This window comes from Lutra lutra, chromosome 15, assembly GCF_902655055.1.
Source record: "Lutra lutra chromosome 15, mLutLut1.2, whole genome shotgun sequence".
Lineage (NCBI taxonomy): Eukaryota > Metazoa > Chordata > Mammalia > Carnivora > Mustelidae > Lutra > Lutra lutra.
This window is the reverse complement of record NC_062292.1, coordinates 44,598,565-44,842,357: the sequence shown is the minus strand read 5'-3', so window position 1 is coordinate 44,842,357 and position 243,793 is coordinate 44,598,565. Positions and strand designations below refer to the sequence as shown.

Below are 243,793 nucleotides of genomic sequence, written 5' to 3'. Positions count from 1 at the left end.
AGGACTAAGTAAGACTTTATATTCATTTTTTTAAAGATTTTATTTATTTATTTGCCTGAGAGGGAGCACACACAGGGAGAGCAGCAGGCAGAGGGAGGGGGAGAAGCAGGCTCCCTACTGAGCAGGGAGCCTGATGCAGGCCTCGAACGCAGGACCCTGAGATCATAACCTGAGCCGAAGGCAGACGCTTAACTGACTGAGCCACCCAGGTTCCCCTTTATATTCATTTTGCTTATACATAAAGAAAACTCTAGAAGGATGTATACAAAATTAATAAAAGTGACTACCTTTCAAAGGGGGGGGGCTGGGCAGGTGGGAGTCAGATACAGGAATCAGAGTCTGCTTATGTCATCTTACACTTTGCATTTTCAACTCTTTGAATTTATTATGTGATCAAACATTTTTGAAAAGGAAAATGAACAGGGGTGCCTGGGTGGCTCAGTGAGTTGGGTACCTGCCTTTGGCTCAGGTCTTGATCCCAAGGTCCTGGGATGGAGCCCCAGGTCAGGCTCCCTGCTCAGCGGGGAGTCTGCTTGTCCCTCTCCCTCTGCCCCTCTGCCTGCTTGTGCATTCTCTTTCTCTCTCTGAAATGAATAGATAAAATCTTTAAAAACAAAAAAAAATGAAAATGAGTATTGGTGGAAGGAAGAAGGGGCGAAAGAATCAGCTGGGAAACAGGTCAGACTCTAGCCAAGACCCAGCTGCCTTCGGTCCGTTACAACACAGAGTCCTGAATCCAGGGCTGACAAATTCGGATTCTGTTGTAGAAGGACACACATAAGAAATCCCCCAAGCGGGGCGCCTGAGTGGCTCAGTGGGTTAGAGCCTCTGCCTTCGGCTCAGGTCATGCATGGTCCCAGGTCCTGGAATCAAGCCCCGCATCGGGCTCTCTGCTCAGCGGGGAACCTGCTTCCTCCCCTCTCCCTCTGCCTGCCTCTCTGCCTACTTGTGATCTCTGTCTATCAAATTAAAAAAAAAAAAAAAAGAAAGAAATCCCCCAAGCCCACATGCTCTGGCCAAGGAGCCAAGTCTCTCAGGTGGGACAAGATCGTCTGGGTTTTTGGTTCCCCTGGGATGTTGGTCAATAACTGAACAGGTGTTTCCAACCCCAGAAGCTTAGCACTGGAGAGAAACAATCCAGTTTGCACACTGCTCTGTGAATTACCATGTGAGTGACTATACACAGGGGTAGGTATTCCCCAAGCCTACTATCAAGACTTACCAGTTAGTCAACACTCTGGAACCCCCTTTCCTAAGCCCAACCCTGACCCCAGAAAAGATCCTCCTCCAAGGGTGAGCTCCAAGATCAGCTGAAACAGCTACATCGGGGCTGTGTTGAATAAAAACACGGCATACAGGCTCCGTGACCCTGCAACTCCACCCCGCCTATATGTAACCCTTGCTGGTGGGCACTTAGGACATGATCGAGAATTTTCTCTGTAGCACTGTTTGTAATAGAAAAAAGAAAAGGAAAGAAACAAAACAAAACTGGAAATGACCCAGTTGTTCTACAGAAAACTAGATAAATAAAACGTGATACAGTCAAACAATGGAATTTCACGGCAGTGGAAATGAATAAATGAAAGCCTCGTACATCGCCTGGGGGCATCTCAAAAGCGTATGGAAGATAACAAGCATGGAAGGAGACAAACGGTTACCGTTTAAAGTTCAAAAGCAAGCAAAACTAGACAGTTTACCTTCACACATATTTATCACAAACACATCTGGTAAGACAACATAAAACAACAAAAAACATCCAAACGGGGACGATGAGCCCAAAACTCAGACAGCTGTTACCTTGGATGGGGGTCAGGTTTGGGGAGACACACAAGGCAACTGGACAATGGGACCGTCCGGTCCTCCAGAGGGGCTGGGGGGCCACAGGCAGTCACCTTATTACTACACTTTGCATCTTAGATGTGTGGTACACAGATGCTTTTTACGACTCAAATATTCAAATTCTTTTTGTTTTGTTTCTTTAAAGATTTATTTATTTATTTATTTGACAGACAGAGATCACAAGCAGGCAGAGAGGCAGGCAGAGAGAGAGACCGGGAAGCAGACTCCCTGCTGAGCAGAGAGCCCAATGTGGGGGCTCGATCCCAGGACCCTGGGATCATGACCTGAGCCAAAGGCAGAGGCTTAACCCACTGAGCCACCCAGGCGCCCCTCAAATATCCAGATTTTAAAACTTCAACAACAACCTGGGCTTTGGAGTCAAGCTCACTTGAATTTGAACCCTGACTCTCTTTTCCATCACTGTGTGACCTTGGGCACATGACCTGACCTCTCAGAGCTTCCGTTGTCTCACCTGTAAAGTGGGAATTGTGATGCTAACCTTGCAGGGTTCTAGTTAAGTACAGTCGGTCCTCCCCCTTTCCCATACGGGGTTACATTCCTAGACCCTCCCTTTAGGGGATGCCCGAAACCACAGATAGTACTGAACCCTATGTATTACGCTGTTTTCCTATACATATCTACCTGTGGATGTATATTTATAAGTGAGGCATAGCAAGGGATTAGCAGCAATAACGAATAACAAAAATAGAACAATTACAACAATGCACTATAATAAATCTCTAATTGCACTGTACTCACACTTCTTGTGATGATGGGACATGATAACGTGTCTACCTGATGAGATGAAGTGCGGGGAGTGACCGAGGCATTATGGCAAACCGTGAAGCTGCCCCTGACCTTCTGAGATTAGTCAGGAAGTTCACCTGCTTCGGGGGAGACTGTATGTATGGTGTCTAATTCGTGCTCAATATTCAATAGACGGTGGTTTGCACTGGGTCAGGAACAGTTGCAAGAGTGTTTTTTTTTAATCTATTTGCAAATAAAGGCGTAAGACTCTGGCATCCCTGTCGCAGGCTAAGGGTGAAGTAAATGGGAATTAAGTGAGTGAATGAGCAAATAAACAAATGAAATCCTTCATCCGTATTTCTACGCGTCCTCCCCTGAGTGGGCTCCGAGATCCAAATGGTCTGCTTAATGTCATGGTCACTTCAAACAAAATTATAATACCATTCTCACACCCACCCGGAGTTGCTAGAAACAGGCAGCTAGCAAGCTTAGCTCGGGGTAGATCCTGCTTCCACTCCCCAAACTGAACCGAAGATCCCTGGGGGAGGAACTCGCTGTGTCCTCCCTGGCCCCACAGTAGCTGGAAGAGTTCTGGGCCCACGCAGTGCTCACCGAGACAGGTGCTTTGGGAGATGAGAGGCCTTTGGTCTGCAGGTAGCTTCCCGGACCTTCTAGTAGCCTTGGGCTGTCACCCCTGAATCGTAGGAGTTTCCCTTGACCTTCAAGTTTCAGCAGCATTTGTCTTACACACAATGACAACCCATGAATAGGGGAAATATAAGTGGTTTTCCAAACCCTGAAAATAGGAGAGACTGATATTTGTAAGCCTTCTGGAATCCCTACCCATCTCTGATTAGATTTTTCTTACCCCGTTTCAGATGATACCTCTGGGGGAGGGAATTAAGTGTGAGATCATGCTAGAGTTGTGTATTTGAAGTCAGACCATCTTAAGCCTTTAGGTGACCTTCAGCCTTGAAGTCTAGTATCATGTGATTTTCTCCTCTAGAAAATGGGGCAATAATTATTTCTTGCCTCCTTCACAAAGATGATGTGAAGATAAAAGAAATCGTGACTATGTGGGTGATTTGGAAATTCCCCAGCACTATATAATATGATGTAGAGAAAGAATATTGCATTTAGAGTCAAGAAATGCAACTGACTTGGTTGGTTGATTGGTTGGTTGGTTGTAAGCTGTCAATTATGTACCGAGACTTATTATACACCATCCACGTTCTAAGCATTTTATGAATATTAATTCATGTAGTCCTTGCCAACAATTCTACGAACTAAGGGGTGAATGATCACCCCCATCAGACAGCGCGGGGGGACGGGGCACAGAGATGTTAAGTAACTTGCCAAAGTTGCACAGTAGTTAGCATGTTGCAGAGCTGAGATCCAGACCCAGACAGTCAGGCTCCAGAATCTAGCCCTTCGCCAGCTCTTCTGCTTCCTGCTTGAGAGTTTTGAAGCCTACCTCTGCCATGTACAAACTAAAATACGTACAACACATATATTTACCCAGTGCTGCCCCAGGAAATGAGACAGACTGACGCAGGGCCTGCATTCCAGTGTGGGAGATCCACTCGCCAAAATCCCGCAAGGTGTCCAGAGCCACAAGGACAATGGATGAAAAACAAAGCAGGTGTCGTAGTCTGTTTGAGTTGCCATGACAAAATACCACCGACTGGGTATAAATAAAAAGAATAAACAGCAGACTTTTATTCCTCACAGCTTTGGGGCCAGCATGGTCAGGTTCTGGTAAGAACCCTCTTCCGGGGCACAGATGGCTGACCTCCTACTGTGTCTCTGAAAGGTGGAAGAAGTGTGTTAGCTCCCCTGGGGTCTCTTTTCTAAGGGCTCTAACGCCATTCAGGAGGGTTCCACTCTCATGACTTACCTCCTAACATCATCGGCTTGGGGATTAGGATTCAACACATGGGGGCGCCAGGTGGCTTGGTCAGAAGAGCTGGCCACTTTGGATCTTGGGGTCATGAGTTTGAGTCCCTCGATGGGCATAGAAATTATTTTTAAAAAATAAATAAATGAACTTTACAATTCAACATATGGATTTAGAGGGACACACACACACAACAGGGCAGGGGAATAGAGGGTCCAGGGGCCAATGTTGTCATCTCTTTGGGCCACTGTTTTCTTGTCAAGTGGGCATACTGAGACGGGCTTTGTCTCGGGAGGTCTACGTGGCGTATAAACCATAAAAGGCTCTCCCAACACAGGCATTGTAGCGTTTGTGGTTGTCTCTTCGTTCCTGTTCATCTCTTGGTTCATCTCTCTACTTAGTGTGTCCCCCTGTTGTTTTCATAGTTGGCCATGTAGTTTTCTGTGTCTCTCAATAAACTGTGAATTTTTTAAAAGATATTTTTATTAATTTATTTGAGAGAGAGAGAGCACGAGGGGGAGGAGGGGCAGTGGGAGAGGAAGAAGCAGGCTCCCCACTGAACAGGGGCCCCCAACACAGGGCTCGATGCCAGGACTTGAGCCAAAGGCAGACTCTAAGTGACTGAGCCATCCAGGTGCCCCTAAACGTGCATTTTTGAGGGCAGGACCAGATCCTGGTACACAATAAGTGGAAACAGAGGTACAATTATTCATGCCAATAATCTCTCTTTAATCGTCCCGTACTAGTGGCAGACACTCGTACATAATGCTGAATTTAATCTTCCATGTAGACGTTACTGTTATCCCTGTTCCCAGAGGAGGGACAGAGGCTAGGAGGACAGAGTAACTTGCCCATGGCCATTCACCAGTGAGTGACAGAGCCATGACAGGAAGCTGCATCTCTCTGACTCCAAAATCCCCGCTCTGTCACCAACCCCAAGCTGTCCTTGGATACTGTTATCCACACTCATTCATGCAGCAAATATTTCACGAGCACGTTCCAGGAGCTTTACATGGAGATGGAGGAGGCCGGTGAGGCCGATGTCCATACGGCAGGCACGATGAATGATTTAACAAATGAGTAAGATTGGCGCTGCTGTGACACTCCGAGACTCTTGTCCAGGGAAGGGAGGCTAAGGAGGATCTGCCTGAGAAAGCGCCTGCAGACTGAGCCTCCGCCGTGAGAAGAAGCTGGACTCCAGCAGACCTTGCAGAAGAACCAACAAAGACAAAGAAGCCGAGGTGGGAGTGAGGTGGGCTTCTCCAAGCCATAGGGTGGCCATGGAGCCTGAAGAGTCTGGAGAGGGGCGCCTGGGTGGCTCAGCGGGTTAAGCCTCCCACCCTTGGTTTCAGCTCAGGTCATGATCTCAAGGTCGTGAGATTGAACTTGGAGTCATCGGAGTCAGGCTCTACACTCAGCACAGAATTCACTGGGGATTCTTTCCCTCCCTCTCCCTCCCCCGCTGCTCCTCCCCCCTCTCCTTCTCCCCCATCCCCCAACACCACTCTCTCTCTCTCTCTCTCTCAAATAAAATCTTTTTAAAAATAAAAAGTTAATGAAGAGTCCTGAGAAAGGCAGACAGCTGTAAGGGGTGAGGTGAGATAGGAAGCCGGACCCACACCGTGCGGGTCCTTAGACACGGCAAAAAGGAGCACCGGGGAAGCTTCCAGAGTTTCCAGGCAGAAGAGGGATGTGATCTGATTTGTGTTTTAGAAGAGATATTATTATTGTTTAAATAGCATTGGAGGGGTTCCTGGCTGCCTCCGTGGGAAGAGCATGCCTCTCTTGATCTTGGGGTCGTGAGTTTGAGCCCCACACTGGGTGTAAGTAAAAACTTTAAAAAATATATAAATAAATAAATAGCATTGAGGTTTGTTAATAGTAAATATAACAATATATTTTTAATGTGTTTAGAAGAGAGTGAACAAAAGAGGGCAGAGAAGGTGGAGCAGGGTGGGAGTGGAGAAAGTCCTTCGGCGAACAAAGGACTTTGCAGGTGTTTTCCTTCGGCTCAGCTTCAACTGAATTCAGCCTCATTCATCTTATATATAATAATAATGGGCTGCAGATGGAAATAACTAAATCAATGTCCAGGGTTCCATTACAAGAGGGATCAGATTTCTTCTCCCTTGTCTTTCCACTCCAAGGAAAGAGGTAGCTCATAACCCTGGGGGAAAGGGGACCCACCTCCTTCTGTCTGGAGGAGGTACTGTTGAGCCCTTTGGGGGAACCTTCTCCCCAGGAACAAGGCTCTGGATTTCCCCATCAGTTCAGTCTCCTTTGGAGCATGGCCTGGGAGTCGGACTTTCTCTGGGTTCTTATCCTATAACCTTGGCTGTCCTGTGGGAAGTGATGGGAAGTAGACAGACAGACCCAGCCTCATCTCAGCACCACGTCTATGAATGTACAAGCGGAGACAAGATCCCACAGAGCAATGGCCAAGGGAGGGCTTTAAGAGGGCATCCCACACACGTCAGGATCCCTGGGTGTCCTGGGTCCTGGCAGAGGCCTGCCTCTCTTCTCCAAGTCAGGTATCTAACAGCCAGGCTTCTCCCCGTCCCCTTCTCCGTGCTCCTATCTAGCCCTCTTCTCCCTCCTAGAGAGAAAGCAGATCCGCATCTTAGGAAGCTGATAAGAAGCGAAGGAAAGAAAACTCCAAGAAAGCAACTTTTAAGAAGCAAAAAGATTGTATTTCAAAATTTCTAGAAAACAGAATCACCCCACCCCCACCCCCGTCCCCGCCCGGCAAATCACAAAGAATTATGCAAATTGTAATGCCAATCAGTACACAGTCACATTTCCTCTTCATTATTTCCAACCTCAGCCTTTGTACCCCTGAAGTTGTTTGGGGGTGAGGGGATTCTGGCAGAACCCCCTGTCCTAATAATGAAAAGCTTGCAGAGTTGGATTTTTCAACCTCTCACTTCTAGGACTGCAGATTTCTTACTTGGGCCATTTCCCCCTACACCCGCCACAGGGCAAAGCCCGTTTCCCACCACCCCACCCCCGCCCTGCCAAGATTTCCCTTTGTCCTAGCGACTGGATAGGACCTCGTTGCACCGGACTTGGAGATGATGGGGCAGGTTTGGAGGAGGGAGGAGCTGAAAACAAACTCATGCTAATAGAGTCGTTTTATGCTAATGATATGCAAATACAGCTGAGTTTTCCTTCCTCGGCCCCCTGGAGCCAAGAAATGACTTGTCTATGTGCAGTGGACCAAAAAGAGGCCCAGAGAACGAGCTCGAGAGAGGGAAAAGGAAGAAAGAAAGGCCGAGAGCCCTGGCGGACACCCCACCCCCAGACTCAACTGACCCCCCGGGCAAAGGACAGCTGACAAGGCGGTCCAGGCCGCCTGGAGGGAGCTGCAGAGCCGATTCCGATTCTGGGCACAGAGCCGGAACAGGAGCCCAGCGGTGATGGGTGGGGGTGGGAGAGTGTCGCTTGTGCCCTGAGCTTTCAAGACAGGTGCTATCCCCTCCCCCACCTCACCCCCCAGTGCCTCTGTGCCTCTCACCACCTCCCTCCACCTGTGTAGAGCTCTTCCCCCTCCCTGCTATTATCTTCCACAGTTGCTCATAAATGACAACACCCCCGCCCAGCTCTTGAACCCCTTCTGGCTGAGGTGGCTTGCCTGAGGATTAGCTCCTCTTTGGAGAGCCCACAATAGCCCTCCACATCTTTTGTGCCTCTGTTTGCTGCAAATATTAAAGCTCTCTCCTGAAACCCATTACAGGCAGTGGGGACAAAGGCTTTCCACGGGTCTCCAGGACGGAGCCAGCGCCAGGATGTTCCTGGCTATGTACCTGCCGCCTCACCTGCTGCTTCTTCTCCAGTTACCCCCGGAGGGAAATAATCCACATTCGCACGGACATCTCCACGCCAGGGCAGTGGGCAGGCGGATGCAAGGGTGCCCACACCCCGCTTGCCCAGCAGACAGGAAGTGGGGGCTGGGCACGGGGGCAAGGGCACCAAGTGCTCCTTTCCATCAGGCCTTCCCAAATGCTATTACCCCCCGCCTGGAACATTCCTCCCTTCCATTCATCAGCCTCATTTTCCAAAGCTAGTTTTCTTCATCCTTCTGGTTTCTGATTAGATTTTGCCTCATCACCTCCTCCAGGAAGCCATCTTTGCTTCTCATATTTAGGTGTCCCTCCTCAGTAATCGAACCTGGGAATATAACCATCGGTTCGGAGTCCCCTTCTCTGCCCCTCTGACACCCCCGCCTCTGAGCAACCCAGGGGCAGTTTCCCATGGCACCCCCACATGGCACAAGTCCCAGAGCGTGGCGGTGAGTATGGTTCAATAAATGAATGGCTGAATGAACTCAGCAGGTGTGGGCCATGCCTGGGCCTTGAGTCCCCAGAATTCTGACCGAAGTGATGTAGAGTCACAAAGGGACCTGGGGAGGGGAAGGACCACGAATCTCTGTCTTTCTGGAGGCATCTGTCTGGTGAGTACTACTGAGCTGAAAGTTTACCACCCATAGGATGTTTGGCAAGTCTCTGATCCCCACCCCCCAACCATACACACCCCGAGCCTCAGTCCCCTCTTCTGGCAAATGGGAAGAAAAACAATGGGAAGATGGAGAGAGTGTTCTGGAAATGGCCAAGAAGTTAATGCATGAGCTGTTTCATGGGGAGATGTGAAGGACCCTGGCTCAGGGCAAGGAGGCCACCTCAGGAGTGGCAATGGGGTTCTTCAGGCAGGACGTGGAAGGTTCCAGCAGGCACCCAGCTGCCACCTGTCACAGGAGCTGGGTGGAAACATGGAGGTCCTGCTTCCAGGTCTGAAGCCCGAGACTGAGAGTCTGCTTCTCTAGGACCGGGAACCCCAGGAGGCAACTGGGCCTGAAAATAGCTGGCCCGTTCCTTCCTGCCCTTTCACTCTCCTGGTTACTGGAAGCAAAAAATCCTGAGCAGTTGGGGGCTGAATCCAATCACTCAGGGACCAAGTTACCCATCGCTCTCTGCCTCAACGTCTTCTCCTGTAAAACAGAAGTCATAGCAGCACTACCTCCCAGGGCCGCCAAGAAGCTTAGATGGAATGATTAAAAGATTTAGCAGAGCTGCCCGCACCTCTGATGGGCTCGAGGGGGACAAGCCACTGTTCAGCCTGTCCCCGAACTCAGCCTCACCTTGGTTTGGGGAAGCACACAGATCATCCTCCCATTTAACAGAAGGAGAACCCAGAGAGATTCCGGAACTTAATGCGGGTTACTGATGACTCAGGAAGGGGAGTTGGACAGACCTAGGGTGCCCCAGTTTCTACTCCCATTTCCTTGTGGTTTGGGACTTGAATCATTCTCTCATTACTTCATGCGTACAAGCCCAGGCCACCCCAGGAGGCAGCAACGGGCCTCCAGTGTGCCTCTTAACCCCTCGGCAGTGCTGAGCTGTAGAAACCCTCAGAAACTGAATAGCGGGGAGGCTGACAGACGGCGAGGCAGAAGGAGTTCCCTGATCACCCAGGTTCCCCAGGGAAACCTGAACGGACCTGAGGACGCCAGCACCCAACAGGAGTGCCCGGGTGGCCCAGGCATCCAGCAGTGGGGAGCAGCACCCTAGTGACTCTGGCAGCCCCCAGCGGGGTGGGGAGGACATTCCGGGAAGATCCCTGGCAGACCTGGCTGGGGGCAATGGTTCTGAGGCAGGAGTTTCCCCAAGGGGACAGTCAGAGGCTTGCCCACAGCCCTCATAGTCCCCATGGAAGGAGGCTCCTGTGGAAATGCGGTCCCATGCTTGAAAGCTGGCCACCAGTCCAGCTCTCTGGATGTTTCCCTGCAGGATCATGAAGGCAGTGGTGGGGGGGGACAGGTATCTCCCCAGGGAGGAGAATGACGCCACAGAAAGGCATTCCAGCAACCCTCCCCCCACCCCGGCCAGCACCACCTCCCACGCCCACCAGGATCCCCACACATCCTCCACTCCTCCCCCCCACCTTGCTTTGGGGATCCAAACCATGTCAGTCTCTCTGGGCAAAAACCACAACTCTGTGAGCCACAGCCTCCCAGGTCTCCCCGGGGCAGACACAAGGACAAAGGCTTTCCAGTCAGAAGGGACTCTCCACGTAAACTTCCGCTCAGGAGGGCAGGAATCAAGCCTTGGTTGATCCTTCTCTTCCCTGTACTGAGCAAGTGGTGGGCACCGGGTAGACATTAAACAGTATCTGAGGAAAACAAGTGGACGAACTGTCCTCAGAAAACACCAGGATAGAAGCTTCCACAGCCTTTGTCCTGGACCCGTGTCAGCACCTCACAGGTCCCTTCCTGCCGTCTCAGCTCAGTCCTTTCTTGTTTAATCTCTGATTGTTAGGTCAAGAGTCTAATAAGCCTCTCCAAGTTCTTGGATGGCGATAAGACGCCCCCTCAGCCTTTGCTGGAATAAGTAATCCTAAAAATATCTTTCATCACTTCCTTGGCTCTCCTCTTGGCCCATCTCCAAGCCCTTCCTCACATTTCCTCCTTGGACCCAAACCTGAGCATTCCTGGCTGGCTCGGGCCAAGAGAGCTCTCCTGTGAAGAAGCCCGAGGTGGGGGTGGGGTGGGGGTGGGGACTGGGAGGTGAGAGCGACTTTCCACTTCAAGGGCCTCCAGCCAGGGGACTGCCTTCCTGCCTGGGTTTCTGAAACTCTGCTCATTCAACCGGTCTTATCTCACTGCTACCGACCCAGACGCCTTCCTGGCATTCTGGGAGATTAGTCCCTCCAGCAGGGTACGGTATGATGACCTCATGCCGGGGCTCTTGGCTCCTGACCTTCAGTTCCTCAGAACTCTTCAAGAGAGCCTGTCAGAATGCGGATTCCGGAGCCCCATCTTCAAACATTCTGATCCCAAGGTTCTGGGTTAAGGCCCAACCACCTTGACTTTAACCAGCCTCCCAGGTGCTGCTGGTCTAGAGCACTGGCCCCAGACCACCTCTCCTAGGAGACCAGAGGGCAAGATGGGAGGTGGACAGCTCCTGCAAGGAAGCAAAGAGTTGGTCTTGCTGCCCACACCAGGTGGGAGGCAGATGGAGAGGTGGGGCAGGACACGAGCCAGGTTCTGGGATCTAGCCACCATGGGAAAGTGACACCCTCTCCCACCATCCCTCAGCTCAGGGCCCAGGGTAGTAAGAAACCAGAGACGGAAAGGCAGACAAGCCCCAGAGAAGAGAAAAAATGATACATCCTGGCCAGGCAACTTCTGTAGTGACAAAGGTTTCCCTGGGTCCCTGGGTCCCAGGGCAACAAATGAGCCCAGCCTGGCTGCCTGGTTAACAGGGACATCTGATTACTGGATGAGGGGGCAAGGGCTGGGCGATGGTCCACCTCCACCCGGGGGGATGGTCCCTCTGTGACCTGTAAGGCTGTCCAGTTGTTCCTCCAGTCTCTGCCTCTGTCTTTCAGGAGTCATTCCAACAGCGCAGCTCAAGGCTCTTGAGCGTCCCCCAGCCTAAAGACGAGCAGAAAACATCCCAAATTGCTGCTTTTCTCCACCTGGTCCGGGGACCCTTCCACAGTCCTGCACTCCGACCCCCAGGTTCGGCTAGGCTCTGTGTGAACCTGCTGCACCCCAGCTGCTTATCAGGGAGCACCAGGGGGCTCTGGGCAGCATGGTGCTCAGGACTTGGAGCAGGAGGCCTTTCTGCTCCGGAAACCTGACTGCCACTAAGCAGCGTTGTGACCTGGGGTAGGGTCCTGGCGTTTCTGAGCACTGGTTTCTTCGTCTATTAATGGGGCCCAGAGTACCCTTGTGAATCAGACCGCAAGATAAACTGTTGGGAGGAGTCTAGTGTGAACCTCTCCCTTTGAATGTTCTCCATGCTTCTACCGTAGGCCCGCCCGGGGAACCAACAAAAGCGGTCTAGTCGGCTTCTGTGGTGCTCAAGAAAGTGACTTCCAAATAAACATGTCCTCCCAGTGCTCCTTCTGGAGGATATCTGGCACTCTCTGGAAAAGGAGTGCTTGATCAATCAAATACATGTGCACTCTGTTGCCCAGACACTGGCCTCTCAGCCTCAGCTGGACTGGCCTTGTCCGTGGCCTTCAGACACCCTCCCTCTGTAAACCCAAATCCTACGCAACTCCCAAGCCTGCAGACTCCAGCCCACGTACTGAATTCTTCCGTCACTCCCCAGACCAGGTCACCCGTCAGCCTTCTCTCCCCGCAGACACTCCACCCTCCCCAAGAGCAGACTCTGGGATTTATCTCTTTAATCCCAACCTCAAATGATCAGGTTCCAAAGAATTCAAATGTCATGAAAGACACATCGCTCAAGCCGTCCCCGAGCCAGTCCCTCTCGGGGGACTCAGAAGCTAGCAGAGGATTCTGTAGCATCAGGTGAGGTCACAGTGACCCAGCACAGAAAACAAGACCAGAGGCGGGGTGGAGGGGCATTCTAGCTGGGGACCTGCCAGTGGCAGTGTTCACTGCTCCTATTCCGTGGCTTTGGTGAAAGAGAGACGCCCCCCGCCGCCACCCCCAGCAGTGTTGGCCACTAGTAGAGAACTTTCTGCCCACGGCCAGATGATATAGTACGGGGAACTGGGACGTTTTGCAATACTTTTTACTTTCCAGACCATGTTGAATGTCAGAGCTGGAAGGAAACTTAGAGACCACATCCCCCTCCCACCTCCACTTTACAGATGAGGAAACAGGAAGTGACCGGCCCAAGGTCACCTTGGAAGAGAGGAGCAGAGCTGGAGTCCAGATTTCCTGGCACCCTGCTCTTACTCTGAACCCCACTGGGACAGATAAGGATAAGGGCTGGGGAATTTTCAAAGTGCTTAGCAATCATCTTTCATTGAGTCTTCTCTAACCTGGGAGGCAGGTGTCCTTAGTAGCATTTTCATTTTATTCTCGTGGAAGGGGGCTCAGCATTGGGGGTCCACCTGCCTGAAGTCACACAGCTAGCAGATCTGGAGCTCTGCCCCTGGGAAGCCAGTTAGGACAAGCTCTATCAGAGACCTGATCTCTTCGTGTTTATCTGGGCTTGAGGGAAAAGGGCCCCTTGCCTCCTGGGTGCGAGCAGGAGAGCTGTTGAGGTAGGGGATGGGAGGTAAGCTCACTTCATAAACTCTTACCTTCACAACACCCTGAAGGGACTGTTCCCCCAAGATTACACAACTCCTGTAAGTAAACTAGAGGCGACTCTTAAAACGAGGCAACATATAGAACTTCTGTTCTTGGGCTGTTGCCTCCCTCAGTAGCCCTCTACCTTCATCATATAAAAGTCCCGTGGTGGGGACAGTGGCCAGACCCAGAATTTACTCATTCACTCACTCATTCAAAAAACACATATGGAATGCCAATCATGGGTCAGTCAGGCAGTGTATGAGACCCTGAGGATGCCAAAGTGAACAGGACAGCCCAGCAGAGCCAGAGCGGCTGCAGTCCACCATGACCCTCATCTCTTGACCAATAACTTAGATTCGAATTGGAGAGACAAACACGTCAACAAGGAATTGATTGTTCATCATGCTAGTTGCTGTGATAAGGCTGTGCAGAGGCTCAAAGAGCCCAGGGAGAGGCACCTGGTCTGGGTGGACGGGTGACAAAAGGAAAATGTGGTCTGAATTCAGAAGCATGTACAGATGTGAACCCAGCAAAAGCGAAGCAAGGGCATTCCAAGAAGCAAGTACAGATAGCATGAGCGGAGGTCTGGAGAAACATGTAGCAGGACATGAATAAACTGCACCTGCTTAGAGAAAGATCTGGAAGGGTGTACACTCAGCTGCTAAGGCTGGTTATCTCAGGAAAATTAGATTATAGAGGCTTTTGCTTTCTTATTTGTACATTACTATTTTGTGTGAAACTTTTGCAATGAGTAAGAATTACTTTCATAAGCAGAAAAATATATATATACAAGGAAAGACTGTTCTACATACGATGGAACTTTAAGAAGCACAGTGTTTGTGGAGCATGAAATTGGAGGGGGAAATGCAGGGAGCTGTCAAAAGTCCCCAGGGCCCGGAGAAGCAGTGGGTTTGACTCCAGCCCCCAGGCAGTGGCTGGAGTGCTCATTAATTGGGGGAGTCCTTTCCCTGACTGCCACAGGGCAGCCCAGGGGGAATGTCCATCAACTTAAGCTGATGTGTTCCAGGGAGTTAGCAGATTTGGGGGCTCTAGTGCCCCCCTGCTAAAGCTCCGTTAGGCTGGGACCAGGCTGGGGTGAAGCTGAGAGGTGGTTTCATTGGCAGCTTGAAAGGGTTCCAGGCTCCTAATCAGGGTGTTTCTCTTGGCCCTGTCTCTGCTCCACCACCTCACTCCCCAGCCTGAACCTGGGCTAGACTAGTGAAGGACAAAATGCCTGAAGCTCTTTGAAGGTTATTTATTTAAAAAAAAAAAATATAATAAAATATATATATATATATATATATATAGTATGTATATATAATATATAAAATATATTTGATATAAAAATAAAATATTAAATATTAAATATTTAAAAATATATGAAATATATAATATATATTATATATATATATTCCTCAAAGGAGAAAACTCCTTTGAAAGGTCAAAAGGAGTTTTCCACAGATATCACTTAGTTTTTATACCCTCAGTATTAGTAGGAGCTTCCTCTGTTTGTCCTTTGACAGACAAGGAAGAAGCAACTTGCAAGCCATAATTTGGATGAACCAATCAAACACACACACATTTACAGTGGGGACTGTAGAAAGTGGTTGCAATTTGAGGGGCACCAACAATGTCCCCGATCCCAAAAGACATCTTCACCTGCTGCTTGAAATTTTATTTTAGGCCTAGGCCCTTCTCACCTTCTTCCTACAGAATTTTTTTTTTTCTTTTTTTTCCCCTACTACCAATGCCCTGGAAAGAAAAGGCTAAGAGGAGTCCGATCCCCATAACTTAACTCAAGTTTCCTCTCTGGGGATCATAGACCAAGATGGTATCATTGATTCCACTGCTTAAAGAGCCCAGAGAGGGGCTGGGGGTGCCTGGGGACAGGGGGCTGTGGGGAGGTGTCCAGCCCGCTGGGTACCCCCTCCAACAACCAACTCCTGATAAAAGGACCAATTCGGATTTCCCTTCAGGTCCAACAAGTTCAACTTAGAGAGATTGTCTGGGTCCCGTGGACTCTACATACCCATTTCCCATTCCCCACCAATGCCTACAATGCCTTTGCTGAAGTTTGTGCCTTCAACCCAGGATGCGTGTGGGACCGGGTGCCCAGGAGAACTTTGAGCCACCGGAAATCTAGATACAATCCTAAAGCTGGCTTTGACTCAGAGATCTGGCGGGTTTGGGGGGTGGGGTGTCTCATATTATGAATAAACCTGAATGTAGTCTATCGTGGGATGGCTCACTCACAGGCACTTTTTGAGGAAATACACAATTCTTCAACGACACTTTTGAAACTGTTCATCTGGTCTACCCACTTCCCGAATTTTTGTCATTTGGGGTTTTCTGGCCTTTGGTCTTTCAGAAACATACCCTATGGGTCTCTTCCTCCCTGTTTCTGCCAGCACAGCATTACTTTTCTGTCATCCAAGTTTTAAGCCTTCGGTGCTAGATCTCTGGGTGGATCCTAATAATGACTAAAAACCTAGGATAGCTTTTTTCAGAGAAATGCGGCGCCCCCTGAGCACTGCTGAGTTAGCTGGGGACACGGTCAGGGCTCCCTGTCCTTAGGGAGCCTCCGTGGAAGTCAGAGAGACAGAGGGCTGGGAAGCCTATCCACGCCCCACTGGGGGATAAAAGCCGGAACAAGTCTATACCCAGGGGAGGCAGGGACTGTGGAAGGCCGTCTAGTTACAGTGTAACCGGCTATCAGTTACGCCGTGTAAATGACTGGTTATCAGATCCTGCTGGGTTGGGGGAGTGAATGGCGAAGGCAAAGCCCTCAGGGCACCGGTCAGTGCATCCGCTACCAAGTGGAAAGAAGATACAAAACGGGGGCTGGGGGAGGGCAGTTCGCAGCAGAGAGGAGGGGGTATTGAGAAACCTCGCACACCCCACAGATCTCTGGGGGCTCAGCCCTGTTTGGCTGGTCAAGGACAAACAGAATGGGCGTGCTGAGCTGTTTGTTGACCGTGCCCTTGTAAATACAGCTTCCCTGCACTCAATGAAGATTAGATTTGGGGACATGGTTTTAGGTAGTTTGGGGAAGAAAAAAAAAAAAAAAGGCCTGACTTTATATAAAGTAGACGCTTTCCCAGAGAATGTGGAGTCATTTTGCTGAGGGAGAGAAACCTTTCCAAGCGTACTTATTGCATGATTCCCATTATACGAATAAAGTTGTAGAACAGGCAAAATGAATCCATGGTAGAAAAATATCAGGGCAGTTGTTGGGTGGGGGAAGGGTGGGGTTTATCGGGAAGGGGCATAAGGGAACTTTCTGGAGCCATCACCAAATTCTATACCTTGAGAGGGGTTTGAACTGCACAGGTGTAGGTGTTTGTCAGCATTCATACGTACCGCACTTGAGATCCACGCATTGTCACCTATAAGACTTAAATAATTAACCGAAAAATACTGAACTCTTGGTAAGGCTATGATCTTGGAACCGGCTAGGTGGGTACTCACGTCTGCACCTTACTTTTAAAATGCTTCCCGGGCCGCCTGGGTGGCTCAGTCGGTTAAGTGTCTGCCTTCAGCTCAGGTCACCATCCCAGGTCCTGCGGGGAGCCTGCTTCTCCTTTTCCCTCTCCCTGCTCATTCTCTCTCTCTCTCTCAAATAAATAAATAACATCTTTAGATAAACAAACAAACAAACGAACAAATAAATAAAACACATCCACATATACGAGGGGCTGATGGACGGATAGAGGGATGGAGAGTGATGAAACCATTTTGCGGAATACTGATGGTGGAAATTTAGCTCGCTGACCTGTATGTTTACAATTTTCATAACAGAACATGGGTCTAAAGAGAATCCAGTCATCAGGGAATCATCCTACTTCCCTAGGACTTTCTCCATCCCTCTCCCGGGGCCTCGGCTCATTCCACTTGGTAGATTCTGGCTGAGCAGAGGGGCCAGTCACCCTTCTTAGTGCCCATCACCTGGTTCCCCTCCGGCTCAGACGCCAGAGTTCTGGTGCCTGGGCAGACCCGGTGCCCTGACGACCGCTCCAGCTGTCACCAGCCCACTGGACACAGGGAAATGTCGCATCCCACAGACTCTTCACCACCTCCTTGTTCTAAAGACCGAAGAATCCTGCTTCCCGGATAACTTGTTGGCCAGCAGGCAAGTAGCCCCTTACTGCTGAATTCCAAGCCCAGAATCCCTCTTTCTCTCCCATCCCCAGGCACAGAAATAAGGGGTATAGTTCCTCTGCATCTCTTACTTTGGTCCTTCACTCCTTTTCTTTCCTCCTGGGCTTGAAGCAGCTCACCAACAGGGACTGCACGCCTTTATTACGCAGCTGCCTACGGGCAAGTCTGCTTTAAGGGTCTCCCCTCTCCCACCTTTATCCCCCACAGTAAGGGGTAAGGGAGAGGGATAAGCATTTCTTCCACATTTATCAAGGCTACCATACTTCTTTCAGAAGATTTCACATTGTTCAATCTCTGATTAATTTTCTCACCCCCAGAAAGTTCTCCTCTATGTCTAACTTAAGTCCCACGGGCTGCTTTTCTACAGAAGCTAAAGTTTTGTGGGGCCTAGGATCGGTGGCACCTGGCACGTGGGTGTTCTCATGTTAGGTGCACAGGCCTGTGTTTGTATAATTGGTGGGGCAGCAAGACGAGGGGCACTGAGGTTAAACCAACCTTTCTCTCCCACTGGCCCCTTATCCTGCGCTCCACCCAAGCACCAGGTATGGCCCGGCTGCTCAAGGTGAAAGAGCAAGTCCCCCTCCCCCTTCCCCAAGTCTCCCCAGGCTGCGAACTTCTCTCAATGACACTTCCCAGGGGCAGCCTAGAGCGGTCTTCCCCAGGTGGGCCCATCTGGGGGCAGCAGCCTCAGGATGCCTCTTCCTCCCCAGACCCCAACTCCCCTGGACAACTGTGCCCACAGACCGATTCACCTTGCAGTCTTGGAGTAAAGGCAGGAATTGGGTGGGGACAGGGTGCGTGGGAGGAACAACAAAGCCTCTGCTTGGTTGGGGAATGACAGGGGTGTCCTTCCCATTTGCAGAAGGAGAAGTTAAGGCCTGGGCTGGTTAAAGGGCTCAGCAAAGTCTACGCAGTACCTTCTTTTCAACATGGCCTTCAGTGCCCAGCACCTCCTGAGCCTACGTCAGAACACACGGCTATTCCGCCCGGCAAGAGCACAAGGCTAGAGATCAGGAACCTTGAGGTCTGGTGCAAGCCTGGGCCTTTCCCAGCTGAGTGGGAAACTGATCCTCGGTCTCCGAGAATGTAAGATGGAATGAGTAACCCCACCCACGTCCCAGAATGTGGCCAGCAATTAGATGACCCATGTGAAAGCACCCTGTACACGGTAAGTCTGCAGACGCTAGCAGTCATTAAAGCGTTATTTTTTCTTAACCTCCAATAGTAGCAGAACTTTATGCATGACCAGCTTGCTAGTCCCAGGGAGCCTATGAAGGACAGCCTAGAAGTTATCACCCCACGGGGGGCTTTCCTGACCCTAAAGACCCCTTATGCCTGCCCCCGTCTTCTCAAGCAGGAGGGCTGAGCCCTCACCCAGGGAGGCTCGCCTTCACTGCAGGCATCCATCAGGAAAATCCTGCTCTTAGAGGCGCACAGGGCTGGGCATCCCAGCTGACCCGAAACTGGGATCCAGAGCCTGGGTGAATCAGAGGCGCTCCGGACCTCTCTTTACAGGAGAGGAAGAACCCCAGTGGTCAAGTCTTTGGAACAGAGAAAGAGAACCCAGGAAATGGGTCTCTACCACCCCTTTGCCAGGCCAAGTCCTGGGAATTGGTCCAGCCCTAGGAGCGCTGGGTGCAGAACTAGCAGCAGAGGCTGGAGGGGCTGTGTTCTCATCACACCAGGCCCATGTGTGTGTTAAAGACTCAAGTCCAGCACACTGTGGAGAACCCCAGTACCATGCATCACAAAATATAGGACTTTTTCTCGCATACAACAGTTTCAAGATGAATCGCCCAGCCTGGCAGAGCCCTCAGCTTTCTGAGGTCCTTCGTGGGCTCAGATCCTCTCCACCTGTTGCTTTCCCATTTGCCAGGCCATTGTCATCATGCATGATGGAAGCTGGGTCCCCAGCATGGCAAGAGGAGGGAAGAGGGTGACCAAGGCATGCCCAGCTCTTTAAGGCCAGACCTGGAAGTGGTCCGCCTCATTCTACATGCCACTGCTGAGGGCTCGGTCACATGGCCACACCTCCTTATAAGGAGAACTGGGAAATGGGTTCCAGCCTCCCTCCATGTGCCTCACAGTCATACTGTCCCTGGTGGTAAATAGCGAGGAGTGTACCACAGCAATCTCGGGGTGGGGCCAATGCAGACCGGGGAGAAGCCACCACCAACATTTATGTGTGACACATGAAGAGGGTGCCCATTATAGTGTGCGCTGAGATGCTGGGCCCTCGGGATTGGAGCCCCGGGAGGCAGCCAGGCAGAATTCTCAAAGCAGAGCCCTCTCTCCATGGCTGGTGGGCCACAGACAGTAAGAATGATTTGGAAGCAGAAAAACCTATCCAGAGACCCCCGGAGCCTCCCAAGGCATGGGAGACTCAGGCTCTGAGTCAGAGGGAGAGGACACAAGTTGGCAAATTGTGGGCAGGTCACAATCATCAGAGCGCACCAGCTGCTGGAGTGTGGCTGCGACCGAAGCCTTCTTCAGCACCCGTGGACCTCCACAGCTCAGGGCTGAAACCGCAAGAAATGCTGGTTCTTCTCATTGCTGTGGGCAGGGCCCAGGATGGGGGCACTCTGTGTTAGTCTGCAGAGTACACTTTGGTCAGAGAAGGACACCACAGAAGTCAAACACCCAAATCCTATGGTGCAGGAAGGTAGCTTTCTGCAAACCATTAGAGCCAAATCCCTAACAGCACGTGGTCAGGCTCCTAGCTTCGGTTATCACCTGAGAATACTGCAGGAGTGTGGGTGCAATCAGAGCAAACAGGGCGGGCTTCATGGAGGAGGTGTGGCTTGAGCTGATGGACAACTGAGAAGGGAAGAGAGAATATTTCAAGCTGCCTGGAGAGAAGGCAGAAGAGAAAGGACAGTGTTGGGGGAGTGGGTGGAAAATGCCAGTGCTTTCCGTGCATGGCCTTGTTTAATCCGTCCAGGGCCACTCTGAGGTAGGTGTGTTATTATCCACATCTTGTGGATGAGGAAACCGATAGCTCAGAAAAGTTCCGTAACTAGCCCATAAGCAGGCAGCTCGTTGCCAGGGAGCCGGAGCCAGTCCTGCATCTACTCTGAGCCTCCCGGCCGGAGCCAGCAACAGCGTCAGAACTTCCCAGGCACACTTGCCGAGGCCCTTGGCCAAGGGCCCTGATGGTCACACCACGGGCTGATGAGCCCCTGCTGCTTCGGAGCTCCCTGCTCAGTGGCGCGGTCTGGTCCCGCCCACAAGCCTGGCGCCCTGCCTGCCCCCTGAAGATGTCTTCGGTGGGAATCACAGCCAACGAATGTCCCAGCAGGACGAGACCAGCTAAATGCTCAAGAGGCTCCCAGGGAACAAAGCTGCTCTGTGAGTATCCCAGGCTGGGGCCCGGCCCTGGAGAGCTGACAGGAACTAGCCCCTGCCAGGCGAGCTGTCCCCTGGACTCCCCAGAACCTAGTCGTGCTGTGGCCTGTTCCCTGCACTCTGGGGGCGGGGGGGTGGGGGGGCAGGTAGGAAATGCATTTCTTTTTTTTTAATTTTTTATTTTTTTAATTACTTCTTAGTGTACTAGAATTCATTGTTTATGCACCACACCCAGTTCTCCATGCAATACATGCCCTCCATAATACCCACCACCAGGCTGGCCCAACCTCTCACCCCCCCGCCCCTTCAAAACCCTCAGATTGTTTTTCAGAGTCCATAGTCTCTCATGGTTCATCTCCCCCTCCAATTTCCCCCAACTCCCTTCTCCTCTCTATCTCCCCAGGATCTCCATGCTATTTGTTATGCTCCACAAATAAATGAAACCATATGATAATTGACTCTCTCTGCTTGACTTCTTTCACTCAGCATAATCTCTTCCAGTCCCGTCCATGTTGCTACAAAAGTTGGGTATTCATCCTTTCTGATGGAGGCATAATACTCCATAGTGTATATGGACCACATCTTCCCTATCCATTCGTCCGTTGAAGGGCATCTTGGCTCTTTCCACAGTTTGGCGACCGTGGCCATTGCTGCTATGAACATTGGGGTACAGACGGCCCTTCTTTTCACTCCATCTGTATCTTTAGGGTAAATACCCAGTAGTGCAATTGCGGGGTCATAGGGAAGCTCTATTTTGAATTTCTTAAGGAATCTCCACACTGTTCTCCAAATTGGCTGCACCAACTTGCATTCCCACCAACAGTGTGAGAGGGTTTGCCTTTCTCCACATTACCTCCAACACACGTTGTTTCCTGTCTTGCTAATTTTGGCCATTCTAACTGGTGTAAGGTGGTATCTCAGTGTGGTTTTAATTTGAATCTCCCTGATGGCTAGTGATGATGAACATTTTTTCATGTGTCTGATAGCCATTTGTATGTCTTCATTGGAGAAGTGTCTGTTCATGCCTTCTGCCCATTTTTTTACATGATTATCTGTTTTGTGTGTGTTGAGGGAAACGCACTTCTTGAGTTTTGGACCCCAGAGCCACCCAGCCCGCCCCTGTCATCCCCACCGCTGCCGGCTGTGCTGGAAAACCTAGAAAAGTGGCCTCAGCGGAAGTCCCAGGGGGGCCGTGCCCTAACTCCCTCCTGCACCCTCACTGGGACCGCATGCTCAGGGAATTCCAGCCACATCCCACATGCCTCCGACTCCCAGAGGGACAACGGGGCTCAGGCTGGTCAGCGGAGCAGCCTCAGGGACCCCGAATCCTGCGTCTTTCCCAGGCCACAGCACCGGCTTGGTCCCAGGCAGTACCCAGAGTGGACAAGCCCCTTGAGGGCTGAAAAGCTCTCCATGACCAAGCTCCCACCACTGCCTGAGTCCCTCATGAGTAGCACGGCACAGAGGAGTTTGCCAGAAGGAAGGCAAGGGAGGAATCGGGGGCTAAGCGCCCTGACCTTGGAAGGTGGAAAAACCACCAAAACCAGCCATAGGAGGTTTTTTTGACATGATTTGGAGGTTTATTTGGGGGAGGGGCACTGCCAAATTCCTGGACATGTCCCCCCAGACGGCCTCTGGGAACAAACTCATGGTAGACACGCTCCCGTTCACCCTCGCTCGAACTGAGGGCAGCTCCCCCTGCCAGGTTCTGCTCTTGCAAAGGCTGCCCACGCCTACTGTGAGTCTGACCCGAGAGGGGCGAGTTTATTCCTCAGGAAGGAGGGCTCCAGAACCTAAAGGGTGAGTGGGCTCCCTCCAGCCCACCAGACTGCCGGCTGCCACGCTGCCACGGGACCAGGCGAGGAGGGAGGGTGAGGGAGGAGCTTGCCCCTAGCCTGATCCCTCCTACAGAAGCAGCCGCTCTCGCCCAGACCGCACAGCACAGATGCTCACACTCACATCCCCACCCTCCACCCTCGGCACCGCCCAGAGGCAAAGGGGGTCAGAGGGGACCGGGGCTCCAAAATCTGGGTGCAGGAGACGCTATGATGGTTTTGTTCTACTATAGCAGCCTGGGAGAAGAGCCTTCCAGAATCCATGCTGCCAACTGGCTGTCTCCTGAGAGACTGAGGGCAAGACCTATGAGTGGAGCTCAGCACCCCCAGTTTGCTGGTTCCCCAGGACGAGGGCGCAAGGGGCATTCACCATGCAGGGGAAGGAAGGGTGTCGCCAGCCAGGAGGTGGCTGAAGCCATGGGGCATCAGAGCTGACGGAAAGAAGCAATGGCTGTGCCATGCGCAGTCCTCTGGGGGCATGTGTGTGTGTGTGCCCAAAGGAAAGGACCCAGCCTGATGAAAGCACTTCATTTTTGCCTGGTGACCCCTTTTACAGATGAACAGACTGAGCCTCAGACAGGTCCCTACTTGGCCCGAGGTCACATGACTAGCAAACCCTGAGTGTCTACTTTGATGCCTGCCAAGGGCATGCGACACTCTCCCTGACAAGGAGCTGTGAGGGAGATGACACCCAGAAAGACCTACAACACCCCCACTTGGGCCAGCAGCAGGGTTCAGAGAGCACCACTGCAGCGTTCGGAGAGAACAGGTCTGTGTGGTCCGGGCAGCAACCTGGGAGGAAGAGTGGGAAGCACTGGGCTTGGGGGGTGGGTGGGGATACAGGTCCCTTCCACTCTGACTCTGTCCTGGAGAATGTGCACTAGGAAAAAGGACATCATTTTCTTACAACTTTCCTAAGGTCACAAAGGTCCCAAGGTCACAAAGCAACATGTTTGGACCCAATTCTCTTGCTGTCCCAGCTACACCCTGAAGACAGGGTGAGATCCTGGAACCCTCCCTTAGCAGTGCCCAGCTCCTCCAGCTACCTCAGTCTCCCTGAATTGGGGGTCTTGGGCCTCTACACACACACACCGCCCCCCGCTTAGAGGCAGCCCCAACACTCAGGTTAATATGTGCTTGGCTTAAGGCCCCCAAGCAGAATTAGAGCCAGGAGGCTGTCAGTCAACGTTAATAACCTGGAACTCCCTCCTCCCACCTTCAGCCTGATCCTCTGCATGGCCAGGGCAGCAGGAACTGCCTCCACCCTCGCCCAGTCCGCCTGCTCCTGGTTCTGAGCTGGATCTGTTCCCCTCTCTGGAAGCTGCAGGACTGGCCCACCCAGGAACCACATCCCTGGGCTCTCGGGCCCCAACACACAGACCTGCTTCCCCCACACAGCCACTTTATAACATCTGCTTCCCCCAAACCCCAACCTTCACAAAACTGGTGTTCAGGGAGCAAGGCCGTCCCTCTGCATGTGCCCACCTCAGAAGAGCAGCATGTCTCAGGGTAACAATTGAGTGACACCGAGATTGGGGACCGAGAGGGGGTCCCCAAGTAATCCCCTGTTCTCTCTGTAGGCAGAGAACCTGATTTGTGCTTCAAGGCCAGGCTGGAGTCCTGGGGCGAGCACTGACTTCAGGTGCCTGTTAATGCCTCTCTGGGTGACCTTGAGCAAGGCCCTCCCATCTCTGGGGCCTCAAGCTTCTCATCTGTGACACAGGGAGGAGACGGCTCTGATGAACCCTAAGGCTCATTGCTCTTCTCCACGTTCTGTGGGTCTGCGATACCCCCTTTACTCTGACCTCGGAGGTCGGGGGTTCTTGGCCAATTCCAATCTGACTCTCCAGAGAGCCCTTATCCTCCATACCTCAGAGCCCCCAGCTAGCTTCCTTCCAACAACTGCCCCCCAGACGTCACTAGATGTACTCCTAGAAGCCCTCCTCCTGCTTCCTTCAGACTCGATCTCCTAAGGACGAGCTCCCATGGGTCTTGTGTCCCCAGCACCAAGCACTGTTCTAGGCACATGGCAGGAGCTCAGCTTCCCTGAGCAGAAAGGCCAGACACAGGCTGGCCTCCCCTACTCCCCCACCTCCCATCTCCTGACCAGCCTAAGAAGCTCCCAGCTGGGGAACGGAGCCCCTGGCTTCCCTGCGGAGAGAGGTGAGAATTTGCCGTTCCTTGGGTTTCTCCACAGCCTGCCCAATTCCCATGCACTCATGAAACTGGTCGCTGTGGAGGCACCTTGCCACTGCAGGGCAGGGTGGTAAAGATTTTTCTGTCCCCAGCCTTGAGGTGTTTGTTTAAGTCACTGCCCAAAACATGATCCTGCCCACACCTTTGGCACAGGTCCCACAGAGAGTGCACTTGCAAGAGGCCAGCAGGTACAGATAAGGCCAGAGGCCCAAGGATGGACAGAGGTGGCAGAATTAGACTCCTTCTTGGGGGGATTAGCCCCCATTTGGTCATCTGAAAACTTGACTGGAGCAGCTCAAAAGTGGGGTGTCGGGAGGGCAATTTGTGAATGTTTGGCTTTATCTGCATAACTCTGTAAATATCCAAAACCTGTTTGGTATGAGTGAGTGAGTGTGTGTGTGCATGCGTATGTGTGTGTGTGTGTGTGTGTGTTGAGAGGTGTTGAACAACAGGGTTAAAGGGAATGACCAACCTCTGGGTCAGAAAGAAACAGAAATGGGCTTATGGCAGAAAACCTTGAGTGGGCTCAGAAGTCAGTGGGTTTGGGGACAAGCCGGAAAACCCTTCTAAAAATAGTGTTTCCAGAGGCAGCCCCCTTCCCACCTCCTCACAGCAGTAGCCGCCCTGGGGTTTAGAGCTAGTGTCTCCAGGCTCCAACCTTGGCAGGCCCTCTGTGACCCCCCAGCTCCCCCCGCCCCGGGGGAGTCTGCCCCGACCTCTTTTCCCCTCAAGGGCAGAGAATGGTGTCTCTGTTCTGCTCTCCCACCGCACCCCATGGTCTAGACAACGGTGCCTTCCTCCTCCCCCTGTCTTCCCCACCAGCGTGAGATCTTTTCAGGGAAGAGGTTGTGTCTTATTTATCTCAGTATCCCCAGGACAGGTTAAGGGGTTTTAAGTGAATGAATGAGAAGGAATGAATGAACGAATGAACACAGCTTCCCGTCCTGGAGGGGGAGGTAAAGTAGCCTGCTTGCAAAGGAACATCTATTCTGCCCCAGAGAGAGGTAAAGGCGGGATGCTCACCAGCTTTCACCGGGGAAAACAATGATTTAACAAACCTCAAGGCTGAGCTGCTTGGGGAGCAAAACAGTAGGTGGTTTTTTTGTTGGTTTGTTTGTTTGTTTATTTGTTTTTGTTCCTCTCTCTGTTTCTGAATCTCTTTTTCTGCATACTTTTACTGTTGCCATCCGCCCTCTCTTCATGTCTTTGTTTTCTCCCCACCAGCCCTACCTCTGTCCCACAGTTTAACTCCACCCACGATACCCATAACACGCCCTTTTGATCAGGGCTTCTCCCCCTCCTGTCCTCTGCTCATCTGACCTCCGGTCGGACTGCCTCCTTCCTGGGTCTCCCACCCATAACCAGTCCCCAGATTCTGAGACCTCTGTCCAGCTCCCTTGGTGACTTTGTAGAAAACTCTGGGGTCATCTATCCTTCCTGTCCTAATTATACAAGATCTGTCCATCCCAAATTTCACCAAAACTGCAGGAGAGGGGTTGAGAGAGGACGGCCAATGAATTATTAGCCCCAGAACTTATTCTGGAGGCCCCAGTCGTCTTTATCCAGGTTACCTTTGGAGATAAACCTATAAGGGAAACTGAAAGTGTCTAAAAGGTGGGGTCTTGGATAAGGTCTCATTCCTAGCTTTGCAGGCTCAAACATAAAAGTGATACAGTAGACTAAGTGTAAGATTTGAAACCATAATATCCAGGCTTGATTCCTTCTCTTCCTTCCAGACCTTTGTGACCTAATGACAAGGTATTTCACTTGAGTCAACCTCAGGTTCCTCAACTGAAAAATGAGACCAACATGCCTATATGACATGATTGTTATGAGAATTAACCCAGATCACCTGTGTGAAAGCCAAATGTTACAATGGAAAATCAGTCAGACTCAGGGGAGGCTGACTCACATTAACAAAACTCACACTAGGCCAATTGATAGACCAGAATATCCATGGGCCAATTTAAAACAACAACAACAACAACAACAATAAATGTACCTGCAGGCAGCCCAGATGCTCCAGTCAGTCGGGCAATGCCTCTCTGTTCTCAAAGAACCAAATTATAACCAAAAGTTTCCCTGCCTGGCCTGGTGTCCCAGGAAGGGGATTTTAGTTGTGGGATCTTGGTAGCTCCTATCACCCTGGCTTCGGGAGAGCCTGATGCCTCATCTACTTTCTAGGAATTGCCTGCCCAAAATTTAGAACAGGTTAAGCTCCCCATGCCACTGGACGAGGCTAGAGGTCCATGGATGGGCCCCTGCGCTCTGGCTCTGCTTTGCTTAGAGACTCCATCAGACCATCCTTCCCTTATTCCGTACGTCTGCTCTGACCTCCTACTAAGTGCAGGTCTGGGGCTAGGTCGTAGGGATATCCAAGTGAACAAAATAGACATGCCCCACCCTTCTTACGGAGTTCCAGGTCTTTGGAGAAACGCTGATAATTGAATGTTTAATTCCCATCTGTCGTGATCAGTGTGTTGTTACCATGGTGAAGCAAGGGGCATCATGGGAACCCAGCAGCTAAGCCAGCGTGGGAGTCTGGGGAAGGGCTTCTCTAGGAAGTGTCCATACACATCATCCTTCCTTCAGCAGGTAGTAGGGTCCTTGCATTCTAGTTCCCCGCAGTCACATCCCGGCCCCCAGCTACACCCTGACAACTCTCAGTGACCTCTGGCCTTGCTCTGGTCCCCACGGCCAACGCATCTATGAACTCTCCCTTGGGTTGGGCTCCCATACAATTCATTCTTTCGTTCATTCAACAAATATTTATTGAGTCCCTATTATATGAAACTAGCTCCTTTTGCCTTCCCAGGGGGATTTTCACGCTGAGTTCCAGGCAGGCCTTACTGAAGGATTCTGTACTGGTTTCCGCTCACCTCAGAGCCTCTGTTTTCTTCTGGAGGGATGGGAAGAAAATTCAGGACCAGAACTGACCCCAGGTGTCCCAAAGAAAGGAGCTCTTGGCTTCAGGGAGGGGCAGGGGGTACACTCCCTCCCAGGAGATATATCAAGAAACTCCCCCAGCCCTCTATCTACCCTTTCGGAGGCTCTCCCACAGTGCTCAGTGGGCCTGGGATGGGCAGGCAGCTCTCGTCAAGAAGGCAGGTAGCAGCCTGAGCAGAGCCCTGACCGGGCAGACATTAATTCCTGAGAGTGACAGAGGCCTGTGATTTAGAGACTCGCCGGCCTCCCAGTCACCCTACATATAATTGTGGTAAATCCTGTTTCTTGAGCTCCTTGACCTGATCCTAAGCCCCCATGTCCCCCCTGCACCCCACCTAGCAAGTTAGGAGGGCAAGGCGTACTTTCCCGGTGGCACTGGCAGACCAAGGTGCAGAGCTGAGGAGTGCCTTAAGGTTGGGGACAGAATCGGGAACCAGATCTCCACGGCAGCCCCATATGTCCAGCGGGCCCTCAGCTATGGCTCGTCCCCTCACTCAGAGGTCTACTGCCCCCCAACACCTGCCCAGCTCTCCCTTCTTCAAAGCAAGCAGTCCCGGGACCCCACCCTTCGGGCGGCCTCAATGGGTTCCATTGTCCAAGAGGCTCTTTGGCTTGACCCCAGCCCTCTGAGCGGCAGGACAGCAAGCTCAGAGAGGGGTCTCCCTTGTCCCCTCCTCAGCCTCTGCCGGCTGCCTTGGGGGAGCCTGTGGGGCAGGGGCCCCGCTGAATGTGACCTATTGTCTTCAGGGTGGATTTAGGAAGTGCCAAGCTCCCATCAAACAGCTCTGCTCCTCAGGTAAAACAAAAAAAGTGCTGTTCATTTAGGAACTTTTCCCCCTTATCTCCTTTTCCTATCTCCTCAGGCTTAGCTATGGTGTAGTGTTCAAAACCACTTCCCCTCAGAGCCAATCAGAAGCCGGGGCTCACCCCGTGGCCCTGAGGTAAAGTTATTTATAAACGCCTCCCTGGATTATTTGAGCAGAGCCCTTTTGCACACCTCGGAACACCTTTCGGCTCCCCGCTCCCCAGACACACCTGCAGCCCTGCCCGGCTGGCTCCTCTCACCCACTGGTAAGCACCCCTCCCGGGGCCTCCGCCATAGGGCTGGGGGTCATCCCTTGGGGAGGGCAGGCAGCGGGGACATAGAGACGAGGGCTGACAGGAGCCCACCGGTCACGGGGTAGGCTGTTGGTCAACCTGAGCCCATGTGGGAAAGCCGCTGGGGCCCCCAAGTGTGAGAGCAGCCCCCAGCCCTTCACCTCTGAGGGGCCCCCAGGATCCTCCCTTGCATGGAAGGACCTCAGCTGCGGATGGGAGCTCTCGTGGAGGAGGTCTGCCAGACCCCAAAACAGAGTGAGGGGAAAGAGCTAGCTCCTTCCCAAGCGCCGCTTTCCTTCGCAAAGGAAAGAACAAAAATATTGGCTCTTCCTCGGAGCACCGGCCTTTGAAGTTGCTGGCTGCACCGCTCCCCTCTTTTCAAGTCTTGGAAGCAAAAAGCTCTTGATGCCTGGCTCGCTGGCTTGCTTCTGTGTGGCTGTCTCCCCCTCCTTTTGCCCCCCAGATGTTCTCTTTTACTCATTCACCTCTCCACCAGCTCAGGGCCGCTGTATGGGCGGCATGGGATCCCATCTGTCCCCATTAATCCTGAGAGGTTGGAGGAGGCGGAAGGAAGGGAGCTGGAGGATTAGGAGAGGGTCAGCAAGGGCACAGCTCCATCGGGCCGGGGAAACAGGACCCAGGGGACCTGGTCCCAGGCAAATGCTTCAGCACAGGAGGGTAGGGGTGAGGACAGTGGGGTGGGCCATCTCCATCAGCTCCCCGCTTCCTAACTTCTCATCCTGAGGCTGTGAGGGGTCCCAAGTCACCCTCAGACGGTGCCCCCATTCCTCCAAATCAGCCAGTGAGGTCCCCAGCCTAGGTCAAGAAATCTTTTCTCTTTCTAGCATAAATTCCCCACTTACCCTTGGCCCCATCGGGTCTGAGCCACTAGGAGGAAGACCCACTTTCAGAGTGTGCCCCTCGGATGGGAGAGTGTCCCAAGGAGGGTGAACTAAAGAGAAAGCTATCCCCCCTCCATGGCTTCACTCACATGGACAACCCTCTCCCAGAGCCTCACAATCCTCCCCACTCCCTCCTCACACCCAGAGCCCCACAGTCCTCGTGTTGAGAACCTGGCAAAACCTTCCTCGGGCGGCATGGGCACCAACACACACGTCTCCTCCATCACCATAATGGCCTCTTCCGGGGGCTTCCCAGGCCTGAAAGACTGTTCTAAATGCTCATCTGGATAAATCCCTGGGGGGCAGAGATGGACTCTTTCTTATCTCCTAATGTCCAGAGCCTTCCCAGAGACTGACACATCATCGTATTTAGAGAGTGTGTGTTGAACTGAACCAAACTGACACCGGCGAGCTCCCTGAAGGAAAGAGGGACCAGTTCTGTGCGGACGACCTTGATCGAGACCAGCAGGGTCCTTCACTGGTCTCCTTGTCCATTTGCCCACTTTCAAGTAAGACTAACCCTCCTCTCCTTGCAGACTTCTAGGAGTCTATTTTAAGTGTCTGTATCAGGGAGCCCATGACCTTGGTCGGGTCTCCCTGCTGGAATGTGCTTTTCAGAGTCTGACCTCAATCCCTTTTGCTGGAGTTGGTTTTCTTCAGCCCAGCATCCATCTCCGTCCCCAGCAGGGACAGCAGAGAAGGAGGGGAGCGTGGGCGTAGAGATAAGGAGTGGGATTTGGGGCTGGTAACTGTGAATCTCTCAGCTGCAAGTGTCCCCAGACGAGCCAGGGGACAGGAAGGCCACTCAGGAACATCTCCTCGTCCCCTTCAAGTGACTGATGAGGAAATCATGCCAGGATAGAAAGGGGGTAAGAAATTTGCCCAAGAGACATGGGGACAATAAAATAAAAGGATATTGATAAAAACGCTTTGGAGACCTATAGCCTCTATACCCTCACCTCTCCTGTCAGGGACACTGTCCCCAGCTGAGACGCCAAGCCTCCTATCCCATCCGCAGCTCCCACCCACCAGCCCACTCAGAGATGGCACCTTCCCTGGGGGTCCCGCCCTGGATGAGGTGGGAAGCAAGCAGCCGCTAAGCAAAGGGGAAACCTCAGAGTGACCTTTCCTTTCCCAGAACACAGTGACCGCCCAGGCCGGGACAAGTGATAAGAATGCCAGGGTGAGCTGGCCATGCCAGCGCTGCTCCCGTGCCTGCTCCCGTGCCTGGCACAGGTGGTCATCCAGGAACCCCCCCCCCGCACCCCTCCCCTTCTCCCCCTCCCACACACAGCGGGACTGAGGAGGAAGTCAGCCTGGGCCACAATGACAGAATCACCTCCAGACCTGACCAAAACCCCACAGAGTGCTCTTGGCCTCCCGGCTCCCTAGATGTCCTGCCCTCACGAAAAGAGATGTTCTGCTTTTCTTCTCACCAGTTCTGGGAAATTTGAGAGGGACAAGGGCATGAAGAGGGAAGGGGTGGCCTGGCTGTGGCTGCAGGGACAGATAGGAAAAGAAAGGCCAAGAAAGGCAGAATGACCTGCCCGAGGTTGCAGAGAGAGGAGGAGAATCTTCCAGAGTAATCAAAGCGGTAACAATAAGGACACGCTCAGAATCTGTTGCACGCTCCCACAGGCACCGTTCCAAGCCTTTCTACGCATTAACTCGGGCACCATGCCCAAGCCCATCTCTGCCCACAGTTTTGTACAGATGTAGACAGACCCAGTCAGAAACGTGCCCGGGAAGAGATACCTGTGGGCTTTCTTTCGCATGAATTCACTGTAGGGGGGATCCTGATGAGGGGCCCCAAAGAAGCCCAGGAGGAGGTCTACTCAGCCCATACCGCCCCACACATGGAGTCTATTTCCCCTTTGTTCCCCACCAGCTCCTTAGGGCCGCAAAACCCCTGAATCCCCCTTGCCCCAGATGTGACCCCATTTCCCTGCCAAGCCTTGGAAATTGTCCACACACCCACCCCTCCTACCCTCTGCATGCCCTTTCCTTCTGGCCCTCTACTTCCCTTAAACCCCACAGCTCTCCCCCGCCCCCCCCCCCAAACCAGGTCTCTCCAGCAAATCGGGACCTGCCCCTCCTTCTCTCCACAGAGCAGGAGGCGGCAGGGGCACCCTTTTGTTCCTCAATATTGTCACATGGCACCTGCCATTTCTCCCTGATCCGGTGGGGGAGGGGAGGCGCAGAGGGGCTGACACTGTTTGACGAGAGAGGCCGGGCTCCTTGCTACACACCTAGGGCAACAGAGCCCTCGACTTTTTTCAGCGAGGCTGACATCACTCAGCAGGGCTGTGTTTGTTTAACCAGGGATCAAGTCTTCTGTCCCCTACACCTCTCCCTTTCTTGCTCCCTCTTTCACCTTCCCACCCCTAATCTAGCATTGCAGGAGCCCTCTCCAGGGGTCCCTGGGAACCCCTTCCCTCTCCAGAGCCCATGCCTCCTGCCACTTGGCCTCTCCCATCCCCCTCTCCCTCTCAGCCCACAGAACTGGCCCGGGGATGAAGTAACCCCCCTCCTAAGCCCCACCCCACCTCAACCCTACTCTTGGAATTAGGAAGTAGGACTGGGCCACCTCCTCACCAGGAGCTGGGGCAGCTCCCATGGCTGCAGATTCACCATTCGGTCTGTCATTGCCCTGGGAAAGCCAAGGGCATGAAGAGGCATCAGAGCCCCTACAGAGCTCTGGAGAGGAGAGGCAGAACCTGGGAGTCCTGCCTCGTCAGCTGGGGTGTTCCAAAAGGAGTACTCTGGAGGCCACTGAGGGACGACCCCCAGAAAGCAAGAGCAGGGTCACCCCTGGAAGGTCGGGGACCCAACGGGAGCAGCTAAGATGGAGTCCAAGGCCCCCGTTCGAATCCCCATACCACCTCCCGCTAAGACTCGGTCTCTTTATCAACAAAACGAGAAGATTAGACCAGCCTCAGACTTAAGTTCCCTTCTAGACAAAAGTTCTGGAGTGGAGCTGGCTGCTGGGTTCCTCTTCTTTGGTGTGGTACCAAGTCGGGATTGGGAGAGCTCCCAGAGCCTTCTCGATTTCAACGCCTTATTTCTTGAATGAAACAGGCAGAGTGTATGGGACCGGGCCGATTTTGCATACCAGTTAAGCAAGGGAGTTTTTCTCCTTGGTTAGCCTGTGCAAGCGGGAACTCCCCTAGCATCTGGTCCCCATCCATAGGAAGCCTGCCACTGGGGCAGAAACAGTCCTGAGTCATCCCCCTCCCAGAAGGATTTCCACCACCACCACCCCCTTGCCTCCCTCCCTTCCCTGGAAGTGACAGCTGGGAGTAGCCAAAGCCAACACTGGTGTGCAGACTGGAGGGGCTCAAATAAAGGGAGGTCAGAGGAGAAAAAGAGATCCTAGGCCAGGATGGTCAGGAAAAGCTTCATAGAAGAGGAAGAGGAGGAGGAGGAAAAGGGCACGGCAAAGAGGCGAGGGAGGGGAGGGGAGGAGGAGGAACGTAAGCAGGTCTTAAGGCTGGGCTGGTCTAGGGAGGCAGAGTGAGTCAGGACATCGCAGGTAAGGAGGAAAGTGTGGACAGAGCACAGGGGTAAAACGGGGCCAAGCCTGTCTGTGGGGGGGGGGTTGCTGAATGGTGCCAGGGGACCCAGCCAACAATTCTCCCAACTCCACCAAAACAGGGCCAGATGGTGAAAGGAAGAACATGCCAAAATACGGAGTTAGGGTTTGATCCACCTGGAAATGAGGAGGCTGAGGGTTTCTGATAAGGGGGTGTAGGCTGGAGCCAGGGAAATCAGAAGACTAATGCAATAGTCCAGGTGTGCGATAAGAGCTGAGGGGGTGAGGGACAGGAGGGACAGTGGAAAGAAATAGCAATGACATTTGGTGAAGAGCTGAAGGTGGAGGCTGGGTGGGGAAAGAAAGGGCAGGGACATATGTGGAGGTGGCCTGGGTGACAGGGAGGAAGATCCCACTGAGGAAATGGGGAAGTGAGGGGTGCTGGGTTAGCAGGGCTCTGTGGAATCGGATGTTAACCCCCTCCCCCACCCACTAGAACTTAGAACCTTTGAGAGCAGCCTGCCAAGGGGCTTCAGGGGCCCCCCACCACCTGCCAGGGGCACGGAGGCAAGGTCTCCCACTACCCCCTCTTCCAAGGGGCTCTCCCAAAGGGCTCTCTCTTCGGGTCCAGCTCCCCTTGAACATCTTGGCCATTCCTTTGCAGACAGTCTGTTTGGTGGCCGGGGACAGACCCCTTCCTCCAAACCACAAGTCCTTCTCCCAAGCCGGGCTGGAGCTCTGGTTCCTCTGGACGGTCATGCTCCTTACTCATCGCTCCCAGAGGGCCAGCCAGGGAAGCCACTGGAAAGCTAGAGCCTCGCAGCCCCTGGAGAGGGTGGGGAGGAGGCAGGGGAAGGGCATCCACCTCACTGGAGGGTGAAGGGCTGGTTGTCTTTCAGTAGTCTCTCCCAAGACGAAGGAAGCACCCTCCCATCTTAATAATAGTAATCATCACCGTTACCATTTACTGGGCGCCTGGGAAGCCCAGCCACTTCGCACATGCGGTCTCATTTCGTCCTCACAGCGGCCACCCGGGACTGTTATTATCCCCATTTACAGATGAAGAAACTGAATCTTTGAACCCGGCTCATTCTGATTCTAAAGCAGGTGCTGGTTTTCTTTACGCCACTCTGTCTCTTGCTTCTCCCACTGAAATGTCTCTTGTGTCATTCCTCTTACTCATGTCTGCCCATGTCTTCTCCAAAACACCATTTATTGATTCGTTCCACAAGCATTTGGTGAGGATGTACAGAGCGCCCGGCGAGGGGCTGGGCATAGGCACTGTGGGCAGTTTCTCTCCCCAGTTCCCTCCCAGCTGGCTATCACCCTGGGAGTTTTCCAGTTATCCCACCTTTGCTTTTAGGCTCTTTCTTTTTTTTTTTTTTTTTAAGATTTTATTTATTTATTTGAGAGAGAAAGAAAAAGAGAGAGAAAAAACATGAGCAGAGGGGAAGGGCAGAGGGAGAGGGAGAAGGAGGCTCCCCGATGAGCAAGGAGCCCAACGTGGGACTCGATCCCAGGACCCTGAGATCATGACCTGAGCTGAAGGCAGATGCTCAATTGACTGAGCCACCCAGGTCCCTCTACTTTTACGTTCTGATGGGCTTCAGGGTCCCATGACCAAATGAATGGAATTCACCAGCCCAAACTTCAACAGTTTGGGTAAAATCTTATCAATAATAGCAACTCACATTTGCCTCGTTTTTTGTACATTTTAAACATCCCTTTCTTGCCCATAACTCATCTGGTGCCCACAACCCAGTGAGACGGATATGTTACTCTCATTTTACTGACAAGGAATCTGAGGCTTAGCGGGGTGATGTCTGTTCCCGCTCACCAGTAAAGCCAGGACCAGAAGCCAGGTTTCTGGACCCTTGTTAATGTACTTTCCATCTCTCTGCCATGGTCTCTTCCACAAAAGTCATCCACCAGCCCGCTCCCCTCTGACAAACCCTATGCACCCAGGTTCTCCCAGAGGAAGCCAAGGGTTGTCCCTAGCCCCCTAAGTGGTTTCTCACTTTCAACCCCATTTCCAATCTTTGTCAGACTGGCCATGGTCACTCCACACTCCCCACCTCCTTCCTTCAAACCTGCCCTACCTCTTCCCTCTCCCTCCTTCCTCCAAGGTCCCCCCAGGGGGTTCTCCCAGCTGCCAGGAGCAGGGGACAAGAGGAGGGACCAGTCATTGTAGGAAGGATGGGGGATGGTTCCCACAGGGAGCTCCTCTGGGCCTCAGGGGCCCCGGCACTCAGCTCTGCCCTGCTCAGCTCCTGGAACATCAGCAGCGTTGCGTAAAAAGCAAGGAGGAGAGAAACACGAGTACACAAGGGTGGGGGAAAGGTTAGGCCCAGGAAGCCGTGGGAGAGCCAGCCGGTTCAGACCATCCTGATTTTCCCAAACGCGCCATTATCCCCCTGGGAAAACCTGTTGGTGAAGTCCTAGGTGTCTCTTTCAAGAAAGGTCCTCCTGAGGTCATCTCAGCCATCCCCCTGCCTCCAGGCAGGCCATTTTCTCTATTTCCCCCAAGATGACTGGCTGAATGGTATGAGCCTTTCTGCCAGGGAAACTGAGGTCTGGAGAGGGCGTCCTGAGGCTTGTGGGGGCACCAGGGCTGGGGCTGGGGGCGGGGGACAGGACCAATGGGCTGATATCCAGCTGTGACTCCTGCCCTTGTACTCCCACCTCCTCTTTGCCTGGTGTGCGGCGGGGGTGACAGTGACGTCACAGGGGTGGCGTGCCAGCCACGTGCTGGGCGCCAACCAAAACAGCCAGGGCAAGTGTGTGCCTCATCAGTGCCTGGGAAGGAAGGCCACCAAAAGAAGTGAGTCTGGTGGAAAGACCTGAAAGCGGGAAGGGAGGCACCTTGCTGGGTGAGGGCGGGGAAAAACCAGTATAAAAGGCTGCTTGGCCCGAACTGGAGAGAGAGAGAAGGCCCGAGCTGGCGCTGGCCAGAGATGCCCCTCGTCTCCCCCTCCTCTGCCTCTTCCAAAGCTTGTCAATGCCCCAGACATGAGCCAGCCCAGGCCCCGCTACGTGGTAGACCGAGCTGTATACTCTCTCACCGTCCTTGATGATGAGTTTGAGAAGAAGGACCGGACGTACCCCCTGGGAGAGAAACTTCGCCATGCCTTCAGGTAATATGGCCCAGAGCCCAGATGCCTCTTTCTGCTGCTCCCCACCAAAAATCCCTTCTGCACCCGGGTATGGCTCCTGTACCAGTACGGCTGAGACAGGGCTGGGGGAAGCCTTGGGGAGAGAAGGTTCTGGAACCCTGACTTTAAGATCCTACAAGCTCTCCTGGACTGACGCCCACACCTGGAGTAGGGCCGGGGGGTGTGTGTGGGGGAGGGACTAGCAGCTCCAGTTCCAGAAGAGCTATAGGGCATCTCCAATCCCTGGCATGAGGTCCTGCTGTATTCTCTGTCCACTCAAGTCTCTCTTGGGTTCTTAAGGGAGCTCGAGATGGGCGTGCTACCCCAGGGGCAGTGGGGGCATCAGAGCCCTTCCTTTAATGTCCTTTTCCTCCTGATCAAGACAAATCTGAAGCCGTCACCACTCCCTGCCCTTTGTCCTCTTTCCTGCCTAGATGTTCCTTCCTTCTGCAGATCCAGAGATGGCCCAAAGGCAGCCCCTTTCCTAGAGGGGCCCTACCAGGATACGGTCCTTCCAGACCCCCGGGCTCTTTCCACTCTCAGATCTCTGGCACTGTGCTGGGGGGTAGCAGAACCTCACCTCCAATGGGGGCAGGGGGGCTTCATGAGATGATCTCTGCTCATCCTGCAGAAACCCGAGGCTATGAGCTTCACCTTCCCTCTTCCTACACTCCTGGCAGACCTTGCTCGGGCCTGGCTGTGGGCTGGCTTGCTCTTCCTCACGCCCCTGGGGAAACAGCTGATTCAGTTACCTGGATTGAGGTCACTGGCAATGGCTGAAGTGGAGATGCTGGTGGAACTGGTTTAGGCTGGGGGAATCACCCACTGGAGTCTTTACTACTAGCCCTGGTCCAACCCTGCTTCTCCCAGGAGGCTCCTTTCTGCCAGACTATAGCCAAAGCCTTGGGTGTTCAGTGCCGGGGCACCGTACCCACAGCTGGGCTCCTCAGACAGGCGGGCCCTGCCAGCCTTGGTTCCCAAACAGCTGGAGTTTGGGTTGTTTCTGTGCTGGAGGGTTGAGGGTATCTGCTGTTGGCCAAAAAGATTATAGATTAAAACTATGAAGTGGTAGAGGGAACTAACAATTCCCACAAGGCTGGCACTGAGACTTAAACAGTGCCTGACACCCAGAAGGTGCTCCAATAAATATTTGTTCAATGAAGGAATGAATGAATGGCTAGAAACTAATCCCTCTGTCCACTTCCCTCTTGGGCTCTGAAGCCTCTGTAGAGGTGTTTGGCATTTGTTTCCAGCCCTTCTCTGGGGCCTCAGATCGCCTTGCCCAACATACGGCAGGCTTGCCGCACAGCCGGGCAGGTATGAGCCCCAGGGTGGTGGTGTGTCTTCCCCTAGTCAGCTCTGTGTTGGGGAGTCCAGTTTCTCTGCCACCAATGAACTTGAGTGAGTTCCTGCAGGGCTGGGTCTCCCTTAGGACAAAGCTTTAGAGATGCTTTCAGCTATTTGCCACTGGTCCAATGCCCTGTCCACCATCCCCAAGATGGGAGAGGCAGCCATCTGCCCCCAGAGGGTGTTGATGGTGATGCCCTTCCCAGAGTGGAGGCTGGGACAGAAAATCTGTCCAGCATTGTACAAAGCATTGTCTGTATTGATTTTAGTCTTGGGTGCCATCCAGGGGACCCAGGATCAGGGAAACTATTGTTGAACAACAGCAAAGAGCCCGAATTGGTGCCGGGAAGGAAAGGAGTCCTAATCAGAGCAGGCCAGTGAGTCACCACGTGGGCCCCGAGTATTTGAGTTCCCTCAACTGGGAGAAGAAAAGCAAATGCCTCCCACCTCCTTCCAGTCATCAATCCACGAGCTGTCACCCACGAGTTTGTAGGCCCTTGTTCCTACCACTCCTGAGTTTCGATGAAAAGACCTCCAGGTGTTCAACAAACAGGGAAGGAATCAACTTTCCCCACCCTGCCCTGACAAACGAACAGCTCCCCGATTCTTTCTGCATCCCCGATGAATTAACAGTAAGAAGAACTCCAACATCGGAGTCATCACACACGAGGGACGGTGGGTCCGCAGAGGCATACCCTGCAAGCACAATGGAGCTTACTTTGGGGGGCGGTGCTGAGAAAGATGGCAGTAGCCCCTACTCCGACTGAGTTCCAACACCAGCCCACCCTCTCAATCATCCATTCATTCAGTTACTCCGCAAATATTTACTAAGCAGCCCGATACAATGTACAAGATACACAAGATGAACAAGACAGCCAGACTCTTGGCCATGGTGGGGTTTGCTGTCCAGTGAGAGCGAGAGATGAAAAGCAAGTAACTACAACGAGGTGTGTACACCAAGCTGCAGAAGCTCAGACCTGGGTGGCCAGCCCTCTGTTCCGTCAGACTCTGGAGAAAGGCCATCTGAGATGGGGGCTAGACCCTATAGCTTGGAAGGCTAAGCGACCCCAAATCCATGCCTTCACACCAAGTCATGTGATGTCCCAGGGGAGCAGCCAGCTTCGGAAGACGCACAGCTAAAACCCAGGGCATGTGGACGGCAACCTAAAGAAAGCCCCGCCCCTTCTCCTCAGTGTCCCCGGCATCAGGCCCAGCGTGGGTGCTTACTGAATGCTGAATGAATTCCGAATGAATGAGTGGATGAATGAATGACCAGGAACGGGACCTTGTAATCCCTCCGCAACTCAGAGTGTCCAAACCATGCCGTGCTGACTGGAAGCCTGCCCTCTTCCCTCAGATGTTCCTCGGCCAAGATCAAAGCTGTGGTGTTTGGGCTGCTCCCTGTGCTCTCCTGGCTCCCCAAGTACAAGATCAAAGACTACATCATCCCTGACCTGCTGGGCGGACTCAGTGGTGGATCCATCCAGGTCCCACAAGGTGAGGGGTCCATGCCCCAGGTGGGCTTGGCCTGCCGCTCCCCCCACCTTCTCTCCCGGCCCCCTGTGACCTCCACAACCCAGCCCTACCCCTGAGCCTGCAATCTGTTTGTCCTCTATAGGCATGGCATTTGCTCTGCTGGCCAACCTTCCTGCCGTCAACGGCCTCTACTCCTCCTTCTTCCCCCTCCTCACCTACTTCTTCCTGGGGGGTATACACCAGATGGTGCCAGGTAAGGCCTCTCCCCTCTCAGCGGGCAAGGTGGCCTGGACCCCGAGGACAGGGGGCGTGGCAGAGGGGTTTCTGTCTTCCATCTGCATTCTCCTAGAGCGGGTGCCCATTGGTCCCGAAGGGACTGTCACTGTGAGTGTCATTCCTAGGTCCCCTGCGACCTTAGAGAAACCGCAGAACTGCCGTGAGCCCATTTAGCACTCCCTGTTCCGTTCCCCTCCCTGGAATGTGGGGAGCACTCAGTGGACCAGGATATACTGTGAGCCCCAAAGTGCCCAACAGACGTGGGAAACTGCCCCGTCACTCTCACGCTGGTCCCTGCAGGGACACTTGGCGCTCTCTGGTGCTAAGTGACGGGGAGACAAGGGGCCTGCTCACAAGGCCTGTTTCTGGGTCAGGCACTGCTTGCGTTTCCAAGCTCGTTTCTTCATGCGCCCGACGAAATCACACTAGCAGCCGAGGTGAAAGCATCTTGAAAGTGCAGGTCATGGTTACGTGTGAGCGGTTGTTGTGTTGCTGGAGAGGAACGTTGGAGGTGGGGGGACCCATCCCTCCGGGGGCAGGGAAGCTCTGCTGGGCCCCTTTCTGTTGTCCAGGGCTGTGGTCCAAACCACTGACTCGCTGGCTGGGTGGGCACCACAGGTACCTTTGCCGTTATCAGCATCCTGGTGGGTAACATCTGTCTGCAGCTGGCCCCAGAGTCGAAGTTCTGGGTCTTCGACAATGCCACCAACAAGAGCTACGTGGACACGGCGGCCATGGAGGCTGAGAGGCTGCACGTGTCCGCAACGCTGGCCTGCCTGACGGCCATCATCCAGGTGAGGGGACGGCCGCGTCCCTGCCGAGGGCTCAGCCTCGGGAGAGCATCTTTTCCGTCCTGCCCCTGCCTCCAAAGCCTAGTTTTTTACACTGAAGCTGATTCAAGACTCTACCTCCTCCCACTTACCCATTCCCAGGGCCACAAAGACCTCCAGAAATCGGTGTCTCTCCTCACCTGCCTCCCACAGGTCCCTGAGACCAGCATCTGCCCCTGGTAAAACTGTCCCGAGTCCCAGACTATCCGGAAGGCTCACCGACTCTCTCTGCCACCCTCTCCAATGCCCGTCCCTCTGCCAGCACAGTCCTCCTAGTTCTCTAACATCCCTCACCCCTCTCCACCTCCTCTACCCCAAGCCACAGCCTCACCTGTTCCACATCAGTTACACAAATGGCAGAGGCCTCTGCTAGGTTGTTTGTTTGGTTTGGTTTTTGGGGTTTGTTTGGGGTTTTTTTGGTGGGAGGGGCTTGGTGTTTTTTGTTTTAGGATTTTATTGATTTGAGAAAGAGAGAGACAGCATGAGCAGAGGGAGGAGCAGACAGAGAAGGAGAAGCAGACCCCACCCAGCAGGGGGCCCAATGTGGGGCTCCATCCCAGGACCTGAGCCGAAGGCAGACGCTTAACCGACTGAGCCACCCGGGCACCCCTCTGCTAGGTTTTATGAGGGGAAACACTGCCTGGTGGGACACTAGAGCAGGAAGCAACCAACCTCCGACAACGCCTTTAATTCGTCCGCTCATTCAGTTAATGTTTCCGGTTGCTTCTCTGTGCTAGAAGCTGGGCTAGGCCTCAGGGGAATAATAAGCAGAGAAGGGGCCCGGTTCCCCAGGAGCTCCCAGCCCAGCAGAGGAAGTAGTCATGTCAACAGATCAACGTGTAGGCCGAAAGATAAGCTGCATAGCAGAGCTGTGTTCAAAGGGTGTGGGAGCAGCGAAGAGTGAGTCCAGAGTCAGGGAAGGCCTCACCTCAGAGAGGAGGTGACATTTGACCTGAGTCTAAAGGATGAGTAGAGGTTGGCCGGGAACTGAACAAAAGAGGCGTAGAAGGACAGTCCAGGCAGAGGGAACGTACCCCAAAGTAGAGACCTGAGGGTGTGAACTGACCAGGGAATGATGAAGAAGTTTGGGGTGGCTGGACAGCAGGTGGCTTTTGGGGATGGGCCAGAGACGGGGCTGGAAATAGAGGCAGAGGCTAGACAATGGAGGCTGAGGTCCGTCCCCTACACAGTGCCTTTGGATGGGATTGGTGGTCTCTAAGGTCACTCAGGCCACAGAGAGGAGAAGTGGGAAGTGGTTTAGAAGGACCAAAGAAGGGGCCTGTCAGGAGACTCTGCAGAGGCCCAGGCAAGACTCACAAGGGCTAGACCAGGGTGGCAGTCACAGAGAGGGCCCCCCGCGACGGGGCGGACTTATGGAACATTTGGCCAGGGCCGTTAAAGGCGTTGGTGGTAGGCTGGATGTGGGGTTGAGGGAGGATGACCCCCAAGTTTTTGGTTAGCCCACTGGGTGGATGGTGGTGTCGTCTACTGAGAGAGGAGGGGCCTCTCTGGGGGAGGACCTGGTGTATTCTTCAGATAAGAAAACCAAAGCCAGAGAGAGGAAGCGACAAAGAGGCCTGTGCCTCTCGGGATCCGCCTGGCACAGCAGAGGGCCAGACCCTGTCATAAAGGGCTCATTTCCTTGGGGCTGCTGCCTGGAACTCCAGCGCAGGTTTGGGTCCAGCCAATGCCGGCGCTGCCAACCCCTCTCGTTCATCCCCCCCACCCCCACTCCTCTCGTCTCAGATGGGCCTGGGCTTCGTGCAGTTTGGTTTTGTGGCCATCTACCTGTCCGAGTCCTTCATCCGGGGCTTCATGACAGCGGCCGGCCTGCAGATCCTGATCTCGGTGCTCAAGTACATCTTTGGACTGACCATCCCTTCCTACGCAGGCCCGGGGTCCATCATCTTTGTGAGTCTAGGAGCACACCCCTGCAGATGGGGAGGGGCTCAAGCAGGCACAGAGCAGGGGTTACTGTTGGAAGAAGCTGTGAGCTCCTCCTTACACGATGTACGCAAACAAGGTTGACCCCCTGTTGACCCACGGTTCTGAGAGGATTCTCTGGGGGCTCCCACTTTGGGAGCAAAGGTGAAACCATGACCTTGAGGGCTCACTGAGGCTCTCTATGGTTAATCCCTGCAGAAAAGGAGTTGTCCATTCTCCATCAGTTCCTTGATGTAGTGCCTCAACCTCTCCTTGCCTGGGAATTCCTTCCTTACATCTTATCTCCAACTCTCTTCCTTGAGCTCAGATTCTTTCTAGAGAAAGAGAGAAAAAGAATCAGCATTCCCACACTGGCGTGAACTCCCAGCAAATCCTTTGGGAGAGGCAGGAGGAAAATGGGGAGCTGTGGGAGACCAGGGTCTGAATACTGCTTTGGTGTGCCTCCATTCACGTTGATGACATCCTTCTACTGGATTAGACACCCAAGGGTGGGGATAGCATAGGAAGAAGAGGTGGGAGTCCATGAGCACGGCGCTCTCTCCCCCAGACCTTCATTGACATTTGCAAAAACCTCCCCCACACCAACATCGCCTCGCTCATCTTCGCCCTCATCAGTGGCGTCTTCCTGGTGCTGGTGAAGGAACTCAACGCTCGCTATATGCACAGGATCCGCTTCCCCATCCCTACGGAGATGATAGTGGTAAGGACCCTGTCTGGGGCTGGAGTGTTGGGGTCAGGCTGGAGAGGCCATGAGAAATGGAGTTCAGCTCCACCCAAGGTCAAGGGAGCCCCTACCAACCTTTGCCTACCCCTCCACTGGCAGCCAGTAGAACCAGAGGTTGGGTAAATCCATTCTATCTCCCTTTACATGGCTCCCACTCTTCCTGCTCCTTGGGTTGTTCCCCTTTGATGGAGAAGGAGACTTGGATTTGGGGTCCCCAGAGAAAAGGGAGGCTTGGGAGAGCCCTGCCCTGCCCATCCCCATTCTGCATTTTGGGGTTTGCAGGTGGTGGTGGCGACAGCTATCTCTGGGGGCTGTAAGATGCCCCAAAAGTATCACATGCAGATCGTGGGAGAGATCCAACATGGGTGAGTCCGGGTGCCCAAGAAGCCTGCCCACCCCCCAACAACATGTCCTGCATGAAGGCCTGGGCTCAGAGACCCAGAGAGGACAATCTCGATGAAGAAACACTGTAGACTCTATGACAATGACCAAGTGGAAATGATTTCTGTTATTTGTTTTGGAAGAGAGCCATACAATCAGCCAATGCTAGCTGTATTACAAACAGCGAATCTTAACCACCACACAGCTCCCCAAATGTCCCATTTACTGGATGCTGCCAGAGCAAAGCCTCTCTGATCAGCCCTTTGCCGGCTCTTCGCCTGCTCTAGCGTGTTGGAAGCTATTAGCCTCAAAACAACACGTATGGAGCATCGACTGTGTGCCAGGCACCACGCCGGGCCCTGGGAGGGGAAGGTGGTGCCTGTGTTGCAGGGCTGGAGAGAAGGCTGGAGGGGGAGAGGGAGAGGGCGGGGAGTTGGGGATTGTGGATCTGTGGACTAGTGAGCACAGAGTCCAGAACCTGGGCATGAACACACGAGACCCCAACAATTACTGGCTTTAGGACCTCAGAGGAGTGAGCTTCTACGTCTTGGTTTCTGCTTTGTTGACGGGAGTGGTGGCAGCTGCCCCACAGGGTCATACTGAGGACGTAGACCCAGGCACACTGTGGGGCCTGGCTGGTCCCCGTGGGTTGAAAAAGGACTCGCCCTCCTTTTCTCACACTTCCGGGCCCTGCCTGCTCTCTGGCTCCTTGGCAGGTTCCCCACTCCCGTGTTGCCTGTGGTTTCCCAGTGGAAGGACATGATGGGCACGGCCTTCTCGCTGGCCATCGTGGGCTATGTCATCAACCTGGCCATGGGCCGGACCCTGGCCAGCAAGCACGGCTATGATGTGGATTCGAACCAGGTAGGTCCAGCCACCGCTGGCAGGGCAAAGCAGGACGGGCCCTATCCCACAGATGCCTGGCGATAAGTATTGTGGGGCTCTTGGGGCTGCGGTGAGCAAGGTGCCTGCCGGTGAGCAGGAGGGGCTCGGACCACAGGAGGCTGCCTTCAGCTTGCTTGGGAGTGTCTGGCCTTCTAGCTGTAGGGTCATTCTCAAGTCCAAGGCCCATCATCCAGCTTGCATGGATGACTATGTTTGGTCTCTACCTGCTGCCCGCCCCCTATGGCCCCCACCTCCGATCCTGCCCCTGTCCCCACAGGAGATGATCGCCCTGGGTTGCAGCAACTTCTTTGGCTCCTTCTTTAAAATCCACGTCATTTGCTGTGCCCTCTCTGTCACTCTGGCTGTGGATGGAGCTGGAGGAAAGTCCCAGGTGAGTGCTGTAGCAGGGCAGTTGGGGGGAGAGGTGAGAGGGAAACAAAACAGCGGCCCCAGAGAAGCCGGGCACCTGCAATCCGGGCCAGCTGCTTCTCCAACCTTTCTCTCCCCTCATCGGTCTCCACTCCACCTAAGGCATCTGTTGGAAATAAGTCAAGAATGAGAATTTCACCCCTATGCCCTGTTCCCAACTCTTTCTCCGGAACAGGTGGCAAGCCTGTGTGTGTCCCTGGTCGTGATGATCACCATGCTGGTCCTGGGGTCCTATCTATACCCTCTCCCCAAGGTAAGAGTGCAGCGGGAGAGTGGAGGCAGACAGGAGACTCCAGTAAGAACAATCCCTAGGCATTGTGTAACCCTCTACAAAGTGACGACATGGTCACACTTTGTCCCGATCACAACCTGTGAAGTAGACAACACAGGGTTTACTTTCCTCCTTTTATAGGTGAGGGAAACTGAGGCTGAGGAAGTCTTAATGATCTGTGGTGATACAGCTCATAGCGCAGGGCTGGTCACCAACTCCAGTCTTCTGACCCCAGTGTCAGTCCCCCCACCAGTGTTTACAAGTGCTTAGGAGTGTCTGACTCGGAAGGCTCTGGGCACCAGGGGATTTGGAGAGGGGGGAGGGGTGGCATGGAGAAGGGCCAGGAGGGGACCCACGGCCTTGGACCTGCACTCTCCAGCCCTAAGATGGAGGGCAGAGATCTGGGGGCTCTGCCAGTAGAGATGTTCTGGAACTGCAGCTTTGTCCTGCGAGACACCAGGGTCGGGGGTGTGTAGGATGGGAGGAAAAAGGGGGGTCCCCCAGGTGAGGAAGAATGACGTTCTGTTTCTCCAGTCTGTGCTGGGAGCACTGATCGCTGTCAACCTCAAGAACTCGCTCAGGCAGCTCGCTGACCCTTACTACCTGTGGAAGAAGAGCAAGCTGGACTGTGTAGGTATAGGGGGGCCTCTGGGTACCCCTCCAGGCCCCTGGTTCCCTCCTCCAACCCCACAGTCCCGTCAGATCTTTCTGTCCGTGATCCCTTTGCTCTGCGGCTCCCTTGTTGTGGAACCAGCTACCAAGAGCCCAGGGTTTGGAGTGAAACATCCTGTGTTCACACCCTATCTCAGCTGCTCACTGGCTCTGTGCTTGGCCCTAAACCAGCAAGTCCCTTAACTTCTCTGAGTCTTGGCTTTCTCATCTGAGAAATGGGTATCTTATACTCTGTACCCACCCCTGCCCCGGGGGTGTTTATGAGGAAGAAATGAGATAATGCAAGCAAGAAGCATGTTATCTGAATTGTACCCCGGGTCCAGTAAAACGTAGCTATGGTTATTTTTATGATCTGTAGTTGCAAATAAAAGCAAAAGCAGAAAGAAATAGTTCTAAAAAAACAGTGACAACAAAAACCCTAGAACCTAAAGCCCGTGTATCAGGATCTTGAGTGAGTTGCCAGATTTCTCTGGAGTGCTGTTTCCTCCTCTGTAATGGGGATGACAGTCACGGCTGCATCACACACTGGGGTTGAGGATTAAATGAGATCATATGGGAAAGCACCGGGCAGCCATGCAACGCTCAGCAAACATGACTGTTTTGATTAGTCACGGTCCCAACGCATCTTGCGTTGGACAAGAGTATTAAGATTACCAGGTACTGACAACTACAACCACCATCCCCAGTTAAGCTCCACCATAACTTATGAGAGGATTTACTGACTTCTTTTCAAGATGATGAAACCAAGGGGCCGCTGGCTGACTCACTCAGACGAACGTGCAACTCTTGATCTCTGGGTCGTGAGATCGAGCACCACATCGGGTATAGAGATGACTTAGATACATAAAACTTGAAAAAAAAAAAAAAGATAAGGAAACCAAGGCTCAGAGAGGTTACAGAACTTGTCAAAGGCCACAGGGGTGGTAAGTAGTCGTCAGGATTGGAACCCAAATCTTAGACAGGCAAACCTCTGCGTGGTACTGTCTCCTGGGGTTGCCTGCATGAGGAAAATCCTTAAAGCCAGAGAAGTGAGCAGTCCATCTGGGGTCCCCCAGTGAGTGATGAGGATAGGGGAAAGTAATGTTCCAATGCCCACCCTAATGATCTGCTTTTTACAACAATCCCCCACCATGACAATCGTCCCTGATATTTACATTGTGTTTGGGCTCCTGTCTGAGCCTCACTATTCTCTACAGGAATGTGGGCAGATTTGTTTCCTTTAGAGGAATTTGGGAGACTGTAAAGGACAATCAAGGGGTCCAACCAACAGCATCCAACCCTGCCCCCACCCACATAGCCAGACCCCAGGCGGGTAGGCAGGGAAGACCACTGAGCCTGTGTCAGGCATACACAGCCTCCCGTTAGGTGGAGAAAGGGAGCTCACGCTTGTGGAGTGACCACTGGGTGCCCGTTGCTAGGCTAGGACCTTAGGTGGCTTAGCTCTTTCATCTTTTCATGAAACAGGTGTCACTGCTCCCCTTTTGTGGGTCAGGCAACTTGGCTCACATCACTAGTGAGTGGGAGAATGAAACTTTGAACCCGGGTGGATCTGACCCTCATGCTCTCAGTGTGCTCCATGCTGCCTCCCTGGGTGGCCTGGCCGTCTCCTAAAAACCCAGCGAGCTTCCTAGCCACGCTCCATCTGGGAGAGACGGGCAAGCACACCCAGAGCCGCAATACATAAGACAGGGCAAAAACGCCGTGAAAAGGGGAAGATGGGTCTGAGTTTGCAAAAACAGGCCTTGGCCTGTTGAATGGCCTTGGCTATTCCCAAAAGACCTCCCAGAAGAGGCAGCCTTCTCCCCAGGCCTGCTCTGACGTGTCTGTCCTCACAGTGTGTCTGGATGGTAAGCTTCCTATCTTCGTTCTTCCTGAGCCTGCCGTACGGTGTGGCCGTGGGCGTCGCCTTCTCCGCCCTGGTGGTGGTCTTCCAGACTCAGTTGTAAGTAACGGCCCCCCACCCCCCGCAAGGCACAGCAGTGGGCCCCCCCCGCGCCCAGGCTGGGCTGACTGACTGCCATATCCCGAAAGCCCCAAAGGAAGCCCTCCTGGGCTCGGAGGGCTGGGGGCCAGACAAAGTAGGAGAAGAACAGGAGTCTGTCCAAAGGCATTGCCAGTCCCCAGACCAAACGGGACCCTCCCCAGGGGAATACCAGGCCAGAGGACAGATGCCATGTCCTTCCTATAAAAAGGTTAAAGGGTACAGGCCAGGGGCACCGCAGGAAGAGGTTTCAGGCCAGGGCAGGAAGGATGCTCTGTGTGAGGGTAGCACTGTCTTCTTTCCTTGAGAACTCAGAACCAGGAAGTGGTGACTTCGGGGCCACCCAAGCTTGTCACCTCACATACTCTACCTCTTCTCTGTGCTGAGCCCCAGGCTGGGAGCTATGTCAAGGCCCCACCTGTCATCCTTCAGGTCATAGCCCAGCCATAGGCCACCAGGCATGTGTCTCCAGTATAGAAAGACCAACCCAGCATGCCCGGGGAGGAGAAAGGGACCCCGTCCCATCCCACTTCTGCCCCCGCTCCCATCCCAGCATCCTTCCAGGCCCACTGGCTTTTAGCATGATCTTTTTTTTTTTTTTTTTCCTTTTCCTTGTTCACCCAGTCGAAATGGCTATGCTTTGGCCCAGGTCATGGACACTGACATTTATGTTAATCCCAAAACCTATAACAGGGTAAGTAATCCAAAGTTAAGACCTATTTCCTTTGCCCTGCCCCCACCCCAAAGAAAAGAGGGTTAAAAAAAAAAAAAGCCAATAAAGACATGTCTGCCACCTGAGCTCAGTCTCCCTGTCCTAGGTCCAGGAAATCGAAGGGGTTAAGATTGTCACTTACTGTTCCCCTCTCTACTTTGCCAACTCGGAGATCTTCAGGCAAAAGGTCATTGCCAAGGTAGGATTCAGGACTCTGGTGGCCAGAGGGGCTGATCAGAGAAGATGGGAGAAAGAGGGCTAGGAGGCAGGCCACCTCCAAAGAGGTCCAAACTGCAATTGTTCTCTCCGTGCAGACGGGTGTGGACCCCCAGAAAGTGCTGCTGGCCAAGCAAAAATACCTCAGGAGGCAGGAGAAGGGGAGGCTGAGGCCCACACAGCAGAGGAAGTCTCTGTTTATGAAAACCAAGGTGAACTGACGCTAGGAGGAGCCTATCCTCCTGGATCCTGCCCCCGGGGGCCCCCCCTCCCAGCAACCCTTGAAGCAAAGACATAAAGTCTCTGGGCGTTCTTCCCCTTGGGTGAGGGGACGCCAGCTCCTGGGGGTAACCACAGAGCCCCACGGCCCCTCCTCATTTTCTGGCTAAAATGGGATGTGGCACATAGACTTACGAACAACCCCAAATGGGGAGCAGCGGTGAATTTGCTGGGGTGCCCACCCAGGTTAGATGTGCGGGCGGGAGTTCTCGGGCACGGTTGTTTCCAGAGGCGCTTTCTCCCACAGCAGAGTGGGCTGAGGCGTCCTTGCCTCTCCCGGATGCCTCCTCCAGCGTTGTCTGGATGGTGGGAAACTGAGCACGCAGGCCCCGCCTGGGGAAAGGCCGTTGGGAGGTGCCCTCCCTGCGGGTTTCTGGGGGCTCGTATTCACCACCTTGACATTCTTGACGTTACTGACCCCCCCCCTGCACATTCCTTGCCCCTGCCTCAACTATAGCAAAGTCGGATTCAGTTTGATGATGCCCTGCCCCCCACCCCTCCACCCCCAGACTGTCTCCCTGCAGGAGCTTCAGCAGGACTTCGAGAACGCCTCCCCGACGGACCCCAACAACAACCAGACTCCTGCTAACGGCGCCAGCGTCTCCTACATCACCTTCAGCCCTGACAGCTCCCCAGTGGCCCACTGTGAGCCACCAGCCTCCGCTGAGACCCCCAGTGAGCCCAATGACATGCTGGCCAGCGTCCCACCCTTTGTCACCTTCCACACCATCATCCTTGATATGAGTGGGGTCAGCTTTGTGGACTTGATGGGTATCAAAGCCCTGGGCAAGGTGAGGCCCCAGGCAGAGGGAGTACCAGCCCACCCTCCACCCCAACACCCTCCCCGCTGCTCTCCCACACTCCCTTTCCTTGGAGCCCTCATATTGACAAGGGAGGTTTCATTCATTTCAAAAGGGAGCTTTCTTCCGGACATGACCAGGAGAGGCTGCTCTCTGCAAAGCAGGCCTAGACAGCCCACAGTGATGAGCAGCTGGAAAGGAATCCCAGAGGGATAGTTGCTGTCCCATCTGCCTTAGCCCCTGTCTCTAGCAGAGAGACATCCCAAGGTCCTTCTCAGGCCACCAGGAACCCACCCCGGGGTCCTCTGAGTAGAGTCCAGCCCGGCCTCGGTTCATGGTCTGCTGTTCCTTCCCACCCTCACCCAGACACTCCAACATCAGCCAATTCCAGTCCAGTGAGAAGAGAAGAAGACATAATACTAATGCCCCACATTCTCAGGCCAAACCGGCAGTCCATGGGACACTCTGAGTAGAGGTATCTATCCATCTGATACCTTTTCAGCAATGCCTCTGATGGTAGGGAGTCAGCAAGCCTCAGAGCTGGCTCAGATAGAGGCAGCCCGGGAAAAACCGAGGCCTATGGAGAGCACAGAGACCGAGTATCACACACAGAGCATCTGCTGGGTGCCCGGAAGACCCCATCCCCAGCCGTGGGCTCAGCCTGCTTCCCTAGCCAGGACCTGGAATCTAGACCTGTCTCCAGCCTCCCCGCAGCTTCTGCCTGAAGCTGCAGTGTTGGGAGAGAGGTGAAATCCGGACATTCAAGCTACTGAGGGAAAACCTCTGACCCCACAAGAAGGGGCCACGGTGTCTTTAAGTGCCCGCCTCATTGGCAAAGTCCATTTCTGTCCTGCTTTCCAGAAAAGCTGGCAGCCAGCACTCCAGGGAGAAGGGGTGTGCTTTGCTGCTATGTTTATCTCTGGCTGCCAGGATGCTTGGGGCTGCTTGTTTGTTTGGCTTCTGAAGTGCGTTTTGTGAATCACTTTTGAGACCTACTCAGAACATTCCTTTCCTTTTGTCTCGCTATCCCAATACCCTTCCCCCAACACTTCTAGCTGAGCTCCACCTATGGGAAGATCGGTGTGAAGGTCTTCTTGGTGAACATCCACGGTGAGAGAAGGAGGACATTTAGAGGACCGGAAGGTTGGGAGTTGGGGGGGAGGGGAGGACCAGGTTGGCGGAACGCTGCGTGGGAGGGTGGACATGAGAGCACTCAAATAACTCCCGCCACCCCCGCCACTGCCTGTGCCTAAGTGCTTGGAGCACAAGTCAGAAGAGACTGTGGCCAGACTGGGGAAACAGCTTAAAGGTCTCAGTAACGGAAGGAGGTGGGAAAGCGGGGGTGTGATGTCTAAAAGGGACAACCGGGATTCTAATTTGCCCCACTACTAATTTGCCTGCATCCTTGGCCAAGTCACTTCATGTCTAGGCATCAGTTTCTACTTATGTCAAATTAGGGGGTTGACTAGATGAATTTGGGGTCTTCTCCAAACCTGTGAGCCCGTGAATGAGCAGATAGCACACACGCATGGTAGCTCTCTGGGGAAGACACACAGGCACACTGTTTTATATACACACCATCTCTGAAGGGTGCGTAGACATGGCCCTGAGGACATGTCCACAGAGCAGAAGACTTTCACATCATCTATGCGGATGCAGAGTGCGAGGTCGTGGATCGAAAGCAAGGACACACAGACATATAACAGGACTGACGGGGCCCATACACCGCACTTCCTGCAGAGATCCAGAGCCCTCCTGGGGGCTGGCCCAACTTCAGAATTAGCCTGAGCAGGACCCAGGCTCCAAGGAACCTGCTCAGAGGGAGAACCTGCAATGGCAGTTAGAGTCAGTGGGCTCCTCCCTCACTGGACAGTCCTCCAGAAATCTTCTCCAGCATTTGGTAAAAGTAAGGGCTTTTCCATGCATTGGAGGTTGTGGGAAAGGTCTAGAGAAACGAGAGGAAGAACAAACCGTCCAGGGATAGAATTGCCAACAGCCTGCTTGTAGACGGTTTAGCCTTTCCCTCTCAATCCCCACAAAGTACCGACTCTCTAAATCAGAGAGTCCCTTCTGCCCGGGGTTGGAGGTTCGGCATCTTCAAGCTCACGTTGCCCTCTGCTGTCCAGAATGGATACTGCAAGGCCAATGCCTTGGTCTGGCCTTCGGGAATGCCCCAAGGAGCACAACCCTCAGTCCTCTCTTTCCCTTCCTTCCCTGTCAGAATCCTTCCTCCCCCCCCCCCCCCCCCAGCTCCAGACCACATGACTGTTATCTTTCTGAAAGCCTTTTCCTCCTTCCAGCCCAGGTGTACAACGACATCAGCCACGGCGGCGTCTTTGAAGATGGGTGTCTAGAGCGCAACCACGTCTTTCCCAGCATACATGATGCTGTCCTCTTTGCCCAGGCAAACGCCAGAGAAGTGGCCCCAGGACGTGACTTCCAAGGGGTAAGGTCCCTGCACGTTGGGAAGCCAAGGCCCTGGGGCACTGAAATGGCAAGACCAGGGGCATGAGCAAGAACATAGGAGAAGGTTTGGGTTCCAACATCAAGTCTGTCCTTTCACGTTTCTAAAACTGTCATTACAGAGTTCCTTATCTGTAGAACAAGCAACCTAAATTAACTTTACCTACCTCACAGCGTTTTTCTTTTGCTTCCTTTTTAAGATTAACTGATAACCATGCCTTTTGTGTCAGTTGAAAGCACTTTGTCTACTGTAATATGTTTTATTAGTATTAATTTCCAGGTCACACAAACACTCAAAGCATATTAGAGTATGCCCAGGCTTCTGGCATTGTCTACCTGCCCTCCCCCTTCACTAGTTCTAGAAAAGGTTTGGGGCAAGGGAGGGGAGTGATTCTGCCCGTTTTAATCTAGCAGAGTTTAGAGGTTTCAGCCTGGTGATGGATGAAGAAGCTGGATCCAAGTTTGGTCTCAGTTTCTTGACATTTATTTGTTAACTCACTAAGTGGTATGCAAATGAGCTACAAATCACACTGTCTAGGACTCCAGAAAGCTGGGAGCTAGAAGAACTCCACCCCACTGACTGGGGTCCCGGACTGGACCTCACCAGCCTCCCCCCCATTCCACTCCCAGGGCCCCTCCCAGCTCAGTAGCCCCTGCCCTTGGCGTCCCAAGACTCCATGTCCCAGACCTCCTTATATATAAAACCTCCCCTCTTCCTGGGTCTTAAGAAAGGCTTTTCTGGCCCCGAAGCAACCATTTGCTCTTTGCTGTGAGAGACTGATGAAGGTGAAGCCATCTGTTCTAAGTGCTGAAAGACTGCCCAGGAAAACAGGGCCCTGGCACCCGTCTTCCACTCTTAGAACAACTGAGCAGGAAGAACAGGCCTTTGGGCTCCACAGAGCAAAAGAGGGAGATTCTGGAAGAATCCTCACCATTTATTACTGCAGAAATTATGCCCAGTTACTATGGTTATAGATCTAAAATGATTTATGGATGTAGAATGTATTTATATTTATACTTACATATTACAAAATATATTCACATATACATAGGTGTATATATGTAAATTATACACACACATGCACACCCCTTTTCGACAGCATCGTGAGGTAGAAAGCCCACCAAGTGAGTTCAATCATCCTACTTTTGCAGATGAGGAAACAGATTCCCAGAGAAGGGAAATGGATTCCTCAAGGTCAGGCAGCTAGCCAGTCGTCCTTGTCGGTTTGGCCAACCTCCCCTGCCTCTAAGGTGCCCACAAAGGAGGGCAGCCCCAGGTGCACCCCTCTGCTGTAAGGGGGAGGGCCACCCGTGCTACCTTTTGTGAGGTAGATGAGGGAGGGAGGGAAGAAGCAAGAGGGCAAGTCATGTGGCAGAAAACCCTCTGGAGGCTGCCATTTGCACCAGACTGTGTCATCCAATCATGGAGCTCATCCTGCACACATCTTCCCCCCTTCCAGGCTCCAGTGGACCCGGAGCTGTCCTTATATGATTTGGAGGAGGATAGCCCCAGCTACTGGGACTTAGAGCAGGTGAGCTGAGGGGCAGCAGGTATGGGGGGTGGGGGGTCAGGAGCGGGAAGGAGACCCTCCCAAACCCAAGGTGTTCACCGGGCTCTCTCCCCACCAAGCCAGAGCTGGCCCCTTGAAGGCCACAATGTTGCTCTCTCAACTCTCCTGTAATAGCAGATCCCACCTCTTCTCACTCCCTGACAGGCATCATGGGGGGAAGGGGGAGACACAGGACAAGGTTCTCAGGAGGTGACTTCTATGCTGAACTCTGCACCGTATCCACACATGATCTGGGATGGACACACAACACACGAGGCCCCCGTTTCTATCACTGTAGAGCAGGGGAGCTGTGGGGGACGGCTGGCCCCGTCTACCTCACAGGATCCGTGAGGGATTCACATGTTCCTTCACGAATGCAACAGACATGTGAGGACTGCTTGCCTGGCGCAGTCCCAGGGTGGGCATCCAGCGCTGAGACCCCTGCCCTCAGGACACTTCTATTTGGGGAGGGTCAGAAGAATTCGAAGACTACAAATGTTGTCGCCTACAGCCAGCCCTTTAGCGCTCGTGGCCACGCAGCGGGGAAGCGTCAGCATCCCCACAGGGCCCCGTTGTCCTGACAGGGAAACTAGGACCACCCCACTGCCCTGACTTACAAGAAACCCAGATGACTAGCTGGGGAGGAGTCTGGCTTCGGGCCTGGGGGTCACATCTTACTTTGTACTTCTCATTCCTTCTGGGCTTGAGTTCCATGTCCTCTGAACAGGTCTCTGGGAGTGCTGATGGCGTGTGGGAGGCATTAGGAAAGAAAGCCGGAGCTACAAAGACTTGGCAGGCTGATTTCTGTTCTCCCATGGAATCTCCAGCACATTCCAAAAACCTTGGCTAGGCCCCCGAACAGCTTATCAGAGCAAGAAAGGACTTTAGAGCGTGTCTGATCTTCCTCCTCCTGTCAGCTAACAAAGAAAGAGAAGCTAAAAAGGAGGAGGGACACATGGAGGTCACAGAGCCTGCCAGAGGTGATTCTGAGCAGGTTCCAAGCATCTCCTCTCCTCACCTCTGTACCAGTTTGCCTCTTAGGCGGGGCCCGCCTCTCCCCCACTCATGCACACACTCACACTCACACGCTTCCTCAGGAAGCTCTCTCGGGCCAGAGGCTCATAGGGTCACCTCACGGTTGTAGCCACTGTGAATCTGAGAGGTCTAACGCCCTCCCTTCCCCTCCCTTGTCCTCCTGCAGGAGATGTTCGGGAGTATGTTTCACACGGAGACCCTGACTGCCCTGTGAGGGCCCAGCCAGCCCTCCATACTGTCTCCAGAGCACATGGCATCCAAGACTCCCAAGAAGAACGAGCCTGGGGTCATGAGGTAGAGGAGAGCACATCCACCAGGACCTCCGCTCCTCCCTACTCTCCCCCTCCTCCTCCTCTCTCCTTCCCCTGTAGGCCTCCTGGCATCTCTAGAGCCAGCCAACCTCAGCAGCAAGAGAAACCACCACTTCACTCTCCTGCTGATGCTCAGGGCCCCGGCCAGAAGGAGAAAGCCTACAGCTCACCCCGCCGCACCCACCCATGCCCTGCCCAAGGCAGCTGATGGGACCCCCACCGCACCCCCACTCCCTGGCCCAGACTGCTGTCTTCAGAATGAGCCAAGAACAGAAGGGAGAATGGGCCCCTGCTGACCTAATGTGCAAAGGCCCTCGCGCCCCAACAGCTTGGTGTCAGATGGTGTCAAGCCATCACAGGACACAGGAATGAACTTGCTCAGGACTCAATGGCTTGCCCCATCCAGCTGCCCCAACTCTGTCCCTGGCAGCTGTGCGCTCCTGGGGCCACATGCTCCCTGCGACCCAGGACTCTCAGTCTTGACTCTGCCTCCTTCTTCCTCATCTCAAGGCTACTGGGAGCTCCGCTGCTATTCAGCACTTCAGACTCAAGCCAGGGGGTGGCCAGGGTCCTGGGGCCACCAGAGCTACCTCCCCTGGGGCAGCCCACCAACGTAGCTGTCCCCAAACATGATCTCTCCCCACTGCCTTCAGGGGCTGCTCCCCTCCACTTGAAACCCGGGGGGGATCCAAAAAGGACAGGTGGGTAGCCACCAAAGTCCTCTGGCAAACTAGTAACAGATGCCAGTTATTCTGCGTAAAAGCTCCTGGGAATCCTTTCTTTACTAGAGACTTGGGGGGTGGGGTGTACTAGGGGCAACCAAGGGCCAGCTGCTGGGACCTGAGCCCTGACGGTCCCCTTGACTTCAGAAATGCCTCCCCCGCTTAGGAAATCAGCTTTCCACTGTGCTTTTTCACTTGATGAAGAGCCAATGATTTTAACTCTCCCTTATCAGCTTGGGGCCTAGATCCTTCAGCCAGCCAGGGGAAGAAGCCCCCCGAGAGCCAGTGGCACCCCCCAAGTGGATGCAGAACGTGGCAAAGGGCTGATCCAGATTGGGTCTTCCTCCACGGGCTTCCTTAACAAACTCAGGACCTGAAGTCATCGTCTAGGACAGATGAGAAGAGGGATACGTTCTTCATGGATGTGAGGGGTTTAATTGAAGAACCCTACTGTTGACTTGAAAATAAATAGATGGTATGTGCAAGTATTTGGGGAAATTCCCATGGAAGTGCCCAGAAAACCTTTCCATCTTCCCTCCACTGTTTCTTCCAAGCTCCTTCAACTCAATGACCCTGCCCAACAGGTTGGGCTGGCCCAACCTGGGAAAAAAAAGCCCCAATTCCTAACATCAGCCTGACCTATGCTGTGTGTCTGTGTGTTGAGTGAGCCGGTCAGCTAGCAAGTCTTCTTAGAGTTAAAGGAGAGGGTGCTGGCAAAGAGCCAACAGATTCTTGGCCTACAAGCATTGCTTCTCTGTGATTTCATTATGCCATCTGGCTGCCAATGGAACTCAAGACTTGGAAGGCAGAAGACAATGTTATCTGGGATTCACTGTGCCCAGCACCTGAAGTGCCAAATTCCAGGAGGACAAGAACTTTAGCCAATGACAACTCATCTCCCCTACTCCACCTCCTTCAAAGTCCATCTCAGGCCCAGGAGGTAGGGGAAGGTCACAGAGCCTCAAGAGATCCCAAGCAGAGGTGTCCTTTGAACCAAGTGTCCGGACAGTGGAGGTAAAATTGGAAACGCATGGGGTAGAGGGAGAATTTGACAAAAACCTCACTACCGGAAGACTTTGAAAAGAACCCAAGCAAAGTCAAACAGACCGCTGTCCGGACATGACTGAGGCAGGACAGGAGGCCAACATAGTGAAATAATCCAGAATTTCAATACTTTTGAATGTTCTTCGTGATACTGACCTGTGACGATGGGATCTCCGGGGAAGCCCGGGACTCGCGATATTTGTGTAATTTATTTAATTTAAACAGCATTCTCCTTTTGTTCATTTTGGTAATAAAGTGGTTTTGAAATGTGAACAAATGCATGTGTTCGGCGGGTTTTACATCAAAGCAACGTAAGTCACCTCCAGAATAGGCTGGCCTTGCTTTGCTCTGTCCTAGAGGGAAACGAGGGGCTAAGAGCCATCCACCAATACAATGGAAGATTTCAGGATATTTCTTTCACTGTTGGCAAATCATATGGATGGAAAAAAAAAAAGGAGTATGATATGAAAGAGTTAAATAACAAAGTCAACTATCTTGATCTGGTGGACATGTGTTACATTGCACACACAACATTTAAAATTTCTACTTCCTAAGTACACAGAACATATTTACAGAAGTTGATCACATTCTAGGCTCTACATCATTCTCAACAAATTTTGAAGAAGAGGCATTTTCCACAAGTAATGACCACAATACATTGAAGCTAAAAATCAATTACAAAAAGACAACTTGCACCAAAAAAGGATGCCTTTAGAATTTTTTTAAAGATTTTATTTATTATTTATTTGACAGAGAGACACGGTGAGAGAGGGAACCTAGCAGAGGAAATGGGAGAGGAAGAAGCAGGCTCCCCGTGGAGGAGGGAGCCTGATGCGGGGCTCGATCCCAGGACCCTGGGATCACGACCTGAGCCCAAGCCAGACGCTTAACAACTGAGCTACCCAGGAGCATCCCCCCAACTTTAGAATTTTTTTAAAAAATCCTTCTAAATAGGGGCACCTGGGTGGCTCAGTGGGTTAAGCCTCTGCCTTCGGCTCGGGTCATGATCCCAGGTTCCTGGGATCGAGCCCCGCATCGGGCTCTCTGCTCAGCGGGGAGCCTGCTTCCCGACCCCCCTCACTGTCTGCCTCTCTGCCTACTTGTGATCTCTGTCTGTCAAATTAATAAATAAAAAATCTTAAAAAAAAATACTTCTAAATAACCCAGAGTCCAAAAAGAGATCATATGGAAAACTGAAAACATTCAGACTTAAACAAGAATGCAAATACCAGGGACGCCTGGGTGGCTCAGTTGGTTAAGCAGCTGCCTTTGGCTCAGGTCATGATCCCAACATCCTGGGATCAAGTCCCACATCGGGCTCCTTGCTCGGCAGGGAGCCTGCTTCTACCTCTGCTTCTGCCTGCCATTCTGTCTGCCTGTGCTCACTCTCTCTCCCTCTCTCTCTGACAAATAAATAAATAAAATCTTTAAAAAAAAAAAAAAGAATGCAAATACTACGTATCAAAAGAGTACAGGGAGGGGCACCTAGCTGGTTCGGTCACTTAAGTGTCTGCCTTCAGCTCAGGTGATGATCCCAGGGTCCTGGGATGGATTCCCACGTTGGGCTCCTTGCTCCACAGGGTGCCTGCTTCTCCCTCTGCCCGCCACTCCCCCTGCTTATGCTTGCTGTCTCTCTCTCTCTCTCTGTGTCAAATAAATAAATAAAATCTTTAAAGAAGAAAAAAAAAAAAACCTTGCAGGGAGGGGCACTGGCTGACTCAGTCAGTAGGGCATGCAATTCTTGATCTCCCAGTTGTTCAAGCCCTACACTGGGTGGGTTGAAGCCCTACGCTGAGTGTAGAGATTACTTAAAATAAAATCTTCAAAAACAGAAAAGAAAAAGTTGACAGTTAATGAACCAGATATTCAACAGTGGTAGTTAAAAACAAACAAACAAGAAGAGTAAATGAAACAAGATGGGATTGGGAAGGAGACAAACCATAAGTGACTCTTAATCTCACAAAACAAACTGAGGGTTGTAGGGGGGAGGGGGTTGGGAGAGGGGGTGGGGTTATGGATATTGGGGAGGGTATGTGCTATGGTGAGTGTTGTGTAGTGTGTAAACCTGGCGATTCGCAGACCTGTACCCCTGGGGATAAAAATATATGTTTATAAAGCTGTAAAAAAAAAAAAAGAAAAAAGAAAGGATGAATACCCAAGTTTTGTAGCAACATGGACGGGACTGGAAGAGATTATGCTGAGTGAAATAAGTCAAGCAGAGAGAGTCAATTATCATATGGTTTCACTTATTTGTGGAGCATAATTTTAACAAATAGCATGGAGGACAAGGGGAGATGGAGAGGAGAAGGGAGTTGAGGGAAATTGGAAGGGGAGGTGAACCATGAGAGACTATGGACTCCGAAAAACGATCTGAGAATTTTGAAGGGGTGGGGGGTGGGAGGTTGGGGGCACCAGGTGGTGGGTATTGTAGAGGGCACGGATTGCATGGAGCACTGGGTGTGGTGCAAAAATAATGAATACTGTTATGCTGAAAAAAATAAAAAAAATTAAAACAAACAAACAAACAAACAAACAAATAAACTCAAAGAAATCAAAAGAAAAAGATAGTAATGATAGTATAGCTAACATTTATTGAGCTGTTACTATAAGCTTCCAAATGCTTTACACGTATTAACTCAAGTAATCCTCCCAGCAATGCTGAGGGGTACAGATTCTTATTATCCCCATTTCATGGATGAGGAAACTGAAACTCATAAAGGTGTGTCTGTTGTTTTTTTTTTTAAGATTTTTATGTATTCATTTGAGAGAGAGGGAGGTCGAGCACAAGCTGGGGGTGGGGGGCTCAGAGGCAGAGGGAGAAGCAAGCTCCCTGCTCAGCATGGAACGGAGGACAAGGTGTTCCATCCTAGGACCTGGAGATCAGGACCTGAGCTGAAGGCACACACTTAACCGACTGAGCCACCCAGGCACCCCCAGACAGGTTTTATGTAAGTTTCCCACTCAACACAACTCCATGAACATGAAGGAGATTAATATTTCTACCCAAGGGGTGCACCTGGGTGGCTCAGTCGGTTAAGCAGCTGCCTTCCGCTCAGGTCATGATCCCGGGGTCCCCGGCTCAAGCCCCACATCGGGCTCCCTGTTCAGCAGGAAGCCTACTTCTCCCTCTCTGTCTATCCCTGCTTGCGTTCCCTCTCTTGCTGTCAAATAAATAAATAAAATCTTAAAAAAAAAAAAAATTTCAACCCAAGTAATCTGTCTCTAGAGCTTCAGCTCTTAACTACTACAAAGTTAAAAACTTAAGTGAAATGAATAAATTGCTAATAAAATATAATTTACCAAAATGAAATTAAAAAAAACAAAACATAGAAAGTCTGAAAATCCTCCAGCCATTAGGTAAAACAGAGAAAACACCAGGCTCAGATTTCTTTATTTTTTAGAATTGTTAGAAAAATATATTATGTTTCGGGCCCAATTTCATATATATATATATATATATATAATTTCAGAGAATGCAAAAAAGAGAGAGAGAGGAAGAGAGGAAAGTCAAGTAGAAATAAGTCTCTCTCGGGGTGCCTGGGTGGCTCAGTGGTTAAGGCCTCTGCCTTCGGCTCAGGTCATGATCTCAGGGTCCTAGGATCGAGCCCTGCATCGGGCTCTCTGCTCAGCAGGGAGCCTGCCTCCTTCTCCTGTCTCTCTCTGTCTGCCTCTCTGCCTACTTGTGATCTGTCTGTCAAATAAATAAATTAAAAAAAAAAAAAAAAAGGAAATAAGTCTCTCTCTCTCTCTCTCTCTCTGTAAAAGTAATCCAAAGGTAGGTATGCCTGGGCTGGGATTGTCATGAGGTTCCCCTAGGACTCGGGCTACTTTCCTCCTGAGGTGTAGAACTCACCATCATGGTCCAACACGGTTGTTAGAGCTATGGCCATCACATCTGAGCACGGAGAGAAGGATTTAACAAGAGTGTGTCTATAAAAACACCTCCTTGAATCACATGCAACACTTTGGCTTACCTTCCATTCTCTAAATGTAGTCACAGGGCAAAAGTCAGCTGCCTGGGGCTGGGAAATGTGGTCTTGCAGCTGAATATTCAACTGCTGAGCTCAAACTCAGGATTCTTGCTACTTAGAAAGAAGGGGAATGATAATGGGGTCAGCTGGAAATCTCTACCATTTTGTCTGAGATTTCCAAGGCTATTATAACACTTGATATTGAATCCCAAAGAAGACATTATTAGAAAGAAAAACTACAGGCCAAAATCAAATTCATAAACAGAATTGCAAAAATCCTTAAGGAAAAATCCAGCAGTGGGTTTATCTAAGTAATGGTTTTTCCCAGGGTGGTTTACATTTTTTTAATTTATTAATGTGATTCACTACATTAACAGACTGAGGGAGAAAAGCATTTTGCCTGATATGGAAACACATTTTAAAGCTATTATAATTGAGTTAGTCATATTAGCATAGAAATAAACAAAGAAACCAAGGGAGAAAAAAAAAGCCCAGTAACAGGCCCTTTCACATATGAAAACATAGTAAAATGTCAGAGCTGGTCCTGCCAATCTCTGAGGACAGGGTAGCCTATTTAAGGAACGGTGTTGGGAAAATTGGTTATCTCATTGGAAAAAAAATGAAATTGGACTGTGATCTTATACCACTTACAAAAAAATCAATTCCAGATGGATTAAGAACTTCACTGTAAAAGTTTAAACCTTTTAAGAGATAACATATTGAAATATATTTATGACCTTGAACTAGAGACTTACTAAATAATAAACAAAAAGTACCAATGATTTTTTTAAATGATAAGTTCACCAACATGAAAATTAAGACTTTAGTTCATCGAAGACCATAATGTGAAAACACATGACACAAATGGATAGAAATATTGCAACATAAGTATAACTGATAAAATATTAGTATTTAATATATGGAAACTCCTGGGTGCCTGGGTGGCTCAGTGAGTTAAGCCCCTGCCTTTGGCTCGGGTCATGATCTCAGGGTCCTGGGATCGAGGGCTGCATTTGGCTCTCTGCTCAGCGGGGAGCCTGCTTCCCCCCCCCCCCTGCCTACTTGTGATGTCTCTCTCTCTGTCAAATAAATAAAATAAATAAATATATGTATAGAAACTCCTAAGACCCAGTAAGACAAACGACTCAAAATAAAAATGGGCAAAAGACAGAGATAGTGATTTTACTGAGATACAAGAATATCCAGTAAGCAAATGAGAAGATGCCTAAAGTCATTACTAAATTGGAAATACAAATCAATACCACGATGAGATATCCTTTTTCCGGCCGCTAGCTGGGCAAAATTAAGACGTCTGAAATGCCAAGCGCTCATCAGAATATGCAGAACATGAAGCAACAGGAGCTCATACACTCAGCACAGCTTACTGAGGGGAGTGAACTAGTTCAATGGCTTTGGAAAATAATTCGGCATTATCCTATAAAGCTGAACATTCGCATATAATACAACCCAACATTCCCACTCCTAGATAGAGACCTCCGAGAATCTCTTTCCCCTGTGGCTCAGGGCACACGAACAATCGGTGTTGACATTATTTGCAGAATGCAGTAGCCTGCACAGGGAATCCAAACATCCTGCAGTGGGACAGAACCGTAGGGACAAAGCCCACAAACTCCTGGTAGGGTGAAAACCGCAAAGACTGTAAAAAGCATGCTGTCACTTTTATAAAAGCAAGCGAAACCAAACTCTCTCTCTTTCTCTCTCTTTCTTTCTCCTAACCCTCTACCTGGTGGAATGATTGAAAGCACACTCAGACACACCCCATTTCAGGGAGTGGTCACCTAGAGCAGGGAACGGAGGAAGCGAGGCACTAGGATACACACACGCCTTTACCATTATTGATTTTGGGGGTTGTGTTATTTGCTTTACACCTTCATTGCATATAGAGAGTATCAAATGTTACATGGTAAGAGAATTTAAAGGATATTTAAACTCAGGGAAACCTTTTTAATATAAGCTAAAGGAAAGAAGCAAAATACAGGACTTTGTATATGGTATGTATCTGGTTTTTTGTTTTTTTTTTTTTAAAACAGACGCACATTGGAAGCTCCTAAATTGAAGAGATTTGGGGCAGTATCTATGTAGTTAGTTGAATGTTATGAGTGTAAAGCAAGCACGGGGGTTGGAAGCATACAGGGAAAAAAGGAGTTTTTAAAGTCACTTGTGATCTACTGGAAAGAGATTACGTTAAACCAAATAAATATATCACTTCTCCCTCTTTGTCCTCTGAAATGACTGCAGTGGACATCCTTATTTAGTCATCCCCACCCCCCAACCCCTCATCCCCTCCACCCCACCCTGTTTGATTTAATTGACCCCCTCCCTTGGGTGGTCTTTCTATTTAAATCAGGGAAACGGAGCTAGATCTCCCAAATGCATTTGGATCTTGTGTTTGAGAAAAATCAACAACCCAGTACCAGATGCAAGTCACATGAAAGTGCCCCCAAAACACAGGTATGTGTCCTTTTTGTCTTCCCCATCCTGCCTTAACACGGAGTAACGCTCTGTGTGTACCAAACCTGAATGGATTTCTGCCACCTAAGGTCCTCCTAATGCATTACTTCAAATCTCTACTTTGTCTCTAGGTATGCCTTATTGACACTGAGGAACACATATTTTATTGGGAAACTGCAGGTGTTAGGCCTTGAGAGTTTCGCAACTGTTCTTTTGGTGTATGTCGCCACGTTGTGGACTCCTTTAGGTCATGCTTTGAGCACCAAAAATACTCTCGGTCTTGCCTGTTGTATCGTTATTTACACACAGTAAATTATTTTTTCCAAGTATGCTGCATGTCTGCAGTTTTGAAGTTTTTAATAAAAAGCATGCCAGTATGAATATCAGCAGTTAATTTTAGTAACATTGGGGTTTGTTTGTGGTTTTTTGGTAAGGATTTATTTCTTCCTTCCAGAGAGAGAGAGGGAGAGGGAGAGGGAGGAGCACAACATCCAGCGGAGCCCAGGACCCAAGATCCGGACCTGACCTGAAACCAAGAGGTGGATTCTTAACTGACTGAGCCACCCAGGCACCCCAGTAACACTGGACTTTTCTTAAAGTTCATTAAGAGGTTTGAAATAGAGGTGTGTTCACTAGTGAAAAATAGAGGGGATGAGGGTCCAGATCAAATTGTCAAAAGTCAAATGTCAAGACAATGAAGAAGCATCAGCTGCCCTGGCCTGGTTGAAGAACAGAGGGGATTTGGGGAGTGAGACCACACCACTCTCATCCCTAGGTGCCGTCCTTCTCTGAGCTTGTCTTTCTATCCCTACTCCTCTGGCCTGTTGGCAGTGTTGTTTACTTATGCTATATAGAGGAAAATGGGTGTAAGGCTCCTATGCTTTGCCTAATGAAATTTGCTTGCAGTTTAGCCACATTCCTTGTGGGGTGATTTTCTTTGTGCTCAGAGTGACTTGATTCGGAGTCCTAATGTTGTTTTGTAGGGAGCAGCCCTTTATCTGTATTTTAGCAGAACTGTTCCTCTCTATCCTTTATCACTTTTCCTTACTTTGGGTTCCTTTTTAAAGTATGCATTGAGTTGTGTGTGTGTGTGTGTGTGTGTGTGTGTGTGTGTGCTCCATGGGTTAAGCCTCTGCCTTCGGCTGAGGTCATGATCTCAGGGTCCTGGGATCGAGCCCCGCATCGGGCTCTCTGCTCAGCAGGGAGCCTGCTTCCCTCTCTCTCTCTCTCTCTGCCTACCTCTCTGCCTACTTGTGATCTCTCTCTGTCAAATAAATAAATAAAATAAATCTTTAAATAAATAAATAAATAAGACATACACCTTATATGTGAGTGTTTGAGGGCATAAAAAAAAGTTGAATAACACATCAAAATATTATGAGTGAGTATCTCTGGATAATGATTTTTTATTTTTCATATAAAAGGCAAAAGTTTAAAACTGTAAAAGATGACACATCAGGGGCGCCTGGGTGGCTCGGTGGGTTGGGGCCTCTGCCTTCGGCTCAGGTCGTGGTCCCGGGGTCCTGGGATCGAGCCCTGAATCGGGCTCTCTGCTCTGCGGGGACCCTGCTTCCTCCTCTCTCTCTCTCTGCCTGCCTCTCTGCCTACTTGTGATCTCTGTCTGTCAAATAAATAAATAAAATCTTAAAAAAAAAAAGATGACACATCAAAATATATGTATGACACTGAAATAGAGAAAGATTTATTAAGCAAGAAAATAAAAAGGACTAACTGTGTAAGAAGCATGATTTGTTTTCTTTATATTTCTTTGTATTCTCCAAATAATTCGCAAGGGCCTAAATGTGTACTAATCTTAAAATCATAAAAATTTCGAAGTTTGGGGGTGCCTGGGTGGCTCAGTTGGATAAGTGTCCTGTGATGGAACCCTGCGTCCAGCTCTGCTTTCAGCAGGAAGCCTGCTTTTCCCCTCTACCTCTGTGATCTCTCTCTCAAATAAATAAAAATCTTATTAAAAATGTTTTTGAAGTTTGGTAGAAATTAAGCCACTTTGTATAAAAATTCTGCCCATGTTCACATTTTTTAAAAGATTTATTTATTTATTTTAAGGGGAGGGACAGAAGGAGAGGGAGAGTCCCAAGCAGATACCCCAATAGGCCTAGGGCTCCATCCCACAACCCTGAATTAATGACCCAGGGCAAAACCAGGCACCCCCACTATTTATACTTTTAAAAACTCACTTCAACTCTATTTTTAATATTCTAGATCTTAAGCTGGGTGGTAAATACAGAAATGTTCATTATATTATTCTTTATACCTTTCAGTATGTGTGAAATGTTTCATAATACTGTTTTTTAGATTGCTATTGAAAAGTAAATATATGATTGTAGTCTTTTGTTTGGAATTGTTGTTGTTGTTGTTATTATTATTATTACTTTAAGTAGGATTCCCGAAAGGGAACAAAGCACTCCTTCTCTTGAGCTTTGGCAGACACCAGGAGTGTGAATTTGCAGCTTTGGGCATGAGTAGCTATGCAGCCCTACTGTTGATTTTTTTTTCTAGAGAATTCTAAAATATGTGACTGGTGGCAGATTAAATTGCATCAAGGGATATGAAAGGAATGTTTTCTTCTGGCTCCCATAAATCTAATTTTATTCTGTGTCCCAATTTTCTTTTCTTTTTTTCCCCAAAATGATCCTTTACTGTGAACAGCTATTAAAATTTCAGTTTATTAAATACATCAAAATTATTAAAACACAATCTTTCTCAAAATCCTTCAGTCTTCATGTATTTGCCTAGAGTTGCAAAAATGCAGCGTTTACATTAATATCTAAAACACTTCCAGCGAATTCCTAAACAGGGGCAAGCCCTCTGAGCTGATTCAAAGCCACATCTATAGATAGAGGAATACCGTTTCAATTTCAGGTTAAATAAAGCCGGGGGCCCAATAATAAATAAAGCCAGGACCCCCCATCCAGGGGGTTGGTAATCAAGTTCTAAACTTCAGAAGTGAGAAGCAGATTAAGGTCTGACACGCTTTGTTGATTTTATTTTGCGTTTCCCTCCTTTAATTGGCTTGTCATATAGCAAGGGATTTCCGAGAACTTCAAAGCAGAAGATCAAGGGCACATCAGACCTACAGTTGACCTGGGGCCCTCACCTCTGCCCTACTTCTGCCTGCCCCTGACCGAGAAACCACCACTCCCAAAAGGCCCTGCGCACCTGGGCGGAGCCGTCCCGTCGATTGGTTGTTCCTCAGCCCCCGGCAAGCGACGATTGGTCAGATCTGGGGATAGGGTGGGGCTAAGGCAATTGCGGGAATTGGAGCAGTGACAGGACGACAATCTCCGTCTTGGTAGTTGAAGCGCAAACTCCAGTTGCAGACCGGAGGGAAGCATGGTTCCGCAGTGTGTTTGCCTGCTGGCTTTGGCGGCTCTGCTGCTGCTAGGTACCTCCACAGTCTCCAGATCGCAGGGCCTGAAGGACCAGAAGCATCAGAAGGCGCCGCAAATCCCTTCTCAGTTCAGCCCAGGCGAGCGCTTAGCGATGAAGGAAGCGCTGAAAGGTGAGCCTGGTCCCCTGCAGCCAGCTTCGCCCAGATACCGGTCCCTCTCTCCTGGGGCCAACCCGTGCCGCCCCAGGCCCTCCGCAGAGGGTCCATTACTAGAACTGGAGCGCCACCACACTCCCCAGACCAGCACTAGCCCTGAGTCCCAGCACCTCGTGCCGGGCCTTGGGGACGCCACTCTTGCCTTGGGGACGCCACTCTTGCCCCAGATCTGGCTTCTGGGGGACTCCGGTGTTCCCTGCTTGTCCGGAATCTTCCCCACTTCGACTATCGCCCCTGCTGCCTTGCCCATCACCCAGCCCACCCCCTGCTTTTCCTCAGTATTGCAATAGCTTTTCTTCGTACTTTTTTTTAAAGATTTTATTTATTTATTTGACAGACAGAGACCACAAGTACGCAGAGAGGTAGACAGAGAGAGAGGAGGGGAAGCAGGCTCCCCGCTGAGCAGAGAGCCTGGCGCAGGGCTCCCAGGACCCCGAGATCGTGACCTGAGCCGAAGGCAGAGGCTTAAGCCACTGAGCCGCCCAGACGCCCCTTTTCTTCGTACTTTTAACCTTAGAAAGTTTTCACTTCTGTGAAATCTCTATGATTTAAAACTAAATTATCTTAATCTTATCTACAGTGGAGGGAAATTGAAGCTTAGGTCAATTAAATGACCTTCCCCAGAGACTCCAGGGCAAGGAGCGAACAGGGTGTGATAACATCTCTAGCTTGTAGGATCCATCCAGCTCGGAAGGACTCCGAAGCTCTGGGGTGTGAGATGTTCCAGATTTCCTCTCCAAATTAACAGACATCTCTCCCCTAGACCTCAAACCAAGGTTAAAAACTCATTTGCCTTCTCAGTCTGCATTTTCCTAGAGAAAAGAGGAAAGGTTCTGTGGAGAGCTAGATCCTAGGGGATAATGAAACCCTCACCACTGGGCTTAGCTCTAGTCTTTTCCCTTTCATTAAATAATGGATTAAAAGAAACTGCCTACATAAACACGTGCAGGCAGATGCAGGGACCCTGTGCTAACCCCCGTGATTGAAGATAAATTGTCCATGTGCCTGAACGGTTGGTCTGGAGGCAGAGCAGCACAAATAGTGAGTTCTCTGAAAGCCGGGGGGCAGCTGCTCACCCCAAGTCTTTTTCACCTAGAAGAAAGCAAAAGCTTCCTTATTTAAAGAACCCAAAGTAGGGACCTTATAACCACGTGGCTATATGGCCTACATATCCTTATGTGGGATATGTGGTTGGCTGTGATGCAGGGTGGATCCTTAGCAAAACTGACAGGGAAGGGTATCTTTCAGAGGCCCTCCCTTGATAAATGCACCGTGTGCCTGGGTGTATTTGTTCTTCCCACTGTGTTTTGGGATAGCTACTCAATACCTCCTCCCTTACTGCATTCTTCTCCCACAGGTGTTTCGTGGAATGATGGATCAAAGTGTAAAGGCTTCAGGCCTGGAAGGGATAAACCTAGTAGCAATTTAAGGCCTGACACATCTGGGTAAAGTGGATGAAATGATTAAGGACTGAGGAGTAGAGGACTTTCTAAATCCACACCTTCCCTTTTTTTTTTTTTAAGATTTTATTTATTTATTTGACAGATCACAAGTAGGCAGAGAGGGGGAAGATTAAGGACTGAGGAATAGAGGAGTTTCTAAATCCACACCTTCCTTTTTTTTTTTTTTTTTTAAAGATTGTATTTATTTATTTATTTGACAGATCACAAGTAGGCAGAGAGGGGGAAGCAGGCTCCCTGCTGAGCAATCCCAGGACCCCGAGATCCTGACCTGAGCCGAAGGCAGAGGCTTAACCCACTGAGTCACCCAGGGGCCCCTAAGTCCACACCTTCCATCATGTGCCCAGAATGCTGGCCTTGGTTGAGAGATCAGTGAGACTCTGGGTGAGCCAGTCCATGAGGAATAAATCTGCTTTCTGCACACAAAGCCTCCCTCGTGTAGGGATCCAGGATAGTGGGCTTCTCCGGTTCATTGGAGGGATGATGGTTTCAGAGGCAGAGTGAGAATTAGAAGCAATTTATAGCAGCTTCCCACTTAGGCTCAGGATCCACAAAATCTACTCCTGTCCACCTACCCCTACCCCACCTCCGATCTTGGACTTTATTTTCCTTTTTTTTAACTCTTTATTATTATTATTATTATAAAATGTCAGGTGTACAGCTTTGTAATTTGACATCTGTATACAATGAAAAATGATCGCCACCACAAGTCTAGTTCCCATCCATCACACATGGTTAATCCCCTCTAGAACCCCCTAGTCTGTTCTCTGTATTTATGTTTGTTTTAATTTGATTATGTGTTGAATTTCTTTCTTTCTCTCTTTCCTTCCTTCAGATTCCACATAGGAGTAAAATCATACGGTGTTTGTCTTTCTCACTTAGCATAATACCCTCTAGGTCCATCTGTCCTGTCACAAATGGCAAGATTTCACTTTTTGTGGCTGAATACCACACACACACACACACACACACACACACACACACATCTTTTTTTGCCAATTAAAAAATGTTTCCTTTATTTCTGGATAGGTAATACATTCACATAGTTAAAACCCAAAATAATGTAAGAGATCCGGGGTGGGGCGGGGGTGTCTCAGTCCTACCCTGTCTTTGTGGCCCTGTTTCCCACCAACCACCACCATTTTCTTGCCCCCACAAATACGCAGAGGTAGCTACTTGGATTAGCTTCCTTTGTATCCTGGAGATCTTCTGGGAAATCCAAGCAACTATGAATATAGTCAGCACAGCATTTTTTTTTTTTTTTAAGATTTATTTGTCATAGAGAAAAGGGAGAGAGCACAAGTGGGGGAGCGGCAGGCAGAGGGAGAAACAGACCCCTCACACAGGCTCTTCCCCCCGCTCATGCACATACTCTTTCTCTGTCAAATAAATTTAAAAAATATATATATATTAGTCTAAAAAACCTTAAAGATCTGGATTTAAATCCCAGTTCTGCTGCTTTTTTTTTCTTTTTTTTTTTTTTTTAAGATTTTATTCATTTATTTGGCCGAGAGAGATCACAAGGAGGCAGAGAGGCAGGCAGAGAGAGAGGGGAAGCAGCCTCCCCGCTGAGCGGAGAGCCCGATGCGGGGCTCGATCCCAAGACCCTGAGATCATGACCTGAGCCGAAGGCAGAGGCTTAACCCGCCGAGCCACTCGGGCGCCCCCCAGTTCTGCTGCTTTTTCCAGGATAGTCCTGAGTAGCTCACCGAACCCCTCTAAATTGTTTTCCCACCTTCGCATTAGAGAAAATACCCCATAGGATTGTTCTGTCCTGTCTGCACAGAGAGCTATGGGAAAACCACTGGTTGTTATCATCCGTAATCTCCCATCTCTATCTGCCCCGACAGGTGCCATCCAGATTCCAACAGTGTCCTTCAGCCCCGAGAACTTGAACACAACAGCCCTGGCTCAGTTTGGAGAATACATTCAGACAGGTCTGCCACAAGCTGTGGAAAGGGGCGGGGGGGCGGGGGGCAGAACGGCAGACAGTTTTTTAATAAGGTGATGAAGAAGTGTCTTTTGTTACTGACCAGAGGACAGTCAAATTGCTGTGGGCCTATTTTGAGTTTACGCGCAGTGGGGAGGAATAGAAGTGCCCCAGGAGTCCGAATGCAGAGTAGAGACTAAAGGTTTGTTTGGCCTCTGAGAAACTAAAGCACGTTGCTGTTGGGTTGGAGTTTGAACTCTCCCGATCTTTGCCCTGAATATGTTACGGTCAGTAAATATGATGTAATCAACAGGTGGGACGAAGAAAGGGAATAAAAGGCACAGGGTAAGGAATATAGTCGGTCCTAGTCTAACAGCCCCGTGTCGGGGCAGACGGTAGCTACACTTGCAGTGTATACAGTACGTCACATACCGAAAACAGAGGGGACATTTGTGTCACTATACTCAGATTAAAAAAGGGAAAAAAAGGTAGGACTAGGCATTCCTTCTTCCCATGCAAGTTTCTAGAAACTCTACCCCAGGCTCTTCCCACCCCTACCTCCATACACACACCTACACACCTATGTACACACTCCATCCACCTGGGCCCTTCCCCAGATTCTTTACTGACTCATTTCTGAGTTTCGAGGCCCTCGGCAACTTTGAGTTGCCCTATCAGCCCCTCACCCCGATGTGAGCGGAAGAAGGGATGGGTCAAGAAGAAAAAGGAGGCTTGGAACTCCCCAGTCGTCATGTGGAAAGCTCCTGGAGAGTAGTGAGGCCCTCTTCCTAAGTCAAAGGGAATAAACAGCCCCTCCAAAGTTGTCAGAGCTGGGAGAAGTCGGCCCAGGTGTATAGTGAGTACCCCCTCTCTAACATCGTCTGCAACCCGAGTAACCGACCCTGAGAAATCCACACCGGCACACAGGAGTGTGGCCTTGTGCTAGACAGAGCAGTCTTCTCTCCATATGATACATGCAGTAGGAATACTATTTTTCAAGTAAAAAAAGGCCTTTCTCTTTTTCTTTTTAATATAAAAGTCATGTTTGGTTCCAAGTAATTTGGATATTGGGGACCGCTGTATTTAAAATTTAACACACTCCTCGTCTTCATAGCCCGGTAGCATATACTTGTGATAACATTGTGAGTCACACCAAACCAGATCTTCCTCTGTCAGCTGTCACCACGATAGAATCTTGATATGCCCATTACTGCATAGTAGTAGCACATTAAAATATGAGGAAGAGGAATTTTAGAGAGCGACCAGGCACATCAGGAATCCCACTGGCTTTGTTCCGGAAGGCTTCCTACAGGACGCTGCACATTTTTAAAAAGGGGGGCCCCGGGCAGACATCTTCTATGAAATGGTAGGAAATCCAAAGGAAAGTGTTAAATCTGGCTTTCTCTCTCCCTGCTTTTCATCCCTTTGTCCCTAGTCTTTCCGACCATTTTCAAAACCAGCTTTATTCAGCATGAAGTCATAGGAGAGTATAGTCACCTGCTCACTGTCCGAGGCTCAGACCCCAGCTTGCAGCCCTACATGCTGATGGCACACAGTGACGTGGTGCCCGCCACCGACGAAGGCTGGGAGGTGCCCCCGTTCTCCGGCTTGGAGCGTGATGGTTTCATCCATGGCCGAGGCACAGTGGACAACAAGAACTCTCTGATGGTCTGAAATGCTTTGTTCCCTCTGCCTGGGAGCCCTAAAGAGTCCCCCAGCTTGGGCACGCTCTGCTGACCCCTGGGATGCAGGAGGTTATAGTGGAAAGAACCTTGGCTCCAGGCGACCTGGGTTCCAGCCATCGCTTGGTCACTGTCCTTTTCTGGGTCTTGATTTCTCAACTGTGAAACAAGGACTGGAGTAGATGATATCCAGGGACCCTTTCAGCTGCGAATTGATACATGTATGCTTCCCTCCTGCTAGGAAAGGAGCTAAGCTTCCTCACCTCCCTCCCTCTGGGCCCCTTGAATGTGTTCTCTTTAAAGAGAGTGTCTGATGCCAGCCCCAGCAGGCCTGATGCAGGCAGCTGCATGTCACCGATGCCCCTATTCTCCCTCTTCCCTTCTGCTTCTCCCCACCCCCAGGCGATCTTGCAGGCCCTGGAGCTCCTGCTGAACAGAAACTACATCCCCCGAAGATCTTTCTTCATTGCTCTGGGCCATGATGAAGAGGTAAAGCCTCCTCACCCTGTAAACCATCTTGAGAACCTCTGTTGGGGGTGGGGGGCGGTAGGGAGTTTCACTCTAGGCCAGTTTGCTCCCCAGCAGCAGGGTCTCCAGAATATGGTGTGGGGTTATTGCCAGCTTCTCTGGGTATCTTTGTGCCAGGACGGTCTAAGGCCCTGGACCCAAGTGCAGATTCCCACACCCTGGGCCATAGATCTGAATTTGGTTTTAAAAGGCTTTATTTTGGGGCGCCTGGGTGGCTCAGTGGGTTAAGCCGCTGCCTTCGGCTCAGGTCATGATCTCAGGGTCCTGGGATCGAGCCCCACATCGGGCTCTCTGCTCGGCAGGGAGCCTGCTTCCTCCTCTCTCTCTGCCTGCCTCTCTGCCTGCTTGTGATCTCTCTCTGTCAAATAAATAAATAAAATCTTTAAAAAAAAATAAAATAAAATAAAAGGCTTTATTTTTCAGAGCAGTTTTAGATTCACAGCAAAACTGAGAAGGTATAGAGACTTCCCTTATAAGGGAAGGTCACTTGGACAGTGACCAAGCCGATGGCTGGAACCCAGGTTGCCTGGAGCCAAGGTTCTTTCCACTATAACCTCCTGCATCCCAGGGGTCCCCCACTGTCTGCATCTCCAGCGGATGATACAAGTGATGAACCTACACTGATACATCATAATTACCCAAAGCCCTAGTTTACACGGGTTTACTCTTGGTGTCCTTCTGTTGGTTTGGTCCAACAGTGACATGGGTCCACCATTATAGTGTCATACAGAGTAGTGTCACTGCCCTAGAAATCCTCTGTGCTCCCCCTATTTATCCCTCTCTCCCTCCCGCAAGTCCTGGAAACCACAGATTTTTTTTTTTCTTACTATCTCCATAGTTTTGCCTTTTCCAGACCGGCCTATAGTTGGACTCATCCAGGGTACAGCCTTTTCAGATCGGCTTCTTTCATTTAGTGATAGGCATAGCACTGAATTTTTTAACAAACTCCCTGGTAATGTCTAAGGCGGGTAGGTGTTCCATCAGTGACACCTTGAGAAACATGGGTGTGACAGAAAGAGAACCAACAGGGAGCAAGGAATCAGTATTTTGTTTCCAGTGATGTCATCTACATTGACCCTGGGCCAGTAACCCCATTCTGTGGGTCCCAGTCTCTTCATATGTGAAATGAGGGTGGTCTGGCTGTCCAGCTGTGATATTCCAGGGTCTAGTGAAGCAGGATTGTCTAGACCCCTTACCCCCACCCCTTCCCCAGGAAGAGACTGGGCAGGATGGTTCTAGAGCCCCCAACTATGTTGAATGTGTCTCCACTGGCTACTGGAGGTCTGGTTGCAAAGGACTGTTGCCATGGGTTCAATGTTTGCAGGTGTCAGGACATAATGGGGCTCAGAAGATCTCAGCCCTGCTACAGGCAAGGGGTGTCAAGCTAGCCTTCATTGTGGATGAGGGTGACTTCATCTTGGATGGTTTCATTCCCTACCTCAAGAAGCCCTTTGCTATGTGAGTAAAGTACCCCACCCCTACTTTGTAGTCAAATGCTCTACCACCGAGCTATACCCCTGCCCACTCCTACTTTGGAAGGTATTCTCACCCCCCTTCAGATGACCCCGGCCTTGTGTCCATAAGTCATACCGAGGCAACTCCTTATTTTACTCCTCTGCTCCTGAATGCCCACCAGGTTTGGGTTCCCCCTTTCCCTTTCTTCTCCTCTAGGGTTGGTTTTTTTAGGCAGCATGAAGCCAATCTCCTAGACTACCAGACCACTGTGCAGGCAGACCTCTGGGCCCATGGGATAATTCAGGGTGGGAGGAAGTCAGGAAGTCCCTCTCCGATTCTCTCCTGCAGGATTGGGGTCTCAGAGAAGGGTTCAATTAACCTCAGGCTGCAAGTAAACATGAGTCCAGGCCACTCCTCAGCTCCCCCAAAGGAGACCACCATCGGCGTCCTCGCAGCCGCTGTCAGCCGGTAAGCAGCACGGGCCCCACTCCCTAGCCGCACTCAGGATAGAAGACCTGGTACTTTCCCACTGTGAGTTGGAAGAGGCTAAGCTTCCTGCCCCATGGAGCTGGGCTGAGAAGCCACGATGAGGGCTGCGGGGAGGACAGAGGCACCAGTACCCACGCAGGGATTAGAGGTCAGAAAAGAATCTACACATATAGCAAGCAGGAGCTGGCAGTAAAAGCCAAGGCAGGACCTAAGGGCAGCGGGCCGTGGGTGAGCACAGCAGGGTCTGTCACAACAAAGCTTGGGTGTTCTTAGCAAAGTGGGAAGAAGAAGTATATTACTTCAGTTAAAGACGTAACTGATGACCAATGTTTAAGGCTCTGTGCCCAGGAACAGACCATCCCTTTCCTCGGGGAACTCACAGGTAGCCGCAGAGACTGAGAATTCTGCTACAGTGTGGTAGGTGGCATGAGAGTCGGGGTACCTGCTTGGACGTGCCAGACAGGGACAGCTTCTGCTAATGGACTCGAAGTGTCCCGTTTGGGCGTTGAGGTCTCCAAACAGGTGGATCGGTGGACAGGTGAACGGGACGACACCTCCTGGCCAGACCTGTTGAAAAATCCTGTCTCCCTCCTTCTTGCCTTCAGATCGCGGACCTTTAACTGGGGTTGGGGAAGTCTTGAGAATTCCGTTTCTCTTCCAGCCTGGAGCAGACACCAATGCCGAACATGTTTGGAAGTGGGCCACTGAAAATGACACTGCAGCAACTGGCCCACGAGGTGGGAAAAGGCGTCTCCCGCATTCCTGCTTGGCTGTGGAAGAGGAAGAAAGGGTGGCAGAAATGTAGCTTCCAGAGTAGTAGAGGGACCCACTGCTGATCAGCGCTGTGCACGTGCTCACCTGTTTTCAGCCAGAGGCCGAGCCAAGACACAAGGATCTGACTCTTCCCAGGGGTGTCGGTGCTCCTCTGAGACCCTAAGACTTGGCACACCCAGGCACACTTTGGGAGCTGGTTCCCACTCATCCTCACTCAAGTCTACCGCTGAGGGCCTTCAAGGCAGATCTAAAGGAGGGAGAGACCCAGGCCTCGGGTACAGGGACCCCGTTATGCTGACCCCTCTGAAATCCCACTGATGTGGTTCTTTCCCTTTCAGTTCCCCTTCCCTGCCAATATTATCTTGAGCAACCTGTGGCTATTTGGGCCGCTTGTAAGCAGGTAAAGTTTTATCTTTCCTTCTTTCTTATCCTCCAGCCCAAACCTACCCCCTACCCAGTCCCTTCTTCTTGGCTTAACCGGGCCTGATTAATCATCCCTTCGCCACCAGAACTACATCTAATTCACACATAGGATGTCCCTCCTAGTCTTAAACATCTCCAAGAGTCAGGAAAGTGGGTAATCTTCTAACCCATTCTTTCTCCACATTGGACAGTTCTTCCTAATGTCTGACCTTAGTCCTTTTGCTTTAGGTATATGGAGAGGAATTACATAACCAACGCTCTGGTCAGGACCACCGTGGCCCTCACCATGTTCAACGCAGGAGTCAAGGTAACATCTCCTGGATCCTCCCCTACACCTTTTCCTCACTGTCCACCCACCTCTCCAACATTTGGCTTTGTCTCCTTACCCTTTTTCCTCCTCTGATTGCAGTTCGAATACTAGGAAGGCCCAGGGCTGAACTACACAGTGGTACTGGTTGGATAATCTTCAAAAACAAATGTTGTAGCTGAGGGCCACAAACCTTCTGAAATTGCTGGCCAGATTTTGTATATGTGTATTTTAGGGGGTGTCTGTGGCCCCTCTCAGGTTCCTTGGGTCTGTACCCCTTCAAAAAAAAAAAAAAAAACAGCCATGATACTGGTTTGAAGGGAAGTTATTGGGAGTTTCTGTGAAGGATTCTCATTCAGCATGTTAAATATTTACCTAGCATTTTGGTCAGGCAGACTAAAGGTTCTAACTTTTCTACCATCAAGGGTCTTTTGGTTATTCTTCACCATCCTTGGAAAGGTTTGATCCTGCCAACAGATTTAATGCATGATTAATGTATTTTACCCTCGTGCTATTCTGAGTCAAATGAGAGAAACTCACCTGCTACTTACAAAGTCTACAATAACATTTGTGATGTATACAACGCCTAAAGGCATATATTAGTCATTTCCTAAAACACACTAAATACTGGGTAATCTTTTTTTTTTTTAATATTTTATTTATTTATTTGGAAGAGAGACAGTGAGAGAGAGCATGAGCGAGGAGAAGGTCAGAGAGAGAAGCAGACTCCCTGTGGAGTTGGGAGCCCGATGCGGGACTCGATCCCGGGACTCCGGGATCATGACCTGAGCCGAAGGCAGTCGTCCAACCAACTGAGCCACCCAGGCGTCCCAATACTGGGTAATCTGAAAGGACCTCAGTTCTAGGAGAAATTCACTCATAGAGATAAACTTTGAGTGAATGATGACTTTGATGGATTTTTCTTTTCCAACAACTGCTTTTCGGCAAATTGGTCTACTTCTAGTTGGGTTGGCCACGAAGGGGTGTGTCTGTTTCAAGGAACAAGCCACAGCCACCCTGGGTAGCCTGGGCCTAGGCCTTCCTGCAGTCTTGAGAAAGGTGAGACTGGCCCAGTTACTACCAGTCCCACCAGCACTGTTTTAGGGAGCGCCATACCCCTAGCTTACCGGGTGGCCTCATGGAGCTCTGGTCCCCAATGAATGGCACTTCACTGACCTCCTAGCATCACTGACTGGAGTGTCCAGTGTGTCCGCCGGACCCGAGCTGTCTTTACCAGTGTGCCTAGAGTATTCCCCAAAATCGTAATACCGTGTCCTTGCGTGTGAATGCCATTTTATCCGTCCAGAATACTGTCACATTTGTTATTCCTTTTGATCTGCTCATAGCCCTCCTGGTACCGTTGCCCCAGTTGGCATTCGGGAAACAGAGGCACAGACAAGTTATAATTACGCAAAATCCCATGGCTAATTTATAACAGCCCAGCTCTCCTGCCCCTACTCTAGTGATTTTTTGCACCACAGCAGTTCAAAGAAAGATTCAGAGTCGGGGAGTCTGTTCTCTCATGGCCTCTGAGGAAAAAATCCACTCAGAGCCCAGTTCTCTTTTCCAGTTAGTCTTGGGTTCTTCCTGGGCAGGCAGAGAACAGAGTCACATTTTGCAGTTAGACGTGGGAAACCACCATCATTGCCGCCTTTGGGGATCAGGCACAGCATGATGGGGGCCTGCAGTGGCTCGGGGCGCCCTGTCCTGAGCGACCATTAGCTGTTGCAGGGACAGCCCAGGCACCCCGGGAAGAGAGCATGTGCGGGAGACAGCCCACGATGCTGCATGGGGCCAGGAGAGCGAGGTCTGCGTGGCCTCAGAGAAAACAGTCGGACTGAGCAGCTCTCTGTGACCCCCCCCCCACCCACAACCAAGAAGCGTGGAGGTCTGGCCTAACACAGAGACACCTCTCTAGCTCACTTGTCAGCAGCCCTAGGAAGACAAGGGGCCGATGGAAAATGGAGCCCTGTGCCTTTATCAAATCAGCTTCCTCTTTCTCTACTGGTAGTAGTTGGCCTTTCCTGGGTGGGAGGCATGTGTGGCTCAGGCCGGGTTTGTGGTTCTCTCTCCAGGTGAATGTCATCCCCCCAGTGGCCCAGGCCATGGTCAACTTCCGGATTGACCCTGCGCAGACCGTCCAGGAGGTGTGTGACTTCTGCTCCCAGCCACTGGTTCAGTATCGGGGATGTTTGGTGCTCAGGATGTGGGTGTAGCTGCCGTCCCAGGGGTGGCCAGCCACCATTTTTCAACCAACCTTGGTTGTTTATCCAATAGCATTTGTTCAGCCTTCTCTGGAGGCTTCCAGGAAGGTGGCTAGGATAGGAGACCTCTGGGCGGGGGGAGCTTGGAGTCTAATGAATGATAACAATAGTAGCAGAAATATCCCGCAGGCTTGCTTGGTACGTGACACTGTTCTAAGGTATGTGCATACTCGTTTAATGCCCATGACCACCCTACAGTCATCCTTATTTAACAGGGAAACTGAGGCACAGATCAAAAAGGCAGGTAAGTGACATACCCAAGGTGACGCATCTAAGGGTCTAGCTCCGCAACCACCACACCAGATCAGTGATTTGGGATGAACAAATTCCCGAAGGACCGGTGCAGAGAAGGGGACTGTCACTGTCTCTGAGGGTCTAGAAAGTGCTTCCTGACCACTAGAAATAGTGCTACCATATAGAAGACATGTGAGCTACCATATACCATATATACCATATAAAAGACAAGTAGGACTTAGCTAGAAGCCAGGCATTCAGACTCCGGCTAAAGTAAAGTAGGGATGAAGAGGAGGACAGCCTGGGCAGAAGTGGCAAGTGGTGAAAATGGAGCGTGGGGCGCAGGATGTTGTGTGCCACAGACAGAGGGACCTTTCAGAGGTCTTCAAACAGGGTCCTGATGTCCTCGGATGTGCTTCTGGGGAGACGGTGCCGGTGGCAATGCAGAGGAGGCGGGCATGGAGGAAGGGACAGTTGGGAAGCTGTGATAGCCTCTCAGGCAGCAGATGGAGTGGCGGTGATGGGACAGAGAAGGCTGGGTTCAGCAAGATGTCGTGGGTCATGGGTAAGGGGAGATAGGAAGGCGGGATGGCTCCGAGGGTTTTAACCTGGATTGTGGGCCAGGGGCTGATGCCTTTAACCAAGATGGAGAGTTCAGGAAGTAGAGCACATTGGGGGAGAAGTATAATGGTTGAGAAGTTTGAGAAGCTTGAGAAGCTTATAAATTATAACTTGACAATTATAAATACCTCGGGTCTGGAGATAGAATAAACTAGAGATACAGGCTGGAGTGTTACTGACATAAATGAAACCTCTAGAGTCAATAAAAACCCACAGGAAGGATGTATAAAATTAGAAGTAAAGAGGATTGAGGACAGAGCCTGACAGTGAGCGGCCTTCTGGAAACATCAATTTAAAAATGATTAAAATCGTGCGTAAATGCAAGCTGTGATGAGTGCCATGACGAAGAGGGACCAGGTGCTAGTGGAGAACGTAACAGGGAACCAGACCTCGCGTGGGGTCAGGCAAGGCTTCCCCGGGGAAGTGACATGTGACCTGAAAGATACAGGCTTGAGTAGCCGTCGCGCAGAATGTTTGGCATCTGCAGGAAAGGCTAGCTTATTTAAACAGCAGGTTGAGCTAAAAAAAAAGTTCAAAAGGCAAATCTAATCCTTCAAAAAATCATCTCAAGAGGCAGCCCAACAACTATGGAATGACTAGTACGTTCCAGAATGAAGCAGGCTTAGGGGCAGGTTGTGGTCCCTGAGTCTCTGGTGCAGATCCTTGAGGGTGGGTCAGCCACACTTGGACCTCTGCACTCCTTTCTCCGTACTTTCTTCACCCTGGAGGGTTTTGTTCGTCCTCACGCAGGGTGCAAGGCACACCCCTCCTTGCAGGGGGTTGGGGAATGAATTGATGGCCAGCCCAGCGTCACCCAGCATTCGGGGGAAGCTGCGACCAGTGTGAGCCCTGGGCTCTGCTGCTTTTCATCGAGTGCCAACCTTTGTCCTCTCCCTAGAGGATCATGGGGCCAGGAAATCACTGAATTCCCCTCATTGAACTTCTTTCTACCAGTTTTTTTCCAGCCTCATTCCAACTCCATGCCCTTTCCAAGGGCTATTTTTCCACCAGCTGGGGCTTTCATCTCCCCAGCTGCTGGCACTCTTCCCTCCTCTCTGGTCCCCCACCAGAGTGGCCTTCCTTCCCAGTCTATCTCGTGAAATCCCTGGAATCCCTGGGCGCATCCAGCCCACCTGCCCAGTGAGGAATGGAAACCCTCCAGCATCTGAAAGCACACAGCACCCTTTTGTTCTGGTCCCTCCCCACCCTATCCGCCCTTTGTCCGTGCATCGGGTTCTATCCTCAGACACTGCTGGTCTGAAGGCCAAGGGTGCAGGGCCTTGGGCTGGATCCAGCAGGAGCATGCACAGTTCCCAGAACCCTCGTCCTCCATCTCCAACTGGTGTCTCCCATGTTGTGGGTGTAGAGAGGTCCCCAGCACCTCTGCGTGAAGAGCAGCCTTCAGAAATGTCATCGGCTGCCCTGTAGAAGGTTTGTTCTGAGTGGGCCTCAAGGAGTAAAAATAAAATCACTGGGAGCTGTTGCAGGAAGCCCCCACTTGAAGGAGAGTTGGGGAAGAATATGGCGCCTTGGATGGTAATGAGCTTCTCAAGGGGTGGGTCATGGCCCCCCCTCTGTAGAGTGTGGCACAGAAGATTCCTTCCTTCCTTCATTCACTGCTTCACCAAGTGTTTATTGAGTGGCTCTTATGAGCTAGACATTCTTCTAAGCACTTGGAAGAATGGTGCGCACGGCAGCCAAGATTCCCATCCTGATGGCACTAATGTTCCAGTGGGGAAGGGACAGCAATACGCAAGTGGTCAAGTACGTGACCAAGTTGGTTTTTTTTTTTTTTTAAGATTTTATTTATTTATTTGACAGACAGAGATCACAAGTAGGCAGAGAGGCAAGTAGAGAGAGAGGAGGAAGCAGGCTTCCCTCCAGGCAGAGAGCCCGATGTGGGGCTCGATCCCAGGACCCTGGGATCATGACCTGAGCCGAAGGCAGAGGCTTTAACCCACTGAGCCACCCAGGCGCCCCCCAAGTTGGTTTTTTAAAAGGCAAGTACCATAAAGAAAACCCTAGGATGTTGTGTCACAAAGTGACTGTAGGGTGGGGTAGGAACAGACAGTCAGTCCTCCAGGGTGGCATTTACCCTGGGACATGATGCAGAATAGAGACCTGGGGACAGCCTCCAGGCAGCAAGGGCACAGGCCTTGAACTTCAAAAGAGGTGAGATGCCGTTGATCTGGCTTGTAAGTACTGTATCCCATGGAGGATATAAAATACATAAGATAAAAAAGGGAGAGGGGTGAGGTGCTCAGGAAGCCACATCTGAGTTCCTCGTAAGGAAGACATTCACAACCAAGGTGCTCTAAGGCGGGATGGAGTAGCGCTCGCAGCCCCCTTCCCAGGTCAGTGCTACTGTTAGTTATCCTTACGTTCACAAGGGCTTAAGGAGCTCGCCCAAGGTCACACAGCTCGAAGTGACCCCCACGGCACAAGTTGGGTGTCACTCCCCAGTTTGTGTGCATGCCTTCTCCCGCCCAGACTATGTCTTCTCCATGCATTTCATGGCCTTCCTTCAAATTCTGGCTCGGAATCCACACCACCAAGGAATCTGTCTTAACGCACCCTGCCCTCTTGCGGGTGCGGCTCTATACCACCTCACCCCGGGGGCGCTTTGGAAGCAGTAAAGCTTCATCCTTGGGAAGTCAGAGACCAGGTTCAGAGAACCCAACCCAGCGACACTATCATCCTGGACAAGTTCATGAGCCAAGGCCCACTCTTTTTATTGGTTCATATCTTTTTTTTTTAATATATTTATTTATTTGACAGCAGGAGGGATTACAATTAGGAAGAGAGGCAGACAGAGAGAAGGGGAAAGCAGGCTCCCCGCTGGGCAGGAAGCCCGATAGGGGGCTCGATCCCAGGACCCTGAGATCATGACCCAAGCTGAAGGCAGAGGCTTAACCAACTGAGCCACCCAGGTGCCCTTGGTTCATATCTTTTCAAGTTCTTGTATCCAGCATCCCTCGCATGCCTTTTACGTTCCTGGTCCTGAAAACACAGAAATGAGGTGGCCGCTCCTCTTGCATCAGGACCTGGCCTAAGAGTTAGTGGGGAATCGGAGCTCCTGTGGCCTCTCACGGAGGTTGGGGGGGGTCCCATCTGTGTGCGCTCTTCACTTTCTAGGGGCAGGAATGTTCAAGTAATTTGGGACAGAGGTCAGTAGGCATAGTCCCAACCCACCTTAAAGGGGATGACTGGGAACTTCTGTGTTGGTTGAAGGCACATCAGGACTGTGTACTAATTCACATACTAGAGGATTTAGGACAGAAGTGCTGGCATCAAAAAGAAAAAAGCTCTGATAAGTGAGTTGTCCTCTACCACCCCCAGACTAATCCAGCAGCAGGGAGTCTGGTTTGGCTCAATGGTGATTTCTAAACCAGAAATAGGACCCTCATTCCTTTCCAGACTCAGCTCCTAGCATGATTCTAGGGGACAGTGCCATAAAAAGGGGTACTTTTGAGATAAGGCCCCCCCATGCAGGTGATCCTCAGCTGTGGGACACCCCTCTTTCTAGGGCAGAGGCAGTTCAAACAACTGCTGATCAGATGGGATGAGACCGGTGCTGTGGCTTTCCCTGGATTGCGGGGTGGGCTGGGGCAGGGGGCCTCCCGAAGCCAGCCTCCCGGTCCATTCTCCCATGTGACCTGATCCTCAGGGTCTGGTCTACGTCCTGCCTGGGACCAGGACTTGTGCTGGATTCAACTCTAGTTGTTTCAGACTGAATTTTCTAGGAGCTTCCTCAGGTTCCTTCCTGAGGAAAGGAGGCAGAGAGAAAACTTGAATACCAGTCCCCCAACTCCTGACTTTTTGTCTGTGTTGAGCTCATCTTCCCGGCTCCAGTGCAGTTGGTTACAAACAGGAAGCAGGGATGCCCAGAGAGGAGGAAGAAAAGTGTGTGACCCTTTCTTCAACTGCCTCAGATTCCCAGGTTTGAAATGAGGTCATCACATCTGTCACCCTGCCTCAGATGGCCGTGTTCCCCTTTCTGCTGTGTCTTCTGCATTCCACCCGGCCCATGACTCAGCCCACAGGAAGGACATATGATTTCCTAATTTTCTAATTCCCTGCCTGCCTCGTGGCTGTGAGGCAAACCCCCTGAACACTTAACCTGAGTCCGCCATGCTGTAGATTGCTTGCCAGGAAGACCCAACTCTTCCATCTCCTGCAGCCGGTGTGCTTGAAATTGATGCCCCAGTGCAGAAATGGGCTCCCCTGTGTGCTCCAGGGCTCTGCCTTACTGCAGTTCATGTGATACTTGGAGAGTAGCTCGTACAAACTCACACTCCCTCTCCTTGCTCCCTCAAGGTTCTAGACCTCGTCAAGAACATTGTGGCTGACGACCGGGTCCAGTTCCACGTGCTGACTGCCTTTGACCCCCTTCCCATCAGCCCCTCTGATTCTCAGGCCTTAGGCTACCAGCTGCTCCGCCAGACCATACAGTCCATCTTCCCGGAAGTCAGCACTGTTGTCCCAGGTAATGACTTCATCAGCTGTTGCTGGAGGGAGGTGGGGGCTGGAAGCGTTTTCCTCTCTAATGTCTCCTGCCCCACCTCCACCCCAGCTGTTCAGCCTGGAAACATCTGGCTGCCTCCCCTCGTGATGAGATTGGAACTGTATTTTCCCCTCGGAGTGGAAGTCAGAAAGCAAACAGGAAAAGAGCAGAAACAATAAATTAGGTCAGTCATGCCTGGGTCCTAGCTTAGCCTAGTCCAGCCTCTCTGGCATGGAGGACAGGATCAGCCCAGCCCAGAACCCACCCCCCCCACACACACACATATACACACACTCCTCTGGAGGAGCCACAAAAGGGGCCAGGTTTCTCTGAGGCTGGTTCTGGCCCATCCTAGGGTAATAGCTCAGCATCAGAGCTCAGAAATGCCTCCCTGCCTATACCATTGGCAGGAACCCCCTTCTGCTCTCCCAGCCCAGACCAGTCCCAGCAGCAGTGCCTCTGTGCCCCTTCCCTAGCTGTCCAGCCTGCCTTCCAAACCTAGGCTGGGGAGACAGTGGCTCCCCAGGTTGAGTGGAAGAGGATTCCCTAGGGAACTCATTAAAGTGTGTCCAGGTAATCTGGACTCCCAAAGACTCAGGCTAACCAGATCTGGGCAGGACCCCGGAATCCACCTTTTTAACAAATCCCCTGAGGGCATCCTGGGACCAGGTGATGGCTGCCCATAGTTTGAGGATCTCCGGTCCATGACGAGGGGAGGGGATGCTCTAATGCTAAGACCAGGTTTTTCAAAATCTAGGTTTAATCATGGATTCCCTCATCTGCTTTTTTTTTTTTTAAGATTTTGTTAATTTATTTGAGAGAGAGAGTGAGAACAAAAGCAGGTGTTGGTGGGGAGGGACAAGCAGACTCTGTACTGAGCCAGGAGCCTGACGTGGGACTCGATCCCAGGACCCTGAGATCATGACCTGTGTCTAAAGTAAGAGTCAAGAGTTGGACACTTGGGGCACCTGGGTGGCTTAGTGGGTTAAAGCCTCTGCCTTTGGCTCAGGTTATGATCCTGGGGTCCTGGGATCGAGCCCCACACCAGGCTCTCTGCTCAGTGGGGAGCCTGCTGCCCCCTCCCCCTCTGCCTGCCTCTCTGCCTACTTGTGATTTCTCTCTGTGTCAAATAAATAAATAAAATCTTTTTAAAAAAAGAAAAAAAAAAGAGTGGACACTTAACAACGAGCCACCCAGATGCCCCAGGTCCTTCATTTTCAAAGCGCAAACCTCGGACCCGCCTCTGTGCTGGGCACGGGCCCCTTAAGGAGCACACAGTGAAGTGTTATATCCTCAGGTGTGAAAAGGGCAGCCTTGGTTTTTTTTGTGTGTTTTTTGGTTTTTTTTTTTTTAAAGATTTTATTTATTTATTTGACAGACAGAGATCACAAGTAGGCAGAGAGGCAGGCAGAGAGAGAGGAGGAAGCAGGCCCCCCGCCGAGCAGAGAGCCTGATTCGGGGCTCGATCCCAGGACTCTGAGATCACGACCGGAGCTGAAGGCAGAGGCTTTAACCCACTGAGCCACCCAGGCGCCCCCAGCCTTGGTTTTTAATCAACTTAAATCTGCTCTAAGTCCCACTATTCAGGCAATTCACCTATAGGAGCTGTTAGGGTCTGGGGCACCTTTACCACCACCCTCATTTTGAATCCAGTCCTCGAGGTCTTAGGAAGCAATATGGCGGGGGAGTCCCTGGGCCAATGTTCATTGGTCCTGAGCAGTTACCTTAGACATCCATGGTCTAGCTAGAAAGTCACTTCAGGTTGGAGGTTTCCATTGATTTCATGGCCTGTTCCGGGAGTGGGATCTTTGACTCTGGACCTAAGACCCCACCTCCCTGAGCATACCAGACAGCCATCCCCTCTGAGGTTGGCCACCTCTTCCAACTCCTTCTACAGAGCAAGGCCTGGGTCTCCACTATCCTGGCCCCCTTAGTCCCAATTCTTCTTTCTTGGCCCTCAAAGCCTCCTTGAACTACCATCTCCCTTCTGGGGCACCCACCATAATCCCATTAAAGGTTAGGTCTTTACAGAATAAAGATAGGCAGACATCAACTGGTAGAAATCCCTAAAGCAAGGAGTTTGAAGGGCCTAGTTACCCATGGGAAACCAGGAGTGGAAAATTAAATAAAACACAATTAACATCTCAGATCATCCCACCATTCTTTAATTGGTGATTCGGGGTGGGGAGTGGGGGGAATGTCTTTTCTCAGAGACCACTCCCAGTGGGGACAGGTCCCAGCCCTAGCCGGAGTGTGGGGTGAGCTGACACTATCTTCAGGAGATGAACACACTGGAGACCGTCCTGGGACTTTCCTAACCTGAAGTTTGACTCTTGGAAGACAAAGTCATCCTTCAGAGGATAAAAATAACAGGAAATTATGTTCTGCTTAAAGAGGACTGCACTTTAGAGCAGGAAAGCTCTCTGGAGGGTGTTTCTTTTGGAGCTAGGGCGGTATAAAGAGAGTGGAGGCAATAAAGAATGGATACCTAGATTTCTAGAGAGCTCAGTTTCTGAAATAGCCCAGATAAGGGTATAAAATGAAGGTATTGGCCTCCCTGGTCATCGTGGAGAGAGGACACTTTGGTCTGGACCATTTGAGGGATAGCTCACTCATGTCATGGGGACGAGAGTCCATGTTTCTGGCTGAAAGAGCGTTTTAGTGAGGTTTTAAGAATGGGTAGCCTGAAGGACAAAAATTCACAGCTGCAGGCTCCCTGGAGGGCCCTGGTGATGTTCTTATTGACCCAGAAGTCCTAACTTCCCAGTCAGCCCACCTCCCCCATCTACCTTGGCTCGGCGGCTCCCATAAAGCTCCATTCTTCTTGATTTTCTCCATCTAGGCATTTGTATTGGCAACACAGACAGCAGACACTATGCAAACCTCACTGCTGGCATCTACCGGTTCAACCCCCTCTACGTGACTCCTCAGAGCTTCCATAGGTGAGTGAGGGAGATGCTTTGGACGGCAAGGGCCAAAGAGGAGATACATCTGGCCTACCCACACCGCATTCTCCTGCCAGTGCACAGAATGGGGGAAAGCCAGGGTTTGCACAAACTAAAATGAAGACATTATTGAGCCCATCTGGCCAACTTTTTCCTCATTGTCAGAGTCTTGCCACTCCCCAGAATGTAGGGGAATTGGCCACTATTTTTCTGGGATGGAGATAATCAGGTGATTGGAAAGGACCTGGTAGAAGTAGGACCCTTGGGTCTGATTCCCCCACTTCCTTCCTCCCTTTGGAGGAGTACTTACCCTCTGGACTTCATTTTCTCCCCAAAAAGGGAGACTCCAGACTTGTCAGTGACCACTCAGTGAAATCCAGACCTGTATGTTGTCAAAGATGGATACATGCTTTGAATTCTCAGAAGAAAACACACTATAGGAATCTAAGACATGATCACCAATTGTAACTACTGTGTGTGAATTACTACTTTGTGGGTGTGGGTTCTTCAGCAAATTTTTAGTCCTGGGTGGGGGGTGGGGGGGTTGTTGAATTCCATTTACCTTTCTGTTCCTTATCATACCCAGTTTAATTTCCCCACCATAAGTCAGAGGCCAATAGAACAAAAACATTTGAATATGAGTGTAAGAACAGCTTTGTGGGTTTTGTTTGTTAACTGGAAGAGGAGGATGCTACTCTCTATTACATTTATCTTTGAGGTTACATGTGTGGTTTGGTTGTGTGTTGCGCTGTGTGGAGGCAGGTCATGAGCACAAGATCTGATGGGTAGTTCCCAGGTGAAGTGGAGGCCCCACAGCAACCCTGAGCAGTCGCCCTCCCTCTCCTTTTGGAGAAGGAGTGAAGTGGGGGCCAGGAGACTCTGGCCTAAGAGAAAGAGCATTCAGAAAATCATTTCCCCTCAGAGGAGACATTATCCCATAGATTCCCAAGCAGGAAATGAGTCTGAACTCCCTGGGATTTTATTTTTATTATATTCCCCATACCGTTCTCTGCCACGGGGCTGGACCCCGGAGAGATGATCTTGTGTCCCCTGACCCTCACTTCTTACCCCTGGAGGGTCAAAGGCTGGTGGCTTCAGGGGACGTGGGGTGGGGGGGTTCTCTGTAATACGCACTACAGCGCATGGCTCTCTCCTCTCTTCCCCAAACTCTTGCTCAGCATCCACGGAATCAATGAGAAAATCTCAGTCCAGGCCTATGAGACCCAGGTGAAATTCCTCTTTGAGTTCATCCAGAATGCTGACGCAGACCAGGAGCCAGCACCCCACCAGCACGAACTGTGAGGTCAAGGAGCCAGCTGGATTTGGGGTGCCTGACCTCAGCCATGACTAACCCAAGGAGAAAGCTAATGTTGATGAAACTTGGGGTCAAAACCACTTGGTGATCCATCACCCACCCACCTTACTCACTCCAGAGTCACCAAAGAAAAAGGCCAAGGGGTAGGGGTGGGCAGGCAGGAGCCTGACTTCCTCCTTCCTCCAGACATCCGCATACCTCGGCTGAACCAGCATTTACTGCCTTCATGCCCCGATCTTACAAGTTACCAGGCTTGCTGGTCTCATGCTGGTTATTTAACTGTTCCTTATTAAGGCCTGACTCGACAAATGCAGATTTGGAAAACCTCAGCCAGGTCTTATCTTCTAGAACTGTTTAATTTAGGGCACACTCTCCAGGCTGCCTTGTCCATCACTGATACGTTTCTTTGTGCTGTAACTGCCTTTCTCGTCCTCCCTTGGATTTTTCAGCTGGCCCTTCATCTCTCCTCTCCTGCCCCTGCATCCCTCCAGTTGATGGTATTTCTGGAGCAGAACTTAGTCAAACTGTAAGACCACTGTAATTACCACAACTGGTCAAATAAAGTGAGCAATGCAGCATTGAGCGGTCACTGAGAGGTGAAACTGAGTCAGGGGGCTTTGCAGGAACCCCCAGAACTTCTTGGTTCTGGAGGCTGAAGCTAGAGAAGAAAGCCTCTGTCCTTGGTGATCCTACCCAAGGCTCATGGGCTTTTGCTCCCTCCACTGTCCTGTTCTGCCACCTGCTGCTGCTGTCCCACCCCGGGAGGCACTAATCTGTGGAACATTTTGCCTGGCACATCCGTGGGCTGAGCTCCCAAGAGAAGGGCACTCCCGATCCCGCCTTGCAGTGGGGCCTGGGACCAGCAGGGCTCTGGCCCTGGCATCAGGTCCTGGTTCTGACCTCTCAGAGGGAAGTGGGGGGTATGGCATGGGGGAGCAAGGAGGAGCCTGACTTGAGGGGCTCCGCCCCATGGGGTAGGCCTGGAAGGGGCAAGCTACGCTCCCTTAGGGCACAGCAGCGCTCCTGTCCTTTTTCTCCAGAATGCAACCCTGAGCGGATTTGAATCCGATTAGTGGCTGCCAGGTAGGGGCACTGGAAGGCAGCCTTTCTTGGCTCAAGGCTGGGGAGCTGAGCTTTATGAGTCACAAGGGAGCTGGGGTCAGAGAGGGAGACCGAGGAGCTGGGACTTGAGAGACTCCCTCCTCTTCCCTCACCCAAGACCTTTCATGCCATTCTGGGGTTTGACACCAAAGGCTCCTTTTTCCACCTCACAACCCCCATACCCCCAATTCACCTTACCTCCCTCCGTGCCCTTGGCCACGGGCTCTTCCTTGGAGCTTAGGCTCCCTGGAAAGAGTTAGAAACAGTGTGGGGAGTATTTGAGCTTTTTTGCTCCTCCCCCTAAGATTCACATTCTTTCCCTTACCCTCCTTTTTTTTTGCCAATTCAGAACTTAGTCAGCCTTCGTTAGAGGGTGAGCTGAAGAACAGACATAACCCTTCACCTTCCTACGGAGCTGCTCAAAGTGCTTTCGTACACCTGATTTCATCCGTGTACGAAATCCGTGATCCCTCAGAGGGTCACACACCCAGCTGGGGGCAGATCCAAACCCATGTCACCTGGCCCCAAGTGCACCATTGTTCCATGGTCTCAATCAATAATGGAGTCAACTTCCCATCCATTATCATACTGAATCCTCACAACAGCTCCAAAGAAGAAACTAGAAAACTGTTCCTATTTTCTAGATGAGGCAGTTTAGACCCAGAGATTAAGTAATTTGCCCAAGGTCATGTAGGTGTTTGGGGCAAAACCTCTTGGAGCCCAAAGCCTGTGCTAAGAGTACTGAAGAGGGAGAAAGCTGGGACTCGGAGAAGTCATCTGCCCAAGATCCCACAGCTCTTAAGGGGCAGCCCTGGAATTCCAGTGCTAGGCAAAAAGCCCAAGTCCAGCGCTTTAGCAGTCATACCCCACCACCCGCCCCCAGACCCTGTGGTGTGTAGCTCATTCATACCCGTCCAAGGAGATCTCAAGGACAAAGGCTGTTTCACCGTTGGCTTTGGTTCGTAGCTCAAGCTCTCGCTGTTCCCCTGGCTGACCTCTCTCTATTCACACCTCTCCCTCGGTCTGCCAACATTTCTTACCACCCCCACCCCAGCTTCTGGGTTCAGTTTTTTTCCCTTGTCTGAGTTTGGGGACAGCTGGGTCTCCAATAATCCACAGGATAACTGAGAGAAGAATGAGCAGGGACCTTGTCCCCGCTGGGTGTCACCGCTCTCTTCTAGTGCCAGAAAGGATAGTCTAGTTCCAGACGATGCAGTGGGAAGGAAAGCCCTTGAGAGGGAACTGCTCCAAATCCCAGTTCCAAGAATGCAGACCTTTCAGCCCTGTGGTCCTTGAAGGCTTCTGCAAATATTGCTGGCCAGACTAGGACAACATGAGCTCTAAGACTCTGGGCAGGAAGGGGCAATGAATCTGGAACTTTCCTCCAGCCCTACCTGCATCCTTCTACCACTGCACAAATCCACCTTGGAAAAGCTCCTACAGTAATCGCAGGTGTACTCTACATCCCCATCGAGGACTTGGCTCAAGCTTCTTACTCACACCTCACTCCCTGAGGTTGGAAGGAAGACAAAACAGTCATGCAAAGAAGTGGGGAAAGGAAAGGAATAAAGTGGGGCTGGAGTCCTTGGAGGTTGAAGCTGGGTTGCTAAAAACTTGGCCCTTTTGGACCCAATATTCTTCTCCCCCAGAGGAGATAGTAGAAAGACACAAAGTCTGCACTCATTCATTTTTTAGAAAATGTACATAATTGTATAAAAATGAAACTATTTTCCATTTTAGTGTTCAGGGTCCATGTAGCTGTCAATAAAAAGGATAAGCAGCATGCTTCATGTAGGTTACACCCAAACCTACAAATACAAAAATACATAAAGTGTTTAATACCAAAAAGTATTCCTCAGCTACCATGGGCAACTGTAAACACTGCACTAGCTCATGACCATGTCCAGAAGCAGAAACTGGAACTCAAAGAGGAGCTGGAAAATGGACACTCAGCACTCCTAAGAAAGAACGTGTCACACAGGAATCCATTGCAGTCATGCTATCTGAGAGGAAGGATTTGACAAGTCAATTTTCTTTGCTCTGAGCTAAGCACATGGGCAGCTCAGTTCCTCCCTGCGCTCCAAAGCCACGGGCGTCTCTAAAGTCCACAGGGACAAGAGTTACACATCTTCAGGGTGTTCACATGTCATTTGTTTTCCAACAACGTAGGGCAAGCTCTGTGGGGACATATTTCTCTGGGGCTGGAGCTGTGTTCATCTCAGGAATATGTGGGTCGGGGGACAGATTGCTCCGCACGTGCTGAACCCCAAGTGACAGAAACATCCTTGGGGTTTGTTTTTTTTTCTCCTGTAATTTTATTTGAGAGAAAGAGAACACAAGTGGGAGGGGAAGGGGGAGAGAGAATCTCAGGCAGACCCCAAGCCAAGCATGAAGCAGGAAGCAGGGCTCCATCTCACCACCTTTTAACATGTCATTTCAAATAAACTCTACACCCAACGTGGGGCTTGAACTCACAACCCCAAGATCAAGAGTAGTGTGCTCTGTCGACTGAGCCAGCCAGGAGCCCCACCCCTAGGTTTTTGTGGGGTTTTTTAAAGATTTTATTTATTTATCTGACAGAGAGAGATCACAAGTAGGCAGAGAGGCAGGCAGAGAGAGAGGAGGAAGCAGGCTCTCCGCTGAGCAGAGAGCCGGATGCGGGGCTTGATCCCAGGACCCTGAGATCATGCCCTGAGCAAAAGGCAGAGGCTTAACCCACTGAGCCATCCAGGTGCCCCCCCCCCACCCCTGGGTTTTTAATAGATTTCATTATCTGGTTGTTTCCTTCAAAAAGACGTCCTGGGATCGAGTCCTGATTCGGGCTCCTTGCTTGGAGGGGAGCCTGCTTCTCCTCCTCCCTCTGCCTCTGCCTGCCACTCTGTCTGCCTGTGCTCGCTCTTGCTCCTCTCTCTCTCTGACAAATAAATAAATAAATTTTTAAAAAATTATCAAAAAGTGAAACATAAGGGCACCTCGGTGGCTCAGGCATTAAATGGCTGCCTTTGACTCAAGTCATGACGCCAGAGTCCTGGGATCGAACCCAGCATCAGGCTCCCTGCTCAGCGCGAAGCCTGCCTCTCCCTCTCCAACTCCCCTTGCTTGAGTTCCCTCTCTTGCTGTCTCTCTCTGTCAAGTAAATAATAAAATCTTTTTAAAAAGTGAAGCATAGAGTTACTATATGAGCCGGCAATTCCACTACATATGTACCCGAAAGAACTGAAACGAAGTTCTCAAACAAAAGTTTGTACCCGATAGCTCGTAGCATTACTATTCGTAATATTCAAAAGGTAGAACCAACCCAGATGTCCATTAGTGAATGAATGGGATAAACAAAATATGTTATATCCATACTACGAACTACTTTTCAGCCATTAAAAAAAAGGTGAAATACTGACACACACTACAACATGGGGAAACCTTTTAAACCTCATGCTGAATGAAAGAAACCAGATGCAGAAGGCCACCTATAGCATGGTTTCCGTTATTTCCTATATGAAATGTCCACAGTAGGGAAATCCACAGAGAGAGAAAGCAGGCTAGTAGAAGAGGGCTAGGGGAAGGCTAGGGGAAGAGGGAAGTGGAGTTTATTGGGTAAAAGATTTCCTCTTGGGGTGATGCAAATGTCCTGGAACTAAATAAAGCTGATGGTTGCACAACATGGTGAGTTTACCGAATGCCAGTGGATTGTATGCTTTGAAATGGCTCATTTTTATGTGTGAATTTTACCTCAAGGAAAAAATTCTTTTTAAGGTATTTCGAAGGTGGACTCAATGGGTGGCATTTGGTGATTGATGGGTAGTAGGGAGGTAGGGTAGAGGAAGACATCAAGAATTACTCCCAGGTGGCGGACATGAGCAAATGGGAGGTGTGACTTCATTTACTGAAGAAGGAGCAGATACCCAGGAAGTGACAAGCTGCATTTTAGATATCATGGGCTGAAAGTACTGAGACATCCAAGCCCAGGGCTCAGAAGAAAAGACTAAGACAAAGGTATCTGGGAGTCATCAACCTAACACCATAAACTGACACTATGAGAGTGAATGAGACTCACAATCTGAGGGTCTGAGGAAGGAGAACTCAATTTGTGAGTTTAAATTAAAATGTCAAAAGACATATTTGGTAAGGGACTGCTATCCAAAACATAACCAAAAAACTCTTAGAACAAAAGGAAAACAACCTCAATAAAAATTGGGCCAAAGACTTTAACAGACTGGAAGGGAGGGAGGTAGAGGGATGATGGGATAACTGGGTGGTGGACATCAAGGAGGACAGGTGATATAATGTTATATAAGTTATATAATGTTATATATAGATAATGTTATATAAATGTTATATAAGATTGATGAATCACTGACCTCTACTTCTGAAACCAGTAATACATAATAGTTAATTGAATTCAAATAAAAAACGTTTAAAACAAAAGACCTGGGGTGCCCGGGTGGCTCAGTCGGTTAAGTGTCTGCCTTCGGCTCAGATCATGGTCCTGGGATCAAGCCCCGCATCGGGCTCCCTGCTCAGTGGGGAGCTTGCTTCTCCCTCTCCCTCTGCCTGCTGCTCCTCCTGCTTGTGCTCTCTCTCTCTCTCTCTGTGTCAAATAAATACATCTTTAAAAATTAAGAAATAAAAAGACCTTCACAGACACCTCATCAAAGGAGATGGCAAATAAAGCACATGAAAAAATGCTCCATATTACACATCATCAGGAAAAACGCTAATTAAAACAATGAGACTACCACCACACACCTATTAGAATGGCCAGAATCCAGAACACTGACGCCACCAAATGCTGGTGAGGATATGGAGCAACAGAAACTCTCTTTCATTGTTGGGGAGAATACAGAACAGCTGGCAGCTTTGGAAGGCAGTTTGGCAGTTTCTCACAAAACCCTCACCGTAAGATCCACCAATCACACTCCCTGGTATTTATTTAACCGAAAGAGCGGAAGACATTTATCTACACAAAGACCTGGTTCACAATTGCCAAAACTTGGAGGCAAAGAAGATGTCCTTCAGTAGGTGAATGGATAAACTGGGGTCCGTCCACATGATGGAATAGTATTCAGCACTAAGCAGATATGAGCTATTAAGCCATGAAAAGACATGGAGGAAGCTTCAATCTGTATTAAGTGAAAGAAGCCAGTTGGAAAGGCTACACTCTGTATGGTTCCAACTATAGGATATTCTGGAAAAGACAAAACTATGGAGACAGGAAAATAATCCGATTGGTGGTCATGGGGAGGGGGTGTTATGAATAGGCAGAGCACAGAGGATTGTTAAGGCAGTGAAAATACTGTGTATGACACTCTAATGACGAACATACCATTATACCTTTGTCCAAACCCATAGAATGTACAGCACCAAGAGGGAGCCTTAAGGTAAACAAGAGACTTTGGGGGATTACAATATGTCAATGTTGGCTCATCCTTCGTAGGAAATGTACCACTCTGGTGAGCGATATTGATGACGGGGGCCTATGTGTTTATTGGAGCAGGAGGTATATGGGAAGTCTCTGTGCCTTTGTTATTGTAAACCCAAAGCTGCTCCTAAAAAAAAAAAAAAAAAAAAAAAAATTGGTCTTAAAAAAAAAATAGAATGTGTCAGCCAACAGCACAGAAATTTTAAAATATAAGGCATTAAAAATTAGTATAAATTTAAAAATATAAAGTATCTATGCTCAAATACCTTGCAATCTACTTGGGAAAACAAAACCAGTATGTCAAACAAAAGGTCCATGTAAAATAAGTCTCAAGCTATGTAACTGATAACATCACAAACCACACTGTCTTTTCCCTCTGCACCCCAACACGCATCTAGCTATATACTGAAAAACCTGTTCCCCCCAAAGTGCCACATTCTCCCTGTCTTGCCATTTCACTGTTTCGTCCAACTAGAATGCCTTTCTCTACTCCCCATTCTTTTGGGCATCAACTTAGGAGTGGAATTGCTGGGGACATGGTAATTCTAAGCTTAACTTTTTGAGGAAACAATGAAATGTTTCTACAGTGGTTGCACCCTTTTACATTCTCACCAGCAAATGTACAAGGGTTTCAACCTCTCTACATCCTCGCCAACCTAGGATTTGCTTTTTTTTTTTTTTAATGGCCTACCAAGTGAGTGTGAGGTGGTATCACATTGTGGTTTTGACTTGCGTTTCCCTAAGGACTAAACTAAATAACTTTTCAATATACCTACCTTTCTCTGAATCATGGTCTTGTTTGTGACCTGTTGTGTTGCAACAGCCCACTTCATAGTGTAATTATTAGGATTAAGTGAGTTAATAGATAAATCCACACAGGAAGTTTCAACTGAAGCATCTCCAGGACTTTGAAGACTTCCAGAGCCTTCCCAGACAAAGTTCGGAGTTTCCTCCTACGACAAAGGTCTATATCTTTTACAGCTTCCCGGGAGGTTCTAATACGCAGTCGTGGTTGAAAACCACCAGATTGGGGTGCCATTCTCCAAACTGGTCAGATCATGGGAATCATCTGGGGCACCAATTAAAAGAGTGGATTTCCTGGCCTGGCACCAGATTCTGGAAACAAAATTTCCAGAAGAGAGGCCTGGAAATCCATATTTTAAAAGAAGTGCTCACAGGTGATTCCAAGGACCAGGCCAGTTTAGGAAACCCTGGGCTTTTGGATAATTAGAGAACAGAAAACATGGAGGGCAGATCAAAATGATAATCTGGTTTGCAAATTAGGATCCTCTTGCCTTGTGGCTCTGGAAAGAAAAAGATAACCCATATCTGGTTGCTAGATCCCCACGGACATCCAGGTGCTGAAGACTGTCCGTCTTTAACCCTTCCCAGTTAGGAGTACCCACACAGTCTTCAAAGCCTAGACTTCAGTGTGCGTCCCAGAGAGAACCCGACCTGCCCCTTCCATATGCCTCATCCTTGATGCTTCCTCTTCCCCTTTGGTGGAATCAAAATTTTCCTACCATGTGCAGGAAGTATTCCCAATGCTCTATTATCACCAACCCTCACAGCATCTCTGCAAAAGGGAGTCGTGTCTCCATTTTACAGATATGGCTGAGAGACATAAAGGAGCTTACCCAAGATCACAGGCCTAATATGTGGCCGAGCATGGATAATTACACTTCACCAGACAATTTGACTTGAAGCTGGGGCTTTCCAACAATAGCCAGTGATTTCAGAACTGCAGCTCGGAAATACTTGGAACCTTCCTGTCCACAGGAATCCAGAGAGAGTATCCAGGGGACTTTGGGAAAGGGGAGCTCAGTTATAGGGAAGCAAAGGCAATGGTGAGAGCAACCAGCCCTGAGCACAGATGGCCACACTTCCCTATCCCACCCCCATCACTACATCCTCCTAGAACTGAATGAAGCCGGAAGGGGATATCACCTCAGCTCTGGGCAGCAGGAAAGACGTTGACCTCTGGGAGGGAGATTGCAGGGGAGGGGTTATGGCAAGGGGAAAAATGGGAGGGGGCATCCCTTCCCGAGCAGGAACAAAAGACAGAAAAGTTTCCAGCCATGTCAGGGCTAGTCTTGTGACTATGCCACACTCGTTGGGGGATCCAGGATGTACAGCGCTCTGGAATTTTATGTTTCAGGATGAGCACCCAGGTAGTCAATGAAGAAGCCATTGGTAGACCAGCTGTCCCTAAAGGAAGGCCACAAGACATGGAGGACCTTAGGGTTGAGGCTGGTTGAACCCCATATTAGGAAAAGTGCCATGCAAGACTGAAGCAGGCTGCCCCACAGAGATGCTTCTTTCACAGGCTCCTTCACAGGCCCCTATGGGTGACCAACACCTCCCCCTCCCCCCAAGTCCTTCAACCCCACCAAAAATCTCATATTCTGAGTGAAAATACTGTGGATGCGATACAAACACCATTTCATGACACACCATCCAGCTCCTCTCCCACCAGTCTTCTACCTCACATTCATCCTATATAGAAAATTCTGAAGCCACCACTAGCCTCACTGTCTTCTAGGTATCTGGGAGAGGGGCGCTGTGAGTGTGTTAGAGGGTTGCTAGAGAGAAATCCCTCTCCTATAAAGACTTCTGAGCTGACCTGGTATCTACTATGGCTGAAGGAAGAAAGGAGAGGACACTGGAGTGAAGGACAGTGACAGAGAAGTGCTAGAGAATGCCACAGGCCTGGGAAAGACTTCCCGGAAAAGGGACTGGCAGTGACGTAGTTATCTTCCATCTTTAGGATAGACATTACAGGCCATGAGGAAATCAAGGCCCAGATCTGAAAAAAAAGAGTTCCGCATGGGGAGGTGGGAAGGAGACCTGGCAACGGAAAGTCTCCAGGAAGTTCCTTCAGAGAGGGAAGTGTGTCTAAGTGGAGGTGAGCTCCCTCAGCTGTCAAGCTTTAGGAGTGGGCATGTCTTGAGGCAGTAAGAGGCCCATGTGAACTTTGAAGGTTCTTGTCTGCTGTGATGCTCACCGTCTCCTTGGGGGTCTCTGAGCATCCACCCCCAACTGGGTCCCTCGTTCTGAAGCATGTGGCTGGCTTGCTACCTGCTGCTAGTTCCTGCCTTTTCATCTGTGACCTCTGCTCCCTACATCCGTGCTTCTGTCTTCACAGACTGTAGCTATTTCTGCTCTTCTAGTAGGGAAGGGCTGGGTGTCTTCCCCTTCCCAAGGTCACAGCTGGCTGGGCTGGAAGGAAATCTGTTCCCTCCAGCACCTCTGGAGGTCTGACCCTAGGGATCAGCAAAACACAGGACAAACTACCTGGATGAGTCTTAGCTTCCCATCCATTACTCATGCAGTGTATTTTCCAAGTCCTACTAAGGGCCAGGAACCTAGAATACACTAGTGATCAAAATGGACCCAGAGCTCACAGTCTTGTCCCAGGGGTCCTGGGGCTAGAAAACCCCAAAACCAAAGTCTTCTGTATTTATGTACGTGTAGAAATACTTGCGATATCTAAAGCCAACAAAGGACTCATATTTGAAATATTTATTTTTTTAAATATTTTATTTATTTATTTGACAGAGATCACAAGTAGGCAGAGAGGCAGGTGGGGGCGGGAGGGGGGTATGGGGAGCAGGCTCCCCTCTGAGCAAAGAGCACAATTCAGGGCTTGATCCCAGGACCCTGAGATCATGACCTGAGCTGAAGGCAGAGGCTTTAACCCACTGAGCCACCCAGGCGCCCCATCATATTTGAAATATTTAAAGAACTCCTCCTGCAAAGCAAGAAGACAGAAAGCCAGATACAAAAATGGACCCCCCAAAATGGACAAAATACTTGAACAGATATCCAAATGACAAAAGATATGAAAAGGTGCTTCACCTCATGGGTTATCAGGGAAATGTAAATTTAAACCGCCATTCAGGTGGGTATATGCGATGCCGCTATATACCCACCTGAATGGCTAAAAAATTTTTTATTAACATACAATGTATTATTTTCTTCGATTCATTCACAGGTCTCTGAATCATCAGTCTTACACAATTCACAGCACTCACCAGAGCACATACCCTCCTAAATATCCATCACCCAGCCGCCCTATCCCTCCCCCTCCACCCCCCAGCAACCCTCAGTTTGTTTCCCGAGATTAAGAGTGTCTTATGGTTTGTCTCCCTCCCTGGTCCCATCTTGTTTCATTTTTTCCCCTCCCTATCCCCAACAACCCCCTGCCCTGCCTCTCCAATTCCTCATATCAGAGAAATCGTATGATAATTGTCTTTCTCTGACTTATTTCGTTTAGCATAATACCCTCTAGTTCCATCCACATCATTGCAAATGGCAAGATTTCATTTTTTTGAAGATTTACTTATTTATTTGACACACAGAGATAGTGAGCACAAGCAGGGGGAGAGGCATGCAGGCAGGCAGAGGGAGAGGGAGAAGCAGGCCCCCCGCTGAGCAAGGAGCCCGATGTGGGGCTCAGTCCCAGGACCCTTGGGATCATGACCTGGGCCAAGGGCAGATGCTTAACCTACTGAGCAGCCCAGGCACCCCAAGATTTCATTTTCTGATGGCTGCATACTATTCCATCATATATAGATACCACATCTTCTTTATCCATTCATCTGTTGATGGACATCTAGGTTCTTTCCATAGTTTGGCTATTGTGGACATTGCTGCTATAAACATTCAGGTGCACATGCCCTTTCAGATCACTACATTTGTATCTTTAGGGTAAATACCCTGTAGTGCGATTGCTGGGTCATAGAGTAGCTCTATTTTCAACTTTTTGAGAAACCTCCATACTGTTTTGCAGAGTGGCCGCACCAGCTTGCGTTCCCACCAACAGTGTAGGAGGGTTCCCCTTTCTTCACATCCTCGCCAACATCTGTCGTTTCCTGACTTGTTAATTTTAAATGGCTAAAATTTTTAAACCTTTTTAGATTGATAATACAAAATGTTGCTGAAAATGTGAAGTAACTGGAACTCTAAGACACTGCTGGCAGGAGTATAATTAACATGAGCAGCTCAAAAAATTATTTAGGAGCATTTACTAACACTAAACGTAGGATTACTCTATGACCTAGTAATTCTGTTCCTAGGTATATATCCAACAGAAAGATGAACATAAGTGTCCAAAGGACACAAACAAAAGTGCTATAGCAGCATTATTCATAATAACCCCAAACTGGTAACAACTCAAATGTCCACCAACAGAATAACAGATAGGGGCACCCGGGTGGCTCAGTCGGTTATGATCTGACTGTTGATCTCAGCTCAGGTCTTGAACTCAGGATTGTGAGTTCAAGCCCCATGTTGGGCTCCATGAGCATAGAGCCTACTTTAAAAAAAAAAAAAAATATATATATATATATATATATAGAATAACAGTTAAATTGTAGTATGTTCATTTAATGCCATACAGTAAAGCAATGCAAATGGATGAACCACTGCTACGACAATGTGATATGCATGAATTTCACAAACATAATATTGAGAGAAACCAGACACAAAAATGATACCTAATGATACCGGTTCAAAATCAGGCAAAACCATTCTACGGTGTTAGAGGTTACCTTTGGTAAGGAGGGTGGGGTGGTGGCTACGAGGGAAAACGAGGTGGGCTTCTGGGATGCCAGTAATGATTTAATTCTTTTTTTTTAAGATTTTATTTATTAATTTGACAGAGATCACAAGTAGGCAGAGAGGCAGGCAGAGAGATAGGAGGAAGCAGGCTCCCTGGGGAGCAGAGAGCCCGATGCAGGGTTCGATCCCAGGACCCTGAGATCATGACCTGAGCCGAAGGCAGAGGTTTTAACCCACTGAGCCACCCAGGCGCCGCAACAATTTAATTCTTGACTTGGGTCACTGTTACATGGGTATGTTCACTGTGTCATAATTTGTTACCTGTACACTTAGGCTTTGTGCATCTTCAAGCATGTCTGGTATACTTTGATGAAAAACAACAACAACAAAACCCACAGGAGAGCGAACTATTTTCAGGTGGGTAAAAAATGGAAGGTGGGGAGGGACTAGGGGGAGATGAAGATTTTACATCCAAGGGGCTGAGCAGTGGTACCGATTTAAAGCAGCAGGGAAGACTGCTGAACCGAGCAGGACAGGAATTGTCTCCAGTCCCTGGACAAGAAGTCTCCAGATACACCAGCCTTCCTTTCCCACCTAATCCTACACCCTCTATTCATTCAAAAACGGATCCTTCTGGGTGGAGCCCACTGTTTCCCCAGTCTAACAGCCATTTCTGTCTGCAGGCAAAGAGACCCAGTGTTTTAAGCCAAAATTGGGGTTCTTTTTTTTTTTTTTTAAGATTTTACTTATTTATTATTTATTTATTTATTTAACAGAAAGAGGTGGGGGGCAGGAGGAGGGGCAGAGAGTCAGGGAGATGCTCGGGAAGCTTCAAGTCAGGGAGCCTGCTCAGGGCTCTATCCCAGGATCCTGGGATCATGACCTAAGCTGAAGGCAGACGTTTAACCGACTGAGGCACCCAGGTGCCCCCAAAATTGGGGTTCTAAGACACTGACATTTCCTCTAGAGATCCTGTGAGATGGCAGGCTGTTGATGCAAATGTCCTATCAGCTAAACTGAAATAATCCTAAGTACTAGAGTGGGGGATAGGGGGCCAGGCGTTCATGATGGTCACCGCATCCAAAGGAATTACCTACTCAGGGTACTTGTGCTTTCAAGTGTTTCTGAGAGAGGAAGGGGCAGCCAACAGCTTCAAACCCAGTACTGTGTTCTCTCCCCAGGCCCATCTTTATTCCAAACCGCATCCAGGGGTCTGGAGTCACGCTAGGATGTCCCCTGAGCCACTTTCCCAGTGGAAGAGGGCAGGAAGGAACCACTGATCACCGGTTCCACTGACAAGAGGGGAAAACCTGGGGGGTGGCAGTTCCTTTCTGGGGTAGGTCACACCCCCTACACAAAAACATCCCAAAGAGAGCTGGTACTGAGTTTGCGTTGGAAAGGTGGAGATACCCCAGGGAGGAAGTGGCAAAAAGCGAGATGGGAACACCCCTCTTTGATCCCACAAGGTGCGTCAGGGAAAGTTGGATTTCGTTTAGGCCGGGATGGAGACTTCTCTCCCCTGTGCTGCCACCAGGATCAGTGGGTCAGAGGAAGCCAGGCTCCCCCCACCCGCCCCTCCCTCAGGTGGTGCCCGTGGGACCCTAGGCGCGAGTCTGACCTCTTTTCCCTCCCGCCCGCCCATCCCCACCCCTTCCAAAACTGGGACGTTATTAAGGCCGGTTCCGTCAGGGCTGAGCCATTTGCTTAGAGGAAGGCGGGATCCGGAGGCAGCGCGAGGTGCCGAGCCAACCAGAGAGGGGCTGTGTCCAAGAACGAGGTGGGGACGGTTCTCTCCGGGTGCCGAGCGCGGGAAGGAGCACGGGGATGGCTGCTTGAGCTCGCGGGGCCAGAGCTGGCAAGCCCCACACCGACGCTTCCCGGTCCTCCCGGAGGCCACAGGCTGGAGGAAACACTCAAGACGCGCGAGGAAACGCGCACAGGCGCACACGCCTTTCAAGGGCGAGGGGGGCTCCCGGCACGGCGGGGCGGGGCGGGGCGGCCCCGGAGGAGGTGGCCCTGCGCCGCGAGCGCCGGCCAGCGGGAACCTCGGGTCGCCGGCCGCCGGGCGAGGGGACCCGCGAGCTCGCGACACCGGCCGCGGGCCCGCAGCTCCCGTCACTCCTCGCACTGCGTTTCCCCGGCGCCCCGCCTCCCGGGCACAAAGCGAAGGAAAGGGGCCGGGCCGAGGCCGAGCCCGCCCCCTCCCCGGCCTCCGATTGGCTGCTGCCGTTGTCCATCCCGAACCTATTTTTGATGGAGGGGGGGTGCCACCCAGTCTGCCCAGATCACGTTTGCCACTAGCAGCCAACCAGTCGGGCCCAAGTCCGCGGGCAAGAAGCGATTGGGGGCGAGTGAGTTCAGCCCCGCGGTCCCCCCGTCCGGGTCCCCCCCGCCCGGGCCCGAGGCGGTATATCCTGCCCTCCCCGGCCACCTACCCCTCGTGGAAGCGGAGCGGCGGCCTCGCTGTAACGCAGAGGCGAAATGTAGCGAGCCGGGTGTCGCGGCTGGACGCTCGCCTTGGCCGGGGGTGCGGGGGGTGGGCACGCCGGGGGCCGAGGAGGACTGCCGAGGAGGAGTGATGAGAAGAGGGGGAGCCCTGCACCCCCCGAGACCACGGGTCCCTGCTGCCACTCGCCAGGCGCCCCCCTTCCTCCCAAGCGAGAGGCAGGTCAGTCCTGTGGGGTCTGGGGCGGTGGGTGGCGGAGGGAGGGAGCCCTAGCGCGCAGCGCATTTGCTGAGTCTGAATGCGAGAGAGGCGGGGGAGGCCACCCAGTTACTTCTCCCCCTCCCTGGGTTTGCAGATACTGAAATGGGTCTTTTTTGTTCCCTCCTCAGGGCATCCTGGTTCACTTTTGCTGCTTTCATCCGAGGGCCTTAGGCCCGTCCGGAGTGTCTTTAGTGGAAGGAGTGGAGTGAGGGACAGGCTTCTCTTCCTGCGAGCCTCCTTTCAGTTTAGGTGGCCTGGCAGGAAGACGGGAGGAGGAGGGAGGGTCAAGTTCTAGCAGACGCTGCTGGCATAGGGGCATCTCTCCCGCCTTGAGGGCAGTTTCTGGATCTCCCGTGAGGGTCTTTGAGAGAACCACGGGACTGTGTTTTAGGAGTTTGGAAAAGGGAATCTGGATGTGTGACTTGAGCCCATAGAAAGAGAAAACAATTCCCATGGGTCAGTTACTGGAGTTTGAATCACCCTTTCCCAAACTGGAGTTGACTAATTGTGTGTGTCTGGAATACTTAAGTACTTGTTCATCCTGCCTAGAGAAATTCTCTTTAAATTTATTTTTCTCCTCGTAAGAACTATTTTGATGAAACGGGATAGAGTGGGATCAGGGCCTGGGGATTCCTTAAACAAGAAAAGTGGGGCCATTCCATCTAGACGGTGGCCTCTGGGAGCAAGTGCATTTTGGCTTATACTGCTTTGTATTTTGCTTTGCTTTTGCTTTGTTTTACTTTTGGGGGGGGGGGTTGCTGCTTTTGTTTTTTGTTTTTGTTTTTTAGAATTCCACTATATCCAACTCTCAGTCACCCAGGGGAACAGGGCGAACCTAGGGAACTGAAACGTGTGCATAATAACCAATAGTTTTGCCCTCTCCCCCTTCAAACTGAGATAACTCTCTTGTCCTATCTGACAGACCCACAGGGCCAAGAGCAGGGGGGAGAGAAGTAGAGACAGAAGCCTGGATCCCAGTCAGCGTCTGAGCTTTTTGTAACACTGCTGACTCTCAAGGGCAGGAGTGGGTAGGCCTCTGGCTCTTGGCCTTGGTCTGGCAGCCTTGCCCCATTGCCCAGGGAGTCCTCCTAGTTTTGTTTTGTTTTCCCCCTCTCGGGGGCTAGGACGTTTGGGGGTCTGGAGACTCTCATTTAATGATCAGATTCTGCCTGTTTGTCTTGCGCAGCTGTCTTGTGACTGTAAACAATCACTTTCTACAGTGGGGTGTCTGTGCTGTGTGGCAGGGAGCTTGTGACTGAATTTATGACTGACCCCACTGGGAGACCACACTTAAATAATCCTGAGTTTTTAATGAGCATTCAGGAAGGGATCTCCCCGAGGACATCCCTGTCCACCCCTGGTTGCCGAGAAGACAATGTCAGGGTCTCTTGCGCCACATCGTCCCAATCCCCAGGCCGGCCTCATCTTGCTGCTGTTGACCAGTGGTGACCCCTGTGGGGCGGTGGGCTGCTGGGCAGGAGGAGGGCAGGGATAGCTCCTGCGGGGCCTGCGGAGGTCACAGGGCAGGAATGGGTAGTTTTAGTGAAAAGAACGAGGAAATCAGCAAACCCTTTATGCCTGCCTTGTGGGAAAGTCGTCTGGGTATGAACTGTCCTCGGCCGGGTCGTGACATTCTCTTTTTTATCTTCTTCCTTCCCACACCAGGTGTTTCACGCAGATTCCGGTGACTTGAAGGACCAGGGATTTGGGGCAGTACAAGGTCTTCCCAGGAAGGAAGGAAATCTCTGGAGGAAAGGGGAAGGACAGCAGACGGTGCGCCGGGACCAGCAGAGCCCGAGGAGCTGTGGGAAGCCGAAGGAGCCCAGCCAGAGGCGTGAGCGGGAGCCACAGCCCTAGGCCAAGGCTGCCTTCTGGGGGATTCGAACTCAGGCTACTTTTCATGAAAGAAGGGCCACCTCCGAGGGTGCCCCGACTTGGCTGGGCTCTTCTACCCTGGATGCCCCCGGCTCTGAGGAACCTGCTGCTCAGAACCAAAGAAGATAAGAGGCCAGATACATTTCCCCGCAGCCGCGCGCTGGCCGGCCGGAGTCAGGCCTCTGCACCCCTGGTGGCTGGCTGCGGAGTCTGGTGGGGGGTCTCCTGCTTCCCTCCAGCTCGCGGCTGCAGTGCTTGATGGGGCTGCCTGTCGCTCAATCCATTTTTGCAGCGCCTGGTAGGAGCAGAGAGCCGTGGGAAGAGGCCCCGCGGCGCCCAAGCCTGGGTTCATCCCAAGACTAAGTGCTTTCCCGACTTAGGGAGAGAGAAAGAAAAAAGAAAAAAAGAGAGGGCGAGAGAAAGGAAAGGTTCCCCTTCCCTTCCTCCCTTCCCGTCATGTCCTCTAAGCCAGAGCCGAAGGACACCCACCAGCTCAACGGGACTGGCCCTGCTCCCTCACCCTGCTCTTCAGATGGCCCCGGGCGAGAGCCATTGGCCGGGACCTCCGAGTTCCTGGGGCCTGATGGGGCCGGGGTGGAGGTGGTGGTGATTGAGTCCCGGGCCAACGCCAAGGGGGTCCGGGAGGAGGACGCCCTGCTGGAGAACGGGAGCCAGAGCAATGAAAGTGATGATGTCAGCACGGACCGTGGCCCCGCACCGCCCTCCCCACTCAAGGAGACCTCCTTTTCCATCGGGCTGCAGGTGCTGTTCCCCTTCCTCCTGGCAGGCTTCGGGACTGTGGCTGCTGGCATGGTGCTGGACATCGTGCAGGTAGGACCTGGCTAGGGCAACTCTTGACCATGAGCCTGGGGCTACCGTTTCCTCCTGGGAAACCGACTCCTGTAGCTTTCTCTCCACCTCCCTATGAGAAGCAGCTGCTGCTTCCTAGAACTGTTTCCCTTGGATCATGTCCTCGATTTCTTCTTGGTCTAGTTACTTTCTACAGAAGCCTCGAGGAAGCCCAGTAGCCCTGAGGAGGTGGTCAGCACAGCATTGCTTAACAGAAGCCGAATTTGTTCTGGAGCTCAGGCTTGGAGGAGGAGAGATGGAATGAGGTGGTTGCCTGCTGTCCCTCCCGGGCATTCCTCCTGAGCCAGCTCCATAGGGGAGACACTTACATGGGACTCCTCTTTATGCTTTCTTACTTACCCCGTCACTTGGGGTTTCAAGGATAGCCACAGTAGAAAGTTCAGTTTCAAGTCTCCCCTCCATCCTCCTGCTGGGCAGGAATTTGTTCGGCTGCCAAGAGGGTCTCAGATTAAATGGGAAGGTTCTTAAAGGCATTCCGTGTTGCTTATCTGCCTGTAACCTTGGCATGATCTCCTTGGGGAACGGGGGTGGGCACATGCTATCTGATGCATGATTTGGGCAGGAGGTGGGGTGGGGGGTTGACATGGCAAGACCTGGAAGTGCTAATTATGGGGCATAAATGGGGACAGGATGTAACCAGGCCTGAGCAGAACTCCCTCTTCTCTTTGCTTCTTACCTGTCTTTCATGAACCTGCCCTAGGCAAAGAGGGCTCTTTGTGGGGCTCCTGGGTAAAGTTAAGGATGGGAACTGGCAGGACCTGGAAGCTGAGAGCCAGGAATATGCTATGTAACGTACGGCAGGTTAGGACTCCCCCAGAACCTTCAGGTCCAAGAGATCATTCCAGTCTTGTTACCAGGGGAGAGTTTTTGACGTTGAGGATGACAAGCGTGATAGAGTTTCCCTTAAGACTCTAGGGTTATCAAAGTTAATCATTAGCAGGTATCAAATTCCTGCTGGGTGCTGAGCTCTGTCCTAGGTACTTGGAGAAATGCAAAGACTAGAGGATATCTGGCCTTGGCCCTGAGGACCTTCTGATTTGTCCCTAACCATGAAATCTCCCAGGAGGACGTGAAACTCAGTATCCCCTCTCAGTGCCAAGCCAGCCCTACCGGTGCAGTGATTCAGAGAGGCCTGCTGGTGGATGGAGGTCACTATGCTGGTGTCCCAGGGAACGGAGGGTGGTTGGTTATAGGTGGTTCTGTCAATGGTGTCCCCCCGGACCACTTTAACTTGAGCCCTTAGGAGAAGCCTGTTGCTAATGAGGATGGTGTTTATGTCATGCCAGAATGTGCTGCCGTCCCTCTCCCCTAACTTACTATCTTCCAGGCTGTTCCTCAAGGAGATTGGGAAGCCAGGCTGGAGCTGGGAAGGCAGGCCTTGGATCCCTCCCCCTAGTGGCTGCTTCACCTCCTAGGGCAGTGAGGGGGGCTGGTGGCAGGAGGAGAAATAAGACGCGTGTAGCGGTTTCTCCGCCTCTTCCATCCCTTTCCTGTGACGTTGATTCTCATTCTTAAGAGTTTTGAGTTCTGGTTTGGTACTTACATAGAGGCATAGCACCAGGTTCCAGTTGTTTTATTTTCTGGGTACTAATAACAGTAATGGGGAGCATTTGTTGGGCCCTTCTGGAGGTAGGCCTGTGAGGAGGAAACGTAATCATCTCCCATTTTGTAGCTAGGGAACCTTTGGCTTAGAGGGATTGGGTAACTTGTCCCTGGTCATCTTGACTCAGAGCCCGTGCCGTTAACCTCTATGGCCTACACCATGTCCATGGTTCACCAATTGGTTAAAGACTTAGGGAGGAGTCTGCTCTCTGTGTCTTCCCTTGAAGAACAGGGTGGATCAGAATCTGGGACAATTGGAGTTCTATTCTAAAGTGAACAAGAGCAAAGGTCCTTAGCAGTCTCCCACCTCACCCCCATTCCCACATACTTGGAGAATTCCAGAGCTGGAAGAAGCTTCTTGGCCCCCACCACCACCCTCCACACCCATGAGCCAGAGACATTGGTAGGGACCTTTGGAGCCTGCCCAACATGCCCACAGAGGGCCAGCAATTGCCCTCGGTGTGGCCCTTGGCTCAACCCTAAAGCTAGGGTCCATTGGATATGGATGACAATGGCTGGTTTGTCCTTGCACCCCTCCCCCAGCCTTCCTGCCACAGCTGGGTTGAAGCAGATGGCTACAGTGATATCAGGGGAGGAGGAGGGTGCAGAAAGACCAGGACATGGGACCACAGGGACATTCTTATTCCACATCCAGGGAGGCAAAGGTCAGGGGCGGGGGAGGGGTGGTTGACAAGCTCAGATTCAGGAAGAGAAGGATGATTTCTAGGGATTCACACTTGCATCCCCCTTTCATAAGCTAAGCTGGCCTTCAGTGAGACAGAATCTGGGAGTGCCTAAGAGACTGGGGCCATCTGGAGGAGATGGCTAGAGAGTGTCCCCAGCATCTCAGAGCAAATGAGCAGAAGTCTGAGTTGGTGCCAGTGTCTCCTTGGTCAGGGCCCCCCATCTTTCCCTACTACTGCAGAAGACTCAGTCTCTTTCTGGAAGGTCATTTGTGTTGCCTCTTATCTGCCCTTCCGCCCAGTCAACGTGCACAGCCAGCCTCTACAGTGAGATAAGGGGCTGGTGTACCAGCCAGAAGTAGAAAAAGGCTAAATGGACTGCCACCCGCTCCACGGTCCCACCGTGGCTGCCAGCTCCCATGATATTTAGGAAGGAAAGCAGGATCAGGCCCCACGTTGGGACTGGAGCGGGTTGAACATGGTAGGCTCTGGATCTGCCACCTGTGCTCTGGGCCCCGCCCCCCCAAGTCTGGTCCTAGGACATTGGGGGGCATCTCACTCCCCTTTGCTGTCAGCCTTTTGATGGATAGGGGAGACAGGAGGTTGTGGGGAAGGCTGGGGAAGGTTGCTTCCTCGGAATTCCCAGCTGTGTTAAGACAGGTGGGACCCCTAGGTCCTTATTTTAACTCACTACTCACTTGCTGAGGATCTCAAGGAAAGGAGACAACCCCCTCACCCAAACACCTCCTCCTCCAGCTTCCCTTCCCTGCTGTGTGTATGGAGGAGTCCACCAAGGTGAAAGTGGAGTGGAGGGGAAAGCGGTCCCCCCTGGCTGGCCTGTTCCCGGGGCCACCTGCGCTCCTGGACGGGACTCTCAGAGCCCGTCCTCCTGAACCACCTCCTTTCTCACACTTTGTACAGCCCTGAATACCCAGGCGCTACCCTGAGGCCCTCCTCCTTGGATGCCTGCAGAGGGGGAAAGCCTCACACAGGGGATCTGACTCGGTCCTCACCCCGCAAGATCAACCCCAGCCCAGCTTCTGGGGTCCTCCCACAGCCTGGTGCTCAGAGCTTACCTCTAGGGATTTTCATCTTCTTAGTGTCTTGACTCCAACTCTTCCTGGCTATGACTTTCCTCCCTGCTTCTGCTGTCCCGATGTGGGGTGTGGGGAGGAGAGCTCAGAGCCGAACACTCCCAAAACAGGCAGGAGTCAGTATATGGGGCTGGAGGAGGTGAGGGACAGAAGAGGCAAGAGGGAAGGACAGAGAAGGGGTACCAGCTGGGCTGCTGCGGTATAAAACGGTGATCGCTTTGAATCAGGATTATGGGGGTATGGGGAGAGCAGTCTCATTTCTCACCCCTGGATAGCAGAGCCCCCTGACCCCCAACCTCAGGCCCCTCTAGGATGGAGAAAGGCAGGGAGGAGGAGCGGCGTTTCTGCAAAGCACTGCTCTCTGTGGACGCCCTCCCCCTGCCAAGTGGGGCAGTGTTTCCTGGAACGTGCCCTTTCCTATCCCCAGCAGAGCAGGAAGGCGTGGGCGTGGGCTTGGCTGACAGGTTCGGCTTCAGGGGCAGGCAGGCACTCCCCGGCCAGGATGAACAGGATGGGCCTGAATTAGGCCAAAGGAAGAAAGAGAGACACTCACTGCCTCGCCTGCCACGTACTACCCGCTCAACCTCAGGGCTGCCCTGCCCCCCAGGCCGGTTCCACATCCCCAGCCTCTGGGGGCCCCCTGTGTGTGTGTGTGTGTGTGTGTGTGTGTGTGTGTGTGTGTGTGTCAGAAGCTCCCACTGCCCCCGCCTGAGCTGCCTCTTTGAGAAGGTTCTGTGGGTGGAGAATGTGTGTAGGCATTGGCCAGCCCCGCGCTGGAGGTCAGGTGGTGTGAGATCCCGGGCTGAATTCCGTGTGGGCTGGGAAGACTTCTGCACAGGGCCTGCTATTGTGGCGCCTTGTTCCCCTGGCCTGCCTCCCAGCTCATCACTGCTGAAACCCTATACCTTCTAGGTCCTGCTCACGTGTGTGCTGGGAGGCAGAGGGCTCTGGGAGTGCTGATGGGGACAGCCAGAGGGGCCTAGCTGTACTTCCTACATTTTGTCTTTAAATAATCGCAAAGACAGTGTTCCTTACAAACAATTGAGACAATATTCCATGCATACGCTTAGCGTATGTCTGTCCAGGCTCCTTGACGCTGCCAGCTCATATTCGTCACAGACGCCTCTACACAAAGCTGGTAGCTTGGAAGCTGGGAGGAGCAGGTGGTCTGCAGGGAGGAGGGGTATGAGGCTGTGCTCCGAGAGAAGCTTCGAAGGCCCCCTGTCAGCCACCCTCATGAGAGGAGGGGAGCCGAGGGGAATTCTTCCCCTCTCTGGAGCTGTTTGTCCAGTTTTGGTCCAGTTTAGGTGAGAAAGGATGAGACAAAGCCCAGTGTGGCCAGGCCTGCAGGGAATTGGAACCCCAATGGTAGGCACCAGCCGTGTCTAAGAGTAACAGTGCCCGAGTTCCTCCAGGACTTCCACTGCCTTCTCTCGGGGCACCCCAGGGGAGTGAGAAGGGATTCGCATCCCTTCCAGCATTTGCAAGGGCCTAGTTCTTCCTGTGGGTATCTCAAAGCTCAGCACCTGTTGCTGGGGGAGAGGGAGCAGGGCAAGGGGGTTCTTTCCCATCCTTCGTCTCGGAGAGGGGGTCTCCTGAAGTGAGTCCTAGGCCCTCCGCCTGTGAGGGACCAGACCAGGAGCTCAGGTCAGCATATATCGTAGCCCTAAGGAGATGTGCCCTTCCCCCAGAGTCCTGGTGTGGACATCCCCCCACCACACGGGCACAGCCCCCAACTAAACGCACTCTGAGAAGAGAAGAGAAATCCTTACCTTATAGGCGCTCCTGGTGTTCAGCTCCCCAGGTCTCTGGCCCTAGCCCTGGCCCCCTCTGCTATTCCTTGCTCATATTTTGTTATTACTACTATTTTTTTTTAAAACGCCTAACAAAGTTTGTCACCTCACTCATTTTTAAATATACCGTTCAGTAGTGTTAAGTATATCCACCTCGTTGTGAAACATCTCCGGAACTTTTCATCTCGCAAAACAGAAACTCTGAACACTAAGTCCTCTGCCAGCCCCCGGCAACCAACCTTTCTACTTTTCAATTCTGTGTATTGGACTACTTTGGACACCTGACATGAGTAGAATCACACAGTATTTGTCTTCTTGTGACTGGCTTATTTCACTTTAGTATAGTGTCCTCGGGTTGACCCGTGCTGTAGCGCAGGTCAGAATGTCCTTCCTTTTGAAGGACGGATGCGATCCCACTGGATGTGTGTACCACCCTTCGTGTGTCCATATCCACCCGTGCACGCCTCGGTTGCTCATACGTCTTGGCCATTGTGCTTAATAATGCTGCCTGGAAGGTGGGTGAGCAAACATGAATTCAGGACTCTGCTTTCCCTTCTTTGGGATATGTGTCTAGCAGCGAGATTGCTGGGTCCATGGTAGTTCTATTTTTAATCTTGGGGGGACACCCCCTCCTGTTTCCCATAGATAGTGTAGCATTCTACATCCCCACCAACAGTGTACAAGGGTTCTGGGTTCTCCATACCCGTGCTGACACTTGTTATCTCCTGGGGTGTCTTTGTAGTAACATCCTAATGGGTCTAAGGTGATAAATCTCATTGTGGGTTTGATTTGCAGTGTGTCAACTGTGGAGTGTCAATGCTGAAACTGCCTTTAGGGACCCTCCGACATGGTCCCCAGATTGTACATTTTATAGTCGGGAGCTTGAGGTCCCCATAGTGTGCCTGAGGTCCCCACGCTGGTCCGTGTGGGCAGACGCTGGGACATATCCTGAGGCCCATCACCGTGGTCTCTGTAGGAGACCCAACGCTCTCAGTCCGGTGTCCTCACACCTACAGCATTCTGCCTCCTGACCCCCTCATCAACCTCCATACGCCTGCCTGGCTGCCTGCCCCCTCCTCCCAACCTGAAGGCGTTCCATTCCTGAAACAAATAAAGAACAAAGAAAGGAACCCATGTGGCCGGCAGCCCCGGCAGGGAGGCACAATCCCAAGCTTTTTTGCAAGTCTTCAGTTTCACTTGCAATTAAAGTAGCTTTCAAATAGCCAATCCTGGCTCCTTGGCTTTTCCCCCTTAGCAGGAACAAGCACAGTGTCCTCTGAAACTCACTTTCCTTATGCACAGAATGGGGATCAAAACAGCCCCCACGGCAGTGGACTGTTGATCTGCCGAAACGAGCAAATGCACAGAGATCGATTCGCCTAGCGCGCAGTGGGCACTGAACGGCTCTCAGCTGACGGAGCTGGTAGGAGAGAGGGCCTGATGGGCCTGGGACTAGAACCCAGGTCTCCTGACTCCTAATCCAGTGCTCTTCCTGCAGGCGTACACTCGGGGAAGCTATGTGGGGTGAGGGACTGCAGGGGACGCGTAAGAAGTCTCTTGCAGGCCAGCACGCAGAGGTCTGGGGGCCCCGGTGTTAACTCAGAGCCTATTGGAGAGGAGAGTTGCTGTGGCTGAGGCCCAAGGCCCTTGGACACAGAAACCAAACAAACTCGAATCTCCTCGGCCCCAGCCCAGCCCCATGGTGCCCAGCTCTCACAGCTGAGACAACACCACCCAAGGCTGAGGCCACGGAGAAACTAGGCTGAAGGCAAAGAGGTTGGGGATTGCTATTTGAGGGGGGATCACAAAGGAGTTCTGGGGTGTGAGCTAGCCTGGGGTGATGGCCTTGTGGGTTCCCACCTCCTGTCCGTCGGCTCCAGAAAGCAGGCAGAGGGAGAAGAGCCAGGCTAGGGTCTCCCGCCTGGAAGAGCACCTCCGTGTCTCCCCGTTTCTGGGTGGCAAGAAGGGGGGGGCTGTGTTGTTGGAGCACCGTGGTCTTGGTTTGGGTCCAGGGTTCTTGGCGAAAAGGCAGCCGGCGTGCTCACGCCCTGCTGATTCCACTTCTGATTCTACTTCCTCCTCAAGCCCCTGATCCCAGACTATCTGTTCAATCTGATGCCAGCTCTTTGGGGCACTGAAATTCCTGGGTTCTGTTTTCACCTTGTAGCACTGGGAAGTCTTCCAGAAGGTGACAGAGGTCTTCATCCTGGTGCCTGCGCTGCTGGGGCTTAAGGGGAACCTGGAAATGACCCTGGCGTCGAGGCTGTCCACTGCAGTGAGTGTCCTGGCGGGGAAACATGGGACACACGGAAGACTCGGGGCAGCGTGGAGCCAGGCTGAGAGCTCACTGCAGGCCTTTCCCAAGAGCCCAGGCCCGGAGAGTGGGGCTGGGGTGGGAAGGTGTGGGGAGATCCCGGCCTGCGTGTCCTGCTCCTGCGCAGGGGCTCCCTGCCCGGAGTGGTTCCCAGGCTTGGTTTCTGGATGTCCCGGCCGTCCCTGGGCTCTTGCCTTGCCCCCTGCTCCGCAACCCGCCTCGTGACTGTTTGTGCAGCTTTGACCCTCGAGCATCACGCTGGTCCCTCCACCTGCACAGATGGGGGCCTCCTCTGATCTCCAGCCCTGCTCCGCAGCTGGGCAGGAGCAGAGCCAGGCCTTCCCAGCCCCCCCGTCCGTCCCGTTCCCTTTCCCTCGCGGCAGCTTGCTCCTCACTAAGGGAACAGAGAGGGGGCTGCTTATCAGTCCCCCTGCCCACAGCCCCGTAGATGGGCCATGATAGTCCCGAGACTGAACCGGGTACAGGGCTCTGGGGTGGGAGGTGGGAAGCAGAAAAGCTCAGTGGGGCCTGGGGCCCGGGGGGCTGGGGGGCAGGGCTGGCCCATGTGGCTACAAGTCTAGAGGAGGCAGCAGAGAGAGCAGCAGCTGGTCCAGCCCGCCCACCCCACCCCCACTCACAGCCTGACTTCCGGCGTACTCCTGGGCCACCTGTGCTTCCCAAACCCTCTTGCAGACTCAGCCCCGCACCAGCACCTGCCCTGACCTGCTGACCTGTGCCGGCACGGCAGGCTGGCTGCAGGGCCAGGGATCGGGTCCCTCTGACCCACGAGGGCACGGGCTTCCTGGGATGAGCAGTGCGCCGGGTGGAGCAGTCCTGAAAAGAGGGGGACCGGGAGGGGGCTGCCTTGGGAGCCTCCTTTCAGCCCCCACCCAGCTGCAGGAGCTCAGGCTTGTTAGCTCCTTCCTTCTGGCCTCCTTGATGCGGCTTCATGTTCCCTGGGGGTTATGTCCCGGTCCCCGAGTCCTAGACCCCGTGCATTGCCTCCTGATCCGGGCAGGGTCCTAACGAAGGAGCCGCAGGCCTTTTCCAGCCTGGAGCTCCAGCCCTTGCCCTCCCTCTCGCAGGCCAACATTGGGCACATGGACACACCCAAGGAGCTCTGGCGCATGATCACTGGGAACATGGCCCTCATCCAGGTAAGAAAGCAGAGACTAGAGAGGGTGGGCTAAGCTCCCCCCTTGGTCAGGAATCTGAAAGCCTGAGCTCAGCCCCAGCCAGCTTGTGAGTGCGGCGCTAGCATCCTGCCGAGCTGGCCGCTCCCGAAGCGGCTCTCAGAGGGAACCAAGTTTCCCAGGCAAGCGGCCAAGACGGAGAGGGCCCCAGCAGGTCCCATGTCAGGGCCCAGCTCGCAGGGGTCCTCTGGGCTCGAGTTCCCACAAACCAGACTCAGGAGTGCTGGACTGTCCTTGACCACCGTTGTCACATCTCTGCGTGAGGCGACACGGGTTCCAGACTGGGAGTCTCCCCGCTTGAGTCCCAGCCTTGTCTCCTGACTGCAGGCTTAGGCTCTGCTGATTCTCACCCCAATCCCCAGAGGGATGACGGGCTCCTGCGGGGTGCACTGCCCAGGACGAGTGTCTGGGGAGAAACTAAATAAATAAAGACATCGTTCCGGCCTGGGAGGACTGCACAGTCCAGCCCAGCCTGCCTCCTGGGGCTGCTAAGAGTCAGGCAGAAGGCTGACCCTGCACTCGGGCGACCTGCGCTAGGAAACCCGTGGCCCCTGGGCTCCTCTGAGTTACCACTCCTGCCTCAGGTGCAGGCCACAGTCGTGGGCTTCCTGGCATCCATCGCAGCCGTTGTCTTCGGCTGGATCCCTGACGGCCACTTCAGTATCCCGCACGCCTTCCTGCTCTGTGCCAGCAGCGTGGCCACGGCCTTCATCGCCTCCCTGGTCCTGGGTAAGGAAGGAAGGGAGGAGCAGGGGAGGAGGGGGGGCGGCCTCAGAGGTGTCGCGGGGCCTGGCACCTCCAATTTCTCCTTTTGTTCATTGATACCCCTTTATCTCTTCTCCGCTGCCCGGCCCCACCCCTTCCTCCCCAGGTATGATCATGATCGGAGTCATCATTGGCTCTCGAAAGATTGGCATCAACCCAGACAACGTGGCCACACCCATTGCCGCCAGCCTGGGTGACCTCATCACCTTGGCACTGCTCTCAGGCATCAGCTGGGGACTCTATCTAGAGCGAGGTGAGGCTGAGGCCACTGGGGGTGTGACCAGGGCGGATCCCCGGGTGGGATGTGGGGAGACGGCGGTGGGTTTGCAAATGTGTAAGGCTTTCCTCTATGTTCTTAACCATCTGGTTGGAGCAAAGTTTTGTACCCGAGCTTGGAGACTGAGGCTTAGTACTCTCAAAGTCACACAAGGCAGCAGGGCCACAGGGGAAAGGATCTGAGAACTCTGTGCCTGCCTGGTCCTGCGGACTCCTGCTTACCTTGGAGGAGTAAAGGGGAAAGGCTGAAAGAGAGAAGCTGAAGCCTGGAATCTGCCCGCAACATGGAGAAGGGGCGGGGAGACGGTGCTTTCTGGGTCTCCAAGCAGGGGACGTTAGAAGCTGGTCTCTGCCCCTGATTAGCCCCAGGCCTGGGGAGCTCTCAGCTTGGTTTCTCATCCACACAATGGACAAGGCTCCCCGCCCCACCCCCAGGCTTGCAGGGAGGATCAATGAGGTCCCGTGTTGTGTTGCGTTGCATGTTGTGTTGTGTTGTGTTTTTGGTTCCTGCCGATCTGCAGGGTCGTTGTCAGGCCCAGCCGGGGCAGGCCTGAGCGGGCAGATGCAGTGCTTACCTCCCTCTTCTCTGCCTCTCTCAGATGACTGGCAATACATCTACCCCCTGGTGTGTGCCTTCTTCGTGGCCCTGCTGCCTGTGTGGGTGGTGCTGGCCCGACGGAGCCCAGCCACAAGGGAGGTGTTGTACTCGGGCTGGGAGCCTGTCATCATCGCCATGGCCATCAGCAGGTAGGCTCGGGCCCTTGGGACATGCCCTCACCCCCTCTCACACCCACTCACAGATGCCCTAGTGAGCCCTGGAGAGAGAAAAAGTGGTACAGAGTCTAGAAACACCTTCCAGAGTGTATCAGCTCCATGGCCTTCTGTCACATGTGACAGAAACCATCTGACGTGGGTTTCCTTGAAAAGTAGAATGCACTGGCTTAAGGCATGAGAAGGGCACAGCTGGTTTCAGGGCTATTGATGCCACCATCTGGGCTGTGGTGGTGTCTCTCGGTTCTGCTTTTCCCTGTGATGGCCTGTGGCTCGAGGTTCCAACTAACTCCGGCAGGAAGAAGTCTGTCCACAGTTCCATGGAGTCCCGCCAGAGAATTTCACTGGCTCTCGTCCAGTCACATGGCTGTCCCTGTCTCACTCTGGCCTCAGGGATGTGCTGCTCTGATTGGGTGGGGCTGGGGCCTAGCCATCCTTAGAACAATGTCACCTGAACCATAGGGGCTGAGTTTGAGAGAGGTGGTTCCTGAGGATGAGCCCAGTGCTGTTACCACAAGGGGGACTAATGGGCAGAACACCAGTGGTCCTTGTGGACGGCTCACCCGGGGCTCCTCTCGCCAACCCCGGGGGGCAGGTACAGGTGGCAGGGGCCTGACCCCACACCACCAGTTTGCTCTGGGGGGGCACTGTGCCAAGTCTGAATATTATAAGCAGCAACTGGTTCTGGCAAAGGAGACAAGGGACCCCTGGGAGCCCCTTGCTCCCCAAGGCCAGATGGGCCTGTCCTCCCCGGAACTGACATACAACGTCTCAGTGATCTCTGTGTCACTTTGTCTTCATCTGTAGTGTGGGAGGCCTCATCTTGGACAAGACTGTCTCTGACCCCAACTTTGCAGGGATGGCCGTCTTCACGCCTGTGATTAATGGTGAGGTCTTGGCATCAGCTGCTGGGGAAAAGGAAAGGGGCAGGAGAAGAGAACGCGGGGGCCTTCGTATCAGTCAGGACTCCCGCAGCAAGAGCATCTGGCTCAGATAGCTCAGACTTGAACGAAGGGGCAGCTTACAGAGCGGGGAGTGGGGGAAGGACCCAGAGATGAACAACAGCCAGACGCTCTCATCCTCAAGGGTCAAGGGGAGAACAAAATGTTAACAGGAGCCTAGAGAGAGCACTCTTCTGCCCCCGACGGGGATAAGCCACTGCCAAAAAGAGAGGGATAAAGGAAAAAAAATACCTGAGCTCGCCCTCCTTCCACCTCCCAGAGCATGTCCTGGTGGCTCCTGTTGAACAAACCGGAGGAGAAGCAGCCTGCTAGGGAGCCTGGGGGACGGGGTAGTCAGCCTCTCAGAGCTCCGGGCAAGGCTGGCAAGAGCAGGGAAGAGGTCGGGGCTGGGAGGGCAAACAACAAACACGGTTCCTAGGACAGGCCTCAGAGCCCAGAGCTCAAACCTGACACTTGAACTTGGTTCCTAGAACCAGCACAGGAGTGTGGGATGCCTGGGTCGGCTCGGAGAGGCAAGGGCAAGGCCTTGTCACCTCGGCTGGGTGGGACAGCAGGTGTGCAGGCTATGCTGGTGAAGTCAGGCTGCCTGAGTGGGCAGATCTGTGGGTGCCCCTTCCTGAACTCTTAGTCACCCCGGGGGCACGTGGGACAGCCGTGTCTCCATAGAGAGGAGGATAGAAGCAACTAGAAGACTCCCTGGTGGGGTGGGGGGCGGTAATCTTTGTCTTCCTTCTTGGAGTCTGACTTTCCTCCTGGGGACCCGTGAATGTGTCACGCCCTCCCCGCTCCTCACTCCACCCCATCTAAGCACTTTTGTCCCTCTGCAGGTGTTGGGGGGAATCTGGTGGCAGTGCAGGCCAGCCGCATCTCCACCTTCCTGCACATGAATGGGATGCCAGGGGAGAACTCTGAGCAAACCCCTCGCCGCTGCCCCAGTCCTTGTACCACCTTCTTCAGTCCCGGTAATGGCAGAGTCCCAGCGTCCTGGTCTGTGCCAGCCCTGGAGGGAGGGGGCCGATAGTGAGGGAGGGAACCTCCCTTCAAAAACAGCTGGGACCTGGCTAGGTCGCTTCTCCCTCTCTGCCGGGCTACACTGGCTCTCTGGAGAGTAGATCCTAGGCAGGGAGACTGTCCTTTCCGGGGACGCCATTGGGGCAGGGGACCTCGGGGTGGTGAGGTAGAGACTGTCAGCCACCTGCTGTCCTGGGGCATAGTGGGGCACCTCCAGCTTGGGGCCAGGGCTCCTCCTCCTCACTCCTCCCCCTTTCTCTCCCCTGGACAAAGATGTGAATTCTCGCTCGGCCCGAGTCCTCTTCCTCCTCGTGGTTCCAGGACACCTGGTGTTCCTCTACACCATCAGCTGTATGCAGGGCGGGCACACGACGCTCACGTTCATCTTCATCATCTTCTACATGACAGCTGCACTGCTCCAGGTACAGGCGGGCAGGAGCGCGGGGAGGGCCTGCCACCCACTCTGTCACCTCGTGCTCTGGGCCTGGCTGGCCAAGAAACGCAGGACAGGGGCTCCGGAGAACCGGATGTGGGTCTGGCAGGGTCACTCACATGCTGTGTGACTCGGGGCCCAGTCGCTTCACTTCTCTGAGCCTCCGGGATGCATTTGCCAGTTGAGAGGAATGGGCCCAAGGTAGTGGTTTGTGGGCGGGTGGTGGTTGTCGGGTGCCAGGCAGGTGGGCCCGGGGTGGGCCGCCCCACCCTGGCCTGGCCCCAGAGTTCCTCTTGCTGCTTTGCATGCTGGGGCTTCCTGAGAAGACGTCATTTGAATGAAGGGTTTCAGAGCTCAAAACGGTGTCAGATCCACCACGCTGGGTCCTCTGCGGGATCCTGCCCGGTCTTGCCGTTCTTTGACACGATCTGCTCTCTCCCTGGTAGTGTTAGCCCATTATTTTTTTCGACTTATTTTGGAAGAATTATACATTCACAAGAGGCTGCAAATAGGAGGTACACAGAGGCCTAATGTCTCTTCAGCCGGTTTCCCCACTGGAAGCCTCTCACATAGCTCAGCCCCATCGCAGAACCAGCCAGTCAGCCTCGGAACAGTCCATGGGGCTTACTCAGATGACAGCGGCTTTACGCACACCCGTGTGCATGCACGCATGTGTGTGTGATTCTGTGCGGTTCTGTCCACTGTGTCGATCCATCCGTCCAGCACCCATGAAGACACAGAACTGTTCGCCCCTCACAAGCCCCCTCCTATGCTCCGCTTGGGGCCACACTCACCCTGTTAGACATTGTCAATTTCCATAGACATGACTTTTGAGTAATAATAACAGTCCCATCATTCAAAACTTTTTAAAGGTTCACAGTGAAAGCTTTCTGTCACCCAGCGTCTTCCTCCCAGCCGTCCACGCAGTCCCTGTCTTGTATATCCTTTAAGCTCCTGCTATATTTATACAAGCAAACATATAATTTTTCTTGTTTTCCTCCCCTTTTTTTTTTAACACACCCATCACGCACTCTACACACTGTCCACAGCCTGTGTTTTCGCAGCACAGTTGATCTTAGAGATCATTCCACATGGATACATAAGGAGGAGATTTGTTATGGCTCCATTCGTCTGCCCTGTAGATTACATCATTTCACGTAACCAGTTCCCTCTAGGTGAGCACTCATCCTCCAGCCCCTCACCCCAAACCTTAAAAGAACTGTGTGTTGGGACAGCTTAGGGATAACCAGCCATAGGCTCTTGCCTCGTCGCCACAGCCCCCTTGCAAGCTGGAGTTAAGTATACTCCATGGAGAAAGTGGGGTGGGGGCTGTAACAGGGAGGTGCCGAGGGTCTGCTGCTGGGGCTTAGCCCTGGGCTCCTGTTCTCACCTCTGCGGTCTCCTCTGGGCCTGTGGAGGGCCAGAGCGGGGTGCTGAGTCCCCTGGAGAGTGCTTCCTGATCACTTTGCTCCCTCCGCTCAGCCATGTGTCTCTGGAACGAGGCTGGAATGAGCGGACAGCTGCTACCAGGCCCTTCCTGGAGCATGTCCCAACGTCCTGGTCACACTCTTTATTTGGGACTCTTCTGCAGCTGCTGGAAAGGGCGCAAGGCGTTGGGGGACCGGCCCTCACACAGGGCCAGGGGCAGGCCATGGGAGCACCAGGGAGCTGTGTGCAAGGTGGGGGGTGGGGCAGCAGGGGGTGTTAGAGCCTCAGAGAGAAGACTGGAGATCAGAAAAGCTGGCCTAAAATTAGGTATCAGTTCTGGCTTCAGGATCGCCCAAGGTCTCCATTTCCTGCACCTGAGCCCCTTAGGGCAGAATTTACATACCACAGTTTTTGCAAAGTACAGTCAAGAGTAAAACCTCCCTCCCAAATGACTGCGTTGGAGATTTACCGTTAGAAAGCATTTCACCCTGACACAGATGCGGTCATTTAAGGAGCCCAGATGTCAGGACTGGTGTCGGGTGTAGAGAAGAGGCAGGCTCGCCCACTCTCCCCTGGTATTGCACATCAAGTGCTTTGCCAACTTCAAAGTGTATGGGAGTCTTGCTAAAGTGCAAATTCTGATTTGGGAGATCAAGAGCGGACTTGAGATTCTGCATTTCTTTCTTTTTTTTTTCTTTTTTTTAAAAGATTTCATTCATTTATTTGAGAGACACAGAGAGAGAGAGAGCATGAGCATGAGCTGGGGAGGAGCAGAGGGAGAGGGAGAAGGAGACTCCCTGCCTAGCAGGGAGCCCAACACAGGGCTTGATCTTGGGACTCCAGGATCATAACCTGAGCTGAAGGCAGAGATGCAACCAGCCAAGCCCCCAGGCGCCCCGAGATTCTGCATTCCTAACCCGCTTCCAGCTGTTGTTGATGCCACTGGTCCTGGGCCCACTAGCAGAGGTCTAGTCGAGATCATGCTTGATCCGTAGACATGGAAGGGAAGCAAGGGCACAGATAAAGCAGCAGATGATCCAAAATGTCTTTTGAGTCGATGCGCACTCTCTGCTTTCTATTCGGCCGACTTACTCGTAATTCTGTTTTGCTGGGCTCACGTTAAACTAGACTTGCATTGTCTGAGCCCACAACAGCAGAATGGAAGGGGCCAGGAGGACGCTAGCTTGGGATAATCGACTGTTCCTCAGACAGCTGTGCCGGCAGCCGCCTCAAACACTGTCCTTATTCCATTCTGCTCCGAGGAGAAATCCCTGCGTGAAAAGTCAGCTCCAGGCCCCAGCCCCCTGCCAGGCCCCTGGAGAGGGCCCTGTGGCAGGCACTGGGGGAGGTCCTGGGGAGTAGCAGTATCTTCCCCGGACTCGGACTGTTTGCCCCAGGCGGTGACTGTGCAACAGAGGAACATAAGATCTGGTTGGGGTGGAAAGACGAACTATCGCAGCATAGGGACTGTGGCTCGCCAAGCCCGGGCTTACAAAGAATGTTGCTCTCTTGAGTGGCCTCTGGCTCCCCCTGGAGAGAGGGGATGGCAATAGGCCGGCCCGTCTGTCTCCCCAGGTGCTGATTCTCCTGTACATCGCAGACTGGATGGTGCACTGGATGTGGGGCCGGGGCCTGGACCCAGACAACTTCTCCATCCCGTACTTGACGGCTCTGGGGGACCTGCTTGGCACTGGGCTCCTAGCACTCAGCTTCCATGTCCTCTGGCTCATCGGGGACCGAGACACGGATGTCGGGGACTAGCCTGGTCACTCCACCTTTGCCCCCCCTCCCCGCCCGATGCACTTTCTGTTCAAATTTTTTTCTTTTGTTCCCCTTCCCCTACCCGACTCCACACTCCCACCTCTTTCTAGGACTTCACTTTGATACCGAATTCTCATTATTTTCAATGGGAATTTTTATACATTGAGCCAAGTTTGTATAGCAAGAATTCCGACAGGACAGATGGACTGAGATGAGCAGTACAAGTAGATTTTTGAGACAATCACCAAGTGCAATTTCATGGTGGGTGCCTCTGGGTGGAGTGGACTGAGGCGGGGTTTCCATCTGGGGTCGGGGGACGTTTGGTTTAGCTTTAGCAAACTCAGTCGTGGCCCTAATGAGAAACCCTTTGTGCGTGGGCTCTGGCTTTTTGGGTTTGTTTTTGTATTCTCTCTCTCTTTTTTTTTTCTTTATTTTTTCTTTTTGATTGAACAGAGAGATAAGTATCATTCCCCTCTCCCGCCAGCCCTTAAAACACACACACACTTTTTTCTAGAAATGGACCAACTTCAAAGCACTAGTAAAGAGATAGCTGCTCCTGGCCCCTTGTAACCCTAACCCTATCCTCGGCCCTCTGTCCCAAAAAAGACTGAGGTGGACTAACCATTCAAATTGTACACACACCTCTTACCCGATTGCCTGATAAACACGGCGAACCCCTCCCTTTGATCTTCTTCCCATTGACTGTCACAGTGGGAAGAAATGAACCGGAGCCTGGTCTCTCTGTTGACCCAAGGCCACCAATAGGTTTACCAAGACCTATGTCCTTCCGGGGCCCAGAGCATCGATTGTTTATCTCTGTTCAATCTTGATGTCTAATTGTCTCTCAACACTAGCTTTCCCAGAGCTTGCCAGGTTGGGTTCCGAGATTAGGGAGAGGGAGCAAGGACGCGGGGTATGGTTGGGAGGCGGAGGGCAACCGGCGATGTTTCAGTGCCACCGAAGACGTTTCACGTGGTCACCTTAGTCCCCATCACTTCCTGAGATCACTCCTGCTGTCCTGCTGTGGAGGTTTCCTGTGTCTTGGCTTCTGCCCTCGTCCATCACGCCCTCAGTCACCCATTCAGCCAGTACACAGCCTCCCCAAGAGGAGTCCCGTGCGGGCGTGGTCTGAGGCTTCCGCTGAGCCGCATGGTAGGTCCTGTGCCAGCGGTCAGGGAGCCGGCTCTCAGCTCACCTCATCCCCAGATACAAAGGCCTTGTGCTCCTACCAATCTGGTAGAGAAAGGTTCCTTGCTAGAAGGGTCTGCATCTGTGTCATCAGGCCAGCTTCTGCCTCTCGATCTCCCCTCTGTGCAGGCCGACCCCCACGAGAGCCCCCAGGCCCGTCGCTCCACCAGCAGCTCGCTTCCTTGAACTATACCCTTCCTCACCTTTTCTTCCCTCCACCTGTCCTCACCAGCCGCGCGACAGAGGATTCAGACCCAGTAGGCTGGACGGCACCGGCTGCGGCTGCCCTTCTCTGCCCAGCACAAGCTTCGGGGAACACGGGAGCCTCCACATCCGCCCCACCCAGTGCTCTGACCAGATGAGAAATCTGTCCACACTTGCATGCGTGTGAATCTGAGCGTTCGGATGCAGGTTTTTCCCTAGGCTCCCCATCCGCAGCCTCGCCATCGACCCTCCTCTCTGTAGCGGAAAAGGTCCACCTCCAGAGGCAGGCTAGGCAGTGACCCGGCTCCTCCTGACCCTGTGCCTCACCCCCAGAACTTGGCCGGTTCCTCTAGAGACTGTCTGTCCTTTCCCTCCACTTCCAACCACGCCACCTTCTGGAGTCTTCAAGTTGGAAGGAAAGGTAGAGGCCACAGGGCTGCGGCTGGGGCCGGCAGAGTTCATTAACACCAGCCCAGGCTTGTTGCCACTCTTCCCTCGGGCCCTCTTTTCGCTTCGCCGTCCACCTGCGAACACGGCTGCACACACACTCTTGTACAGGCACCAAAACCAGCTCCCCTGCCCCTGAGGCCGCTCCCCTGTATCCTCCTGTCGCCCTGGCCCCAGTCCATCACCTCTTCCTCATCTCCGGAGTTCAGCCCAGGCCACCCTGGAGACTCTGGAGCCTCCTTCTTTGCCGAAGAAGCAGGAAGGCGGGCGCGCCCCCAGCCCCAAGTGCGTGAGCAGAGGGAGGACCGCGGGGTGAGAGGGAAAAGAAAATGAAGTGGACTTCCGTGGAAGATTCGTTTCTTTTCCCCTGATTGCACAAACTGCATGTACTTTTGGCCTGGCTGCAAGGAGCGACATTGGTTTACTCTTGTATCCTTAAAAAGTTACAGAACTGTGTCTTAAGAGAATTATTTATAGTTACTATAACTGAATTGACAAATGTCAACGTAACTGATAAATTATATTTGGTAAAATAAAGAGGACGTTTATTTAGATGGTGGCTGGTTCCTATGCATCTCACCCAAGAGCGGTCCCCTCTGGAGTCCCACCCAGTCCTCGCTCGGAAACGGAAAGGGGCCAGAGCGTGACCAGAAAAGAAACAGCTCTTAAATAGAGATGTGTGATTAGAAAAAACCACAGTGCACATCAGTCATTTACTGAAAATGAGCAGTGCTCTGGGACACAGACCAGAAGCTAGTGCAGTGTCCTCACCTTCCCCACACGGAGCCCGCCTCCTTCGGGTACCATGCTGAGGGGCACAAGCATCTGTGGGGTCTTACCATCTGGTCAGGTCAAAATTATTAACAGCTCTAATTTGTCGAGTACTGAGAACGTGCCTTCCCTGTGCTCAACCCTGGAAGCCCTTAGAAATTGACAATGGACTGCAAGAGGTTTGGAGTCAGAACAGCCCGGATTCAGATCCCAGATCTTCCGCTTGCATTCCTGATTTTAGGGAATCCTGGACCCTCTCCGAGCCTGGCCTTCCTTATCTGCATTAATACCTCTTTCCTATAATTGCTAGGAGACTTCAGCGAGGTGATGCATAAAGCACTGGGCTCTGTGCCTAGCACGCACTAAACCCCAAGGTACTAACTAGTCACTATTTAAAGGATGGGGGATGGGTCAATGACAAGGCAGTGTCAGTACGGTGACCACAGGGGTACACGGAGGGTGGCTACGGGAGCGGCGGATGGAAAAGACGAAATCCAGTTTCGAGGGTCAGGGAAGTCTGGGAGGAAGACAAGGGGAATCGGAGTTAGCAGAGAGTGGGACGAGCAAGAGCAGTCTTGCAGAGGGAGCGATATGCCAGGCAGGGAAGTGAGCCTCTAGCTTTGGGAAACCACGGGCAGTCGCATGTGGCTGGAGTTTGAGGGCAGAGGGTGACAATGTGGCCTCATGAGACACACACTGACACACGTTTGTGACAAAGCCGTGTTTCTGAGACAGCAGATATGGAAGAGCAGAGGCCCCGTGCGGTGCCCCCAGGTCTGTCAGACTCCAAAGCCTCTGCCGGGAACCCCTGCCCACCCAGGACCCTTCCCCCACAGGACATGTGACAACCTTGCTGAGCATATGCTAAATGTGAGCATTACTCATCTCAGTCATCAGCCTTTTTTTCCCAGCTTTGTGAAGGTACAATAGACAAATACATTTGTAAAATATTTAAAATAGAACGTGATGATTTGATACACGTATACGTTGAGAAAAGACTCCCCCCGCATTGTGTTAATGAACACACCCTTCACTTCATATATTTACCGTTATTTTCTCTTTAAAGAATGAATTTATTTATTTTGTATTTATTTATTTATTAGAGAGAGGAGAGCACGAGTGAGGTGAGGGGCAGGAGGCAAAGCAGGCTCCCCAGGGAGCAGGGAACCCAACATGAGGCTCGATCCCAGGACTCTAGGATCATGACCAAGCTGTAATTATGATCAAGACAGACCTCCAATCAACTGAGCCATGCAGGCACCCCTCTTTTTTCTTTTCCTTTCTTTTTTTTTTTTTTTTTCATGAGAACATTTAAGAAATCAGTATGGTTGGGGCGCCTGGGTGGCTCAGTGGGTTAAAGCCTCTGCCTTCAGCTCAGGTCATGATCCCAGGGTCCTGCGATTGAGCCCCACATCGGGCTCTCTGCTCTGCGGGGAGCCTGCTTTCTCCTCTCTCTCTGCCTGCATCTCTGCCTGCTTGTGATCTCTGTCTGTCAAATAAATAAATAAAATCTTAAAAAAAAAAAAAAGAAAAGAAGTAAAAAAAAAAAGAGAGAGAAAGAAATCAGTATAGTTTTGGTTGTTTTTTTTTTAAAGATTTTATTTATTTATTTGGGAGAGAGAGAGAGTGAGAGAGAGCATGAGAGGGGAGGTCAGAGGGAGAAGCAGATTCCCCATGGAGCTGGGAGCCCGATGTGGAACTCGATCCCAGGACCCCAGGATCATGACCTGAGCTGAAAGCAGTCATTTAACCAACTGAACCACCCAGGCGTCCAGAAATCAGTGTTTTATAACAGGCCTGGGCTCTCGAACTAATTCTTCAAAGAAGCAATATGTTAATAAGGTTTATTAAGGGCTAACAGAAAGAGGATAATTGCTTGTTAATTATTATTTATATAATGTTTTAATACACAGTATATTGTACTATACCGTATACTTTTAAATAATAATGGCCTCATTTGCAACTTCAATATTATTTCTAATAACTCTGCAAAATTGATGTTATCGCCCTTTCACAAGAGAGAAACTGAGTCTCAGCGGAGTTAAGTGTCTTGCCCAAGGTCACATATTCACACCCAGGCTTCTCTCAGCCCAGTGCCTTCCCACCATGCCTGGAGCCAGATGAAACAGCTGGCCAAGGTGCCTTATATAGAGAAGACAAAGGCATCGCTGAAATGATCAGAAATGTGGTACCTGTTATATCAATTTTGCCCATGAGACACCTTCCATTACCGCACAGTGTTAATTGTCTACTGAAATAGATAATATCTTCCAGTGGACATTTAAAAACAGGCCTCCCAGGTGCCAGTCTACCCTTGATGGTATCTTTGCAACATAATTACAGGCAACAACACCAGCCCCAAGATTCACTAGTGCCAGTGGACAGTGTCCTGAAATCCGTTCTCCTCCAGCTAAAATCCAGAAACTGACTAATGGACAGTATCGGGTCGCTGACCACATTATACTGCATTTTATTACATTATCTAGATACAAACATCTTTTCATGTGGCTCTCAAGAAAATGACTGGCTTTAGGAAATTAAAAACAAGCAAACAAACAAATTGAAAGAAAAGAGAAATTGCAGAAAAGTGAGAACAGTTTGGCCAGCCAGAAAAGGTTTTTCTTAACCATAATTTGAAAGACTTTATGGCAACACTCATGTTTAGTTAAGTATGGTGACTAATACTGCCAAGCTATTGGTGACCTTTTTTAAAAACTTAAAATAACTCCAAATAAGTTTAAATGTGATGTCACACTCAGTAACCTGGCCAAAAAAAAAAAAAATCCCTTATTTTGGACATTATAGAAATGATTTTCTCTTAATTCCCATCAAAGGGAGTTCAAAGGAATCAAAGGAATGTTGAACGAGTAGATAGAGAACATTGCTCCAAACTGCGGTCGGCCAGGGACAACCACATGTTTTTCTGTCCTTCACTCTGCCACAGACGGTCACATGTGTGAGTTTCAAGTACATTACCCAAGTTGTTGACTACCTCACAAGTTATTCAGAAACGAAGTGTTTGGTTTTTAGGAGTTAGAAACCTGTGGGAAGAAACAAAATAAGTCAGTCAGAGAAAGACAAATATCATGTAATTTCACTCATATGTGGAATTTAAGAAACAAAACATGAACATAGGGGAAGGGAAGGAAAAATAAAATAAGATAAAAACAGAGAGGAAGGCAAACCATAAAAGACTCTTAACTATGGAAACAGACTGAGGGCTGGAGGGGAGTGGGTGGGGGGATGGGGTAACTTGGGGATAGGCATTAAGGAAGGCACTTGTTGGAATGAGCCCTGGGTGTTGAATGTAAGTAATGAATCACCAAATTCTGCTTCTGAAACCAATACTACACTGTATGTTAACTAACTTGAATTTAAATTAAAAAATATATATAAAATAAAAAAGAAAGAAATCTGTAGAAAGAGAAACTAAAGCTTCGAAAGAATAAATGCCCTGTCAAATATGAAATATTTACTAAGATCTGATTGCCAGGCCAAAATCTGAACCATCCTTCCATCTAGGTTCAGGGAGGTTGGGGTGGAGGAATGTCCCCTAGGCCTGAGGTGCTCTCGGGGGAGCCACTCCCAAGCTTGGAGCACAGCAGCTACTGATCCTTCTCCCTGGTAACTGTGGAGCTGTGGAGGACAGGACAAGGCATCTTGTAGAATCTGGGTTATTTCCTTCCTGTATCAGGGTCAAAGATGGCAGTCAGAATCCCCTGGGATGCCCTAGGGCAGCACTGGAATTCTCCTGCTCTCACCAGGCACGATCACTAAGCTGCTTCTCCAGTCAAGACAGATTCTTATTCTTTGACCTCAATAAGTAAGAATCCCCATGTCCACTTTCAGAATGAGGAGACTTAGAAAACTCCTAATCTCATGGGGCTTAATTGTTAAAATAATATTAAGTAGGGTGCCTGGGTGGCTTGGTCGGTTAAGCATCTGCTTTGGCTCAGGTCATGATCCCAGGGTCCTGGGATGGAGTCCCACATCAGGCTCCCCACTCAGCGGGGAGTCTGCTTCTCCCTCTGCCCCTTCCTCTGCTCATGTGCTCTCTCTCTCTCTTTAAAAATAAATAAGATATTTAAAATAATAATAATAATAACATTTAAGCACAAATTTTAGAGGTAGACAGACATAGATTTGAATCTCACCTCTTTCAGCTGGTGGCCATAATTCACCTCTTCTGATCCCCCAGTTGTCCCATTTATGGATTAGGACAACAATGCCTTCTTTGTGGGGCCATTGGACACATGGAAGATTCAATAAGCAGAAGCTTTTATTATTACTATATAATGTTGATTGACTTGGTGGTAGAGCAAAACAAAAAGAGAAATACTCAGAATACAGAGTTTGGGGTGATAGGAAGGAACTAGTGAATCCAGAAGTTAGCAGACCCATATCCGTCCTGGATATTACCCATCAGGGACACAAGTGCAGCTGAAGTTGGACAGAGCTGTGCAGGGAGGGGGCCCGCTGTCTTCACAGATAGGTCTCCACTGGGCGAACAGACCCTGCCCCCGAGCCTGGCTTCATCCTCAGAGGCTCAGAAACTCGCTCCCATCCAGAAATCATCTCAGGGAGGCTGACTTGGACCCACACAGACTCCTTCAGGCCTGAGCTTAAGACCAAATGGACACAAAAGACACATCAGCCTCCCCAGCACATTCGCTCCCTACAGCAAGCTACGTGGGGAGGTAGGCAGTCAGGAGGTACCCAGAGAGTTTAGAATCCTAACAGAGAAGTTAATTTTATAACTTGAAGATAGAAAGGTACCGGGTCTTGTTATTCAGCTCCATGAGTCCCCACGATAAGGATACCTGACAGCCAGCCAGATACCCCCTGAAGATTCTGGTGTCTACCAGACAGAGCCGGAAGAGGTGTGACTGGTATACTCCCCGAGTCTCCTCTCCCTGCCTCTGAGGTTGACCGATTTCTCTATAGATCAACGCATTCCTTCTTTAGATCTGTGTGTACTTTCGTCAGTCTCCTGCCTGGGGACTTCTCATTAATGTTCATGTTAGAGTTCAACTCCAAGAGCTAGGGAGACAATGGTATTTCCAGGTCTTGGTGGAGGGGCAAGGGATTGTCGGTGTACAATAAGGATGGTCTATAGGTACAATGATCTCTGTCTTCCTCCCCTCTTGCAGAGCTAAAAGGACACAGAAAATTAGAGCAGAATCATCCGTGTTGGAAGAGAACACCTTCATTTTACAGACGCGACTTCCCACATGGACAGTTGAGACCATACCCTCAGTTCTTTAAACCAAAATTTCCCCTCTAGCTTCTGCCCTTTTTCTGTCTTCTTTCCCTGGTCCTTATTTGGGGTGGATGGGAGGGGATCCTTCCAAGGAGATAATGTGGCAACAAAACTGTAAAAACTAGAGTTCGGTGTTTTCCCTTGATGCTCCCAAGGGCAAAGTTAACCCGACTCAGGGCACAAGCCTGTGGAGTGAGCGGTAGTTGCTCTTGCCAGCCTCTCTCTAGAGGGTTCCCTAGGGGACCTTGCTGTGAAGCCTTCCGGCTGAATGCTTAGCTGGGTCACAGGCATCTCACCAAGCTGCTTCCTGTGCCCAAAGCAGTTACCAAAAAGTTATGATTATTTATTTCTTTTTAAGATTTATTTCTTTATTTGAGAGCAAGAGAGTGCATGCATGAGCAGGGGGAAGGCTAGAGCTAGAGGGGAAGAATCCTCAAGCAGACTCCCCGCTGAGCACGGAGCCCTATGTGGGGCTCAATCCCAGGACCCTCCCCCCAGATCAGGGCCTGAGCTGAAATCAAGAGCTGGCCGCTTACCTAACTGAGCCACCCAAGTGCCCCCACAGTTATGATTATTTAAAGGAGCATGGAGTTTGGGGCCCAGGGACAGCCAGAGCCCCATGACCTCCCCCTTCCTGGGTCTGTGCCTCCTCTCCCCTGTGCTGCTGGGCTGCTTGCTCTGTCACTTCTGTCTGCATTTCATGTCACAAAGCATTTTCCTCCCTATCCTGGCACAGTGATAGAGGCTCTGGAGACCATATAAACCCTTCACTCTTCTTTTTTTTTTTTTAAGATGTTATTTATTTGTCATAGAGAAAGAGAGAGGACAAGCAGGGGGAGCAGCAGCCTCGCCACAAACAAGGAGCCCAGGGAAGCACGATGTGGAACTCGATCTCAGGACCTTGGGATCCCCACCTGAGCCACAGGCAGAGGCTTAACCTACTGAGCCACGCCGGCGCCCCTACCCTTTGCTCTTCTATTTGAAGTCAAGCTCCTGAGCCCTCCGGTGACTGCCCAGTGCTGGGTCACCACTTCTATAAGTACTTACCGACTCATACCGTAGGTGTCACTAGCAGGCTCCTGCAATTAGAGATGGAACACATCCTCTGTGTAGGGCTCTGGCTAAAACATGGCCTTCCAGAAACTAACACTGAAAAAAACAGACAATCCAGACTGTGAGACTGTCTACAAGACAATGGCCTGGACTCGTTAGAAAGAAAGTCAGTGTTATCAAAAGCAAAAGAAGATTACAGACTGATGTTATCTGACAGATGGTGGAAACGGTCACATCTGGACTGTTCACCAGTCGCACCCGTGTGGCCCCTGAGCACCTTGGAATGTGCCCAGGATGACTGATGAGCTGATTTTTAAATGTATTTAATTTTAATTAATTTAAATATAAATAACCACACGTGGCTACTGGGTTCTGTACTGGACACAGCATAGTTCTACATTAAAATAAGATGAAAGATGGGTGCCTGGGTTGTTCAGTGGTTAAGTGTCTGCCTTCAGCTTGGGTCATGATCCCAGGGTCCTGAGATCAGCATCAGGCTCCTTGCTCAGTGGGGAGCCTGCTTCTCCCTCTGTGGGCTGCTCCCCCTGCTTGTGCTCTCTCTCTCTGACAAATAAATTTAAAAATCTTTTTTAAAAAAATGAAAGAAATAAAAGAACTAAACACAATGCATGAACTTAATATTCTAGATCAAAGGCAAGAAAAAATATTTCAATGCTATAGAAACATGTAAAGGTTCAGATACTCCTCAACTGAGGTTACTTTTCTTAGGTGTGATCATGGTATTTGGATTTTGTAAGCAAATTTCATTATTAGGAGCTATGTGCTGAAGTATTTAGGGATGAAGTGTATACTACTTATTTTCAAATGATTTCCTACACACAAAGAGACAAAGCAGATGGGGCACAATGTTAGTCATTGAAATCCAGCTCAAAGACATACTGGTATGCATTGTACTCCTCTTTCAAATTTCCTGTGGGTTTGAACATTTTCAGAATAAAAAGTGAGAAATCAAACGTAAAATGGAGGGAGGCAGACAGCCCTAGGAAGTGTGATAGTAACAAAGCAAGGCTTACCACTTGCCCCAGCTTGCAAACAACTGTGTTCCAAACATGCATATGCAAATCAGTTGCTTGGCACTCTGCATGGGCTTTCCCTCCCTCTTATTTATAACTGCCTCTCTGGGAAACAGCAACTTACTATGGAAGAAATATACCTGGCCCCCAACAAAGGGAGGAGAGAAACTGTGATGGGGGGTGGGGAGACACCAGGAACTTGCTAATCTTCCCTCTTAAATCTTTGGTCCTCACCTTTCCGATTTGGGAAACTTCGGGAAGTTCTTCTCACAGACAACAGGACCCAAAACCAAAATTTTGTATTTGAAGTCTTTGTTTACTTTGCAACATGCTGGTTGCTTTTAAGTTAGATTATTATAAATTGGTCACATAAGTGACTACAAGTCAAGCCGATTGTAAAAGCTACAGGTGTTGAGGGCTACAGTGATAAAGGAAATGTTCACGGTGAGTTGACACTAAAGTCAGGTCTTAACAGCATTTCTCAAAGTGGAATCTGGTCTAAGAATCACGTTGGTACCAAACAAAAAAATTTTCCCTGGATCAGAATGTCCATATTTAACAAGTGCCCTGGGTGATTCCTGTGCACACAGAAGATTGAGAACTTGAAGTGAGGTAAGAGAGGTTTGTGAAGAGAAGCCTGCAGGGTATTCTGATAGGTAAGGCGCCCTGGGCAAAGGTGCAAAGTCAGAAATGAAATAGGGCTTTTAAAGAGTATAAGGAACCTGACCTTGTTGAAGGGGGAAATTCCCATTTGAGATCAGGTGAGATAAAGTTGGTCAGGGAGGGTGGCAGGGTAGAGGGTGTTGGATACCAGCTCAGGGAGGTTGCTAAATCTTTGGATACTTGCTAGACAGTTGAAGGAACAATGATGTTTTAGGGAAATCAACGTGGCCAGTACGTAGGATGAACTGAAGACAAAGAAACTTGAATCAGGCAGACCAACGAACAAGTTATTGAAGATGATCGAGGGATGAGATAATGAAAGCCTAAACCAGGAAAGGGACCCTAACTTGAAGCAAAAAGGGTGGGTGGAGAAATGTTTTGAAAGAAGAATCAGGGGGCTCCTGGGTGGCTCAGTGGGTTAAGCCTCTGCCTTCAGCTCAGGTCATGATCTCAGGGTCCTGGGATTGAGCCCCGCATCGCATCGGGCTCTCTGCTCAGCGGGGAGCCTGCTTCCCCACCCCCTCTCTCTCTGTCTGCCTCTCTGCCTACTTGTGATGTCTGTCAAATAAGTAGATAAAATCTTTTTTAAAAAAGAAGAAGAAAAGAAAGAGGGGTGCCTGGGTGGCTCAGTGGGTTAAAGCCTCTGCCTTCGGCTCAGGTCATGATCTCAGGGTCCTGGGATGGAGCCCCACAATAGGCTCTCTGCTCAGCGGGGAACCTGCTTCCCCCTCTCTCTCTGCCCGCCTCTGCCTACCTGTGATTTCTGTCTGTCAAATACATAAATAAAATCTTAAAAAAAAAAAAAGAAAGAAAGAAAGAAGAATCAGATGATGTGGTGACCAGCTTTTTTAAAAGGAGGGGGCTATAAAGTGATGTGTGTAAAAGGAAGTATTCATAACGCTCGAGGCCTGCAATAGCAAAAAATAATAATAATAATAATAATAATAACAAAACTAATAACATGATTAAAAAATGGCATTTCTCCAAAGAAGACATGCAGATGGCCAACAGGTAGATAAAAGAATGTTCACTGTCACTCATCATTAGGGAAATACCAATCCAAACCTCAATGGGATATTATTTCACACCTGTCAAGATCGCTATTACCCAAGGAAAAAAAAAAAGACAACCGTAGGCAAGAATGTGGAGAAACTGGAACCCTTGCACACTATTGGTGGGAAAGCAAAATGATGCAGCCATTCTGGAAAAACGGTATGGCAGTTCCTCAAAAAATTAATCATAGAACTACCATATGATCCAGCAATCCCACTTCTGGGTAATTATGCAAGAGAATTGAAATCAGAAGCTTGAAGAGATATTAGCATAGCACTACCATGTTCATTAACCTCTATTCACAAATAACCAAGACATGGAAGCAACCTAAATGTCCATTGATAGACAAATAGATGAAGGAAAGGGGTATATGCTTACAGTGGAATATCATTTAGCCTTCTATAAAAGTGGAAATTCTGCAGTAGGCAACCACGTGAATGAACCTTGAGGACATTATGCTAAGTGAAATGACCAAATCACAGAAAGATAACTACTAACTACTGCGTGATTCCATTTATATGATATCTAAAATAGACAAATTTAGGGGTGTCTGGGCATCCAGTTCTCGGTTTGGCTGAGGTCATGATCTCAGGTGGCGGGATGGAGTCCCCATTGGGTCTCGGTCCCCGGAGAGCTCAACGGGGAGTCTGCTTGAGATTCTCTCTCTTCTTCTGCCCAACCACCCTACACTGTGTGCGAGCACACATGCGCATGCCCGCTCTCTCTTTCTAGATAAATACATCTTTTAAAAAATAAAAATAAAAATATGGGGCACCTGGGGAACTCAGTTGGTTAAATGTCTGCCTTTGGCTCAAGTTATGATCTCAGGGTCCTGGGATCATGCATGGCTTCAGGCTCCCTGCTCAGCAAGGAGTCTTCTTCTGCCTCCCACTCTCCCTCTGTGCTCTCTCTCTGAAATAAATAAATAAAATCTTTTAAAAATAAATAAATAAAAATAAAACAGACAAATTTATAGAATCAAAGGGTGGAATAGTGGTTGCCAAAAAAATGGGGGAGGGAGGAATTGGGAGTTACTAATCAATGGGCCTAAGTTTCAGTTAAGCAAGATGAGTAAGTTCTAGAGATCTGCTGTAAGACACAGTACCTCTATGGCACACTTACACATTTGTAATTTTTGAATGGCGTTACACATTTAAAATTTTGTTAAGAGAATAGGTCTTATGTTAAGCATTCCTGCCACAATAAAATAAAAATTTTTAAATGCTCGAGGTTCAAAGCCTGAGCGGAAGGAAGAAACAATGAGATCAGTGACAAAAATGGGGAACCTGAGAAAAGGAGCTGTTTTCATGAAGCTGTAGTAAGAGGGAAGCTATGAAAGGACATCCAAGTAGAGGTACCTTCATGGCAGTTGAACATAACCGATTGGAGATAAAAAATATAAATAAAATCAAGACTAAGAGATATATGAAGCCAGGGCGCCTGGGTGGCTCTGTGGGTTAAGCCTCTGCCTTTGGCTGAGGTCATGATCTCGGGGTCCTGGATCGAGCCCTGCATCAGGCTCTCTGATCAGCGGGGAGCCTGCTTCCTCCCTCTCTCTCTGCCTGTCTCTCTGCCTACTTGTGATCTCTCTCTCTGTCAAATAATAAATAAATAAATAAATAAAATCTTTAAAAAAGAGAGTTCGAGAGATGAAGCCAAGGACAATTCATTAAAGAATTTATCTATTTTTTTATTTTTTAAAGATTTTATTATTTATTTGCCAGACAGAGATCACAAGTAGGCAGAGAGGCAGGCAGAGAGAGAGGACGAAGCAGGCTCCCTGCTTAGCAGAGAGCCCGACGTGGGGCTCAATCCTAGGACCCTGGGATCATGACCTGAGCCAAAAGCAGAGGCTTTAACCCACTGAGCCACCCAGGTGCCCCTTCATTAAAGAGTTTAAGGAATGAGGGGCACCTGGGTGGCATAGGCGGTTGAGTGTCTGACTTTTGATTTCAGCTCAGATCCTGATCTCAGGGTCGTGAGATTGAGCCCCACCTCGGGCTCCACTGTGAAGTCTGCTTGAGATTCTCTCTCCCTCTCCCCCTGCGCCTCCTGCTAGTGTGCACACTCTCCTTTCTCCCTCTCAAATAAGTAAATAAATCTTTAAGAAAAAAAAGAGAGAGAGTTTAAAGAATGATTAACTCAGGGATTAAGAGCCAAGACTTAGAAAATAGCCCCTTTTGGGGGCCATGGGATAGAAAATAAACCATAAAAGAAAAAGGTGATTATCATCAGAGAGATAGGAGGATGAACAAGAAAGCCATGTGAGAAATAAATGTCAAAGAGTAGTTAATGTCTAAGCCAATGGGAACTGAGAAGAGACGCTGGAAAGGGGTCTCAGACATCTGGAAAGATAGGTAGCCAGCTTGACCTCCCATACCTGGGTTACAAACATTTTGGGCTAAATACCTTGAGAACCATGCCAATGTTCTTTCCTCCCAGGGTATAAGTGAGAGCCTCTCTATCAAGAGACCTGGGCAGAGCTGTGTTTCCCATAGCCTTGTGGTTTTCTCTTCTCCTCTGGGCCATCAGCCCAGAGAACAGAGCTATTTTGCTTGCCATGAAACTCATGCCCCCTTAACTCTTTAACTAACGATGGGACAGGTCAGAAAAATTATGGGCTGAAAAATTTAAGTCATTGCAAAACTGTAGGTTAATCATTATTTATGAGCAACAGCAACAACAGATGGAGGAGGTCTCCCAGTGTGCTCTAATCGACTTCCATCCAGCTCAAATGATAGGCTAGGAATGGTGGAAGTGAGAATGAGGAACTGTCTTTTGTTTTCTACCTTTACTGCTGTGGCCAGTTATCAAATGGTAATAACTGACATTTAATGGCATGAGGTTTCCTAAGGGTCAGTCTCTTGATCAAATGTTCCCAAACCTGACTGATACTGGATCATATGGCAAGTAAAAGAGCTAACCTTAATATTCATAGGATCCTGGGCTTGTCTATCTTAAAGTAATTAAAGTAAATATAAATTTAAAAATACATAAATAAATATATAAATATACAAATAATATAAATATATAAATAAATTTAAAGATATATAAATAAATATATTAAAGTAATAGCAAATGGACTTCACTAGGAGCATTAAGGATGAGGCTTGAGTTTCTATTAGTAGAATAATTTATGGAACCTATGGAATAATTTTTAATCTTAGTTCCATAAAACCTTTATTTTTAAAAAAAAGATTTTATTTATTTATTTGAAAGAGAGAGAGAAAGAGTGAGAGAGAGCCTGAGAGGGGAGAAGGTCAGAGGACAGAGCAGGGAGCCCAACAAGGGACTCGATCCCACGACTCCGGGGTGACCAACCGGGATCACCACCAGAGCCAAAGGCAATGGCCCAACCAACTAATCCACCCAGACGCCTCAGTTCTATAAAACCTTTAAAGATCATGAGAAATCAATCTGGAGAAGGATTCAGGCAGGTGAAATCATGTGGAACAAAGAGCCTCCAAAGGATCCTTCTATAACAGAATGACTTTAAAATAAGATTTCGAACCGTCGAAGGAGTTTGAAAGCCTTGAAATTAGGTGTAGATTTTTGGGGGCGTTCATAAACTACATTTCCCAGGTGGCCTCGCGGCGAGTTTCTGCACTCTTCTAGGTCTCTTCGCCGCGTGGTAACCTGGGAAACGTAGTGCTCCAAGCTGCCCGGCTCGTGACGCGTGCGGAGAACTGGGACCGCGCAGCCTGAGGCGGTCCAGGGTCTCGGGAATCCAAGCGTGAGCCGTTCTTTCCCCCGAATTTGGTTTGTGTCGGGCGGGGAAGACCCCATCACCTGACCCCGACTGTGAAATGACCTGGCCCCGGCTTCAGTCGCCCCGGGCACCACTCCGGGGAAGTCCCGGTGGGCGAGGCACCGCCGCGTCGGGTCCGGTTTCTCGGCAGCCGGGCGGGGTGGGGGAGACGGTGCAAACAGTCCCGGGGCTCGGAGCTCGGTCCCTGGGCCCCACCCAGGCTGAGGCCGCGCGGGGAGGAAGCGCGTAAAGGCTGAGTGCGAAGTTTCCCTTTCTTTTTTCTCGTCAGAGCAGCTCCAACCGGCGGTGGGCTGCAATGCCGAACTTCAGTTTGTAGGGGAGCCGAAGGGGTTAAAACAGACGACTCCCTCCACACACACCTCCCCATCCACCCACCCGGCTGCCTCCTTCACCCGTCCGGCCCGCCAGCCATGGGCGGCAGAGATCACCTGTTCAAAGTGCTGGTGGTGGGGGACGCCGCGGTGGGCAAGACGTCGCTCGTGCAGCGGTACTCGCAGGACAGCTTCAGCAAACACTACAAGTCCACGGTGGGAGGTGAGACGTCGCCGCGGGGGCGGGGTGGACCCCCGCGGGTGAGGAGCCCGCCGGGTGCTCGGTGGCCTTGGGTCCTTACTCGGCTCAGGAAGTAGGTGTCCGGGAGCCTGGAGGGAGTACTTGCCGGTGTTCGATTTGCACGTTTCTCTTGGGTTTCCCCGATGAGGTTCACGCAGTCGGAGCTGACCGCCTGGAGAGGGACTGGGCGAAGGTGTGAAGAGGAGGAATGGGGTAGGGAGGTTGAGGAAATACGCAGTGGTTCGTTTCTCGGGGACACCGTGAACTCAGGTCTCCCGTAGCCTCCCGAGCGGTCACCCGCAAATCTTTGCGATCAGCCGAGGCCGCTGGGACCCCCTCGGGGAGGCCTAGTACCGTGCCAGCTGGGGCCCTCGACCCATATCTCACAGGTAGCTGATGAAGGAACAGGAAGGTGTCGTCCGGCCTTAAGGAGCCTCCCTTTGTTTGGGGGATGCCTGCGTGGGAGAGCCCCTGAGCCACACTATCTCTGATGCTCACCAAGGCTGATGAGCTGTGTGTATTTTTGTCCATGGATTGCTTAAAATAAAGACAGCTAGAAATTATTCAAGGTATCCGACCTGTCTTCCCACCGCCCTTTCTCTCAAGCTGCGGGGCGGGGCGGGGGGCGTGCAGCGGGAAGGAAGGGAACACCAAGTTCATTCATTTCTTTCTAGGGATGGCCTTGGGCTCAACTTTTTGTCTTTCCCAGAAGTAGAACTGACTTTTTGTTAAGGTCTTTAGTTGGGAAGAGTTGGCAAAAGGGGAGAGTTAACAAACATTAAGAGAACCTTTTTAAAGGAAAAAAACCTACACTAATGTAAATTTTGAAGATGGTTACTTAGGGAACTAAAAAATTAACAAGCATGAACATTGCAATGAAAACATCCTCCTTGAGGACATCCAGCAACATCTAGGATTTCCCTACCATTCTGCCCCAAACTCCTAAATAATAGAAGGGCTCTTATTTCATGGGTTTGGTTAAAAGTGTTGCACGAATTAGCTTTTAGCAATGGCTCTAGTTTTCCTTTAGTAAAGAATAATGGCTCTGGCTAATTTTTTTTTTCCGTGTTTATTCTAAATTTCCCCTAGCTTTCATTTCTGTCACAGATATGGAAAAATGTGTTTCCAATTCTGGGAAGTTCCTCTGTTTCTCTCCTCAAAAGATTGTCCCTGTGGCATACTCTTTCAGGCTTAGCTTCTGGAGTCTCAGCATTGGAGCACAGCTCTCAGGCACCTTCCATAGGGTGTCTTCTTCCTTGGAATCCTCTGGGACCTGTTCCCTTGACCCTATTCCCACCCAGAGTAATCCCTACAGCCTTGTGGAGGGTGTAGAATTCCCCCAGTGTTTTTCTCATAATACAATTGGATTAGAAACCAACAGTTAAATTGAATGTGGAAGATACAAAAGCCACCACACTTACCTCATTTTCCCCTTTTGCCCTATCATCCCGTCCCCCAGAAAACCCCCCTAGACCTTCCAGAAACTGTTTCACTTGAGATCAGAAGTTGTTTTCATAATTGCTTCCATACCTCCTAAACCTAGCCTGAGGGACAGTAGTATCACATACATTAGTCTGTTGAGAGAGTAAAAGCTGAGGACCCCTTCAGAGAGTGGTAATGAGTTATCTGTGCTAGTGGTCCCTGGAGACACCTGACCGCCTCAGTCAGAAGACCATGCAAATCTTGATCTTGGGGTCATAAGTTCAAATCCCAGGCTGGAGGTAGAGTTCACTTTAAATATAACAATGTTTTAAAAAGAGAGAATTGTCTGTTCCACTCTTAAAAGCCTTTGTGTGGGTTCATCTCAACCCATTGAGAGCCTAAAAATAAATCGATACATGGGATCAGAGTTGTATGTCTCTAGGGTCGTAACCACCTATTTGATCTGAGTTTATTCACGGATTTTTTTAAAGGTAAAGTTTATTCAATTGTACATGTATTTTCAGTGGATTTTGCTCTGAAGGTTCTCCAGTGGTCTGACTCCGAGATGGTGCGGCTCCAGCTGTGGGATATTGCAGGTGGGCTGGGGAGACGGGATGGGAACCGGGGAAGACATTTTGGTTTAATCAGCGAGCTCTCAGAAAAAGAGGGTAGCAAAACCAGAAGGTTTTTTGTTCTGTTTTGTTTTTAAGATTTTATTTATTTGTTTGAGAGAGAGAGCGAGAGAGCGCATGAGTGGGAGAGAGGTGAAGGGGCAGAGAGAAGCAGACTCCCCACTGGGCAGGGAGCCCGATGCGGGGGGGGGGGGGGGGGGGGGGGGGGGGGGGAATCCTGGGGTCATGACCCGAGCTGAAGGCGGATGCTTAATGGACTGAGCCACCCAGGCGTCCCACAACCAGAAGGTGTTTTTCTGGAGCTGGAATGGTTGAGTTGTGGCGGATGGAGAGTGTTTGTAGATATTTTCTGTAGATGTTTTGCCCTGAATAAATGTCGAGCCGTCTCTCTGTGGGTGGAATGGCTGGCAAGGCGGTCCAGACCATAGGTGGGTGCTCTCAGAGCCGAGGGAGGGTGCTTTTTCCGGCGTTTCAGCTGACCTTGGGGAGAAAGAAGACCCCCAGAAAATAGAAACAATAATAACAATAGGTGACTTTTTTACTATGTGCCAAGCACTTTCCTGAGCATTTGAGATTCAGTGACTTGTTAATCCTCACCACAACCTTGAGAGGAAAGCTACTGCCTCTATCCCCACTGTACAGATGAGAAGTCTGAAGCACTGGAAGCTTCCCTTGCCCAAAGTCATACAGATAGTAAATGACAGAGCAGGGACTTGGACTTGGGCGGTCTGGACTCAGCCACAGCACATACTGCCCTCCCCGACAAGGAAGGTAGAAAGGGCAGGGTGTCGGAGGGGGTTCTGAGACTGGTTCTCAGTTTTACCTGCTCAGGGGCTCCCTCCTTTCTTCCCAGGGCAGGAGCGTTTCACCTCCATGACTCGACTGTACTATCGGGATGCGTCAGCCTGCGTTATTATGTTTGACGTTACCAACGCCACGACCTTCAGCAATAGCCAGAGATGGAAACAGGACTTGGACAGCAAGCTCACCCTGCCTAACGGAGAGCCAGTGCCCTGCCTGCTCTTGGCCAACAAAGTATGTGGTCAATCTAGGAAAATAGGCCCTGGCCTCTCTCTGCGGTGGGAGAGTAAGCATGTCTAAAAGGCTCTCCGATTCCGGGCATCCATTTCCCCTTCTCAAGTTGGCAAAATCATCTCTACCTTCTTTCAAGGGATGCTGGGACTTTCTTTGGGAAGAATGTTGGCCAGATTTTAGATGCCGGTGTTCTCAGCCACTGGCGGAAAGGTTTTGCATCCAGAAGCATCTGAGCAGTGTTCCTCTTCCCCGGAAGTTTATGGTGTTGCCTTTTATGTACTCTCTTTGCCAGTGTGACCTGTCCCCTTGGGCAGTGAGCAGAGACCAGGTTGACCGGTTCAGTAAAGAGAATGGTTTCACAGGCTGGACAGAAACATCAGTCAAGGAGAACAAAAATATTAATGAGGCCATGAGGTGAGTAGCTCGTGTTGTTCTGGGGTTGGGCGCGCAGATTCTGCCTTCTGCTGCCGCGCCCCAGGACCTCCTTTCCTTTTCCTGAGCAAACCAGAGCAGACTGAGCCACTGGAATGTCAGCTTCTGAAGGTCAAGGATGCTCTCCTATCCCCTGAGACAACGGGGGACAGAGGGGTGTTTAAACCTCATGGCTTGACTGCCTGCCGTCTGGTGATAAGACCGACAAGGTCTGTCATTTCTCCCGTTGTTCTATCCATTTAATCCGTCTTCTGTCTGTTTTCCTTGTTTTTTAGAGTCCTCATTGAGAAGATGATGAGCAATTCCAGAGAAGATATGTCTTTATCCACCCAAGGGGACTATATCAATCTACAGACCAAGCCCGCCTCCAGCTGGGCCTGCTGCTAATAGCGTCTGGCTTGTTTTCCTTCCTATGTTTCCATCTCTTCCCTTCAGATGCCCACCCAGCAATCTTGTTAAGCACATTTGAACTGTCTCCTGCAAGCTGTCCAGAAGGAGAACCATCGTCACTAGGGAAAGACCTGGGACTCGTGTGTGTTTCTGCATGTGTCCGCCAGCTCCTGTTTGCTGCTGGCTCCCGGGGCTCAGTACCTTCCGTGTAAAGATCACCTCATCCCTCAATTTGTGATCTAGGGTTTTGTGGGGAGCACTAGAGATCAGCACCTGTGGTTTAAGGATCCTAATTCCCACCTGTTTTTGCATTTCTTTTTCCATTTGATGTATGTGGGTATCTCAGTCTTCTCTGACTTCAGATTTCGAGGAAAATGAGAACAAAGGGCATTTTCCAAATTCAGTGTAGTTATTGCTTTCAGATTCTTTCTGTCTTGGACTTTGAATTGAAACCTCTTGATTCCGAGACAGGCAAGGAGTGGGGCTGGATATCCGTGGGTCCTGGGTCACAGGAGGTAACCCAAAAGTCACACCATTGTTGAAGCATCTAAAGTCTTTGGCTTGTCTTTCTCTTGTCTTGGCTTCAAGAATAGTCAAGCTTTTAAACTGTCTGTGGTGTGTGATGAGAGCCTTTCTTTCCCCCAAAGAAACAATTGTCCCATTAGGGTTTTCTAGTATCTCCCTACCAGTGGGGTGGGAGCAGGGTTCACAAGGTTTCAGGGTTGATGTCTTGATGCCTAAGGCTGCAGGTGACATTGCTGGGCAGTGCTGCCCTGAAATAGATCTGTTCTTTACAGCCCTGGGAGTCTGAATGGAAGAGGGAGAGGTTAACAGGACAAAATCCTGCAGGGCCACTTCCTTCTGAGCACGTTGGTGCCTACCACTTACCAGCCATAGGAAACGCATTTTATGTGCAGACCTTTGCCTGAGTGGGGAGAGTAGACAGACAGAAAATCATTAAGCAATTTAAGTGCTAAATCGGGTAGGGTTTTTAGTATCAAATCACTTCTAGACAGCTTCATTTGTTGAATTCTCACAGAATGGTGATTTATAACCCACCCAAAGTTATGAATATTCTTCGTGAACTCAGAGTCCTAGAGTTCTTTGAAAGACACTTATTTTAAATACATTGTCCTAAATAAGTGGTTCCCGAATCAGACTATCAGAACCACCTGGGAAGTTTGTTCAAATTTTTAAAAAATCAAATGTGTACATTTTAAGATTTCTGGGTCCAAAACTCAAGCCTACTGAATCAAAATTTCCAGGGGCATGGTGTGGGAATATAACTGTGGTTGTTTTTCAAACCTACCCGGGTCATTTGACCAGCCTGATTTGGAAGACATTGCTGGAGAATTTAGGAAAGATGCAGAGACCCAGGCATTCCTTGTGTTAATGACCCTGGGTTTCCCTCTGCTCTCTTTGCTCTCCAGGTGATTCTGATACACCCCAGACTTTGGAAACTACTCTCCTAAGCAAATGATCAGAAGCGAAATATGAGAAGGAAAATAGGAGCCAGGCCTTCAGTGGTTGGTTGGTTGGTCTGTTTTTAATGCCAGTTACTTTTTTTTTTTTTTTTAAGATTTTATTTATTATTTGACAGAGGGAACACAAGCAGGGGGAGTGGGAAAGGGAGAGAGAGAAACAGGCTTCCCACTGAGCAGGGAGCCTGATGCAGGGCTCGATTCCAGGACCCTGGGATCATGACCCGAGCTGAAGGCAGACACTCAACGACTGAGCCACCCAGGCGCCCCAGTTACTAACTTTTGCACAGTGTTTTAAGACCTTGAAGTTCTCTTTTGTATTACCCTTTTCAAATAGGTTTTTATTACAATGATTCTGAAGATAAGAGTGGAATAGCAAATTTCCTTTATGTGAAAAGAAAATTGATTTTTATTTACTGGTTTAAACCTCTGCAGAGTCACAAATAAAGGTAAAATAAGTCTTGTATTCATGGTGGTTATTGGCTTTTAATGTGAGTCTATTAAAGTACTACTTTATGCTGATAATTTAAGAGTATTAGGGAAATGGAGACTTTATTATTTATTTATTATCTAATTTTTTTTTAAAGATTTTATTTCTTTATTTGACAGAGAAAGCATAAGTAGGCAGAGCAGCAGGCAGAGGGAGAGGGAGAAGAGGGCTCCCCGCTAAGCAAGGAGCCTGATGCAGAACTCGATCCTGGGACTCTAGGATCATGACCTGAGCCAAAGGCAGATGCTTAACCAACTGAGCCACCCAGGTACCCCTATTTTTTAAATACCTTCTTTAAAAATGAAGGTAAATGTTATTCTATCTATTAATTTACTGGTATCAATTGCCTAATACTAATTCAGTACATGACATTCCAAATACCACTTGGAAATGTGACTGTTGTGGGAAATTGAATATGTTTTCTTTTTCTGTGTGCTGACTCAGGATTTACCTGCTTTTTCAAGCATTGCTGGCCGTTCTGGATTTTCTCTCGTAAGTGGTGACCATTATAGGGCTGAAACTAATTAAGGAAGAAATTGAAATATAATTAATTCCTCTCTATGTCTCTATCCATAAAAAAAGGGAAAGCAATTAAAGATTTTTAAAAAGAGGGAAATATTTATGTGATTAGAAATATAATTATACAAAAAATAACTATATCCTGTTATTTGGATGCTACGTCTTGGTATAATTGTTTGGGACATGAATATTGTTGTGGCCCTTCCCTAGAGAAGTTTCCATATTTCAGACAGGATGCCCCTCCAGCCACTCAGCTGGACTTTGGACAAAAAGAAAAACAAGCATTTCCTGCAGAGTGTTTTTAAGAGACCCAAGGAAAGGCTGAGAACAGAGCTGTGGGATTGTGACTGCCCTGGCTTTGGACTTAAAAAAAAAAAAAAAAAAATCAAAATTTATTTATTTATTTGAGAGAGGAAGCTAAGAGGGGGCAGGAAGAATCCTCAAGCCGACCCCACCGGGCGTAGAGCCTGGTGTGGGGCTTGATCCCAGGACCCCGAGATTATGAAGTGAGCTGAAATAAAGAGTCAGATGTTCAACCCACTGGCTTTGGACTTTGACCAGAACAGCTGAGCAACCAAACAAGCAGAGAAAAGAGACCACAGGTCAAGGAAGGCCCCTCTGCACTAAGTGATGTATTTGCTCTTTTGTTACTTAGTACTAATGAGCCCGAATTACTCCCTAGATGATTTCCCAAATTCATTTGCCTTAGCTATTACTAAGATATGTTTGGGTTCCTCATTTTGTTCTATCATTTCCAGGGGTGCCTGAGTGGCTCGGTTAAGTGGCTGCCTTCGGCTCAGGTCATGATACCAGAGTCCTAGGATCAAACCCCACATTGGGCTCCCTGCTATGGAGAGAGTCTGCATCTCCCCACACTCGTGCTCTCCCTCTGCTAGTGCTCTCTCTTGCACGTTCTCCCTCTCTCTCAAATAACTAAAATCTTAAAAAAAAAAAAATTATCTGTCCTATCATCTCCAGATTTAACTCGTCTTTAAGTGGTCTGTCATCTGTCCTCAGGACACTGTCCCATCTAACATGAGGCTTTTCCTGTCTGCTGTTGCCTTTTGTAAGCAGTAGTCTGCTTTTGACATGATCTCAGGCTGTGGTTAGAAGGTATAAATGTCTCCATGGTATTCTATAAGATCCATTGGCAGTTTGCCCAAGGAAACAAACCTCAGTGCCCTTTTCCCCTTTACCCTCTTGGGTCACGGTACCCTCCTGAAGAAGCTTTATGATGTAAGTGACTCATTTATGAAAGCCAAGTAATCCCCAAAGGTGCAGGTTGGAATAGGTAGGAAGCCACTAGAAAATGTTATGTGTTGGAAAGTACTACATGTATTTTTGCTTTGGCCATAAATACCTGTGACTCGAGAATATATCTATATATGGCCTTCATTGGTAGAGAAACCCTGCCTTCTGTCTGGCTTTCAAGCATAATTTGAATCCTCTTAAATTTAATCTGCAGTGTTTCAGTATGTAACAGTACTGCTCTGTATTAGGATTCTCCAAGGAAACACAACTAAGAGGAGATACATACATAAAGGGATTTATTATAAGGAATTGTTTCGTGCGCTTGTGGAGACTGGTGAGTCCAGCATGCAGACTGGAGTTCCAGTTCGAGTCTCAGAGCTGGTAGGCTGGAGGAGCTGATAATTCCAGCTTGAAAGCCATGACCCAGGAGAATTCTATTTCACCCAAGAGAGGATCAATCTTTTGTTCTCTTCAGGCCCTCAACTGACTGGATGAGACCCTTTCATATTTATGGAGGATAATCCGCTATATTCTATCTACTGATTTCAGTGTGAATCTCATCCAAAAACACCCTCACAGAAACACCCAGAATGATGTTTGACCAGATATTTGGACACGCCATGGCCTAGTCAAATTGACTAACTGTTACCTACACTTCAAAGCATTTCATTGTGTAATGGTGGTATTTTGTTTTGTTTAAAGATTTATTTGAGAGGGGAGGTGGGGGAGGGGCAGGGAGAGAGAGGGAGAGAGAGGAAAGCAGACTCCCCGCCTGAGTGAGGAGCTCCACACAGGGCTTGATCTCACGACCCTGAGATCATGACCTGAGCCGAAATCAAGAGTCAGACGCTCAACCGACTGAGGCACCCAGGTGCCCCACGATGGTAGTGTTTTGATTCCTCTTCACACTCAAAATTTGATTCACACTCAATGTGTATGGGATTAGGAACTAACCACACAGTAATGAGAATAAAGAGGAGAGAACAGGTAGGATGAGCAAGGAGATAAGGTAAGCATTTTATAATTGGTCATGCTGTGAGGAAGGCAGCCCAGGAGTACTGGCTGCTAATACCTAATTTTATATAAACTCTTCCCTCAGATCTGTGAGTTGTGTGCGCTTCTTACGCCATCTTTGAAATAAGAAAGCAAACAGTTCTTCGCATTTTATGTTTGAGGGAACGTCTCGAAATTTGACTGACCGAAAGGCAGCCAGTTGTAATAAAGTCAAGACTTAACTGCAAGTCTGAATTTCCCATCTCCGGTCTGTCAGTTAGGTTTCTGGGAACACTGGACCTGAAAAGCCTATTTTATTTTTTTATTTTTTTAAGATTATTTATTTATTTGACAGACAGAAATCACAAGTAGGCAGAGAGGCAGGCAGAGAGAGAGGAGGAAGCAGGCTCCCCGCTGAGCAAAGAGCCCGATGCGGGACTCAATCCCATGACCCTGAGATCATGACCTGAGCCGAAGGCAGAGACCTAACCCACTGAGCCACCCAGGCGCCCCCTGAAAAACCTATTTTAGAAAATAAACCCAGGGGCTCCTGGCTGGCTCAGTCCTTGGAACATGCAACTCTTAACCTCAGGGGTTATGGGTTTGAGCCCCATGTTGGGTGTAGAGATGACTTAAAAATTTTTAAAAAAATCTTTAAAGAAGGAAAATCGGTCCTAACATTTAGAGAAACAGAACTGACCCTTTGGGGTTTGGAGCTTCTGGTTTATGTTAGCTTTTGAGACCGTGTTCATATATGGAATGGAGACATGCATGTTTCCATAGTAAATTTGGGGGCCCAGTAAGTACAGTTTGAGTAGCACGCAGTATGCTATTTCCTAAGATATTTATTTATTTATTTATTTTAAAGATTTTATTTATTTATTTGAGAGAGAGAGAGCACGAGAGGAGAGAGGTCAGCAGGAGAAGCAGACTCCCTGCTGAGCAGGGAACCTGATGTGGGGCTCAGTCCGGGGACTCCAGAATCATGACCTGAGCTGAAGGCAGTTGCTTAACCAACTGAGCCACCCAGGTTCCCCTTCCCTAAGATATTTAATCAAAAAGTTTCACTTTCTAAGATAACGTCACCCAAATGCAGTGACTATCATTTAATTTTGAATATCAGCTATCTGATTTGCAAGTACAGGGATTTTAACCACCTTTCCATGCCAGTAGCTAACATCTGAGTGCTGAGTGCTAAGTATTCCCCTAAGCACTTCACGTGGATTATTTTTATTTTCACAGTGACCCTATGATAGGCATATATATGGAAACAGGCACAAAAAAATCAGCCTTTGCCCAAGGTTACCTAGCAAGTATGCTAGCCTCAAGCAGTGTGACTCCAGAAAATGACCCTTCACTACAGAATACACTGCTTCTCATTTTTTATGTGTGTGTTTTGGTGGTGGCATCCTTGAATTTTTTCCATATAAGAAATGCTCAGTATGACAGAAACAAAGAGTAATTTTTTAAGTGGGTACATAGATTTTTTAAATGCTTTTGTCACGAAAAATTTTAAATCTCATGAAGGAAAATGAAGAAGAAAAATTTAATGCTCCCATAGTCCCACAACCCAAACAAAACTTCTATTTACAGAAATCCACCTAACCTTAGCTCTTAACACTTTAAAATAGAGAGGAAGAAAGAAGTCTGGGGCAGAAGAAATATACACAAGAAAATGAAATTAAACATTTAAATTGACTGGGGCCCAGTCTTTCCGGCTGTGATCTGAGGGCAGAGGACCATCCTCCTTAACCATGAACATGTCTCCAAAGCTACCCAGCCTCTGGGGTTGTAGACAGACGAACTAGACACACAGCCTTTGTGTCCCATCCTTTCTTATGAGTATGGTGAGCAAGAGTCAGCAGATTGGAGATAGAAGTTTAAAAAAAAAAAGCCTGAGAGAAATTTTCTTTAACCTCCTGGCAGGGTCTTCAAAGACAGGTAGCTTTGTGTGCTCCTGTGATCAATGGAAGTAGTGTCTGTCTTTAGATCTAGCTGGATGACTTTCATGAGGTCACAGGACTAGAAGTGTGCCCAGCACAGAGTAAGTGCTCAAAATTTGTTATACATCTTCCAGCTACTATAGCATAGCCTTGAAGGAAATGGGTCTTTGTTAGGGACAGGGAAGAGTCCTCAGTCTGCCACCCCAGCACTGCCATTTCTTAGCATCTTAAACCCTAACGGGAGAAGGAAAAGACTGCTTCCCAAGATAGAACTACAATCATAGGGAAATAAAGCATTGAGTTTAAAAGGCCCATTAAGGGGCACCTGGGTGGCTCAGTGGGTTAAAGCCTCTGCCTTTGGCTCAGGTCATGATCCCAGGGTTCTGGGATCAAGCCCTGCAATCGCAATCCACTCTCTGCTCAGCAGGGAGCCTGCTTCCCCATCTCTCTCTGCCTGCCTCTCTGCCTGCTTGTGATCTCTGTCTGATAAATAAATAAAATCTTTTAAATAAAATAAAAGGCCCATTAAATATCAATTTCCAGGCAAAAGGAATGACTATCTTCTGTCTCCTTGGCTTTTTTTTCTTTTCATAGTTCTTTATAGTTTTATGATGTATACTGTCTGTTCAGTGTTGTCTGATGGTGCTTTTAAAGTCTAGCCTGTCATATGATGTCTTCAGTTTCCAACAAACTGGTTGTGGCTGAGACATGTGCCTAGGGCAGAGCACTTGGGGATGGGCTCTCACCCATCTCACCTTGAAGATTGCATTCCCGGTTCTGGTATCCAGAGACACAGTGCTGGAGCTCCTGAAGGCATAATTCAGTACTTGTCCACTAAAAAGTAAACTAGAAGTTCAAATCTTCAGTTCCTTTCTTCTTAAGAGACAGTGTTTGTTGAAAGATTCAGTGAATGAAGAAGCATATGGAGGGAAGATGTTAGCTAAAGCTGAAGTGAGGAGAGAGTAGAGTATGACCCTCACCTTGGAAGAGGAAGAGCCTTAATTCAGTGGCCATCTATCAATTGGCCTTGAACTAAATTAGGAAGGCAAGGCCTGGAAGACCTGTCCTGAATTTTCCACGTACCTGCACATGTTGACTATGGCCAGTTCCCTTCATGACCTAATAAATGAGTAACAAGAATATCTCTGCCTCATCTCACAGTACTAAAGAAAGGTATTTTCTAAAATAATAGCAATCTGCCCTAAGAAAACAACCTTCAGTAAAGTCATTTGTGATCACTGCACTGCCCCAGTCTCTGCACTGGCATTTTGACAATCATATGCTTGACGATACACTTAGTCAAAATATATTCAGACACTGATTGAGGAAGCTTACTACCCAAAAAACCAGAAGTGTTGACAAGAATGTGGAGAAACTGGAGCCCTTGTGCAGGGTTGATGGGGATGAAAACGATGCAATTGCTGTGGAAAACAGAATGGAGAGTCCTCAAATATTAAAAACAATATGACTATATGGCTAGCAATTCTACTTCTGGGTGTATACCCCAAAGAACTGAAAGCAGGGACTCAAAGAGATATTTGTACACCCATGTTCACAGTAGCATTATTCACCATGGTGAAAATCTGGAAGGAACCCAAGTGTCCACTGACAGTTAAATGGGTAAACAAAATGTGGTATATACATACATTGAAATATTATTTGGCCTTTAAAAAGTAAAACATTTTGATACATGCCAAAATATGAATGAACCTGGGAGACATTAGGCTAAGTGAAATCTGTCAACACAAAAGCATAAATATTACATGATTCTACTTATATGAGGTTCCTAGAGTAGTCAAATTCATAAAAACAGAAAGTAAATTGATAGGTGCCAAAATCTGGGGAGACAAGGAATGGAGAATTAGTGTTTAATGGTACAAAGCCTCAGGGAGGTGAAAATGTTTTGGAGATGGATGGTGGTGAGAGTTGCACAACAATGCAAATGTACTTAATGCTACTGAACTATGCACTTAAAAATAGATAAAATGGTGAATTTAATGATTGCACTTTTTTACTACACACACACACACACACACACAAATTCAGGGAAGAAAGGGTAGAGTGACATGGCTAAAGGGAGAAGATAACTTGTTTAATGCTTCGCTGGTGGACTATGCCATTCTCTTCCCTAAAAGAATGCAAGGATAGGGTCATTTTCAAAAATTGAATTTAAAAATACTTAAGATATTGCTCACTGTGCACTGGTGACTATCCTAGGGGCTTTTCGTATTTCAACTCATTTAATCCTAATAACCCTATGAGGTAATTATCTTTGGTCCCCATTTTGCACTTGAGAAAACTGAGGCACAGTGATTCAAGTTCTGCAACTACTAAGCTGTCGACCTGAGGTTCAAACCAAAATGCGCTGTGGCCCCAGAGCACATGCTTCTAATCATTAAGTCCCTGAAGTAATGCCGGAGACTGGGACTCTAATGACCCTGAAATGGATCTCAAGGTCCAGAATGGAGAATGGAAATTGGAAGTGAAGTTATTCCTTGATTATGATCCTGCCTCGCCGCTCCAACAGGGGTTGGGGACCCTGAGGGCTGTTGCTGGAGCCATGGGAAAGGGCTTGCGCGTTTAAGGTCAAAAATTTTGAACCTATGAAATTTCCCTCCAATTCTGAAGCAGCGCCTTAGTGACGAATCGGCTGCCTATCCCACGGGTTTTGCTATTAGTGCAGTTTCTAGATGATCAAGGCAGGCGAAATGAAACATCGTTAAACTACCACTAAATGACATTGAACCCTACATAAATCTTTTTTTCTAGTCGTTTCAAGATGCGACCCAAAACGAATCTGCAATTCCGGAGTGGAAACCAGGGGGCGGGCCAAGCAGCGACCATTTTTGTTTTGCGGCCGTGCGCTCTCAGAGCATCTTGACTAACAGGACCCCACGGAGGAGGCGGGGCCTATCAGTGCGCGGGGCGGGGTCTGGGAGACGTGATGATTCAAACAGGCTAATGAGCTCGGCGCATCTGGCAGAAACCGCCAATGACCGGGCGTGATGGGGCGGAGCCCACAGGCCCTAGTGGGTTTGGTTGCACCGCGGCTTTGGCGCATTTTCGGCTGGTTTGATTCATCCATTTTGAAGAGACGGGGGAGCGGGGGGCTCGTCTGATTAAGGGGCCCTGAACCAAGAAGCAGCGGAGTTTGAGAAGCCTGCAGCTCGGGGTTCGGCGGCAGCGGCCCCATCGGCCGAAGTTGGGGGGGGTGGGGCGCCAAGCGCGCGGGGTGGGGGGGGTCCTGGTCTTTGGCTTCTCGACTCGGTCCTGTTTCGACAGCGAACATGTCTCGGCCTGTCAGGTCAGTGCGGAGTCCGAGGCCTGGAGCGGGATGGAGGGGGTTGGGGGTGAGTGGTGAAGGACTGGGGGACAGAAGCCTGCAGTCGGCCCTCTCCGGTGCCACGCGCGGCCTCCTCCCTTTCGGGGCCCGCGCGCGCCCTTGAGCGTGGGGGGCCCTGTTGGCGCGCGGGGCTGCGCGGGGGTGGCGGCCGCGCGCCCATGCGCGCGCTCCTCCCCGCCCCGCGCCGCTGCAGGGCTCCAGGCTGCTCTGCTGCCTCCCCCACCCGCCGCACTGGTGCGGGCGGGGTGTTCCCTGAACCGCCAGCGGCTGGAGGGGGAGGGGTGTGAAGTCAGCTCCCCCACCCAGGCCCCACCTCCTCGGGGCCAACCCCTTGGAGCCTGCGGGGAGATCAGCCTAGTCGGACTCGGGCTCGGCTCCCCACCCCACCTTAAGTGAGGAGGGGCCGAGACGCCCGTGTGGCCCCTTACCCCCTCTGCTGGCGTGGGCGTGGGGGTGGGGGAACTCAGCCCTTTTTCTCTAGCGGACGGGGGTGTTCCATGCAAAGGGGGAGGGGCAGTACTGCCAACGAGCCCCGCCTCTGTCCTCCAGGGTCGCTGCAGGGCCCCGCCTCCCGGATTGGGCCGGGCGTGGGCGGGACCCGTTCTTTTCCCCTCCGGCAAAAGTGAGAGCCCGGGACGGGGCCCTGGAAAATAATGACTGTTGCCTTTCCCCCCCGACTCGGAATTCGGAGCGGGTTAACTGCTCCTCCTCCCCCCACACCGAGCTCGCTGTTTCCCTCCGACTAGAAATGTCCTTCTCGGGGAAATGTCCCTATTCAGGAAGGTGCGGGTTAACAGCACGACCCAAATCCCGTGTGGTTCTCGTTCCCGCCGCCTGTCTACGCTCACTCGGCGTACGTGTCTCGGATGTGTTTGTAATCCTCTCTTTCCCCCCCACATACCCTAATAATAAAGGGACTAGGTTCAGGTAACCAGTAGACGCGATTCTGAGAATTTCAACAAGTTTGCAGTTCCCCAGTGGACGGTGGAATCGCCCTTTGCCGTCCTGGCTATTGTATGGAATGTGCCATTTATGGAGGGGTGTGGCTTAACCCAATGTGTTGAGGCCTTTAAAGGGAGAGCTGTTGCAAATAACTGTTACTTTTAATGTAATGTCCGTGACGCTTTCGATGTTAAGGGATTGGCTGCTTCGCATAGTGTTTTCTAGATAAATAGGTAAAGGTTTAGATTTTAAATGTTTTAACAGTTGTTGCTTCCCCTTCTTCATTCCAAGTTTTGTGAGAAACAGAAGTATTTTGACCTAGAGCTCTAAGGAGAGGTTTGGAACCCGGGAAAGGGTTTTGTTCCACACCGTTCTAGCTCCTGACTAATCATCCGTCTCCAACTGGTGGTGGTATGGGACTGCATACTTCCACGCTCGGGGTGGGCATGAGGAGAGTGCTAACTAACTACCTGACTGCTTTTCTGCCTTCTAATTTCTGCCCGCATCTCTGGTAACTCACCGTCGCCACCGGGAAGAGTTTGCCCGCTTTCTGGCAAGGAGTCTGAATAGATTTTTCAGATGATAGTATGCATACTTTTTTTGACATGAAAATGATCAATGTATCCCATCAATTTATGTAGAATATTTTCTTTAGGATCAGGTTAAGTAGACAATATCGTAATAAAGATTTGATTCATCTGGATTGGATCTCCTGTCTCTGGAAGTAAATTACTGTGTGGTGAAATTGGACTATTTTTTTTCTACCTTTCAGCTTCGGTTCACTAGGTTTTGATGACTTTATATTATAGTTGTGACTTTATTATATTCATCTGCCTGAATTTGTGTTCCCAGATTTAGATATTGGAGCACGAACAGAACTTTTTTTTTTTTTTACTTGAAACTTTGATTTTTTTTTTTTTAATTATTATTTTTTTTAATATCACCAGGTGGGACTATATTGAGCATGGGTGTGTCCGTTTTTTGGAGGCTTTGGGACTTCACAACCTTTTTCTTGTTCATTATGTTGTTAAAAGTAATTTTAATTGTCTATTTGCCCCTAATTGAAGAATGAAAATATATTGGCTTTTGGGGTCACTTTCATATTATTTTAAAGCAACTTGGTTTCTGATTATATATTTTAGTGATTAAAGTCTCTTTGTAACTTTAAAAAGTTTTTAATATACTCATGACCAATAATAAAGCAGAAATAATTAAACTTGAGTTTGGTGGTTTGTTAAATTTTGCAATAAAGTCCTGTCTTAGGGAAGTGCCTTTGTTCCAAGGTGTAAATGAAGAATCTGTATACCTGAGGGCATTTGACAAAAAATTAATGGTAGACATTAACCAGATACCAGAATGATCGACCTGTTTAAAAACCAAAAAAAAAAAAAAAAAAAAAAAGCACAAGTTGGGAAATAAGTGTGAGTGCTGCTTCTTTTAGGACATATTTCTGCCCTTTCGGGCATATATATAATTTTGGAGGTTTTTCTGCTGTTCATATTTATTGTAAGCATTACTCATTTTCATTTTAATACTAACCTGAGCATTTAAAGAAGAATTAGCAGTGTACTAATGGCTACTTGACACCAATTTCCATGTGCAGGGAACGATGAACTGATAAGCCGGAGCAGATTTTTCCAGAGATGTGTGCAACACATCTGAGTAGTTTTGTTCATACAGTGTTGCTGTCCCTACCTTTTACAGCATCTGACTCATGGTATATAAATGAGAGCTCAAATATTTTAGGCCTTGGGTTCAGTTTTAGAGCATAAAGTTACAGCCTTGGAGCTAGGAAGAAATTTAGGCAAATTCATTTTACAAGTGACTTAATAAGGACTTGGACAAGTGAAGTGTCTTGCATCACATACTAGATGCAGAGGTTGGGCCTAAACCTAGATTTCTTAATTCTCAGGCCTCTTACCCTCACCCTTTGTGAATAAAATCGCTTTACCTTCAGCCTGTTAAGTATTGATGTTAACTGTAGTATACCGGCACTTTTAACTCTTCAGAGTGCTTTCATTCTTGTGAGGAAGGAAGGAAAATGTTATTACTTGTAAAGATGAGAAAGAAAAATCAGAGATTGACTGACTTGCCCAGACTAGAAACCAGGTTTCTTGAAATTCAGCTTAATGTATTCTCCAAAGATCCTCCTCCCTTACTGAAAATGATCCCAAGTCATCAGATCAATGTTTGCTCCTTTCTTCAGAACATAAGTGTACTTGGTATCTGGTTGTTTTTTGTTTAGTACTTGAGACTGCAAGGAACTTTAAACCTTGAAAGTTTAGATGTGAAAGCATAGGTTCATATTGGTTGATAAAAATAATTTTTTTAAAAATGGTTTAAATAAGAGCAGTTTTGTTCAACTCGGTTTAAAATAATTTTCAGAGATACTTAGCTGAAAGTACGTTTTTGAAAAACTAAAAAGAACTTCAGAGATTGAGCCCAGTTCCTTCAATTTACCAGTGATGACTTTGAAGCCAAAGGAATTAAAGTATAAAAATAGTAGCAAAACTGTATTTAAACTGCATGAGTTCTAACCATTCTCGTTTCTGCTAGATCTGCATTGCCTGTGTTTGATTCCACATAGAAGGTAGTACAGGTCAGCAGTCCCTGTATAGTTTGAAACCTTTGGAGCCATGTGTGTTTTGGAAGTTCAGTTATTTTCAAAAATTTTAGAAGTAACAGGGCTTACTGTGAATTAACGGGCTATCACCATTGAGTTCTGCAGTAGTACTTCTGTAATCAAACACCTTAATGTCTTTGTAATAAAACTGAATTTTCACACTAACAAAAAAAATGCAGCTAAAAAGCCCTCCTATTGTTAGGTAAACCTGAAACATTTGGTTTTCAGAACTTTCTGAATTTCTAAATTATGGATTAGAAATTGTGGACCTTTAAGAGAAGTATTTTTTCAACCTTCAATTTTAGAAAAAATAAAATCACGTTGAAACCCAAAAGAGCTATCACTGAGCAACTTTTTTGGTGCCAAATTTTCTGCCAGAAACTTTACACATATTTCACATTCTTCAAACAACGTCTTCAAGCAAGGTGTATGTTATTCCCATCTCATATGTGAGGTAGCTGAGGCTTGGCTAAATTAACTGGCCTAGTTCACCTGTGAAGAGGTGAAGCAGAAATTCAAATCCACGTGTGACCAACCCACGACCAATATGATCTTCCCCGTGAGACACACTGCCACAGGGTATTACTCTTTCTCATGGTAGTAGCGCATTTTGCCATCTTTGAAAAGGGGTTTACAGTTCATAATAGGACTTCGATGGGGAGGACCAACTTGAAAATGGGGGAGGAGGGTGAAAGAATTTTTATTTTATTTTTTTTTAAGGAATAGGAGAATATGTGAAGGGGTTAGAGGAAGATAACTTGAATGGAGAGGGAAATAGTGTGGCACTTGGGGGAGGAAATGTGAACATTAGATAAGTGGCATTGCTTTCAGTGTGTATACATTGTAATACAAGGGCATTTGCTCCCTGACTAAATTAAGTGAATAGATGTCAAAGCTACCTAAAGGACACTACAGGAAAATTTAACGGACTCATTTTACATACAAGTATAGATGCAAAACCGCCAGGCAGAATATTAGCTAACTGAATCCAGTGTGTATTAAAAATAAATATGATCAGTGGGATTTGTCCCAGGAACAAAACTTAAAATCTATTACTGATACATCATATCAAAAAACAAAAAGAGGGGTCACCTGGCTGTCTCAATCAGTACAGCATGTGACTCTTGATCTTGGGGTCATGAGTTCACGCCCCACATTGGGTGTAGAGCTCACTTTAAAAAAATAAAGGACAAAGCAAAAACATGGCATTGGAAAGGTTCAACACCCATTGTAAAATTTAGTATATTAAAATAAGGAAAATTAAGATTAATAAAAATTGCAGTTGATTTAACTTGACAAAAGTTTCAAACTAAGGTAAGTGGTTGAATTTTTAGTGTTTTAAATAAAACTAATTGTTGGGAGGGGGTAACATGGTGCAGTGAAAGAAACCCGGGGTCAGGCATGTAGGCTCTGGTTTCTACTTAGGTTTATATAATGGAGATGTTTGCACCCCATTAGAAGAATAGCTTGCCTTCACGAAGCCTTTTGCAGTTTTCATAGGTTTCTTTCAACTGGAGAAATAAAATTAATAAGGAAAATCATTTTGAAAAAAGGGCAGTTGGTTTTACTTGCGTAAATGGCCTGTTTTTCCCAGAAATACAAAACAAGGTCACCACCGTGCTGTGTAATTCTAGGACACCATCTCACTGTCCTGTGAATGGTGCTCCTCTGGACTTCGTAAGAATTAGAGCCCGCACAGCCAGATGGGTTTTGCTTTGCAAACTTTGACTACTTGAACTTAATAATAAGGAAGCTATTGAGTATGCTGTGAAGTGTTGCTTCTGTTTGCATTTTTTAATTCTCAGCTGCAAAGATGGAAATAAATATGACCTCATTACTCCAGATGAAGAAGTAGCTTCTTGGATTGTTGAGACTCGAGCGAGCACTTAACACTGCCATGTTGTACAATAGAAACCTTTGGATTTAGCACAGGCCCGGCCCACTTTGGTCAAACTGGAGCATCCTTCTGTTTTGTTTTAAAAAAAAAAAAACCTACTTCTATCTAGATTCTGAGAAGTAGAACTGATGGTTAGAGACTTGCATTGCCATATTTTTAGATAACTACTATCTACCTAGCCACAATTACAGGTCTTTAAAATACTTGAGGCCGTGAGACCAAAGCATTTCTACCGGGTGCTGCGTATTTTCAGGTGCTGCTTCATGCATGTCTGTTTTTGAGTTGTGCGCCCAAGGTGATCTTCAAGGAGAGTTCATCTGTCAAGCTAAAATGACCCAGAAGATGAACTACTTTGGAAAGCAAACATTAGTTGCACTTAGAAATAAAAAATCCCCTCTGCCATTCTTCAGGCTGGGATAACAAAATATGGCTAGCTGCCTTCCACAGAGAAGCTGCAGCTCCAAGACATACCAGTCCTCCTCCTAGTGACTACTGCTTTCCTACTAAGAAATGATTTTCTAAAAGCAGGGACTATCAGAAACTCTGCTGTTTGAAATTGGTGAGAATGAAACAGCACACTTCTGTCAGAGCTAGGTGCTTTTACTTGGAGAGCTCCGTTTCCAACTTCAGCGAGCTGCTGGACCCAGTTCCACCTCCAGCTTAACTTCTCTGCCAAGAAATAGGACCCACTTGTGATCAGACCTGATGTTCGCCCCATTAAACACATTCTCCCTGCGCTTTGAAGCCCACCAAGACGCTGCTTTATGTTAATTTACCCTAAAGTCTACCTTTCCCGAAACGCTTTTGTTTTCCTCTGTATGGCGAGGTGCTCCACGCTTATGATGTGCCATTGCCTTCGCTGTAATGAGTCCCTAAACCTGATGGGCTACAGGTTTGTGCCTGGTGTTAATAGAACTGGAAGAGTCCTCTGAGGTTCCCGAGACACTGCTGCAGACAGGACCCTGCTGGGTAGTATGCACATCTGAGGCCTTCAGTCTCAGCTGCTTGAGTTTTCTCTGACCCCAAATGCATAGGTTTTACACTCAACTTACATGTTGGGAAAAATCTAGCCCATTTTATTTAATACTTCATATGCACTGGAATTTGTGTTTGTGACCTTTAAACAAAATATTTTCCTATATGGACGGAATATGGTGAAACTGAATATTGTTTAGGAATAAGAAGTGTCATGTAAGAATATTCATCTGGACTGAAATATTAGCAAGTTGATACTGATTTAGTAGGGGATTATGACACTGAACTAATAAACACTTGCCTGGTTCATCATTCCAAACTCCTTCCCTGCCTCCCCTTTTCTGCAGAGATTAGAAACTCCATGTGAAAACCCTAGGAATGCTTTCCTAGAATGTTCTTTTTATTACCTTCTGCTTTCTTGCATCTTGTGACTTTTTTTAAAAAGATTTTATTTATTTATTTATTTGAGAAGGATCGCAAGTAGGCAGAGAGGCAGGCAGAGAGAGGGGGAAGCAGGCTCCCTGCTGAGCAGAGACCCTGGTGCAGGGCTAGATTCCAGAACCCTGGGATCATGACCCGGGCTAACGGCAGAGGCTTTAACCCACTGAGCCACCCAGGCACCCCTCATCTTGTGACTTTTTGAATTTTACCTTTAGTTGTAAGTAACAGAATGATGCAAGGTACAAAGGAATAAATTTTAGCCAGGAACTTGAAGCTTAAGATGAATGAAACAATTATAAGAAGTTACTCTTAATGGAGTTTAGGTATCCTGACTCCCGTGAACTAATGTTTTTAATGTCTCCTGGGCAGATTCGGCATGTGAATAGTCTTTGAGGTGGAAGAATGGAGAGAGACAGATGTCCTAAGTTTTAATGGGGTAGAGTAGTGACCCAGGAACTTTACATAGATAAGCAGAATCTATATTGGGCTCTGTTCTGTAGAGGAGTTTGATTTTGTGAACGATCAGGAAGGGAAGGTTTGAGAGGTTTCAGGCAACAACAGTGCCCTGTGGGGTATTGGTTCAAATGGGCTTGAGTTGGAAGATTGGTTTTAGTAATAACTTGCAGTGGTAGGAAAGTTACTGAGCCTATTTGAGCATTAGATTCAGATAAAATTGAATTCATGTTAATGAGCTCCTCTTGTGAGATTGTGAGGATGAAATGAGAATTTAGGTGAAGTATCTGGTACATCATACTAACTGCTGTTGTAATAATTTTAAATTCAGCATGGGTTAACAAAGTCTCAGGTCAGTAGTCTTCTTAATGCTGGCTTTTTGGGGATATCTCAAGCATTGGATTCAAATTTTGTTTTTAAAATATTGGTAATTTTAGAGATCAAAGTTAAGCAGTTTTCTTTAATGCAGGACTTTGGAAGATTTCACTTGTTTAAGGAGGTGGTAATAATTCAAATTCATCTGGCCAGAAAATCTTCAGAAAACCTATGTCGACACCAGTTGGGAAAATCTGTAATGAGAAAATTCTTTAAATTTGAAATTATAAGACAACTCATGCTCTTAAAATGCTGCTTTTACTTTTTACTAGTTGTGTTTTATTTTGTGGTTCCTGGGAATATTTCGTTGAAACAGAAAAGGTTTATTTTTTATTATTTTTTAAAAATATTTTATTTAGCGGGGCGCCTGGGTGGCTCAGTGGGTTAAAGCCTTTGCCTTTGGCTCCGGTCATGATCCCGGGGTCCTGGGATTGAGCCCCACGTCAGGCTCTCTGCTCGGCGGGGAGCCTGCTTTCTCTCTCTGCCTGCCTCTCTGCCTACTTGTGATCTATGTTTGTCTAATAAATAAATAAAATCTTTAAAAAAATAAATAAATAAATAAATAAAAATATTTTATTTATTTATTTGACACAGAGAGAGATCACAAGTAGGCAGAGAGGCAGACAGAGAGAGAGGAGAAAGCGGGCTCCCTGCTGAGCAGAGAGCTGGATGCAGGGCTTGATCTCAGGAGCCTGGGATCATGACCCGAGCTGAAGGCAGAGGCTTTAATCCACTCAGCCACCAAGGTGCCCCAAGGTTTATTTTTTTAAAAGCTTAACTGTCATTGGTTTAAATGAACCCATTTTTTTTTTAAAGATTTTTATTTATGGGGCACCTGGTTGGCTCAGTGGGTTAAAGCCTCGGCCTTCTGCTCTAGGTCATGATCTCAGGGTTCTGGGATCGAGTCCCTCATTGGGCTCTCTGCTCAGCAGGGAGCCTGCTTCCTCCTCTCTCTCTCTCTCTCTCTCTCTCTCTCTCTCTCTGCCTGCCTCTCTGCCTACTTGTGATCTCTGTCTGTCAAATAAGTTTAAAAAAAAAAAATCTAAAAATATTTTTTTTATGTGACAGAGACACAGTAAGAGAGGGAACACAAGCAGGGGGAGTGGGAGAGGGAGAAGCAGGCTTCCTGCTGAGCCAGATGTGGGGCTGGATCCCAGGACCCTGGGATCATGACCTGAGCCAAAGGCAGAGGCCGAACAAGCCACCCACGTGCCCCACCCATTTTTTTTTTTTTAAGAGTAAAAGAATACTGTAAAAACACTGGGTTTCTCTAATTTTTTATAAATTTTTTAAAGATTTTACTTATTTGCCAGCGAGAGAGCACAAGCGGGAGAAGCAGCAGGCAGAGGTAGAAGCAGACTCCCCGCTGAGCAGGGAGCCCTATATGCAGTTTGATCCCAGGACACCGGGATCATGACCTGAGCCCACTGAGCCACCCAGGAGTCAGTCTCTCCCTTTTTTCCCCAGTGAGTGAGTGAGTGAGTAGGGTGGGGTAGGGAAGGGGCTCAGAGAGAATCTTAAGCAGGCTCCACCCCCAGTCCTGAGCCCCATCTGAGACTCCATCTCATGATCCTAAAATCATGACGTGAGCGGCAGTCAATCCTTGAACTAACTGAGCCACCCACAAGCCCCCTGGGTTTCTCTTCCAACAAGGATTTTGACAGAGCTTCACATGAGGTCCTTGTGGGAAAAATGAAATGTAGGCAGAATGCTGATTCACTGTCATGGACTTGTACCTCAATAGCCAGACCCAGAGAAGGCAGGTGAATAGATGTAGGTCAGCCTAAAAGCATTTCCACTGATGCCTTAAAGGACTTTGTTCTTGGCCTGTGTTGATGAAGTTTGCAGATAATAGGAAGTTGAGAAAGGTAAATAATATGTTGAAATGAGGTACAAAAAGATTTTCAATCTCGGGAAAAGAAGGCTTTAGTTACTGGAATTGCAACATCTCCTGCACTATGTGATATAACAGCCCAAAAGGCAGCTGAAGTTTTGGATTGCATTAGTACAAATACAGAGTAGAATAGGAGGAGGAAATTTGTAATCGTGATCTCCCTCTGTCCTCCACATAACACCTTTGTAAACCATATTAAGTTGTTATGATTAGATTGGGGCACTGCTTGATAGACTTCACTAAGTCCAAGGTTACTGGGATGCAGGGTAACGACTAGGTCATGAGGGTGCTTGAAATAGTGAGGAGGGGTTGAAGGAACCCTAGTATATTTAGCCTTTAAGAAAAAAGCGGAAACTCCTATAAAGTGTAAGGTCTACTCTGGAGGAGGGGTTAGATGGAAACCCTGGTAATCCAGGAGATAGACATGACAGAATCCATAAGAGGACTTCAAAGGCAGATTTCACCTTCTTGAAAAGAACTTTATTTTTGGAGTTTTCTTAAAATAGGCTGCCTTGGGAGGTCATGAGAGGTCTTAGGATTCCCTTCTAGGGACATTTGTTGCCAGGATAGTAAGTTTGGGAAAGTTAAGTTTTTTTAAAAAGATAGGAAATCAAGGGTGCGTGCATCTCGTGAGCACAGGGTGTGAGTTCATGAGCACAGGGTGTGAGTTCAAGCCACACATTGGGGATAGAGATTACTTAACCTGGGTCACCTGGGTGGCTTAGTGGGTTGATTTCAGCTCAGGTTATGGTCTCAGGCTTGGGGATCCAGTCCTGAGACGTGCTGGGCAGGCTCTGCACTGGGCGTGGAGCCTGCTTCAGATTCTGTCTCTCCCTCTCCTGCTGCTCTCTGTCCAAGAGTGATCTCTCTGAGTAAGTAAATAAATAAATAAAACCTTTATTTTATTTTTTTAAAGATTTTATTTATTTGTCAGAGCGCACACAAGCAGGGGGAGCAGCAGGCAGAGGGAGAAGCAGGCTCTCTGCTGAGCAAGGAGCCCAATGTGGTACTGGACCCCAAAACCCTGGGATCATGACCTGAGCCGAAGGCAGCACCAACTGAGCCACCCAGGCGCCCTAAATAAAACCTTTAAAGGTGGCGGTGGCCTGGGTGGTTCGGTCAGTTAAGTATCCAACTCTTGATCTCGGCTCAGATCTGGATTGCAGAGTTGTGAGTTCAAGCCCTATTCCATGCCCAGCATGGCACCTGCTTAATATTTAAAAAAAAAAAGGAAATTAAAATAAGAAATGTTACTCTTTTTCTGCCATGGATTAGTAACACTTTTTATTCTTTTTTTTTTTTTTTAATTTTATTTATTTTACAGACAGATCACAAGTAGGCATAGAGGCAGGCAGAGAGAGAGGGGTTAGCAGGCTCCCCGCTGAGCGGAGAGCCCGATGCGGGGCTCGATCCCAGGACCCTGGGACCATGACCTGAGCCGAAGGCAGAGGCTTTAACCCACTGAGACACCCAGGCGCCCCACGACCACTTTTTATTTTAAAGCAGTGGGTCTCGAACTTGTTTGATGAGGTCGCTACACACAAGAACACAAACACCTGAAACAGGTTTCTGGAACTTACTATTATTTAGGTATAGTTTTCTGTGACTTTTTTGTTTTGCCTTGTTGTTTTAATGCTGGTTATACACCAATAAATTCATTTAGGGACTCAGTCGCAGGTTGTGACCTATCAGTTGAAAAACATTGTTCTGTAGGATCTCGTTCATCTGACCAAATGTGTATACCACCCAGGTGATTAGTGAAAAGAGCAATGTCGGTTACTTTAGGTTTCTCAGAACTCAAATTTCAAATGTGCTTTAAGTGCCTAATGAAGAACTTGTTGAATTCTAGAAAATTAGCAAGGTGGATATTTTTTCTTTATTCTTCTTCCCTGCATTGACCAGAACAACTTCAATGTAAAAACAGAAGTATAGGGGCGCCTGGGTGGCTCAGTGGGTTCAGCCTCCACCCTCCGCTCAGGTCATGATCCCAGGGTCCTGGGATGGAGCCCCACATCGGGCTCTCTGCTCAGCAGGGAGCCTGCTCCCCCCGCCCCCCGCCTGACTCTCTGCCTACTTGTGATTTCTGTCTGTCAAATAAATAAATAAAATCTTTAAAAAAAAAAAAAAAGGTACTATAGTCTGTTGATGGAGCTTAATAATGTAATAGATTGTCTAAAAGGCTCTCCGGTTTGCCTTGAGAAAATGGTTTTGTGCTCTTCAAGTAATATAAAGCTTAGCGTGTCAATATTTAATTATATTTGTAAGTTCTGCTTCCTTCCCCAGAGTTTGCTTGTTACCGGTCTCCATATTTTGATGTGAAGGCTTGTTACGAAGTAGAGCTGGAGTATGTGGTTTTCGTTTTCTCATCTGTAAAGTTGAGAGGGTTTGGGGCACATGGCTGGCTCTGTTGGTTGAGCATGCCACTCTTGATCTCAGGGTCATGAGATCAAGCCCCACATTGGCCAAGAGCTTACTTTTTAAAAAGAGATGGCAGGCACCAGCGGGTGGAGGTTCGTTGTTGCCTGGGTGGCTCTGTTGGTTGAACCTCTGGCTATTGATTTTGGCTCAGGTCATGATCTCAGGGTTGTGAGATGGAGCCTGCTTAAGATTCTCCCTCTTCCGGGGCGCCTGGGTGGCTCAGTGGGTTAAGCCGCTGCCTTCGGCTCAGGTCATGATCCCAGGTCCTGGGTTCAAGCCCCGCGTCGGGCTTTCTGCTCAGCAGGGAGCCTGCTTCCTCCTCTCTCTCTCTCTGCCTGCCTCTCTGCCTACTTGTGATTTCTCTCTGTCAAATAAATAAATAAAATCTTAAAAAAAAAAAAAAAAAAAAAAGATTCTCCCTCTTCCTTTCCCCAGCCACCACCCCCCCCCCCCCCGCCCGCCAAGCAAGAGAGGGAAGGTTAGATAAGGTCATCTCAAAGGTGTGATCATTTTCCTCTCAAACACTGATTCTTGACTCTTGAGAATGGCCTCACGTTTCATGTTTTGGTCTTAGACAGTCACTGCTATGAGAAAGCATTTTAGGTTTAAGAGAATGGAAGAGAAAAGTCCCTATTGCTTCTGAATTGCTTGAGTTATCCACATTTGGTACCAAAACCAGATCTTTTCATGTTCTTTGTCTAGCTTCCCACTTTACCCTTTGTTTTTGCACTTTAACCTGATGCAAAAGTGAGGACTTCTCATCCCAGAGTCCTTTGGTGATCATTCAGGAATTGGCTCATTGTGGCCAGAGTGCATGTAGAATCTAGATGGAGAGATCATGTATGTTTTTAAAGTAAGAGCAGGCACTTAATTGAAGTTTTTGTGTTCTATCCTGTTGACCCCTTGAACACTGAGTTTGAACTATGTGGGTCCACTTTTATGCAGAATTGTTCAGTAAATACAGCACGGTACTAGAAATCTATTTTCTCATCCTTAGGAATTTCTTAATAACACTTTCTTTCTCTAGCTTACTTTATCGTAAGAATGCACGTGACATATAAAATATGAGTTAATCGGCTGTATGATTGGTAAGGCTTCCGGTCCACAGTAGGCTATTACGTGGTTAAGTTGGGGGGGGGTGGGAAGAGTCCAAAGTTATACATGGATTTTCCCTAAGACATACATATTTTAGAACAGTGAGTTCATCATCATGTTCAAATAATTGAAAGTGTTGCTTGTGTGTATTCATAATTGCAGTGGTATCCTGGGTGGAACAAGTAGAACTTCCACTTAATGATAGCTGCTCCTCATTGGTTAGCCTTGAGGCTGGCCCTCATGACAGTCTTGAGAGATAGGTGTTGTTACCGCTGTTTTACAGGTAAGGAAGGGCGGTGGGGGGGCAAGTAACTTGCTCAACTAGTAAGTAACTTCCTACAACTAGTAAGTGGCAGAGCCAGGATTTAAACCCAGTTCAAAAATGTGTGTGTTCTTAACCTTCTGTGCTCTAGTGAAATTTTGTATTGCCTTTCCAGTTCTAGTTGTTGATGCTCATTTTACCCTGAAGAGTTGGTGTAACTTTGGGCTTTAAGAAAGGGGATTTTGAGGAAGTAAGAATGTTTCTTTGTTTTCGACTTGAAGTAGAACTTCTCATGCCCTTCGACTTAAGTATTACTCATAAATGGTGTGTTTTCATCCCAGTATATCTTCTCAGTATTTAGTTTACACAGGAGTAAGTTCATAAAAAGTGATTTCTAGGGGCGCCTGGGTGGCTCAGTGGGTTAAAGCCTCTGCCTTCCGCTCAAGTCATGATCTCAGGGTCTTGGGATCGAGTCCCGCATTGGGCTCTCTGCTCAGCGGAGAGCCTGCTTCCTCCTCTCTCTGCCTGCCTCTCTGCCTACTTGTGATCTCTGTCAAATAAATAAAGTCCTTTTTTTTTTTTTTTTTTAAGATTTTATTTATTTATTTGACAGAGAGAAATCACAAGTAAGCAGAGAGGCAGGCAGAGAGAGAGGAGGAAGCAGGCTCCCTGCTGAGCAGAAAGCCCTATGTGGGGCTCGAACCCAGGACCTGGGATCATGACCTGAGCCGAAGGCAGTGGCTTAACCCACTGAGCCACCCAGGCGCCCCAATAAAGTCCTTTTTTTAAAAAAAAGTGATTTCTACCTGAAATAAGGTAATTCTGCAGGTAATGGAATAGTATTTCTACTGTTGTTTTGAAGTATCTTTAGAAGGCAGGAAATTAACCAAATTATTATTCTAAGTCATTAAATGAGTTATTATGAATGACCCTTGTTATCACAGATCCTTTATTTAAAAAATTTTTTCTTTTCCCTCTAACAACATTTATGGATGGATGCTTTTTCCCTTTTTTTTTTTTTGGCGTAGTTAGCCTTTAGACAGATTTGCTTGGGATAAGTATAACTCTAAGTCTGTGATAAATAACATTTATTGTCTACATAAGATCTGATAATTTTGGCCATTTTCACATAATTGAGAGTAAAATATTTTGTGTTTCAAGTGGAATGGTTTCTGAATTTATTGAAAAATATAGATTTGATTACTCCTGTAATATCAGTATAGTCTACATGGCTTTTTTTTTTTTTGGTAGTTCTGCTTGTTAAAAACCATGATAGAAGAAAATGTACTAAATAGTTGCCTTTTTAATTTCTTTGATTTAAAATAACTAGTTACTTCCTATGGAGGAAACTAAATTTTCTTTTGTCATTTAGGGCAGTGGAAAATAAATGCCTGATGGGCTGAAGGCTCCCACATGCATCCTCTCGTACCACACGATCCCCTTTCCCACCCTGACCCTTTACAGATGCCACGTCCATTTGCTCATCAAACACATGTCTAGGGGTGCCTGGGTGGCTCAGTGGGTTAAAGCCTCTGCCTTCGGCTCAGGTCATGATCTCAGGGTCCTGGGAACGAGCCCCACATCGGGCTCTCTGCTCAGCAGGGAGCCTGCTTCCCCCTGTCTCTCTGCCTGCCTCTCTGCCTGCTTGTGATCTCTCTCTCTGTGTCAAATAAATAAATAAATAATCTTTTAAAAAAAGTCTTGATTTTGATGTTCTGAATGAAGGAGAGACAACCCCTCTCCTCAAGAAGTTCACATTTAGTAGGGAAGACAGAAATTCGGTAGATGATACAGTATCAGCAGAGGATTAAAGGTGTTGAGAGGAAGTGAGGTTGGATCCGATATGAGCGGGAGTGATGCGAGCAGCAGTGTAGATCAATTGGTATGAAACAACCTGATTGGAGGAATTACAAATTTCCAGGTTGCTTGATTAAGTGGCAAAAGATAAGGCCTTCAGAGACTTTAAGGAGATTGGATATTATCCTCTCAAGTATCTTATAAAATTGGGTTTCTAACAGAGCTCTTAAATTTGGCCCTAAGAGCAAAAGATTTGAGTGTCTGCTTTTTACCTTGCTCTGTGGTTGAAAAGGAGGGGAGGAAGGAAAGAGGAAAGGAAAGGGAAGGAAGGTGGGGAAAAAATGTGGGGGAAAGGATACAAGACCATTGTTACTCTCAGGAAGCTCAGATTAGTGAAGAAAACAGCCATATGAGGTAAGAAGTAGGATACACAGAAGAATAATAGCTGACCATTTGCAATTGAGAAAAACTCTTCTTGAACGTTAATAATTTTATTTAAATTTATCTCATAGGGGTGCCTGGCTGGCTTAGTTAGAGAAGTGTGCGACTCTTGATCTCAGGGTTATGAGTTCAAACCCCGTATTGGGTGTAGAGATTACTTAAATAAACTTTAAAAAAAAATTCTGGCATAACGTTTTGGATCTGTCCAGCAATTTAGGCCAGTTCCAACAGAGAAGGATCTGAGGCCCAGAGAAATTATGTGATTTGCCCAAAGTTCTAGAACCAGAACCTAAAAGGAATCTTAACAAAGATTCTATACTTTTTATTGTGTAATTCCAGTCTGGAGTATTCCTGGTAACAGACTAAGGAAGTAACTATAGTTAGCAGACTGTTAGAAAGCGGTTATGTTGAACCCACACTTAATCTGATCAGGAAGCTAATAAACCAGTATGTTTATTGCTCCTTTGTTTTCAAAGCCTTAAAGTAGCTAACACGTTTTCTCTTTTGTAGGTTAAAAATTCCTGTTTACTTAGTTTCCCTACATATTATATACTCTTCACTGTTCTGGTTACCCTTCTTTATATAGTCTCATGGAATAGATCGATTGGTAGATGGTATGCAGAAATTATACCATTATTTTAGTTGCTTTCCCACCAGCATGGATAAACTAGAATTACCAGGCCTGCAATTTCAGAACCTGTACATTACCTACTAGAGATTAAGATTTCAGGGCGCCTGGGTGGCTCAGTGGTTTAAGCCTCTGCCTTCGGCTCAGGTCATGATCTCCGGGTCCTGGGATGGAGCCCCACATCAGGCTCTCTGCTCAGCAGGGAGCCTGCTTCCCCCTCTCTCTCTGCCTGCCTCTCTGCCTACTTGTGATTTCTCTCTCTCATATAAATAAATTTCTTTAAAAAAAAAAAAGAAAGATTTCAAACTCCCTCTTCTGGATACTTTCCTTATCCCGGTTACATGTCCCATTTTCTTGATCTTAAATAATGCCGAATACAGTCAAAATTCTGTTTTTCATAGTATGTATCACTTAAAATCACTATTTTGTTAAAATATAGTAGGCATTTAATTTTCAGCCCCCCAAGTAGTCTTTTTTAATAGAAAATATTTTATTCTTTTTAATTGTGGTAAAATCACATGAAATTTACCATCTTAACCATTTTTTTTTAAAGATTTTTTTTTTTTTTTAAGATTTATTTTATTTATTTGACAGACAGAGATCACAAGTCGGCAAGAGGCAGGCAGAGAGAGAGGAGGAAGCAGGCTCCTCACAGAGGAGAGAGCCTGATGTGGGGCTCGATCCCAGGACTCCAGGATCATGACCCGAGCCGAAGGCAGCAGCTTAATCCACTGAGCCACCCAGGCGCCCCCCTTAACCATTTTTTTTTTTAAAGATTTTATTTATTTATTTGACGGAGAGAGATCACAAGTAGACAGAGAGGCAGGCAGAGAGAGAGAGGAGGAAGCAGGCTCCCTGCTGAGCAGAGAGCCCGATGCGGGACTGGATCCCAGGACCCTGAGATCATGACCTGAGCCGAAGGCAGCGGCTTAACCCACTGAGCCACCCAGGCGCCCCTCATCTTAACCATTTTTAAGTGTACAGGTCTATAATGTTGAATACATTCACACTGTTGTGCACCCAATCTCCAGAACTCTTTCTCTTGCAAAGTGAAACTATATATGTCATTGACTCACTATCCCCTTCTCCCTAGCATCCACCATTCTTTTTTTTTTTTTAAGATTTTATTCATTTATTTATTTGTTTATTTATTTGACAGACAGAAATCACAAGTAGGCAGAGAAGGGGGTGGGGAAGCAGGCTCCCTGCTGAGCAGAGAGCCTGATGGGGGGCTCGATTCCAGGACCTTGGGATCTTGACCTGAGCTGAAGGCAGAGGCTTAACCCACCGAGCCACCCAGGTGCCCCCATTCTTTCCTTTTTATTTATTTTATTTACTTTTATGTCTTTATTTTTGAGAGACAGAACATGAGCGGGGGAGGGGCAGAGGGAGAAGTGACTCCCACTGAACAAGGGACCCCAGTGCGGCACTCCATCCCAGCACCCTGGGATCATGACCTGAGCTCAAGGCAGATGCTTAACAGACTGAGCCACCCAGGCGCCCCGACCACCGACCCACCCTTCCTTCCTCCCTCCCTCCCTCCCTCCCTCCCTCCCTTCCCTCCTTTCTCTTTTGTTGTCTTTTTTAACCCTTTTTTAAGATTTTATTTATTTATTTGACAGAGAGAGAAGCAGTGTACAAGCAGGGGAAGTGGCAGGCAGAGGGAGAAGTGGGCTCTTCACTGAACAGGAAGCCCCATGAGGGGCTCGATCTCAGGATTCAGGCATCATGACCTGAGCCAAAGACAGCAGACACTTAACCAACTGAGCCACCCAGGCACCCCTCTTTGTTTCTTTTTTTAAAGATTTTATGTATTCGAGAGAGAGTGCATGCACAGGCGGGCATGGGGGATATCTCAAACAGACTCTGCTGTGGGGCTCACTCTCCAGACCCTGAGATCATGATCTGAGCTGGAACCAAGAGTCAGACACTTAACCGAATGAGCCACCCAGGCACCCCAGGTTTTATTTTAAGTAGTCTCTACACCTAACTTGGGGGGGGGGAGCTCAAACTCAAAATCCCTAGATCAAGAGTGCCTGCTGTACCAACTGAGCCAGCCAGGCGCCTCCCGCATTGTTTCTGTCTCTGAACTTGATTGCTCTAGACGTCTCATGTAAGTGGAATTAATGGTCATGTTTTAAAAATCAACTTTCCTAATACATCGGTATCATTTGTTTATAAAACCAACTGCTTTTAACAAAACATATGTAGAGTGCATTTTATAGTTTTGCATCTGAACTTACTGAGGTAGTACAATGAAAAGATAATTCCTTGCTGGTAGACCAAAGAAAAACAGAAGGCAAAAACCCTTAAGAGCCTGTCTTTCTTCTCCTATGCCAAGTGTATGGCTGTACCCAATTGTATGTATGCTTGATCTGAGCTTCCGACATCTTTGGATATAAATGGTGTCTTAATCTATAAAATCAGCAATATTCCTCGCTCAGGCTTAAGGGTAGTTGATGGTATGTTTCTTTTAATGATTTCAGTTCACTTACTCAGTATCTAAATGGTACAGTACCGCAAAGGCTCTTTTGGAAAAGCCAGGCTATTTGGATACTAACAGGGAAGCTTTTATGTTATCTCAGAGGAATTTTAAACTTTTAGGAGTGTGAAGTAGGAAAATGGAAATTAAGATTCGTTCAAGTTGTTAAAGATGCCTTAACTAGTGGGAAGTACTTAAAATCATTGAGTCAAGTAGATACATAAATTTATGAGACTTTCATATTTTTCTTAATTACAGACCATTTTAATAAACAGCATCCTCTGAACGGATCAGTTATTTGTTTCTCCTATGTAATGCTGAATCTGCTGTCACCATAATTTGTAAATTATAATGTAACTTATATTTAAAAATCACTGCCTTAAAAAAACCACAGTAATAATTTTATCAGGTATACATGTGTATGGGTGTATAGCACTAAGAATAAATATGTAAAGCATTTACAGTTTTTGTTGGTGCACATGGGATATTTCTGTGTCACTTATGAATATATGGGTTGTTTGGTTCATTTTGCTGTTTAAGTGTGTTTTGGGAGGTGGGAGGTTTTGAGGGAGAGAATAGTATTTGAGCTATCATTGAAATGAGCAGTAGGAGAACTGTAGTTTGAAATACTTTTGGTTTCAACTTTTCTATAACAACATATGAAGGTTTTTTTGGCTGAGGTGGGGGCTTGGTGAAAAATAATTTTCACAGAGCTAGTTCTAATTTTGTTTATGAAATAGGAATGTGTGTTCTAATATCATAGAAAAGTCCTACATTTTTATGATCTTAATTAGAGTCTCTTCTTTCTACAGAAATAGGAAGGTCGTTGATTATTCACAGTTTCAGGAATCTGATGATGCTGGTAAGTTTCATGATTTTAATAAATTGTAAATTATGTCAGGATCTGTCACCCAAAACAAAAGTTGAACTTGCATGAATTTTAGCTTTCCTTAGTAAGTCATTGATAATAAATACTTAAATAATTTTTTTCTTATCTGGTTTTGGATTCCACAGTTTAAATATGTAGTAATTCTGATGCAGTATTTATTAGTTGATAATGTCCCCATCTATAATCACAGCAAAACTTTTACCTTCTATTAGTTTAAGTTTTTTGCATAATAAAGTAGCTAAGATAGGGGGGCGCCTGGGTGGCTCAATGGGTTGAGCCGCTGCCTTCGGCTCAGGTCATGATCTCAGGGTTCTGGGATCGAGCCCCGCATCGGTCTCTCTGCTCAGCGGGGAGCCTGCTTCCTCCTCTCTCTCTGCCTGCCTCTCTGCCTGCTTGTGATCTCTCTCTGTCAAATAAATAAATAAAATCTTAAAAAAAAAAAAAAAGAAGAATACATTTAGGGCGCCTGGGTGGCTCAGTGGGTTAAGCCGCTGCCTTCGGCTCGGGTCATGATCTCGGAGTCCTGGGATCGAGTCCCGCGTCGGGCTCTCTGCTCAGCAGGGAGCCTGCTTCCTCCTGTCTCTCTGCCTGCCTCTCTGCCTGCTTGTGATCTCTCTCTGTCAAATAAATAAATAAAATCTTTAAAAAAAAATAAAAAATAAAGTAGCTAAGATGAAAGTATTTTCTAAAACATCTTGGACTGTGAACTAATTTATCATGGAATGAATAGTATGTGTTTCTTTTTTTTTTTTTAAGATTTTATTTATTTATTTGTCAGAAAGAGAGAGCACAAGCTGGGGGAGTGGCTGGTAGAGGGAGAAGCATGCTCCCTACTAAGCAGCGAGTCCAAAGTGGGACTCGATCCCAGGACTCTGGGATTATGACCTGAGCCAAAGGCAGATGCTTAATCAGCAGAGCCACCCAGGCATCCCTGAGTAGTATGTCTTAAAACTTAGCCATAAAAGTTTACTTTAGAATATGTCCTTACTATCGTTATTTTCCAGATGCATTTGCTATTTTTTTTTTAATCCAATTTTACTTATAAAAGTAATATGAGCACTTTGGGAAAACTTAGAAAATGCAGAAATGTAAAAAAGAGTAATAACATATAATCCAACCTCCCAGAAGAAATACTAACCCTTATTAAATGCTGCTAAAATACTTGCAGTTACTCATTTAATCCTTAGTAGAGCAGTCCTGTTAGAATGGGGAATACTGTTATTGCTTACAGATAAGGAAATTGAGGCAGAGATATTATGCAAGGTCCCTTGGTTAGCAAATGGCCATTTTAGCCTTTTTGTTTAAAAATCCTGTGTCTTTTCTCCCTTTTAAAAATGTAGTTGAAGTCTTGCTATAGAATTTTGGGTTCTGGGGGCGCCTGGTTGGCTCAGTGGGTTAAGCCTCTTCCTTCAGTTCAGGTCATGATCTCGGTCCTGGGATCGAGCCCCACATCAGGGTCTCTGCTCAGCAGGGAGCCTGCTTTCCCCGCTCTCTCTGCCTGCCTCTCTACCTACTAGTGATGTCTGTCAGTCAAATAAATAAAATCTTAAAAAAAAAAGAATTTTGGGTTCTGTCCTCCTCCTATCCCACTCCTGCTTATATTTCTCCTGTTATTAAAAGTTATTTGAGAAACTCCTGTTAATGGTTGTATGATATGCCATTGTGGAATTTATAATGTGTCCAACCATTTAATAATTGCTGAAGTACCACACTACTTCCAGATCTCTCCACTATTATAGATAGGAGTGTAAATAAAATAGAAATTATAGTAAGAGTGTAATAAAATAGAAATCATCAATTTTGGGGACACCTGAGTGGCTCACTACGTTGAGCATCCGACTCTAGATTTTGGCTCAGGTCACAATCTTGCGGTCGTGGGATTGAGCCCCGAGTTGGCCTCTGTGCTGGGCGTGGAGTCTGCTTCAAGATTCTCATTCACATGCATGCACTCTCTCCCTAAAATAAGTCTTTTAAAAAAAGAAATGATCAGTTTTTAAGATTGGGTAATTTTCTTTATTTCTATAGAACTTTGGAAATTGAAGGTATTTTTCTCAAATGTCAGAGTATGCTGCATTTAATACTTTAAATGTAATTTACTTGATAACAGTAATTGTGTTAGGATTGTAGAATTGTGGGTTCTCTACATTCTAAAATGCTTGTATTGCTTTATTACTCTTAACAGTTCAAGTAAATAGGAGGATGTTGAAACATGGCAGTATCTTTAATAAATTAAAAGGGCAGGATATGAAATGGAAGAGATATTTGGCTATGAATGTATTAAAGTAAACACATGAGGACTAAAAGGGACTGGGGTAGAAAACTCTTTTTTAAAAATGAAAGAAAATTATTTGGGAAATCCTGCCCCCTCACCATTTAAGTAGATTTTGAGAGATATTTATCTCCAAAAATAAGCAGTGGTAATTTCTATGTAAAAATCGTAATACAATTCATTGAATTTGAAAAATGCTCTGTTTAGATGAAGATTATGGAAGAGATTCAGGCCCTCCAGCTAAGAAAATTCGGTCATCTCCCCGAGAAGCTAAAAATAAGAGGCGATCTGGAAAGAATTCACAGGAGGATAGGTAAGAGGCATTATTAATCTCTTCCTGTTTACACTGCCCCTCGGGAGGCAAGGGTGGTCTCTGATCTCTAAATTGGGGGAATCTCTGTTAACTTCGGTTAAGTGCTTACTGTCCCCTTCATGTTGTTCTGCATATTTCTTCCTATCTCAGTCAATGCTTCTTGAGTCTAGCGGCTACCCTCTTTAATAAGGTCATAAGGTTTGCTTAGACTCAACCTGGAATCCAAGGTTGTCTCCGGGAATGCCTTTGTCACTACCTCCAACCTCTGAACATAAGCAGAGAGATTGTTTAAGTATGTAATTTGTTACCTAACGTTAGTATTGACGTTTTCACTGGAGCGATAACAGAATGAGTGATCTCTCCCATTCAGTCACCCAGCACTGGCAGAATCATAACTAACGCTTCTAGAATCTTAAGCCGTGTAGCTTGCTGAGTTTCACTGTATAATCAATTCTCCTTTGTTCGGAAACCTTAATCATTCATGGGTTTGTTTTTGTTTTGTTTTTTTTCCCTTTCCTTTAGTTTTATAAACAGGCTCACAGGTGTTGTGATTTTAACTGTAATTGCTTCATGAGACGAGGATATTGTGATTTTTGTCTCTGCTGTCACAGATCTACACACTCTCGATCTCAGTGCAGCCTAACTTGAAGACCGTAGTGATGGTGATGGTGATGATCGCTACCGTGTATGATTCTCTGCCAGTCTCTTCTATGTGCTAACCTGTATTTATTATCATTTAATTCTCATAACACCTTTATTAGGATAATAGCTTAGAGGAAGGTTTAGTGATTTATCCAGGGTTACCCTGCAAATGGACCAACAGGTTTGGGAACCATGTCTGTTGGACTCCAAAGTCGTTTGAACCACTAGGCGATACTACTTCCAAATAATACTGTTAAGTAGGAGAGTTCAAAGAAATGAAATCTTACCAGTTCTTCCAAGACACTTACCTTCAAGTACTAAAATCTTACAAAGCCCCACACAGAAGTCTTTCCATTTTTGAATTCGCAGGATGCTAAATTTGTAGAAATAACAGTATTTACCACCAATATTTTCTTTCCTGGAAAATTTCAGAAACGTGGTTTTGAGGGAAAATAAGACAAAATTGTGCTGTGAGGAGACAAGTCTTCCATGGTTTGTAGTGTATCTCTCTAATCCAGTTTTATATAGCAGCCCAACTTCGATTCTCTTTCATTATATTCATTTTTTATATTTTCTCTTAGGAATGAATTTCTCTGTCCCCTACTACCTGTTACAATGTCTCAACAATATAATGAATATCTAGCCTAAACTTTTCCTTGTTCTAATCATTTGGTTTTATTTTTCTTTCCTAAATGTCAAGAGTCTTTGAAATACAATTTTTATTGCCATTTGTGTTAACTGCCTTGTATAGTTTATTCCATCAGACCGTTGTTGTGTTGAGTTTTTTTATTGGTCTCTACTTAAAAGTTCAGCTTTTACTTGACTTTATTGTAATGGGACTCAAGGAGTAATGGTCTCTATAAACCTGATAATAAGAGAACTAGAGAACGTAATAGTTCTTCGGCATTGTGACTTGTGAATTAAGTGATTATTTTTGCATGAAAACATCTGGAACAGCCCCAGGTTTCAGAATTACAGTGTGCCTTAGATTGTTTAGTAAAGTATATTTGGTTTTTCTTTTTGTTCAGGAATCTTGGGTTTGGTAGTTTGTCATTTGAGTGTGGTCTAGATTACAGGAAATACCAAAAGAGATTTACAAGTCTTGCTGTTTGAAAAAGCTGTGAAGGCAGTTTTTACGTATGAGTGTTTCTGTTTTTGTTTGTTGGAATTTCTCATTGAATCATAAAATTTTAGCACTGAAGAGTACCAAGTGATTTGCTTGAGATCATACAAGTCATTAATGACAAAGAACGCTTGAACCCAGATTCTTGAGTTAAGATTTGTGAGAACATAAAGTGCCTTTAAAAAACTGTTCTATAAAACTTTCCATTGACCTTTAAAGCACCTTCTTATTTTTTTAAGGATTTTATTTATTTATGTGACACAGAGAGAGGGAGCACAAGCCGGGGGTAGTGGCAGGCAGAGGGAGAGGGAGAAGCAGGTTCCCCACCAAGCAGGGAGCCTGATGTGAGGCTTGATCCTAGGACCCCGGGATCATGACCTGAGCCAGAGGCAGACGCTTAACCAACTGAGGCGCCTGTGAAGCACCTTCTTTTATTATTTTACTTTGCAGTGATCTTGAGCTGACTTTTATTTTCTCCATGGTACAGGGCGGGTCTGTGTGTTGGTGTTTCTGATATATTAGAAATATTGGAGGTAAAAAATATAAGGAGATAGTTGACTTATTTTCATTTTGTTTCAGATAAATTTTTAAGGCTATTGTAATTTATATAATTGCACTCCAATTTCCTTTAATAATTGTGTTCTAGGCGTTTTTTCCATCTGCAATCGGTGCTATCCATTTAATTGCCTACTTTTGCACCATTCACACATTGTGTAATTTATTTTTGTATTTTTATACTCGCCTCTGACAACAGAGAATTTTTTTTTTTATTACTAAATGTTCCTGTGAGGGGTGACTGGGTGGCTCAGTTGGTTAAGCCTTTGCCTCTGGCTCTGGTCGTGATCCCGAAATCCTGAGATCACGCCCTGCCTCGGGCTCCCTGCACAGTGGGAAGCCTGCCTCTCCCTCTCCCTCCACGTGCCACTTCCCCCTGCTTGTGTTCTCTCTCTCTCTCTCTCTCTCTCTCTCTGTGTGTCAAATAAATAAATAAAACCTTAAAAAAAAAAAAGTGTTGTTGTGAACCAGGCTTTATCCACAGGTGAGACATTTTCAGCCCATGTTTGAGATACCTTCTTTTTTTCCTTTGGGTTTTTGGAAGCAGTATTGTCCAAAAGTAGATCAAATTGTGTTTAGTCATTAGCATCCCTGTCAAGTTAGGGAAATAACGGAAGCAGTTTCGGAAGCAGTTTCAGTCCTCGGTATCTGTTTGAATATTTCCTCTACAGAAGAGGTGTTCTTTACCTGTCAGAGACACTGGGGATGTATTCACTTAGATTTGGATCTAAGACTTTTAAACTTTTCCCGTCTTTCCCTTTCTAGTGAGGACTCCGAAGAAAAAGATGTGAAAACCAAGAAGGACGATTCTCACTCAGCAGGTAGTAAACAGTTTTTAATGTAATACGTCATTGATCTATGTCTTCGTTCATTGGACGTTTTAATAAGTGGTTTCATCTGGGGCGCCTGGGTGGCTCAGTGGGTTAAGCCACTGCCTTCGGCTCAGGTCATGGTCCCAGGGTCCTGGGATCGAGCCCCGCATCGGGTTCTCTGCTCAGCAGGGAGCCCGCTTCCTCCTCTCTCTCTCTGCCTGCCTCTCTGCCTACTTGTGATCTCTGTCTGTCAGATAAATAAAATCTTTAAAAAAATAAAAAATAAAAAATAAGTGGTTTCATCATAATGCCGGGCACTGCTGTCAATACTGGCACGACGAAGCGCTTTCTATCTTTGAAGAGCAAAGAACTTTGAAGTGCTGGTGGCTTACACGCCCTGTCCCACCCCAAGATTTCTGATTTAGTAGGTCTCAGTGGGACACTGGAGCTTTATTGTTTAAAAATATTTACAGATGATTCTCCTGCATAATTAACATTAAAAACCATTTAAGTAGGGCGCCTGGGTGGCTAAGATGGTTGGGCGTCTGCCTTTGGCTTGGGTCATGATCTCCAGGTCCTGGGATCGAGCCCCATGTTGGGCTCCCAGCTCAGTGGGAAGTCTGCTTCTGCTTCTCCCTCTCCCTCTGCCTCTCCCCCTGCTTGTGCTTTCTCTCTCCATCTCTATCTCTGTATCTCTCTCAAATGAATAAATAAAATCTTAAAAAAAAATTTATGTGAACCGTTAACAGATATCAAACTAAACTGATTTAAAAGAGCATATAAAATACAAAGTGATGTAACACTCTAAAGTGGGGAGGGGGTGGAGATGAACTCTGGGGTAAAGAGCAAGCAAAGGCTAGTTTCACCCTTCCCTGTTCCATCTGGCAAGTAGTCCTTCGAAACAGTAGCCGCAGAGAAAGCTTTCTCGGTAAGAATTTAAACTCAAAAGAATTAATAGAGACTCCATGGCAAATAAAATGTTAAATCCTGATTGCTTGTTGGCATTTCTGTTTCTGAATTTAATTCTTCTCAGTACTGAGGGTTTATTTTAGTTTTGACCTGCACTCCCCTGCTTTTGTGTCCTGCGTCCCCCTTTAAATGAGATCACTGTTATGAGCTGATACATGGAGGGGTAGACAGAGTTCTACTGAATTCACTCCACTGAGCTGCTTGCTTTCATTCCTTTTCTAGCCTGTTATCTGCCCGCCTAAATTGTAAAGAAACGTGTTTTATAACTTAGAATAGTATCATTGGAAGACAGTCTTCACCTCTTCTATTTAAAAACATTTTTCTGGGGACACCTGGGTGGCTCAGGGGGTTAAAGCCTCTGCCTTCGGCTCAGGTCATGATCCTGGGGTCCTGGGATCGAGCCCCGCATCGGGCTGTCTGCTCAGCGGGGAGCCTGCTTCCCCCTCTCTCTTTCTGCCTGCCTCTGACTGCTTGTGATCTCTGTCTGTGAAATAAATAAATAAAATCTTTAAAATAAATAAAAATAAAAATATTTTTCTAGGGGCACCTGGGTGGCTCCGCTAATTAAGCCTTCAACTCGGGTCATGATCTCAGGGTCTTGAGATCAGGGTCCCTGAGTCTGGGTGGAGTCTGCTTTAGATTGCCTCTCTGCCCTTCCCCGCCTCCACCCACCCCCGGGCCCCCCCGCCTGCCCCACCCCCACCCGTGCATTCTCTCTCTCCAAAAATTCTGGCTTTAGTTTCTAAAAACTGTGAATATAGATTGAAATGTAATTGATAATTTTAGGGCAACACAGTGATACAAATTTAAAATACATTACAGGAAGCATATATTCGCACCTAAATTCAGCTTTATGACTACTTAAAACTCCATGCCTACGCTATTTTTCTGTGCAGTAATGAGGACATAATCTTTCTCAAGTTCATTCTTTGTGTTTTAGCTCCTCTTTTGTATATTTTGTAGGCATTTTTAAGGATAGACTTTACCCCATTTGAATGAAATAAAGCTGCAGGTTCTGTCTCATACTGGCTTTTCTAGTCAGCCTTCCGATAAACGCACAACTCCTTGATCGCTGCGTTGTAACTTTGATATTACAGAGGACAGCGAAGATGAAAAAGAAGATCATAAAAATGTACGTCAGCAACGGCAGGCAGCCTCTAAAGCAGCTTCCAAGCAGAGAGAAATGCTCATGGAAGATGTAGGCAGCGAAGAAGAACAAGAGGAAGAGGACGAGACGCCATTCCAGGAGAGTACGTGCTGCTGGCTTGGTACTTGGGTGGGGACCAGAGTTCGTGACCGTGACCTTGATTACTTCTGCATTCTTTTGGCTGCCAAACGTTACAGCCAGTCCCTTAAATTCGATATTTGCTGTCAGAAGAGATGGCTCTTTTTGATACTGGTTGATATTTTAAGAGGCTCAGGGATTCTCTTGATTTTGATGTCCATCATTGGAACTCAACTACTAAACCAGCAATCGTTAGAATAACAGTTACATGGCGGGTGTTGTGATGAAGATTTGTCTTTTGGCTTCGGAGCCAAAGGGGTAGACCTCCTCCCCCAGCAACAACAACAAAAAAGTGTTAATAGCAGAATTTAGGTGTTTCACACGTTACTTGGATTAATAAATTGTATGATTTTTGCTTTTTCTTTAGCTTTCTCGTTTCATTTATTCATACTTGGACCAAAGACACTAAATTGGTTCTGTTTGATTTCCCTGGTCTCCTCAGTAATGTAGGGGAATGAGGGAACTACCAAAAGTTGTTTGATGAAAAAAAACGTTCGGTGATATCTTCAGTTTTTATTCATGTTAAGTTTTATCTCTTGCTGTTTTCAACCGACTCTTTAAACAAGTCAGTTATGCAGCTTGTGTGTGTGTGTGTGTGTGTGTGTGTGTGCGCGCGCGCGCGCGTGCGCTAAGCCCCGCCCTACATGTGGGGCTGGTGAGGACTCCAGCCCGACCAGCGACCCAGCTGCCCCCAGACTCCGAGAGTGTTTGACTCCCAGATCCCATCCTCCCGTCATGCTTAGCGCTGTCTCCCTTCATTCCCTTGGAAGGATGTATACATTAAGTTGGACGTTGAACTTCTTCTTTCCTCTCAGAAGATTCCGGCAGTGATGAAGATTTCCTAATGGAAGATGATGATGATAGTGACTATGGCAGTTCAAAAAAGAAAAACAAAAAGATGGTCAAGAAGTCCAAACCTGAGAAAAAAGAAAAGAAAATGCCCAAACCCCGGCTAAAGGCCACAGGTGAGTTGTCTACAAGTACAGTTAAATGGCTGCTTTGAAAAATTTCAAGGAGCAGTAAACTTTCTCTACAGAAATCCTTCATTAGGCCTCGGCATTGACCACACACCTCACAGGAATAAGAATTCTGCAGGGATCCCATCTTCCACACTGGGAGGGATCTCTTACTTGTTAGGAAGGACGGTGGCCCCTGCAAGAGAGTGGCGGTGCCGCACAGGGTTTGCAGCGACCCGTTGCCCGGCGGTAGAAACACTCCAATAGTAGAGCTGTGCCTGTGCTTTTTCCTGCCCATATCACAACCCCAGCAACTAGGAAAGACCCGAAATGGGGAAAATGCACACCTGTAATCACAGATTTCAGGCCTCCGATCTGATCCTTACCACATCCTTTGTGCTAGAATAAAACCACACTTAGCAGCGTGGATTCATTTTCTGGGAGCCGTTGTGAGTGCTGCCAGTCTCCTAGTCACAGCTTGAAATCAGAAAGCTAGATTTGCTTTGTTTTTTTTCTGACAGATAGAACTGGTGATTTTTTACATTTTTCACTCATTACTTCTTACTGCTGGGAATCACGGGATTGTCAGAAGTGACTTGAGGAGGGCACCTGACTGGCTCAGTGGTAGAGCATGCGACTCTAGATCTCGGTTGGGAGTTCGAGCCCCGTGTTGGGCATAGAGTTTACTTTAAAAATAAATAAGTAAATGACACATCCTTGGAAGAAAAGTTTTGAAAAATCTGATGACTTCAGTTTCTACTCACGTTGTTGTATCCATGCTTTTTGACCCACTTTTTTTTTTTTTTAGACCCACTTGTTAAACCTGAGTTTTATCATAAACAACCTGTGTTCACAAACCACTAAGGATAGTATGCTGTTTCTGTAGCATCCTGTTTCTTTATTATAAACATCACTGCTAACACAGCACCATAGTGTTGGCAAGAGTGATTGGGAACCAGTGCCCACCTTGATTTGTCGTCAGTTGGGCTGTGATCCTTATAGATTTCTTTTTTTTTTTTTTTAAGATTTTATTTATTTATTTGACAGAGAGAGAGAAAGATAGATCACAAGTAGGCATAGAAGCAGGCGGGGGTGGGGGGGAGCAGGCTCCCTTCCGAGCAGAGAGCCCGATGTGGGGCTTGATCCCAGGACCCAGAGATCATGACCTGAGCCGAAGGCAGAGGCTTAACCCACTGAACCACCCAGGTGCCCCTATACATTTAGTTCTTAAAGTTTTGTTTTGTAGCCGATTTTTTTTTGAAGATCTTTTCTTCTCTTCCCCATGTTGGTATTTTTCTTCTTCCAGTGACGCCAAGCCCTGTGAAAGGCAAAGGGAAGGTGGGGCGCCCCACAGCTTCAAAGGCATCAAAGGAAAAGACTCCTTCTCCCAAAGAAGAAGATGAGGAACCAGAGAGCCCTCCAGAGAAGAAGCCCTCGGCAAGCCCTCCACCTGAGAAATCAGGGGACGAAGGGTCCGAAGATGAAGCCCAGTCTGGGGAGGATTAAAAAAGTGATGATGGTTTGGGGAGAGATTTTATTAAAAAAAAAAGAGAAAAAAAAAAAGAAAAAAGAAAAAGGGGGGAAAAAAAAGAAAACCTACTTAAGATAGAACATGGTTTTGGCTATGGCTTGACTCATGGGCTTTCAGTGCTTTTTTCCTTTTCTTGAAAATAACATTCTCTCTCTCTTTTTTTAAGAAAACCATTATAAGTTTAATTTACCTTTTTGTCTATTGGTCCTCTCTTCGCCATCACCCGTCTTTCCCACCCCTTCCCAATGAAAGCCATGTCAGAATAATCACTGGATTGACTGCTTCACCTTTTTATTTTTAACGGAAGGTATACCACAGTTGGAAAGCAATAAGATTTGAGATGAACACTACGGAAATTTTGCTTTTTTGCTAAATGGTAGAAAATGAACCGTAATAAAAAAAAAACATAGAAGGGTTTTAGTTAAAAATGATTGCTTCTCTCTCTACCTGGACTTAAAAAAAATCAACTGTCATCTAATACAAGTTTATATGTCTATATACATAAGTATAGATGTCTAAAAAAATCATGATGTTAAACTTCCCACTGATGGGGCAGGTAGGACATAAAGATGAATTCTGAATTGTTACTAAAAGTATTCCTATTTTTTACCTTGGGGGCAAGGCAGGGCATGGTGTTACCTGACCTTGTTTGAGGGTGTGGTTTTTTGTTTTTTTTGGGTTGTGGTTTTTTGTTTTTTTGGTTTTTTTTTTGTAAATTTCATCACTTGTTATCTTAAAGAGACCCAGAGCCAGTAATCCTTTTATCCTGCTACAGTCTTTCAGGAACTTTAAAAGAACAACAACAACAACAAAAAAGGCAAGGGCCACCAAAACTTAAATCAGTTTTGATTTCCTATTTCATTCTCTAATGGTTCATGTTTTTAAGTATATATGTATCTATTCTGTTTCTTGGATAAAATTACCAAGGATCAAAAAAAAAAAAAAAAAAAGAAAGAAAGAAAAGAAAAGAAAAAAAAACCTTTAGGATTTAAACAGCAAGATCTATACACCAGAGTGGATTTCTTCTTAACTGACAATGTTTAGGTTTTAAGCAAATAAAGTACCAATTAATGTGAAACTCAATCACAAAGACTTGAGATTTTTCCTTTATGAAAACAGAAAATTGAAATTCTTTTATGCCAAAAATGTGCATTCCGATCCCATGAACCATGCTCTGTTTTTATTTGGGGATAGAACATTTTTCTTTTCACATACCTATCCTCCCACTTCTTTGTAGACACATGCGGTGCATCTCCGCTTCCTGCTCCTACGTAGGGTCCCACTGCATACCCCATCCCCAGAGCCCGCCAGCTCTGCTCTGGGACATGATTTCCCCAGCTCTCTCCTTTGCTCCCTTCATGTTCTGTGCTTGACTAAGAGGGAGTGTGGTAAATGGCCACTCCCACACCCTTCAGTTTGCTTTTGTCCCTCTCCTTGTGCCCCTGCTTTCCTGCTCACCTTGCTTAAAGCAGAAGTTCCAGGGGCTCCAGGCCAGGGAGACCATGTAGTTAGGAGCCCATGTGCTGCTGAGAACAGACTGTCCATGCCTTATGAAAGCAATCGGGAGATAGTTCTGTAGGTTTGATCCTCCACATCCTGATAACCACGAGCTCATGGGAGCAAGGGTTAAGGGGCTTGGTGTGCTAATATGTTGAAAAAAAAAATAGTGAAATTTAACCTCTGCCTTCTTATGTAGGTGTGCTGCTTTGGTATCTTAAGCGGTTTTCTTTCTGTCTTTTATGTTAGAGCATGTTTTTCTCTCAGACCACGTGGCTTTCTTGCAGATGTTCCTAGGACAAAAGGTTATTTAAGGAATATTTTTACTCTGATTTTTAAGACACTTTAAAGACTGTCCTTACTCTGTGACTTTTTTAAAATAACACCCAGTGGCAGAGTCATTTCATTGTTGCACACTTGCGTGTGTTAGAGAATGAATTTGGAGACTTTAGTACTTGGCCAAAAATGCGAAACTTGAACGTATGTTGCAGTTGGATTATTATCTTTCATGATGGTTAACTTTAGAGTCGTGAACTTTGTAATGAGGGGGATAAAGATTATTCTATTTGCTTTAGTGGGTTTTCGGGTATCCAATTTTAACAAGGTTCGTGTTCATCTAGTAACAAAAGACCTCTCAGTGTTTCCACCATGCACTTCTGTTTTTAGGGGTTTGTAACTTTTAAGTCCTACATTCCTAGTAACATTTGGACTTTTCTTAGATTATGTTTCGTGAAGATGGGGGGGCGGGGGGGGTCTTTTAAAACTTTAGCCTCGGTATTTTATGTAACTTGGTGTCTTTAATATGTTAATCTGCACTAACATCTCCGTGATACACACTCATTCTTTAGAGATAATCCTGTCTTCTAGGTGACTTGTGTGCATTTGGTTGCGATCCCTTTTTTAAAAATTAATTCATGAGATTGAAAAATGTCTTCTATATTTCTAATGGACTAGACAGAAGGATCTGTGTCCCCAAGTGAGACAGGCTCTGAATGACCTTTGTTTTCTCCACTTTTTATTGATGATTGAAAACACTCTGGTCTTGCCCTCCAATCATGCAAGCATGCAGGAGGACAGCTGTGGTGTCTCAACTGGAAATAGGTGCTCAATAGGCTTGATTGATTGTGACATCAGGACCGGGTCACAAGCTAGAAGCTGACAGTGACTGGCCATTGGCACCACCCATGACTCAACTCCCGTTTCTCCCTCTAGCGTGCCTATGGTGAAGTGGCAAGAGCGTCACTCACGGTCTTGTTTGCAGTGCTCAGGAAGTGGGACGTTCACTGGCAAGGTGCTTGTTCGTGGTACCTGATTTCTCTTAGCTCTTAGGTTTACCTCTGGAACATGGATCTCGGCTGCTCTGCTGACTGACACTACATTCTGTATTTCCAGACGTCCCCTCCCCAAAGTCCACAGCTAGAAATGGGTAGCTTGGATCTTAAATCCATAACTTGCTGCTGCTTTTAGCTCTCCCCATGTCAGATTGGAATCAATGGAGCGGCCCCCCCAGGATGCACGTCAATTTCAGCCATAGTAGGTGTGTCCTGCTTTCGGAAACGTCTCTCCCTTTCATAGCCCCACCCCCTATGGCGTCCCTGAAGGGAAATTAATGGGCGTGCCTTTTAGGGAGGTAAAGGTGGGAGTGTTTCCCTCTGGAAGAAGAGTAGTTGATTTCTCCACCAAGGAGCTTGGATACTGTCCCCCTTCCCCCCTGCCACGGTAATTGGTTTGCTCCATTTCAATTCTCAGTTCATACTTATCCTTGGCCCAAGTTGAAAGAGCATTTTTTACAGGTAACAAGTCAAGGTGGAATTTGAGGTTATAATCCAGTAAAGGACATTTGTGAATATGGTCCGCTAGACTGAACTTGATGCCTTTAAAAAAAAAAAAAAGTTTCTTCTTTTATCCATGAACATTAAAGTATTGAGTGGATTTTGGCTGACTGGTTGGGAGAAGGAGGTGCTTTTCTTTAAACCCAATTAGGAGATGCTTTGAGAGTAGTAGGTAGTCGAGGGCAGAATTTACCAGGAGCAACAAGGAAAGCTTTTTATAAAAGATCATGTGGCCATCGTTGCTGTTCTAAAGAGTGGGGGGTTGGATTTGACCAGTTCTTCCTGTTCCTGCATCACCAGTAGCTGCACAGTGAAGAAACTGTCCCCTTAGGAGTTTGGGAAGAGCAAAACCTGGGCTCTGCTCTTTCATGGCAGTCAGATAACTTCAGCAGAACAAGTTAATAGACGTTTCCTGCCACAGGATAGGGAAGATATAACAAGCTGTTTGCTCTTGGGGTCAGAAAATTGTCCTCTCTGTGCATAGAGCTAGGTTTATTAGAAAAGGGACTTAGTTTGAATATTGGGACATCAAGCTATCTATAGCCAAGTTTCGCTCTGCAACCCATTCTCCCTTCATCTTGGGATAAAATTGATACAAAATGACTCTCTGAATCCCAAATCCCTAAATTATACCTTTTTCAAAGCCTAATTCACAAAATTCACAGTGGTGCTGACTGTATTAACCACTATTGGGAAAAGTCCTGTCAACCTGTCTGTTGCCATGCCAATGGGGGGAACTGAGCTGATGACATCTGTCTGAGCTGGTGGAATGCCACCATTGTGCATACACTTTGTACATCAGGGGTGAAGGGAGGGTTTTCTAAATTTATGGGGGGAGGGTAAAATTGTTTTTTTTTTTTTGGTTGTTCCTTTTTCAATGGGTGTAGGGGTATAGTACTCAGCTTATGCCCTAAATAACATGTATAAACCCCAACCCCCCCGCCGAAGTATTGTGTGTGTGTGTGTGTGAGTGTGTGTGTGTTTGTATATGTCTGGCAGTAAACTTTTGTCTTCGGGAAATTAGTGAATTCTTCTTTTCCTCCAGAAGTATTTGTTAAAAGATTTGTAAATAAGAGCTCTTAAGTAGCGTTTGTTTACCATGAACATGTTGCAGCAAACCTTATACATCTAATTCAAGCAAGATTTAAAGAAAGACTTGACGACTTGCCAGGTTAAGCAGCAGCCAACTTCTCAGTAATTGTTTGTCTTGATTCATCTTTCAGACTTCGTTTTGGCTATCTCTAAAACTCCCAGTCTTCCTTGATTTTAGTTCTTAATCTTCTGTGTTCTGAGCAGGAAGGATTATAGAGAGGAACCTGTTTAAATGTATTTAATTAGTCCATGGGCTGAGACGGGGCGGGGCATCCCTTTCTTAATACGACAGTGTTGCTGGGTCCATGATCAGACGCCAGGGGACGGGCATCCTTGTGATACCTTCACGGTGCTGACATCTGCAGCATGGTACTAAGGAAGTTCAAGTTTGAATGTAACCACTTTATTTAAAAGATTTTTTTAATTTAAATGAAATGAGGTTGAAGTGAACATGATTTTGTTGACCATGTTCGTGAATTATAGATGCAACGTGCATTGGTAGACTTGTGTGATGGTCTTTTGTGACACTTAATTTTTACATATCCCAGTCTCTGTATGTATCTGCATAGACAAAGAAAAAACAAACTCCTGCTTTCTTTTACTGAAGGGTCTCCAGGACTGCGTGTCTGCTCCTGAGCTCTGTTTTGAGTATGTGTATCCTTTGCTTGTATTTTGTATTAAAAAAAATAAGAAAAAGAACCCTTTATTGTTGAGCATGTTGGCATTGTCCCCTTTATTTTTTTTTTTCTCTTTTTGGGACATATGAAGCAAGTTATTCTTTTTCTGTATCTTTTTTTTTTCTTTTGTAAACTTTTTGTTTTGTTTTGTTTAAAAATGGCTTTATAAAAGGGCTTTTATAACCCAGATGTGTGCTCTGTGTACTTCTTACAACACTCTCCAGCCAACACACTGATGATACAGTGATGACCTGGACCTGTCAGCTCCCAGTCCACCCTGACTTTAGGGGGGAAACTACTTCCTGAATGCATTCTTTAGAAACTAACAGTGGCTATCACTGTTGTTGGTGACAGGAAAGGCATGTCTTGGGGCGCCTGGGTGGCTCAGTCGTTAAGCATCTGCCTTTGGTTCAAGTCATAAACCCAGGGTCCTGGGATCGAGCCCCGCATTGGGCTCCCTGCTTGCGGGGAAGCCTGCTTCTCCTCTCCCATTCCCCCTGCTTGTGTTCTCTCTCTTGCCTTTTCTGTCAAATAAATAAAAATCTTTTAAAAGGGGTGGGGGGCATGTCTTAAAAGTCAAAAGGAGTAATTAATACTTAAGGAGTGTGGAATGAATAGGGAGCACTGGACTGGGTGTACGAGGTTTCCTAGTTAGCATTTTTTCCTCATGTTCACATCCAAGGTTATGAAGTTGTGGAAGGCAAAATTCTTTAACAATAATATATGGAAGAAGATAATATTTATACTCAAAAATCAGACATTGTGTCAATTTCAGATTGAACTACACTAACCTGCAACTTAGAGCTAAATATTACTTAGATACATGGTTTAAGATCCCTCTTTAGAATTGGGCTGATATTCTAGCTATTGGGGTTTTAATTCTTTTCAACCTTTCCCCTTGTTTACATTCTTACCTTGTCATCTAAATATTGTAATTAACATACCAACTCAGCTTGGCTTTGAAATTAAATGTTTTCTGCATGGTGTTACCAATCAGTGACTAGATAACTTTATTTCTTACAGAGAGTTCGACTTCGGGAGAACCAGCCACTTTTCCTCAATGGTCTCTAGGTGTTGTGGGGCACGTGGGTGGCTCAGTCGGTTAAGTGTCCGCCTCTTGATTGCTGTTCAGGTCATGATCATCAAGCCCCATGGAGGGCTCCTTGCTGGGCATGGAGCCTGTTTTTTTAAGATTTGCTTTCTCCCTCCCCCTCTGCCCTTTCCCACTCTCCCCACTCCTGTCCCTCACGCACTCTCAAAAAAAAAAAAAAAAAAAATGTAGTCTGGTGTAAGGAATTTCAAAAACCATCGGGAGGACAAACATCAGAGGCATAAATAGACCTGTCACTCCCTCCTCTCTTGTCCATGAGCATTACCACACCGTAATCGGACACTGTAGATATTCAGCACTTTGCAATAGATGGAAGGGTTTCTGTCTACATAATACTTCACTGAGTTTTCCCAACAACAGACTGACCAGATGTTTGTTGTTCCTCCAATGTCGCAGCACAGAAACTGGTTCAGGTAGGATGTGGTTTGTCCTGGCTGGTGCTGGGATACAACAAGGCTTTGAAATCAGGTCGTTAACTCTGTGTGCTTTGAGTGGTCACAGCCGTTGTTTCCAGAACCGGCCCCCACTATCTTGTATAAGTGGACCCCTTGCGCTTCCTTCCTGATAACCTTTGGACCATTAGCTGAGCTCTCACTAGCGCTGATGACAGGAGCCCGTCCAATAACTAACATCAAAGATTTTTTTTTTAAGATTTTATTTATTTATTTCACAGAGATCACAAGTAGGCAGAGAAGCAGGCAGAGAGAGGAAGGAAGCAGGAGGAAGCAGACTCTCTGCTGAGCAGAGAGCCCAATGCGGGGCTCGATCCCAGGACCCCGGGATCATGACCTGAGCCGAAGGGAGAGGCTTTAACCCACTGAGCCACCCAGGCGCTCCTAACATCAAAAATTTAAAAGGAAAAATTTCTTTTTGGTAAGATATGAAAATTTATTGTTAATTTACCTGAAAGTCCTTGTGACCCCTAGATATGAAGCTTCAAGTTATTTAAAAGCTTTTATTTTCTGATTATGTCTTAAGACAGTGACTATGGAGGACTGTATTTTGTCATCTTGGCTCTATATACACACACGGCCCTTATCCTCTGCCAGTAGAGGGCAGTGTCTGCCCTCTATATACTTAGCTAAAGGACTTGTGGCCCCCCGCAGCTCATTTTTATTTATTTTTATTTCTCTTATTGTTGTTATTTTTTTAAATGAGCTCTAGGTCCAGCTTGGGTCTTGAACTCACGCCCCCGGGGATCAAGACTCACATACTGACTGAACCAGTCTGGCATCCTCCCAAGTCACTTTTAGGTACTGTCCCCTGTGCTCAGTGCCCTCTGTATCAGGACGCCCTCCCACTTACTTGCACGAGACCGGTTCTGTGATCTGTCTGCCCACTTCACACCCAAGTGTATGCAGCTGTCGTCTGTTCTCTATTCTAAGTGGGAAATGGGATCTTGATTCACGCACATTGGTCTGCTTATGTTCTCTTTTCACAACTCCCGAAATCTACGATAATATCCCAAAATGAAAGGATATGTTGAGATTTCAAAATGCAACTGTGAACTCTCGGCCCTATTTTGAAACAGGTGTTGTCTTTTGAAATTGCCCTCAGGCTCAGAACCCTTGTCTCTTGCACAAGCAACATGAACACATGTTCGCATAAAACGAACACTGAAACTTGTTTTCAAGGTAACTGTGGCACCTTTTGTTCCTTTATCTTGATGGCATGCTTCTTGTTCCCTCCATTATCTTAATAGAATGGACAGGTGCCCATTCTGACATGGTTTGGCCGGGAGAAATCAGCAGCACTCATGGGTGTTGTTTCAGTAAGAAAGTCCCGGACAAATGTGAAACAGAAGCCTTACTAATTCCAGGGTCAGGGAGTGAGAGGGTGCACCCAGAGTTTCCATCCTAATAAAGCAAATGATAACTTAAAAATACGATAGCAGGGACACCTGGGTGGCTCAGTGGGTTAAGCATCTGCCTTCGGCTCAGGTCATGGTCCTGGGATCAAGTCCCGCATCAGGCTCCTTGCTCAGCAGGGAGCCTGCTTCTCTCCCTGCCTCTGCCTGCCGCTCTGCCTGCTTGTTCGCTCTCTCTCTCTCTCTCTCTCTGAGACAAATAAATAAAGTCTTTTTTTAAAAATATGATAGCAAAATGTTGGAAATAATAGTTTGGATTGACTTAGCTCTAAGGTAGCACCTAGAAATGATTTGTCCAAAAATGTGGGCTTTAAGGAATAGGTTATGGCAGATTGTGTATATATGACTACTATTGGTAATGTGTTAGCTGTTAATAGATAATGACATACGTAGAGAACACACATGCAAACCCTTTTAGCAGAATGTGTAAGTCCTAGGCTGATGTGAACCATAATGCATCTAATAGAGGGACACTTCCCACCTCGGGTAGGAACAGGAATACGTAGTCTACATGTGGTCAGAGCGGCTCCGATTACAAGAGATGAGGGTGGATGGTTAGGCTCTGAAAAAGGTAGGAGGTAATTGCAGCAAGAACAATGATGGCCCAAACTTTGAAAGAAGATGCCCAATTCGGTAATTCTAGCTGACTGGCCATGCAGCAAGAACGGATTCTCATCCACAGTGAACCGAGCGCGTGTAGTGACAGAATCAGTAACAGGTGTGTGGAGACAGTGACATTGACAAACATGCATGCTCCCTTTGGTTCTCTTGTTCGCTCAGCCTGCCTAATGGAATAAAATACTAAGCCTTTTTTTTTTTAACAATATATTCTTTTTTTAAGATTTTATTTATTTATTTGACAGAGACACAGAGACAGGGAACGCAAGCAGGGGGAGAGGGAACGGGAGAGGGGGAAGCAGGGAGCCTGATGAGGGGCTCGCTCCCAGGACCCCAGGATCACGACCTGAGCTGAAGGCGGCCGCTTAACAACTGAGCCACACAGGTGCCCCATTAAGCCTTCTTAAACTGTGGTCTTACTTCTAAAGTTTGTAACAATAATGACATAGCAAAGCTCTTTTGTAAGACTCTCTTCTCTTTTTTAAAATTTTTTAATTTTTTTAAAAGATTTTATTTATTTGAAACAGAGAGAGAGATTACAAGTAGGCAGAGAGGTAGAGGGAGAGAGAGAGGGAAGCAGGCTCCCTGCTGAGCAGAGAGCCTGATGCGGGGCTGGATCCCAGGACCCTGAGATCATGACCTGAGCTGAAGGCAGCCACTTAACCGAAGGAGCCACCCAGGGGTCTCTGTAAGGACACTCTTCTTCAGTTGAGGACTCGGTCAACATTCTGCAGAGATCTCGGAACAGCCCAGGGCTTCAGTGACCGAACTTCATATCTAATGCATGCCACATCTCAGTTACAAGCTCCAAGCCCCGCCTGTTTGCTCTTCTTCTCCTGCTTCTGACCTCATTTACCACTATCTCTCCTCGCCTTCTCTTGTTTTTGTGAATGAACGGTTTCTATGGGGATACTGTTTCTGGGGCAAAAATATTGTTTATCCATGAACCAGGTATGCCTACAAGTGGTTGGGGAACCTGCTAGCCTATGGACAGCCACAGCGCTGGCTCAAGGACAAGACCAACAGCATTTCCTGGCAAACCTGGAGCAGTGCAGAGCTGAGCTTGTCAAGCTTCATTGTAGGGAAAGCGCTGGTGTGAATGCGGTATGCAGGGTAGACCAGGGCATCTCGGTAGAGAGATCAGCCATTGTCCTAGGCCTACACAATGGGCCAGTCTTGGGCCATGGGAGAAACAGGTGGTTCCTCCTCTCATCTCGCTTTCCCTCACTCTCTCCCCACGCCCTCAAGTGAAACAAGACCTATTTGGTTCAAGGGCCACTCAGTCTTCTCCAGGCATCACAACACCGAGCAGTCCCTGAGAAGCAGGTGCCCCACTCTGGGAGATTCAAGTCTAAGTGCAGACAGTAATAATGCCAGACAGTGGAGGGGCCCCTGGTGGGCTCAGTCAGTAGAGCATGTGACCCTTGATCTCAGGGTTGTGAGTTCAAGCCTCACACTAGGCATGGAGATTACTTTAGAAAAAAAATTAAGAAATAAATAATGCCAGACAGTGCAAATGGGAGATTCCAGAACACTTGTTGCTTCTAGAGATCCCCTCGAATTCGCCAGCAATATATTTTTTTAAGATTTTATTTACTTAGGGGCACCTGGGTGGCCCAGTCGGTTGAGTGTCTGCCTTCAGCTCAGGTCATGATCCTGGGGTCCGGGGATCGAGCCCCACATCGGGTTCCCTGCTCAGCGCAGAACCTGCTTCTCTCTCTCCCTCTGCTGTTCCCCCTGCTTGTGTTCTTTCTCTCTGTGTCAAATAAATAAATAAAATCTTTTTTTTAATAATATCTTTTTCTTAAAGATTTTGTTATTTGGGAGAGCACACGTGCAAGTGAGACAGAGACAGAGAGAGTATGAGCAGAGGGGAGGGTGAGATGGAGAGGGAGAGGCAGACTCCCCACTAAATAGGGACCCCAGTGTGGGACTTGATCCAGGACCCCAGGGTCATGACCTGAGCCGAAAACAGACACTTAACCAACTGAGTCACCTAGAGATGCCCTTAGTCTGTAATATTTACTGACAATGAAAATTATGGTGACTATATCCCAAACCAAAAATTGGGACCTGTGGTATAGCAAAGACTTTCATCCTACTCCCAGGTAAGAAACCCAGTCAAAGATGCACTTTGGATCTCAGTGGCATTTCTGGGATATCGATATGGTTTAAGGAACTAAAGCATGAAATAGTGAAAACTGGGGGTGCCTGGGTGGCTCAGTGGGTTAAGCCTCTGCCTTCGGCTCAGGTCATGATCTCAGGGTCCTGGGATCGAGCCCCCCTTCGGGCTCTCTGATCAGTGGGGAGCCTGCTTCCCCCTCTCTCTGCCTGCCTCTCTGCCTACTTGTGAGCTCTCTCTCTGTGTCAAATAAATAAAATCTTTAAAAAAAAAGATAGTGAAAATTGGATTCTTTCAGAAACTGTATGCGTCCGGCAGCAGAGTTGAGAAGAACACGTCATGCCCACTCTAGCATGAGCAGTCCTTTGTTTTACTGAAACCCACCCCCCCACCCCTCCACCCTCGTCATCTTTCCTCCTCTGGTGACCTGCTTCAGAAAAGCTTTGTGGCTGATGGTGGCTGCAGCAGAAGATCAGTTTATGGGGTGATCTCACACAAGTCACCTACCCACCTTCCCCCCGCACCTCCCCCCACCTCCTGCCTGATTCCCCCTGTTATAGAAGGGAAATAATAAGGGCCTGATTCCCATAAGAGACTCTTAATCTCAGGAAACAAACAGAGGGTTGCTGGGGGGTGGGAGGGGATGGAGAGGATGGCTGGGTTATGGACATTGGGGAGGGTATGTGCTATGGTGAGTGCTGTGAAGTGTGTAAGCCTGGTGATTCAGACCTGTACCCCGGGGCAAATAATACATTATATGTTAATTAAAAAAAAAAATAAGGGCCTGATTCTCCCTGTGCACCTAACGCCTGGGAAAGCGCCCCCTGTGCACCCTGGTCCCTGTTGGCACTGGCGACCAACCAGCCTCAAACAAAAGCAGCAATGTACCTCCAGGCAAGGTATGTGGGGGTGAAAACCTCCTTCCTGCAGAACCGAAATCCTTTTAGCTTTGTCTCTGAAGTACAAATGAGTTATTTATTAGTAAGAACACTCTTGCAGAAGGGTAAACTTTAACCAAGCCACAATATAGAGCAGCTTTTGAAGGGAGGGAAGAGGGACAGCATCTCCTGGGTCACCAGCACTCCTAAAAGTGTGATTTTAGTAGTGGTGCCTGGGTGGCTCATTGGGTTAAGCCTCTGCCTTCAGCTCAGGTCATGATCTCAAGGTCCTGGGATCGAGCCCCGCATCCTGCATCAGCCTCTGTGCTCAGCCAGGAGCCTGCTTCCCCGTCTCTCTCTCTCTGCCTGCTTATGAATCAATCTCTGTCAAAAAAATAAAACCTTTGAAAAAAAATTAAACAACAAAGGTGTGTTTTTAGTAGTGGAGGTACACAGAGCTGATTGAAGTTGAATGTTTCTTCAGCCTCTCAGAGGGAAAAAAATTTTATCCAGTGGTTACCAACGGTATGGGGACGCCAAGTCAACGGGGACACACTCATTTGGATGAGAAAATGGACTCAAAATACTTGTCAGTTGCATATTTGGGGGCTATGAAATCAGCATAATTTTGTGTCTTCGGTCTTTCAAGTTTCATACCAGAGAGGAAGCCACCAAACTGTCCCCGGGAGCCATGATCAGGGACAGAACCCAGAGACCTCAAATGGACTGTATTCGCGATGCAGCGTGGCTGCCTATGTTCTCACGATCCTGGAGCCTCACTGTTCTGGTTTTCTGGACAGCCCCTATCAGGAGAGCCTTTCATGGACGAAGCCCGTCTTGGCAACTGAAAACCTCAGGGATAAGCGACAGCGAAATGGACGCCTCCCTCCTCCCCCGCAAATTCTCTTCAGCCTTGGGGAAGAAAGACCCAATTTCAACAGAGAGTAAGGAGGCCTTTAAAACAAAACAAAACAAAACAAAACAAAAAAAACCCAAAAAACTAAGTTTGGTTTATGTAGGTTCAGTAACGGTCAGACTATAAATCCTGACATTCTGGTCAGGAGCCTGTCATCTTGTAACAATCTCTTCCATCATATCTTAAAGAACATCCCTTGTGCTTCTTGTGTAGATAAGATAACCCCCAGAAGTCGAAAGTTCCTCTTGTCACGTTATCGTGTTCGAGGAGCTAGAACTGGTCATTTTGACTTCAGTAAAATTTTTTGCTTTTCTCAACCCAATTACCATCACTGAGCTCTGTGAAAGTACATGACACATGCTTCCTCCTCGTTAGGCATTTTGGACAAGTGTCAGCATTTAAGGTCATGAGAACTGGATTTTTGTTCCCTCTTAGGAGTGTGGTATTAAGAAAATTTAGCTGTGAACTAGGAGAGTTTACAGCCTTCTTGTCTGGAAGATGAGGAAGTCACAGCCTTCTTGTAGATGCATAACACTAGATTGATCACAGAGAGGGACACAAGGCAAGGGTCTCCACAGAAAGGCATCTGATGGCAAAGGACCAGAGGGAGGAATAAGGAACCCTCCCTGCCTTTGGAGGCCTTTAGCTCTACTCACTCGACAGTATGTCAAACAGACTTTCAAAAGAGATTTCTTCGGCTGAGTTTTGTTTGTTTTTAACATAAAATTCTTTTTTTTTTTTTTTAGGATTTTATTTATTTGTCAGAGAGAGAGAGCAAGCACACAAGCAGCGGGGCAAGCAGCAGAGGGAGAAGGAGAAGCAGGCTCTCCATTGAGCAGAGAGCCCGATGCTGGGCTCGATCCCAGGACCCTGAGAGCACAACCTGAGCCAAAGGCAGACGCTTCACCAACTGAGCCACCCAGGTGCCCCTCAACATAAAATTCTTAATTGATAATACACGTCTTTATTTTCTAATTAATCCTAGAAGAGAGTAATAATTAATAATGCCATGCAACTGTTACATGCATTGGAAAGCAAAGCATTAAGCGTTCTGCAATTTGATATCCTTTGCCGCCCATAGGAAAGTGCTTTCAGCCAGTGGCCTTAACCGTGATCTTGGGACCAACAGTTTTAGCATCAGCTGAGAACTTGTTCAAAGGGCAGAACCTCTGGTACCATCCCAGACCTACTGAAGCAGACCCCCCCCCCCGGGGTGGGGCCCAACAGAATGGGTTTCACAAGCTTCCAGTTGATTCTGGAGCACACTGACATTTGAGAACCACTGGGGGCTTCAATCATGCCAGAGGATCAGTGGGACGGGTCCTTTGCCTGGGTCTTTGCCCTTTTCTCCTGATTGGAAAAGGCAGCTTGGCCGAGGGGATGATACTGAGACCGAGCAGCTATTGGATCCTTTTGGGGTTTAGCTCAACAGCCCCAGTGAAATCCTATAGCTGAATCCTCATTTGCCTTTCCTGGAAATAACTGTCCCCATCCTTGGATGCCTCATCTCTCTGTAAGAATCCATGGAGACGAAACCCATTGCTCTCCCTTCGATGAATCGCACTGTCACAGACCTCATCTGGCACCTCTGCTTTTTATCCTGTGACTTAAGGATGCTGCCTGCTATTGACTCCAGGCCCTGGTTTTTTTTTGTTGTTGTTGTTGTTGTTGTTTTTAAGATTTTATTTATTTATTTGACAGAGAGAGATCACAAGTAGACAGAGGGGCAGGCAGAGAGAGAGGAGGAAGCAGGCTCCCTGCCGAGCAGAGAGCCCGATGTGGGGCTCGATCCCAGGATCCTGGGATCATGACCTGAGCCGAAGGCAGAGGCTTTAACCCACTGAGCCACCCAGGTGCCCCCAGGCCCTGGTTTTGAGGGTTTTCTCATTCTCCTCCTGAAAAGACAGCTGGACCCTGAAAACGTCTTCGACAAACCACAGACGTTCATGTTCAAGAATGGAGCAAAAAGAACATACATGGTAACATCTTTTAATAATGTCCGTCTCACCCTGGGAAACTCATTCTGGCTGTCGACTTCTTCTGACATTGTATGAATCGTAACAGTAACTCCCGTTGCTGAGTGGGAGGAACCGTTTCGAACATTCACCATGCCTTCTCTCTTTGAATCCCCACGATGGTCCCTTCAGGTACAGGTAATACCGCTATCCCCAATTTACAGAGGAAGACACGGAGGCCTTGACATACTCGAACCATGTACCCCAGATCCCATAACCCAACGACCACGACACGGCAAGCTTTTTAGTAACTAAGGTCAATGCTGATCTGCTGTATTTTGGTTCTCTTCATTGGCTTCCCAGAATATCCAGCCTCTAGCAGAAGCATCGGGGAGCAATGGATTGATGGGAAACAGATGAAAAGAGAGATCCAATGAAGAGGAAACGAAAACTCTTGACAGAAATTCAGGGACCTGGGCTTGAGTTTTGGTTCTCCACGAACCAACCGGCTGGGCCCTTGCTTGGCAAGATGCCTCACCTCCCTGGTCTGTTTCTCAGACTGTTAACTATGGCAGTAAGGTCTACTTCTCAGAGCTGGAGTGAGGATCCTAAGCGAAACTCCCCCCCAGGGGATGACAGGTTAGTAATGCTTCCGTAGCATAAGCAAGGAGCCCAGCCCTGGAACCACAGGGCCTTCATTCTTGTTGCAAGGCAAATTACATTTCTCTGTGTTTTCTCTTGGGGTGGGGGGTGATGGTGCAATCTGTGTGAGTAAGGGGATGGGAGGATGGGAACCACCCCGCCTCCTTGCCTCGGCGCTCCTGGCTGCTCCTGGCGCCTGATTCTCCGACCCTCCTCAATGCCTTGCTTCAGGCCTTATCTGTTTATTTATTTTTGTCCTACAAAGTAGCTGGCAAACAACAGGCTTCTTATGTACATTTTGGTATTTGCGGATGGAGCCAGACAGGGTCTGTGTTGGAATGTTCGAGCATTTGGGATGGGCACAGGACAGGCCTGCTTCAGAACAGCGTTCTCCCCGCGGGTCAGATCTCCATGGTTAGGTGGTGGTGGGTGGATTGTGGGGCCCATCGCAGGTAACCAGTACCCCTGGGGAAAGGGTTCCCAGGGGCGCTCTGCCTAGGAAACAGGACTGTGCTAATGCGGGCTGAGGTCGGGGTGGGCTGGGAGTAGCGTGAGCCCCCACTTCGCCCTATCTCTCTCATGCTGCAGTAGTCCCCTTGAAGGAGGGATGGCAGGGTGGTGGGGAAGCCTGGAAAGGACATCCACGCCTGCAGGGGTCTCTCGGGATGGCTGGTGTGAGTGGAGAGAGAACCTGAAAGGTGGAGCAGGGAGGACGGCTGCACAGGACCACCCTCCTCTTGGGAGGGGGGAGGGGGGATCCTGCCTCTGCCTGTCTCCCCCCAGCCCCCACTCCCCACCCTGCCCCACCCCATGAGGAAGGCAGTCCACACTTTCTCAGGCACCCAGAGTGTGGCCTGGGTGAGGGTCCAAGAGAAACAGTCAGAGGACCCAGTGTTTGTGTGTTTTGGAGGCTGGGAGGCTGGAAGGGGGGCTTCTTATCACTCTGTAGCCCCTCTCTTGTCAGAGTAGCCAACCGAGGCTCGGATGCCGGATCTCCAGGTTCCCCCCATTCCCCCAGGGTAATTACATGCCTCTTTGTGAAAGGAAATAGTTTCTCAGTTGAGCTGGGAAACCCCAGGCCCTGTGCCCCCTCCTCGTGGGTATCATGGGAGGTACAAGAAGGAAGCAGCTGTCTGTCCGAGCCCCTCCCCCACACCCCTGCACAGGGGTGCCGGCCTGCTGCACTCAGGACACTTCCTTTTGACCGCGGAGGCCTCTGTTCCAACCTGCCGCTGGGCATGGCTGCGACACGGATGCTGGGGGTGGGGGGGGAAGCCCAGCAGAGGATGAGATTAGGTGGTGGCTGCCTGGCGGAGAGTCCCCAGGGGCTGTTTATCCACAGTCCCTCAGCTGCAGCTTGGAGTGAGGAGGAGTGTGGCTGGCCCACCCCTGCTGTGTCCAGCTGCTGGGGACCCGCTGGCTGCTTCCAGTTTGGCTGGGGGGCGGGAGGGCGGACTGGGCGGGGAGGCAGGGGAGGCTGGCGGCGGGCCCAGGCAGCCCGGCAGGATCTTCCTCCCCCAGGGCCTCCCTGGGCGGCCCAGTCCCCGGGAGGCGGTGGTAGAACACGGTGCCACGTGGGCGCATAGGTGAGGGGGCCTTGCCGGGAGCAGCGAGGGGAGCAGGAAACAGCTGTGCTGGAAGGGTTACTCATGAAGCCTGTTCCAGGATGTGAGGGTTCTGGGCACCTTTCCTCTTTCCACCGCTGGAGAGAGGGAGAGGGCAGGGCTGGGGGACCCGCCCCACAGTCCCTTCGGCCCCACATGGGGGATTCCGGATTCCGGGAGAGGTGGCGGCACCGAGCCAGAGAGAATTCTCTGGCCTCTTCTCTGTGGCCTTCCTCCGACACCCCTGATCTGAGGGCGAGGATCCCCAAGGTTCTAGGTGACTCCCCCTCCCAATTGTCCCTTAACAAAATGCAAAGTCCAGGAGCTCCGGATTGGGAAAATCAGGAAGAGGCTTGAAAATTAACCGGAATTGATGGCCCTTCTCTGACCACACAGTGATTTCTTCCCTGAGAAAAATCAGACCACCCATTTATTATGTCTCAACAATGTTCAGGCCCTAGCGGGAGGCGGACACAAACAGAGAAAAGGAGAACAGGGGACACACAGAGACTGTGAGGCCCTTGGGGGCAGGAAATCTCTCAGATCTTTTTTTAAAATTGAGATCATTGTAAATTCCCATGCAGTTAAAAGAAATAATACAGAGCGATTATACACTTTGCTAAATTGTAACTTTTAGCAAAACTTAGTGTAATATCACATCCGGGGTATGGACGTGGATACATTCCACCAATCTCATGCAGATGGCCCATGACTCACCTGTGACATGCGTGTGTGTTTGCCTGGGTGTTGACTTTCTTACAGTCTTGTCGCCTATGTACACCTGAGCTGTCGCAATCAGATTCTGAATGACTACCCCACAAGGAACAGGATCCCTGATGTTGACCCGGCTCCCCACAGGCCACCCCTGACCCTTGGCAACACTGGGCTCCATTTCTCAAGTTTTATTTCTATATGAAAGGAGTCATATAGCATGTGACTTGTGGGACTGGCTTACCTCTCGGCCCAATTCCCTGAAGGTGGCTCCCAAATTGTTATGTGTATCAATAGTTCATTCCTTTTTATTCTCCAGTCGTAATCTGTGGCATGTTAGTGCCAGAGTCTGCTTGACTGCTCGCCTGTTGAAGGACATCCGTGTCGTTTCCAGTTTGGGTCCTATTACCAATAAGGCGGCTGTGGACATTGGCGTCCAGGTTTTAGGTGAACACTGAGTGGTTTTCTATCCAGTGACAGCATCCTGCGGAGATCCTCAGTTACCGTTTCTTGGAAATGACAGAAGACAAACAGCACTTCTATCCAGGGACAGGTGAACGAGAACACATGAATTACCCCGCGTGATGCTATGACCTCCAACAACCAGCCAAAAATCAAGACACCTCTGAGAAAAGATTGATCAGAGGAGGCAAGGTCATCATTAGAGGGAAGCAGCCGGGACGGCAGGAGGAACCCAAAGGTAGGGCTCAGTCTCCAGGCAGAAGAGAATGAGAACAGCAGACAGAGAGCACAGGGCAGTGCGCGCTGGTACGCAGAGAAGTCCCGGAGATGCCCAGGCGGCTCTAAGAGCGAAGAGAAGGGGGCTTTGGAAGCATACCTGATTCAAAATCCTGCCAGCACCCCATTTCAGCTGTGTTCTGGGCAAGGTCCCTAACCTTTCTGTAAAAGGAACATAAATTTCTTTCTCGTAGGAGTCATTAGAATGAATAAAACAGTACGCACAGAGTTCTTGACTCCAAGTGACCCCGAATAAATGTTAGTTTCCTTCCCCTCTCCCTTCCCGAAGGGGAAGGAGGGCCAATAGACATTGGAACGGGCTCATCAGGAGAAGACTTCAGAAATCTGGTTCAAAGGAATCCCACAGAGGCACAAGAGGAAGAGGGAGAGTGTGATGAAGGGTGGGGAGCTTGGACTCCGCAGCCCACCGGATTCCACATAGGCTGCCTCTCTCTGCCGTTGTGGCCGGGCATTGCCTCACCACAGAGCCGATGCCAGTGGGGTTCCGGCCCAAGGGGTCGTCCGTTCCACTACTGCTCAGCTGGTGCTGTTTTTCTATTTCTCCTTGCTATGTTAGAGGCCTGAGACCGACAGTGGTTGTCCCGCTTTGGAACAGCAGCGGGATTGTGCTGCATAGGATCCCTTCCCTGCCAACCGCAAGCAACCGTCCACCAACCTCCTCCCCTCCCTGCTTCAAATTCCAAACCCCAAACAGCCAAAGTCCTTGATGCCTCCAGAGCCTTCCAGAAACCTCCCTGCATGGCCCTCCTCCCTCCGTGGAGACTTTGATCTGACCAAGATGCTTAACCTTTTGATCCCATCATGGGACTATACCCAGCTCTTGGCCCCTGGAAAGGGAGAAACGGAACCTTCCTTACTTGTTGCCATTCTTGTTTCTTTGAACAAGGGTTAGCTCCTTTTGGGTCTCTGCTCTGGAAGAGGAGATCGCAGACTCTTGACACCCAGTTCCCATTCTTATCTCCTTCTCTTGCCTCCAGTGCCTCCCAGGTGCAGGCTGGGGCCCAGCGACCTGGACCTGCCTGGAAGAGCCCCTGGCCTTTGAAACCAGTCTCTGGGGTGGCAGGGGACAATAGGACACTGTTTTCCCAAATGCCTCCTTCTCTCTGCCAGTTGTCCCTCCCATCTCCCTTTGGGTCTCAGAGGGCTGACTTCCTCAAGTCAAGGGTGATGATAGAGGAGATAGGAGAGGGAAGGTGGAGACATAGAGTTCTCCCTGGATATATCTCCTAGCCTGTCTAGGCCCTCCCTATGCTGCTCCTGTGCTCACACCAAACACCCTGTTCTGTTTCAAACTTCTTTTTTCACTGGATTTATTGATACCTCTTCTTGGCAACTCCATACCTCCAGAGCGATCTTTAAAAACATAAATTAGATCGCATCCCTCCTCTGCCTGACTCCTTGCAGTGTCTTCTGGCTGCGCAAGAATGAAATTCCTGTCATCTGGTTTCCACTCACTTTTCCCCACCCCATCTCTGCCTCCTTCTCTTGCTCTGGCTTTCTTTCCATTCCTGGCACTTGTCGGCCTTACAGGCAGGTCCTGCCTCAGGGCCTTTGCACTTGCTGTTCCATTTATCTAGGGCTTTCCTGTCAGATCTTCCAGGGGTGAGCTCCTCCTTAGTTTTCAGGATCTACCCAAACGTGTCACCTCCCCTCCTTAGAGGGTCCTTTCTTTCTTGACCTCCCTCCCCAACCCCTCCCCACAGGCCCTCTAACTCCTCATTTGTTTTCCTTCCTTCACAGCCACCGGAAATTATTTAGATATGAATCTGTGTGCTTTCCCTGCTGGAATGAGACATGGAGACCTTGCCTGTCCTCTCCACCTGTGTGTCCCCAGTATCTAGAAGGGGCTGAGCCATTGTTTTGTTGGATGGCAGATGAATCCTCCCGAGGTTGCCCTGGGGCTGGAAAAGGCCCATAATGTGGGCAGAACACTGGCTCCGGATACTGGACAACCCAGTGGCGGTTTACATCCCCGCTTTGCCATACTCACTGCACAGCCCCAGACAAGTCACCCTGTCTCTCTCCATTTTGTGTTCCTCGGATGTAAAACACAAGTGCTACCATTTAGCTGCCGTGAGGATGACAGAATCATGTGAAAGCACAAAATAGATCCAGAATAAGCCTGGTTTAAAAATAAACCCATATGGTTATCCAAAGGCAGTAAAATAGCCCCTAGGTGCGTGTATGCACCAATCTCTTTGCCACTCCTTTAATCAACATTATCATTCTTTTTATTTAAGGAGGGTGACACGCAAGGTGATGGCAAGGGAGGGACAAACAGAAAACCGCCCCTCCCCCCACCGGGCAAATCCAGGCCCCCTCTGGGTTTTGTGAGGCCCGCGAGGGAGGAAGGGTTTTTACATTTATACGAGGTGGGAAAAAAATAAATAACAAGACTAACGCGCGACACATGAAAATTGTATGAAATTCAAATTTCAGTGTCCAGAAATGAAATGAGAACACAGCCACGCCCACTCACGGGCCTGGCATCTGTGGCCGCTTCAGCGCTGGCATGAGCTGAGCCGCGTGGCCCCCCACAAATTTACTATTTGGCCCTCCCCGGAAGAAGTGCGTGGCCCCCCGCGGCTGATGGTCAGAAGCAATGGGCTTGTCTCAGAGGCTGCTTGGCAGTGAGGAGGACAGCACAACCTGGTGTGGGGACCCCTCCTCTTTCAGGGCTCCCTGTGGCCTGCCCTGGAAGGCCTGCTCCACCCCTGCCCCCGCCAGAGAAACAGAGGGGGATGCACCTGCTAAGCCTTTTGGGGAAGAGCTCCCCCCCAGCAGCTCCCTTGCCCTGCGGCAGGGGCAGCCGTGCCTCCCCTTCCCCTTCCTTGTTCCCTGGGGGGAGGGAAGGGGTGTGGCGATTCCAGCGGCTTAACCTCAGGCACAGCAACTGTAAAAGGCGGAGAGCCCCCAGCACCCTTTCTCCTCAGAAGCTGGGCCACGTCCACACCGCAGGCCCCGTGTAGGAGGCAGCCAGTGAGCGCCCGGGTAGATTCTTAGAAAAAAACCAGGAGTGCTAGCTGCTTCTAGGAAGTGGCAAGTCTGCTCCTAATGACAGGCCTCTCTCCCTGGGGAGCTTATAATCACCTCGGGAGGCTCCCAGTCCCTGTGGCGGCTGAGACGGTGGCCTTAGGGGTGGGGAGGGGTGTGCAGTCCCCCAGGCTGTGCAGGGAAGGGAGAAGAATCAAAATGCAAATGTGGAGAGTCAGTCCTTGAACCAGCCTGGGCGCTGGGGATGGCAAGGCAGTGCAGCCGCAGCCCAGGGCAGAAGCAGAAGCCTGCTGTTCCCCCCTCGTCCTTCTGCGGGTCCCTCTCAACCTCTCTGGGGAGTCTGGAGGGCAGGGCAGAGCCCCCCCCCATGCTGCCCTGTGCCCTCTAAGGAAGAAAAGGCCCATCCTACCAAAGACTGCTGGGGCGCAGAGCCTCCCTGGCTCAGGTCCCAGCACCCTCCTCCCTCTTAGGTGGCCTCCCGTTCAAGTAATCAAGGTCAGGGGGTTAGGGGTTGGGGCCAGGCTCCAACACTCAGCAGATGTGTAGCCCTAGCGAGTCACCTGCTACCTCTGAAGTTGACAATACCCTCTTCTAATAATACCTGTCTCCCAAAGTCATCGTGAGGACCAAATGACATGCCGAGCACGAAAGCCATAAGGGCTGGGAGGGAATATTCCCGGGAATGAGCTACGATCTTCGTGCCCACCCCTTGCAATACACAGACTGAGCCTACAGGCCCAAAGTGGCGTAGTGACTTTGAAATCACCAAGGCCTAGCATGTCCCTAGCATGTCCCAAGCAGAGGAGGAGGGGGGCTGGAGGCCAAGACACTCTCTACTGTCAGGGGTGTGAGTAAGGGGAGGGAGGCCTGCTTCAGAGCTGGGAGGCCTCACAGACACTATCAACAGCTCACATCCAGGCAGCCCACCTCATGTGGTCTGATCTCAGCATCTCTGATAAGGCCCAGCCTTCCGGTGCCTGCCCTGGCAGTTAGCGGAGACAGCAGTCTGCTTCCTGCTGGGCCTAGAGCAACAGCGCCTCTGGTCCCTCTGCTCACCTGCCCAGGGTAGAGAAGGTGGGGGAGAGAGAGGCTTTGAAAGTATGGATTTCAGGGGCGTCTTGGTGGCTCAGTGGGTTAAGCCTCTGCCTTTGGTTCAGGTCCTGATCTCAGGGTCCTGGGATGGAGCCTGCATTGGGCTCTCTGCTCAGCGGGGAACCTGCTTCCCCCTCTCTCTCTGCCTGCCTCTCTGCCTGCTTGTGATCTCTGTCTGTCAAATAAATAAGTAAAATCTTTAAAAAAAAAAAAGTGTGGATTTCAGGTGGCACCTGTCACTTGCCTCTTTTATTCTTGGAATGTGTTGGTGAAGTCCTAGAAACCCCCACGTGACCCCTGGGGAGCGCAGCACAAAGTGGGTGGCCTTGGATTCTAGTCCAGCTCTGCCAGTCTGTAGCCTTGGTAAGTCACCTCTCTAGTCCTGTGTCCTCATCCTAGAAACGCAGAAATGACACCTTTCCTGTCTGTTGCTCAGAAAAGTCAGAAGCAAATGGGAGGTGTCTGGGCAAGGGTTTTGAAAACAGTGCAATTCACGTGCAAGGGACTGCTACTTTCATGGATGGGGCAGGGGTCAAAGACACAGACTGGCAGGGCGAGGGGGACAGAAACTGGCAATGGCCCTGAGAAGGGGGTGGGAGGCAGGGGATGGGGGGAAAGGGGCCAGGACAGTGATTATTTACTGCTCTGCATCAGGCACTAAGCGAAGTGCCCTGTACTTCTCACACGACCCCATGGGATGGGTACTACATTCCCCATTTTGCACAGGGCAACCTAGGCTCAGCAAAGTTAAATTATTTGCCCCAAGTTTACCTCTAGTAAGGGCACAATTGGCCAGCAAGCCCAAGTCTAACTCCAGAATCCATGATCTTTGCACCTACCAAGTCTCTGGAGACCCTATTCTGGTTGTGGGTGTAAGATTAAAAACAGGGTAGGTGGGGTGCCTGGGTAGCTCCGTGGGTTAAGCCTCTGCCTTCAACTCAGGTCATGATCTCAGGGTCCTGGGATGGAGCCCCGCATCGGGCTCTCTGCTTCCCCCCCTCTCTCTGCCTGCCTCTCTGTCTACTTGTAATCTCTCTCTGTATCAAATAAATAAATAAAATTTTTAAAAAACAAACAAACAAAACAGGGGTAGTAGGACTGAAATGACTCGAAGCTGAGGAGGGGGGAGTCAGGTAGTATTTCTCAGACTGGGGCACAGAGCCTGGTCCATGGAAGATACCAGGGCCATGGCCAGCCCGTACAGAGCTTTTATGCAATGTAGAGAAAGGGGGATGGAGCCATGAGCCTCCCTTACTTGTGCCTGGGGGATGAATAACATGTACAACTGTACATGGCAGCCCTGGAAGGGCCTCTGAAATTAATTAAAGTGAAGAAAAACCAGGACCACCTGCCTGGCTCAGTCAGTAGAGCATGTGACTCTTGATCTCAGAGCTGTGAGTTCAAGCCCCACGTTGGGTGTGGAGCCTACTTAGGAAGAAAGGAAAGGAAAGGGAAAGGAAAGGAAAAGAAGAACCAAACGGAAGCTAGGATATAAATTTTGTGGCTTGATCCCTCGCCCTTTCCTGGCCTTGGAGCCCAGAAGAAGGGCCCCTCCTACCAATTCCTTCTGTTTCTCTGGGACTGCAGAGTCTGGGGACTGGTGGCCCTGCCCAGACCTAGACTCAGGCCTGTGCCTCTCTTCCCCGTAGGCTTGGGGATGGATTGTGCAAAAGTGGTACCATACCTAGAGGCAAGAGGTTAGTTCACCATCTAATTACTAATTACTCATTTGCTTATTTTACTGAGCATTGCATCAGGACCGTGAGAATGGCTTTACAGCCACTTAAATTAGTATCAGCTCCCCTCACCCAACAGACACGCACACAGATCCAGGGACAGTAGTAAACCCTGCCAAAAGTCACTCCAACCCAGCCTATTCCCCACAACTCCTGGTCCATTTAGGTCATCCCTCACAGAAGAGGAAAAGCTGCCCTGCTGACAGGATTCCCCCTATCGGATCCCTACCATGGGGCCTGCCACAGGCCATCCTTCCTTAGCCCGTCGATCTACTGCTCTGGGTTCAGCTTGAGGGGACACTTAGGGAAGGGAGGTTAGTTATGTCACACCTTACCTGGGATGCCTGGGAAGTCCCTCCTCTAGTCTGACTCCCACCCCTCTTGCTGTAGTCCTAGCATTCCCCCCTCCACCTCACGTGACCCCTCCCCGCCTCTGCATCACAGCACTTAATGGTGGGTATGGCTGAGCCCTCCTCCTTGCAGTCCTGCCTTGCAGTGCCACAGGTCAGCCCCACAGGGAGAATGGAACGAGCGAGACCTTGCTTGGAGCCTCTTCCCTTGCACCCTCCTGCCCCTTGCCTGACCCCTCTATGTCCCCCCCTCTGAAGACCATGGAGTCACAGCCAGCAACCAAATCCCCTTCGAGCCGCTTGGCCTCCTGGTCTGGGCTCTGTCTGGGCCTGCACACGGCACCCAGGCGCAGAGCAGAGAGGGGGAGAGTGGATCCCGGCTCCGGCCACCAGGCAGGGAACTCAGGGCTCTGAGCACACCCACAGGATGGGTCTCGGGCTCTCGCTGGCTTCTGCTCTGCCACCTTGGGCGAGTTTCTTGGCCTCAGTTTCCTCGTCTGTAAAAGGAGGTCGGCACCTGCCTACCGTAGAGGGACCTGTGAGAATCAAACCCGATGTCTGCGAGAAAGTGCTTTGTAAGCCGTTAAGTATAGCACAGAAGCAAGTAATTATCATTCCTTGTCACCAGCACACTGGCCTCAGAACCCCGGCTGGGGACTTGCCAGCTGTGCCCGGAACCCTGCGATCGCATCTGACCTCTGGACTTGCCGTGTAGCCCCGAGAGTCCTGCACTTGCTGTTCTGCCGCTGAATCAGAGTTTTGCAGCCCGTTCTGTTTCCCTGTGAAGACCGCACGGCACGCGAGGGCAAGGAGCACACCCCCTCCGTTCCTTCTCACCCCTGCACGGCGCCGCGGGAGGATTCCGCAGGTAGGCCTGGATGCTTCTCCCTTATTTAGGCAATGGCCTGCATTCCTACTGACAAACTTTCTGCATAAAAATTGAGAATCCCAGGTTAAGGGACTTGCTTGCAGGCATCAAATTACTACATCCCAGCACAGAGCCTGATTTGTAATTGTTATTTAATAAATGTTTGTTGAATGAGAAATGAATGACTGGACGCCTGGTGAGGAGCCTTGGAGAGCCCACACTTTTTCCACTGGAGCACACAGCCTCTCAGAGACGAGCTGGTGGGAGAGCTCAGGGCGGGCGGGGTGGGGAGCCTGGGAGTCGGGTTGCCTCCGGCTGCTCTCCCCATTCTCCGACACACCCCCCCTCCATGTAGCTGGCCCCTCAGGAGGTCTGAGCTCCTGGAGTAGAATCCCTGGCATTCACGGCGACTTAATCACCTTGTTGCTTCAGGCATTTTAGAACCCAGCCCAGTTAACAAGTGTCTTTCCCAGTTAGGTCCTTACAGGGAAGTTGCCTGGTTCACTCCTGAAACCCGTTCGGGGAAGACTGTGCTACCTTTCTCACCTCTGCTGCACTGCCCCGAAGGAGTCCTGTCCAGGCTCTAGCCCCAGTCCCGACCAGCCTGTTTGGTTTCTCAGACTGAGCTCTCTCCGCTCCAGTTCTAAGGCTCCTGGACTCGAACATTCTGCCAATGCCCTTAAAATATGGGGGAGGCTAAAGGACTCAGGTCTGGCCTTTGAGAGGAGAGTGGGATGGGACGGGTTTCACCGGCTCTCAGAGCTGGGAAGAGCCGTTGTGCTCACCCAGGCTCACCCTCTATCTGTACCTCAAAGCCTTGCAATGGCCCCACCAACTTTTTTTTAAAAGATTTTATTTATTAAAAAAAATTTTTTTTACTTATTCATTAGAGAGAGAGCAGGAGCACATAAGCAAGGGGAGAAGGAGAAGCAGACTCTCTGCTGAGCTGGGAGCCTCTGGGGCTTGATCCCAGACCTGGAGATCATGACCTGAGCTGAAGGCAGACGCTTAACCATCCGAGCCACTCAGACTCCCCAGTCCCTACTACCGTCCTTAACCTGCTTCCAGCTGCTTGGGAACCGCACGCTTAGTGAACTCATCTGTGATCTGGCTGCTGTAACTCTCTCCTCTGCTGTAGGTCTGCCCTCTGAAGCCATTACTTTTTGACACTGACTTTGCTGCAAAAGCCGTCACCTCTGCAAGGAGCCTTGGGCGGGTGCCACGTTTCCCCACCTCTTCTGTTCTCTGCTCGGCTGGATCTCCCTGCTTTGGAGGCAGTTTTGGTCTCTCCCCTGGTTCCCTAAGAGGCCCAGGTGGGTCGGGAGGGAGGGAGGGAGCGCAGAAAAATCAGAAGGAAGTTTAAATCCACAGGAAAGTTCTCTTTGTGAAAGGGTTTCTGGTTTTCAAGGTCAGAGGGAATTTTCGTGAAGGAAGTACCCTTGAAGGTGTTGTGTTACTGTTTTAGAAACTTCCCTGCATGGGGCACCACTCAAATAGGACTGTCCCCTGCGGTGTAATGGGGGGCTGCATTGGCCAGCGATTCCAAGGCTCTGCCTTCTCGCAATGACAATCCAAGAGGAGCAGGAACCAGAAGCTGCTGTCATTCCCAACCTTGAGCTTGAGAGGAAGACGTGGTTGCCCAGTTCTTCTTTCACTGGGCTCAATTTCTTCCTCTTCTGCGCCCATGAAGTCTTCGTTCTGGGTGGATATGTGGCCCAGATGTGTGGGTATAACCCCTCTAGTTCACTTTTCTCAAACTCTGCTCCATCTCATTTCTTCTCCCAAACGTCTAGGGGCAGGAGGCCCTGGGGCTGGTCGTCCTGCTCAGGTCCTTGGTGATTTCTTCTTCTTCTTCTTCTTCTTTTTTTTAAGATTTTATTTATTTATTTGACAGACAGAGATCACCAGCAGGCAGAGAGGCAGGCAGAGAGGGGGAAGCAGGCTCCCTGCTGAGAAGAGAGCCTGATGCGGCTAGATCCCAGCACCCTGGGATCACAACCTGAGCCGAAGGTAGAGGCTTTAACCCACTGAGCCACCCAGGCGCCCCTCCCTGGTGATTTCTCATCCCTCTTTCTTCCTCCTTCCTTCATCTTATTTTATAGTTTTCCTTTTAAAAATGGTGTTTATTGAGTCTATTTACAAAAGCAATCTAAGATCCATATAGGGAATGTGGGGATATGGAGATTTCCCTACGTGCCCAGCCCCAGATCAAAATCACCCTTCCCAACTACAGAAAACCAGTGTTCACCTTTTGGTTATTTACTTATGTTTTTTAAGTAAGCTCTATGCCCATCGTGGGCCTTGAACTCATGGCCCGGAGATCAAATCACATGCTCTAGCTACTAAGCCAGCCAGGCATCCCTGGTTGTTGTTGTTGTTGTTGTTGTTATTTTTATTTTTAGAGATTTTATTTATTTATTTATTCGACAAGGAACACAAGCAGGGGGAGTAGGAGAGGGAGAAGCAGGCTTCCCGCCAAGCAGGGACCCTGACGCAGGGCTCGATTCCAGGACCCTGGGATCATGACCTGAGCCGAAGGCAGATGCTTAAGGACTGAGCCACCCTGGTGCCCCTATTTTTTTAAATCATTTCTCTGTCTAGATATATACTTAAGGTTTTTGTTTTGTTTGTTTAAGTAGGCTCCAGCCCAACATGGGTCTTGAACTCATGATCCTGAGATTGAGAGTCTGCATGCTCTACTGCCCCAATATATACTTAATTTTTTTTTAAGATTTTTTTTTTTAAATTTATTGACAGGTCACAAGTAGGCAGAGAGGCAGGCAGAGAGAGACAGGAGGAGGCAGGCTTTTTTTCCCAAGTCCATTGTTTTATTTATTTATTTATTTATTTTTAAATTTCTTTTCGGCGTAACAGTATTCATTGTTTTTGCACCACACCCAGTGCTCCATGCAATCCGTGCCCTCTCTAATACCCACCACCTGATTCCCCCAACCTCCCACCCCCAAACACTTTTTACTTTGAAATAGTTTTATATTTACAAAAAAGTTGCGAAGATAATACAGCGTTCCCATATAGCCTTCCACCAGTTTCCTCGGACATTAATGCAACCACAGTACAATTACCAAACCTTAGGCATTAATATGGGTGGAGTACAATTTACTAAACTGCAGATTTTATTCAGTTTTTCCCATTAAGTTCCCTTTTCTATCCCATAATCCAATCCAAGATGCCACATTGTATTAGTATATACCTAATTTTTAAAAAAATGTATATCCCCCTGTGCATGCTAATTCGTAGTCTGCTATTTCCATTGGTATATATCATCAGTTAAAATTCCCCAACGTGGGGACAACTGGCTGGCTCCGTCCGTAGACTATGCGACTCTTGGTCTCAGGATTATGAGTTCGAGCCCCACACTGGGTGTGGAGATTCCCTAAAAATAAAATTTTCAGGGGTTCCTGGGTGACTCAGTTGGTTAAGTATCTGCCTTTGGCTCAGGTCATGGTATTAGGGTTCTGGGATCCAGCACCCTTCCACCCCCACCACAGTGGACTCCCTGCTCAGCAGGGAGCCTGCTTCTCCCTCTGCCCTTCACCCCATTCATGCTCTCTTTCTCAAATAAATAAATAAAATCTTTAAAAAATAATAAAAAATAAGGGCTCCCGGATGGCTCAGCTGGTTAAGCCTTTACTTTCAGCTCAGGTCATGATCCCAGGGTCCTGGGACTGAGCCCTGCATCGAGCTCCCTGCTCACTGGGGAGCCTGCTTCTCCTTCTCTGTGCCGCTCCCCCTGTTTGTGTGCTCACGTGTGCATGCACGTGTCAAATAAATAAAATCTTAATAAAATAAGATAAAATAAAATAAAAATTTTCTATGTTATTGCCATTCTTAAGGGTGGCATCATGTTCCACTATAGGGATTTGCCTTAAATTGCTTACCAGTGGCTTATTATTCTGCCATTGTTTAAATTATTTCTAGGGGTGCCGGGGTGGCTCAGTGGGTTAAGGCTCTGCCTTTGGCTCAGGTCATCATCTCGGGGTCCTGGGATCAAGTCCCGCATTGGGCTCTCTCTCTTGGGAGCCTGCTTCCCCCTCTCTCTCTGCCTGCTTGTGATCTCTCTCTCTCTGTGTCAAATAAATAAATAAAATCTTTTAAAAAATTGTTTCTAGTTTTTCACATTATGAAGAATGATGAGATGAACACCTTGTGCATATTTCTGATACATTATATGATACAAAATAATCTCTGATTATTTTGCCACAAAAGAAATCCCGTAAATGAAATTACCATGTCCAGGAGACCCATCCCTCTCCCTTCCCAGTCCACAGCCAAGATTTGGCTCTGCTGGTGGCCTTTATACTTCAACAGACTGCTCACCCCTCATCCTGAGGCAGGCAGGGGAAAAAGCAAAGAGGTCCTTAACGGACCACAGTCACTGGATGGTGGAGATGGCAGAACATCAAGGGGAGCCAGAGCCTTCATACCTTCTCAGCCTTCTTCCAGGCTAACAAGCCCCAGTTGGGTATCTGATCTCTGTAGACAGAAGATGATGCTTCTTCTGAGTCCAGGGATAATGGGAAGGGACTGTGGTGAGGGTGGAGCCCAAGCTGCTAATGCATTTTTGCCAGCATCTTTGGTTTCTCCAATATCCAGCCAGACTATTAGCCATTCCCCAAGGATGGCCTTGCTCCTCACGTCATCCCCCATTTCCTATAAATGGGAAGTGGCTAGGGAGTAGGCTGTGTGTGTGTGTGTGTGTGTGTGTGTGTGTGGTGGGGGGCAGGGAGGGAGGAAAGAGACATGGCGGTTCTCCTACAGTAGACTTCCAGGGGAAATGAGGCCCATAGAAGCTTCCACTTATGCAGAAGGACCCAGCAGTGTGAGAAGTACTATGGGTGTCAGGACGTTCTCTAAGACTCGGAAGTCGCTGGTGAGCCTCTGCCTTGTTTCTGGAGCCCAGAGATGATGGCGATGTGTGGCTGGGGAGTCGTCATTGGACCAAAGGATTGCCTCAGCTTCTTTTTTTTTTTTTTTTTCTTAAAGATTTTATTTATTTGACAGAGAGAGATCACAAGCAGGCAGAGAGGCCGGCAGAGAGAGAGGAGGAAGCAGGCTCCCTGCTGAGCAGAGAGCCCGATGCGGGACTCGATCCCAGGACTCTGAGATCATGACCTGAGCCGAAGGCAGCGGCTTAACCCACTGAGCCACCCAGGCGCCCCATGCCTCAGCTTCTTTATCCAAAAATGGTACTGGTGTCTTGAATTGTCATAAGGAAGGAGTGAGCTAAGATATGGGCAGCATGTAGAAAAGTAGCTGGTACCATTACCATCAGTAATATTCCGTTATTATTATCATGACATGAGGCTGTACCAGCAGAAAGAGGAGGAGGGAGCATCTTCATAGCAGATGGCCCAGCGGGACCCTGTGCCCGGTGGGCAGGCCCTGGTGAGGGCTTCTACCTGGCTTAGTAAAGAAGTTCACCTGTACTTACTCACTCAAGGTGACCACTGATGAATAGGGCCCAGGATCTCAGACCATGCTGTCTGCTCACTGCCCTGAGCACAAGGCATGAAGCATGTCGGCTCCTGGCCAAAAGTCAAGGGGGCAGAGAGGGGCTGCTTCTCCTCTGAGGCAGGACAGACTTGTCTGTCCTGCTCCCAGAACTGTTTCCCCAAGCCTGGAAAATACCATCGTCCATTCTCTCCTGCTCTGTAATTTTCCAGCTGACCTGGGATTCCCTCTGACTCCAGCCATCTTTTCTGGGGCAGAGGGGACACCAGCTCAGGGACCCAGAACTCTACCCTAGTCTCTCTGCAACATGGGTATGCCAAAGGCTTGGGAAAGCCACTGGGGCACCAGAGGGTCACCTGTTGGAGGAATGAGTGCTGAGACAGTTTCCAAGTGTCTAGTGACTTTGAAAGTTCTCGACTTTGCTCTGCTCTCTCCTGCACCCTCTGCCCCACGGCCACCCCACGGGGGCTCCATTGCGCCTGGCCCCCTCGTGTACTTCCCACTTTTCTTGGCCTCCCAGTTCCCATTCCCTTAGAGATGTTCTGGCCAACTGCTTATAGAAGCTCCGGTAGGGAAGGGACTTGCTTCCCATCACACCCGGTTGGTGACAGGGCCAACACTGGGTCCCAGTGACCCAGGTGCCCAGTCCAGACTACAGCCAACTAGGTTCTCCCCTTCAGAGGCATCTTGCTATGATGCGGTGGTATTCAAGAGTCCACACACGTGTGATTTCTCTCCACCCCAATACAACACCACGAAGGAAAAAAGGACAGCTGGGCCTCCCCCACCCCAAGGCCAGCCTGGGCCTCCAGTTCTCTGTCTCCCACCTGCATTGTTCTGCTCTTGTCAAAGGCCTTCTGGAAACACGGGATCTGTTGGGAACTTGCTCAACAGCCGACAAAGGGGACATTTCACTTCAGCTCCTCACTCCTCTCCCCCAGTCACATCTTTCAGGGGACACCAAATTGAAATTCGGCTCTTAACTTCAAACAGAGGGACTGAGGACTGAGTTAGGAAGCGCTTTCTGCTTCAGAGGGTGGCGAATGGCAGGAAGAGCGACTGGGGGAAGAGGGTGCCATCTCCTTCGAACGGCTGGTCCCGGCTGGGTGGGGTGCAGCTCCGCCCGCGGACCGGCGGACGGCCGGAATAGCACGTGCGGGTAATGGTGGCAGACTGGCTCCGGGGAGGGGAGGTGCCCCGCGGAGCCGGGCAGTCTTTACCTAAATGTTTTGGTGGCGAGCGGCGAGGGGGCGGTGCACGGCCCTAGGTAATGACAGGGCAGGCGGGGAGCCACGCGGGGGCTGCCCGTCTCGGTCGCGGCTACAAAGACCGCTCCGAGACCTCCCGCTTTCTTCCCCCGGGACCAGCCCCACCCCTTCCCACCCCTCCCGCACCCCCCACCCCCGACCCGCCTCGCCTCGCCTCGCCTCGCCTGGCCTCGCCTCGCCCCTCCCCCTCCCGCAGCCCTAGCGCGCATGCTCTCTCCCCCCGCCGAGCAACCTGGAGATTTAAAAGCGGCCGGCTGGCGCGCGTTGGGGGGAGGCGGGAGGGACAAGCTCGTGCGCGCCGGCCCCGGGTGACAGCCGTACACCTCGGTCAGGTAGGCGCGCGCCCCCTCTTCTCCCGGGGGAGGGGACCCCCAGGCGCGGGAGAGGGAGCGGGGCCGCGCGGCGGAGCTCCGCGGGGTGGCGTGTTCCGCGCCCCGCGCTACTCCTGGGGGAGGTGGCGGGCCCCGGGCGCGTCCCTTCTGCCCTGCCGCTCGGTCCCCGCGGAGCAGGGCTTTCCTCCGCGGGGGGCGGGTTGGGCTGGAGCGCCGGGTCCCCCGCTGTCCCGGGCCCGGCGGCGGGTGGGCGGGGAGCGGGCCCTCCTGGGAGCCCCGGACCGGGCGGACGGCGGGCGGACCGGCCGCTCGCTCCTGTTGCAGCTCCAGCGTCAGAGTTTTCTTTGGAAAGTTGCATTTATTTTCTTCTCTTGTCGCGGCTTCGCCGGAAAGGGACGGAATGAGTCACCGCGGCGCGCACAGTCCGGGACTGGGGAGCCGGGAAAGGGGCCGGAGGCCGGGATGCCGTGGGGTCCCCGGGCTCGGGCCAGCTTGCTTGGGCTGAGGTGCGGGGGTTGAGAAGGGAGGAGAGGTGACCGAGCGATCTCGGACGTTAGTCTTGGGGCCGGGCTCTGGGCAGAGAGTTGAGGCTGGAGTGTGTGGGTGTGTGGGTTCCTCTGCCCCCTGCCCCGCAGCCTCGGTCATCCTTGCGGGGGCGGGAGGGAGGAAAAGGAGATGCCCTTTTCTCCGCGTCCCCAGGGGGCCTCCGGTAGGGACGGTGACAATGCTGAAATCAGCAAACAGGTGTGATGAGATGGTACCTGGGCATCCGCTCTGGCTTCTCAGGACTCTGGGCTTAGGCAGAGGCATGGCCTGCTGGAGGAGCTCCGGGGGACCTGCGGCGTTTCTCCTGAGTGCGAGCCAGCCCTTCACCTAGTCTTTTGTTCCCCTGAAGCGCAGGAACCCCCCGTGACTTGCTTTTGCCCTTGACCTCTGAATCAGCTTCCATCTTCCTCACAGACACTCTTGACTTGCTCAGCTTTTCCTCCTCCCCCTGGGCTGCTCGTGCCACCCCGCTTCCTCCTTTCTCCAGGGGCCAGAGTTGGGGTTGGGAGGGGTTTGGCATGGTGGGTACCTGGTGAGGACTTGCCCTTCAGCTGTTACACGGACCTGATCCCAGTGGAGCGGACACTAAGAATAGCCCAGCTGCTGTTTTGCTGCCCTGCAGTCTGCCGCGGAGCACAGCCCGGGCACCCAGGCCCAGGGCCACCTTCACTACTGCTCCTGGAAGCCTTGCTCGGGGCTGGGGGTGAGGCCCTGGGGGCCTCTGGCCGCCTTTCCTGATGCACCTAGCAGATCTCCTTTCAGAACAAGTAGCCTTGGTGTGGGGCTCACCTGCCCAAGGCTTGGGGAGCAGACTGGCCTTGGGGGTGGGGAAGGGAGGGCCCGGGAGGGACAGGCAGGAAGGGAAGCCCCGGGGAAATGTACAGTCCAGCTTCTCCTAGGGAGTGAGTGCTGCGGTATTTGAGGTCACAGGCCCTTCTGTTGGATGGGTCCCATCCCCTCATTCCTCCCTTATCTCCTCCCCCCAGGCCTGTCATGGAGCCAGGACTCTGTTTTTCTAAAGGTGCTCAGAAAAATGGAGTTTGAGTCAGCAGGATGAGTCTGAAGAGGAAAATACAGCTGTGGCTGAATATACAGCTGTGGACATACAGGCCCCAATTAGAGTACGTGTGTGGGGTGTGTGAGGGGAAGTTTTCCTATTTCCTCATGGAGCTTGTGGTGAACTTCCCTGCCTCTCCTGGCTCTCGGTTATCCCGAAGGAGGAGGAGAAAGAGCCGCTCCTGATTCTTGGTGGCCCACCCGCATCCTTCCAGGCCACCAGGTGGTGGTGGGTTGGTGTGGAGACCCCTCTCGCAGCCTGAGCAGGGCTCTGGAGGGATAAGGCAGAAACATGGGGATGGTCTGAGGACGCTGAAGGTGAAATTAAGTACCATCATTTGGACCATTAGAACCCCACAACACAGCATTATGGGTAAGAACCTAGATTGTCAGAAAGACAGGCTTTCTACCTTGGCTGCTCTCTTGGCTATGGAAACATTGGGTGAGTTACTTAACATCTTCAAAGCCTCCATATCCCTGGCTGCAAAATGGGGCTGATAATAATAATGACAATACTTTGCAGCTTTTTTTTTTTAAGTTTATTTAGGTAAGCTCTACACCCAATTTGGGGCTCAAACTCGGGACCCCGAGATCAAGAGTTGCACGCTCTTCGGACTGAGCCAGGCCGGTGCCCTGTAGCTTTTTTTTGTTTCTTAAATGTGAGTAGCTAATGGTCTGTAATATATAAAATAGGAAAAATGTAGAGCTTTATTAAATCATGCATACAGAGCACTGGACTTTGTGCCTTAGGTAATAGTAAGTGGTCAATAAACGTTAGCTAGTACTTACTGTGTCTATTACCCAGGACCGAATGGACAGCAGCACCCAACCTGGGATTCCATGCTTGGGTTCTGCTCTTGTTTCTTTGGGAGCAAGGTCTCCCCGACCTCGGGGAGTCTGTATAACTAGTGAAGAGACTGGCCTCCAGCACCCAGGTGCCCGGATTTCAACCCCGTTTCCTCTTGTGCAAGTTATTTCACTATTCTGTGCTTCCCGTTCCTCCTCTATAAGGCATCGAGTCACCGGATTCTGAGGGCTGCAGGAGCTCTGAGCACGGCAGGGGGTGTAACAGAGCCTGATCAATGTCAGCTGTTGTTACCAGGTGACAGTGGAGGCAATATTTGTGGTTTATGCTTAGAAACCGGAGTTTCTGAGCAGGGGAGTGAGACCATATATAATTATATGTAAACTGTGAATGACCTACTTGCTGTTGAACTTGTGGTCTAGTGCAAAGAACACACCAGGACTGGACATCCTGGCCTGTTCTCCATCAGTACTGTGCGTGACTTGTTTTTTAATCAGTCCAGAAACTCCAGCCCTGCCTAACTCCTCAAGGTGGGTGAGAGTACCAGGAGATAATAGAGGTGAATATGTATCTTGAAAGATTAAGAGCCTCCTCTGCAGAACGGTTATTTGCTGTGATTTTTAGGGAAACCATATGAGGAGGAGGGGGCATACTGAAGATGGGGTTCTACTCTGTTCCCCCCCCCCCCCCCCGCACCCGGCCCCCAAGCCCTTTGCTCTCTGATGGCCAGAAGAAAAACCCAGCTTGCCTTTCTTTGAATAGTCAGTGGCCCTGTTTGCTGCGCAGCAAGGACAGAGGCTGGACCAGTTGGTGCCAGGCCCAGCATCACGATCACTGATGCCACTTGACTCCCAGCATTAGAGCTGGAGTGTGGAGCTTTGTCTAGTGTATTAAGTGTCCCTGCTGGGGGGCAGGAGCTGACCGAGCTGTCACGGGGTGGTCCTGACATCTGGCCAGAACTTCCTATTTAATCCCTTTTCCTACTATGAGGTCTATGTTTCCTCCTCCATGGGAGGAAGTCCACAGTTTTGCCACTGCCCCCGAATGACTTGTAGGTCTTCTTGCTTCTGATGTTGGAGATGGGCCTGCCTCACCTATTGGCCGTGGCGTCCGTGTCTATAAAATGGCGAGGATAATATTCACTGCGCAATGTTACCCTGGGGATTACATGAGATAGGCATGTTTTGCAGAGGGCCTGCACAGGTCAGGGGCTCAGTACGTGTTTGTTCCCTTCCCCTTCTTTGTTGATTCTGGAGATCACTCTCTCCGGGAAGCTGGGATGAGCCAGCAAGAAAGGGTTGGAGAGCAGCTCCTGGTCCCATGGCCCGTAGTCCCATAGTCCCTCGGTCACCAGTTTCAGGCCAGACCCAATGCCCAGCGGGATCCTTGCCCTCAGGAGCCAGAGACAATTCCCTCCTTCCCCAATGCTCTTTGTTACCTCTCACTCCAGCCTCTAATCTCGAATATCCTTTGAGCTGGCATAAGTAGTTTCCGAGCTGGAACCACACAGCCCATCCCTAGGGATGTGACAATCTAGCTTCCTGCTCCTGGCTCCTGTCCTGCGAAGAGCCGGCGCCCAGATACCTCAAGCGTGGCCCTGCCTGAATCCCTGGCAGGCCGTTCATGTTGCAGCAGACAGGAATCCTGATTCAGCCTCACTTAAAGGCCTTCTGTTGAGGACTCTTCCTTCTAGGTCCTGGACGGGGACTGTGGTCCTTGCTTTCCAGGAGCTGAAGGGCTGATGGGGCAGAGGGTAGGGAAGGAGACCGGAAGGACCACTAGCAGCATCTAACCCTGAGAGCTGCTTGTTAAGCACAATAAGTTTTGGAGGAAAGAGGGGATCCCTTTTTGTTTTGTTTTGTTTTAAGATTGTATCTAGTTGTTTATTTCACAGAGAGAGAGAGAGAGCGAGAGCACAAGCAGGGGGAGCGGCAGGGAGAGGAAGCAGGCTCCCCAAGGAGCAAGGAACTGGATGCAGGGCTTGGTCCCAAGACTCTGGGACCATGACCTGAGCTGTAGGCAGACACTTGATGGATTGAACCACCCAGGTGCCCCTGAAAGAGGGGATCCTTGACGGCTTGGGTTCCAGCCCTAGAGGCTATACGGGACTTGAGCTGGACAGGAGTCAGGTGAATGAGGACGTGTCAGGGGGAAGTAACTGGCGTATGGCCATACGTTGGAAGGAAAATCAGCCCTGGGGCTGATACATTCCCCCATCTTGGTCCAGATCTGAGATCGAAACCCATTGCCACGATTTTGGGTCTGGTGTTCTTTCCACCATGCCTCACCGGGGAGGGGCCAAAAGGAGAGGTCGGTGTGTGTAGAAGTACCAGTCTCCAGTGGCTGTGTTTTGCAGGTATCTGCCCTTTTCTGCATAGGTCTGACCTGCTCAAGGCTCTGCAACATGGCTTCTTCCTCCAGGAAGCCCTGGGAGAACCGGTCATGCCCTACACCATGGGCCCCCAACTCTAGGGACTTGGGTCTTAGCATTCCCAAAGGGGGCTGCAGGCGGTGGTCTCTGTATCCCCCGCACCTTCATGGTGGGCTTGCCCGTAATTGGATCTCAGTGAGCGTTGGATGGGTGGGTGGGTGAACGAGTGAGCCAGTTAATTTTTGTGCTCTTTGACGTTCCTTTGGGGGAGCTTAGGTTGCATGCACTGAGGTATACTTCCTTCAAGCGTGGGCAAACTAGGACTCTTTAATAAAAGAGTCCTTTTTGGAAACCCCCTGCACCCTGCTCACTACTGAGTGACTAGGGTTTTGAGAACACATTTCCATAGGGCTGGCTCTGGCCCAGAGCCTTCTGATGATAAATAGGACTGGTCACAGGCTGTAGGGTATCAGGGCTGAAAGGGCCCGAGACCGTTGAACTTGAGACCTTAGAGATGGGACATCGCAGAGCTAGGACCAGCATCCTGGTCCTCCCAGTCTGGGGTTCTGCTCCTCCGTAGGTCTGTCCAGACCCTCTATCCCCTGCGTCTTTTCTGCGTGCTTGCACCTCCTGAGGGAGGTCAGTCTGCAGGGCGGGGGCAAGGGTTGGCTGTGCAGGATGAGGAGAGCTGCCCGGTCTGGCTGGCTGGCTGGCAAAGTTCACATTCACTAGGAGGGAGGCTGTTCAAGTTTCACTTCACAGGGGCCCTAGGAACTGAGAAGGCATCAGAGGCAGAGAACTTCCTAGCGGCCTGGAGACTGTGCCAAGCTCCCCGTTCTCCCCACCCTGGACCAGAGGATTTCTTGGTACCTTTACTCCATGTTGTAGGAAAGCATTTCTTGTGGCCCAAGTAGAGAAAGAATTTACCAATTTCTGCCAGGCAATTGGAGTCCAGCTCTGGGAGGGAGTAGGGAAGAGGGCAACTCTGCCCCCAGATGTCTTGGTTACTTGGCTCAGTCTTGGGTGGCCGCTAACTGCTGGCACTCTCCACCTGGGGGCCTCTCTACCATGGAAGGCTGGGAAAGCCCCCTCCCCAGTGCCATGTGGCCTTGGCAAGTGAGCACTTACCCGAGGGAGAGCACCATACCCAAGGCTTGCGCAGGGAGTGGGATGGGCGGGGGGTGGGCCCGAGATCACTTAGCCTTTCAGTTGTAAAGAACCTTAGACCGTATATAGACTCATTCTCATTTTACACCTGTGAGTCCCTGGTGTGTGTGTGTGTGTGTGTGTGTGTGTGTGTGTGTGTGTGTGTGTGTAAAATGGCTTGTCCAGGCTATACAGCAGCAAAAGCTGCTGAAATTGGACTATTCTGTCCTGGTTCCCAGTTCAGAGCACTTGCCAGCATTTTCGAATGCTTGGAATTAGAGGGAAAAGGCATGTCAGGTATCCAGCACGCGCCAGACACCTCCGGACAGCGGCTGTCAGCCACTGTGATTCCTGTCCCTGTGAGCCAACACCGGGATCCACCCTCGTCCCATAACCCGGGAAGCTTGACTCCACCCTCCATCTCCTTCTCAGCCACCACCCGCCAGGTCTGCTACAGTGACCTCTCCTCACCTGTCGGGGCCAGCACCTGGGGAGGCATTTGCATTCCTGTCATTCCTCTGCCTCTGGGGGCCAAAAGGGGTGTGAGTGGCGGCGTCCGGCGGGGCGGTGTGGGCAGCACGTGGGTGAGAGGGGAATGCTACCTGAGAAGAAGGGCTGCTAGTCCATCCCGCTCTGACAGCCGCTGCTCCCGCTGCTCCCCCTTGGCGGTGAGAGTCCTCTGCCCGGTGTCCCGGCTGCGGAGGCCCGCCAGAACTTCCACGAGCTGTCTCTGCGAGGGGGATGGCATTCGTCTCCGTGTCCTCGCCCTGCAAATGCGTGTACACATGGTCCCCACCTCATGCGGGGTCCGGAGGGCCACTACCCAGGTCATGTGAGTGGGGGAGCTGGCGTGCACACCCAGATCAGGCTGCCAGCAGCAGGGGCACCCTGCCGAACCCCCCCAGGGTTCAAAGACCGGGGCCCCTCCCGGGGGGTAGAAGAGAGCTCGAGGGTGAAGAGTAACTGGTCACCTGGGGTCGGAGGGCACTTGGTCACAGTGACCTAGTATGACCCTTGGCTGCCACTTGTCCGAAAGGAAGTCTGATTGGGAGGTCTCTGCCTGGAGCCAGATGTGTGTCTGTGCAGAAGGTCACTGCGGGATTGCCAGGTGACCCCTTGGGAAGGTGCTTCACCTCCACTTAGGCTGGCCAGGACTGACTGGCCAAGGCGAGGGTCAGAGCAGCCCCAGAACTCCTGTCACTGGGTTGCAGAGGGGAGGGGAGAAGAGAGTGGGCTCGGGGGACTCCCTGCCCGCCGGTCCTTTCCCCTCCCCTTCCCCCAACCTCTTCGCATTTGTTTCCTTTCAGAAGCTGGACTGGGGCTCGCAGACAGGGCAACAAAAGCAACTTTCCTCCAAGCCACTGCCACCTGTTGGGTTTTCACACATTGGGGGTGAGTGGGGGGAGGGGGCTGTTGCTCCTTTCCCAGTGTCTGCGCTGTGCCCCCTCTGCCCCCCCAGGGCCTGGGATTCTCTGTGCTGCCCGAAGTGACAGGGCTCTGGAGCCGGAGGGGGTGGGGGGCCTGCGGCAGCTGGAAGGGGAATTGAGTGGGAAGGGGCCAGTGCTGGCAGCCGGGAGAGAGTTTGATGGATTACTCTGCAGGCCGAGAGGTTTCTCCCTAATCCCCCTTTGTGTCCCGGCCTGCAGCCCCCTCGCTCTCTCTGACAAGCTGCTAAGCAGAAGGCTTCCAGTCCGAGCAAAGAAAAGGCAGCGCAGCAGGGCCATCTCCAAATCCCTGGCCCCTAGGCCCTGGGGGAGACCAGAGCTGGGGAGCCAGTCTGGGCTACGGGTGGGGCCCTCCTCTCCTCGCTCCAGCCCTCCCCCTCCTCCTTTCTGCCCATTCCCTCGAGGTGGAGAGGTTGCATCCCGAGGTGGAGAGGTTGCATCCCGAGCTGGGCGGTCAGGTGGCTGGGGGCGCCCTGCGAAGCCCAGGCCTGGGCTCTTTTTTTGGAGGGGGGGGGTGGAGGAGAGCGGACCCGCCCTTCCTGTGAAGTTTGAGCCCGAGAATCCAAGACCTAATGTGTGTCTGAAGGCACGCCCCAGGCGCTGTGTCCTGTGTGCCGCTCTTCCCCCAGCTGCCCAGGTAGCAATTCCCAGAGCCCCCGGCCCGGCCCGGGGCTGTAGTGAGAGCTGGTGCCTCAAAGGATGCTCATTTGCAGGGCCCCTGGCTGGCCAGCACGGCCTCTTTCTGGGGCGGCACTGGGCCCCAGGAGGGCAGAGCTCATTTCGGGAGTGTGCTAGGTTTTACCAGTAAAGGCCAAGGACATTGGTCCCCTGGGGCTGAGGCAAGGGGTTGGGTCCCGGGGATGCAGGGCTGGTGAACGCCCCAGTCCTCCTCCGTGCCCCCAACCTAGAGGGCTGAGAGAACTGAGAGAGCTCAGTTTGGAATGAGATCCTAGGATCCAGTTCGGTGTGGAGGAATGGGGGTCCCCCCCTTCCTGTGTGGGGGAGACTGGCCAGGAGTGGCCCCACCCCCTTCCTGCAGCCGAGTCATTATTCCTGGAGGGAGCCCAGCCCACCCCGTTTCCTTCTCCACGGGAGGGGCCGCCTGGGGGCTGTGAGGGGTAGAGGAGCGTGTGAGAAAGCCGGGCGGCTTTATGAGTGTGGCGGGAGGACACAGGGTCGCCGAGCTGCTGGGGTCAGGGTGGATGGGGGCCGAGCTGTTTGATGTGCCTGGGCGGGTGGGGAACGCTGGTTTCTGCATAAAGAGCCCATAGAATTGTGGCCTGACACTGGCCCGCGGCGGGCTGCAGCCCCGGCTCCTCTGGCCTCTGTCCGTCAGCGCAGGGAATCTGCTCCCCCAGCCCCACCTAGGGCGCGAGGGGGGCAGGAGCCCCTTTGAAAGCCCTCAAAGGCCTCTTTATGCGTCCCTCTGACCCTCCCTTCCCGCAGGGAGCCACCAGAAGTGGGCTCTCGCCTTTCCTCCCACCGCCTTCACTCTGTCTTTTGAATTTTGGCGAAAGTTCAGGCCAAGTTTGTTCTCGCTGCTCAGTTTCATTTCCCCACACTCGCCTGTGGCCGAACCCAGCATGGGGCTTCCTGCTCAGTGGGCTGTGGGTCCCCTCACCACGTTTGAAACTTCAGGAGTTGCCCCTTCTGGGGGTCTGGCCAGGGTTTCCCTCGTGGGGGTGGGGGTGGAGGGGCCCTTCGGTCTTTCCTATCTCTCCCACTGCCCAGCCCCGACCCCGACACTGCTTTCTGCTGTGCCTTCTTTGGGGAAACGTTTCCCAGGTGCTCGGGAGCTAGGAAGGTTGCCCATAGGGCTCCTGCTCCGGGACTGGGCTCACTGACCAGGCCAGCGGGCTTACGTTCTGCTCCCCCAGGGATGAGGAAAGATGGCCTGGGGCAGAGCTCCATGGAGGTTCCTGGAGGTCTTGGGCTTCTCCCAGCCTTCTTGCTGTCAAGTCATTAGAGGACAGATACCTAGAACTTGAGAGGGACTCATCCTCCCCGGAAGGCTGCTGCTCCTCTCCGGAGGTCAGGCCACAATCCCCTCTCTGTACCCCGCTGCTCTCCTCTTCCTGCTCCCTCCCTACCAGGTGAGTCTCCGGAGGAGGCCGGCTCTTCCGGTGGATCTTCCGTTTGCCAGATGGGCCCAGTGCTCCAGGAGCAGTGGGCCAGGCAGGGTACTGGGGAGAATTGAGTTCGGTCTCCGTGCCTGCACTCCTGAGGAAGACAGGGGGTGCCCCAAACAGGGGCTGACAGTCATCGGTCACTTAGAAGCTTTGCTGGGCAGCGTGCCCTCGGGCTGCAGGAGGGAGTGGTGGCCAAGAAAGTGGGAAAGTGGCAGGGAACCCCTTGCCTCCCCACCGCTGTGAACCTGGGCTTCTGTGCTCCCGCCCTGGAGGGACGGCAGGTAGCTGGTAGCCGGCTAGCACTGAGGGAGTCCTTTGTGGTGCCCTCCACCCTGAGGACCCTGGAGTGGGGATGCCGTGGCGTGAAACTGGGGCTCTGGGGAACGTCCAGGAGGGGGATCTTTGGAAGGGAGAATAGTTTTATGGGCTTGGAATTCCTTAGGCAGTTCTGGGCTGGAAAGAATGAACTCTAGTCTAGGTGGGGCAAGAGTGCCCTGGACCTTGGGGCACAGTTGAAGTCAAAAGATCGAGGATGGGCTTAGCAACCTAAGAACGGAGAGAGGCGCTCGCTGGGCTTTGAGCCGGCCCACCTCCTACCCAATTCCTTTCAATGAATTCTTCACCTGCCCCCCCCAACCTGGTGCAGCAGCGGGGAAGGGGCAGGAGAAAGTAGGGACGGGGAGGCCCCTCCCGAGCTATCCGGACTGAAGGAGGATGAAGGGAAATTCCTCTCTTCACCCTCTTTCGTCTTTTTGTCTTTCTCTCTTGTGGGCTAAGAAGGGTGTCCTGCGTCTTCCAGGGAGCAAGGGGCTGGCTTAGGGAGGGAAGGAGGCAGGTGGGGTGCCTGGTGTTTTGTCGCAGGGCTGCAATTTACTTGCAACCACAGGGAGCAATGAGAGCTTGGGATTGTGGGCAGGTTGTGGGTGAGTCTGGGTCTGACAGTCTGTTTGCTCAGGGAGGACCCAACAGCAGGTGAATGTCCAGGGCCTGCCCAGACTGGGGGCGGGTTGTAGAACGGGCTGGAAGCCTTTTGACCCAGAACCCCACCCTCCAGGTTGGAGAGTATAGCTCCCTATCTTGGTCTGTGTGCAGGCTCCTGGCTTCCCCAGGGATGCTGCGGCAGGGGAGGGGCTTGGCTCAGAACTGCCCAGCGGGGACTGATGTGTGGCCCCCTCCCAGCCATGCCACCCCCTATTTTACACTCCTCCCCATGCCACCCCCATAGGAGTGCATGCCCCTTCCCAAAGTGGATCGTCAGGGTCTGAGCAGAGCTTTGGGGAAGAGGCCACAAGTTGCCTGGCTTTCCTTTCTGGTCTACTAGGGCTTGGAAAGCAGTTGTGGGAAGGACACATCTTCCCTGGATTGGCAGCCACCTGATTTCCCTGTGGCATATCTCAGAGAGCACCTACCACAGGCTTTGTAGCGCCCAGAGAGAGAGAGAACTTTGTAGTGGAGAGAGAACCAGACCACTGCGGGCGAGGGGCCCTTGGGGCTGTCGACCCAGTGCTATTCCTGGGCCTTTGTGGGGGTGAATCGGTGAGGAAGGGGAGGGCATCTAGACTCCCACTGGGAGTGGCATGAAGCTCTGTCCGCACCTCTTTGGGAGGAATGAATGACAAGTTAGGGGATTTTTCTCAGGAAGACCCACCTTCTCTACTCCTCTTTGTGGCTGACTTGATTTTCCCTCTTTCGTGGTCACCCCTAAACAGAGCAGACTGCATTGGGTCCTGTTGTCAGGAAGCAAGAGCTGGAGGCCGATTGCCTGGGCCTGGGGGGCACAGTGTGGCGTGGCTGCCCCAATGGGGTCTCTCTGCCCAGGAGGCAGGCCTAGCAGGGAGGGCCGTGGGGACATCTCTGCCAAGAATGGAGCCATTTGGGGAGCAGAGAAAGGCTGCCCGGAAAGTGGTGGGGCCTTCCAGCAGCTCCCGGTCACTGGTGTCAATACGGGCTGGTGCCGTTCGATGCCCCCGTGAGGTGGGGAACTGGGAGCAGGCCCCACTGTCCCATGACAGTTGGGCAGTACACGTGGGAACGTTCTACAGAGAGACTGCAGGGAGAGGTTTGCAGGCCAAGGTTCCTCCAGGGGCGCCCTCTTTAAGTGGTTTCAATGACAGGTTAAAACTCAACCCAACAAACCGCAGCCTCCCCGCCGTCCCCACCCCCTTGTCCTCGTTCTTGGGGGCCAGGGTGGCTTGTGGCCAGCAGCTCGGGATAGGAAGTGCTGCTCCTAACAGAGGGGAGTTGACCAGCCCAGCTTTGGGAAGTGGAGAGAGAAGAGCAAACACACAGGCTGGGCAGAGGGTCTCCAGAGGCACCTTGATAACAGGGCCTGGGGAACTGGGAATTCAAGTGGTCTGATTTTTTTTTTTTCTTTTTTCCGTACGGCAGGCAAGGGCAATGGCAAAGATAGTCCAAAACAGAGAAAAATGGACATCTGTTTGGCTCTGGAGTGTGCTGAGGTTTAAAAATGATATTTACCTTATTAGTTATGTCAGCCTTAGGCTAATATTAACATGCATTTCCTGATTGGCAGCGGGGGTGGCACGGCCACTCCACTCCGTTGTCAGCCTGGGAGTGAACAGGATTCAGAGAACTCAGAGCAAATCCCAGAGGCCTGGTTCCCAGGATTGCACACTCTGGGTTTGACTGTTACTGTCCTTCCAGGATCTGAGGGATGAGCTATGTCCCCACCGAGGCTCCCCGCGCCCACAGGCGTGTAGCGTGGCCTGAGAAGCCGGACCTGCACAGAAGGCTGGCAGAAATGGGCTCCTGGAAGAGGCCGGGGCACTCAGTGGCAGCAAGGAGGAGAGGCCTGGGCGTCGGGAGCAGGGCCGAGCCACGGCAGCCAGGGAGTGCATGAAGCCCGCCATGGTCCAGAGGCTGTGGGCCGGCCACCTGCTGCGGCACCGGAAGGCCCAGCTCCTGCTGGTCAACCTGCTGACCTTCGGCCTGGAAGTGTGCCTGGCCGCTGGCATCACCTATGTGCCACCCTTGCTGCTGGAGGTGGGGGTCGAGGAGAAGTTCATGACCATGGTGCTCGGTGAGTGTTGCACAGCCTCCTTGCGTCCCGCTGCAGGTCCATGACACCCAGGAGGCAGGGTGACGGTGCTTCTGTCCAAAGAGGGAGAGGCGGCTGCTGGCTCAGGAAGAGCCAGTGGAGGCAGCAGGTTGGGCCCTGCTGGGTGGATGGGTGACCGTGGGCAGGGGTGGGGCAGTGGGTGCCCAGTAGGAAAAGAGCACAGGGACATTCCGTGGTCCCCTCAATACCCCAGACCCCTACACAATGCCTGGCACGTAGCAGACACGGCCCTTCCCTTAGTTCAGCCCTTTCTATCTGTTACTCATTTAATCCTTGCAATAGCCTTTGGGGTCCCCCGCTTCATCAGTCATGGAGGCTGATGAGCAGTTGGTTGACTTAGGCAGGCCGGAGGGCTAGTTACCGATTAGGAAGATCAGGGTCTCCCAGCAAGGCTCTTTCTTATCCCCTAGGGCCCAGGCTGGGCCCCGACTGCGGATGTGTTCTGCAAAAGCCACAGAAGGCAAGAGGTCACCCTGGGGTGGCTCCCAGGATGCCGGGCTCGGGGGGTGGGGTCACACTGCCTGTTGAAACCCTGCCTCGTGCCCCCCACCTCTCCCTCGGCCCCTGTGCTCTAGGCTCACTTACTGGTTGTTCCGTCTATCATTGTGCCCATCTGAGGATGCGGCGTTAGTGGTCCTGGCTGCAAGGGCTAACCTAGAGTCTGCGTGACATACCCCATACCATGTCGAGCAAAGAAGTGGCCCTGCGTGTGGTGGTCATTTCCGTCCTCCTCCAGGAGGAGGGCCACCCCTTCCCCACCACTCCCGAGGGCCCCAGCCTGTGGCTCATACAATGTGTCCTTCCTGCAGGCATTGGTCCAGTGCTGGGCCTCATCTCGGTCCCACTCCTAGGCTCGGCCAGTGACCACTGGCGTGGACGCTACGGTCGCCGGAGGCCCTTCATATGGGCCCTGTCCCTGGGCGTCCTCCTGAGCCTCTTCCTTATCCCGAGGGCCGGCTGGCTGGCAGGGCTGCTGTGCCCAGACGCCAGGCCCCTGGAGCTGGCCCTGCTGATCCTGGGCGTGGGGCTGCTGGACTTCTGCGGCCAGGTGTGCTTCACCCCTCTGGAGGCCCTGCTCTCCGACCTCTTCCGAGACCCAGACCACTGTCGCCAGGCCTTCTCCGTCTACGCCTTCATGATCAGCCTTGGGGGCTGCCTGGGCTACCTCCTGCCCGCAATCGACTGGGACGCCAGCGCCCTGGCCCCCTACCTGGGCACCCAGGAGGAGTGCCTCTTCGGCCTGCTCACTGTCATCTTCCTCACCTGCGTGGCGGCCACGCTGTTTGTGGCCGAGGAGGCCGCGCTGGGTCCGGCTGAGCCGGCGGAAGGGCTGGCTGTCCCCTCGGGGCCACACTGCTGCCCGTGCCACACCCGCCTGGCCTTCCGGAGCCTGGGCGCCCTGTTTCCCCGGCTGCACCAGCTCTGCTGCCGTGTGCCTCGCACCCTGCGCAGACTCTTTGTGGCCGAGCTGTGCAGCTGGATGGCTTTCATGACCTTCACACTGTTCTACACGGACTTTGTGGGCGAGGGGCTGTACCAGGGCGTGCCCCGGGCTGAGCCAGGCACCGAGGCCCGGAGACACTATGATGAAGGTAAGTCCTCAGCAGCGGGGGGCGGGGAGGGGGCTGCTGTGAGAGATCCCCCCCACCTCCAACTCCAGGGGACAGCCTGGTGTCGGGGGAGGCCTGCAGTCTGTGCAGTCTGAGCCAGCCCATCGCTGTGCATCTGGGTTCCTGATTGTTCCCGATTTCCTGGTCAGGACAACGGGCCTGTCTGTGCACGAGGCCGCCACAGTGGCTTGTGGTCACAGCGCCTCAGGCCACGGAGAGTTTGCTCAGAGTCATTGCTTCCATTTGCCAGAAGAAAAGGCTCAGCTTAGTTAAGGAACAGAGGGGGCAGAGGAGACCAGGCCGCGTCTCAGGTCCACCTGGCCCCAACTTCAGCGTGCCCTCTGCTCCCCCTGTTGACTCTCCCCCTTCCCTGGCCAGACCTTCAGCTCAGCGTTCCCGAGCTCTGTCCTGGAGCCAAGGGCAGAGCTGTCTTTGGGTTCCCTCGTACCGTCTTAGAGAGCCGAGCACTAGCTGAGGCCCGGAGCAACCCTCAGGACGTGGTCCCCTGCCCTTAGCTGGACGACCGGCCGTGGAGGAACCTAGACTGCACGGGTGGCAGTCGGGTGGGCTGATGCCGGGGGAACGGGCCTGGCCACAGTTCTGAGCCCTCCCCAGTTTGTACCAGCCTCTTCCTGCTCGGGCCGACTTCTTTCCTCCCCCCCCCCCCCCCACCCAACAGGGGTCCGGATGGGCAGCCTGGGGCTGTTTCTGCAGTGCACCGTCTCCCTGCTCTTCTCTCTGGTCATGGACCGGCTGGTGCAGCGATTCGGCACCCGGGCCGTCTATCTGGCCAGTGTGGTGGCCTTCCCCGTAGCTGCCGGCACCATGTGCCTGTCACGCAGCGTGGCCGTGGTGACCGCGTCGGCTGCCCTTACGGGCTTCACCTTCTCCGCCCTGCAGATCCTGCCCTACACGCTGGCCTCCCTCTACCACCGGGAGAAGCAGGTACTCACGCTGGCTGCTGGGTGGGGCGGGGGCGGAGGGCAGCCAGAGGAGCCCGGCCAGTGTCCGGCCGGAGAGCTGGAGAGTGAGGAAAAGTCCTTCTTTGACTGGAGAGGAAGCCGTGTAGCCCTGGGCCCGAGACGTGGGCTGCACGGAAGGAGGGTGTAGATTAGATTCTGGGAATGACTTCCTGGTGTCAGGACTATAAAGCACTTGAGTGGATAATTGCAGGAAATGCTAACTCCCTCTTTGGGGATCCAGAAGAATTGGGCTAGCGGAGGGAGGTGCTCAGTCTGGGCTGGGTTGTTCTAGGCAGAGGTGGGGTAGGGGGGGCTCATCAGAAGACTTCCTGGGCTCCTGGCTTCAGCCGCCCTGAGTGGTGGTGGTCTGGCCTGGGCAACGGCTCTCTTTATTCAGGGAGGGGCACTGTGATGGGCCCTGCCCTGCTTTGGTCTCCAAGAGGGAGAAGTGTCCATACTACCCCTTCTCTTTCTGGTTTATCTTATTTTTCTGCCTAATTCTCTCTTTTCTTTTCCTGCCTCACACCCTTGCCTCTGTCCCCTGCCCCGCCCCGACAGCGGGCCTCTGAGCCCGGTGCACCTGGCACGGCTCACCCAGCCACTGTAAGTTGGGGGCCTCCTTCCTGCTTGGCCCCATGCCAGCCAGCCCCTCCAGGGGCCCCATTCTGTGGGAAGCCTCTCGACCAAAGCTGTGTGGTCACCTTTGTCCCCTTCACAGGCCTCAGGGACTCTGCCCAGAGGGTAAGAAGTTGGGGTGTCCTGAGGGAGGAGATGCAGACCTGCCCTCCTAGAGCTTCCAGAACATAGGGAGGAAGTTTGTCCACCGGAGGACATGAATGAGGTAGCGGAGAAATGGCTAACTAGGAGGGTGGTTAATTGATTAGGCAGCTGCAGGGGTGGGGCATGTGGACGGAGGGGCCAGGGTTTTGCTTGGGGTAGCCCGGTCCCTGAGGCCTCTGTCAGCACACGGATGACCTTCATTGGCCCCCATTCTGCTGCTGCCCCGGCTGGGGGCTTGGGGCTGGTGTCCAGAGGCCAGGCTTGGGCACGTGCACTCAGGGAATATGCTTGGGCTGGTCCTCCCCTCGAACCGCGGAGTGTGTCTAGCCTTGGGGCCTCTTGAGGCTCCAGGCTCACTGGTCTTTCCGGGGGTGGCAGGCGGGGAGGACAGGTCCCGGGACGCCCACTCCAAGAAGCAGTTGATGGCACACTTGGCCACGTACGCCGTCTGTACTTGCCTTGCCTACTTGTGGCCACCCCAAGAGCTGTCTGCTTCCCTTTTGAGCTCTGCCAGGGGTCCCAGCTTCAATGCAGCCGACTCAAGAACCCATCCACGTTAGGCGGTAGTGGGCACAGGGACATAGGGGATGAGTTCTGGCCCTATCCTTAAGTAGGGGGTTCTGACACACAGTGAGAAATAAGTAAGAAGGGCTTCAACATTAGCCCAGCTAGGCTGAAAAGTCTGGAAGATTCTTCTTGTTCCTCTTTTCCTTCAGGCTGAGTCTGTTGGACCTTCCATGTCCTGAGTCTCGGGCCATGTGCCTCACAGTACGGCCTGGGACCCCAGTGGGAGCAGAGCATCTCTCTGCGAGGTTGAGGAGTATGTCCCAAGGCAGAGTGGTGAGGGGCAGAAAGTAGGAGGGTTAACCCCCCCCCCCCGTGTGGGCATTTGGGCCCTCAGGGGTCCCATTTTTGGATTTTGTTCTTCTGTTCTTACACATCTCTCTTCTCACCTGTCTTCATTCTGTCTTTTCCCTCTACCTTGGGGTTCCATTCTCTTCCTGACCTGCAATTGAAGTTTGTCTGCCCCTTACTGGTTCCAGGAGAGGCTAGAGTAGACCTAGACTTCTGGATTCAGATCTGTGCCCCCCATCCCCTGCCCTGGAAGGAGAGTCTTCATTAGACCCAGATGAAGGAGGGTCTGGCCTGCTGCACAACTGTCATTGAGGCTGGTGGCCTGGCTTCTTCCAGCCTCTGGTGTGAATGCTGGGGTCCCTTCTCAGAGCTGGGATCCTGTGCTTGGATTCCTACCTCTCCTGTTCCCCTCCTCCCCAGGTTTTCCTGCCCAAATACCGAGGAGATGCCGGAAGCAGTGTCAGTGAGGACAGCCTGATGCCCAGCTTTCCACCTGGCCCCAAGCCCGGATCTCCCTTCCCCAATGGACACGTGGGTGCTGGAGGCGGCGGCCTCCTCCCTTCTTCACCTGTGCTCTGTGGGGCCTCTGCCTGCGACATCTCCACGCGGGTGGTGGTGGGCGAGCCACCTGAGACCAGGGTCATCCCGGGCCGGGGCATCTGCCTGGACCTTGCCATCCTGGACAGTGCCTTCCTGCTGTCGCAGGTGGCCCCGTCCCTGTTTATGGGCTCCATTGTTCAGCTCAGCCAGTCTGTCACTGCCTACATGGTGTCAGCTGCGGGCCTTGGTTTTGTGGCCATTTATTTTGCTACACAGGTGGTATTTGACAAGAGTGATTTGACCAAATACTCGGTGTAGAGTCCCTGTGACCCACTGAGGGTCACCACTGAGGACCCTGCCTCCCTGGGTCCCAACCCCTCCCCCACCCCCCACAGTGGATCCAGGTGGCCCCCTGGGGGGGGCCTTCCAGTTAGTCCCTGCCAAAGTGGTATGGCTCTCTGCTGCCACCCCGTGGCGATGAGGTGCAGAGCTGCACAGGTAGGGGACTGGGGCTTCTTTCTCTTTCTCTCTCTCTCTCTCTCTCTCCAGTCTTCCGGGCTGGCTGACTGTTGGTCCAAACGGCCTTCAGTCTGGATTTCTCCAGGGAGGCCAGAAGGGTAGGGCATTTCCTTAGCTCCGTGCACTGGAATGCGGGACTCTGCAGGGAGATGACCCAGGCAGGGTTAACTGCTAGTGTCCTGGTGAAGACATACCCAGAGAAGGGATTTGGAGAGCTCAGTAACCTCGACCACCTGGTCTCTCATCTCCAAGCCCTCTTATCCCATAGATTCCTTTGATGTTGTCTTGCATGGAAGTTTCTAGTATGAAACTCCTCTGCAGGATTTGAGACTATGAAAGTTATTTGTGGGGAGAGAGGAAGCCGCCTGGCTGCATGGCACTGCCTTCTCCCATCCCCCAACAACTACATTTGATCAGGACATGGCTTGTTGGCCCCTATGGTGCCATCATAGGGACACAGGCCTTTAAATATTTAACTTATTTATTTAACTAAGTAGAGGGGAATCAATTCCCAGCTCTGCCATCTTGGTGTCTCAGAGGTGAGATCCCCAGTGGGCCCCGGGAGACAGCTGGTTTATCGGGCTGAGCATTGCCAGAATCATCTTCCCTTGGGTGATCAGTCTGGCCCTAAAACTGCCTAACCCAGGAGCTTGGAAGCTCTGCTTACCCAGCTGATATCCCAAATCATGTTACCCAAGACTGGGGGAGCTGGGGGTGAGTGGAAGGTGGGGCTCCGGGTCTCAGCAAACCCCCTAGCCTCCCCTCCTCTCTTGGCCCAGCCCGCCCCCCACCCCCACTCCCCTCTGCTCTTTCCAGGGCTGGACTGATGAAGGAGCTGCTCACCCCTCCACCCCCTTTCCCCACTGACTCCATAACCCTCTCCCTGGGGCTGTTCCAGGACCCGAAGCACAGAGTGTGGCTCCTCGAGCTTTTATCCGTCTCAGCCCCCAGGGCATATCCGTGCTTGGGGAATCTTGCACGGAAACTCAGGAGTACCCCCTGCCTGGGCTAAGGAGGTCTTATCTCTGGGGGGTTTAAGTGCCGTTTGCAATAATGTTATGTCTTATTTATTTAGTGGAGTAAATATTTTATACTGTTTGTGAGCAATCAGAGTATAATGTTTATGGTGATGAAATTAAAGGCTTCTTATATGTTTCATTGGCCTGTGTTTATCTTTCCTGAGGGGGAAGGATCAGATCTCTCTCAAATTATCCTCAGCTTCCTTCTCAATAGGGATTCTGTGTGGGCAGCTTCAGTTCCCAGTGTCACCAGAAGATGGAGCCATAGACCAGTACGCGTCCTATGTTTGGCGCTTGGACTTAGATGTGCTACCCCTTGGATTGGAGAGTTGTTGGGAATTTGGGGGTGGGGGGCAGGGAAAACATGGAGTGCAGGAGAGTGGGGGCATTATCTTTCTCAAAGGGCTCATAATGTGGCCAAAAGTTGGAACAAGCACCCACTATCAACTGCAGCAATTGGAAGAAGGAAGGAACCTGGCCCGTGCGGGCTCGGATTTCAACGTCACTGAGCCTTGGTTCCTGTCTCTTTCACCCTTCCTGCCAGGCTGAGGGCGGATTCAGAGTCTTCCCTGCCACGCCATCTCTCTCACCTTTCCAGACTTGGCTGGCCTTCCTGTTCCCAGTCCTCCTGGAACAGTGTAGTTAACACCGCCTCAGTGTAGTTAACACTGTGTGCAGGAGCATCTGTGTTCGGGGCACCGGGCTGGCTCAGTGGTTAGAGCACGTGGCTCCTGATCTTAGGGTCGGGAGTTTGAGCCCTACACTGGGTGCAGAGGTTACATTTTTTTTTTTTTAAGGACTAGCTTTATTTTTAAGATGTTCTATATTTTATCCTAAATAATTAAAATCGTAAAAAGGGGGGGGGCACCGGGGCACCTGGGTGGCTCAGTGGGTTAAGACTCTTCCTTTAGCTCAGGTCATGATCTTAGGGTCCTGGGATTGAGCCCCACATCGGGCTCTCTGCTCAGCGGGGAGCCTGCCTCTCTGCCTACTTGTGATCTCTATCAAATCAATAAAATCTTTAAAAAGGGGGGGGCACCTTGGTGGCTCAGTCAGTTGGTGTCTGAGTTCAGCTCAGGTCATGCTCTCAGGGTCCTGGGGCCCAGTGGGGAGTCTGCTTGTCCCTCAGTTCCTTACCTCTGCCCCGCCTCCAGCCGTGCTCTTGCTCTCAAGTACATAAGTAAAATCTTTAAAATATTCTATATTTAACTTTGTGTTCTGGAAAATCTCAAACATATATGAATAATGAGCCCGGTACAATGAACCCAATTTTTTTTTTTTTAAAGAAATTGAAGATTTTATTTATTTATTTGACAGAGAGATCACAAGTAGGCAGAGAGGCAGGCAGAGAGAGAGGAAGGGAAGCAGGCTCCCTGCTGTGCAGACAGCCCAATGCGGGGCTCGATCCCAGGACCCTGGGATCATGACCTGAGCCGAAGGCAGCGGCTTAACCCACTGAGCCACCCAGGCGCCCCCAATGAACCCAATTTTAACAATTATTAGCATTCTGCCATTTTAATTTTATCTACTCTCCCTCCCCAACCCATTGAGGGGGAGGTAGTGTTAAAGCATACGGCAGACACAATTTCATTTCACTTGTAAATACTTCAGCGTGTGGTTTGTTTTGCTTTTTAAGATTGTATTTATTTATTTGACAGAGATCACAAGCAGGCAGAGAGGCAGGCAGAGAGAGAGAGAGAGAGAGAGGGAAGCAGGCTCCCTGCTGAGCAGAGAGCCCGATGCGGGGCTTGATCCCAGGACCCTGGGATCATGACCTGAGCTGAAGGCAGAGGCTTTAACCCGCTGAGTCACCCAGGTGCCCCTTCAGCATGTGTTTTTTTTTTTTTTTTTAATATTTTATTTATTTATTTGACACAGAGAGAGAGAGAGAGAGATCACAAGCAGGCAGAGAGGCAGGCAGAGAGAGGGGGGGAAGCAGGCTCCCCGCGGAGCAGAGAGCCCGATGCGGGGCTCGATCCCAGGACCCCGAGACCATGACCTGAGCCGAAGGCAGTGGCTTAACCCACTGAGCCACCCAGGCGCCCCGTGTTTTAAGAAGTAGGACTTTTTAGCAATTCACAATACTATGAACATAGCCAACAAACAGCAATTCCTTATTATCACTGATTACCCAATCCACCTATAATTTTCCCCATTTGCTCAAAAAATGGCGTTTCCCCGTTGGTTTGTTCAAATTGAGATCCAAACTGGAAAACGTGTGTCTAGCAGCCGTATCTCTGGTTTCTTTTCAACTGTAACAATTTCCCTCTTTTTAATTTTTTCTTTATGCCATGCATTTGTGAAGAAAGCATCATGTTTTCCGCCAGAGTTGTCCACATTCTATGTTGGGTAACTGTATCCTCGGTGTTATTGAAGATGTTCCTCTTTCTCTCCTTTTTTCCCCTCTGAGCTGGTGACAAGATCCAAAGGCTTGATTAGATGCGTGTTTGATTGTCGCATCAAAAGGACACAGGCCTTTAAATATTTAACTCATTTAACAATACCTCTGTATACTTCTACATAATTTTGAAGCAGATTTCATTCCATTCACTCATACTTCATTCTAAAGTACATCAGAATGTTTTGGGGGCGCGTGGGTGGCTCAGTCGTTAAGTGTCTGCCTTCAGCTCAGGTCATGGTCCCGGGGTCCTGGGATGGAGCCCCATATCAGGCTCCCTGCTCAGTGGGAAGCCTGCTTCTCCCTCTCCCACTCCTCTGCTGTGTTCCCTCTCTTGCTGTATCTCTCTCTGTCAAATAAATAAAATCTTCTAAAATTAAAAAAAAATGTTTTTCTCCAAGGTAAGGACTTTAAAACAAAAAATATAATCCTATTACTATAATCAGACCAAGAAAATAATTTCTTAGTGTAATCAAATATCTAGTGTTCACATTTCCCTGTCTCATGATTTTGTAGAGTTTTTGCTTAAATTGGAACCGAAATAAGTTCCAGATGTTCCAATTGGCTGATGTGTCTCCTAGATCTCTTATAATCCGCAGGTACCTCCAAGTTTTCTTTTTTTTTTCCTTGTCAATTGTTAGAGAAACCGGGTTATTTTCCTACAGATCCTCTGGATTTTGTGGATTACATTCCCAGAGTGACATGTCACATGTTATTGCCCCTGTATTTTCTGTAAATTGGTAAAGTCAGAGACCAGATCAGATCTGATTTGTTTGTTTTTGTAAGAATACCTAATAGGGGGGTGCCTGGGTGGCTCAGTGGGTTAAGCCTCTGCCTTTAGCTCAGGTCATGATCTCAGGGTCCTGGGATCGAGCCCCACATTGGGCTCTCTGCTCAGCAGGGAGCCTACTCCCCCCCCCCCCTGCCTGCCTCTCTGACTACTTGTGATCTCTGCCTGTCAAATAAATAAATAAAATCTTAAAAAAAAAAAAAAGAATACCTAATAGCTGTGTGTACTTCCACAGAAGGGAACACGGGCTGTCTGGCTGTCTTTTCTTTTTTGATGTTCATAGTCCCTGATTTCTTTACTTATGCCCGTTATTTCACAGACAGTGGAAAATCACATTTCTTCAAAAAGTGCTTGACTCCTCCCTTGTATTTACCAGTTTTCAAAATAACGAATCGATTCCCCAACTTCCCGGATGCCGCCAGGGAGGTCTGTTCCCTTCGTGTCATTATTCATTCGTGGGTTTAAGCATGTTTGCCGGCCTTCAGCCCCCCACAGCTGTTGTGCACGGCCGTGTTGCTCCTACTGTTGGCCGGGGGGAGCCTCTCCAAGTCGGTTTCCGAGTCCTTTCTCCACACCATCTTATTTGGTCCCCAAAAGCTTCTTTCGTTTTCAGGCCTGATTAGATGTCCAGGCTCATCTTGTATGTTTCCTGCCACGACTCGGAATGAGCTATCTCTTCTGAGGGTCTCTGATTGCTTTTTGTGGGGTAAGGTTTTTGGAGACCATAAGATCTGCCTCAGGAGTGCCCATTACTGGGTGCATCATTGGTTTTAGGCCTTTCCAGTGGACAAAGCTGGGGAAAATTTTAAAACGTAAACACATTGCGAGTTTATACTGATACTTCCAATTCAAGTTCAAGACTGTATCACACACACACACACGCACGCACACGCCCGCATGATTTACTTCTCTAATGTCTCCCACACTGAAACAGGCCTGGCCCAGAGGCTTTTAGAGTCTGCCGGTGTGTGGGGGATGTAGGAAGAGGCAGAAAGAACCGCCCGTCCATCCATGTCAGCCTGTCTGTGCCGGAGCGCAGAGCCTGGCCCACCGGCTGGGAGCCCTCCTTGGCTGGTACAAACCGTTCCAGAGTACACCGGAGGAGACCGCAACACTTGGGAGCAGGAGACCGGGGCTCGCGGGGCTTTTCTAGCGGAAGTATTCCATTTTCAACTTCATTCCTTGCAGAAACACACTTGCTAGGAAGGCCAGGGGAGGAGAGAAGCAGGGAGAAAGGGGACTCTGGAGCGGACGGAGGAGGACGCAGCAAGTAGCCTCAAAGACCTCCCCACCGGAGTCACCCAGTCCTCTCCACCGGGGGTCTTAGACAACTGCAGTCTGGCTCTGCCCGTAAAGACCACTGGGGGGCACCTGGGGGGCTAGGTCGGTCAAGCATCCTGATCCCAGGGTTCTGGGACCCTAGTCCCCGAGTCATCGGGCTCCCTGCTCAGTGGAGAGTCTGCTTCTCCCTCTCCCTCCTCCTGCCACTCCCCCTGCTTGTGCTCTCTTGCTCTCTCTCTCTCTGTCAAATAAGTACATAATCTTAAAAAAAAAAAAAAAAAAAAGACCCTTGAATTTAGGTGAGAGGAACAAGCACTTGTGAGTCAGATGTACCACCATGTATGGGGCAGGATATGAGTGGAAAATACAGAGCAGAAACCGGAGAGTTTAGAGGAGGGAAAAGTAAGATCTTTTTTGGGGTGGAGAGAGGAAGGGCTGGACTATTCCACAGCTGGCTCCCCCGCAGAAAGGGACGGAGCCCTGGTTGCTAGCTTGTGGTTTGACCTAGGAATTGGAGAAAGGGGGGCGGGGATGGGGTTAGGTGGGTGGTGCCCCATCCCTTGTGCCTTCATGGGTCTTCTTTCGGGCCTGGGGTGCCTGTGGTTGAAGAGCCAGTTCCAGTGGGATGGGGGAGCAGAAGGAGGAGAGTGGGGAACAGCCGGTGGGCGGCTGGGATCTCGGGTTACCGCTTGTGCCATTGGGGAAAAAACCCTTGGTTTCCAGGGTCAGATTTGATTACAGCAGCCTGGCCCTCTCGTCACCATACTGGCTGGAGGCCCGTTTGAGAAGGGGACTTTCTGACACCCAATACTGTCACTGGACCTCTGCACACAGTGGGAGGCATGCCCCGGAGACAGGGTCACCAGACCCCGTCTGTCCCTGACCCGGCATTTGACTTCTCCATCATGCTTTGCCCTGTGTCCCCGCCTCTCCCGGAAACTGTTGAGCACTGGACGGCCCCCAGGTAATGTTCTCGCTTCCTTTCATCAAATAGTGTTTGTCCACCTTCCTGTGTGCTGGGGCCTATGTTAGCCCTGGGCTGTGCTGACGAAAGACATGGTGGCAGCTCAGACGGGGAGGTGAGGACGCGCCCTGGGCGCCACCCGCTGGCTGCCAGGAGCCCGAGGTCCCAGGGGGTGGGGGGAGGCAGCAGGATCTGGGGTCAGCAGGCTGGACCCACAGACCACCCCACAGGCTGGCCTCATCCCAGTGACTTTATTCCAGTGACATGGGGACGGTGTGGGGCAGAGCACACACTTGTAACCTCTTTCAGCAGTGACAGAACTGGGGCCACCTAGGAGGTGTGATGTGTCCAAGGGCTCACTGACTCCAGGCCTGGGTTTATTCTATCACTGATTGCAAAATGTGCAGGTGAGGAGTCCACAAGGAGCTTCCTCATTATCCCTGAAGCTTTTCTGTAAGTCTAATGGTATTCCAAAATAAAAAGGTCATGATTATTTATTATTTTTATTTTTTAATTTTTTAAAGGTCTTATTTATTTATTTGACAGAGAGAGTGAGAGAACACAAGCAGGGGCAGCAGAGGGAGAGGGAGAAGCAGGCTCCCCACCGAGCATGGAGCCCAATGCGGGGCTCGATCCCAAGACCTGAGCCGAAGGCAGACGCTTAATGTCTGAGCCACCCAGGCGTCCCTATTATTTTTTTTTTAAAGTGAAGGACTTTTGACTCATCACCTCTGATACGTGCCAGTCAACTAATGAACCATTCCTGTTTACAGACCACCCGAGAGGCAGAAGGCGCCCTGGGGCATACAACGTGGGGCGGGGTGGGGGCATCCGGAGACGTACGAAGTGTGGTCCTTGCTCTTTGAGCGCTCAGGTCTGCCCACGGGAAGACAAGACGGGTTCGGCGAAGTTAGCGCTAACAGCGCAGGCAGCTTGACAAGAACCATCCAAGCGCAGGAGTGTATAGAGGAGACGAGGAGAAAGCACCATCAGGACAAGGCTAGTTCCTTCTATGAAACAAGTTCAACGTGGTTTTGACCTAATGAACACGTGAAATGCACATTTCAATCAATCGCACATGGATTTTCTCGGTCTCCATGCATTAGTCAAAGAAAACCACGGAGTCTTATTGATCCTGCATCCTAAGTGTGCTCACGCTGATTACCTCACCGCTAACCTCACTGCCACTGTCCCGTGGCCTCTCTCCACCCACTCGCTGCTAGGAAGGCCCTCGCCTGCGTCCTCCCCAGCACACTGAACTCACTGCCCCCACTGGGGGGGGCGGGTAGCAGCCTCAGGGGACTCGCCTGCGTATGGCAGGGAAGCTCCTTCACAGCTCCGGGGGCTCCGTCCACCTCTTTATGCCCTTCACAGCCACCCCAGCCTCTCAAACCTCAAACCTGATCCATCATCTACTTTCACGATTAATTTTACGTGTCCGTTTGACGGGGTCATGGGATGCCCAGACGCTTGGGCAACCATTATTCTAGCTGTGTTTGTGAAGGTGTTTCTGGATGAGATTAGCATTTAAATTTGGAGAGAGTAAAGCCAATGTGGGTGGGCCCTGTCCAATCAGTTGAAGGCCTGAACAGTACATAAAAATTGACCTTCCTCTGAGCAAAACAGGATTCCTTCTTCCTGACTACCTTCAGATTGGGACATTGATGTTTTCCTGCGTTTGGACTCAAACTAAAACATCGGCTTTCGCTGAGCCTTGAGCCTGCTGGCTTTCAGACTGGACCCTCCCCTCAGTGCTCCTGGTTCTCAGGCCCTCAGACCCGGCTCTCTTGGGTCTCCGGCTCACCAACTCCACCTGCACATCTTGGGACTTGTCAGGCTCCACAGTCTGGAGCCAATTCCTTGGTTTTTTTTGTTTTTAAAGATTTTATTTATTTGACAGAAAGAGACACAGAGAGAGAGGGGAACACGAGCAGGGGGAGTAGGAGAGGGAGAAGCAGGCTTCCTGCTGAGCAGGGAGCCCGACGCGGGGCTCGATGCGGGTCTTGGTCCCAGGACCCTGGGACCATGACCTGGGCTGAAGGCAGACGATGAACGACTGAGCCACCCAGGCGCCCCAGAAGCCAATTCCTTGTAACACGCCTTTTCCTCCAGGTGCATTCTATTGGTTGTGTTTCCCTGGAGAAGTGACTAACGCAAGGAGGTTTTATTAACACCGGCTGAATCAGCAAATCAGGGTCTCAGAGGTGCCAGAGCCCGAAATCAAACACCCCCCACTGAGTTGAGTTTACAGGTGACAACACAGAAGCCCCAGAAGGAGGGCTTGCACCTTTTACCACGCTCCCCTCTTAGCAGATGCTCATAATCCCCTTAACTGGAGACAGTCATTAGAAATAGGACTTAAGATGCAAATATCCGGGGCGCCTGGGTGGCTCAGTGGATTAAGACACTGTCTTCGGCTCAGGTCGTGATCTTGGGGTCCTGGGATCGAGCCCCGCATCCGGCTCTCTGCTCAGCAGGGAACCTGCTTCCTCCTCTCTCTCTGCCTGACTCTCTGCCTACTTGTGATCTCTCTTTCTCTGTCAAATAAATAAATAAAATAAAATAAAAAAAGATGCAAATATCCCTGGGAAGATACCGTAGGAGATACGTACTGATACCGTAGGAGAACGTAGGTGACTTGCTGTTTTCTGAAGAACGGTTGTTGAAGGGGAGGTCGGGGCTACAGGATGGAACGACAGAGCTCCTACCCTCTTGGAGGTCCTTGTTGGAGATGTGCTGAAGAGAACTATGCAGAGCTGGAGCTGGCGTGCTTTAGTTCTTAAAAGTGAAAGGAAGAGGTCTTGAGGACAATGGGAGACAGGGGACAGGAAGGACGGGGCAGCCCGGAGGCCTCACTCCTTGAGAGCTGGCTCTTGAGAGCTGGCTCAGAGCAGCGCCCGCCCCACTAGGCTGGGAAGTGGAGACTGCATGCATCTGGGGGCGGGGGGGCGAATGCACGGAGCTGGCCCCATCCTTAATTCCAGTGAACTCACAGAAAACCTGAAAATATGGATTTCAGGGTGCCTGGGTGGCTCAGTCATTGAGCATCTGCCTTCGGCTCAGGTCGTGAGCTCAGGGTCCTGGGATGGAGCCCCGCTTCGGGCTCCCTGCTTGGCAGGAAGCCTGCTTCTCCCTCTCCCACTTCCCCTGCTTGTGTTCCCGCTCTCGCTGTCTCTCTCTCTCTCTGTCAAATAAATAAATAAATAAATAGAATCCTTTAAAAAATATGGATTTCTAGCAGGAACGCTTGCATCTTTTTAAAGAGAACATTTTTAGCGCACAGCCGTCTGCCTTCCTAGTTACATTGGGATGTGTTGTGGGTAGAGTGGGTGGTAGGGTGTTTGGAGCAGCGAGGCAACCAGTAGCCTACTTTCAAACCTTAGGTGCAATGTTTTTGCTTTTTTTTGCTCATATGACACTTCTTTTTTTTTTTTTTAAAGATTTTATTTATTTAACCGACAGAGATCACAGGTAGGCAGAGAGGCAGGCAGAGAGAGAGAGAGGGGAGGAAGCAGGCTCCCCGTGGAGCAGAGAGCCCGATGCGGGGCTCGATCCCAGGACCCTGGGATCATGACCTGAGCCGAAGGCAGAGGCTTTAACCCACTGAGCCACCCAGGCGCCCTCGTATGACACTTCTGATCGATTTTCTCTTTGGGTCAAGAGCTTGAAAGAGAAAGCCCCGTTCTGTCAGGTACAGTGACTTCCCCTCCTATTTAGAGCAAGGGCAGTGGGGCAAGATGGTGAAACTGCTTGAAATCCCATCATGTGCAGGAGGGGCCGGGGGTGAGGCTGGGTTCAGCTCTGCCAGAGACTCCTCAGGAGGCTAGAGAGCCGTCCTGGCCTCCCAGAGGGCTGATCTGGGGAGGCAGGAGTGCAGTCGTGCTGTGTTCTCCAGAGAGCAGGGCTGGGAAAGGCTCTGTGAATACCCACTCTGACAGTCAGAGGGGAAGCAGGCTGCTGTGGGAGGGAGGTCGGGGCTCAGGGCATTGGAAGCCAGGCCGGACCAGCACTCGGTGCAGGTCACGGAGGAGAGCCATGCACAAGGAATGGTTGATCTACATTATTTCGAAGCACCGCTCACCCTGAGAGTCTCCAACGGGAGGCTGTAGAGGCTGGCCAGTTGCCGCAAAGAGTGGGGTCTGAAGAGAGGAAAAGATGACGATTTGTCCAACCAAACATGCTGGTCTGTGGTGTATAACACACTCTGCACGGCAAGGGGAACTAAGGTCCCCGTTCCAAGGACACAAATGGCTCTAAGAGAAAACAGGGCATTCAGAGGCTATAAATGGGTAGACACTCTTCTTCCTCATCTGCTCCACACAGAACTAGGGTAAGGTGGCAAGTTTGCATAGAACCTACAAGACTGTTTTAAGACAGCTAAGGAGAATGTCTCTGCAGATGGGAGATGGTCAGTAGGAAAGAGAAGGAGGCGACTAGATAAACAAAGTGTTGGGAGTGACTGGCCCATTGTTGTTCAGGGAAAGGGGCTCTCTGGCCTGTGGGAGGTGCAGCCCTCTAGCGCAATGGGCCCATCTAGTTATCACGTGCTATGGTCCAAATGTTGGCACCTCAACATTTGTTGAATGTTGAAATCTTAATCCCCAAAGATGATGGTATTAGGAAGTCAGGCCTTTGGAAGGTGCTTAGGTCCTAAGGCTGGAACCTTCCAGAATGGGATTAGTGTTCTCGTAAAAGTGACCCTACTTTTCCTCACTCCTTCCACCATGGGAGAACACAGAGAGAGGACTGTCAGCTATGAACCAAGAAAGGCTCTCATCAGAATTCAACCATCCTGGTGCCTTGCCCTTGGGGTTTCCAGCCTTCAGGACGGTGAGAAATAGATTTCCGTGGTTGATAAGCATGCAGTCTGTGGCACATTGTTATAGCAGCCTGAATGGACTGGGATATTATGGAACATGCAATGTATCCAACCCTCTTCACTCTGCCCAGACACCATGCTCCCCAATTAGCATGATGGTCATGGTTTGGCTTTCCATGTTAATTTCTCTACAGGAAAGGTGTATGACAGAGGACCCCCAACACGGCATTTCTCGCAGTGTTACAATTGTTTATTTGATGGTCTCTTACCCTAGACTGAAGGTTTTCCTATCCATCCCTCTCAGCACAGTGCCTGGAACGCAGCAGGAACTTGTGAAATATTTGTTTAGGGAATGGACCTGGAAGGGACAAGCATATCTCACTGGGATGGGAGGTGGGCAGTGGTCAGGAGAAGCAGCAGAGAAGTGACATTTGAGAACTGGGAGTTCTTCGTTCAATATTCAGGAGGTCCCTGTGATGGGCCAGGCACAAAGCTAGGAGACAGAGGGTGTGCGAAGGTGACGGACTCGGTGTTTGCTTTCAAGGAATTCCGTGGAACGGAGGAGACATTCCAGGCTGAGAGAGTCAGGTGAGCCAAAGGCTGGTGTCCTGGCAGTGCTGGGTGTGTCTGAGGGGTCAGGGCTTACGAGGCTAGAGCTCAGACTGAAAAGGGGCTAGCCAGGAAAGGG

General features: G+C 49.8%; 6 protein-coding genes and 1 long non-coding RNA gene across 17 annotated transcripts; 6 read left to right on the top strand and 1 right to left on the bottom strand.

Annotated features, from left to right (window-relative positions):
* Positions 1-20,973: 20,973 nt before the first annotated feature.
* SLC26A9 (solute carrier family 26 member 9) lies at positions 20,974-57,320 on the top strand. 2 transcript variants are annotated; one of them, XM_047705510.1, is made up of 22 exons: positions 20,974-21,041; positions 28,998-29,086; positions 36,539-36,681; positions 39,404-39,543; positions 39,665-39,775; positions 40,417-40,592; positions 42,375-42,539; positions 43,120-43,272; positions 43,579-43,661; positions 44,394-44,541; positions 44,840-44,953; positions 45,167-45,244; positions 45,797-45,892; positions 47,770-47,876; positions 48,540-48,609; positions 48,734-48,826; positions 48,942-49,055; positions 49,632-49,913; positions 50,978-51,032; positions 52,223-52,368; positions 53,846-53,917; positions 55,137-57,320. In XM_047705510.1, the coding sequence occupies exons 3-22, from the start codon at positions 36,557-36,559 to the stop codon at positions 55,182-55,184; spliced, it is 2,376 nt and encodes a 791-aa protein (XP_047561466.1). In that variant the 5' UTR covers positions 20,974-21,041; positions 28,998-29,086; positions 36,539-36,556; the 3' UTR covers positions 55,185-57,320. The 2 variants fall into 2 exon arrangements, with proteins under 2 accessions (XP_047561466.1, XP_047561467.1); XM_047705511.1 differs by lacking the exons at positions 20,974-21,041; positions 28,998-29,086; positions 36,539-36,681 and having other exon boundaries at positions 39,406-39,543; positions 40,464-40,592.
* LOC125086287 (uncharacterized) lies at positions 45,773-60,934 on the bottom strand. Its single transcript, XR_007123141.1, has 3 exons — positions 60,901-60,934; positions 46,658-46,783; positions 45,773-45,865 (listed from the first exon to the last, which is right to left on the bottom strand). It is a non-coding gene; the product is annotated as an uncharacterized LOC125086287 (long non-coding RNA).
* Positions 60,935-66,792: 5,858 nt separating this feature from the next.
* Positions 66,793-88,568, top strand: PM20D1 (peptidase M20 domain containing 1). Its single transcript, XM_047705413.1, has 13 exons — positions 66,793-67,013; positions 70,369-70,455; positions 71,884-72,116; positions 72,533-72,619; positions 73,983-74,116; positions 74,462-74,581; positions 75,264-75,339; positions 75,715-75,776; positions 76,028-76,106; positions 78,182-78,253; positions 83,543-83,711; positions 86,572-86,671; positions 87,853-88,568. The coding sequence occupies exons 1-13, from the start codon at positions 66,845-66,847 to the stop codon at positions 87,974-87,976; spliced, it is 1,512 nt and encodes a 503-aa protein (XP_047561369.1). The 5' UTR covers positions 66,793-66,844; the 3' UTR covers positions 87,977-88,568.
* A 13,773-nt stretch (positions 88,569-102,341) lies between these two features.
* Positions 102,342-123,997, top strand: SLC41A1 (solute carrier family 41 member 1). 2 transcript variants are annotated; one of them, XM_047704977.1, is made up of 11 exons: positions 102,342-102,736; positions 104,441-105,481; positions 112,860-112,967; positions 114,092-114,163; positions 114,784-114,928; positions 115,071-115,217; positions 115,840-115,987; positions 116,819-116,898; positions 117,801-117,935; positions 118,258-118,406; positions 123,027-123,997. In XM_047704977.1, exons 2-11 carry the CDS (start codon positions 105,107-105,109, stop codon positions 123,183-123,185), a joined length of 1,518 nt encoding a protein of 505 aa, XP_047560933.1. In that variant the 5' UTR covers positions 102,342-102,736; positions 104,441-105,106; the 3' UTR covers positions 123,186-123,997. The 2 variants fall into 2 exon arrangements, with proteins under 2 accessions (XP_047560933.1, XP_047560932.1); XM_047704976.1 differs by lacking the exon at positions 123,027-123,997 and adding an exon at positions 121,421-121,697 and having other exon boundaries at positions 102,343-102,736.
* A 12,922-nt stretch (positions 123,998-136,919) lies between these two features.
* On the top strand, positions 136,920-143,458 carry RAB29 (RAB29, member RAS oncogene family). Of its 5 annotated transcripts, none has more exons than XM_047705365.1 (6): positions 136,920-137,038; positions 137,317-137,582; positions 139,547-139,618; positions 140,508-140,689; positions 140,982-141,103; positions 141,397-143,458. In XM_047705365.1, the coding sequence occupies exons 2-6, from the start codon at positions 137,459-137,461 to the stop codon at positions 141,506-141,508; spliced, it is 612 nt and encodes a 203-aa protein (XP_047561321.1). In that variant the 5' UTR covers positions 136,920-137,038; positions 137,317-137,458; the 3' UTR covers positions 141,509-143,458. The 5 variants fall into 5 exon arrangements, with proteins under 5 accessions (XP_047561321.1, XP_047561322.1, XP_047561324.1 ...); XM_047705366.1 differs by having other exon boundaries at positions 136,923-137,038; positions 137,322-137,582; XM_047705368.1 differs by having other exon boundaries at positions 136,936-137,012; positions 137,322-137,582.
* A 7,800-nt stretch (positions 143,459-151,258) lies between these two features.
* NUCKS1 (nuclear casein kinase and cyclin dependent kinase substrate 1) lies at positions 151,259-185,159 on the top strand. 2 transcript variants are annotated; one of them, XM_047704538.1, is made up of 7 exons: positions 151,259-151,492; positions 171,067-171,116; positions 173,620-173,725; positions 176,811-176,866; positions 178,924-179,076; positions 179,930-180,076; positions 181,374-185,159. In XM_047704538.1, exons 1-7 carry the CDS (start codon positions 151,476-151,478, stop codon positions 181,571-181,573), a joined length of 729 nt encoding a protein of 242 aa, XP_047560494.1. In that variant the 5' UTR covers positions 151,259-151,475; the 3' UTR covers positions 181,574-185,159. The 2 variants fall into 2 exon arrangements, with proteins under 2 accessions (XP_047560494.1, XP_047560492.1); XM_047704536.1 differs by having other exon boundaries at positions 151,263-151,492; positions 179,927-180,076.
* A 28,721-nt stretch (positions 185,160-213,880) lies between these two features.
* SLC45A3 (solute carrier family 45 member 3) lies at positions 213,881-232,992 on the top strand. Of its 4 annotated transcripts, XM_047704921.1 has the most exons (6): positions 213,912-213,991; positions 215,524-215,658; positions 226,154-226,529; positions 227,378-228,160; positions 228,858-229,123; positions 231,196-232,992. In XM_047704921.1, exons 3-6 carry the CDS (start codon positions 226,346-226,348, stop codon positions 231,631-231,633), a joined length of 1,671 nt encoding a protein of 556 aa, XP_047560877.1. In that variant the 5' UTR covers positions 213,912-213,991; positions 215,524-215,658; positions 226,154-226,345; the 3' UTR covers positions 231,634-232,992. The 4 variants fall into 4 exon arrangements, with proteins under 4 accessions (XP_047560875.1, XP_047560877.1, XP_047560878.1 ...); XM_047704919.1 differs by lacking the exon at positions 215,524-215,658 and having other exon boundaries at positions 213,881-213,991; XM_047704922.1 differs by lacking the exons at positions 213,912-213,991; positions 215,524-215,658 and adding an exon at positions 221,223-221,307.
* Positions 232,993-243,793: the final 10,801 nt, after the last annotated feature.

What these genes read in the sequence shown, in the direction of transcription:
- SLC26A9 (XM_047705510.1), top strand. Translation starts at nt 36,557, where the DNA reads ATGAGCCAGCCCAGGCCCCGCTACGTGGTAGACCGAGCTGTATACTCT. An exon ending in GCCCGGGGTCCATCATCTTT is followed by an intron (nt 42,540 to 43,119) that starts GTGAGTCTAGGA and finishes TCTCTCCCCCAG; the next exon opens with ACCTTCATTGACATTTGCAA. An exon ending in GAGCTGGAGGAAAGTCCCAG is followed by an intron (nt 44,954 to 45,166) that starts GTGAGTGCTGTA and finishes TCTCCGGAACAG; the next exon opens with GTGGCAAGCCTGTGTGTGTC.
- PM20D1 (XM_047705413.1), top strand. Translation starts at nt 66,845, where the DNA reads ATGGTTCCGCAGTGTGTTTGCCTGCTGGCTTTGGCGGCTCTGCTGCTG. An exon ending in ACAACAAGAACTCTCTGATG is followed by an intron (nt 72,117 to 72,532) that starts GTCTGAAATGCT and finishes CCCCACCCCCAG; the next exon opens with GCGATCTTGCAGGCCCTGGA. An exon ending in ACTCCTCAGAGCTTCCATAG is followed by an intron (nt 86,672 to 87,852) that starts GTGAGTGAGGGA and finishes ACTCTTGCTCAG; the next exon opens with CATCCACGGAATCAATGAGA.
- SLC41A1 (XM_047704976.1), top strand. Translation starts at nt 105,107, where the DNA reads ATGTCCTCTAAGCCAGAGCCGAAGGACACCCACCAGCTCAACGGGACT. An exon ending in ATCGCCATGGCCATCAGCAG is followed by an intron (nt 115,988 to 116,818) that starts GTAGGCTCGGGC and finishes CTTCATCTGTAG; the next exon opens with TGTGGGAGGCCTCATCTTGG. An exon ending in TGACAGCTGCACTGCTCCAG is followed by an intron (nt 118,407 to 121,420) that starts GTACAGGCGGGC and finishes CTGTCTCCCCAG; the next exon opens with GTGCTGATTCTCCTGTACAT.
- RAB29 (XM_047705365.1), top strand. Translation starts at nt 137,459, where the DNA reads ATGGGCGGCAGAGATCACCTGTTCAAAGTGCTGGTGGTGGGGGACGCC. An exon ending in CTACAAGTCCACGGTGGGAG is followed by an intron (nt 137,583 to 139,546) that starts GTGAGACGTCGC and finishes ATGTATTTTCAG; the next exon opens with TGGATTTTGCTCTGAAGGTT. An exon ending in GCCTGCTCTTGGCCAACAAA is followed by an intron (nt 140,690 to 140,981) that starts GTATGTGGTCAA and finishes TCTCTTTGCCAG; the next exon opens with TGTGACCTGTCCCCTTGGGC.
- NUCKS1 (XM_047704536.1), top strand. An exon ending in AAGAATTCACAGGAGGATAG is followed by an intron (nt 173,726 to 176,810) that starts GTAAGAGGCATT and finishes TTCCCTTTCTAG; the next exon opens with TGAGGACTCCGAAGAAAAAG. An exon ending in CGAGACGCCATTCCAGGAGA is followed by an intron (nt 179,077 to 179,926) that starts GTACGTGCTGCT and finishes CTTTCCTCTCAG; the next exon opens with AAGATTCCGGCAGTGATGAA.
- SLC45A3 (XM_047704919.1), top strand. Translation starts at nt 226,346, where the DNA reads ATGAAGCCCGCCATGGTCCAGAGGCTGTGGGCCGGCCACCTGCTGCGG. An exon ending in CCGGAGACACTATGATGAAG is followed by an intron (nt 228,161 to 228,857) that starts GTAAGTCCTCAG and finishes CCCACCCAACAG; the next exon opens with GGGTCCGGATGGGCAGCCTG. An exon ending in TCTACCACCGGGAGAAGCAG is followed by an intron (nt 229,124 to 231,195) that starts GTACTCACGCTG and finishes CCTCCTCCCCAG; the next exon opens with GTTTTCCTGCCCAAATACCG.